Source organism: Syngnathus scovelli, chromosome 7 (genome assembly GCF_024217435.2).
Source record: "Syngnathus scovelli strain Florida chromosome 7, RoL_Ssco_1.2, whole genome shotgun sequence".
Classification (NCBI taxonomy): Eukaryota; Metazoa; Chordata; class Actinopteri; order Syngnathiformes; family Syngnathidae; genus Syngnathus; species Syngnathus scovelli.
In genome coordinates this window covers 16,199,371-16,487,728 of record NC_090853.1, presented here as the reverse complement: position 1 = coordinate 16,487,728, position 288,358 = coordinate 16,199,371, and the positions used below count along the sequence as shown (strand labels likewise).

General features: G+C 44.5%; 1 protein-coding gene and 4 long non-coding RNA genes across 10 annotated transcripts; 3 read left to right on the top strand and 2 right to left on the bottom strand.

Annotated features, from left to right (window-relative positions):
- Positions 1-82,057: 82,057 nt before the first annotated feature.
- appbp2 (amyloid beta precursor protein (cytoplasmic tail) binding protein 2) lies at positions 82,058-245,320 on the bottom strand. 6 transcript variants are annotated; one of them, XR_007482727.2, is made up of 14 exons: positions 244,959-245,318; positions 227,206-227,294; positions 194,506-194,657; positions 181,389-181,512; positions 173,363-173,531; positions 173,176-173,265; positions 172,953-173,047; positions 172,771-172,876; positions 157,343-157,467; positions 152,653-152,738; positions 118,275-118,465; positions 101,312-101,477; positions 82,847-84,587; positions 82,058-82,683 (listed from the first exon to the last, which is right to left on the bottom strand). XR_007482727.2 is itself a non-coding variant. In XM_049725794.2 (14 exons), the coding sequence occupies exons 1-13, from the start codon at positions 245,094-245,096 to the stop codon at positions 93,819-93,821; spliced, it is 1,581 nt and encodes a 526-aa protein (XP_049581751.1). In that variant the 5' UTR covers positions 245,097-245,320; the 3' UTR covers positions 84,451-84,587; positions 93,798-93,818. The 6 variants fall into 6 exon arrangements, 4 of the variants coding, with proteins under 4 accessions (XP_049581748.1, XP_049581749.1, XP_049581750.1 ...); XR_007482728.2 differs by having other exon boundaries at positions 82,058-83,052; positions 83,366-84,587; XM_049725794.2 differs by lacking the exon at positions 82,058-82,683 and adding an exon at positions 93,798-93,868 and having other exon boundaries at positions 84,451-84,587; positions 244,959-245,320.
- On the top strand, positions 201,992-204,673 carry LOC137840426 (uncharacterized). Its single transcript, XR_011087067.1, has 2 exons — positions 201,992-202,471; positions 202,732-204,673. It is a non-coding gene; the product is annotated as an uncharacterized lncRNA (long non-coding RNA).
- LOC137840427 (uncharacterized) lies at positions 232,471-236,102 on the top strand. The gene is made up of 2 exons (XR_011087068.1): positions 232,471-235,404; positions 235,482-236,102. It is a non-coding gene; the product is annotated as an uncharacterized lncRNA (long non-coding RNA).
- A 2,826-nt stretch (positions 245,321-248,146) lies between the features above and the next one.
- Positions 248,147-268,285, top strand: LOC137840425 (uncharacterized). The gene is made up of 6 exons (XR_011087066.1): positions 248,147-249,177; positions 249,726-249,783; positions 253,133-253,200; positions 253,303-253,370; positions 253,506-262,906; positions 267,176-268,285. It is a non-coding gene; the product is annotated as an uncharacterized lncRNA (long non-coding RNA).
- LOC137840428 (uncharacterized) lies at positions 266,741-272,856 on the bottom strand. The gene is made up of 2 exons (XR_011087069.1): positions 272,627-272,856; positions 266,741-268,943 (listed from the first exon to the last, which is right to left on the bottom strand). It is a non-coding gene; the product is annotated as an uncharacterized lncRNA (long non-coding RNA).
- Between the last annotated feature and the right edge of the window lie 15,502 nt (positions 272,857-288,358).

Here is a 288,358-nt window from a genome sequence, read left to right as displayed (position 1 = left end):
TTTCACGAAAAGTTTGTCCCTTGGTTCATCCTTCTGCTCATCTCACTCTGTATTATAGTTTCCTGTTTCCTTTACTCAATTACTGCAACATAATCTGGGCAGCCACATATCCAACATACCTCAACAAATTACTCATCTTACAAAAGAAGTTCCTAAGAATAATCTCTTTTTTCAAATAGATATGAACCATCGGCACAACTGTTTAGAAATTATTCATTACTGCCAATTGATAAAGTAAACATTCATCAAACCTGTCTACTCATCCATAAATACATATATAGGAAACACTGTCTTCCAGCCACTTTTCATAATTTCTTCACATTTGCATCAGACTTTCATTCTTATCCAACAAGTCAGAGGGACAATCTTCACCCACCTTTCTGTCGAACATCACGCCATCAATATAATATCCACTTTAGAGGGCCCTCACTCTGGAATAAGCTACCAATCCATATCCGATCCATATCTGCACAGGCTGCTTTTACAAAGCACCTGAAACACCACCTTCTCCACTCATGATCCTACCAGTCCATAATTACTCCACTGCACTCAGCTGCTCCATACTATCATCATCAACTTAAACCACAATTTTGACTCAGATTCTTCCTTGCTTTGTTTTGTTATTTTCTGTTTACAGTTCTTCTGTTTCGCTTGTTTCTTATTTTTGTATCGTGTATCTGTTTATGTATGTATACATACACACTCGTATATATGCATATATAAGTATGACAAATTAATATTTAGCTTGTTATGCTTTTGTTTATTTACTTATATATATATATATATATATATATATATATATATTTCTTTTCTTAACACTTGAATGACATTTGCGCAGCACTTTGTTTGTTCTGCACTTTGTTTGTATATATAACAGGAGTGGAGCTTCTTACAAGCCCTAGGCTTCGTCTCCCTCCTTTGCACTGTTATTGCTATAATGATATGTGCTAAACAATAAACTAAACTAAACTAAACTAAACTAAACTAAACTAAACTAAACTAAACTAAACGGTGACAGTGGGTGAAGTGGATGTATGTGCAAGAATGGTTTGCAGGAAGGACACTTGGAGATAAAACCGTAGAGGTGCCAGAGGAAGAGCGGCAGGAGGAAAACAACCAAGAACCCCGCCAAAGGTGATCGCCAAGGCCGAAAGACGGGATGGAAAACAACAGTCCCCACACACACCGAATCGCCCATAATCAGCACCCACCCCCATGGAACCAGCTCTCACCGAACCAGCACCCACTCCGATGGAATCAAACTCTCCTGCGAACTTACCACAGCCCCTGACTCATCACCCATCAAACTCAGCCCACACTGGCATGTGCAACTGAATATAAACTGACCAAAGAACCTTGAATGTTGCCTTTTCTGAATGGAGACTTTCTGCTCTTGAGCATGGTCGCACGAAAGGCCCAGCGCTGTATTGTATTTTTCCTGAAAAATGAGCTTTCTTAACAAGAATTGTGATTGAACTCAACCAACCTGTGTAAGTCTAAATTTAGTTTAGGTGTATTAGCCTAAAAACTGAAGAAATAAAATGAGCACGCAGTGAGTAAATTGGATAACAGGTGATTGGCTATGGCTTTTGCCGTGAGGCGAGGATAGCGCACTTCCCAAATTGTGGATCAAATCCAACAGTATCTCCAAAGTGAGGTTGAGTAAATTGTGCTAGGAAAGTGTCCAAAAAAAAGAAACACAACAATCTTGTTGAATCATTGGAACAAATAGCACCCAAGTGATCATATGCATGATGATGTAAGAAGAGTTTACACAAGCTAAAGACATATTATTAGCCATTACTAAATAGTAAGAGTTGATATATTTATTTGTAGAATGGTCCTGTTTCAAAATGAATAAAACTGTGCCATTATTGTTGTAAACTGTTTTTTACTGACAGTTCTAAAATAGTGGTAAAAAACTGATTTAGGGATGATGGAAGTGTGGTTCAAATAACAATGACAGACTGATGGACAAAGCTAGGAATAATGACAAACTGATGATGATGTACTGGCGAGTTGATTGATTGATCGATTTCATTTATTTCGAATAGCCTCTGTACAAACAGATAAATAACAATGATAATGATAAATAAAGGTAGACATATAGGTATATTCAAAAAGGAGTGTGAAGAAGTAAAACTTATTAAATCCCACCCCATATACATGAAATATTTACTATGAAAATAAGTCCAGTGCCCGCTGTGCAACAACGCACAACGGCTGTGTTCAAGAAGCCATTTATAAAAAACAAAGAATAAAGAAAAACAATGATCTTAAGAATTTGACAGTTGATGATTAAAAATAATCCTAACAATCACAATTATTATCACTATTTTCACCATATTTAATAAAAATATCCATCCATCCATCCATCCATCCATTTTCTGAACCGCTTCGTCCCCACGGGGGTCGCGGGCGTGCTGGAGCCTATCCCAGCCGTCAACGGGCAGTAGGCGGGGGACACCCTGAACCGGTTGCCAGCCAATCGCAGGGCACACAGAGACAAACAACCATCCGCACTCGCACTCACATCTAGGGACAATTTGGAGTGCTCAATCGGCCTACCAAGCATGTTTTTGGGATGTGGGAGGAAACCGGAGTGCCCGGAGAAAACCCACGCGGGCCTGGGGAGAACATGCAAACTCCACACAGGGAGGGCCGGAGGTGGAATCGAACCTGCACCCTCCTAACCGTGAGGCGAACGTGCTACCCAGTGCGCCACCGAGCCGCCGTAATAATAATATAATATGTATTATACTAATAATAATAATGATATGTTTATAATACAATCTGGATAAAGCCACTACTTAGGCACAGAAATCCATATACACCCCCCAGATCACACACAACAATAACAATAATTACATATACCGTATTTTTCGGATTATAAATCGCGTTTTTTTCATAGTTTGGGTGGGGGGTCGACTTATACTGAGGAGCGACTTACATGTGAATTTGTTCACAAATTTTCAAAATTAAAAAAAGAAAAGTGAAACCGCGATAAACGAACCGTGATGTAGCAAGGGATTACTGTAATTTGAACTGCAAGTGACATCAGCGGCGCGGCGGTTGTTTACATAAAGGACAAAGATTGATCACGGGATGACGAAGGGCCCCACGTACTACAGGCATCATTAGCGGCTTTGTTTGTAAGTGACACGGAGGACGAAGAGTTTGAAGGATTTAAGGATTTGGAGTTACACAGAAGGTTTGAAAAACTATTATGGCTTTTACGCACGCCCGGTCCTACTCTACGGAGCTCTTTTTCACCTCCGTGGATGGAAGTCAGGGGCCGGTGCTCGGCCGGGTTGGCTCCCCGGGGACGGTGGATGGGGCTCAGACATGGCTTTTACGCACGCCTGGTCCTACTCTACGGAGCTCTCTTTCACCATTGTGGATGGAAGTCGGGGGCCGGTGCTCGGCCGGGTGGCTGTCCGGGGACGGTGGATGGGGCTTGGACATGGCTTTTACGCACGCCCGGTCCTGTTCTATGGAGCTCTCTTCCAGCTCCGTGGCTGGAAGTGCCACCTCCGGTGATGGAAGTCCGCGCCGCCACACGCCTGGAAGTCAACGCCGGTGCTTGGGTCCTTGTACTTTGTTAACTCTACAATATAGTTATATACTAGATCTGTGGAATAACGACAAAGCTGACGTCAGGGCACACGCGCGGCGTTGTTGACAAAGGACGAGGAATTTGATCGATGGATTTAATGATTTGGAGTGACACCGATGGTTTGATAATATTATTGCTTATATAATAGTTATTTGATATATAATTTATATATCGTTATATGGGCGCACACCCATTGTTGACATAAAGGACGATCGATGGATTAATGAATTGGAGTGACACAGACGGTTTATAAACGTGTTATTTATGTTAGAGTTGTGCACACTCCAACTTATTTTGCAAGAACCAAACAGGAGACAAGTAAGTCCTCTTAAGCACCTGCAGGTGGAGAGTCCATTCGTCGCTGTCTGAACAGCGATGATCAAATGAAGTCTGACTCAGGCCTCTTGCAGGAGCATTTTTATTGAGAGAAACAGAGTGGGGGTATGAGTGGGCTGAATAGAAAGCCCTTGTCCTCTAGTCTAAACATCTCATCTTGTGATAAAGAGGACAAGGTAAGGTATTTATTACCTGTTGCATTCCAACATAATCCTATGATAAAGATAACCTGGAAACCCCTAACATCTCCCTCCTGTTTTATCATATGATTATGCTACCCCAAACAACAAAGACAAGTAAGAAAAAAACACATATATATATATATAATGAAGAAAGAAGAATAGGAAAAATAAAAACAACAAACAACGATAGCAACACCTTCCAGTGAAGATGAGGCATTACCTTAATACTGTCATGCGGTCGCGTTTATTTTTCCGTTTTTTTGTCTCGTCGATGTCGTAACTTTACTTCCGGTTTTATTTTGTCATCCCTTCCGTTTCAGTTCGTGTTTCCTTCCTCGGTGTTTGGTTGTCTTGTCTTCCCTGATCCCGATTGTGTGCACCTGCGTAATTGACACTAATTGTCAGCACCTGTGTCCCCGCCCTTTTGTGTGTATTTAGTCCGTGTCTTCCCCTTGTCTTGTGCCAGTGTGTCTTGCCTCGTCCCGACCACCAGCGATTCCTTGACGTCCGAGCTCTCAGTAAGACCCCTCCTTTTTGTCTCGCCACAGAGCGACGCCTTTGTTAGTGCCTTGATCCCCATTGCCTTTTTGTCTCGCCCCCGAGCGACGCCTTTTGTTAGTACTGTGATCCCTATAGCCTTTTTGTCTCGCCTCAGTGCGACGCCTTTTGTTTGTACTTTTTGCCACGTGTTTTCCCTCGCAAGAGGCGCTTTGATTTGTACTTTTGATCAGTGTGCTTGCTGGAATAAATCCAAGAAAGAAACGACTCTGCATCCGAGTCCTCCGCCTTGTCCCCAGCCTGACAAATACCCCAGATCAAACTTATTGTGTAAGCGAAAAACCTGCTGGCCAGATGTTATTAGCAGGAAAATTCTTACACGGTCCCTTTGCCTTAAGGCGACCAGAATGCTATCAATAAAAACAAAAAGAAAAACAAAGAAACAGTACATCAGCGTATCCATTACTTGCGAAGCATATTTGATGGTCAAATCAACAAGTTTCCGTAATAAATGCTCAACAGAACAGCATCTACGCAATCCACGTCTCATTATCATTATCACATCTGTCACGTCTAAGAAGTTGTATATGTGCTCGCGTTTTCGTCAGCTGCTGATGTTCTAGTCTGTAGGTGAGGTCTGTCACACACACTGGCGCACACACTCGTGTCCAGTTGGCAGGCAGCATCGGACAACTCTCGTGACCACAAAACCATGATCCGTACTGAACAGGCACGTGTACTCATAGGATGCAGGTGAGGCAGTGCCTCTGAACTTCTGGATGAAGTAGGTCCCGTCCGATGGTGCAGCCATGTTGGTAGTAGAGCCCTTACACCTTGAAAACGGCTCTCTCATCCTGGCACACAGCGGTGATGTGCAAAGCTCCCATCCAGTTTCCTCCTGGAGAGCAGTCGTCGTTAATGCATTTGTGGGTCCTGCAACCTTGGATGCAACATGTGTAGTCAGCAAGACTTGGAATGGTCCCTCCCGTCGTGGCTGGCCCAGTTCCTTCTTTTGATGACCTCGATGTAGACCCAGTCTCCTGGATTGATGGGGTTGTCGACCTGTGAGGAGGAAAGATCAAGCGGCAGTAAATTTGTCTTTGACACAGTTTGAGCGTCCTGATCATATAATCTGCCAAGGACTGTTCTTTATCTGTTGTTTGCAACTCTCGTCGTCAATTGTAGTACCCATTTAACTGGCAAATAGGAGTGTTTGCGGGAAGAGTTTGAACACTTCCTAATGATTCCCTTTAACCAAAAACTATTTATGACAGGGGCGTTCCCATTTATTGCCTCCTGGTTTAAAAGAGATTGTCTCACACATGCCTTCTTTCTCCTCACACACTCGCACCCACACAGGGTGTGCACACACACACACACAACTGCACGCACGCATACACAAAACGGCATACAAAGTTCAGACGAACAACAACAGACACAATTTTACAGAGATTACGCACAAAAACAGAACACACAAACAAAGGGATTCTAATCCATCTCTCATGTAGCTTCTTTTGATAGAATCTCCTATCGGTAACTGTATAGCAGACGTTTTAGCATATAATCCCATACTCTGCTATCTCGCTTCTACTTTTTCATGTCGGTGCAGTCGTAGGTGGCCCCTATTGCAGTCATCGACTTGTTAACTGTCGCCGTGTGACTCCTATGCATGATTGTGTGAATGTCAAAAATTGAACGTACCTAACTTTCTGACCATCCAACCTCCACTGTGGTACAAAAAAACCTTACTATTGTATTGAATAGGTACATTGAGCAACCTAACTTCCTCCTGACTGCCAAATGTCCTGTTCTAAAATTTAAATAACTCGACCTCTACGTTTTAAGCTTGATGAGCCACAATATCAGATCTTGCTCTTGTTTCCTACCGTTTTAGCCTATTTGTTTTATCCAAATCCGTTCAATCTCTGATTATAATGCTTTTCTCTGTAGCCCTACGTATTTTTCAATTTTTTATTTATTTATTTATCAAATCTCCTCAGTTCTGTCAAATTCAGTGCACAATGAACCTCCCTTCCACTTTGAACCAAGCTCCACCAAATTTGGTAACGCCAAGGAGTGCGATTTGGTTGTCGGACACTCCAAGTCCATTTCTTTTTGCCGCACTTCACCCTCTCATGTTGGTGTTCTTTGGCTGTTGCTTCAGAGCGACCCCATCCATCACTCTTGAATGAGTCCATTGTTCAAATGAGTCAATTTTCATCATTCTGAGTTCCTCCGTTTCGTCCCCGAGGATGTTGTATTTCCTCCGGAGTGTACTTGTCCTCCTCCAAGCACAACAGCAGTCTTTTCTTGTCCTTCGCCAAAGGTCAAAGGTGCTTCAGAGCCAGGCACCATTTTGTGGTTGTTCACGGCTGCAGGCGAAGTCTTGGATTGGGTTTCAGGGACTCTGACACTGAGAATGACAGGCTGGGACATCAAACTTGTAAGACTATCTCCAAATGTAGCTGCTTCCATCAATTTGCTGGTAACGTTTGTTTACCAAACTTCAAATTCTTCTAATAACAGCGGTCTCGTTTTTATATCGTAAATCCTGCAACTCATCCTATTTTTGAGCTACATTTTATCTACAGTTCCAATTTAATCGGACAGTATGTTGTCTTCAGTATCATTATTGAAAATCAACTCATCGAGGTCTGCCACAGCAAGCCCTGATATCTGTATGTCTTGACCTCTCACATGTTATTGTCATGCTTGCTCAAAAATGTGACTTAGAGTATGGTGCTGTGAATTCTCAATCTCCCCAATGAAATTGGATCCCACCTCGTAGTTCTTATCGTTCTCATGTTCCTGTTAGCCTACAATTGTCCAAATCAAAAATGTTTTCTTTTAACTGTCTTTCTTTTGAACCTCTAAATCTCTCGTGTTGCTAACCTATCTACACCAGAACAAAAAATTTACCACAGTATAACACCAAATGTATTCGAAAATTCATTGTCATAAAGTGTTGTATTATTACTATCTTCCACTATCTGTCCTACTCACTCCCCCCTTTTGAGGCTTGGCAACGCCCATGCCTCACACCTTGACAAACTTTTTGGGAGAATGCGTTCTTTACTACATATGATTCCATCATCATTTAATTTGACTTTCTTTCCAAAACGCTTCTCAATTTCTCAGTTCACACATCTTCTACATGTGTTACTGGTTCTCCAGTTTTTTTTTTTTCTAGTTAATTATCAATCCAAAAGCTACGTGTTTCTTTCTAACATTCAACCTGCTCAAAATCACTCTTTCATCAAAGTCGCTCTACTAATTTTCTATAGTAGTCGCCAACGACTTCAACCATTCAACCTGTAATTTCTTTTCATTCAGGCTATCATTCATCAATGTTCATTTGCATCTCACACGCAGTGTCCAAAAAGGAGTCTTTCTATCACATTGGTCCCAATTCATCCAAGCTCACCACACAACATTCATATATCATTTTCAACTCAGGTTTCCTGGTAGTACAATCCACCAATTCAAAAAAAACTTAACTAAAACAAACAACTGGCAAATTAATCTGAATTTTTTCTTTGTTTTTAAATTTGAAGAACTCAATCTCTCAGATTTAGCTTGCATTTAGAATTTTGTATAATCTTATAACACAACCAATCAATTATTCCTATTAAATGTAGCATTGCAAAATCTTAAATTCACAATTTAGCTTCTTCCAATTCTTGAAAGCATGTTCTGTCGTTTTTTTTTCTTCGAATTTCTCATGTGGGCTCGACACTTTACATGCACTAGTGTGGATTAGTTTCTGCTCGCAAACAGATTTCTCTCTTTTTCCTCTCATTTTTATCTTTCAAAATCATTTCTGTTCTGCGGTGCAAATTGGATAGACCACAGTCTAGCAAAAAAAAAAATTATACTAAAACTTTAGCCAATGTTCATCATTTTAACATATACGCACACACATGCACAGCTCTCGCGTGCGGAAGGTAGTTCCCAGCACCAATGATTCGTCACAGGCTGGCCATTTCCTGTGGTCGATCATGAGCTGGTCCCTCCCATGCACACGAGGACAGCACATTCTAATTTTATTTATTTATCTTCTAGAAGCAAGTTGCATTTATTTACCACTTGATTTGCATATTTTAACTTTAGTGTAACACAATTTGATCCCTATTCATTTGTAATTGGGCCTACAAACAGCATTGTCATACTTCTTGTGTGGACAGGGGCTCTAACAATCTAAAAAGATTTTTGATAACCTGACAATGACACGTTTTGCTGTCATATGGGAGAGGTTTCAGATCTTTTAAATTTCGATACATGATTTGCATAGGACCGGAAACTCCTCTTGCCCCTTGCTTGAGCCGCGGCTTGATTTGCATAGGACCGGAAACTCCTCTTGCCCCTTGCTTGAGCCGCGGCTTGAGCTGCGGCCTTGCACCTGCTCACAGGGGCCTTATTGTCTCCTGGTCTTACAAACACTTGTGACCGCATCAGTTTTCATCTTTCTAGCTTTTGTCTCTTGAATTCGTTCTCATCTCTTTGTGAAGATTTCAACCACACTCTAGCACTTCTACCACTTCTTCCACATTTTAAATTTCCTTGTACTCCATACATTTTCTTCCACTCCAGCATCTATTGCATACAATTAAGAAATCTACTTGCCATGTACTTCTCATCTCCGTCAAGAGGTAGAGATTTACCGTTTTTATTTCCCATCTTAATTCTAGTAGTTTAAGGTTTTACATTTTTTTTTTCAAAATTTTTTTCTTTGAGGATCCTCAATGCAGGTTTAAACTGACCTTCCAACAGATTACTAGCCTGTTTTATTGCCGTGGATCAACGCTAGAACTGCTTTTTAGTCAATTTATCCTACCAGTCACACACTCAATCACACTAACTCCAGCGCTTTTTTAGGCCTCATGGCTCGGACAAACCAAAGCCGTATCTCATAGCTCGGACAAACCAAAGCCGTATCTCATGGCTCGGATAAACCAAAGCCGTATCTCATAGCTCGGATAAACCAAAGCCGTATCTCATGGCTCGGACAAACCAAAGCCGTATCTCATAGCTCGGACAAACCAAAGCCGTATCTCAAAGCTCGGACAAACCAAAGCCGTATCTTTAGCGCTTTAACTTACTTGTCCCCTGGTTCGTTGCACCGCCGGATCCCGTCAATCCACCTCTGTCAGACGAAGGCAGACCTAAGATGCTGGCCCAGCGAAGAATTCTCTTCCCAGGACTTTCTTTTCCAGGTCCTCCTAATGGACGCTGGCTTGTCGACAATGCAGCACGTCCTCCTTCGCCGGTCAGATGGTGGGTATGAGGATCCCGGGTTTCGGCACCAAAATGTTAGAGTTGTGCACACTCCAACTTATTTTGCAAGAACCAAACAGGAGACAAGTAAGTCCTCTTAAGCACCTGCAGGTGGAGAGTCCATTCGTCGCTGTCTGAACAGCGATGATCGAATGAAGTCTGACTCAGGCCTCTTGCAGGAGCATTTTTATTGAGAGAAACAGAGTGGGGGTATGAGTGGGCTGAATAGAAAGCCCTTGTCCTCTAGTCTAAACATCTCAGGGGATGTTTTACGATCTTGTGATAAGGAGGACAAGGTAAGGTATTTATTACCTGTTGCATTCCAACATAATCCTATGATAAAGATAACCTGGAAAACCCTAACAATTTATGTAATAGTTATTTGAATAACTCTGAATGTTACGTCAGGCCCGTTCTCAGCTCTCCGTTTCTGTTTATGTCACATTAGTATACCTATCGTTTAGCCTGTTGTTGCTTGTTCATATTTGTTCTTGGTGTTGGATTTTGTCAAATAAATTTCCCCCAAAATGCGACTCATACCCTGGAGCGACTTATGTTTTTTTCACGTTATTGTGCATTTTATGGCTAATGCGACCTTTATTCCGGAGCGACTTTTAGTCTGAAAAATACAGTATGTGGTGTCTAGCCAACTGCCTCTTTGTACACTGCAAAAATCATATCTTTGTACAACCTCTTAAATTTCCCCATACTAGGACATCCCCTAAGATTATCATCCAGACCATTCCACCGCTTCACCCTCAAGTTAAGAAACCTTTCTTATTAGTGCGTACTTTTCTGTTTTTAAATTTGACTCTGCCCCTTAACCAATAATTGCCTTCAACTCAACTAAACACACTTTGTATATTGAAAGGTAGATTGTTTTTTACGCTAAACAGTCTTTGTACCGTTTTGAAGTTGACCAGGTCTGCAAATTTAACAATTTTTGACTGCAAGAATAATGCATTTGTGTGAGGCTCCTCATTTCCGTCCAACCGCACAGCCGCAGCGTGCCGGACGCATTATTGTGACAGCGCCGTTGCTGACACTTAGAAAATATTCCAAAATTGGAGTGGAACTCCTTGCGTGGGAGGCTGATTTTTCAGCATTTCCGTCCGACCGCAGCGCACCGGATGCATTATTGTGACCGCGATTATTGTGACCGCTCATCGCTGTCACTTAGAAAAAACCTAAAAAAATTGAGTGGAGGCAGATTTTTTGTCGTTTCAGTGCGACTGTGCAACCGCAGGTGATCTGGCTGCCTGCGTTGGAGCTGGCAATGGCATTTCCTGCTTCAGTGATGAATCACTGTCTTGTGTGCAGAGGTATTAGGTGTTGGCAGCTGCGTCTCACCACCCCCTGAGGTAAATCCACCAAGTAAGACCTCTGAGTGTTGTGGGGTTGGAGCACAGGTCCAGATACCTTTTCGTTGGCTACCCATTCACGTTGTCCTGGTGACAAGTCACTGAGCATTTTGGCACGGTGACACCTGTTGTAGTTTTCAACATCAGCAAATGCTTTCTCCTTCTCCTTCTCCTTCCGGGTGAACATGACCCTGTCGGGCAATGTAGGGTCCATCTGAGAGGGAAGAGTCGGCACTGTAGTGCGAAGATGTCGGCCCATGAGGAGTTGCGCTGGACTGTACCCAGTCTGGAGAGGTGTGGCTATATAAGAGAGTAGAGCAAGGTAAGGGTCCTCTGACTTTTTTAGGTTTTTCACAGTCTGGACTGCCCTTTCCACTTCACCATTACTCTGTGGAAATCCTGGGCTGCTTGTGATGTGCGGGAACCCATATGAGGTCGCAAAGGAGGTGAAGACTAGTCCAGAAACCGTTATGACCCGTTATCCGACATCAGGATCTCTGGGATGCCATGGCGAGCAAAGATGACTTAAGATGCCATGGCGAGCAAAGATGACTTAAGATGAATGATGTCCACGTTCCAAACCCAGCAGTTTTTCTTTGAGAGGAGATCACGGAGCGGTTGATCTTTTTCAGCTAGCTGGGGAATAAACTTTCCCAGCTGGTTGACCATGCCGAGAAAACTTAATTCACTCACATTTGTGGGCTCTGTCATGTCTGTGATGTCCTCTGTCTTTCTTGGGTCAGAGCGGATGCCTGCAGCTGTGATGATATGGCCCAGGAAGACTACTTCACTCTTGGAGAGTTCACACACACATTCAGTGTGATGCCTGCTTTTTCCAGTCTTTGTAGCACGGCATAAAGTCGAGTGTCGTGCTCTTCCTGGTCCCGCCCACAGATCATCGATGTGACAAACCACACCATGGGCCCCTCTGTGATCTCCGCCATCCTGCACTGGAAATGTTCGGGTGCATAGGCGATGCCAAATGGAAGGCGGTTAAAATGGAACCGTCCGAAGGATGTTATGAATGTCGTGTACTTGGCTGACTCCTCCGTTAATGGAATCTGCCAAAAGCCCATGTTGGCATCCAAATTGCTGAACAGTTTTGCTCAGTAAGCATTCCCAGGCTTTGTTCCACAGATAGGAGGATGTACTTTTCACAGCACACATACACATTAGAGCCAGTTAAATCCACACACAACCGCACCTTTTTTGTGTCCTTTCTGGGTACGACCTCCATGCCGGCACACAATCAGTTGGCTCCTCCACCCGGCTGATGACGTCCAGAGCTCCCATGCGCTGGATCTCTCTCTTGACTTCACCCACCAGAGGTAGTGGAATCCTCCTGGGGGTTTTTACTGAATATGGCACGGCATCTGGCTTGAGCTTGATGGTGTATGGTTGTTGTAGCTTACACAGACCGCTGCACAACTTGGGCTAACTTGCCTTGAGGGTCTCCATGTCTATGCTGTCGACTCAGATGAGCAAGCCAAGGGCTTTAATGGCTTGGCAACCCAAGCAATGGCGTGCTCAGGTTTTTAACAACATGAACCTTCTCCATGGTCTGCTTGGCTCCTTTCCTCAGCTACAGTCTGGTGAACCCTGCCTGACAAGTCCAGTGGAATCCGTCCTGGACCAAACAACTTTTCTGGCTTTTTGAAAACAGGCTGTTGTGTGTTGGAAAATATGTTACTAAACTCAGTCTGTGATACAGCAGTAACATCTGCACCAGTATCGAGTTTGAAGGTGACATTTTTATCCATTATGGTTATATCAGTAGTTCATTTTCCACACGTGGCACTTGGCATCATTGGCAGGGCACACGTGCTTCGGTTGAGGTGCGCCACCACATTTGTGGCACGGGAGCCTTTTTGGTTTATGTTGCTGAGTGGCTTAGCTCCATTACTTTTGAACTTATTGAATCTTGGCTTTTCCTATTGCTGTCGGCCTTTAAATACTCTGTCTACAGAGCAAACATCCATCTGCTTTACACCACTGGCGTCACTGCTCAGTGTGTTTTGCTGCTTTTTAATCTCCTCAGATTGTTTTGCCATGTTAATAGCCTTTTCAAGATTCAAATCTGTCTCCATTTGCATGCATTCTGAGAGTTTTGTGTCAGCCAGTCCAAACACTATCCTGTCCCTAATTAGCTCATCATGCAATGTCCCATAATTACAGTGTTCAGCTAATTCAAAGTCAAAGGCAAAGTCTGCTTTATTGTCAATTTCTTCACATGTCAACACATACAAAGAGATCGAAATTGCATTTCCTACTATCCCGCGGTGGAGACAAGACATATTACACCCAATTGGTCCACAGACAAACAAAACATTCAAGTAAACAATACAAAAAGTAAAAATAAGAAGGCACATACAATGAATAAATAAGAGCAACTTGGTTGAAATGGTGCAATTGTGCAAACAGCAGACAGTCAATATAATAGCGCAAAAGTACAAGTGGAGTAGTGCAAGGCAGCTATCGTGGCCCAAAAGGCCAGGACATTATGCAGCCGAGGGTGGAGGGGGGAGAGGGGGGAGAGAGTTCAGGATCCTAACAGCCTGGAGTATTAAGCTGTTTGTGAGTCTGGTGGTACGGGAGCACAGGCTTCTGTACCTCTTCCCAGAGGGCAGTAGATCAAACAAAGTGTAAGCGGGGTGACTCACATCACTCACAATCGTGGTCGCCTTGCGGGTGAGGTGGGAGATACAGGTGACAGTGCGTCATAGTCATCACATTTGTTACAGCAGACTTCAAACATGGGACAACACAGGTTGCAAATAAGCACAACAACACCAGCACAACAATCACAGGAGACACGAATTTCAACAGCAGTTGATGTGGGACTTTGTCGTTTTACATGGCCTGTGTTAGGGATTTGCTCACTCCAACTTATTTTGCAGGAACCACACGAGAGACAAGCAAGTCCTTTTAGACACCTGCAGGTGGAGAGTTCACTCGGTCAAGGAATGAAGTCTGAAACTCTCCCAACTGCAAGGACATATTTATTAAGAGAAAGAGTGGGAGCAAGAGTAGACTGAATAGGAAGCCCTTGTGCTCTAGTCAAAACATATCAGGGGGTGTTTTACGACCTTGTGTAGAATGGGACAAGTTATCTTATTCATTACCGGTTGCATTCCAACATAATCATACGATAAGGATACTCTGTAAAACCCTAACATCTCCCTCCTGTTTTATCATATGATTATGCCACCCCAAACAACAAAGACAAGTAAAAAAACATATATATATATATATATATATATATATATATATATATATATATATATATATGTATAATGAAGAAAGAAGAATAATAAAAATAAAAAACAACAAACAATGATAGCAACACTTTCCAGTGAAGATGAGGCATTACCTTAATACCCCAGATCAAACTTATTGTGTAAGCGAAAAACCTGCAGGCCAGATGTTATTAGCAGGAAAATTCTTACACGGTCCCTTTGCCTTAGGCAACCAGAATGCTAACAATAAAACAACAAAAAAGAAAAACACAGAAACAGTACATCCTTGTATCCATTACTTGCGAAGCATTTTTGATGGTCAAATCAACAAGTTTCCGTAAAACATGCTCAACAGAACAGCATCTACGCAATCCACGTCTCATTATCATTATCACATCTGTCACGTCTAAGAAGTTGTATATGTGCTCGTGTTTTCGTCAGCTGATGATGTTCTAGTCTGTAGGTGTGGTCTGTCACACACACTGGCGCACACACTCGTATCCAGTTGGCAGGCAGCATCGGACAAGTCTTGTGACCACAAAACCACGATCCGTTCTGAACAGGCACGTGCACTCATAGGATGCAGGTGAGGCAGTGCTTCCGAACTTCTGGACGAAGTAGGTCCCGTCCGATGATGCAGCCATGTTGGTAGTAGAGCCCTTACACCTTGAAAACGGCTCTCTCATCCTGGCACACAGCGGCGATGTCCAAAGCTCCCATCCAGTCTCCTCCTGGAGAGCAGTCATCGTTAACGCAGACGTGGGTCACGTTACCCTGGATGTAACGTGTAATTCACTCCAGCTGGTCTCTCTGTGTCGGCCACTTGTAGTATTGTTCGTCCTTTAACAGTCACATTGAGATTTGCCCAGAATAGCTGATCGCAGGCACCGTCTGCAAGTCCAGGGCGGTAAGGGTCGGCATCCTTGACTGTGACAGCACGGTGTTGATATCCAACTCCTGGATGCCGTGTCCCTGTAAAACAGACTTTCTTGCTACGTTTCACACAACAATAATGATGAGTAGATCATCAGATACCTCTCGTGCATACACTCCAACAAACGTTAAGCAGATGTGAGATAACTTGCATGAAGTCTACTTAACCAAACATTGAGTAAATATGGGATAACTTAAAAACTGTCCCGGTCAACAACAATTCGTAAATAGAAACTACAAGGTATAATAAAGAACTTCTCTTTAGCTAAACAAGGAACAAAGGTGTCCTGTTCATAACTAGTCAGGGCCTCTCACAGATAAGACAAGGAAGGGAGTATAAGAACTCCCCAAAACCTGGTGTTGGCCTTGAGCGAACGTATGAGACCTCCGGTTCAGGCCGGCCAGCGCTTCTACAAAACTAATTATCCTGACATTTCCCCACTGTTTATCACATATTTGCTCAAATTCACACATCACCGTAAACAACCCCTTTTCTCGACTCTCAGTCGTCGGATCACATTCATGAGGACAAATATGTTTACACCAAAGGATAAACGTTGCGATGTCATCATTCAGAATCCCATGGATCTGGGAAAAGTCTGGTAACACAGATGCAGGAATTTTGCCATCAACATCATCATGTTGCCGCTCAGACATTAGGTATATCTGAGCAATCTCGTCCTCCATGGGCGATATTACTGTAGTGGCGAGACAATTAAACAGAGCACGAAGACACGGTATGCAACATCCATACAAGGTGAGCATAGCAGCAACACTGCAACTGATGGTAAAATTGAGGACACAATGGCGTTATACTTCCCAAAAGCATTCATCCACTTGTAGTGCTCTTTCATCCTCGTTTTGAGGGATCGCAGGCCTGCAATCCGTCAGGCTCCCATCAGGGGCGGTGTTGTTGGGGATGAAGGTGCAGCATTGTTCTCCAAACATTGCACAGACGCCTCCTTTCTCAGACAACAACATATCATGAGCATTGTGGTTCTGGATTGACATTAGGAAAGGCGTGGCTAGCTGTTTATGCACTGCCTCGAGCCCCGCTTGTGTCCGTTTGCCCAATTTCTGCATGTTGTAATGGATGTAATTTATCCTGTCTACGTTCTTGTTCATCGTTCACCAGCAGCAAATGGAGGACTCCCATCCCGCTGCAATTTGGTCATTTAATTCTTATTAATCAGGAACTCCTCTAGGGACTCCAATTGCATCAATTTCGGTCAAATCATCGTCGCCTCTCAAATTTAAAGATATTTTGGTTTTTACCAGCTTTTTTTCCAGATCTTGGCATGTTGATGTATATACAATTTCGCTTGACTACATTCTCTGAAAGCAATGGCTTCTTTTTTTTCTTTTTTCTCTCAATGGATATTATATAGACTGCTCTGTCACACACTTCACAATCCAGTAGACGTGACAGATTTCACACAATCTTTGGTCAATGGCAACGGTACAACAGAAATAATCGGTCGCAAATTCATACATATGACATATTCAATTTTTTTTTCTCTTTGCAGCTTGTTTTGCCATAAGCAATCAATTGTTTCTTTTTTCAGTTACTCTTATAGTTAGTTACCTGAAACAAATTATCCACATTCATTCTAGATATTCATCCCATTCTTTAACATCTACAGCAGTTGTTGACAAAGTACACATATAAACATCATACTTTCATGGCAGTCCAGATCCGACACAGCAGATCATCCTGCAAAGGTCAAATTGATCTTTTAAATTGAAGGCATTCAGTGTTTTTGTTTTTGTTGAAACAAGCTCTACAAAAAAAAAATGTTTATTTTGTTTTGAAAATGTTTTGAATATGAATCAAATCCATATGTTGTATAAAGCTGACTGACCTGCCCCACTATCCCTCCTCTTGAGCCATGTGACACGCACCATGGCTCAATATTGCTGCCCATTTGCATAGGTTCTTTGGTAGGGTAGGTCATTTATAGATGCCATTCTCTAATCTTGCCCCTCTTTTCGTCCATAATTGAATTTCACTCTATGGACTTTGTCGCTGCACATCTTTAAAAATGTTTCAGTGATCTAATCTGCTTCTTGTGTATATAAAATTTGAAGTGTCTTTTGCGCTGCAGCTTTGTGGAATCTGTCTTGTTACCTCTTGACACCTTATCAGTCTCGTGTGTGTGTGTATTGCACACGTGCATATAGCTACTTTTCGTGGCAATTGGACTGTTTTCACAACTAGCTTAGCAAGTAAATGGATGGCCTCCCCGAATGGGGAGCGACTCAGCTAGCAAATGATTAGACATTTTCACTTTCTTGTAGTTTCTTTAGTTACTTTTCAATCGTTTTCTCATTGTTTATCACAAGAATCTTAGAAATTTGAATACAAATCAAAATGTACGTTTTATTTTACTCAATTGTATGATTTAGAGAATCCATATGTAGTAAAGTGTTGTATTACTACATATGATTTCATCATCATTTAATTTGACTTTCTTTCCAAAACGCTTCTTAATTTCTCAGTTCACACATCTTCTACATGTGTTACTGGTTCTCCAGTTTTTTCTCTAGTTAACTATCAATCCAAAAGCTACGTTTTTCTTTTTGGCATTCAATCTGCTCAAAATCACTCTTTCATCAAAGTCGCTCTACTAATTTTCTATAGTAGTCGCCAACGACTTCAACTATTCAACCTTTCATTCGGGCAATCATTCATCAATGCTTATCATATGCATCTCACAGAGTCTCCAAAAAGGAGTCTTCTTATCACATTGGTCCCATTTCATCCAAGCTCACCACACAACATTAATATATCATTTTCAACTCAAGCTTCCTGGTAGAACAATCCACCAATTCAAAAAAAACTTAACTAAAACAAACAATTGGCAAATTAATCTGAATTTTTTCTTTGTTTTTAAATTTGAAGAACTCAATCTCTCAGATTTAGCTTGCATTTAGAATTTTGCATAATCTTATAACTCAACCAATCAATTATTCCTATTAAATTTAGCATTGCAAAATCTTAAATTCACAATTTAGCGTCTTCCAATTCCCGAAAGCATGTTCTGTTGTTTTGTTTACTTTGAATTTCTCATGTGGGCTCGACACTTAACATGCACTAGTGTGGATTAGTTTCTGCTCGCAAACAGATTTCTCCCTTTTCCTCTCATTTTTATCTGTCAAAATCGTTTCTGTTCTGCGGTGTAAATTGAATAGACAACAGTCTAGCACATTTCTTTATACTAAAAGTTTAGCCAATCTTCATCAATTTAACACATACGCACACACATGCACAGCTCTCGCGTGCGGAATGTAGGTCCCAGCACCAATGATTCGTCACAGGCTGGCCATTTCCTGTGGTCGATCATGAGCTGGTCTCTCCCATGCACACGAGGACAGCACATTCTAATTTTATTTATCTTCTAGAAGCAAGTTGCATTTCTTTACCACTTGATTTGCATATTTTAACTTTAGTGTAACACAATTTGATCTCTAGTCATTTGTAATTGGGCATACAAACAGCATTGTCATACTTCTTGTATGGACAGGAGCTCTAACAATCTAAAAATATTTTTGATAACCTGACAATGACACGTTTTGCTGACATATGGGAGAGGTTTCAGATCTTTTAAATTTCAATACATGATTTGCATAGGACCGGAAACTCCTCTTGCCCCTTGTTTGAGCCGCGGCTTGAGCTGCGGCCTTGCACCTGCTCACAGAGGCCTTATTGTCTCCTGGTCTGACAAACACTTGTGACCTCATCAGTTTTCATCCTTCTAGCTTATGTCTCTTGAATTCGTTCTCATCTCTTTTTGAAGATTCCCATACATATTCTTTCACTTCAGCATGTATTGCATACAATTAAGAAATCTACTCGCCATGAACTTCTCATTGCAAAGAAGAGCAGAGCAAGAGATTTACCATTCTTATTTCCCATCTTAATTTTAGTAGTTTAAGGTTTTACATTTTTTTTTCCATTTTTTTTTTCTTTGAGGATCCTCAATGCAGGTTTAAATTGACCTTTCAACAAATTACTAGCCTGTATTAATGCCGTGGATCAATGCTAGACCTGCTATTTAGTGAATTTATCCTACCAGTCACACACAATCACACAAGTTATCCCTGCCTACGTGAAGTCTTCCTTTTAAAAAAAAGGAGCTGCTTCATCCAGTGAGGGGACTCTACAACACCCCCCACCTTCCCTGGGAACTAAAGACAACAATCCTTGTCCCCAGCCCTGCCAACGCGAAGTCCTCCTTTTTTTAAAAAAAGAAGGAGCTGCTTCATCCAGTGAGGGGACTCTACAACACCCCCCACCTTCCCTGGGAACTAAAGACAACAGTCCTTGTCCCCAGCCCTGCCAACGCGAAGTTGTACTCTTTAGAACAGTGGTCGTCAAATAATGATCCACGGAGGTACTGAGATTTTAAAACAGTTTGAGAACCACTGCTCCAAAAGAGACACCTCATCCAGAGGGGGACTCTACAACACCCCCTCCTTCCACAAAACGTACTTTTTCCTGCGCACTTCTACCTTTTTACGCGTTTCACAAACAACAACACAATCAAACAACTTCAGGCCTTTAACTTACTTGTCCCCTGGTTCGTTGCACTGCCGGGTCCTGTCAATCCACCCCTGTCAGACGAAGGCAGACCTAAGATGCTGGCCCAGCGAAGAATTCTCTTCCCAGGACTTTCTCTTCCAGGTCCTCTTAATGGACGCTGGCTTGTCGACAATGCAGCACGTCCTTCTTCGTCAGACAGATAGCGGGTATGAGGGATCCCGGGTTTCGGCACCAAAATGTTAGAGATTTGCTCACTCCATCTTATTTTGCAAGAACCACACGAGAGACAAGCAAGTCCTTTTAGACACCTGCAGGTGGAGAGTTCACTCGTTCAAGGAATGAAGTCTGAAACTCTCCCAACTGCAAGGACATATTTATTAAGAGAAAGAGTGGGGGCAAGAGTAGACTGAATAGGAAGCCCTTGTGCTCTAGTCAAAACATGTCAGGGGGTGTTTTACGACCTTGTGTAGAATGGGACAAGTTATCTTATTCATTACCGGTTGCATTCCAACATAATCATACGATAAGGATACTCTGTAAAACCCTAACATCCTGCTGTAAGTTCTTCAGTGAATTCATGGCGTCGTTGATGTGTGTGTCATTTTCTCCTGGCATGTATGTATGTGCAACAGGAAGTCCCAATAATGTGGCACACGCCACCTTGTGCTGCAGTCATCAAGTCCAGAACCATCCTGTTTTGCAAGACCATTAGCCTAATAGCCTGAATCTCTCTGTTTTGTCCATCATTGACCTGCAGCGAGAGATTCACAAAAAATTGGAAACGATAGTTCAGTGTCTCGGTGTAGAGTGCTTGTTTTCCAACTCTGATCCAAGGAAAAAGCGCATGAACAACTATGTCTCCGACGGACCATACTTTATGGTCGTCTGGAACATTCGCACCCCAGACAGGGTCATGAAGGTCAAAGGTTGCAACAGCCCTGCGTCGACGTCCAGAAGAGTTGTGTGCTCTCGTCAGCTGATGATGTTGTATCCTGTAGGTGTGGTCTGTCACCCACACTGGGGCACACACTCCTGTCTAGTTGGCGGGCAGCATCGGATAAACCTTGTGACCACAAAGCCACCAGCCATTCTGTATGAAGTAGGTCCCGTTTGATGGTGCAGCCATGTCGGTGGGAGAGCCCTAACCACCTGAAATGGCTCTCTTATCCTGACACTCAGCGGTGATGTCCAAAGCTCCCATCCAGTTTCCTCCTGGAGAGCAGTCGTCGTTAATGCATTTGTGGGTCTCGTTACCTTGGATGTAACATGTGTAGTTCACTCCAGCTGGTCTCTCTGTGTAGGCCACTTGCGGCAATGTTCGTCCTTTAACAGTCACATTGAGATTTGTCCAGAAAAGCAGATCACAGCTACCGTCCGCAAGTCCAGGGCGGGAAGGGTCGGCATCACTGACTGTGACAGCACGGTGTTGATATCCAACTCCTCCCATGGATGCCATACATTTAGCTTCAGTGACATTCATTGCTCTGGCCTCCAAGTGAACTTGTGTGGAGGAAGGGGGGAGTTTTGAACACACATAACATCCCTCCTGTGTGTGAGCTGTCACAATGAACTTTACATACCGGTACCAAGCGTGGGTTTCGTATGGGTTTCTGGGGTCCCATTACCAGTCCTCAAAGTTCTCATCATGCGACCATCTTCTTCCATGGTTGACATTGTCAATCGGTCCATTCAGATGAGCCCACAATCCATAGCACGCTCCAACCACAACGCAGCAGAGGATCCAACTGGCATATGGAGCCCCGTTGCTACTAGGATGGCAGAGACACCGGGAAATCCCCTCGCCTAGCGGAGTGGGGATTGATGGATTCTTAACCAACATTGAGACGCCCCACCCTAAGCGATGAGGCCCCTTTGTAGTCACCCTTCCCCACCACTCCGAATTAGGGGTCCAGCACTCTCTGCAACTTGCAGTGGCAGAGGTGAATCCGGCTGGGCCGTTCAGCAATCTTTACTGCGGTGGGGGTAGCCAGCAAAACTTGGAATGGTCCCTCCCACCGTGGGCTGGCCCAGTTCTTTCTTTTGATAACCTTAATGTAGACCCAGTCTCCTGGCTTGATGGGGTTGTCAACCTGTGAGGATGAAAGATCAGGCGGCAGTAAATTTGCATTTGACACATCTTTCAGTTTGAGCGTCCTGATCATATAATCTGCCAAGGACTGTTCTTCATCTGCGTTTTGCAAATCTGCAGGGAACACAGGTAGTCTCTATGGTCTCCCATGGATGATTTCAAAACATGTTAGCCCTTTTGAAGTGGGAGGGATTCTCATATAGAGCTTCACTAAGTCTAGGCACTCTGGCCAAGGTCTGCCTGTTGTTTCCATGCATTTTTTCAACCTGCTTTTGATAGTGGACTTCGATCATTCAACAAGGCCAGCGCTCAAAGGATGGTAAGCGCAGTGTTTTTTTAACGTTATCCCAAGGTGTACAGCCATGTTCTGTACAACTTGGTTCATAAAGTGTGGACCATTGTTACTGTAAATGGTTTGGGGGATGCCATGAGTCGGTATGATGGCTTTGCAGATGGCTTTTGCCACTGTTAAGGCATCTGCACGTTTAGATGGAACTATTTCCACCCATTTGGAAAATGCATCAATCATCACTAGGCAGTATTTGTGAGGTCCGCTTTGTGTGAGCTCAATAAAATCCATGTGCATGATTTGAAATGGGTAAGACGGTTTTGGAAATGAGCCTCTCTTAGGTCTCATGTTTCCTTGTGGATTATTATTCACACAAACAGGACATGCTTTACAATTTTTTTTCAAGTAAGCATCTAAACCAAAGGTAGTGAAATGTTGATGTATGATGGACCTCATCCCTCCTGTCGACACATGGCAAGGCCCATGTGTCGCAATTGCTGCTGCCTTAAAAAGTGATTTTGGTAAAACCGGTTTGTTATTGATGTGGTGGATATTATCTGTATCCACTATTGCACCTTCTGTCGTCCACATTCGTTTTTCCACCATTGGAGCATTGCCCTGCATATCTGTCAGTATAGTTTTATCTATGAGTTGCGTGCCCTCTGAATCTATTAAAAAAACTGCATGGCCATGTTTCCCTGCTGCTGCTTCTTTAGCAATTTTGTCTGCTAATCTGTTTCCATTTGAGACTTCATCTGTGCCTGTGGTGTGAGCAGCACATTTACATACAGCTAGTTTAGCAGGTAAATGGATGGCCTGTAACAAGTCTTTTAACAAGGAGGCATGGGTAAACCGGCTTACCGGTTGATGTTGTCATCCCTTTGGGCTCCCATTGTTTTGCAAAATAGAACAGAAATAGAAAATGCATACTGACTGTCTGTGTATACAGTGATTTCCTTATCTTCTGCTAATTGACAAGCTCTTGTTAGTGCAATTAGCTCAGCAGCCTGTGCTGACCTGTTGTATGGAAGATTTTCTGCTTCAACAATGTGGTTTGGCAACTTCACAATTGCATAACCACTTTGATTGTTTCCTTTAGGATACTTTGAACATGATCCATCCACAAACCACTTTTCCCCTTTGTCAAGTGGTGTGTCACTTAAATCTTGTCTGGGCAGCTGCAGATGTTCTGTAGCATCCAAACAGTTATGTGGGGTTCCATCCCCTGGCAACGGGATCAACGTTGCTGGGTTAAGGACTGTGCACCTCTTTATCACAATATGCGGTTGTGACAGAAGTGTAGCAGTGTAGGACAGGTGTCAGGCGGATGACAAAAGTTCATTTTGCTTTGCAGTAGCAACACATCTACAGCATGTGGAACTAGCAGTTCCATTTTGTGGAAGAGGACCACATCTGCGGATAGTGTCACTGCAAGTGCTGCCGCGCATACTGCTTGGACACAGTCTGGTAAGGATTGAGCCACTGGATCCAATTTTTTTGAATAAAATGCAATTGGTCTTAGCTTACTGCCATGACTCTGCAGCAACACTGAGGTCGTAAAACCATTCCTGCAGTCTGCTGTTTGCACAATGGTTTTATTGTAGTCTGGCAAGATAAGGGTTGTAGTTTCCACCAGAGCCTGTTTCAGTACTACAAAAGCATCATCCGCTACAGGTGTCCATATTATTTTTTTCTGTCATTGCCATGGGGACTCCATGCACAATATTCAGCAGCGGTTGCGTCTTTTCTGCATAATGTGGGATCCATGCTCTGCAGTAATTGCAGAGCCCCAAAAATGGCATCATTTGTTTTTTGTTTCAGGTTTCGGTGCATATGCAATGATTTGCTTTCTGGTTTTCTGTATCTGTCTTCCAGCAGCTGACAACGTGTGACCTAAATAGTTCACTTCCTGTCTGACCCATTGTAGTTTCTTTTTGCTTACTTTATTCTCTGTTTTGAAGAGATAGTGTAACAAAGCTAAGGAGTCTTCCTTGCAAGCAGCTTCAGTTTCAGAGGCTATCAGGAGATCATCTACATAAACTGGAAACTTTTGTTTGACATTTGAAAATCAGCCTGTTTGGCTGATTTTCAAATATCAAACAATAGCTATATATAAATATAGCTTGAATGAAAATAGTTGGACTATTAGCAAATCCCTGTGGCAATCTGGTGTACGTATAACTTTGTCCTTTAAAGGTAAACGCAAACTAAAACTGTGAGTCTGGGTGGATTGGCACTGAGAAAAATGCATTGCTAAGATCAATTACTGTAAAAAACTTCTGGTTAGGCTTCAAAGTGTTTAGAAGTGTGTGTGGGTCAGGCACATTAGGTGCTCTTGTCTGCACTGCATCATTTACTACTCGTAAATCTTGTATCATTCGCCATTCATTTTTATTGGCTTTTTGAACTGGAAAAATAGGAGTGTTGCAAGAAGAATCCGAACACTTCCTAATGATTCCTCCTGGAAAAGATGATTTATAACAGGGCCAATCCCATTTATTGCCTCATGTTTTAAAGGATATTGCTTAACTCTTGGACGCCACACTGATCTTGGTTTGATCTGTACTGGGGGAATGGACTTTAAAAGTCCTACATCAGATGGGCCCTTTGTCCAGAGTTTTTCAGGAAACTCAGCCAATTCCCTCTCCTCCATCTCAGTCAAACAAACATTAACTAGTCAGGGAAGCACATAAGTGCATGCCCTTCCAAAAGCCACTTCACACACTGCTTCCATATGTCACAACTGGTACTGTAGCTCCACCCATCACCTTTGTCCTCATATTCAGTGACAGATCCGGCAAGTTTAATTCGGCAACCCACATCTGCCCATGTTATACTGTGAGGTTTAAACAATGAAATGTGGGGTACAGCCGACAACTTGTATTTGTCTTTCTGAGGAGCGGGCAGGAGCACAGCAGCAGCTGCAAATGACCTGCGATCAGTGTACAGAGCAGTGATTGTCAAAGTTACTTCTGTGTCACTGAGAAAACTTTCAACATATTCATCTTGTGGATCAGTGAGAATGTTCATGGTGACATCTAATTGATTACAAGTCATTTCTGATTCAGGTCGGGACATTTGTTTTCGAGCTTCACTGAGTAAACTGCTTGGTAGCTTGGGATTCCGTTCAGGAGAGATGTCATAGGAACAACAAATCTGTTCACTTGCTTGTGCAGCATATGAGTCTACATCTCTCACTCTACATGCTCGCATGCCATCCTTTACTGGAATTATTGCAATTCCCAATCGAGTCATCAGATCTCGTCCCAGCAGGTTTATGGGACATTTTGGGGATAGGACAATCGAGACTGAAGCCATGTTTCCTGGTTGATCATCTCTTACTTCAATTGGATTGGAGATACTCTCCTTGTGTACCTGCCCATCAGCAGATTTCACCCAAATAGTGTTTTGGGAGGCCTCCAGATTAGGGACTTTAGTTTTTATTATGGTTTTACAAGCCCCGGTATCACACAAAAACTCTACATCACTTCCTCCAACGTTTAAGGTAACGTGGGTTTTCTTTTAATGCACTCAGAATGTCCCATGCTGCATGGACATCTACTATTTCTTCCTCTGTTGGAGCACAAGAGGTCAAAGGGAATCTAGTCATGCTGAAAATTTGGCTTTTCCTCTGCCTCTTCCTCCACCCCTTGATTGGTTTTGTTTTGCCTGACGACACTCTCTTGCAAAGTGTCCTCGTTTTCCACAGTTCCAACAGGTCTTTGAATCTGGTGGGGATTTTGAATTATATGGTGGCCTTTGACCTTGTTGGCCTCTACCTCTTCCTCTGCCCCGTTGGGACCCTTGGAAGAAGACTGTTGTATCTTCATCTAGTTCATCATCATCATCATTGTCTAGATGAAATACATCAGAACATTTGCCTTTTTTGATCACTTTTTCAGCATGTTTGGCCCACTGTATGGTCGTTGTAACACTCGCAGTGTCCACTTCCACCAAGTGTTTCCTCACCCAGTTGCCTATTTCAGGGCGGAAATGAGTGAGGAGTGCATTTTTAAGCTGTCGCTGATACGCACTCTCAGCTGCATCATTGAATGGGATGCCACTATGCACCCTGAATTCATTTTCAAATCTCAAGCGAAAATCATCAGTATCTTCCCCAGGCTTCTGTTTTATTCCTGCCAAATTACCATAATTCGCTCGTCTTTGAAATATTGTTCGCACTCTTTGGACAAGATCATTCCATTGTGCTGCATACTCCCCTCCCAATTGATTTCCCTCAACGGGATAGGGTAAAGGCCCTTGGTTATTTCTACCTGTATAATTTCTTCTAACCTTGGCCCAGTCTTTTCCCAGAGAAGACATTGCAGCATCTCCTGCCTCATGCCCATTCAGTTTATAGGAATGTATGATTCCAGCCATGTCTTCTGCCCATTTATCTGGGTCCTCTGCAACAGGGGTAACCCCTTCAACTGCTTTTCTTGCCTCTTCCAAAGTCCATGGCCAAAAAACATATGTATGTGGAGGGTAGCCTTCCCCTGCAATAGGGTTTGGCACCTGTATCATTGGGCACACATCAGCATTGTCCAAATTTCGGGAAAATCTAGCAGCATTGGTCATACTTCTTGTTTGTACAGGAGTTCTAATAATGTGACCCTGACCTTTTTTGCTGTTATATGGGGGAGGGTGCAGGTCTGTTAAACTTGGATACAAGTTTTGCATAGGAGCAGAAAGCTCCTCTTGCCCCTCTGCTTGAGCTGCGGCTTGAGCTGCGGCTAGAGCTGCGGCTAGAGCTGCGGCTTGAGCTGCGGCTTGAGCTGCGGCTTGAGCTGCGGCCGGGACAGCGCGCCTGTGCACTGTGGCCTCAATGTCTTCCGGCCTGACAAACATACTCGCATTCTCATCACTTTTCACCTTTCTAGCTTTTGTTTTTTGAATTTGTTCTCTTCTCTCTTGTGAAGCTTTCAACCACATTCTAGCACAATTCAATTCTCTCTTTTCTTTCCCTTTGTCTTCCTAGCCACGCTCTCCTCCAAAACATCAACCACTATCTTCCACAGTTGAACTTTCAACTTCCCTTCCACTCCATACTTTTTCTTCCACTTCGGCATGTATCGCATACAATTAAGAAATTTACTCGCCATGTACTTCTCATCTCCCTCAAGACCTAGACATGTACCGTTTTTATTTCCCATCTTAACTTGATATTTTAGGTTTATACATTTTTTTCACTATTTTTGTTTCTTTGAGGATCTTCAATGCAGGTTTAAATTGACCTTTCAACAAATTCTCTTTGTAGTCAATTTATCCTATCAATCACACTCTCAACCACACAAGTTTCATGCAAACAGCTTGGAAAAACGGACACAAAAGAATCTACGCCCTTCTTCAATTAAGAAAAAGAAGCTCTTTTTTTTCTAGCCCGCTTCTTCCACTGGGAGTCAAACCGAAGCTGTTCTTTGGCCGGAAAAACGCACAAAAAAAATCTACGTTCTTCTTTGATTAACAAAAAAGAAGCTTCGTGTTTCTTAGCACGTTCCTTCCACTGGGACACTAACCCAAGCCCGATCCCTCAGCTTGGAAAAACAGACAAAGAAGAATCTACGCACTTCTTCGATGAACGAAAAAGGAGCTCTGCTTTTCTTAGCCTGTTTCTTCCCCTGGGACTTTAACCCAAGCTATATCTCGTACACCTCTACCTTTTACGCGTTTCACAACAGCACAATCACACAACTTTAGGGCTTAACTTACTTGTCCCCTGGTTCGTTGTACTGCTGGATCCCGTCAATCCACCTCTGTCAGACGAAGTAAGACCTACGATGCTGGCCCAGCGAAGAATTTCCTTCCCAGGTCGTTCTTTACCAGATCCGGCTAATGGACGCTGGCCCGTCGACGGTGTACAGCGTGTCTTTCTCCTTCGGCCAGATGGCGGGTATGAGAGAATCCGGGTCACGGCACCACAAAATGTTAGAGTGGTGCTCACTCTAACTGACGTATTTTGCAAGAACCACGCGGGAGACAGTATGCCCTTTAAGCACTTGCAAATGGAGAATTTGCTCGTTACTGTAGGTAGACCAACGTTCGAACAAAGTCTGCCTTTGGCCTCTTGCAAGAGCATATTTATTGAGAACAAGTAGGGTGGGGGTGACATTGGACATGTTTGGTGGTCACCTCAGCAACTGGTTAATCAGTGCGGAGGGTCCCAGCTCATTGTTTTACAAGGTTGTGGAAACAGAAACTAGTGGAGCATTTTAGTTGACTAACTAAGCAAGAATGTTTCCACACCATTTGGAAAGTTTCAACAACTGAATGGTTAAACTTTTCAGAGTCAAGGAAAGGTAAAAGGTTTAAACAAAGTTAATAATTCTAGTCTACATTCCAACATAATCATACGATCAATATAATCTGTAAACCCTAACAGTACATATTTTATATGTGGTTTCCAACTGAGCTTTTCATCGATGTTTGTTCCGAGGAATTTTATATCCTTCACTCTTTCTATGTTAACCCCTTCAATCTGAATATTTATTTGTCAAATTTACCGTTTTGACCCGAATATAAGACAATGTTTTTTGCATTGAAATAAGACTGAAAAAGTGGGGGTTGTTAGGGTTTTCCAGGTTATCTTTATCGTAGGATTATGTTGGAATGTAGACTATAATGATTAACCAATCTTGTCTTGCTCTCACAACGCAGTAAAATGAAGAGGTTGCTTCCTCTGCTTGATTGACCAGCTGCAGAGGAAGCAATCAAAGTTGTTCTGTTTCCCACAACATTGTAAAACACCCCCTGCTCTGATTTGACCAGAGACCGGGGGTTCACCAAACCTGTCCACTCTCACCACCACTCTGCTTCTCCTAATAAATATGCCCTTACAGGAGGGAGAGTTACAGACCTCCATTCAAACATCGCTGCACGCACAGCGACGAATGGACTCTCCACCTGCAGGTGTCTAAAAGGACTTACTTGTCTCCCGTGTGGTTCTTGCAAAATAAGTTGGAGTGAGCAAATCTCTAACATTTTGGTGCCGAAACCCGGGATCCCTCATACCCGCTATCTGGCTGACGAAGGAGGGCGTGCTGCATTGTCGACAAGCCAGCGTCCATTAGGAGGACCTGGAGAAGAAAGTCCTGGGAAGAGAATTCTTCGCTGGGCCAGCATCTTAGGTCTGCCTTCGTCTGACAGAGGTGGATTGACGGGACCCGGCAGTGCAACGAACCAGGGGACAAGTAAGTTAAAGGCCTGAAGTTGTGTGATTGTGTTGTTGTTTGTGAAACGCATAAAAAAAAAAAACACAGGTGCACGAGAGATACGGCTTTGGTTTGTCCGAGCTATGAGATACGGCTTTGTTTTTTCCGAGCTATGAGATACGGCTTTGGTTTGTCCGAGCTATGAGATACGGCTTTGATTTGTCCGAGCTATGAGATACGGCTTTGGTTTATCCGAGCTTGTCCGAGCTATGAGGCCTAAAAAAAAAGCGCTGGAGTTTGTGTGATTGAGTGTGTGACTGGTAGGATAAATTGACTAAAAAGCAGTTCTAGCGTTGATCCACGGCAATAAAACAGGCTAGTAATTTGTTGAAAGGTCAATTTAAACCTGCATTGAGGATCCTCAAAGAAAAAAAAAAAATTGGGGGAAAAAAATTGTAAACCTTAAACTACTAAAATTAAGATGGGAAATAAGAACGGTAAATCTCTTGCTCTGCTCTTCTTTGAGATGAGAAGTTCATGCAAGTAGATTTCTTAATTGTATGCAATACATGCTGAAGTGGTAGAAGTGCTACAGTGTGGTTGAAAGCTTCACAAGAAAGAAGAGAACAAATCCAAAAGACAAAAGATAGAAAGTTGAAAAGTGATGAGGCCATTCAATTGAGATTTGAAAATGGAAAAGAATTCTGGGTGCATAGTGTCATCCCATTCAATGATGCAGATGAGAGTGCTTATCAGCAACATCTTAAAATTGCGCTCCTCACTGGTTTCCCCTTACTTAGGCAATTGGGCGAGGAAACACTTGGTGGAAGCGGACACTGCTTGGTTTACAAAAAACATGCAGTGGCCCAGAGACGCTGACAAAGGGATTGAGAAAGGCAAAAGTTCTGATGTATTTCATCTAGATGATGATAATGATCTAAATAAAGATACAACGATCTTCTACCAAAGTTCCCAAAGGGGCAGAGGAAGAGTTAGATACCAACAACGTCGCAAGCCACCATTCAAATCAAAACCCCCATCAGATTCAGACAACTGTTGGAACTGTGGGAGACGAGGACACTTTGCACGAGAGTGTCGTTTTGCAAAACAATACCAATCAAAGGGTGGAGGAAGGAGCAGAGGAAAAGCCACATTTTTAGCATGACAAGCTTCCTCCTCTTTGACCGCTTATGCTCATACAGAGAAAGAAAGAATAGATGCCCATATGACAGCAAAACATGTCATTGTCAGATTATTAGATTTTTTTTTTAGATTATTAGAAGTCCTGTCCATCCAAGAAGTATGACAATGCTGTTTGTATGCCCAAATTACAAATGACTAGAGCTCAAGTTGTGTTACACTAAAGTTAAAATATGCAAATCAAGTGGTAAAGGAATGCAACTTGATTCTAGAAGATAAATAAATAAAATTAGAATGTGCTGTCCCCGTGTGCATGGGAGGGACTAGCTCATGATCGACCACAGGAAATGGCCAGCCTGTGACGAATCATTGGTGCTGGGACCTACATTCCGCACGCGAGAGCTGTGCATGTGTGCGTATGTGTTAAAGTTAAAGTCCCAAATTGATGAAGATTGGCTAAAATTTTAGTATAAAGAAATGTGCTAGACTGTTGTCTATTCAATTTACACCGCAGAACAGAAGCAATTTGACAGAAAAAAATGAGAGGAAAAGAGAGAAGTCTGTTTGCGAGCAGAAACTAATCCACACTAGTGCATGTTAAGTGTCGAGCCCACATGAGAAATTCGAAGAAAAAAAACGACAGAACATGCTTTCAGGAATTGGAAGAAGCTAAATTGTGAATTTAAGATTTTGCAATGCTACATTTAATAGGAATAATTGATTGGTTGTGTTATAAGATTATACAAAATTCTAAATGCAAGCTAAATCTGAGAGATTGAGTTCTTCAAATTTAAAAACAAAGAAAAAATTCAGATTAATTTGCCAATTGTTTGTTTTAGTTAAGTTTTTTTTGAATTGGTGGATTGTTCTACCAGGAAACCTGAGTTGAAAATGATATATGAATGTTGTGTGGTGAGCTTGGATGAATTGGGACCAATGTGATAGGAATAATCCTTTTTGGAGACTGTGTGAGATGCATATGATGAGCATTGATGAATGATTGCCTGAATGAAAGGTTGAATGGTTGAAATCGTTGGCGACTACTATGGAAAATTAGTAGAGCCACTTTGATGAAAGAGTGATTTTGAGCAGGTTGAATGTTAGAAAGAAACACGTAGCTTTTGGATTGATAATTAACTAGAAAAAAAAAAAACTGGAGAACCAGTAACACATGTAGAAGATGTGTGAACTGAGAAATTGAGAAGCGTTTTGGAAAGAAAGTCAAATTAAATGATGATGGAATCGTATGTAGTAAAGAACTCATTCTCCCAAAAAGTTTGTCAAGGTGTGAGGCATGGGCGTTGCCAAGCCTCAAAAGGAGGGAGTGAGTAGGACAGATAGCAATAATACAACACTTTATGACAATGAATTTTCAAATACATTTGGTGTTATACTGTGGTAAATTTTTTGTTCTGGTGTAGATAGGTTAGCAACACGAGAGATTTAGAGGTTTAAAAGAAAGACAGTTAAAAGAAAACATTTTTGATTTGGACAATTGCAGGCTAACAGGAACATGAGAACGATAAGAACTACGAGGTGGGATCCAATTTCATTGGAGAGATTGAGAATTCACAGCACCATACTCTAAGTCACATTTTGATGTGGAACGCAGACCTCGATGAGTTGATTTTCAATAATGATACTGAAGACAACATACTGTCCGATTAAATTGGAACTATAGATAAAATGTAGCTCAAAAACAGGATGCGTTGCAGGATTTACGATAAAAACGAGACCGCTGTTATTAGAAGAATTTGAAGTTTGGTAAACAAACGTTACCAGCAAATTGATGGAAGCAGCTACATTTGGAGATAGTCTTACAAGTTTGATGTCCCAGCCTGTCATTCTCAGTGTCAGGGTCCCTGAAACCCAATCCGAGACTTCGCCTGCAGCCGTGAACAACTACAAAATGGTGCCTGGCTCTGAAGCACCTTTGACCTTTGGCGAAGGACAAGAAAAGACTGCTGTTGTGCTTGGAGGGGGACAAGTACACTCCGGAGGAAATACAACATCCTCGGGGACGGAAAAGACAGTGAAAAGCGGAGGAACTCACAATGATGAAAATTGACTCATTTGAACAATGGACTCATTCAAGAGTGATGGATGGGGTCGCTCTGAAGCAACAACAAAAGAACACCAACTTGACAGGGTGAAGTGCAGCAAAAAGATATGGACTTGGAGTGTCCGACGACCAAATTGCACTCCTTGCTACGGCGTTACCAAATTTGGTGGAGCTTGGTTCAAACTGGAAGGGAGTTTGACAGAACTGAGGAGATTTCATAAATAAAAAAATAAATAAATAAAAAAACTTGAAAAATACGTAGGGCTACAGAGAAAAGCATTATAATCAGAGATTGAACAGATTTGGATAAAACAAATAGGCTAAAACGGTAGGAAACAAGAGCAAGATCTGATATTTTGGCTCATCAAGCTTAAGACGTAGAGGTCGAGTTATATACATTTTAGAACAGGACATTTGGCAGTCAGGAGGAAGCTAGGTTGCTCAATGTACCTACTCAATACAATAGTAAGTTTTTTTGTACCACAGTGGAGGTTGGATGGTCAGAAAGTTAGGTACATTCAATTTTTGACATTCACACAATCATGTATAGGAGTCACACGGTGACAGTTAACAAGTCGGTGACTGCAATAGGGGCCACCTACGACTGCACCGACATGAAAAAGTAGAAGCGAGAGAGCAGAGTATGGGATTATATGCTAAAACGTCTGCTATACAATTACCGAGAGGAGATTCTATCAAAAGTAGCTACATGAGAGATGGATTAGAATCCCTTTGTCTGTGTGTTCTGTGTTTGTGTGTAATCTCTGTAAAATTGTGACAGTCTGTTGTTGTTCGTCTGAACTTTGTATGCCGTTTTGTGTATGTGTGCGTGCAGATGTGTGGGTGTGGGTGTATGTGAGGAGAAAAAAGGCATGGGTAAGACAATCTCTTTTAAACCAGGAGGCAATAAATGGGAACGCCCCTGTCATAAATAGTCTTTAGTTAAAGGGAATCATTAGGAAGTGTTCAAACTCTTCCCGCAAACACTCCTATTTGCCAGTTAAATGGGCACTACAATTGACTACGAGAGTTGCAAGCAACAGATGAAGAGCAGTCCTTGGCAGATTATATGATCAGGACGCTCAAGCTGTGTCAAAGACAAATTTACTGCCGCCTGATCTTTCCTCCCCACAGGTCGACAACCCCATCAATCCAGGAGACTGGGTCTACATCGAGGTCATCAAAAGAAGGAACTGGGCCAGCCACGACGGGAGGGGTGTTATGTGTGTTCGAAACTCCCCTCTTCCTCCACACTAGGTCGCTTGGAAGCCAGAGCAATGAATGTCACTGAAGCGAAACGTATGGCATCCATGGGAGGAGTTGGATATCAACGCCGAGCAGTCACAATCAGTGATGCCGACCCATCCCACTCTGGACTTGCGGACGGTGCCTATGATGAACACTTCTGGGCAAATCTCAATGTGACTGTTAGAGGATGAACAATACCACAAGTGGCCTACACGGAGAGACCAGCTGGAGTGAATTACACATGTTACATCCAAGGTAGCAGGACCCACAAATGCATTAACGACGACTGCTCTCCAGGAGGAAACTGGATGGGAGCTTTGGACATCACCGCTGTGTGCCAGGATGAGAGGGCCGTTTTCAAGGTGTAAGGGCTCTACTACCAACATGGCTGCACCATCGGACGGGACCTACTTCATCCAGAAGTTCAGAGGCACTGCCTCACCTGCATCCTATGGGTGCACGTGCCTGTTCAGAACGGATCGTGGTTTTGTGGTCACAAGAGTTGTCCGATGCTGCCTGCCAACTGGACACGAGTGTGTGCGCCAGTGTGAATGACAGACCTCACCTACAGACTACAACATATATATAACACATATACAACTTCTTAGACGTGACAGATGTGATAATGACAATGGGACGTGGATTGCGTAGATGCTGTTCTGTTGAGCATGTATTACGGAAACTTGTCGACTTGACCATCAAATATGCTTCGCAAGTGATGGATACAATGATGTACTGTTTCTGTGTTTTTCTTTTTATTTTTTATTTGATAGCATTCTGGTCGCCTAAGGCAGAGGGACCATGTAAGAATTTTCCTGCTAATAACATCTGGCCAGCAGGTTTTTCGCTTACACAATAAGTTTGATCTGGGGTATTAAGGTGATACCTCATCTTCACTAGAAAGTGTTGCTATCATTATTTGTTGTTTTTATTTTTACTATTCTTCGTTCTTCATTATACATATATATATATGTTTTTTCTTACTTGTCTTTGTTGTTTGGGGTGACATAATCATATGATAAAACAGGAGGGAGATGTTAGGGTTTTCCAGGTTATCTTTATCGTAGGATTATGTTGGCATGTAGACTATAATGATTAACCAAACTTGTCTTGCTCTCACAACGCAGTAAAATGAAGTGGTTGCTTCCTCTGCTTGATTGACCAGCTGCAGAGGAAGCAATCAAAGTTGTTCTGTTTCCCACAACATCGTAAAACACCCCCTGCTCTGATTTGACCAGAGGCCGGGGGTTCACCAAACCTGTCCACTCTCACCCCCACTCTGCTTCTCCTAATAAATATGCCCTTACAGGAGGGAGAGTTACAGACCTCCATTCAAACATCGCTGCACGCACAGCGACGAATGGACTCTCCACCTGCAGGTGTCTAAAAGGACTTACTTGTCTCCCGTGTGGTTCTTGCTAAATAAGTTGGAGTGAGCAAATCTCTAACAGGGGTCGTCTTATATTTGGGGTCTAGACATTATACTGATTTTCACTTGTGCGCAGCGGTAAATTAAAGGTTGCTGGTATCGACTGAGTATGTTGCTGTGCTCGTGTGCGTCTTTGACACAAAGTGAGTATATACATTTCATTGTTACTACTGTCCACTGTTGTGCCGTTTGTCCGATCGCGGTTTGCTTCGTGTCCACGCCGTTTGATTGACAGCTCCGGCACGCTCATAATCTATTGAGTATGTTGCTGTGATCGTGTGCGTCTTTGACACAAAGTGAGTGTGGGGAATTCTCTTCGGTGGTCAGCTGGTCTTCAAAAGCAAGCGGTGGAAAGGTGGCTGGCTCGGGGAAGGAAAACTTCAGTGCCACACGGCTGATTGGGGAAAGATTTTATTCAACCGATGTCAGAGTGAAGTGTCTCGCGCCCTAGCAAAATGTCGAGTTCCCTTTGTCTTCTCTCGCCCCAAGACTTATACCACCGCGCTTCCCTTCTCTCGGGTGCGCGCACAAGAGGGCTGCTGAGTCACCTCTGACCTCCCAGTCTGCCTCCCCGACTCTACACAGTGTATACATTGTCAGTTTCTAATGGAAACCAGATGTGTCTGGTTTCACTAAGTCTACATTCCTGTACCAAGCCCCAAACAATCTCGCACAAACCTGACCCGAACATGAACCGGTCACAGTTAGCCTTACCAGTGGAATATACATTGATGATACCAGAATAAAAATATACTACATATTCCCCGGTCAATGGTTCGACAAGAAATGACATCGGTAAACATCCAAAAATATTCCCCCAACTATTTTATGGTTTTTGCCTACAATTTGGACCTATTTGTCTCATCCTAAGTCATGCTCAAGGCATGCTACTTAACGTTACTTTAACTAGGAAAGCTCAACCTAATCTAATATCAAATTCCTCCCTGACAGCAATCTGAGGCCTCTCAGGAACCACTTTTGACCAGATTGAATCACCCCAACCCTCATAACCAATTGACGCCGACCCATGATGGGGCAACGAGGAAAAAACTGTGTCAGTCGTCTCGTCCAAATCTCATCAGAACCCTCGAGGGCTCCCGACACCTACCCCTTTTTTTCAGAGGCCCATGCGGTCCCTGAAACAAACAAACAAACAAACAAACAAACAAACAAACAAACAAACAAACAAACAAACAAACAAACAAACAAACACCCCAGGACTTATAAATCATTCCCCTTATTCCTCATTGTGCCGACAGCGTTGCTAGATTCCCCCGGTCACAATGTAAATTCTACCTGTTCTTGGTAGCCTTTTCTGCCGCAGATGTCACTGTCTCAATCACACTGTCATCCCTCTGAAGTCCCGTCAATCATGTCACTTCAATCGCTCTTTCCCCGTCCAAATACTATTTTCCACCCCCAAATTCCTTCTTCAGTTTAAAGATGCGTAGCATTCTCAAACTGGTACCACTCCCAACTCTGTTGTTCCCTTTATCTGTACATTTATGTATCATTGTCTTATGTTCGAGCCACCTTACTGTTCAAATCAGTCATCATTCTGAAACAACGCTCATGTAATCTTTCCAAAATGGTACAACTACTCAAGTCCTTTCAATATTTGTTATGCAAACTAATCATCCTAAAATGTATAATTAAACATTTGCCCTGTAATAGCACCTTTAATGCAGTCACACGTTCAGAAATTTTTCCCATTCCTTGTTTCCGGCCCCGTCTTCCTCCGACATTCAATGACCTTCCAAACTTTCGTTGTGTATTGTGCCACTGTCCATTCCCTAATCGCTGTATGATTTGTCCTTCGTGCTTTGTCATTGAAAAACCTTAAACCTTATTGTCCCTAGATTGTTCCCACGCTTCGCATCCATTCCAGGTTGTTGTCTCCCATTAACTCCCTTTCTTTCCAGATGCTTCTTCTGCTCCTTCCATCACTGCTTGTTGAATTCTGGAATGTCCTGATAAAGCTTAAAAAAAAAGTGAATTTGGAAAAAAACATTGAATCTCACAATTAAAAATTGAAATCTACTCACCCATTTCTATTTTACCACTCCCCCCTTTGAACATTCACCCAATGTGTCATTACGTATCAAGAGGAACCTGCAAAGTTTCCCCCCACATAACCACACTCAACGCAGCCAGGCCCGCGGAACCTCTAGCTCCCATCTGGGCCCCGGGACCGTCACCCCAAGTCCCTGAAAATTGACTGTCCACCACAAACTCAGCAATACAAACAAAAATCAACGCACTCCTCTCAGTGAGCATATAGCCCTGCTGACAAGCGGACATTTGTACACACAAAAACTACACAGACATCAAGTATCAAAATAAAATGAATCCTGGCGCCCGCGGATAGTGTCCTGAAAACCATGTCATCAACAAATTCATCATAAAAACCAAAAGGGCAAGGGTTAACATATTCTCGGAAAATTAACACAAACTTTCCACGAACGCAATCGACAACCGGCAAAAACGAAAACAAGTTACGCAAACGACGCGCAATCCGCTCCTTGGCTGGCGGCTGATGCTGCAAAACAATCAAGTCACGCAGAAAAACAAAGCAGAGCGTGCTCTTGTCGCAAGCAAGCTCAAGCGTCAAACATTTGGTCACTGTCCACCTAGTCCGTCACCCCGTCGGGTGAGCCCAAAGTTGTCACACGTCGAATCGTCCAAAGTCTTGATGTTCGAAGCTAGTTCTGTCTTGTCTGACCATATCACTGAAATGGGCCTTCTCCATCGAACCATTTTGTTGTCGATGGTGCCCCTGATTCATTATTGAACCATGGTTCCGGTCAGAACTCATTACTTACCAGTTCCAGTCCCTCCAATCTGTACCACCCCTTCAAGTGAGAGGAATTTTATCAACAATTGTGATCACATCACCCCAAATTCAGACCTCTCCGGCCAATCATACTGCGCACACACAGTCATAGACGATCACACGCGCAAGCACCCATCCACACACTCAGACACACTCATTCTGTCTGCTGTATGCACACTTGCTCCATTTTTGCTCCTCTTATTTATTTATTTGATATTTGTTTATTTATTATTTATTCACCACTCTTATTTATTCATTGTTTGTGCCTTCTTGTTTTTTACATGTTGTGCTGTTTACTTCTATGTACGTATATTGTGTTATGTCTTGTCACTGTGGGATAGTGGGAAACGTAATTTCGATCTCTTTGTGTGTCTTGACGTGAAGAAATTGACAATAAAGCAGACTTTGACTTTGATCCCACACTAAGCAACGTTAGTATGTTAGTGAGCAGGCAAACATTGACTCATCAACCAGATCTATTGCAAAATCTCAAATTAAATTTTCTATAAACTCGCCCATCAGATTCATCGCAAATTGTCATATTGTCTATCTGAGAGGCTAACTGTGGGGCCCACATTATAGGGGAGCCTCCATAACCTCAGATTGCTCCTACAAACTTGATCCCTATTACTCATCCTAATTAAATTTAAGAAAAAATGGTCTAGACTATTCCCTCTGGCTTTTTACGTCATCATTTGGCTCCCCCCCTCCTTTTTCCTGTTGTCTAGCTCAAATATGTTTCTGTCTGCTTCTCTCTATTGCCCCTCTTGGCGAGTCTCACTCCGCCCTTTTTTTTCTTCCCTGCTTACTTACGTCATCGCCTATTATCACTCCTTTCATCCACTCACTCTCGCGATCTTGCCTTCATCTGCAACGGTGCAGATCAACTCAGCGAGCGCCAAGTCCTCTCCCTCGGATGAGCAGTCTTTAATGTAATTTACGCCACTGCTGTCCAGATCTTCTATCCTCAATCTCCGTTGCTGTCAATCCCTGTTAAAATGACAAAATGTCCCCATTCCCACTCGTTCTAATTCTATCTTTGACAATGGAGTCTGCCCTTATCAAACCTCCGAAAATCTATGCCCTCCTGTTTTCTTCACATCCACCTCTTAGTACTGCTTTTGATAGAATATCCTATTGGTAACCCTATAGCGGACTGTTTATCATATAATCCCTTACTCAGCTCTCTTGCTCCTACTTTGCCATGTCGGTGCAGTCGTAATCGAGCCCTATCGCATTGATTACAGTTCGGCATTCAACACCATCCTCCCGGACAGACTCACCACAAAGCTGGACACTCTCGGACTCCCCTCTCTCACATGTGCCTGGATTAATGACTTTCTGACCAACCGACTCCAGGCTGTGAGAGTTGGCTCCCGCCTCTCCTCCACCCGTACGCTGAGCATCGGCTCCCCACAGGGCTGTGTGTTGAGCCCCCTCCTCTTCTGCCTCTACACTCATGATTGCAGACCGGCTCACAACCACAACCGGATTGTCAAGTTCGCCGACGATACCACTGTGGTCGGTCTCATCTCCAATGGCGATGAGGTAGCCTACAGAGAGGAGGTCCTGGAGCTGGTCGACTGGTGCTCTGAGAACAATCTCGCTCTGAACACCAAGAAGACCAACGAGCTCATCATAGACTTCAGAAGACACAGCCCTGAGCCAACTCCCCTCTTCATCAACGGCGAGCAGGTGGAGAGGGTCCACAGCACCAAGTACCTGGGCGTCCACATCTCTGACCGGATCTCCTGGTCAGAGAACATCACCACCATCGTCAAGAAGGCTCAGCAGCGGTTACACTTCCTGAGAGTCCTCAGGAGGTACAACCTCAACACCGACCTGTTGCTGACCTTCTACCGATCTTCCATCGAGAGTCTACTGACCTACTGCATCGTAGTATGGTTCGGCAGCTCCACCGCCGCTGACAGGGAGAAGCTGCAGAGAGTGGTGAAGGCAGCCCAGAGGATCATCGGCCGCCCTCTCCCCTCCCTTACGGACATCTACACTACCCGCTGCCTCAGCAGGGCTAAGGCCATCTCAGAGGACAGCTCCCACCCTGGCTCCGCCCTGTTTGACCTGTTGCCCTCTGGAAGACGCTACAGGCAAATGAAGACCAGGACAAACAGACTCAGAAACAGTTTCTTTCCCCAAGCCATAGCCGCCCTCAACTCCAGCCGACACTGATGACACTTTCCTCCTGCACTATTACTGCACTTTGTCCGCACTACTGTTTCTGATTATTTCATCTACTTTTCTGCTAGTCGATTACTTGACTATGTTACTTGTGTCTACCTCATGCACTGGATGGAGGTCTCCAATTTCATTGTACTATGTAGAATGACAATAAAGGTTTTCTGATTCTGATTCTGATTCTGATTATCTTGTTAACTGTCGCCTTGGGCGATTCCTATGCATGATTGTGTGAAAGTCAAACATTCCTATGGCCGTTCCCCCATGAACGTATCCAACTTTCTGACCACCCAACCTCTCCTGTGGTGCAACGAACTTCTATCGTATTGAGTAGGTACATTGCACAACCTAGCTTCCTCTTGACTGAATTCACTTTAGTCCAAATGTCCTATTCTAAAATTTATATAACTCGATGTTAGGGTTTACAGATTATTTTGATCGTATGATTATGTTGGAATGTAGACTAGAAATATTAACTTTGTTTAAACCTTTTACCTTTCCTTGACTTTGAAAAGTTTAACCATTCAGTTGTTGAAACTTTCCAAATGGTGAGGAAACATTCTTGCTTAGTTAGTCATCTAAAATGCTCCACTAGTTTCTGTTTCCACAACCTTGTAAAACAATGAGCTGGGACCTCCGCACTGATCAACCAGTTGCTGAGGTGACCACCAAACATGTCCAATGTCACCCCCACCCTGCTTTCTCTCAATAAATACTCTCTTGCAAGAATCCAAAGTCAGACCTCATTCGATCATCGCTGTACGCACAGTGACGAATGACTCTCCACTTGCAAGTGCTTAAAAAGGGCATACTGTCTCCCGTGTGGTTCTTGCAAAAATAAGTGAGTGAGCACCACTCTAACACTCGACTTCTACTTCTTTAGCCTGACGAGCCAAAGTATCAGCTCTCGCTCCTTTCCTACCGTTTTAGCGTATCTGTTTTATCCAAATCTGTTCAATCTCCGATTATGATGCTTTTCTCTGTAGCTCTCACATTATTCAATTTTTTATCAAATCTCCTGAGTTATGTCAAACTCAGTGCACAAGGAAGCTCCCGTCCACTTTGACCCAAGCTCCACCAAGTTTGGTAACGCCTCAGCAAGGAGTGCGATTTGGTTGTCGGACACTTCATGTCTCATGTGTCTTTTGCAACACCTCACCCTCTCAAGTTGGTGTTCTTTTGCTGTTGCCTCAGAGCCAACCCATCCATCACTCTCGAATGAGTCCATTTTTTAAATGAGTCAATTTTCAGCATTGTGAGTTCCTCCGCTTCTCAATGTCTTTTCTCGTCTCCGAGGATGTGGTCTTTCCTGCGGAGAGCCGTGATTGGCCCCTCCAAGCACAAAAACAGTCTTCCTTTGTTCTTGCCAAAGGTCAAAGGTGGCTCAAAACCAGGCACCGTTTTCTTGTCGTCCACAGCTGTAGGCGAAGTCTCGGGATAGAGTTTCAGGTCTCCTGGCACTGAGAGCGACAGACTGGGACATCAAACTTGTAAGATTATCTCTAAATGTAGCTGCTGCCATCAATTCGCTAATAACATTTGTTTATCAACTCCTCCTAGTAACAGCGATCTCCTTTTTATATTGTAAGTCCTGCAAACTCATCCTGTTTTTTTTATACATTTTGTCTGTTATTTTCTTATTTTCGTTTCTAATCCCTTCCTTCTTCTAATTATTTGAATTGGAACCGCTGAGACCATGTCTCCTTGCTCCATATGCATACCACATCCCCCCAGGGGACTTACTCCAAGCTCCCCTCGTTCCATACCTCACTTAGATCCCTCATCCTTCTGTCTTTCCCACTTCAAGCCTTCAATTTTGGATACAGCTTCCAAGTCGTAGGTTGTGTCTTCAGTATCAGTATTCAAAATTAACTCATCAAGCGTCTGCATTCCAAATCTAGCCCTGCTCCACGTCTCGACCTCTCAAAAGTTATTACTTGTGTTATGCTTGCTCAAAAATGTAATGTCTCATCTCCCTCATTATTGCCAGATTGCCTCGTGGGGCACTAGCCGCTCCCGACCGGATCCCTCATTATTTACGAGTGAACCCCCCTTTCTTCTCTTCCTTCCTCTATCTTGTGTCACAAAGTTCGCTGTCGCAGGCCGTGTTTGTGGCTTCCTGCCATAAATTATTGTTGCCACGGCCTAACTTTCTACTTAAGACACACACAAATACACATATATTAGTATTGTAACGGTTAGTGCAAGCGTGCCCCTCTCCCACTTGTTAGCAAACTGTTAAACATTATTCCTTTGCAGTTTCAATGATGCCCATTGAATGTGATTCATGCATTATTTGCCCAGCAGCATTTGGTCATCCACCATTTGTGTTAGTCTCACATGACTTCGACCTATCCCGGGGGACCCAGCCCCGCCTCACTGAATTCCTCAGCGTGCAGTCCCCGGAGCGGGCAGCCCGAACGAACGAGAGGGGGGGGGGCGTCGCACTAAAGTTGACCACGCGGGCTGGCCAGGCCCACGCTATCACTACGCCGGCCCCTCCCCGCGCGAACCCAGCACTCCCGCCCCATGGGCACGCGCCCCGGAGTGAGCACGGGCGCCCTCATCGGTCCCCCTTTCAAAGTCCCAAAGTCAAAGTCCCAATGATCATCGTCACACACACATCTGGGTGTGGTGAAATTTATTCTCTGCATTTAACCCATCTCCATGTGATTTTGATCCATCCCCTGGGGGAGAGGGGAGCAGTGAGCAGCAGTGGTGCCGCGCTCGGGAATCATTTGGTGATCTAACCCCCCAATTCCAACCCTTAATGCTGAGTGCCAAGCAGGGAGGCAATGGGTCCCATTTTTATAGTCTTTGGTATGACCCGGCTGGGGTTTGAACCCACAACCTTCCAGTCTCAGGGCGGACACTCTACTACTAGGCCACTGAGCTGAATTTTTCACTCAAAAATTCTCCATCTCTCCCTCCTCACACACCCACACAGGGCATGCACATAAACACACACACACACTGAGCGCACACACACACACTGAGCGCACACACAAACGCATACACAGCCGCACACGCACACAGCGCACACACACACATACACACACACACAGCGCGCACAGACACATACACACACACTAAAGAACGACAACAAACTGACACAAACTTCACAGAGATAACGCACGAACACAGAACACGCAGACAAAGGGATTCGAATCCATCTCCCATTTAGCTTCTTACTAACCGCTTCCATGTGGTATGGTCATTTTCTGGCTGCTTACCGTGCGCAGGCGCACTTACAAACATGCCCTTTGCACATCTTGTCTTTGTTTCGCTTTGTATTTCCCCCTTATACTGCAGATTTTTAACTCCAGTGTGCACACAAATTACTTTTCTTAAATGGTATACCAATATTAACCCCCCTAAGGCCTCTTTTTCCACGTTTTCCCTTTTCTACCGGCTGCGCACTTCTCCTATCTGCCAATTGCGGTCTGCAGTAAGCTGTGAATTTCATCAGATTTTGAGAGGCGTGTCTGCCATCCAGTTCGTCTCGGCAATCGGGATCGAACCGTGTTGACTTGGATACGACCGTTCACCCCGGTAATTTAGCCTAAAGAGTATCTCTAAGAGACTAACGCCCCAGCTGCTCGCCGGGGAAACTCCGCAGCCCACACACACTCCTAATCTGATCAGTGCCCAAACAACGTGGTCTGCGCGATTCATTCTCTTCGGCACTCCTGGTCCCAGACCTGGCCAGTATTTCTTCCACATCCATTCACACAGCTACGGATGCCAAGGCTGCCCACTTCTCCCATTTGCCAAACGCGGTCTGCAGCAAGCCTCCCTTTTTTGTGCGACCTTGACAGAAACAAATGCTGCCACCGAACATCTCAACAATCGCACTCGGACCGTACAGCCATTGGGTGCGATCTCAACATCCCAGCACGTCTCTTGTCACAAGCAGTGTACAATCTGCTTCATAGCGTGCTTCCGCCGCATTCACACAGCTAAAATTTACATCCTCATCCGGATCTGTCGCCAAAATAAAGTGCACGTTTTACGGGACTTTTGTATTATTTTTCTCTTGTGACAGCCGATCAGCGATGTCCCAGACATCCTATCCTGTTTCACGTGTCCTCACTGGCGGGACATTTCTTCTTCCTCAATTTCTAATTCACACCAGACATGTCAGTCGCTCACCATGCACATTTCTCCCTTAAGTTTCATGTTATTTTCCCATTTTGATTAGCCTTTTTCTTTATTCTATTTTTATTGAACTTTTCCATTTTTATATTGGGGCCACTCCCCCCTTTCAAAATTCACATTTTGACAACTTTTGACTAGGGGAGTGACGCCAGTGACGCGGTGTTGGCGGACCAGGAGAGGTCCTTACTGATGTGCACCCCCAGGAATCTGGTGCTGCTCACTCTCTCCACCATAGCACCGCCGATGGTCAGTGGCAGGTGTTGGGCGTGACCCTTCCGGAAGTCAACAACAATCTCCTTGGTCTTGTTGACGTTCAGCAGGAGGTCATTGTCCCTGCACCATGTGGCCAGAAGGTCGACCTCCGACCTGTATTGAGTCTCGTCGCCCTCGGTGATGAGACCCACCAGAGTTGTGTCGTCGGCATATTTCAGCACGCGGTTGCTGCTGTAAGTTGCAGTGCAGTCATGCATCAGCAGGGTGAAGAGCAGCGGACTGCGCACGCAGCCTTGGGGGGCCTCCGTGCTCAGCGTGATGCTGGCGGAGATATTGTCGCCAACACGTACTACCTGAGGCCTCTGACAGAGGAAGTCCAGTGCCAGTTGCAGAGATAGGTACTGAGGCCCAGCTTGTCGAGTTTGCAGATGAGTTGCTGTGGTACAATGGTGTTAAATGCAGAACTGAAGTCCACAAACAGCAATCTCACATACAAGTCCATTCTCTTCAGGTGGGTGAGGCCTGTGTGGAGGGCAGAGCAGATGGCATCCTCAGAGGACCGTTTGGCTCGGTACGCAAACTGGAAGGGGTCTACGGTGGGGGGGGAGAATGGATCTGATGTGCTCCATGACAAGCCTCTCAAAGCACTTCATGATGATGGGTGTCAGTGCCACGGGGCGGTAGTCATTGAATCAGGATGGGGCAGGTTTCTTCGGCACAGGTACGATGGTGGCAGCCTTGAAACATGTTGGGACGATGGCCTGCTACAGGGAAATGTTAAAGATGTCCGTGAAGACACCCATCAGCTCCTCAGCGCAGTCCTTCAGCGCTCGACCTGGGATGTTGTCTGGGCCCGCCGCCTTACGGGTGTTGATAGCGGATAGTGTCCTCCTCACGCTATTGGCAGAGAGGCACAGGGGCTGCTCGTGTGGAGGGGTCTTCAGCGGGCAAGTGCTGTTCTGGGCGTCGAAGCGAGCAAATAAGCGGTTCAGATCGTTGAGCAGAGGGAGTTTGCCCTCACAGCTCTGCGGCGCGGGCTTGTAGTCCGTGATGGTCTGAATGCCTTGCCATAGGCTCCGTGCGTCCCTGCTGTCTTTGAAGTGGGCGGTAATCTTGCAAAAGAATGCCTTTTTCGCTTCCTTGATGTTCCGGGAAAGGTCGGCCCTCGCTATTCTCAAGCTAGCCTCATCCCCAGCTCTGAAGGCTTTTTCTCTGGCCCTCAGCTACCTGAAGACAGCCCCTGTCAGCCATGGCTTCCAGTTAGCCCGAGTGACGATGCATTTTGTGAGGGTCACATTATCCATGCACTTGGTGATGTAAGAGGAAACAGAGTCAGTATACTCCTCTATGTCCGTCTGATTGTTGCAAGTGGCTGCCTGCTTAAACATTTATTGGCATCAAACGTTTACTTCCCGACTCTCTTTCCACAGGCTGTGCCGCCAACATGAACCTCTCCCTGGCTCCCGTAATAACCCTGCTATGCGCGCAGGCGCAACCCACATTCTATATACTCCCGTATATGAGATCTCCCCCTTTTAGCATGTTATTCCCATAACATCTTAACAATACTTAAACTGAAAGTGCAATAGGATAACCCTATAAAATAAACTCAAATATGAGACATTCTGGTCTCTAAGGCACTATACTTCTTCAACTATTACAGTCAAAGTCAAAAGTCAAAGTCAGCTTTATTGTCAATTTCTCCACATGCCAAAGACACACAAAGAAACCGAAATTTCGTTCCCCCCTATCCCACGGTGACAAGACATGGCCCACAACAGACAAACAAGTAAACAAGTATAACAACAGCGTGCTGAATAAATAATGAATAAATAAAACAATAAATAAATAAAACAATAAATAAATAAAACAATAAATAAATAAAACAATAAATAAATAAATAAATAAATAAATAAGAGGAGCAAAAAAAGGAGCAAGTGCGCGTACAGCAGCAGCAGAAAATAGCGCAACAGTGCCGCACGCTATGCAGAAGGGGGTAGCGAGTTCAGGGTCCTAACAGCCTGGTGAAAGAAGGTCAAACAAAGAGTGAGCCGGGTGACTCACATCTCTCGCAATCGAGGTTGCCTTGTGGGCGAGATGGGAAGTGTAAATGCCCTTCAGGGAGGCGAGCGAAGCACCAATAATCTTACCAGCCGTATTCACTATGCGCTGCAGGGCCTTCAAGTTCTGTTCAGTGCAATTACCACCCCAGACAGCGATGCAACTGGTGAGGACGCTCTCAACGGTGCCATGGTAGAATGTAGACAGGACTGCCTGAGGAGCACATGCACGCCTGAGCTTCCGCAGGAAGTACAGGCGGCGCTGAGCTTTCTTTGCCAGTGACGAGGTGTTTGCGGACCAGGAGAGGTCCTCACTGATGTGCACCCCCAGGAACTTGGTGCAGCTCACCCTCTCCACCACAGCACCGTCGATGATCAGCGGCAGGTGTGTTGTGTGACCCTTCCGGAAGTCAACAATGATTTCCTTGATCTTATTGACGTTCAGCAGGAGGTTGTTGTCCCTGCACCACGTGATCAGAAGGTCAACTTCCGACCTGTACCGAGTCTCGTCGCCCTTCGTGATGAGACCCACCAGAGTCGTGTCGTCAGGAAACTTCACTATGCGGTTGTCGCTGTAGGTCGCAGTGCAATCATGCGTCAGCAGGGTGAAGAGCAATGGACTGAGCACGCAGCCCTGGGGGGCCCCCGTGCTCAGCGTGATGCTGGCGGAGATTTTGTCGCCAACACGCACCACCTGAGTCCAGTAGCCAGTTGCAGAGGGAGGTACTGAGGCCCAGCTCGTCGAGTTTGCAGAGGAGTCGCTGCGGCACAATGGTGTTGAAGGCAGAGCTGAAGTCCACAAACAGCAACCTCACATAAGAGTCCTTTCTCTCCAGGTGTGTGAGGGCCGAGTGGAGGGCAGAGGAGATGGCATCCTCAGAGGACCGCTTGGCACGGTACGCGAACTGGAAAGGGTCAATGGCGGGGGGGGAGAACGGATTTGATGTGCTCCATGACAAGCCGCTCAAAGCACTTCATGATGATGGGCGTCAGTGCCACGGGGCGGTAGTCATTGAAGCAGGACGGTGCAGGTTTCTTCGGCACAGGAACGATGGTGGCAGCCTTGAAACACGAGGGGACGATGGCCTGCTGCAGGGAAACGTTAAAGATGTCCGTGAAGACATCCGACAGCTCCCCAGCGCAGTCCTTCAGCGCTCGACCCGGGATGTTGTCAGGGCCCGCCGCCTTACGGGTGTCAATAGCGGCAAGCGCCCTCCTCACACCGTCGGCAGAGAGGCGCAGGGGCTGCTCGTGTGGGGGGGGAGTGTTCTTCAGCGGGCAAGTGCTGTTCTGGGCGTCGAAGCGAGCAAAGAATCGGTTCAGATCGTTCAGCAGACGGACGTCGCCCTCACAGCTCCTCGGCGCGGGCTTGTAGTCCGTGATGGTCTGAATGCCCCGCCAAAGGCTACGTGCGTCCTTGCTGTCCTTGAAGTGGGTGGAGACCTTGCACGAGAACGCCTTCTTCGCTTCTTTGATGCCTCGGGACAGGTCGGCCCTCGCTGTCCTCAAGCCAGCCTCATCCCCCGCTCTGAAAGCCTTGTCCCTGGCCCTCAGCAGTCTGAGGACAGCCCCTGTCAGCCACGGCTTCCAGTTTGCTCGAGTGACGACGGATTTCGAGCAAGTCACATCATCGATGCACTTCGTGATGTAAGAGGTAAGAGTCAGTATACTCCTCTATGTCCGTCCGATCGTTGTAGGTGGCTGCCTGCTTAAACAAGTCCCAGTCAGTGGTGTCAAAGCAGTCACGAAGTGCATCGGAGGCACCCTCAGGCCACACCCGAACCCGCCTCCGAACCGGCCTGGATACCTTCACCAATTGTCTGTATGCGGGCAAAAGCAAAACGGTGAGATGGTCAGAAAGCCCAAGATGGGGGAGGGGGGTGGCTTTGAAAGCTCCCTTTTGAGCAGAGTAGACCAGGTCCAGGAAGCTGTCTCCACGTGTCGGAAAAGTAACATCCTGGTGAAGCCTCGGGAAAACAGACTTCAGGTTGGCATGATTGAAGTCTCCAGCGAAGATGGTGAAACCGTCAGGGTGCGCTGTCTGCTGTTCACTGACAGCCTGGTACAGTTCACCAAGCGCCGCGATCCTGTCGCCTTCAATGTTGGTAGGCGGGATGTATACCGCGACTAGCAGAATCGCGGTAAATTCCATCGGCAGGTAAAAAGGACGGCACTTGATGATCACAAACTCCGCAAGTGACGAGCAGTGCTTACATACCACCACAGAGTCCCGGCACCATTCCTCTCGGATGTAGACGCATATTCCACCTCCTCGCGACTTTCCCCCTCGTACAATGGCACGGTCCGCCCGATGCACGGCAGAGTCCGGAATGTTGTCAGTCAACCAGGTCTCGGTGAACACGAGCACACAGCAGTTCCGCACCGTCCGGTTCGTAGACCTCAGCAGGCGAACGTAATCCATTTTGTTGTCCAGCGATCGAACATTCGCCAGAAGAATGGAGGGCACCGCCGGGCGCGCTGGGTTGGCCGCCAGCCTGGCCCTGACGCCTCCGCGCTTGCCCCTCTTCTGCCTGTAATCCTATAATAAATCACATTTCAATTATTTTAGAACCAAATCTGTAAACAGTAAACAATATAAACATGGGCATCCATTATACCATCAACCATTTCAGCAATCACAAGCATTTCTCTTTTTTCACGTAACCATACAGTAAATCTTATCCGGACGACCTACAGATCAAGTCTGTTGACTGGCTTACTCAGTCGTCCTGATCGTGTCACTGTTTGACCAGATGGTGGTGTTGCCGGTGTAGCCACACTCAGACTGACAGGAACAGTCTCTAACCTGGAGGCTGGGTCAGAGTGTGGGTCTGTCCCAGAGCATTCACCAGGTGCTGCTGAGGTGAGCTGGGTAGCCGGCCGTGGCTGAAGGTGGTGGAGGTTCTGCCTCAGCTCCGCTCCCTGCGGTGTCCTGATGACAAAGGACCTCGGGGTAGTGCTCTCGCTGGTGACGACGGCGGGAGAAGTCCAAGTCTTTTCGTGGTCTAACTTTGATAGAACGGCGTCCCCTGGTCACAGGGCTGGTAGAATTCTAGCCCCATGACGGCGGTTGAAATAGAAAGCCTGTTTTCCTTTCTCCTCTTGGTCCTTTTGTTGAACAACTGCTTTGCTGGGCCACCTTGGGTTGAGGTTCTTCTCGAGAGTGGGAAGGGTGGTTCGAAGTCTCCTCCCCATTATAAACTCAGCTGGACTGTAGACGGTAGACGAGCACAGAGTAGACCTGTAGCTCAGTAGAGCCAGCCAAGGCTCGTCCTGTTTAAGAATTTTCTTTGCCGTCTGTACGGCTCTCTCTGCGTGTCCATTACCTTGTGGGTGATGCGGGCTGGATGTGGAATGTTTTATGTCCAGACTCCTTGAACTCGAGAATTGCGGTCCGTTATCAGTTACGGCCTCGTCGGGGATCCCTAATCTCGCCAGGACGGGCTGCAGCTTTTGGAAAACTTGTGCTGTGGTAGTTGCGGTCAGGTGGAGAATCTCAATGAACCTAGAATAGTCGTCTGATACTACCAGGTAGTTGTGGTGCTGGTACTCACAGAGGTCCATTGCGATCTTCATCCAGGGTCGGTCTGGTAGCGGTGCGGACAGGAGAGGGTCTTTTTGCTGTGTTCTTCTATGCTCACAGCACCCCTCGCACGATGCCACCAGCTCTTTTAGCTTAGTAGTGCGACCAGGCAACCACACTGATGACTTCGCTCTCTCCCTACACTTTATTATACCCTGGTGTCCTTGATGTATTTTTCCAAGGGTCTCCTTCCTCAGCTGTTTTGGCATGAGTCCATTATGCTCTGACAGTTCTCCTTTCAGGGGAGCGTACTCCCTCGCTTCAATCGGCACGGCAGCCCGGTGCTCAGGCCAACCGTTCTTGATGAGTCTGATGACTGTCAGCAGCTCAGTGTCGGCTGCTCTCGCTGCTCTGATCTTGTCCATATTGCTGGGGGATGCTGGGATTCCCCCACTACGCTAGCCACATAGCAAGCCACCTCACCTTGTTCCTCAATGTCTCTTTGTGAGCTCGGCAGTGGGCTGCATGAAAGGGTGTCTGCTACAAACATTGCCGGGGCATATTCCCCCACTGCGTTGAATGGCATGAGCCTCATGAGGAGACGTTGGCACTGGAGGGGAACATTGTCGAGGCTGCGAGTGTTTATAAGGGGCACGAGGGGCTTGTAGTCAGTTATTAGCTTAAACTGACTGTTGGGTCTAAATACGATTAGACATTAAATCACTCGCTGGAATGAAGAGGAGAAGACAACCAGAATAGGTTTACTCGCGAGGAGAACGATAGAGCAAGCAATCTCAGTTACAACCTCCATCAGTTCTGAGTCCTTTCTCCACGTGCCCCTCTTTTTAATGTTATGGTTGCCCTGGTTACAGAGGCGTTGCTACACTAAAGGGAGGGGGGATTGTGTCTGTAGCAACGCTGATTAGCAAGAGAATGTAGTGTGGTGTGAATTAGCACTTCGCTGTTGGCTCTTGACCCCCCGCAGAGGCCGTCCGCAGCTGTCTTCCTTCACAGTTGGCTGACTTGTCCTCGAGGTCAACAAATGTCCTGACGCACGTAGATTGCCGCTTTGCTGTGGAACAAATGCAACTAGACCTTTGCTAACTTTATCTACTTGGTAATTAACACACAATAGTAATACGTAACTTGTCCTAAACATTTCAACACACATTAAGCAAACGTGAGGTAACCGGTATGCAGTTCCTTAAACAAACATTGAGTAAATATGGGATAACTTTAATGCAACTACTTCTAACTGTATGTATCCCTTAACAAAGAAAAACAGGTCTGATAAACTACAATCTATGAACCAAACCTATATCTAAATAGAAGGAATGAAGTTCCTGTGAATCAAACAAAGAACATTTCACCTATGCAAATGAGCCCTGCTCATTGTTAGTGAAGGACTCTTACGGGAACCAAAACACACAGACAACATAAGGACAGGAAGGGTACAAATGGCTGACAGGGATCAAAAGACATCCCTATCACATAAAAGGAACAAAGAGATAAAAGGAAAAGATAAACTTGTAAAGGCGAGGCCTCCAGCTCTGGCAGGCCAAAGCTTTACTTAAAATTATTCCAACACTGACCCAGTCCGCTGAGGTACCGGTCAAACTTCTCGCACGCCAACACGCCAGTCAGTCCCTCTTTTTCTGCTTCAGTGAGGTGCCTTGAACAGTACGCCACAGGTTTCCACTACTCGCCATGAAGTTGCAGTAGCACGCCTCCTAATCCGTAACTGCTTGTGTCAGCAGACACGGCTGTGGGCTTGCTCACGTCATAGAAAGCGAGTACCGGTACTGTTGTCAAAAGCTGTTCGATCCATTCAAAAGCCATTTGTTGAGCGTGTCCCCAAGCCCATGGATTCTTATGTTTTAGGAGATCATACAGCGGCGCTCCTACTGTTGAGAGGACATACCTACTGAGGTAATTTACCATTCCCAGCACTCTTCTCAACTCTTGCACATCTGTGGGCGGGGTGAGCTGCCAGATAGCCTCCACTTTCTCTGGATCAGGGCGGATCCCGGATCGGTCGATAATGTGTCCAAGAAACCGCAGCTGACTCTGCCTAATGGAGCACTTCTCCCGATTCAGCTTCAGGCCCGCTGTCTCTATGCACCGCATCACCTTCTCCAGGCGACTGTCATGCTCCTTTTCTGTGGCCCCATATACTAAAATGTCATCCATGAAAATCTCGATGCCTTCTAGTCCATCCAAAGTCTCCATCATCTTCCTCTGGAAGATTTCTGGTGCGCTTGTAATACCAAATGGCAGTCGCTTAAAATTAAACCTGCCAAAGGGCGTGATGAAGGTGGTGAGCTTACAACTATCTGGGTGCAAAGGAATTTGGAAAAATCCGCTCCCAGCGTCCTGCGAAGAGAACACTGTCGCCCCGCTTAGCTTTGTTGTGATCTCGTCGGTGGTGGCAGGATGTACTGTTCTCTTTTAACAGCCTCGTTGAGCCTCTTGAGATCCACACAGATGCGGGCTTTGCCTGAGCTTCTCAGGATCAGCACCATGGGCGCACACCAGTCGGTCGGCTGTGTCACCCTCTCTATGATACCGTTTTCTTCCATCCGCCGAAGCTCCTCTTTGACCTTTGGTAGCATGGGGGGGGGGGGGGAGTACACGTCACGCTGTGTAAACAGCATATGGCTGAGTATCCTCTCTCAGCGTTATTTTCACTGGTTCAATCTTTAATGTCCCATGCTCCCCGTATGCTTCCACATGTCCACTGTGGCCCTTGTTGCCCACAGTTTCCTCCACTCTTCTCACTAAAGTCATAGTCACTGACATTGGCCTACTGAGTAGGTTTGCAGTAAGGCCGCGGACAACGTACGCCGTGAGTGGGTGTGTCTTACCCTTGGAGGTTACCGTGCTCTGGATTTTGCCTAGGCACTGTAGCTCGCCACCTGGACTGTCCAATGGCATATCCGCAGGCTCCAGTGGTCGAAAAGGGATGAGTGAGTGGTAGTAGGTCTCCTCGCAAATGACACTCACATCTGTGCCAGTGTCAATTTTGAAGTTGACTGTTGTGGAACCCATCATAACCTTAACGGCCCACTGGTCTGGTGACCCACCCGACTTACTCACAGCCCCCATGAAATACGGATCCGACGCCGACTTCCGCTGTTTATTCTCTGACCTCACTCACTGTTTTCTTGTACCTACAAACCTTGGCCCAGTGTCCAACCTTGATGCAGGAGTTACATGTCGACTTTTTAGCTGGGCAGTTCTCTTCTTTGCTATGCACTTTCTTATCGAGGATTCCTACTACGATCCGGTCACGGATATTCTCATCCTTTGTTATGCCGAAATCACAATGCACAGCAAGGTCGTATAAAGCCCGAATAAAAGTCTCAGCTTTCTCAGCTACTCTTTGTACATGCTAATGGAAGCATGCCCGTTCATGTATTACATTCCGCCGCGGGACAAAGAAGTCGTCGAACTTTGCTAGAACAATTGAAAAATCCTCATCTTCATCTTCTGCAAACACAAACGAACGGTAGATATTCTCCGCTTCGCTTCCCATTGCATAGATCAGGCTGCTAACCTGCACAGCGCCATCTTCCTTGTCCAATTTGGTCACAGTTCTGAATCTCACAAAACCCTGCTTCCAATCCGGCCATTCTACCGGTTTGTCAAAGGAAAAGCTGCTCGGCGGGTTGAACTTTGCCATGGTCCACTTTTACTTCTGATATCATGTAAATAAAATGTTTATAGAAGCAAACTACCTTTAAGCAACACGCTCGCTTTTATTGGCATCAAACGTTTACTTCCCGACTCTCTTTCCACAGGCCGTGCCGCCAACATGAACCTCCCCCAGGCTCCCGTAATAACCCTGCTATGCGCACAGGCGCAACCCACATTCTATATACTACCGTATATGACAAGTAAAGCAATCAAAACTGAACCACGTCTTCCCTCCTGTGTTCTGACCGACACCCGGGGTCAAAAAGAGCATAACCATTCGAGCCAACCCTCTATACAGTCCTCAGGCTCCCCAACAATAGCGGTAGCAGTGTGCCTTATTTTATTGCAATGTTTTTCCTTATTCAGATTTGTTTCAAGACTACAGTTAGACTTCACTTAGATGCAGTTATCGCAATTTTGTTGTTTTATCACAGTAGATTGGTTTATTTACATTTCAAAAAGCAGAAGCCATTAATTTACAAATGTGATTGCACTTTAGTTTACATATTTAAATGTTCAGATATTAAGATGTGATAGACAGTTCTTGCATGATTTGAATGAGGCAAAATAACATGCTTTTTCTCTCGAATATATTGTTATAATCATTTGTTTCAGATGTAATCATGTTCTGTATAAAAATTTAATTTGGTGTTCAAAAAGTCTTTTTTCAAACTTGAGTCTTGAAAAAGAGGGGGTTGTCTTATAATCGGGGTCGTCTTATATTCGGGCCAATACGGTATTTTTCCCAAAATATATTAGTTTTGTTTTATTCAAATTTAAAGATAATTTATCAAGATCAAATATTTTTTTTAATTTAAGTAGCTCATTAGTAACCTCATCTATTAACTGTTTCATATTGTCCCCAGTGCCTAGAATGTTTGGGTCATCTGCAAACAAAATAAAGTGTAATACATTGCCTATATCATTAATGTACAACGGAAATAATTTTGGCCCCAATACTAACCCCTGGGCTACCTAGGATGTTTAAACGTGATGAGGAAGTATCCCCCAACTTTAGGAACTGCTTTCAATTGCTTAAGAAGCTTTTCAGCCAGTTTACTATTCCCCTAATTCCATATATTTCCAGTTTATTGACTAAAATATTGTGATCTATTGTATCAAAAGCTTCTTTTAAATCTATAAATATTCCAAGTGCATATTTTCTCTGGTCTATACAATGAGTGATTACTTCAGTCAATTCTATTAAGGCATGTGATGTTGATCTTTGTGCCCTAAACCCATATTGACTGTCTGCAAGTTAGTTATGCTTATCAATGAATCCGTCCAATTTTATTTTATTTTTTCCCAAGATGGCGGCGCGCACGGACGCAGCGGCTTACGGCTCTCCACGCCAGTGCTCTTTCTTCCTTGTCTACATTCTTTTATTTTCACTCTTTGGCACACTCTGTACTGGGAATCCCAAGTACACTCTCCACTCGCTCAGGGACATTGGATACCAAGCACGGATACCTATTTCAAGTGACTTTCACCGCAAGCACAACATCCCAGACGAGATTGCGAGACCGAAAGGGGTCTCCGTGGATTGTTGTCGGGTCTGGGAGGCGACGCAGGCGAAGAAGAGAGAGGAAGCAAAAGCGAGGCCGTCGGTCTGGCCTAATGCTAAGGCTACGTAAACAACCGCACAAGCCGCCTCTCCCGAGCCTGTTTCTCTCCAACGCCAGATCCCTGCTGCATAAAATGGATGACCTGGATCTACAGCTCACGGGAAACCACTACGTCCGGGACTGTTGTGTGATTATTATAACCGAAACCTGGCTGCGCCCGGATATCCCCGATGCTAGCATGCAGCTAGCAAGCCGCTCCCTGCTACGCGCGGACAGAACATTGGACTCCGGTAAACGCAGAGGTGGGGGGCTTTGTATGTATGTGCATGACAACTGGTGCAACAATGCGACCATTGTAGGCAGCCACTGCTGTCCGGACCTCGAGTACATGGCAGTCAGGTGCCGGCCTTTTTTCCTCCCGAGGGAGCTAGCTGTTGTTATCGTCATTGCTGTTTACATTCCACCCGACGCCGACGTAAGCACGGCACTCTTTCTCCTGCTGAGAGCTGTGAGTGAACAACAACGGGCTCACCCTGATGGCTTCCACATTGTAGCGGGGGATTTTAACAAGGCCAACTTAAAGACTGTACTGCCGAATTTCCACCAGTACGTAAAGTGTGCTTCACGGGGTGAGAACACCCTGGACCATGTCTACACCAACATCAAACATGCATACAGAGCTATCCCCCTCCCCCACCTCGGGCAATCAGACCATCTGTCCCTCCTGCTCTTCCCTGCCTACACCCCCCTCAGACGCAAACTCAGACCCACCTTAAGGACCATCACCTCCTGGCCTGAGGATGCACTCCACAAACTCAAAGACTGTTTTCAACGGACAGACTGGGACCTGTTCGACCACCAGGAGCTGGGGACACACACAGACACAGTTCTGGGCTACATCCAGTTCTGCGCCAGCAATGTGACTGTGACCAAAACCATCCGGGTCTTCCCTAACCAGAAACCCTGGATGTGCAGCCAGGTCCGCTCTCTCCTCAGAGCCCGCGACACCGCCTTCAGGTCAGGAGACAGAGCTCTGTACAGTGCTGCCAGAGCTGAGCTGAGGAGAGGAGTCAAACGGGCGAAAGCTGACCACAGACAACGCATCGAGTCCCACCTGTCCAGCAACAACGGCCGTAAGGTGTGGCAGGGCATCCAGGAGATCACCAACTTCAGGGGCAGTGCCGCTCAAGTCGAAGACCAAGGCGCACAGCTGGCAGAGGAGCTAAACAGCTTCTTGGCTCGGTTTGGAACATCCCAGCAGCACTCCCCTGTCCCTGCCCTGCCCCCTCCCCCACCCAGCTCTGACATCACTCCACTCACTGTTCAGGAGCACAAGGTCAGAAAGGTGCTCCTTGCAGTGAATCCCAGAAAGGCCGCAGGCCCGGATGGGGTCCCCGGCAAGGTGCTGAGGGCATGCGCTGAGGAGCTCGCCCCCACCTTCACCACGATCTTCAACCGCTCCCTGGCCCTAGCAACCGTCCCGCCCTGCCTGAAAACCTCAACCATCATCCCAGTGCCGAAGAAGTCGGCCATCTCTAGCCTGAATGATTACCGACCAGTGGCCCTCACTCCGGTGATCATGAAGTGCTTTGAGAGGCTGGTTCTTCAGCACATCAAGGATTATCTTCCCCCACACCTCGACCCCCACCAGTTTGCATACCGGACCAACAGATCCACAGAGGACGCCATCGCCGTAGCCCTCCATTGCGCGGTGAACCACCTGGAGTAGCAGCAGAGCTATGTCCGGATGCTCTTTGTGGATTACAGTTCGGCATTCAACTCCATCCTCCCGGACAGACTCACCACAAAGCTGGACACTCTCGGACTCCCCTCTCTCACATGTGCCTGGATTAATGACTTTCTGACCAACCGACTCCAGGCTGTGAGAGTTGGCTCCCGCCTCTCCTCCACCCGTACGCTGAGCATCGGCTCCCCACAGGGCTGTGTGTTGAGCCCCCTCCTCTTCTGCCTCTACACTCACGATTGCAGACCGGCTCACAACCACAACCGGATTATCAAGTTCGCCGACGATACCACTGTGGTCGGTCTCATCTCCAATGGCGATGAGGTAGCCTACAGAGAGGAGGTCCTGGAGCTGGTCGACTGGTGCTCTGAGAACAATCTCGCTCTGAACACCAAGAAGACCAACGAGCTCATCATAGACTTCAGAAGGCACAGCCCTGAGCCAACTCCCCTCTTCATCAACGGCGAGCAGGTGGAGAGGGTCCACAGCACCAAGTACCTGGGCGTCCACATCTCTGACCGGATCTCCTGGTCAGAGAACATCACCACCATCGTCAAGAAGGCTCAGCAGCGGTTACACTTCCTGAGAGTCCTCAGGAGGTACAACCTCAACACCGACCTGTTGCTGACCTTCTACCGATCTTCCATTGAGAGTCTACTGACCTACTGCATCGTAGTATGGTTCGGCAGCTCCACCGCCGCTGACAGGGAGAAGCTGCAGAGAGTGGTGAAGGCAGCCCAGAGGATCATCGGCCGCCCTCTCCCCTCCCTTACGGACATCTACAGTACCCGCTGCCTCAGCAGGGCTAAGGCCATCTCAGCGGACAGCTCCCACCCTGGCTCCGCCCTGTTTGACCTGTTGCCCTCTGGAAGACGCTACAGGCAAATGAAGACCAGGACAAACAGACTCAAAAACAGTTTCTTTCCCCAAGCCATAGCCGCCCTCAACTCCAGCCGACACTGATGACACTTTTTTTTCCTGCACTTTGTCCGCACTACTGTTTCCGATTATTCATATACTTTTCTATTAGTCGATTACTTGACTTGACTATGTTACTCGTATCTACCTCATGCACTGGGTGGAGGTCTCCAATTTCATTGTACTATGTAGAATGACAATAAAGGTTGTCTGATCTGATCTGATCAATGAATCCGTCCAATCGTTTATTGAAAGGTTTCTCTAAGATCTTAGGAAATTGTGAAAGTAATGAGACAGGTCTGTAATTTATGAATTAGCGTTTGTTCCCGGCTTTGTACAGTGGTATGACTTTAGCTGGTTTCATTCTGGTGGGAAATATACCAGTTTGAAATGATAAATTACATATAAAAGTAAGTGCCTTTGATATGAATATATATATATGAAATCAATAACTATATATGACATCAATAACTATTTTTTTCAATAGTCATATCAATTCCATCACAATCAGTTAAGGTTTTGTTCTCCCATTTCATAACAATGTCTATAACCTTGTCTTCACCCACTGCAGTGAGGAACATTGAATGCTAACAGGTTGTCAGGATTTTTATCAGTTGGGCGTGGCTCTGGGATTCGACCAGCCAACTATGGCCCTACATTCACAAAATAATGGTTAAACTTTTCAGCCACCACATCCATGTTATAGTCTTCTTTATCATTGTAAAGGAAGTAACCAGGATAACCTGTATGCTTAGACCCTTGTTTAATAATATTATTCAGTGTCTGCCCCTCCGTGAGTCGTCACCTTATCGTGGTGGAGGGGTTTGCGTGCCCTTATGATCCTAGGAGCCATGTTGTCGGGGGCTTCATGCCCCTGGTAGGGTCACCCATGGCAAACGGGTCCTAGGTGAGGGGCCAGACAAAGCACGGCTCACAGAAGCCCCTTATGACGATTGAAATAAATGGACTTCGTTTTCCCTCGCCCGGACGCGGGTCACCGGGGCCTCCCTCTGGAGCCAGGCCTGGAGGCGGGGCTCAAAGGCGAGCGTCTGGTGGCCGGGCCTTCGCCCATGGGGCCCGGCCGGGCATAGCCCGAAAAGGAAACGTGGGTCCCCCTTCCCATGGGCTCACCACCTGTGGGAGGGGCCAAAGGTGTCGGGTGCAATGTGTGCTGGGCGGCAGCCAAAGGCAGGGACCTTGGCGGTCTGATCCCCGGCTGCAGAAGCTGGCTCTTGGGACATGGAATGTCACCTCTCTGGCTGGAAAGGAGCCCGAGCTGGTGTGCGAGGCAGAAAAATTCCGACTAGATATAGTCGGACTAGCCTCCACGCACAGTTTGGGTTCCAGTACAAGCCCTCTCGAGAGGGGCTGGACTCTCTTCCACTCTGGAGTTGCCCACGGTGAGAGGCGTCGAGCAGGTGTGGGTATACTTATTGCCCCCCGGCTGGGCGCCTGCACATTGGGGTTCACCCCGGTGAACGAGAGGGTAGCCTCCCTCCGCCTTCGGGTGGGGGGACGGGTCCTGACTGTTGTTTGTGTCTATGTACCCACCCTTCTTGGGGTCCCTGGAGGAAGTGCTGGAGAGCGCTCCTTCTGGGGACTCCATCGTTCTACTGGGTGACTTCAATGCTCACGTGGGCAATGACAGTGAGACCTGGAAGGGCGTGATTGGGAGGAACGGCCCCCCCGATCTGAACCTGAGCGGTGTTCTATTGTTGGACTTCTGTGCTCGACATGGATTTTCAATAATGAACACCATGTTCAAGCATAAGGGTGTCCATGTGTGCACTTGGCACCAGGACACCCTAGACCGCAGTTCGATGATCGAATTTGTAGTCGTGTCATCGGATTTGCGGCCGCATGTTTTGGACACTCGGGTGAAGAGAGGGGCGGAGCTGTCAACTGATCACCACCTGGTGGTGGGTTGGCTCCGATGGTGGGGGAAGATCCCGGTCCGACCTGGCAGACCCAAACGCTCTGTGAGGGTCTGCTGGGAACGTCTGGCAGAATCTCCTGTCAGGAAGAGTTTCAACTCCCACCTCTGGCAGAGCTTTTCCCACGTCCCGGGGGAGGCGGGGGACATTGAGTCTGAGTGGACCATGTTCCGCGCCTCCATTGTTGAGGCGGCCGACCGGAGCTGTGGCCGTAAGGTCGTTGGTGCCTGTCGTGGCGGCAATCCCCGAACCCGCTGGTGGACACCGGCGGTAAGGGATGCCGTCAAGCTGAAGAAGGAGTCCTATCGGGCCGTTTTGGCCTGCGGGACTCCGGAGGCAGCTGCCAGGTACCGGATGGCCAAGCGGAACGCGGCTTCGGCGGTTGCTGAGGCAAAAACCCGGGCGTGGGAGGAGTTTGGTGAGGCCATGGAGAATGACTTTCGGACAGCTTCGAGGAAATTCTGGTCCACCATCCGGCGTCTCAGGAGGGGGAAGCAGTGCAACGTCAACACTGTTTACAGTGGGGATGGCGTGCTGCTGACCTCGACTCGGGACGTCGTGAGTCGGTGGGGAGAATACTTCGAAGACCTCCTCAATTCCACCTACACGCCTTCCATTGAGGAACCAGGGCCTGGAGACTCTGAGGCGGATTCTCCAATCTCTGGGGTCGAAGTCACTGAGGTAGTTAAAAAACTCCTCGGTGGCAAGGCCCCGGGGGTGGATGAGATCCGCCCGGTGTTCTTAAAGGCTCTGGATGTTGTGGGCCTGTCATGGCTGACACGCCTCTACAACGTTGCGTGGACATCGGGGACAGTGCCTCTGGATTGGCAGACTGGGGTGGTGGTTCCCCTCTTTAAGAAGGGGGACCGGAGGGTGTGTTCCAATTACAGGGGAATCACACTCCTCAGCCTCCCTGGTAAGGTCTATTCAGGGGTGCTGGAGAGGAGGGTCCGTCGGGAGGTCGAACCTCGGATTCAGGAGGAACAGTGTGGCTTTCGTCCTGGCCGTGGAACAGTGGACCAGCTCTACACCCTCGGCAGGATCCTCGAGGGTGCATTGGAGTTCGCCCAACCAGTCCACATGTGTTTTGTGGACTTGGAGAAGGCGTTCGACCGTGTCCCTCGGGAGGTTCTGTGGAGGGTGCTTCGGGAGTACGGGGTGCCGAGCCAACTGATAAGGGCGGTTCTGTCCCTGTATCACTGATGCCAGAGTCTGGTCCGCATTTCCGGCAGTAAGTCGGATTCGTTCCCAGTGAGGGTTGGACTCCGCCAAGGCTGCCCTTTGTCACCGATTCGGTTCATAATTTTTATGGACAGAATTTCTAGGCGCAGCCGAGGCGTTGAGGGGGTCCGGTTTGGGGACCTCAGCATCACGTCTCTGCTTTTTGCAGATGACGTGGTGCTGTTGGCTTCTTCAGGCCGTGATCTCCAGCTCTCGCTGAAACGGTTCGCAGCCGAGTGTGAAGCGGTCGGGATGAGGGTCAGCACCTCCAAATCCGAGTCCATGGTCCTCGATCGGAAAAGGGTGGAATGCCCTCTCCGGATCGGGGATGAGATCCTGCCCCAAGTGGAGGAGTTCAAGTATCTTGGAGTCTTGTTCACGAGTGAGGGGAGGATGGAGCGCGAGATCGACAGGCGGATCGGTGCAGCGTCGGCAGCAATGCGGACCCTGTACCGGTCCGTTGTGGTAAAGAGAGAGCTGAGCCAAAAGGCAAAGCTCTCAATTTACCGGTCGATTTACGCTCCTATCCTCACCTATGGTCACGAGCTATGGGTCGTGACCGAAAGAACGAGATCCCGGATACAAGCGGCCGAAATGAGTTTTCTCCGCAGGATGTCCGGGCTCTCCCTTAGAGATAGGGTGAGAAGCTCGGTCATCCGGGAGAGACTCGGAGTAGAGTCGCTACTCCTCCACGTTGAGAGGAGCCAGATGAGGTGGCTCGGGCATCTTATCAGGATGCCTCCTGGACGCCTCCCTGGGGAGGTGTTCCGGGCATGTCCCACCGGTAGGAGACCCCGGGGACGACCCAGGACGCGCTGGAGAGACTATGTCTCTCAGCTGGCCTGGGAACGCCTTGGGATCCCCCGGGATGAGCTGGGTGAAGTGGCTGGGGAGAGGGAAGTCTGGGAGTCCCTCCTAAAGCTGCTGCCCCCGCGACCCGACCCCGGATAAGCGGAAGAAGATGGATGGATGGATGGATTCAGTGTCTGTCATTTCTGTTAGATTCTAACACCTTCTTGTAATGTTCCCTCTTACTTGATGTTATGATGGTAATTACCGTAATTTTAGGACTATAAACCGGACCGGCTTTAAATTTGTATTTAAATATATCTAAATATTTTAGTTTTTTTTCTTATATAAACTGCACCGGACTATAAGCCGCACGTGCGCACGAGTTATTTACAAAGAAAGACAGTACACAGATAGCCTTTTTAAAGTTTAAAAAAGATATTTTAACATGTCTTTCTAAACGCTGCCTGTGATGCACGCAGAAGTAGTACCGCAGCAACACGGAAGTCTGCATGCGAGTTATTTACAAAGAACGACGGTAGACAGAAAGTGTTTTTAAAGTTTTAATAACATACCTTAATATTTCTTTTCAAACACTGCCTGTGACGCGGCAGTAATACCGCAGCAACACGGAAGTAACACAGCACTAATGGGGCTGGATTAAAAAAAACATACCGGTCGGTAAAAGTCACTGAGACGCGGCGGTAACATAGCAGCAAAACAGCACTAACAGGGCTGGTTAAAAAAAAAACATACCAGTAAAAGTCACAGAGCCGTCGTCTTCATCTTCCTCCCGTGCACTGAAACCATGGAAGTTTTCCTCCTCAGTGTCCGATTGGAATAGCGTTAGATATCCTTCGCCACACACTTTCTCAGTCTCTCTTTCGTCGTTGCTTTTATGCATTTCTTCTAACATATCCATGATGAGGGTCTGGTCATGCTAATTTTATTCATGCACGAAGCACTAAGTTACATTAAACTAGCGAGCTACACGGATAGCTCCAGAGTAGACGTGACTGGGAAAAAAGAAAGAAAAGGGTGACGCAACACGATGTCATCAACAATGGGCCGAATCGACTGCCTTTAACTTAAAAGCGGTATAACATGCATTTCTTTTGTCCCCCATAATGACGGTTTGTGTATAAAAGCTTCCTTTCAGTAATGTCCATCTTGATATCGTTCTGTCTCTTCTTTGAGTGAATTACACGACACTATTTGCTTGGCGGATGGACATGCGATCAACACACCACTTTTCTCGCCAGTGACCGTGTCACATATCCCTCCGCCCAGCAAAGCGGTGCCACACAACAGCAGTCCACAGCCTTTTTACAAGTGTATAAAAGTGATCAAGTCATCACAAAAATAACAGAAAAAAATCCTATATAAGCCGCATCGGACTATAAGCCGCAGGGTTCAAAATTTGAGAAAAAAGTTGCGGTTTATAGTCCGAAATTTACGGTAACTTATTTTTAAACTTTCTGTATCTAGCCTTAGCTTCTTTTGTTTTTTCTTTGATAAATTCTTTATACAATGCATTTATATTTTTGCAAGCGTTCTATAAACTCCTAGAAATCCATGGACACTCTGCATACTTAACTTTCCTACTATGCTGAACAGGTGGACAATTTTTATTAAACAGTGTTGAGAAAATGCTCAAGAATTTCTCATAAGCAATATTCATGTCACCTAGTGAGTATACTTCATCCCAGTTACTATACGCCAGTAAATGCGAATGGACTAAGCCTACTATATTTTCTAATTTCTTTTTCCCATAATTATAATAATAAATAGCGAAGACTGGGAAATGGTCGCTGATATCATTTATTAATAGACCACTCACAGCCTTAGTATTGAAGGAATGAGGTTGAAATACAAAAAGTCCTGCCTCGCTACAAAAACAGATATGCTCTAACCTCATTGAATAAAGTACATAAGCAGACAAGTATATTCACATATTAAATAAATGAATAAAAGAAACATTTTAAGCATATAATTATACCTACACACCAAATCAATAAAGAAGACATAACTAGACATTTTTGATAAGTGGTGATGAGAAAGGTTTTTATAACTTTATGATCTGATATATTTCTGAGGACTTTGAAATAACAAATGACTTTTGATATATTGCCTAGATAGCTTAATGACCCTTAAGGAACTGTGGAATGCATGCCTGATGTTTTTTCTCTGAATCATGGACACAGCCAGAGTCGTCTTGACCGTTCAGTACTTGATTGTATCTTATGTTTTGACTAATGCTAGACGCCAGTTTTTGATTACTACTGAACGTTCTGCACAGAGGGAAATATTTTGGCCTAACAAAGAAAAGATACGGTTGGAAACATGCTAAAACTAAGAATATCATGACGTAAGCAAAGACATGAAGTATCAAAAGCACAAACTTTACATAGTCAGGTAAGAGCAATAGATTAATGATGTCCCAGCCAAAAGCTAACATAAATTCGCACAAGATGACACAATTGGAAGAATGAGGTACGATAGTGTATGTCCAAGATTGGAGGAGAATGTTCACAGGAAGGTCACGTGGAGATAAAACCAGCAGGTGCCAGAAGGAGCCACCCGAGAACTCGGCCAAAGACGATCGCCAAGGCCGAGAGACGGGATGGAAGACAACAGCCCCCTCCACACACACACACACACCAACAGCCCCCCACCTACACACCGAATCGCCCATAACCAGCACCACTCCCATGGAAGCAGACTCTCCTTCGAACTTGCCCCACCCCGAAGACTCATTGCTCATCAATCCCGGCCCACAATGTGCTACTGAATATAAAACTGATCTAACAACCTTGGACTTTGCCTTTTCTGAATGGAGACTTTCCGCTCTTGAAGGGCCCAGCGCTGTATTGTACTTTCCTGAAAACAGAGCTTTTTGAACAAGAATTGTGATTGAACTCAACCAATCTGTCCAAGTCTAATTTCTGCTTCAGTGTCTTTGCATTTTCCTAAATCTGAAGAAATCAAACGAGCACGCAGTGAGTAAATTGGATAACAGGTGATTGGCAAAGGCTTTTGCCGTGAGGCGCAGATAACGCGCTCCCTAAATTGTGGACAAAATCCAACAGTATCAATATCATTAGTGAATATACTGTTGGATTTTGTTCCGAAATCCTTTGTAATAAACTGTAATGTAATTTAAAAATCTACCAACATGGTTGTATATGCGGTAAATGTTGTTGTTCACTCTATAGGTCATACAGCGCCGATGTTCCAAATATGACACTCCTCCTTGATTTAACATCTCATAAGTTATTATTGTCAGCAGGGCTAAAGGATAGTGCTTGGAAGTGAATGTCTTATCGCCCAATTTAAAACACATGCCACATTTGAGCTAGTATTTATTCATTTATTTATTTCCCATCCTCATGTTAGCTGGCATGTGTCAGAATTAAAATGTAATTTTGCTTTTAATTTTAAGTCTTTCAAAATTGCTATATCCTTACTGCACCGAGATAAACTGTTAAATACATATATCTTTAAAAACAAACAAAAACAATCTATGCTCCTGCACAGACTCTTAAAAGTGGCACCCAAATGCCAGATTACAAATCAAACCTCCTCCTTCACTCTCACATTTTTGATAAAACAGTCTACTTATCTAGACACTGTCATCACATATGAAATAATGGCCTGTAAATTAAATATACTGTTGTTGCTGTGGTCCCTCAAAACATATGACTAGGATTTGGACATTTATTAACCCCCATCAATTGATCAATTATCTCCTCACTAAATTCCTAGCCTGTTAACCTATCTGCATAAAGAAGACATTTACAAAGCAGGGGATAAGAGAATAACAAGGAACACCTTAACAATAAACAAAATAAACCCAACCCACAATAACAACCAAATAAACTAGAACCATGACATATGTGGACCCACACAGTACTCCTACTATTTCCTCATTAAAATTTTAGCCTTTTTGTGTAGAGCACCATTGAATTCTAATCATTGACCTAATTTTATCCTTAATTTAATCCCAATCACGAATGCCCACTACTTAATACTTTACTTGGTGTTCTTTTGATAAAAAGTGCCCCCTTGCAATGTCGTTTTTATTTGTTGTTTTTAACTCTAAGTGATTCAAATCTTTGACTTGTATAGTCTAATGTCCTAATCGATCAATAATTCCTCCTAAATGTAACATCTGCAATCACAATTTAATTTTATCCAATTCTACAATGTGTGTTCTCTCTTACTCTCACATTTTTTATGAGGGCTGGGCATTCTCCTCGTTGGACCAGTTTCTGCCCACAACCCTCAGATTATTCTATAATTTCTAATTTTTACATTTAACAATGAAAATCTGATGAACCATTTTCTAGCACACCGTTTTCATGCACCATTTTAGCCCAATTCCATCATTTATAACGAACTGATACACAAAGACAAACATAGATAACACACGGGCCCACAACATAGACATGACAATCTTCCCAGCTGATGACAAGGGGGAGGGGGTTGGGGGGGGGGGGTCAGTTGACGTGCGGAGAGCCTCACCATCACCACGTCGCAAAATATGCATTTGTGCCCACCACCAGCCCAAACTTTAGAGCCGCACCTGTCGTGTAACATGGGGGTAGAGATGGTCCAAATGGTAGAATATGGATTGTTCACAGGAATAAATTGGCAGAGCTGAAATTCCAAATTTGTCCAAAAGATGGCGCCAGACCAAAACGTGAGACCAATAGAGGGGCCAGAATAAGCTAAACCGGTTAAAATGGATATAAAAAAGGAACACGGTGTCAGAGTGTGAGTCACGCATGGAAGCACAAATGTGATTTTTATTTTTATTTCTTTGCTTGGCTAAAAATGTATTCTGTAACCGCTTTAAGCAATATTATTTGTCAATTTGATCAAGAGACCCGTCACTGAGAATAGTGGCGTGACATAAATTGTTTGGAGAAGCACAAATGTGATTTTTATTTTTATTTCTTTGCTTGGCTAAAAATGTATTCTGTAACCGCTTTAAGCAATATTATTTGTCAATTCGAAATTGTTTAAGAAAGTAGGTCAAGGGTGAAAAGGGGAAGTGAAAGGTTTTACCACTAGCTGTGCATTTGGTGGAAAGTACTGCGTGGTCAGGGCGGAAACAGCGGCTGAAGGCCACAGATAACAAAGCGTGGGGAGGCTGGCCAGTTCCCTCTATGGGCGTGGGAAACTGGCCAGTTCCCTCTATAGGCGTGAGAAAGCTGGCCAGTCCCTTCTATAGGCGTGGGAAAACTGGGCAGTCTTACCCTATAGGGAAAGTACCGGAGAAAAGAAAGGGGAGGGGGGGGACGGAGAGGTCTATAAAAGGTCCTGCTGGAGCAGCTTCAGGGCTTTTCCCCCCAAAAGAGCTCTCATACGTGAAGAGGCCCGGAGGAGTTTCAAGATTTTTTCCAAAGTCCCAAAGATCTTTGTGTGAGACGCAGGATCACTGGACTGAAATTAACTTGGATTTACTCCTAAAAATTGGACTGGACAACTTTAAACGAGAAATTGGTGAGGATGACCGTTTTTATGTATTTTAGCGAGAGGGGGGAATAGTCATCGGGCCGCCGGCTTCCTCGTGGCCAGCCTGTTTCTCTAATTTGGATTTTAGAAGCAAGATCGAACTGATCACTCGACTTTGCTTCCACCAAAAATAGCACGCAACTGGTATTTACCTCTTCCCTTTTTTATGAACTGTGTTTTGCAATCAAATTGTTCTGGGATTGAATGATTTTATTAACACGGGTATCAGTGAGTGAAGTTGTTCAGTTTCTGGAGTAATTGAGATTTGTAATTCTATTCCATGTTTCTTCAATAAATGTGTTTTGTATATTACTTACTTCGTTGTGCGCGGATTTGTACTAAATATGCAACCGAAGGCTCAGGCCCGCTTCCCCTTTTAGACGGGCCGCGTAAAAAGGAACTCCGAACAAGTTAGAGACTTAAATAACTTCCGTAGTTATCTGAGCCACGAGTGAATTTCGATCTGTTCGAAAGTTGTTTCGTCTGAATAAAATTAAAGGAAGTGTTTAAATCAGATTATTGGTTTTGTGTAGAACGGAAAGTTATTTAACTATTTGAAAGGCTCAGGCCCGCTTCCCCTTTTTGACGGGTCGCGGAAAAAGTAACTCCGAGGAAGTTGGAGAATTAAATAACTTTCGCAAATATTTAAGGGAAGAGTGGATTTCGTTAAAAGTGAATTGTTGGAAATTTACTTCTTCTAAATAAAATAACGACAACGGTTAAAATAAATCATTGGGGTTGGAGGAGAATAAAAGTATTTCGATTGTCCGTCGGGCGCGGCCCAGTTCCTAAAATTGTCGGGCCGCGTCAAAAGTTAAACGGGACACGATCAAAAAATAGACTTGCCTTCCAAATTAATTATTGGGCAAATCTAAACAGAGCACGACATTTTTATCCGGTTTAGGATAGTTGTTATTCTTTTTAAAGCAATTAAGAGGGGTGAAGAACTCCGACGGTTAAGTGCTAGATCTGCGTATACGAAGTTAGAATTAATAATATAAAGGGCATTAATTTTCTTCTTAAATGCTATTATTGTCACACTTTTATTAATTCGATTCTCTTTCGAATAAAAAAGTTGGTCGGCTCGCTGCATGAGCGACCAAGTGGAACGGACCCATATCAACATTTACTTCGGCGAAACTAGTGCTTGGGTGCGCTATACAAACGAATCCCTGAGGTCTTAACAAAGACATCTAAAAAATATCCGTAACGAATAAGACCTTCAAACATTAGCGGGGAGCCATCAATACGATGCGGTCACTTCGAAGTCCTGCCTCGAATTGAGTTACTCGGCACGAGCTTCGGGTGACTTGAGAGGGATTGGCGTCGTACAGAAATTAGATTGATTCCGGAGGAGTTAATTTAACTCGGGTGGTTAGATTACGGACGAATCTCCGAACCCGGCTAAAACAAACCCGTTACTGGGAAGCCGGGGGCACCTTAATCCGAGAGGTGCGTTTGACACACCCTTTTGAAAACAAAAATGGTTAGTTTAACCCCACCGTACAATGGGATACAACCTTCATGCTAATTATATGTATACATTCTTTATGAAATTCTTGTTAAGCCATTTTTCTGACTCCAACTCACATGCATAATAAAAATTTTAAAAAATCAACAATTTTATACAAATCAACTTATTGTTCTTCATGAACCACAAATCATCACTTCCACCCCATGAACAGCAGCACCACAACTAATCACTCACTTCCCCAGCTGCGTCGCTGTCCCATCTGACAGCCAAGGCTGCTTTCCACAGAATATCAACATAGACACACTTCAACAATTATGTAGCGACCTGGTTAACCCAGTTACCCTTCGCCCTAGACAACAATATAAGTCTCTAAGGTCGCACTATTGAGGTCGCCAGGGATCCGTCCTGCTATAACAGCGACACCTTCACCTTTTTTTGTTTTTGTTTTCACGAGTCCCCGACTCGTATCGGTGGCCTGGCCGATCCAATCGACCCTGACCTTAGGCAACAGTACAAAGTCCCTAAGCGTCTACTACTGAGGCCACTCCGGCATCCGTCCCGCTATATCAGCGACGCCTTCACCTGTTTTTTTTTCTTTTTTCTTTTTCACGAGTCCCCGACTCGTATTGGTGGCCTGGCCGATCCAATCGACCCTGACTTTAGGCAACCGTACAAAGTCCCTAAGCGTCTACTATTGAGGCCACTCCGGCATCCGTCCTGCTATATCAGCGATGCCTTCACCTGTTTTTTTTGTTTTTTGTTTTTCATGAGTCCCTGACTCGTATCGGTGGCCTGGCCGATCCAATCGACCCTGACCTTAGGCAACCGTACAAGGTCCCTAAGTGTCTACTATTGAGGCCACTCCGGCATCCGTCCTGCTATATCAGCGCTGCTTTCACCTGGGGTTTTTTGTTTTTCACGAGTCCCCGACTCGTATCGGTGGCCTGGCCGAGTCAATCGACCCTGACCTTAGGCGACAGCGTGCACAGTCCCCAAGCGTCTACTATTGAGGCCACTCTGGTGCCCATATGCTAGCCATTGGCATCCTACAAGTTCCCTACGGTGTGAGCGCCCTTCGTTGATCAGACGAAGTTCTCACCACCTTTCTCTTTCTTTCTTTTTCCACAAATCACTTTTACCAAGTTCCACACAAGCCTAAATATCTATACAACCCTTCCTGAACACAGAGCTGAAATTATTAATTTTGTATTCCGCTTTCACTCCACAACATTGCTGAACTGGGAGAGAGAAAAAGGTTCCCCCTTACCTTTTGTGCTGATCAGACTGCAATATTGTTGAGGAAGAGCGGAGAAGGAATAATCCTTTCCTGGAGCATGCACTCTTCCTTCTGAAGAAATCACGTCGGATGGTCACCATTTGTTGGATTTTGTCCACAATTTAGGGAGCGCACTATCTGCGCCTCACGGCAAAAGCCATTGCCAATCACCTGTTATCCAATTTACTCACTGCATGCTCGTTTGATTTCTTCAGATTTAGGAAAATGCTAAGACACTGAAGCAGAAATTAGACTTACACAGGTTGGTTGAGTTCAATCACAATTCTTGTCAAGAAAGCTCTGTTTTCAGGAAAGTACAAGACAGCGCTGGGCCTTTCAAGAGCAGAAAGTCTCCATTCAGAAAAGGCAATGTTCAAGGTTCTTTGGTCAGCTTATATGCAGTTGCACATCCCAGTGTGGGCCGAGTTTGATGGGTGATGAGTCTTTGGGGTGGGGCAAGTTCGCAGGAGAGTCTGATTCCATGGGAGTGGGTGCTGGTTCGGTGAGAGCTGGTTCCGTGGGGTTGGGTGCTGATTATGGGCGATTTGATGTGTGGGGGCTGTTGTTTTCCTTTCCGTCTTTCAGCCTTGACGATCATCTTTGGCTTGGCTGTCTCCCTCTGGCACCTGCTGGTTTTATCTCCAAGTGACCTTCCTGTAAACATTCTCCTCCATTCTTGCACATACACTGTCGCACCTCATCCATTCATCATTCTTTCAATTTTGTCATTTTGTACGGAATTATGTGAGCTTTTGGCTGTGACATCATCAATTTATTAATGTTCCCTGACGATGCAAAGTTTGTACTCACCACTTACCATGTTTTTGTTTGTTTGTACTTTTGATACTCCATGTACTTGCTTACGTCATCATATTTTTGTTTAATCATGCTTTCAACCATATCTTTTCTTTGTTAGGTAAAATATTTCCTTCTGTCCAGAACGTTCAGTAGTAATCGAAAACTGGGTCTAGCATTAGTCAAAACATAAGATACAATCAAGTACTGAACATTTTTAGACGACTTTGGTAGTGTCCGTGATTTAGAAAATCATCAGGCATGCATTAAACAGTTCCTTAAGGGTCATTAAGCTATTCAGGCAATATATAAAAAAAACATTTGTTATTTCAAAGTTCTCAGAAATATATATCAGAAGTTATAAAAACCTTTCTCATTACCACTTATCAAAAATGTCTAGTTATGTCTTCCTTATTAATTTGGTGTGTAGGTATAATTATATGCTTAAAATGTTTCTTTTATTGATTTAATATGTGAATATACTTGTCTGCTTATGTACTTTATTCAATGAGGTTTGAGCATATCTGTTTTTGTAGCTAGGCAAGACTTTTTGTATTTCGACCCCATTCCTTCAATACATATTATCAATAAGGTTGGCACTGTGTGAGGTAATTCTACTGGGTCTTGTAATTTTCGGGAATAAAGTCATACTGTACATAGTATTGATGAATTTATCTGTCGCTTTATGATTATCTGGGTTAATTACGTCAATGTTAAAGTCCCCGCAAATAAAGATTATTTTGTTACTCATTTCAGAAAACTTTTCCTCCTCAACATAACCTTTGAAGTTAGATTCTGGAGCTCTGTAAATACAGCTGACCACTATATGTTTATGCTTTTCCCTCCAAATTTCAACTGTGATGCATTCCAGAAAGTTGTCAACAACTTTTGTAACTTTTTCTAGAATATTAAAATTCAGAGACTTATCGATATAATAATAATATTAAATAAATAAATAAATAAATAAATAAATGAATAAATAAATAAATAAATAAATAAATAAAGGATCGTGAAAATGTAAATAATACTTTATAAGACTGAAGTTCGCAACATACTTCTACAGTTGAAGTGTATAATTGAGAGCTTGGCATCTGCCTTAACATCACGATCACATTGATCTTCAGTGTAATAATGACAGTCATTAATGACGGAAGAGAAAAATTTATTGTCCAGGTCTATATGATCCAAATCCTGCGATTTGTAGTCAGTGTACTCAAACGTCTTAAGCTCCTGGTGTCACGGATCGGATGGAACATGGAGCAGGGCGACCAAGTGCAGCTTGGACCAGGGTTTATTGAGGGAAAAGGGAAGTGGAAGGAGGCATCGAGGGAAACAGACGAGAACTGGCAAACTAATAACATGAGAGACTGACCGACAGGGATTGCAAACAGAAACAGACTCGAAACAGACAGGAACCACAAGGACGACATCGACGATCCGACAGGGAGTGAGGGGCAGACAGGACTTATATACACGATAAGTAACGAGAGGCAGGTGGGAATAATCACACTGATCATGGGCACACAGGAGGGGAGGGGCGAGCACACAGACACACGAACTATGACACGATCGGAGGCGAGTCCTGACACCTGGGGGGTATTGACTTACTCTGAGATGGGAGACTGAGCATTCGGTTCCAGAAAAGTTGATCTGAGTTAGTTCAATCAACTCTGAGTATGTTAACCTGGAGTTACACGTGTGCACAACCACTATAAAAAGACATCATCAATGGAGCCCCGATACCACGAGTCACCATGACAACTGAGGAAAAACAGATCAGCTTATTTTACCAAAATTGAGTTGTCCTTATGCAAGCCTATGGCGAGTACGAACGTATTTTCCGCCCCAAATCTAATACGGCTGCAGCAGCAAAGGAGAGAGAGACGTCATGGGAGGAAATTGCTGCCCGATGTGCAAGTTTGAATGTGCTATTTCATTGATGTAACACAGGGGTGTCAAACTCATTTCACATTGTGGGCCACATACGGCCCCATTAGATGTCAAGTGGGCCGGACCATTAAAATTATACCATACTCTGCTATAAATAACCAAAATATAATGTGTTAGAGATTTGCTCACTCCAACTTATTTTGCAAGAACCACACGGGAGACAAGTAAGTCCTTTTAGACACCTGCAGGTGGAGAGTCCATTCGTCGCTGTGCGTGCAGCGATGTTCGAATGAAGGTCTGAGGTCTCCACCATGCAAAGGGCATATTTATTAAGAGAAACAGAGTGGGGGTTGAGAGTTGACAGGTTTGGTGAACCCCCGGCCTCTGGTAAGATCAGAGCAGGGGGTGTTTTACGATGTTGTGGGAAACAGAACAACTTTGATTGCTTCCTCTGCAGCTGGTCAATCAAGCAGAGAATGCAACCACTTTATTTTACTGCGTTGTGAGAGCAAGACAAGATTGGTTAATCATTATAGTCTACATTCCAACATAATCCTATGATAAAGATAACCTGGAAAACCCTAACATAATGTCTTTCCTTTTTCTTTCTTTTTTTGGTGTAAAGAAGCACAAGAACATTAGGAAAATGTTGAAATTAAATGAACATTCCTTTTACAAAACATTAATAGCATTACATTAACATTAACATAACTAACATTAACAGTAATGCACTTTAAGACTGAACGAGATTTATAAAGAAAATAATTTTTAAACCATTTACACATGTCCATATAAAATCTCAATTTAATCCCTGCCTACACCTTACAAACTAAGAGTGCTATTAAATGTGCAAAGAAGAAAGTATTCACATGTCCTGTAAATGTGGAAACGTCATACATGAAATTCACATACACATACAATACATATTGAACATTCATTGAGTTGCATGAACAGTAGAAATCCACCATACGTTTTTGTAGTGAAGTTGCTGACTAACATTGAACTGCACAGTTTTTTTAATCACCACAGTAAGGATTCATCTTCACAGAGCTGTATTTTTTCAATGCAAACAGTATCTAAGGCAGCATTTTAAAGGCATAAGACTAGTCTGGACTTGTTTTTGTTCCTGATACTTCGTATCTTTTGGCCGGTACAAGTGCATCAATACCATGTCCTGACTAACTGTCACTTGCAGAATGACATTTAAGTGCTTGTTTGTGAGCCTTGAACGCGTTTTTGTTTTATTGATATTCATTACTGAGAAAATGTGTTCACAAAGGTAGTTTGTCCCAAACATGCACAAACGTTTCGCAGCCCGGGCTGTTAATTTGGGGTACCCTGGTAGTAGATACTGATAAATGTTGTCCAGACCTACGGAGGCAAATTTGGCCTTCAAATCTGCATGTTTTCAGCTGTTGTGGTGTCCATCATTGGCACCAACTCAAGAAACTCTTCAGTAACAGTCAATGTCTCATCAACTCCAAGAATAAATAAAGCCAGTAGTGCCAGGTCTGTGATGTCGGTGCTCTCGTCAATTGCAACGGAAAATGCAATACATGACTTGACTCTCTGTTTCAATTGGCTGTCTAAATCTGCTGATAGGTCCGAAATTCTCTCTAATATAGTATTCCTCGTCAGGCTAATATTAGCAAAAGCCTTCATCATGCATCGTTTAACAAAGTCACCATCGGAATACAGCTTTGATGCTAATGCTATTTCGGTGGCAATCAGGTAGCTGGATTTTACAGCTGCTTCACTGACTTATCGGCTCTGGATGAAAGTTGACTGCTGTTTCCTCAGACCTGCCTGCAATTTGTTGATCTTATCTCTTCTCAGTTGTGCTTGCATGCCGTCATATTTTTCGCTGTGAAGAGTCTCGTAGTGGCGTTGAATATTATATTCCTTCAATACCGAAACTTGTTGCAAACACACCAAGCACATTGGTTTTACATGCTTATCCATAAATAAATAGGACGTGGTCCATTTTTCATTGAGAATTCTAAACTCCGTATCTACTTTTCTCCGTTTGGATAATGACATTTTGGCGAATGAGGGTGTAGGGGAGGGGTAGAGACCAGGGTAGAAACAACGTCGTAACAAGCAGCAATTGGCGCATTGCTACCGTCTGCTGTGTTGGGTTTGTCTTCTCTGATCAAAACAATGTTGTCTTCTACTCTGATCAAAACAGTGTGCCCCATAGCGGATAATCCATGAATTACATATTATTAAAAATATCAATTCCTTGTCTTTTATGCATTTTTTCACTTTTAAAATGTCCTGCGGGCCTGATCAAACGTGGGCCTGATCGAACCTCCTTGCGGGCTGGTTCCGGCCCGCGGGCCTTTATGTTTGACACCCCTCATGTAACATCTAACCATAAGATCGTAGCATAGCCTATAGTTATGAATTTAAGTAGGAATGAAATCTGATTTTCATTTAGGTGCAATCCAACAGGAGAAAGAAAGCACTTGGAAGCACCTCAAAATGAAACATAAAAAGATTGGACAAAACAGTAAGGCATGTTTTGCTAGGCTGTGATTGCACCTCACTTTGATTTTAATTAAATTATTTTAAATGGACTCACTCTATTAAACAAGGTCAATATTAATTTAAACTAAAATATTAATTCAGTGGCTACTTCAAATAATTTAAACCTCAAAGAAAGTGTTTTCCAACGTCCTAAATTAATTCTACACTTTGTGGATTAACAGTTGACAGAAATGCATTTATGTTTTATGCCTATTGTAGTAATTTAGTATGTGACGCTGTACTCTACACCAACACAAATTAAAATACTATTTTAAAATAAACATCGAGTTCTGCTCAGCCAACAGAAAAAAAAGTAATGCTCTGCATCCCCGATATTATAAAGAAAACAGTGCTATGCATAAAGTTTGCTCCGATGTGAGTGGGAATCGAACTCATGGTGCCCACACACAAGACTGGCGAGTGTACCACTACACCATCCCACAGCCTGAGATGGTTATTGAAATAAATTATACTGTTCAAAGAAAAGCAGTAGCGCTCGAAAAGATATTCTTCTAGAAATGATGAAACATCTAATCTATGTCAGAAGATTCTCTCGCGACGTAAAGCGTTCAGAATTATTACGGCTTCCATGTCGATCGGATTTTCAATGAACGGCCAAGCCATGATTAACTGCTTTCTTTGTGTGGGAGGAGACAGGTTGAAACTCAGGGTCTCTTATACTAAACCTGCCAGCGTGCATGTTATGTTCACAGAGTAAGTTACCGCAGTAACTGACCCAGAGTTTAAGTTGCCTCTCTTTCTGGAATGGATAAATCAGAGTTTCCCTCTGGATTGGCCGTTCATTCAAAATCTGATCGACATCGAAGCTGTAATAATTCGAAACGCTTTACGTCACGAGATAATCTTCTGACCCAGATTAGACGTTTTATCATTTCTAGAATATCTTTTCGAACGCTACTGCTATTCTTTGAACAACATAATTTATCTTAATAACCTTCCCGGCCATGGAATGGCTGATCGTGTAGTGGAACACTAACATGTCTTGTGTGCAGGCATCATGAGTTTGATTCCCACATAGTATGTCGGTAGCACTACGTTTTTTTGCAAACGGCGTTTCTTTTATAATAACGGGGATGCAGAGCATTACTTTTTTTCTGTTGGGTGAGCAGAACTCAGTTTGTTTTAAAATAGTATTTTATTGAGTGTTGGTGTAGGCCACAGCGTCACATTTTAAATGACTTCAGTAGGTATAAAACATAAATGTGTTTGTGCTTGTGTTTGGGCGATGTGATGCGAAGTGCAGTGGTGTTGGAGTAGTTTTAGTGCTCGTAGTTAATGCATGTTGCATGCTTCTTCCTGCTTGCTACCATCTGCTTTCAGCTACTGCCGCCGGCTAGCCCCCTGTTTCCGGGGGCGAAAAGAGGAGCCGAGTGCGTAAGCCTCCTCAGCCGGTACATAGCCTCTCCACCGCCAAGACTTCTGCATGCCTCCTCGCGGCCACGCACGGTAACTGGGTGCCTTGCGGCTCCAGGCCAAATTGCAGGGGATCGACTGGGGAAAAACAGTGGGCCCTTAGGCGTGATGTGCAGGCCCACCGGCACATGTATATGCCCTGGCGTCTGCTAACCATTGTCCCAGCTATGGGATAAATAGCACCCTCGCTGCCTTGTGGGTATCATCTGAAACGGAAAGGGTAAGGGAGCAAACCCTGACAGAAAACCCGTCTTGGACTCCGTCAGGCAGACTCATGTTTTAAAAAAGAACTTTTCTGGCAACTCCTGCAGCCAACCTGCTGCCAAAAGTATCGGTTCCTTTGGATGACAACAGGAAGGCCGAGAGGGGAGCCCTGCTGCCTGGCTTCCATAAAACTTGCCCAGGCTTCTTGTGCACTGGAGAGGGAACTCCAGCTCCACCAACCAGTGGAGACAACACGGGAGATTATCAGTTACCGGTTATAAGCCCTTTATTATTAGCGTAGAGTCTGGGCGCCAGGGGCTACCTCCGACGGTGGGAGAGATGTTTGGTCTCATTGGACAACTACCGCCTGCCTCAAGCTGGGCACCCCCCAGCCAATAAGGTGCTTTCCCGCCACAGCTTGCCTGCTTCATTGGGTGCATGGAGCTCAGGGATCTATCCTAACAAGTGGGCTATAAATTCACGCACCAAGCAACACAAAGAAATTACCGAAGATTCCAGCATTACGCCTGGGGTGCTGGAATGTCAGGACTATGACACCCGGGCTCAGTGACAACCTACAAGAGATTAGTGATGTCCATAAAACTGCAGTTATAAACAATGAACTCCTGAAGCACAGAATTGACATCTCGATCCTCCAGGAAACACGACTCCATGGATCTGACTCACTCAAGGAAAAGGACTATACCTTTTTCTGGTGGGGGGGAGCCCCCTGAGGAAACCAGGGAATAAGGAGTAGGGTTCGCTGTCAGAAACACCCTTGTGCTCTGTAGAGTCAAACTACAGACAAAAAACCTACACAGATCCAAACCAAAGGGAGCCCCCCGCATCGACAGCAGCAAAACAACTGACCCAACCAAAGCTACAGCCTTCCTCTGTGCCTTAGAGGATTCCCTCCCCAACCCACCCCTGTCCAGCTCTGCCCAGCAGTACTGGGATGGCTTGAGGGATGCCATACACAGCACGGCCCTGTCAGTCTTTGGCGTAAAGCAGGGAAAGCCAAACGACTGGTTCGATGCCAATTTAACAACGTTGGCACCAATCCTCAAAGAAAAACGCATCACCCTCACAAATTACAAGCATACTACAAACACCAAAACTCTACAGGCCCTCCGATCTTCTAGGGGGAAACTTCAACAAGCCTCTAGACATTGTTCCAATGACTATTGGCTACAGCTCTGCAGCAACATTCAATCAGCTGCTGATGCAGGCAACATCAGACTCATGTTCGACGGCATCAAAAAGGCACAATCGCCCCGCTGAAATCAGTTTCGGGAGAAACCATCGCTGACCGCTGTAAACAGCTGGACCACTGGGTGGAACACTACTCAGAGCTCTATTCCAGGGACAACAGTGTCTCTGATGCAGCCCTCAGGCATGTAGGGCATTGACCTGTTACGGAAGAGCTTGACATGGAACCAACGACTGAGGAGCTAAGCAAAGCAATCAACAGCCTGACCAGCGGAAAAGCTCCAGGCACTGATGGGATAACAGCCGAAGTCCTCAAGTGTGGGAAGCCTGCTCTTCTGCATAGACTCCACAGGCTCTTATGCCTGTGCTGGAAAGAAGGCTCTATCCCACAGGACATGAGAAATGCTAACATCGTCACCTTGTACAAAAACAAGGGAGACAGGAGTGACTGTAACAACTACCGTGGCATCTCCCTACTCAGCATTACCAGTAAGCTGTTTGCTCAAGTTGCACGAAATAGACTCCAAGTCCTCGCAGAGAAACTCCACCCAGAGTCACAGGCCGGGTTCAGACCAGGAAGATCAACCCTGGATATGATCTTCAACCTGAGACAGCTTCAGGGGAAGTGCAGAGAGCAACATAAACCTCTCTACATGGCCTTCGTCGACCTTACCAAGGCTTTCGACCTGGTGAGCAGGAGCGGCCTCTTCCAACTAGTGGAACGGATAGGTTGCTCACCAAAACTCTTCAGCATCCTCCCGTCCTTCCACACTGACATGAAAGGTATTGTTCAGTACGACGGGTGCACTTCTGAGCCCTTTAACGTCTGCTGTGGTGTCAAACAGGGATGCTCCTGCGCCAAGCCTTCGGAACATCAACTGAGGGAGTCTACTTACACACCAGGACAGATGGCAAATTATTCAACCTCTCCCGACTGAGAGCAAAAAAACAAGGTCAGACCACTCACCATTCGGGACATGTTGTTTGCTGATGATGCAGCATTGACAACACACACCAGGGAACACCTGGACATTCTGCTCGACCGGTTCAGCCAAGCATGTCAGGACTTAAACCTGACCATCAGCCTAAACAAAACCAAGACACTGGGCCAGGGGACCACTGGGCCACCCTCCATCACCATCAACAACTACACGCTGTAAGCTGTAAGCAGCTTTACCTATCTTGGGTCTACCATCACCTGCAATTTGTCACTCGATGCTGAAGTTAGCAACCGAATTGCGAAAGCAGCTTCCATATTTGGAAAACTGGCATTCAAAACAGGTACAGTTTTTCCCAAAAAATTACGAAGCACTCAGAGACTGTCGCGCTTGCATTGTATGAGTTGGCTTGAAACATTGCACGGGCTAAAAAGCCAACATTCGTTAAAAAGTGCCTCAGTGATGTTGTAATCTTGTCTCCTGAACCCGACAAACTAAAACTAATGGTATCAGACATCCAACTGTCCCACCACATTGTTGAACACAGAATATCGGACATTAACAGAAATGTCAGAAGTCGCACTAAGAACACGTAGTATGTGAAAAAATGCTATTGTAAATTGTTATGTTTTTGTTTGTGGACTTTGTTGAACTGAGAGTTTGTATGTGTGAGACATTGCGCACAATGTTCATTGGTGAAAATGACTGGCCTGTGGTCTTAGTACTGTAGGAGTCAATTTATGTCATTATCATGATGGTGTGTGACGTAATGTCACACAATACATTTGGCTGAGCAGAGGTATGTGTGTAAGAGGAAGGGATGGGGTGTTGTTCATGTGTGCCCATGTGTATGATGTGGCCCTTTGTGGTAACACAGTAAAAAATGTGGCTCTTTGTCTCTGACTGGTTGGCCACCCCTGATTTAAAAGAATTAAATTAAAATCAAAGTGACGTGCAATCACAGCCTGCTTCCAAGTCCTTTTTTCTCCTGTTGGATTGCACCTAAATGAAAATCAGATTTAATTTCTATTTAAATTCACAACTATAGCCTACGCTACGATCTTATGGTTAAATGTTACATCAATGGAATAGTACGTTCAAACTGACGCATTGATTCGGGCATCAATTTTCTCCCATGACGTCTCTCTCCTTCGCTGCTACAGCTGTATTAGATTTGCGGCGAAAAATACGTTCGTACTCGCCGTAGGCTTGCATAATGACCTCCAATAAAGGAAAATAAGGTGATCTGTTTTTCCTCAGTTGTCATGGTGACTAGTGGTATTGGGGCTCAATTGATAGTTTTTTTTTTATAGGAGTTGTGCACGCGAATACTCAGATTTTCCCATCTCAGAGTAAGTCAACTGAGAGTTCAGGGATAGACTCAGAGTATGTTGAACCTGCTTTCTGGAATACCCTCCTGCACAATACAAAAGGTGCAACATTTTAACAAGTCAATGTTTCAGCAAGGATTAACAGAATTCCTGTTTTCAGTCAGCACTTTACAAATAATTATAAATCCAAAATAAGTTGTCAACCCTATAATTTCCCTCCTGTTTATTATATGATTATTTCTTCCTTGGTATTAAGCATGAGCAATAAAACAGAAACAGAGTATCCATTACTTACGAGGAAACATTTTCAATGGTCAACTCATCAAGTCCCTGTAATGCATGTTTGTTTACACAACATCCTCACAGTCTTCGCAATCTGCAGAGGGATATATTCGTCACTTTTTACATGCCTAGTGTGTCGTAACCTCTGTCCTGTGTTAAGGCAGAGGTTACCACAAACCTTATTACAGCAAACTTTAAACATTGGATAACAGGTTGTAAGCAAACACAGGAGTTACAAATTTTAACAGCCGTTGCCACCAGTTGCCAGATGTTAACCAGAAGAAATCCCACTGTTGTGAGGTAAGTGCATGCAACTCGCATGAACTAGATGAACTTTGGTCTCATATAAGTCTTTTGATCTGAATCCTAAATGTCTTCAGCATACAAGAAAAACAAATGGCCTCCACACTGACATTGCCGTTCAAATACTTTGGAGGGGACTGTAAGAGATTTCTGCTCGCTGCCAGTTAAATGCAAATCCACTGTACAATTTCAAACAGTTACATTTCAGTTGACCCCTATTATTTGCAGGGGCTAGGGTTTAAGTTGTGAATATTGAAAACCCACGTATAATTGATGTGTCCAAATGCAGTAGAGAAATAAACAAACCCAAACAAATGCTCTTAAAAATATTGTGATAAACAATATAGGTTTTCCATGAACAATGAGGGGAAAATTGGTAAAAGAAAAATGTGGGGATTGGTGAAAGAAAAGTACAAAACAAAACAACAAAGATCCAATAATATTTTTCAAAAACAACCTGTGAATATGAGAATCCGTTGATGCTGAGCTAGCAGTTCAGTATGTAGGACTCTACTGTATTGTGTATGGGGAAAAACAAGATCAGATTAAAGAGACACTAAACTGGGATAAACATTGGCACTTACATGATCGGTCTATATGTAAAAATGATGTTAGCACCAATATTCACACCACTAAAATAATAATGATGATGATAGAACTTTATTCATCCCACAGCGAGGACATTTATTTGTCACAGCAGCGCATACAAGTGCAAGAATAGAAGTGCCAAAATTTCAAAAAAGGAAATATAACAGACAAGGACAAACACAAGTGCTGCTAGTAGAGACGAAACACAATTTTATCAGGTGCCACACGTGTTGTAAAGTCTGACAGCAGAGGGAATGAAGGACCTGCGGAACCGTTCCTTCCTACACCGTGGGTGTAAAAGCCTGCTGCTAAAGGAGCTGCTCAGGGAATCCAGTGACTATAGGGATTTTTGGAGATTTACGACAAACTGGTCCACCTACTTTTGGAGCTCGCTTCCTGTTTTTTTTTCATCTCAGTTTGAGTATGTCACTCGTGGCAGGCAGGCAAGCATTGTAATCCATATTGACTTTTCAGTTGTCACCTAGTGTCTAAAATGGTGATTCATTGCTACCAAAATTCATATGCACATTAGTACTCATGTTCACTTCAACCTGGGAAAATATGAAAGACAACATCCATCCATCAATCCATCTTCTACTGCTTATCCGGGGTCGGGTCGTGGGGGCAGTAACTTTAGGAAGGACGCCCAGGCTTTCCTCTTCCCAGCCACTTCGTCCAGCTTGTCCCGGTGGATCCCAAAGCATTCCCAGGCCAGCCGAGAGACATAGACAACATTAACAGAACAATTTCAGCCTCTTACCAGCCTGACAGGGGAATTTGTGTCGCAGACACCCCATCGTCAATCAGCAGCCAAAGCTCCCTCTGACGCCGACCTCATTTACCGACGCCGGTGAGGCGGCCAGCAGCATACTTGTCAGACGTGTTGGCTACTCTGTCCCCACCGCTGACCGCGTTAGCTGATACCGGTGAGGCGCCACCTTCTTCTCTGGAGGTGTCCATGGTGGTTGCCTGCCGTGTAGCGGCGTACGTCCTACTGCCAATCAGTTATCCCACTGCCAGTCAGTGTGCGTCAATTTCCAATAAATAACTGCGAGACAACCCACAGATCAGCTTGTCAAAATTGAAAAACTTGGAGTTAAAAAGATTGGGAGCACAAGACTTTCAGTGAGGAGGCTGACCCTTCAGTGGAGTGTGGCCGCTTAAGGTTTGAACTCAACTCAACTTTATTTATAAAGCCCTTTCACACCAACAGCAGCTCGATACAAAGTGCTGTAGATGAACCCACAAGGCATAAGACAATCAACCAAATAGCGAGAACAATAAAATTAAATTAAACAGTAAACAGCCACTACAACAAGAGCAGGGTCTCATTGGGAGTTGAAAGCCAAGGAATAAAGTACCTCTATTACAGATAGGTGACGGGCGACATGGCCGTGCTTCGTCGTGGCTCTCTGAACCGGACTCCCAGTGAGGAGGCCGACCTTTCAGTTGAGTGTGGCCGTTAAACCACCACCTTTTCGGATAGGTGGTACCCTAGAGGTGGACTTCTGGGGAAATTTAAGTCAAATGAACCCTTACAGAGTTCCTATCAATAATTCATCTTACATAAAGCCTCTCAGAATGTGAGACACACACTATATTATGTTTGCATATCTTGGTGACTGATGAAAGAAAATAGACAAAACGTAACAGTTAATTAAGCTGTACGTTGACTGCTCAATTCTTGCTCTTTTGAGGTAGCCATGGAAAAGCTTTTTAAGTTTTCAGAGGTTCGATTTTCAGTTAAATTTTTCAATTAAATTTCAATTTTTTATTTTTTATTTTCCTGCATGTACTTTGAGGTTTGATGAGCCAAAAGTGAGAAGGTGCAAGATTTTAATGAATGTGGCATTTCTTCAACATGAGTTAAGATAAGAAAAGACAAAAAAAGCAGCACCAAAAGCTTTCATTGATTAAAAAAAAAAAAAAAAAAATGGCTGGTTTTCAATCGAGCAGTGTTGGTAACATTTTAATAGCATCGATACTTCAATATCTATTATTTCGACTGGATTTGAACAGTTGTGGTAGACCCTTTTGGATTTCCACCTGCTCTTTCTGAGAACACTTTGTTCAGGATTATGGAGTTTTTTTCAATCTGCTAGGTGAGGTGAAGATGCAAAAAGATGTTATTTTTTATTTGTAATTGTATTCATTGTATTTTATTAGTGATTAATCTGGTCAGCAACTGCAGTGACATCATAACCACCCAAATGGATAATTTGCACAATGCTTGCAACCAAACTATCAAATACATCCAAATTTTATGTCCTCAGTGGTCTTAATGCCATGTATTTTGATCACGAACTATGTCACCCAAGGCAAGGGTGGATTTGGTGTTTGTTTGGGTGAGCTTTGAACCAAACAGGAATGCATGAACCACTTCCTGGGTCATCAAGGGTGTAGTGTTGACATCTTCAAGGGCATCTGCCACGGCAAATTGTCTGTCCCTCAAGCGATTCCAGTTGGATAGTATACTGTGGTATTCAAATACCTTCTCATAGTTACCCACAGAGTTGTAGAGTTTGATCAGACCTCTGTAATCGTACTCCAACCCACTGTAGCCCTCTCCAAACAGCTTCTTTCCTGGAAGAACAAAGTACATTTTACATTAAAGATTTTTCATGATTTGATTCATGATCACTTCAGATTGCATAACAGTATTAAAGGCCTCAACACACACCACTCCAACATTGGCCAATGTGACCAACGTTACAACCAAATTGTGTCAGCCTCAACATTGGCATGTCGGGCTGGAAAAGTGACAAAATGCAACTCGCCAGCCATGAAGCCATATATGACTACTTTGCTACATCGCGGTTCGATTATTGTGGCTTCAGTACATCGCAGATTTTTCCGCAAAAAACATTCACAAATTCAAAATAAAACTTCTAAATTGAGGAATTATGGCACGAAAGTTGCCCACACGCCAGCAGAAGGCAGGGAGTGCCCACACAATTGCAGTGCGTACGCAAAAATTGTTATCATAAAAAGAGTTCTAAAAACATATTTACAATGTTGTACCTTGGTATAGAAAAATTGTTATGATAAAATGAGTTGTAAAAACATTTACAGTATATACACTTGTACCTTGTTATAAAAAATGTTATAATAATAATAAAAGCTGTTCTAAAAACATATTTACAGTATGTGTTAAGAATTCTCCATGTTATTTGTTATTCAGCCGTGCTTTGAATTGAGGTAGGGTACTTTATTTTGAAGGCCGTTCAGTCACTGACGACGTAAGTGGGTCTCCTAACAAGAGAAATGAATGATCACGTGTCTAACCTTTAGGACAATGTAGTCTTGCTCCAAATGTTGGTTTACATTCCTTTAGAGCAGTGGTCCCCAACCACCGGGCCGCGGGCCGGCACCAGTCAGTGGGTCACTTGGTACCGGGCCGCCAAGCCGCATAGAAAAAAAATTAAAAAAATAGCGATGATGATGGTGGGCGCCCGGTCCTACGTCTTAAGGTCCCCGATGGAGTGGAGCAAGAAGGTGAGGGCAGCGAAGCGTCACCGCGACGTGTGCCCCCATACCTGACCTAACCTGACCTGATGTGAATTAATTCAGGTCAAGACGCTCGTCCTGGTCACGTGACATGTTTCCCCAGTTGAGCCTGCAAAGCTAGCAAAAATGAGTAAGAATTTATTTTGAAAAATATAAAAAAATGTGGCGATTCCCTCCCTATTACATCAGTCGGTGCATCTGTGTCTCTTGACACAGGTTAATTCAGGTCAAGCCGCTCGTCCCGGTCACGTGACATGTCACCCCAGTCGAGCCCGCGAAGCAAGCAAAAATGAGCAAGAAACAGAGATGTTTGGAAAGCTTCTTCGGAAAGGGGAAAAAGCCCAATGAGGAGACGGAAGAAGAAGAAGCTATGACTTCTAAGAAAAGGAAAGCTGCATTTAAAAGAAAATTTCTGGAGTCCTACTTAAAATATGGCTTTATTGCCACAGGTGACTCTGACGCGCCATCCCACTCTGCATATGTGGCGACAGGCTAGCTAACGAGGCAATGAAGCCTTCAAAACTGCTTCGACACATGGAGACCAAGCATCCTGCATTAAAAGACAAACCTTAACCACTTCGGGTGTCATTGTCTCCGATTACGCCTAGATGGGACCGGTTCGTTTATGAGAAACAAGCTCAGTGCTCCCACTAATTCAACGTAATGCTGAGTTTTATTTTTATGTGGTTTATTCTTGTTTTTATGCCAGTCGTATCATATTATTTCATTGTATTAATATATTTATTATAAATGTATTATTTATTTATATGAATGTATTATTTATTTATATAAAGGCCGGTCCGCGAAAATATTTCTGACACGTAACTGGTCCATGGCGCAAAAAAGGTTGGGGACCACTGCTTTAGAGGTCCGTTTTCGCGTGTTACAGGGATGAGAATTTTCCGCGGATCCGCGGATTTCCGTGTATTTTTCCATCGGGAGTATCATTTTCGTGAATCGTGTAGATCTGTTGAGAATTTTTTTTATATGGAGGGGCTGGCAGGAGTATTGCGACAACAGCCGCAATGTAAATGGTGCGGAGATCTGATGGTTTCCAGCCCCATGTGGTACCTGACAATTTTCGAAGCAGTTGTGACCGCTTTTGGATGTATTGGCTCACTTGCCGGACGTGTTCATTGAAAGTGAGTTGTCGGTCATATGTGACCCCCAGGAAGGTGGGAGTTGTATTCGTTTTAAGCACTGACTCTCCAATCTTGATGTTCGGGCACCACTTTGTTTCAGCAGAGTCCATCGTGAAGAATGCAAGTTCTGACTTGGATGTGTTGAGTTTGATTATCTGAGCTCCATCCAGCTTCGTAACCTGCGAGATAAGGAGTAGGGTCTTCAAGGCCGAGTTTTGATTCTTGGAGGACTACTGCATCAATGTTGAGTTTCTTGCAGATTACCGCTAACTCTGTGATTTTTGTGGAGAGTGAGTCGCAATTCCACTGGAGGATGAGCTCAACTAAATGCAGCAAGAGCAATAACCGGACAGGTCCGGTGTACTCCAACACCTGCAGTGCTCCATGAAGCCCAACACCCACCCCTTTCCTCACGCCTCCAATTCCTGTCAATTCTGAAAGCCGATGAATGGTCCCATCTCCCTCCCGAAGATGACAGACGATGTCCGCATGAGGTTAAAACTGGCGCAATTTTACCACCCCTGCCCTATCTCAACTCAACCTCCTGACAGACACCGCGGAAACTGTACATAACCCTAACATTCCGTGGTCCCTGCCAACCCCTCCAACCACCCTTTTTACTCCCATCCTCAAATCTACCACACCGTCCCAACAGCTTGCGGCAGCGGAGGAAACCATCGCCCAGAATGGTCATACCGACCTACTAATATTCACAGATGGCTCTGTAATAAACAGCGTACAAAATGGAGGAGCAGGTGTGATAGTTCGTCGTGCTGATGAAACAATCCAGGTGTGGCACGCTCCCACCGGGACCTTTAGCAGTTCTTTTCAAGCTGAAAAGTCTGCTATGACTGCTGCCATCTTCTGGCTAAATCAATATGACGACTGGTCCTCGGTCTCCATCATCAGTGACTGCAAGTCGCTGGTCCAAGCGCTCAGTAATCCCTGCCCCTCTGACCCCGACATCATATCCCTTCAAACCACCCTTGCGGCTTTCCCAAACAACAAACAGATACAAATCAATCTGGGTCCCAGGTCACTGCAACCTCAAGGGCAACAACCTAGCCGATGAACAAGCAAAACTTGGCTCCTCCCTACCCCAAGATGAACGCTAGCTGAATAAATCAACACGCCAAGCAATCATCCGCAGGAGGTGCGCCCCCCCCCCCCCCTCCTTCAAATCACCCCCGCCTAATCTCCCTACTATCCCAAAAACCCAACCCACTGGAGGAGGCCTCTCTGTCGAAAAAAGACCTCACCGACCTGATCCATTTTCGATCCGGACATCACCCTACGCTCAGAAGGTGGCTACATCTAATGGGGAAGTGTGACGACGCCCGATGTTGACTATGCGGTGAAGAGGAAGAATCCGCCGAACACCTCTGGCTGCGGTGCCCTGCGCTGATGTCAGAGCGGTACTACTGACAGCTTGGTTCCTCCTTCAGTGAACTCTCCAGCCTCCCTAAAGCAAGCCTTGCACTTCTGAGGATTATCCTCAGGCGCCTCGAGTGACTCACAGACAGACAGACAGACAGACAGACAGACAGACAGCAGCCGCCTTATTTTCGGCAGCATGTTGGCACTACTTTCGTCACATCATTTGCCTAATTAGCAAACGTTTTAGCCAACATGGCGAACGTTTTAGAGAAAAAAGACGAGGATCGTGCCGGGGAAATAGACAAGTCGAACAGGATCAGGAACTGCTTCAGATGGGTATGGCTCGAGAGCAGCATCATCTTACAACTCGGAACACAAAGACGCTCTTAAAGCAAGGCGACAGTGAGCGCCCGGCGCGTTGCGGTTGCATGATCGGACTAAATTAAGCTCCCTGCACACTGAGGTCCTCTTAAATTTTGGAATGTACTTCAGGACTTTAAAAATATTGTCTAAATTTCAGCGGCGGCTCTGTCCCAATAATGCGACCAGAGCGGTGCAGTCGCACGGTCGGCGGCGCGCTACGGTTGCGCGTTTGGCGGTTCGCTGCAGTTGCGCGATCTGACAAAATTAAGCTCCTTGCGCACTTAGTAGGTCCACTTGAATTTTGGAAAGGCCATCAGGAGTTTAAAAATATTTTCTAAATTTCAGCCACGGCTCTGTCACAATAATGTAACCAGCGTGGTGCAGTTGTGCGGTCGGCCACGCGCTACGGTTGCGCGTTCGGCGGTGCGCTGCAGTTGCACGATTGGACAAAAATGCGCAAATGAAAAAGTGCTTAAAAAAGTCTTGGAACCGATTAAATTTTTTTCCATTTTTTGTAATGGGAAAAATAGATTCTTACCAGGTCACCATTGTAAATGAGAAAGTGTTCTCAACCGGCTTACCTGGTAAAACATTGAATAGAATAGAATAGAATAGAATAGAATAGATTATATTCACCTTGGTAGTCCACCAAGCAGGAATATTTTTTTAACAAAACTGTTGAAATTGAGTGATGAAATGAATGGTTTTGAGGTTGCTATACTGCCAAAACCCAGGAGTTTCCAGGGAGGTTTTCCCCCTGAGCCCCCTCCGGGACGTTGCCCCTTGTCCCTGCGGCCCCCCTGCGGCAAGTGGGGCATGCGGCCCCCAGACCCCGGCTACTTTTCAGTCGTTTTGCTCATTTGGCGTTCTCATCCCTGATGTTAGCACGATCGCGAATTGCATCTTCCCACTAACTCATCACCCTGCCCAGTACTTTTTGTTAACATGTTACACGCACACACAGCCATCCCTCCGTCCGTCTCTCTGTCCATCCATCCTCCGCTTTTCCGGGGTCGGGTCGCGGGGGCAGCAGCTTTAGGAGGGACTCCCAGACTTCCCTCTCCCCAGCCACTTCATCCAGTTCATCCCGGGGATTTCAACATGTTCCCAGGCCAGCTGAGAGACATGGTCTCTCCAGCGCGTCCTGGGTCAACCACGGGGTCTCCTGCCGGTGGGACATGCTCGGAACACCTCCCCAGGGAGGCGTCCAGGAGGCATCCTGATGAGATGCCCGAGCCACCTCATCTGGCTCCTGTCAACGTGAAGGAGCTGCGGCTCTACTCCAAGTCTCTCCTGGATGACCGAGCTTCTCACCCTATCTCTAAGGGAGAGCCTGGACACTCTACGGAGAAAACTCATTTCGGCCGCTTGTATCCGGGATCTGGTTCTTTCGGTTACGACCCATAGCTCATGACCATAGGTGAGGGTAGGAGCGTAGATCAACCGGTAAATTGAGAGCTTTTCCTCAGCTCTCTCTTCACCACCACAGACTGGTACAGAGTACACATTACAGCCGACGCTGCACCGCTCCGACTGTCGATCTCGCGCTCCATCCTCCCCTCACTCGTGAACAAGACCCCAAGATACTTGAACTCCTCCACTTAGGGCAGGATCTCATCCCTGATCCGGAAAGGGCATTCCACCTTTTTCCGACCGAGGACCATGGACTCAGGTTTGGAGGTGCTTACCCTCATCCCGACCGCTTCACACTCAACTGCAAAACGCTCCAGTGAGAGCTGGAGATCACGGCTTGAAGAAGCTAACAGCACCACGTCGTCTGCAAAAAGCAGAGACGCAATGCTGAAGTCCCCAAACCGGACATCCTCAATGCTAGGGTTGACAAATTATCTTAATCGTATGGTTATGTTGGAATGTAGACAATGTTGATTAACCAGTTGCTGACGGGGACAAACTTATTCTGTTTGTTTCCGCAGCATTGTAAACAAAGTGGTAAGACCCCCTGCACTCAATGACCAGCTATAGAGGAAGCAATCAGACTTCTTCTGTTTCCTCCAATGTCATAAAACACCCCTTGCTCTGATTTGACCAGAGGATGGGGGGTTCACCAAACCTGTCCACTCTCACCCCCACCCTGCTTTCTCTCAATAAATATGCGCGTGCAAGAGGTCTAAGTCAGACTGCCTTCAAGCATCACTGTACCACACAGTGTGGAGATGGCTTTCTCCGCTTGCAGGCATAAAATGGCCAAACTGTCTGACGTGTTGTTCTTGCAAAGAAGTTAGAGTGAACAACACTAGCACTCAACGCCTCGGCTGCGCCTAGAAATTCTTCCTTAAAAGTTATGAACAGAATCTGTGACAAAGGGCAGCCTTGGCAGAGACCGACTATCACTGGGAACGAATCCGGCTTACTGCCGGAAATGTGGGCCAAACTCTGGCATCGATGATACAGGGACTGAACCGCCCTTATCAGTTGGCTCGGCACCCCGTACTGCCGAAGCATCCTCCACAGAACTTCCCGAGGGACACGATCAAACTCCTTCTCCAAGTACACAAAAATACATGTGGACTGATTGGGCGAGTCCACGAGGTGTTCCCTGCTCCCTCGAGGAACATGCCGAGGGGAGAGCTGGTCCACTGTTCCACGGCCAGGACGAAAACCACACTGCTCCTCCTGAATCCGAGGTTCGATCTTCCGACGGACCCTCCTCTCCAGCACCCCTGAATAGACCTTACCAGGTAGTGTGATTCCTCTGTAGTTGGAACACACCCTCCAGTCCCCCTTCTTAAAGAGGGGAACCACAACCACAGTCTGCCAATCCAGAGGCACCGTACCCAATGTCGATGCAATAATGCAGAGGTGTGTCAGCCATGACAACCCCGCCACATCCAGAGCCTTTAAGAACTCATGGCAGAGCTCATCCACCCCTGGGGCCTTGCCCCCAAGGAGTTTTTTAACTGCCTCAGTGACTTCAACCCCAGAGATTGGAGAGTCCACCTCAGAGTCTCCAGGCCCTGCTTCCACAATGGAAGGCGTGTCGGTGGAATTGAGGAGGTCTTTGACGTATTCTCCCCACCGACTCACGTCGTCCTGAGTCGAGGTCAGCAGCATGCCATCTCCACTGTAAGCAGTGTTGACGGTGCACTGCTTCCCCCTCCTGAGATGCCGGATGGTGGACCAGAATTTCCGCGAAGACGTCTGGAAGTCATTCTTCATGGCCTCGCCAAATTCCTCCCATGGCCAGGTTTTTGCCTCAGCAACCCCCAAAGCCGTGTTCTGCTTAGCCATACAGTACCTGTCAGCTGCCTCCGGAGTCCCACAGGCCAAAAGGGCCCGATAGGACTCCTTCTTCAGATTGACGGCATCCCTTACCACCGGTGTCCACCAACGGGTTCGGGGATTGCCGCCACGACAGGCACCAATGACGTTCCGGTCACAGCTCCGGTCGGCTGCCTCAGCAATGGAGGCGCGGAACATGGTCCACTCGGACTCAATGTCCCCGCCTCCTCCGGGACGTGGGAAAAACTCTGCCGGAGGTGGGAGTTGAAGCTCTTCCTGACGGGATTTTACCAGACGTTGCCAGCAGACCCTCACAGTACGTTTGGGTCTGCCAGGTCGGACCGGCATCTTCCCCCACCATCAGAGCCAACCCACCACCAGGTGGTGATCAGTTGACAGCTCTGCCCCTCTCTTCACCCGAGTATCCAAAACATGCAGCCGCAAATCCGATGACACAACTACAAAGTCGATCATCGAACTGCGGCCTAGGGTGTCCTGGTGCCAAGTGCACACATGGACACCCTTATGTTTGAACATGGTGTTCATTATTGACAATCCGTGTCGAGCACAGAACTCCAATAATAGGGGGGCCGTTCCTCCCAATCACACCCTTCCAGGTCCAGGTCATTGCCCACGTGAGCACTGAAGTCACCCAGTAGAACGATGGAGTCCCCAGAAGGAGCGCTCTCCAGCACTTCTTCTAAGGACCCCAAAAAGGGTGGGTACTCTGAGCTGCTGTTCGGTGCATAGGCACAAACAAGTCAGCATCCGTCCCCCCACCCGAAGGCGGAGGGAGGCTACCCTGTCGTTCACCGGGGTGAACCCCAATGTGCAGGCGCCCAGCCGGGGGGCAATAAGTATACCCACACCTGCTCGACGCTTCTCACCATGGGCAACTCCAGAGTGGAAGAGAGTCCAGCCCCTCTCGAGAGGGCTTGTACCAGAACCCAAACTGTGTGTAGAGGAAAATCCAACTATGTCTAGTTGGAACTTTTCTGCCTCACACACCAGCTTGGGCTCCTTTCCAGCCAGAGAGGTGACATTCCATGTCCCAAGAGCCAGCTTCTGCAGCCGGGGATTGGACCGCCTTTGGCCGCCGCCCAGCTCACTTTGCACCCGACCCCTTTGGCCCTTCCCACAGGTGGTGAGCCCATGGGAAGGGGGACCCACGTTTCCTTTTCGGGCTGTGCCTGGCCGGGCCACATGGGCGAAGGCCTGGCCACCAGACGCTCGCCTTCGAGCACCACCTCCAGGCCTGGCTCCAGAGGGGGGCCCCGATGACCCGCGTCCGGGGCGAGGGAAAACAAAGTCCATATATTTTTTTCTTCATAAGGGGTCTTTTTGAGCCGTGCTTTGTCCAGCCCCTCACCTAGGACCCTTTTGCCGTGGGTGACCCTACCAGGGGCATGAAGCCCCAGACAACATGGCTCCTCGGATCATTGGGCCACGCAAATCATTCCATCACGATAAGGTGACGCACACGTGTATAATATTTATATTTTCAATGTTTATACAAAAAATGTTCTATATGTTATTTATACTATTAATGTATTATTTACATGTTTGAAACAATTACTTAATGTTCTAATAATAAAATATGCACTCAAATGGTTTCATATAAATTTATTGACGCACAGAAAATGTACAGATGAGAGGGTGAACCTACTTTGCGGATTCCACTTATTCCGGGTGGTTTTTGAAATCAATTATCCGTGATAAACGAGGGATTACTGTACATTCAAAACAGCTGCAAGAGACGTTCATAAATTTCTATTTTTTAGGTTTGTATCAAAAGATTTATTTCATGGGACAGCCTGCTGAAACACAGAACCTGACAACATATAATAAAGATGTCAATTTAATTAAAATAAATTGGAGAATGAAAACCCTACAAAAATGAATTGAGGCGATCAATTAACAAACATTACACAAGTTCTTGAAATCGATAGTGGAGTGGGAGAAACAGCAATGTGTACATATTTTGTTAGGTTAGACAAACTCATATACTTTTTCATGTTCATACATGTGTAAATCCTCTTACACACAACACACGTACACACACGCACACACATACACACAGGGTGGTGTCTTTCCAATACACATAGATACCAAATGGTCAGGTGAGGCTTTCCTGCCTTCTGCGGAGAGTATAAAACCTTCTGACCTGGAGATGGGGGTTGTTGTTTCATCTGCTGCCGTGCCTCATGTACTGGCCGCCATGCAACAACCCAAGATCTTGCCAATAAAGAACCAACTGTTACTCCACATGTTCGTTTTGCTTGCTCAACAAGGGACATCATTAACAACACGCAACAATAGTAAGGAATAATTGTGTATATTACATCAAAGAGGCATGTGTGAGTCAACTGACACACAGCTCACAATACATTTCCGTCTGTCAGATTGGACCGGCATCCTCCCCCACCATGTGGTGAGTAGTTGTCAGTTACACCTCTCTCATCACCTGAGTGCCCAAAACATACATCCATCCATCCATCCATCCATCCATCCATCCATCCATCCATCCATCCATCCATCCATCCATCCATCCATCCATCCATCCATCCATCCATTTTCTGTACCGCTTTGTTCCCACGGAGGTCACGGGCGTTCTGGAGCCTATCCCAGCCATCATCGGGCAGTAGGCGGGGTACACCCTGAACTGGTTGCCAGCCAATTGCAGGGCACACAGAGACGAACAACCATCGGCACTCACATCTAGGGGCAATTTGGAGTGCTCAATCGGCCTACCAAGCATGTTTTTGGGGGATGTGGGAGGAAACCGGAGTGCCCGGAGAAAACCCATGCGGACACGGGGAGGACATGCGTGGAATCGAATCCGCACTCTCCTAACTGTGTGGTGGACATGCTAGCCAGTGCGCCACTGAGTCACTGAGCCGCCTTTGCCCAAAACATGTCACTGAAAAACTGCCAAGATGTGGGAACAAGGTGTTTGTTATGGACAATTCGTGACAAGCATGGGAGTCCCGTAACAAAACAAAAATTGGGTACTCATTTGTGGGGAAGTACCTCCCAATCACACCCTTCCAGGTCTCAGGTCCAAAAGAACACTGAAGTCCTCCAGCAAAACAAAGGAATCCTCAGCCCACACACTCCAAGGACTCCAGAAAGGTGGGTACTCTTAGCTGCTGTTTGGTGCATGGGCACAAACAAGAGTCAGGACTCTTTCCCCATCTGAAGGCGGAGGCAGGCTATCCACAATGTTTTAGATGTATCCTTCATCCAACACAGATTATTTAAATGATCAGAAAATCAGCAAGTTCTGTACAAGCATGATAACAATCCTGATCATTTCAATCAGGCATGTAGTAGTAGGAGGAACACATCTAAGTTCAAGATTCAAGAGTTTTTATTCGCCATGTTTGAGCATGCGGATAGGTGCCCTGGAGGACCGGAGTTGGTGACCCCTGTCCTAAATCACAGTCTCATGTTTATTTTGCCAAAGATATCCAGGGTACCTTACAGTGCCATATTAATTGTCTAACATGACTATTTTAAAAGCTTGGAAAATTATTGTGGTAATAAAATGGGTATCTATTTAAATAAGTGCTGCAATTGTGGCTGCACATTCATTTTGATGCAGTTAACTCTCCTGATCAAAGTAAGTAGCAAACCCATCCATCTTCACATATCTGCCTCAATTTTTGCAAGCAGCAGTACATAATTTAATTCATATTTTTTAAGGTTATTATTTACAATTATCCCACAGTATTATATACCAGTGTGCCTTAAGTGCAGAATAACCAAAGTCAGTCAAAGGAAGAATTCGACTTGAATTCACCTTAGTATATCCTGAAATATTGCCATACGAGTTCAGTAATTTGTAGTCTATAAAAATTGAGTTTATAGGACTGGATTGTACAATCCCTCAGATTGATCAGCACTTAGTGTTGAGTGTGCGCGCGCGTGTGTGTGTGTGTGTGTGTGGGGGGGGGGGGGGTTAAAGGGCAAAGGCTTCACTGGGGTTTTCAGGTGGGCACCCCACTTCATTGTTTTGTGGATAAACCCATGACACCTCCGGAGGACTCAACGGCGTCCCAGGTTGTCAAATTCGCACTTATCGAACGTAAGTGACCCGACCCTCCGTTTAAAGGGTTAAACTCCCCTTCGACCCTGCTGCTGTAACGCAGCCCTCATGGGGAGACGAGAGTTTCCACGTCGGGGCGGGAAAAGATTCGTCCGAGTCTAACCGCCTCTAAGATATCAATTCGGAAAGAGTTAATTGATTCTTTTTAGTACACCAATCCCTTTAAATTCACCCCTACGCCAGTGCCGAGTAACTACCTGGTCGAAACCTGACGTCGGAGCGACCGCGCCCTTTTTACAGAGCGCACTCGCCCTAGCTGAGCCCAAGATAACTACTTCGAAGCAGATCTGACAATTCCTGATGTTAAGGATTAAAGCTGTCTTCACTTTAAGAAGAATTGAACGGATTTAAAGAATGACTATGATAGGGAAATAAAGAACATTTAAAGTTCTAATTACTGCATATAAAACCATGCTCAACATAGTTAATACGAAATAATCGATAACCGAATTAAGGATTAAGAAGAAAGAAAGGAGTCCTTGAGGACCGGAGTAGGTGACTGTTGATTTAGGAGGACTTCCTTATTTCAATGAGGCACAAATGAGGGACACACAACACAACAATAAATAAATAAATAAGAGGAGCAGAAAAAAAAGGAGCAAGTGCGCGTACAGCAGACATTCCCAAAAATAGCGCAACAGTGCCGCACGCTACGCAGAAGGGGGTAGCGAGTTCAGGGCCCTAACAGCCTGGCGAAAGAAGCTGTTGGCGAGTCTGGTGGTGCGGGAGCGCAGGCTCCTGTACCTCTTCCCAGAGGGCAGAAGGTCAAACAAAGAGTGAGCCAGGTGACTCACATCTCTGGCAATCGAGGTTGCCTTGCGGGCGTGATGGGAGGTGTAAATGTCCTTCAGGGAGGGGAGCGAAGCACCAATAATCTTACCAGCCGTATTCACTATGCGCTGCAGGGCCTTCAAGTTCTGTTCAGTGCAGTTACCACCCCAGACAGCGATGCAACTGGTGAGGACGCTCTCAATGGTGCCACGGTAGAATGTAGACAGGACTGCCTGAGGAGCACATGCACGCCTGAGCTTCCGCAGGAAGTACAGGCGGCGCTGAGCTTTCTTTGCCAGTGACGAGGTGTTTGCGGACCAGGAGAGGTCCTCACTGATGTGCACCCCCAGGAACTTGGTGCAGCTCACCCTCTCCACCACAGCACCGTCGATGATCAGCGGCAGGTGTGTTGTGTGACCCTTCCGGAAGTCAACAATGATTTCCTTGGTCTTATTGACGTTCAGCAGGAGGTTGTTGTCCCTGCACCGCGTGGTCAGAAGGTCAACTTCCGACCTGTACCGAGTCTCGTCGCCCTTCGTGATGAGACCCACCAGAGTCGTGTCGTCAGCAAACTTCACTATGCGGTTGTCGCTGCAGGTCGCAGTGCAATCATGCGTCAGCAGGGTGAAGAGCAATGGACTAAGCACGCAGCCCTGGGGGGCCCCCGTGCTCAGCGTGATGCTGGCGGAGATTTTGTCGCCAACACGCACCACCTGAGGCCTCTGACAGAGGAAGTCCAGCAGCCAGTTGCAGAGGGAGGTACTGAGGCCCAGCTCGTCGAGTTTGCAGATGAGTCGCTGCGGCACAATGGTGTTGAAGGCAGAGCTGAAGTCCACAAACAGCAACCTCACATATGAGTCCTTTCTCACCAGGTGGGTTAGGGCCGAGTGGAGGGCAGAGCAGATGGCATCCTCAGAGGACCGCTTGGCACGGTACGCAAACTGGAAAGGGTCAATGGTGGGGGGGAGAACGGACTTGATGTGCTCCATGACCAGCCGCTCAAAGCACTTCATGATGATGGGCGTCAGTGCCACAGGGCGGTAGTCATTGAAGCAGGACGGTGCAGGTTTCTTCGGTACAGGAACGATGGTGGCAGCCTTGAAACACGAGGGGACGATGGCCTGCTGCAGGGAAACGTTAAAGATGTCCGTGAAGACACCCGACAGCTCCCCAGCGCAGTCCTTCAGCGCTCGACCCGGGATGTTGTCAGGGCCCGCCGCCTTACGGGTGTCAATAGCGGCAAGCGGGTGTCACACCGTCGGCAGAGAGGCGCAGGGGCTACTCGTGTGGGGGGGGGGAGTGGTCTTCAGCGGGCAAGTGCTGTTCTTGGCGTCGAAGCGAGCAAAGAAGCGGTTCAGATCGTTCACCAGACGGACGTCGCCCTCACAGCTCCTCGGCTCGGGCTTGTAGTCCGTGATGGTCTGAATGCCCCGCCAAAGGCTTCAAGGCGTCCTTGCTGTCCTTGAAGTGGGTGGAGACCTTGCACGAGAACGCCTTCTTCACTTCTTTGATGCCTCGGGACAGGTCGGCCCTCGCTGTCCTCAAGCCAGCCTCATCCCCCGCTCTGAAAGCCTTGTCCCTGGCCCTCAACAGTCTGAGGACAGCCCCCGTTAGCCACGGCTTCCAGTTCGCGCGAGTGACGACGGATTTCGAGCAAGTCACATCATCGATACACTTCGTGATGTAAGAGGTAACAGAGTAAGTATACTCCTCTATGTCCGTCCAATCGTTGTAGGTGGCTGCCTGCTTAAACAAGTCCCAGTCAGTGGTGTCGAAGCAGTCACGAAGTGCATCGGAGGCACCCTCAGGCCACACTCGAACCCGCCTCCGAACCGGCCTGGATGCCTTTACCAATTGTCTGTATGCGGGCAAAAGCAAAACGGTGAGATGGTCAGAAAGCCCCAGATGGGGGAGGGGGGTGGCTTTGAAAGCTCCCTTTTGCGCCGAGTAGACTAGGTCCAGGAAGCTGTCTCCACGTGTCGGAAAAGGAACATGCTGGTGAAGCCTCGGGAAAACAGACTTCAGGTTGGCATGATTGAAGTCTCCAGCGAAGATGGTGAAACCGTCAGGGTGCGCTGTTTGCTGTTCACTGACAGCCTGGTACAGTTCACCAAGCGCCGCGATCCTGTCTCCTTCGATGTTGGAAGGCGGGATGTATACCGCGACTAGCAGAATCGCGGTAAATTCCCTCGGCAGATAAAAAGGACGGCACTTAATGATCACGAACTCCACAAGCGGCGAGCAGTGCTTACATACCACCACAGAGTCCCGGCACCATTCTTCTCGGATGTAGACGCATATTCCACCTCCTCGCGACAGATACACATGCGACACATTTCAATAATTCACTTGCCTGTTTTTGCCCACCACTTGCATTTTTCTTCCTAACACAGAAGAGTACACACCGCTTCATCATATGATCCTTGATCAAGTGAGATTTGTCTGGATTTTTGGCACGAGTGCCATCAGATCATCACTGTAGCTGGATGGCCAATTTACATATCCAGTGCAGCTGATACTCATTAGAAAAAATTACTAAAATTATATACATTTCTGTTAAGTCCAATTCAGTCTGTTCATGTTGATAACCGTTTCAAAAAACATTCATACGTGTGATGCTAAGACTAACATAAATAACGAGCTTGAAATTTACTAGTCCCATTTTCCCCTTTATTGTTTTTTTTCTCTGTACTGTAAATCTTCTAAGAAGAAATCTGAGGCCGCTATTCTGAGAATGAGCTACTAAAGCTTTTCATGAATAAATCAATAAAGATCCATTTATGGAAAGCTGTGATGAATGCAGTGTTGTCTTTAATTGCATTCAACATTATAACATATTTGACCAGTTTTAATAGATTTTTCTAACTAATACAGTAAAGTTAAGGCTATATGCCTAATTCCAAGTAAGTGGGCCACCCCTCCAATATGTTTATGTATGTGGCCCCCATCGAAAAAAGTCTCTTCAACAACAACCTGCCTGTCACACAGGTCACTCTCTCTCCCCTCTCGCTCGACCCCAATGCCTAAAGCCCCCTCTATTGACGATGAAACAGAATGAAAACAGATGAAAAAAGAACCTCATTGTCTTGAAAAGAGAAAAAGAAATCAATTATTGAACATCAAAAAAGCCAAGATGAACTATTTAAGTGTGTATGCCGACTGCCTAAAATCACCTGGTAGAGGCACCCATGACCCTCGTGGGAATAAGTGGTTCAGATAAAGGATGGATGTATCATCCTTAATGTGTAAAAAAGTTAATGTTTTGTGTTCAATTGTGCTGATTCAGAATGTGTTTTATGTTATCAAACGCTTTCTAATTAATATTTATGTATATACCGTATTTTCTGTACTATAAGCAGTTTTTTTTTTAATTTGTCTGGGGATACGACTTATGTGTGAAATTAACACATTATTATATCATTTCACGTTATTTTCACACTAAACCGCATGAGGGCGCTCTAGACCTGTGGAATAATTGGAACTGCAACTGGCGATGAGTCTGACGTAAGCCACGTAGAAGGGGAAGTTAGCAAAGTTGTTTAAAAGTGACACAGAGGGTGAAGATTTCATTGGATTTAGTGATTTGGAGTGACACGGATGGTTTGGTAAATATGTTAGCTATATGCTATAGTTATCTGAATAACTCTTAATATTTTACGTCAAGCACATTCTCAGTTTGTTGTTTATGTCATGTAACGTTAGCATACCATAACATTATTCAGCCTGTTGCCTCTATTTTATTTTTATTTTAAATTACCTTTCAAGATGACATGTCTGTTCTTGGTGTTGGATTTTATCAAATACATTTCCCCCCAAAATGGTGGCTCGGTTGGGCACTGGTTAGCACGTCCACCTCACAGTTAGGAGGGTGTGGGTTCGATTCCACCTCTAGCCCTCCCTGTGTGGAGTTTGCATGTTCTCCCCGTGCCCGCGTGGGCTTTCTCCGGGCACTTCGTTTTCCTCCCACATCCCAAAAACATGATTGGTAGGCCGAGGCGATTGAGCAATCCAAATTCTCCCTTGGTGTGAGTGCAAGTGCGAATGGTTGTTCATCTCTGTGTGCCCGGCGATTGGCTGGCAACCAGTTCAGGTGTCCCCCGCCTACTGCCCGATGACCGCTGGGATAGGCTCCAGCACGCCCGCGACCTCCGTGGGGATAAGTGGCATAGAAACTGGATGGATGGATTTAACCCCAAAATGCGATTTATACTTCAGTGCAACTTATATAGTCTTTTCTTCTTTATTATGCATTTTATGGCTGGTGCGACTTTTACTCCAGAGCGACTTATAGATCGGAAAATACGGTACTAGTATTTTTTAGAATTGAAATGATTAAAACAAATTTGAAGATGTTTAGCTGTCAGCTATTATTTGTTTTTTCAGTGTACTATGTTTTAAATTTTTGGTATTACTTCAGTACTTGCATCAAGGTGTTTTATGCAGGTATAGTATCAAACGTTTGGTCATATGACAATATTATGCCACGCACTGTGGCATTTCAGCGTACAGACAGAAAACCATGTGAAAATGTCATGGAGAAATTAATACATTCAAGAGAGGTGTGCTTAGTGGGTGGCAATGTTAATTGGCCACTGGTGGATTTACTTCTCCCCACAGCGCATTCAGAGGCATTGTTAGTCAATTTATTGATACATCTGTGGATGTTGCTCACTGTGGTCCAAGGAATGCTCAGGGAGTTTGTGTGAATGCTCAAACACATTGAAAATTAGAGGGGATTTTACTTGCGAGGTTGTATTAAATTAGATGGGAAAAAGTAGAAAACATCAACATTGACTGACCTATAGATATGGAGCGCAGGTACAGCCTCTCTGCATCTTCATATTGGTTCATGTCATAGTTGTACAGGGAGGCCAGATGACCCACAGATAGTGCCACCTCATAGTCCTCATGGCCCAGAAGCTGCTCCTTAATTTGGATGGCTTTGATGTGCATCTCCTCTGCTTCCTAGTAAGAGTCATGACGTAAAAACAAATGCAAGGGCACTGTTTAACTAAAATAACAATAAATTGCCCTAAAAGCTTTTAGTATTGTTAATCTGTTTATACCTATATATCATCAGCAGGTGAATAGGAACAAGTTGTACATGATGTCAAAGGGAATAGTAGTGGGTCATTCTTGGCTATGGTGACTTTTTAATCATTTTACTTACAGTAAATAAAATGAAACCATGCAAACATTAGATTGTGGTCTTTCTCCTAAAGCAAAGACAAAATAATGCCTCTATTTTTTTAAAATACGCATTGACTTTTTTGGGGAGGTGGGAGTTGTCCTTTCAAACAATTACAATTTAAATTTAAATGTAAATACTAATACAAATGCACCTATGTTACTGGTTAAATTTAAAGTTTTAATATATATCAATGGAAAGGCAGTGAGTTATATTAGAAAATGTTACTGGCACCAATTATTTAGCTAGGTTTAATAAAGTTGAGTCTAAGTCTAAGTCTAAGTCTATATAAGTCTTGACATATCTGTTTTAGTTCCGACATTCCCTGAAAGCACTCTCATGAGGGAAGGTTTCAAGCACTTTTGTTCAGCTGTCACTCTTGATTCCACACCCCACTCAGCTGACGTTTCTGTTTCCAATCTTACTTTTCAAGTACAACATTTTCTGGTAACACTTTATCATGTCTGCTTATAAATCATTAACAACACTTCATAAACAATGAACAAATGATGAACATAACATTTACAAATGTTTGTAAATGAGTAAGATATTGTCTGTTAATATTATATTATCTAAGTTGTTAATCATTAGTAACCAGACCGCTAACCCTAACCCTTTTTCCCGGACATGTCCTACTTTTGAGCCCTAAAAAATATGTCCAGGGGGAATTTCAAAATCGTCTGGGATTTTGTTGGACAGCCTCAAACATAGTACTAATACTTATACTAATACATAGTACTAGTACAGTACACAGTCAATAGAATTGCCACTCCGTTCCATTTAATTCAATTCCAGGTTTTTCTGTATCGTTCGCAAATAAGTCACACCCTTCTCCTCAAATCTAGTCACTTTGCTATGAAGTAGGGTGGGCTGGCCAGTCTACACCGAGCAATGCCGAAACAAAAATGCACGTTTATGGAGGAGTTGAATAAAAAAATTCCCATGCTTTTGCCAGGGTCGCGATCCTTATGAAGCTGAGTGCTTGACATGCAAGGCAGGCACTTACGTGTCTGTGGCAAATAAAGGTGCCAATGCACAAGAGGAGGACTTAAGAGGAGCTCTTTTTTTTTCTTCAAATGCTGCACCGATAGCTGTATTTCTTTTGTCTTTTTTTTGTAGTGTTCCACTATAAAATTCAAAAATGTCAGTGTACACATGGTTTTGTTTTTTAATGTGAATATGGTTTTGTTCTTGTATATGTTGTTTTGTGTTATTTGGGCCAATAAATGCAATTGTTATACAGACACCATGTCATTTGTATCATAACATATGACAGAAATACCCCCCCCCCCCCCAAAAAAAAAAGAGAACCAAAAAATGCCCCCCCCCCCTCCAAACAAATGAAAAAGTGTCCTCTTTTTCAGAAACCTAAATCTGGTCACCCTAGTAAAACATTAGTAATGTATGCTTATGAAGCATTACCAAAACTTCATAAACAATTACCGTAATTGCCGGACTATAAACTGCACCGGATTATAAACCGCACCGGACTATAAGCCGCACGTGCACACGAGTTTTTTACAAAGAAAGACAGTACATACAAAGCCTTTTTAACGTTTTAATAACATACTTGAACATGTCTTTCTTAACATTGCCTGTGATGCAGCAGTAGTACCGCAGCAACGCGGAAGTGTGCACGCGAGTTATTAGCGAAGAAAGACTGGACACAGAAAGTTTTTTTTTAAAGCTTTAATAACATACCTTAACATTTCTTTCCAAACACTGCCTGTGACGCGGCAGTAATACCGCAGCAACACGGAAGTAACACAGCACCAACACGGTAGCACAGCATGAACAGGGTTGGTTAAAAAAATATACCAGTAAGAGTAAAAAAAGAGCCGTCTTCATCTTCCTCCTGTGCACTGAAACTATCGAAGTCTTCCTCCTTAGTGTCCGATTGGAATAGCGTTAGATATCCCTCGCCTCGCACTTTCTCAGTCTCTCTTTCGTCGTCGGTTTTATGCATTAGAGGTTCTGTTCATAGTAATCTTATTCATGCACGAAGCGCTAAATTATATTAAACTAGCGAGCGACACGTATTGCTTAAAAGCGGCATCATATGCATTTCTTTTATCCCCCATAATGACGGTTTGTGCATAAAAGCTTCCTGTCTTTGTGTGAATGCGGGTGTGTGCGTGATGCGCGAGACAATCACGTCTTCTTCGGCGCATTATCTCTTCTTCGTCTGTCTCGCTCTTACTTCCTGCTAGAGCGCCCCCTGGAGACCGGAGGCCGTAGAAATCCATAAGTACGCTCCAGAGTAGACACAAGATAATGTCATCAACATCGACTGTCTTTGGCTTAAAAGCGGCATCATATGCATTTCTTTTGTCCCCCATGATGACGGTTTGTGTATAAAGGCTTCCTTTCAGTAATGTCCGTCTTGATCGCGTGATGCGCGAAATGTAAACACAAACTAGCGCGTCTTCTTCGGCGCATTATCTCTTCTTCGCCTGTCCCGCTCTTGCTTCCTGCTAGAGCGCCCCCTGGAGGCCGTAAAAATCCATAAGTACGCCACGCCGCCGTTTAAGGTTCAAAGTAACCTTCTAAATAAAATGCATTAAAAGTTCACATTCATTACAACTTGTTTTTGGTGAGCAAAATGTCAGAAGAATTGAATTTAAATGCTGATTGATTGGGTTTTAATACAATGCAGATTACTTCACTGGTTTCTTTTATATCAAACAAGTTGTTATCAAACAACTTGTTTGATTTAAAAGAAACCAGTGAAGTGATTAAAAACAGGAAAAACAAGATGAACTTAGTACAATTACAATGCAGATTGTCCAAACAGCGCCACTGCTTTGTGTAATCTCTGAGGGATATGGCAGAGTAAGAGAAAGGGTTTAGAGCACAGGTGTCAAACTCAAGGCCCGGGGGCCAGATACGGCCCGCCACATCATTCTATGTGGCCCGCGAAGACAAATTGTGCATCAAATTCGTGTGTCATTACTAGAATTGCAAATTGTCTTCACTTTTAATAATAGCTTTTTTTTTAAATATTTGACCAGTTTTTACTCGTCTGATTTGAAAACGAGTTATTTGTCAGTTTGTTTTGTAGCTTTTACTGTATATAATAGTGTTAAGAGTAAAAGTGATCAAGTCATCACAAAAATCTCGAAAAAAATCTTATATAAGCCGCACCTGACTATAAGCCGCAGGGTCCAAAATTTTGGAAAAAAGTCGCGGCTTATAGTCCGGAAATTACGGTAACTAATGATGAAGGTAACATTTACAAATGTTTGTAAATTAGTTAGTTATAAGTTACTGTCTGTCAATATTATGTAAGTTGTTTATCATGAGTAACATGAGTAACATATCAACGACCCTCGACTGGTCTGTGGCAGAGTCCCAGCTGGCAGCAACACAGTCTGAACCGCGCACAGCGGCAAACGGGGAAACAAAACCGCCCTCGGCGGAAACTCGGGAACAGAACCGCTATCGGCGGAAACTTGGGAACAGAACCGCCCTCGGCAGAAACTCGGGAACAGAACCACAATCGGCGAAAACTCGGGAACAGAACCGCAATCGGCGGCATTTGGGGAGTCAGAACCTCAATCGGCGGCATTCGGGGAGTCAGAACCGGAATCAGCGGCATTTGGGGTGTCAGAACCACAATCGGCGGAATTTGGGGAGTCAGAACCGCAATCGGCAGCATTCGGGGCGGCGCAGTTGTGCGCAGTGGCAGGAGTCAGACATGTTGCAGCCGTGGAAGCGGGGTCGTGTCCAGCGCTGCTGGCACGAGGTCCAACGGCGGCCGCGGGTCCTGATTGCGCTGGGACGAGGTCTGGCGACGGCTGCGGGTCCTGCGACACTGGGGTGGGGCCCGATGGCAGCCACGGGTCCGGCGAAGGCCGGAGGTTTGGCGACGCTGGGGTGGAGCCCGATGGTGCTGGGAGGAACTCCGATGGCGGCCGCGGGTTCGGCGTCACTGGAGCAAAATCCGACGGCGGTCGCTGGAACAAGCTCAAACGACGGACGTGGATTTGGCGTCGCGGACGGGAGCTGATGGTGGAGGGTGGTCCAGGCGCTGGTCGCTGAAGTGGTCGGATCATTCTGTCACGGATCGAAATGGAGCAGGGCGACCAAATGCAGCTTGGACCAGGGTTTATTGAGGGAAAGGGGTGTTGGAATAAAGGATGAAGGGGAACAGACAATGGACAAACTAACATAACGGCCTAACAAAACAACAACGGGACTGACTGACCGACAGGGCTGGCTAACAGAAACATAACTGACAGACAAAGACGTGGGACAAGAGATGAGAACAGAAAAAAAATGAACGACGAGAATAATCCGACAGGGGAGTGAGAGGCAGACAGGATTTAAATACGCGACAGGTAACGAGAGGCAGGTGACCGTGATTACACACTGAAAAATTTAACCGCGCTCTACTCATTTTAATCTGTGTAACAATTTACAGTCAAAAATATTGAGTAGACCTGAAAGCTATTAAATCATTTATATTTACATCATTAACAAAAAAAAAAAAACATACTGGACTATCACGTATCAAAATAAATATGTTACATTTACTTACTTTTTTAAAACTGAATCTAGTTTTTATTCTAGGAGTATTTTGGGTCAATAAAGCGATTTTACACACATCATTTTAATTCAACATTTATTTGGCTGATTTGACAAATCGTCTTTGCAAATGACATAAAAATATCCATGCTATAAAAACAGCTGAATTTAACTCTTAATAAGGGGTTTGTCAAAACTGGGTGAAATGCACCTAGAACAACATATAGCCTCCTCCTGAAATGGACAGTAAACAGTGATATTTCACTTTAAAGCCTCACAAAAGCTAACAATACCAGTCAAACAACTAATGGAAACCTAACTTATCTAAACATTAAGACAACAACGTTAGATTTACCAATGAAAATTACTCTGAACAGTAGCAAGCAACTACTACATACTCAGTTAATTCTTGAGTCCTTGAACCTTATTGGAAAGGTTTCCAGAATTTGAGTCGCGCAGTTCAAATGCGTAGGTCAGCCCCAACACATAGCAGCAGGCTCTGCTAAGATCTCCAAGACAATGATGCCTCCAATCACAATTCCAACATCGACTGATCCCCATCTTTGTTTTGCAGCATGTAAATTCTCATGACCTCCCTTGCCAACTCCACTTCAACGTTGGCAGATACAACAGCAGCATTCTGCAGACATTGTAAAGATAAACATTTTTTAGAATTTACCTTCAACCTGCATGTCACAAGACAAATACCACACCATACCATAAAAGAGGACATTAAGTGGGCAAACTGAACTGTGGTGGTTCCAAATTTGTTATAAAATAATTTTAGAACACTTTGTCATCAGCATAATTTATTCTTCCACATAATTTATTTCCTTGCAAACAAAATTGACACAGAAAATGGTATTTTATGTATTCAAAGCAGGACAGATAGTAAAATCAGTCAACATCGATCTGAATGTTGGCGACTTGTACAGTATCTGATGCCCACAGATGAAAAGCAGCTTCTTCTTTGTGTGCAGTAAGGAAAAAACAAACTGTACTGCAGCAACTTAATGGTCAACCATGATTGTATTGTTAAAAATGACAAAAGCTACAGTATTATACTAACCTGAAAGTCCTTGAACAACATACTGGCATCTTCTCCCAGATGGTCGATGAGACTTCTGATGACAACCAGGTGTCTATTGAATGAGGATTTGACTCTGAAGAAGAGAAAATCTTTTAACTAATAAAATAGTTTTATAGTAACTACATATTCAAGCAAAGCTATTAATTTTTGGGAGAAACTTTAATACGTTCACATACCTGAAGTAGAACACTCATTCGTGCCCGCTGTCTCTCTCTTGCAGCACCTTACTTTGCTTGAAGTGCATACGCAGGGCACCCGATGTCTTACAGGAGCAAGGACATCTTAAATGAAGGCAATGGCCACGACCACTATACCATGCTTGACACGATAATGCTCGAGAAGCTCACCTTTTGAAGAATCCTCAAATGTGCAGCCTTTACATTGCCATGCATGAGCCGCCAGCAGCCACCTTAAAAAGGACGATAAACAGTGTTACAATATGGAATAAAAATATTGATTTAATATTTTATTTTTTGGGACCAGATGTATTAAAGTTGTATGAAATTATTTCATTTCATTGTTGTAAAATCTACAACTATATTGGAAAACACACAAAAAAGAAGATAACATTACTTAAAATGAGTATTTATTGAGTTTAGCGTTCATGCTATACAGGGAAAAAGTTGTCTTTTTCAAAATTTTAAACACCTAATCCTTCTCTATATATTATAAATACATCCCATTTACTTATTCTGATATGTGTTCATTCACCGCCACTCTATCAGCATGAAGTTCGACTTGATATCCTCACTCAGAAAAATTATGAACTTTTGCCCAAACATCCCAACAATAATTACATCTGTTGTAGAAGCCATGGCAGACTAACATATGCCTAAGCATGTTGTGTAGCGCTTAATTACAAATAAATTAGTCCCATTTTGGTGATGTTTGCTGTATAAATGGTATTAGCTTAATGAACCGTGTGATAGCAGAGCAATATGTTGGCTCGAAAACATTAGCAAAGTTAGGTAACAGCATAATGGTGACAACGTTTATATGCACATTAAATCGTGCTTCACTTACCGCGTTGACCGTTTCCGTGCCGCTGTTATTTCAAAAAGCAGTGATGGTAGATATCCCATGATTCCACTCGAGAGCGCGAAAACTGCTCATTTTCTCAAGTTGTTGTTAGAGATTACACATATTGAGTAAGAGTAAGTAATAATTGTACTTGTTGAAACCGATTGGTATGATTGGCCCATACTCAAATATTCTGACTGGTATTTTTTACTAAATATATTATGAATATTTTAGAATTATAGTAATTCGTTTGTCAAATACTAATTTATTTTGTCAAACAAGCTTAATAAATATAAGTAAATATAAGGCAAAAATAACTAATTTTCCAACATTTATTTGGATATATCCAACTCAAATGATCTGCTTTGTGATTTTTTGAGATTTTACTAAGTTAATATAGAGTGGAGCCTCGGTTTTCGAACATCCCGGTTCTCGAACAAATCTGTATTCAAACAAAATATTCGAGATTTTTTTGCTTCGGATGTCGGACGAAATTCGGTTGTCGAACCTCGCGAGATGAGCCGAGAGGACCCGCATTCCAACTGACTCCGTCCGTTATTACGTTCTCGTTACTCTGAGGATTGCATCAACTCTAATCATGCCTCCAAAGGAAGCAAGTGGGAGCAATAAAGCCATCCTAAAACACAAAGATGGTCCTAAAGCAATGCGACACTGAGCGCCCGGCGCGCTGCGGTTGCGCGATCGGACCAAATTAAGCTCCCTGCACACTGAGGTCCATTTAAATTTTGGAAAGTACATTAGGACTTTAAAAATATTTTCTAAATTTCAGCGACAGCTCTTTCATAATAATGCGATCAGCGCGGTGCAGTTGCGCGGTCGGCGACGCGCTACGGTTGCGCGTTCGGCGGTGTGCTGCAGTTGCGCGATTTGACAAAAATGTGCAAATGAAAAAAATATTAAAAAAAGCCGTTTTTGTTTTTTTTTGGGCTTGGAACGGATTTTTTTCCCCCATTATTTGTAATGGGAAAATATGATTCGTATTTCGAACGATTCACTTCTCGAACAGCCTTCTGGAACGGATTGTGTTTGAAAACCTCCACTGTACTTTGTTAATATTGTGATATATACTCAGGCCCTGAATGACTTTTTCGAGTGCACTGATCGTGGGCAGACACAGGAGGGGAGGGGCGAGTACACAGAGACGTGGACAGAAACCATGACAACATGGACACGTAGTAGGACGACCGGGGACGAGTGACCAGTCCTCTGATGTTTTTTTTTTTTGCCCCGATCTACATAAAACATAATGTCCTCTGATTGGTTCATCAGGTCTTCATATTACGCCTGTATATTACGGAAGCCACGCAAAACAACTTTACAGATTTTGGAATTTCGTCCACACAAGAGGCGCACCTAATTAAAAGGCGCACCTTCATTTTTGAGAAAATTAAAGGCATTTAAGTGCGGAAAATACGTTAAATGGTGTTGATAAGTATTTGCAAATGTTTTTGCATCCCTTAATCTAAAGTGAGAACGTTTTCTCATATACAACTTACTTCAAAATGTGTAATTGACTCAACATTTACAAATGATCTGTTAATGTTTTCAAATGAGTTACTAAACTTTTTGCATCCCTTAATCTAAAGTGAGAACACTTTCTCATATACAGCACCTTCAAAATGTGTAACTCACTCTCAATATTTACAAATTATCTGTTAATGTTTTCAAATGAGTTACTAAGCTTTTTGCATCCCTTAATCTAAAGTGAGAACACGTTCTCATATACAGCACCTTCAAAATGTGTAACTCACTCTCAACATTTACAGATTATCTGTTAATGTTTTCAAATGAGTTACTAAGCTTTTTGCATCCCTTAATCTAAAGTGAGAACACTTTCTCATATACAACATCTTACTTCAAAATGTTTAACTCATTGCTAACATCATTCAACAACTAACGTCATTGCTGCCACAGTTCTTAAAAAACTATTTCCACAAAGAATAGACAACTTAATCAAGAAACATCAACTTTTAAGTGAAAACCACTATGGTTTTAGATAAAAAAAATATCCACTTCTCTGGCAGGAATGCAACTTGTGGAGGATATTGTTACCACTATAGACAGAAAATAATTTGCTGTCGGGATCTTGGATTATAGATTTAAAAAAAGCTTTCAACACTATTGATCATTAATATACATTTAAACAATGTTAACTCAAACAAGCTAAAGATAACTAATGGGGTCACTCAAGGATCTGTGTTTAATAATTCATCCTCAATATAAATTGTATCTAATGTGGGTAAAGATATGAAAACAGTTGTATTTGCTGATGACAAAACATTATGCTGCTCTGGAGAAAATCTGGAATGGCTTCTGAGTTTGATGCAAATAAACTGTCTGTGAATATAGTATGTACATCAAAGTACATAATCTTTGGCAACAAAACCAAATCAAAAGTACAGTAATCTTTCGCTATTTCGCGGTTTACCTATCGCGGCCTCGGTGCATCGCGGATTTTTATGAAAACAAATATTGCGGATGTATTCATTGCATAGCGGATTTTTGCTTGGAGCGCGGGGCTTTGTCTACCCATATGAATTTACGTTACACTATTAGCCAGTAGGAGACCAATGGGAACATGTTGGTCTGTATCCTTGCCAATGAATGGCTTAGATGTGTAAGAGCAGTTCCAAACAGGCTTTATCTCAATCTCCTGCTACGTATCCACTCCACTTCGTTTGTGTCAGCAGGATCAGGAGCATCTCTGATTCGCACTTCGTTTTGTTGTCACAAACGAGGCAGGACAAGCAAATGCAAGTTTAAAGGAAACAAGGAGGTCTGGAATGCTGGCAGAGCAGGACTCCGAGGCAGGCTGACGAGGCAGTCAGCGAGCTCGCGTCGTGCGTCATTGAAGCAGAAGGGCATAGCAAGCTTTTTAAAGCTATTTAAAAAGTATTTAAAGATACAATAAAGTGCTTAAAAGTATAATGAAGTGTTTAAAAATAAAATTAAAAAGTCTTGTGCAGATGCCCTTGCACTGGGCTGCGTGGGCGCGTCAGACGTTGTTTTCAAAGCAACTTAATATTGTTGCATTTATTAACTTGCATTAAAATGACTACAGCAATTTAAGAAAAAGTCACGCAGGATTTGTAATGAAATCATTAATAACGAGAATGATTTGAGTGAAAAAATATTCCTGCTTGGTGGGCTACTAAGGTGAATATAATACAACAAAACGGCACAATCAATTCTGGAGTTTTTCCTTTCAATAAAAACTGTTAATTTTTTGCAACGTATGTATATCTACAACTACATACATATCTTGAACACTCATAATACATATCTTTTGGAAATGAATTATGACAGATATATGATATAGATGTATATATTATATATAGATAATATATATACATTGATTATAATATATATATTAAAGTATAAATCTTATAATCTAAATATACCGTAATTTCCGGACTATAAATCGCGTTTTTTTTTTCATAGTTTGGGTAGGGGGGGCAACTTATACTCAGGAGCGACTTGTATATGTTTTTTTTCGCAAATATTTACTTGATCATTAAGACATCACTTACTTACAAGTATAGTTGACCACTTCCCATGTTATTTTTAGTATAGTTGATCACTTCACATGCTTTTATATATTTATCTTGAACATATTCAAAACATAAAAAATAGAGAAAACATCAAGTAAAGCAATTAACACTTTAAAGCACCATATCCAAGTCCACTGTCTGCTGTATGTACACTTGCTCCATTTTTGCTCCTCGTATATTTATTATTATTATTTATTATTATTTGTTTATTTATCATTTATTCAACACTCTTATTTATTCATTGTTTGTGCCTTCTTGGGTTTTTTGTGTTGCTTGTATGCATATGTGTACTATCTCACCGAGGGATAGTGGGAACGTAATTTCAATCTGTGTGTCTTGGTATATGAAAAAAAAATCGACAATAAAGCAGACTTTGACTTTGATAAAACAACCAAATAAAGTAAACAAAAAACTACATCTGAAATTTTTTTTATTTTCAGACGAAACTGGATGAGGGCGCTCTAAATTTCACCGTTGGCCGTGACTCATCAACTGGGTGGGCTTAAGAAAAATGGCACCAAAAAGAAACTCATATTTTGCAGGTTACAAACTTCAAGTTGTAAAATATGCAGCTGAAAACAGTAATCGAGCATCAGAAAGAAAGTTTGGAGAACCGTGATGTACCAAGGAATTACTATTTCAAGTGACGTCAGTGGCGCGGCGCAGCGCGGCGGTTGTTTACATAAAGGACAAACGTACCCACGTAAGGACTACCGGCATCATTAGCGGTGATGATTTCTAAGTGACACGGAGGACAAAGAGTTTGAAGGAATTAAGGATTTGGAGTGACATAGAAGGTTTGAAAATCTATTATGGCTTTTACGCACGCCCGGTCCTACTCTGAGTTGGGGGCCGGCGCTCGGCCGAGTGGCTGTTCGCGAACGGTGCATGGGGCTCGGACACGGCCATTACGCACGCCCGGTCCTATGCCATGGAGCTCTCGTGTCTGGAAGTCCACGCCGCCACACACTTTGTTTTGTTTAATAAAGAGCTGTTTACCAAACCCACGTCTATCCTTGTACTTTGTTAATGCTACAACATAGTTATATACTAGATCTGTGGAATAAAGACAAGGCTGACGTCAGGGCGCACGCGCGGCGATGTTGACAAAGGACGAGGGATTTGATCGATGGATTTAATGGATTTAAAGTGCAAGGATGGTTTGATAATATTATTGCTTATATTATAGTTATTTGAAATAGTTTATCTATCGTTATATGAGCCTGTGGAATATTTTGAAGTGCAAGCGCCCTCAGCCGGGCGCACCCTTTGTTGACAAAGAACGATCAATGGATTTAATGAATTGGCCGTTATAGAGCTCTGTACACTAAAACTAGCAGACACGGAGACAGCTTCTTCCCCCAGGCTGTCGCTCTGATGAACTCACATCACTCTTAGAGTCTCAGAGTCATTACTGTGCAATAACATCCCGCTTGCCACACCTTTTTTGTCTACACTGTTTGTACTATGTGTCCTCTCTGCATCCATTGCAGCCTGGTCATCCTAGAAGAGGGACCCTCCCATCTGTGGTCTCTTCTCAAGGTTTATCATTTCCCCTAGCTGGAGTTTTGAGTTTTTCCTTGCCCTCTTGGGAGTTTAAGATCAGGGGGTGTTTGAGAATATCTTTCGTTCTTCACATGTCCTGAGTGTTGTTGTTAGTCACCTAAATGTTGAACAGAGGCTGTGATTTACCGAAGTCAAATTCCTTGTTTGGCACGCTCAAACATGGCGAATAAAAAACTCTTGAATCTTGAATCTTGACACTGATGATTTTATAAACGTGTTAATCATGTAATCGTTTTCTTTAATAACTCTATATGTTACGTCAGGCCCATTCTCAGTTCTTCGTTTGTGTTTGTCACACGAGCATACCTATCGTTTAGCCTGTTGCTATCGTATCGAACGATCGATGGATTTAATGAATTGGAGTGACACCGATGGTTTTATAAACATGTTATTTATGTAATAGTTGTCCTAAATCGCTCTATGTGTTACGTCAGGCCCGTTCTCAGCTCCTTGTTTGTGTTTGTCACGTTAGCATACCTATCGTTTAACCTGTTGCTATCGTATCGAACGATCGATGGATTTAATGAATTGGAGTGACACCGATGGTTTTATAAACATGTTATTCATGTGATAGTTGTCCTTAATCACTCTATATGTTACGTCAGGCCCGTTCTCAGCTCTTTGTTTGTGTTTGTCACGTTAGCATACCTATCGTTTAGCCTGTTGTTGTTATCGTTTAGCCTGTTGTTGCTCGTTCATGACTGTTTTTGGTGTGGGATTTTGTCGAATAAATTGCCCCCAAAATGCGATTTATACTCCTGAGCGATTTATATATGTTTTTTTTTTTCACTTTTTGGGGCATTTTATGGCTGGTGCGACTTATACTCCGGAGCGACTTATAGTCCGGAAAATACGGTAATACATAATATTATGTATTATTATATGTATGTATATATATATATGTATGTATGTATGTATGTATGTATGTATGTATGTATGTATGTATATATATATATATATATATATATATATATATATATATATATATATATATATGTATGTATGTATGTATGTATGTATGTATGTATGTATGTATGTATGTATGTATGTATATATATATATATATATATATATATATATATATATATATATATATATATATATATATACACACTGCTCAAAAAAATTAAAGGGACACTTTGAAAACATCAGATTTCAATGGTGAAATTTTTTTGGGGGGGTACCTATACTGATATAGACAGTTTAATGTCTCAGGAACAAAAGGATGCCACATCCTTTGACGGAAATAAAAGTTTTCAGCCTACAAAGGGCTCAGTATACAGACACCCCAAAAATCTAAGTGAAAAAATGATATGGCAGGCTCGTCCTTTTTGCCTAAATTCAATTTCTGCAACTCAAAATTATTTTCAATATCTTGTGTGGCCCCCACGAGCTTGTATGCATGCTTGACAACGTCGCGGCGTGCTCCTAATGAGACGACGGATGGTGTCTTGTGAGATGTCCTCCCAGATCTTTCCAAGGGCATCAGTGAGCTCCTGTAAAGTCTGAGGAGCAACCTGGCGTCATATGATGGACCGAAACATTATGTCTCAGAGGTGTTCTATCGGGTTTAGATCAGGTGATTGTGAGGGCCATTCAATTGTGTCAATTCCTTCATCCTCCAGATACTGTCTGCATACTCTTGCCACAACAAGCCGGGCATTTTTGTGGATCAGGAGGAACCCAGGACCTACTGCACCAGCGTAGGGTCTGATAATGGGTGCAAGGATTTCATCCCGATACCTAATGGCAGTCAGACTGCCGTTCTCTAGCCTGTAGAGGTCTGTTCGTCCCTCCATGGAAATGCCTCCCCACACCATCACTGACCCACCACCAAACCAGTCATGCTGAATAATGCTGCAGGCAGCATAGCGCTCTCCTTGGCTTCTCCAGACCCTTTCATGTCTATCACAGGTGATCAGGGTAAACCTGCTCTCATCTGTGAAAAGCACAGGGCACCAGTGGCGGATTTGCCAATTCTGGTGTTCTATGGCAAATGCCAATCGAGCTCCACGGTGCTGAGCAATGAGCACAGGAAACACTACAGGAAGTTGTGCCCTGAGGCCACCCTCGTGAAGTCTGTTTCTGACTGTTTGGGCAGAGACATTCACACCAGTAGCCTGCTGGAGGTCATTCTGTAGGGCTCAGGCAGTGCTCAACCTGTTCCTCCTAGCACAAAGCAGCAGATATCGGTCCTGCTGATGGAATGAGGACCGTCTACGGCCCTGTCCAGCTCTCCTAGAGTAACTGCCTGTCTCCTGGAATCTCCTCCATGCTTTGGAGATTGTACTGGGAGACACATCAAATCTTCTTGCAACAGCACGCATGGATGTGCCATCCTGGAGGAGTTGGACAATCTGCTCAACTTCAGGAGGGTTAAGAAATCGCCTCATGCTCCCAGTCGTCATAATGACTCTAGCTAAAACCAACACTTGTGGAAAACCAGTTAAAAAAGGTCAAGAGAGAGGAATTTGAAATGGCCTCCACCTGCAAAATCAGTCCTGTTTTGGGGACTATCTCGTTGTTGCCCCTCCAGTGCACCTGTTGTTAATTCCATCAACACCAATGCAGCTGAAAATGATTAACAACCCCCTCTGCCACGAACCTGACTAAAACCTTATCAGAAAAGTCTAATTGAATTCATGCCGTACCCTGATAAAAAAACTGTTCCTTTAATTTTTTTGAGCAGTGTATATAGTATATATACGTGTATATATACATATACAGATTTATTCTTTAACGATATCATGACAATAGCCTAACATTAGCTTACATGTAACATCATGTTACTTTCTAAACCATCATGCTTGTAAAAGTACAAACGTAGCTTTGTGTTTTTTTTGTTTCAATGTGCTCCTTAATGTTCCTAGCGCCACGACCTCCATAGCTTATCACATCTTGACAAAGAATGCACAAAACCTATCCCGGGACATCTAATTTACGGATATGTTCCGTCAGGCAGGTGGTTATGGACTGTGTTCCGAGTTGTAAGATGACGCTGCTCTCGAGCCATGCCCATCTGAAGCAGTTCTTGATCCCGTTCGACTTGTCTATTTCCCTAGCACGATCCTCATTTTTTTTCTCTAAAACTTTCGCCATGCTGGCGAAAACTTTTGCTGATTAGGCAAATGAGTAGGCAAATGACGCGACGAAAGTAGCGCCAAAATGCTGCTGAAAATAAGGCGGATGTTGTCGCAATACTGCTGCCAGCCGCTCCCCCCATATATAAAAACAATTTTCTCAACGGATCTACATGTTTCACAAAAATGATACTACCGACGGAAAAAAACACGGAAATCCGCGGATTGAATGCAGTGCTTGTTTACAAAACACATTCATAAATATTGTGAGGGGATTTATTTTGATACGTGTTATGTATGTATGGACAAGTCTGCCGTTGACATCTTTTACTCAATCAGAAAGTTTGCGACGCAGGTAAATGCTACCTCAGCTAAAAAACTACAAATATGTCAACCGGAAAGGGAGGCGCATATCTTGCGGCGTAGAGGGAGTGGGGTGTGAAGTATCTCATTTGCATTTAAAGAGACCGCACCAAAATGACTTGTTCTGAGCCACATCTTAGAACAAGTATAAAAGAGGAACCTGTGATGCTCTCAAAACGAGTAATTCAGTCAAAAGCATCACTGTTCCACTTTATATAGACCACAACTGAATGAGTAAAACGTAAAACAGTAGAATTTATTAACGTGATATGTAAGTGTTTTAAGAAACCTGACCTTGATCAAAGTCCGCAGTCTAATTCTAGACCCATTTCAAAGCTGTCTTATTTCTAAAATTATGGGAAAAGTGGTGCATATACAGTTCTTGGTTGAACATGTCATGGAGGTTTTTCAATCAGGTTTCAAAATTATGCATACCACAGAGCCAGCCCTGTTACAAGTTCCTAATGATAAATGACAAACAACTAGATGATGCAATTCCTGGAGAAATTGCATGGTAAGGTGAAAAAGCTGAATAAAAAACATTGGAAACGCTACGGAATGATGTCAGATGACATTGAATGACAGAAAATGTTATACAGTGATCCCTCGCTACTTCGCGTTTTGTTTATCGCGGCTTCACTACATCGCAGATTTTTTTTCTAATTAAAAAAACATTTAAAATTCAAAATAAAACTTCTAAATTGAGGAAACAAGTGTCTAACCTTTAGGACAATGTAGTATTGCTCCAAATGTTTGTTTACATTCCTTTAGAAGTCCGTTTTCGCGTGTTAGTACGATCGCGAATTAGCATCTTTCTGCTAACTCATTAGCCTGCCCAGTACTTCTTACTTACTTCTTTATACTATTATGGGTACACCCACAAAGAGTAGATTAAGTTCTGTTTTACAGCGGCAATTATAAGGATGTTAATCCTTGTCATATTTGTGTTTCTGTTACCAGTACTTGAATGTACCATATTTAAACTCACTATGAGTTTTTGTTTTCTTTTAACAAACCATGACTTTAAGTTTTGTGTGAAATAGTGACATCCTGGTGACGTCCTGGTCTAAAGCTGATTAAAGGTAATGGAATATGCATGCAGTAACATGTTATATAATAATAATAATAATAACAATAATAATAACAATAATAACAATAATAATAATAATAATAATAATAATAATAATAATAATAATAATAATAATATGCTAGCAACATGTAAGAATTTGTCACCACCTTACAATAATAGTTATCTAATTATTGTACAGGGTGATCAATTGAAGGCTTTGTTCAAATTCACAGATCAATCAGAGCATCACTAGTTAATAGTATTTGTGTAAAAGAAAAATATCTAACCTTGAACTTTCTCATGGACTGATAGAGCCGTCCTAGGTTGCCATAATGTTTGGCTGTTTGGACGTTGAATTCTCCAAAAGCCTTCTTTGCAAGCTCCAAAGAGGACAAGTGCAGATCATGCGCCTCCTGCAGTAGGCGCTCTTCTGTTTCTTTATTGTGGCAATCAATTGCGATTTCCTCCAAGATCAGGGCTAATGCAAAGAAATAACATTGAAAACAAACTCCTCTGAAAAAGTAGCAGGCAGGTAAACATCATTTCATAGAGATGATCAAGATGGCGGCGCGTGCACACGCAGCGGCCACTCTTTGTCCCGTCAGTACGGTGATTTGTTCGTCTAATGAGTGTTCGTCCAACAGTCTTGTGTGTTCGTCTCGTCCGTGCTACAAGTACAGCAGGCAGGTTCTGCTTGACATCGGCAGAAGTGGGTTTTGCGGCGCTCTGGACTTTGAAGTGTCGACATTAAAGGCGCTCGGACTGCTACGTCCTGAAACGTCGCCGACCTCACCCGCTATTCCTCCCCCGGTTGGGAGCAGTCGGAAACGGTGTGCGAGGAGGCAGAAGAGGGGCAAGCGCGGAGGCGTCCGGGCCAGGCTGGCGGCCAACCCAGCGCGACCGGCGGTGCCCTCCATTCTTCTGGCGAATGTTCGATCGCTGGACAACAAAATGGATTACGTTCGCCTGCTGAGGTCTACGAACCGGACGGTGCGGAACTGCTGTGTGCTAGTGTTCACCGAGACCTGGTTGAGTGACAACATTCCGGACTCTGCAGTGCATCTGGAGCGGCTAGCGTGCTATCGGGCGGACCGTGCCATTGTACGAGGGGGAAAGTCGCGAGGAGGTGGAATATGCGTCTACATCCGAGAAGAATGGTGCCGGGACTCTGTGGTGGTATGTAAGCACTGCTCGCCGCTTGTGGAGTTCGTGATCATTAAGTGCCGTCCTTTTTATCTGCCGAGGGAATTTACCGCGATTCTGCTAGTCGCGGTATACATCCCGCCTTCCAACATCGAAGGAGACAGGATCGCGGCGCTTGGTGAACTGTACCAGGCTGTCAGTGAACAGCAAACAGCGCACCCTGACGGTTTCACCATCTTCGCTGGAGACTTCAATCATGCCAACCTGAAGTCTGTTTTCCCGAGGCTTCACCAGCATGTTCCTTTTCCGACACGTGGAGACAGCTTCCTGGACCTAGTCTACTCGGCGCAAAAGGGAGCTTTCAAAGCCACCCCCCTCCCCCATCTGGGGCTTTCTGACCATCTCACCGTTTTGCTTTTGCCCGCATACAGACAATTGGTAAAGGCATCCAGGCCGGTTCGGAGGCGGGTTCGAGTGTGGCCTGAGGGTGCCTCCGATGCACTTCGTGACTGCTTCGACACCACTGACTGGGACTTGTTTAAGCAGGCAGCCACCTACAACAATTGGACGGACATAGAGGAGTATACTGACTCTGTTACCTCTTACATAACGAAGTGCATCGATGATGTGACTTGCTCGAAATCCGTCGTCACTCGCGCGAACTGGAAGCCGTGGCTGACGGGGGCTGTCCTCAGACTGTTGAGGGCCAGGGACAAGGCTTTCAGAGCGGGGGATGAGGCTGGCTTGAGGACAGCGAGGGCCGACCTGTCCCGAGGCATCAAAGAAGCGAAGAAGGCGTTCTCGTGCAAGGTCTCCACCCACTTCAAGGACAGCAAGGACGCACGTAGCCTTTGGCGGGGCATTCAGACCATCACGGACTACAAGCCCGCGCCGAGGAGCTGTGAGGGCGACGTCCGTCTGCTAAACGATCTGAACCGCTTCTTTGCTCGCTTCGACGCCCAGAACAGCACTTGCCCGCTCAAGACCACTCCCCCCCACACGAGCAGCCCCTGCGCCTCTCTGCCGACGGTGTGAGGAGGGCGCTTGCTGCTATTGACACCCGTAAGGCGGCGGGCCCTGACAACATCCCGGGTCGAGCGCTGAAGGACTGCGCTGGGGAGCTGTCGGGTGTCTTCACGGACATCTTTAACGTTTCCCTGCAGCAGGCCATCGTCCCCTCGTGTTTCAAGGCTGCCACCATCGTTCCTGTGCCGAAGAAACCTGCAGCGTCCTGCTTCAATGACTACCGCCCTGTGGCACTGACGCCCATCATCATGAGCGTGCTTTGAGCGGCTGGTCATGGAGCACATCAAGTCCGTTCTCCCCCCCACCATTGACCCTTTCCAGTTTGCGTACCGTGCCAAGCGGTCCTCTGAGGATGCCATCTGCTCTGCCCTCCACTCGGCCCTCACCCACCTGGAGAGAAAGGACTCATATGTGAGGTTGCTGTTTGTGGACTTCAGCTCTGCCTTCAACACCATTGTGCCGCAGCGACTCATCTGCAAACTCGACGAGCTGGGCCTCAGTACCTCCCTCTGCAACTGGATACTGGACTTCCTCTGTCAGAGGCCTCAGGTGGTGCGTGTTGGCGACAAAATCTCCGCCAGCATCACGCTGAGCACGGGGGCCCCCCAGGGCTCAGTCCATTGCTCTTCACCCTGCTGACGCATGACTGCACTGCGACCTACAGCGACAACCGCATCGTGAAGTTTGCTGACGACACGACTCTGGTGGGTCTCATCACGAAGGGCGACGAGACTCGGTTCAGGTCGGAAGTTGACCTTCTGACCACGTGGTGCAGGGACAACAACCTCCTGCTGAACGTCAATAAGACCAAGGAAATCATTGTTGACTTCCGGAAGGGTCACACAACACACCTGCCGCTGATCATCGACGGTGCTGTGGTGGAGAGGGTGAGCTGCACCAAGTTCCTGCGGGTGCACATCAGTGAGGACCTCTCCTGGTCCGCAAACACCTCGTCACTGGAAAAGAAAGCTCAGCGCCGCCTGTACTTCCTGCGGAAGCTCAGGCGTGCATGTGCTCCTCAGGCAGTCCTGTCTACATTCTACCTTGGCACCATTGAGAGCGTCCTCACCAGTTGCATCGCTGTCTGGGGTGGTAACTGCACTGAACAGAACTTGAAGGCCCTGCAGCGCATAGTGAATACGGCTGGTAAGATTATTGGTGCTTCGCTCCCCTCCCTGAAGGACATTTACACCTCCCATCTCGCCCGCAAGGCAACCTCGATTGCCAGAGATGTGAGTCACCCGGCTCACTCTTTGTTTGACCTTCTGCCCTCTGGGAAGAGGTACGGGAGCCTGCGCTCCCGCACCACCAGACTCGCCAACAGCTTCTTTCTCCAGGCTGTTAGGGCCCTGAACTCGCTACCCCCTTCTGCGTAGCGTGCGGCACTGTTGCGCTGTTTTCGGGAATGTCTGCTGTACGCGCACTTGCTCCTTTTTTTTCTGCTCCTCTTATTTATTTATTTATTTATTTATTTATTTATTTATTGTTGTGTTATTTATTCATTATTTATTCAGCACGCTTTTGTTATACTTGTTTACTTGTTGGTCTGTTGTGAGCCATGTCTTGTCACCGTGGGATAGGGGGGAACGAAATTTTGGTTTCTTTGTGTGTCTTTGGCATGTGGAGAAATTGACAATAAAGCTGACTTTGACTTTGACATGATTAAAATTTGATATCACTTTGAAATATGATGACTTATGTCTAGCTTTTAAATGTATTTAGTTTTTTAACTAAAAAAAAGTGTGGCATGCAGAAATATTCTGCCCTTTCTACTTTAATACTTTATTGAAACCAATAGCTTTTAGAAGTGATCTCTTTTGTAAATTGAGTCCCCTGTGTGTATCTTTTCACAGTATAAATACAGCTGTTCTGTTATAACCTCAATTTGTTAGAAAACACGTGAACAAACAGCACCATAAAACCAAAACACACCAGATAGCTAAGTGCGGAATAAAAATTGTGGAAAAGTTTAAAGATGTACAGTGATAATGAAACTATACTGTATGCAACTTTACAAAACAAATATGTCCCAACATAAAAAAAAAAAAAAAAAAACAATAAGCACAGAATAACCACATATTGAACAGTTATGGGCATAAAATAGACAAGTGAATTAAAAAAAAAAAGTGAGTCTTTGTCAGTGAGCTGGTGAGAGAAGTAAAAGAAGATGTGAAGCAATTTAGAACAACTGAAAATGAACCGCAGATGTGGTGAGGGACACTGTTAGGAAGACTGCGTGTGACATCTGGACAGTAGGGTTGGGAAGATACACCGATATGCATCGGAAAATCGATGCGACCTGTAAGATGCAGTTGCTTCGGTAAAAACGCGCAAAAACTCGAGATGCATCGTATCTAAATTATTTGCATCGATAAAAATCTATTAATATCGATAATTATAACATTTTAGAAACGGGTCTCTGAGTCTCAGTCACTCCTACTACTCAAGTCTCTGCTCAGGTCTCGCGCGAATAGGCGGGTCCAAACTGGCCTTCTTTGAATTGTACAAAGGCGACAAGTCAGCCAGATAGCGGGTTAGCATGGAGGAAAACGAGACAGGGGTTATACATTCAGTGGTGGGCTTTAAGTCTGCAGTGTGGAAAAATGTTGGGTTCTACAAATGAGATGGAGGGCTGGATAAGGCAACGGCCATATGTAAACTCTGCCGTGCAGCTATAAGATACACAGGCAGCACAAGATACATACAGATAATGAGTACACCCCTTATTATTTATTATTATATCCAAAATGTGCATGGAAATGGAAAAATATGTAATTTAAGTTATATCATTAACCTTACTTTTCTGTTGTAATGCAATGCAATGTCTCCCTTTGTTAGTTTTTTCAAAGTTGTTATAGTGGATGGAATTCTCATGGCCTTCACCTTTTTTATTAGCCCATTTTATGTTTTACCTCCTGTATAAAGTTAATGCACTTTTAAAAGCTTAACTTGAAAACATGGGTTTGTGTAGGCCCTAAATTGCTCTACAACATGCACTTAAGAGAAATCTTAATTTTTGTTAAAGGTTATATTTATACCCTAAAGTTCCAGAGAGATCAGCAATTAATCACTCTATGTTGTACTTCCTGTGTTTCAAAATAAAAAAGCACAGCCAGCTTTAATGCTTCAAGTGCCAAAACTTGAACTGTGTATTCCATGGTGTATTTTTCTTCTGCATTGCAATGTATCGTATCACACTGGATCGCATTGTTTTAAAATTAAATCGTACTGTATCACACCGTATCGCAGGAGATGGGAGAATCGTATCGCTTCTTATCATTGGCGATTCCATGAATCGTGAATGCATCGAATCGTTGGCAGTGTATCGAGATGTGTATCGTATCGCTTTGATGGTGAAGATTCCCATCCCTACTGGACAGCGGATGAAAAACAAGGAAACTTGGTGGTGGAATGAAGATGTTCAAAAAAGCATAAGGAGAAAGAGCTTATCAAAAAAGAAGTGGGATAGCACATAAAGAGGAGTGCAAATGAGAGCGAGAAAAGGTCAGAGGATGTGGAGAGAGTAAATCAGGAAGTGCAAGATATTATTGTGGTTACAAAGAGTAGATGTATGTGTGTGCTTGCACACAGGGCATTGTGATGCGAAGTGCAGTGGTGTTGGAGTAGTAGTGCTCGTAGTTAGTGCATGTTGCATGCTTCTTCCTGCTTGCTACCTTCTGCTTTCAGCTACTGCCGCCGGCTAGGCCCCTGTTTCCGGGGGCGAAAAGAGGAGCCGAGTGCGTAAGCCTCCTCAGCCGGTACATAGCCTCTCCACCGTCAAGACTTCTGCATGCCTCCTCGTGGCCACACATGGTAACTGGTGCCACACAGCTCCAGGCCAAATTGCAGGGGATCAACCGGGGAGCAACAGTGGGCCCTTAGGCGTGACGTACAGGCCCACCGGCGAGTGGATGTCCTGGCGCCCGCTAACCACTGTCCCAGCTATGGGTGAAATAGCACCCCTGCTGCCTTGTGGGTATCGTCTGGAATGAAAAGGCTAAGGGAGCAAACCCTGACAGAAAACCCGGCTCGGACTCCGTTAGGCAAACTCATGCTTTAAAAAAGCATTGTTCTGGCAACTCCTGCAGCCAACCTGATGCCAAATGTATCGGTTCACCGTTCCTTTAGATGACAACAGGAAGGCCGAGAGGGGAGCCCTGCTGTCTGGGAAACTCAAGGCTTCCATTAAACTTGCCCAGGCTTCTTGTGCACTGGAGAGGAAACTCCAGCTCCACTAACTATAAGGCCTTTCTTATTGGCGTAGAGTATGGGTGCCAGGGGCTACCTCCGACGGTGGGAGAGATGTTCAATCTCATTGGACAGCTACCGCGCGCCTCAAGCTGGGCAGCCCCCAGCCAATAAGGTGCTTTCCCGCAACAGCTTGCCTGCTTCATTGGGTGCTTGGAGGTCAGGGATCTATTCTAACAAGTGGGCTGTAAATTCACTCACCAAGCAACACAAGGAAATTACCGAAGATACCAGCACTACGCCTGGGGTGCTGGAATGTCAGGACTATGACACCTGGGCTCAGCGACAACCTACAAGAAATTAGTGATGTCCGTAAAACTGCAGATATAAACAACGAATTCCTGAAGCTCAGAATTGACATCTCGACCCTCCAGCAAACACGACTCCATGGATCTGGCTCACTCAAGGAAAAGGACTATACCTTCTTTTGGCGGGGGAAGCCCCCTGAGGAAACCAGGGAATACGAAGTAGGGTTCGCTGTCAGGAACACACTCCTGGGAGCAGTGGTACCACCCACAGGCGGCTCTGAGAGAATCCTGGCTCTCTGCCTCAATACATCCATAGGACCTGTCCACTTAGTGAGTGTGTACGCTCCAACACTTAGCTCCCCCCAGGAAATAAAAGACAGGTTTTATGATGAACTCGAAGCGACTCTTAAAAACATTCCCAGCCGTGAACAGCTCTACCTACTTGATGACTTTAATGCTAGAGTTGGAGCCAATCGTGACTCCTGGCCATCCTGCTTAGGACACCATGGCATCGGGAAGCTGAACAAAAATGGGCAGCGACTTCTGGAGTTCTGCACATATCACCATCTCTGCATCATCAACACATACTTCCAGACCAAACCCATTCACAAAGTCTCTTGGAGACATCCACGCTCAGGTCACTGGCACCAGTTAGACCTGATCATAACACGCACTTCTGATCTCAGAGGCATCCTTCAAACACGCAGTCTCCACAGTGCAGTCTGCGACACAGACCACTCCCTTGTGCTCTGTAGAGTCAAGCTACAGGCAAAAAACCTACACAGATCCAAACCAAAGGGAGCCCCCCGCATCGACAGCAGCAAAACAACTGACCCAACCAAAGCTACAGCCTTCCTCTGTGCCTTAGAGGTCTCCCTCCACGACCCACCCCTGTCCAGCTCCGCCCAGCAGTACTGGGATGCCTTGAGGGATGCCATACACAGCACGGCCCTGTCAGTCTTTGGCAAAAAGCAGGGAAAGCCAAACGACTGGTTCGATGCCAATTTAATATCATTGGCACCAATCCTTGAAGAAAAACGAGTCACACTCACAAATTACAAGCACACTCCAAACACCAAAACGCTACAGGCCCCCCAATCTTCTAGGGGGAAACTCCAACAAGCCGCTAGACGTTGTGCCAATGAATATTGGCTACAGCTCTGCAGCAACATTCAAGCAGCTGCTGACACAGGCAACATCAGACTCATGCTCGACGGCATCAAAAAGGCACTTGGACCATCACCCCGCACAATCGTACCGTTGAATTCAGCTTCGGGAGAAACAATCGCTGAACGCTCTAAGCAGCTGGACCACTGGGTGGAACACTACTCAGAGCTCTATGCCAGGGACAACAGTGTCTCTGATGCAGCCCTCAGGCATGTAGGGCATCTACCTGTTATGGAAGAGATCGACATGGAACCAACGACTGAGGAGCTAAGCAAAGCAATTAACAGCCTGCCCAGCGGAAAAGCTCCGGGCACCGATGGGATAACAGCTGAAGTCCTCAAGTGCAACTGCACAAGCTCGTGTGTCTGTGCTGAAAAGAAGGCTCTGTCCCACAGGACATAAGAAATGCTAACATTGTCACCTTGTACAAAAACAAGGGAGACAGGAGTGACTGTAACAACTACCGTGGCATCTCCCTACTCAGCATTACCGGTAGGCTCTTTGCTCGAGTTGTACTAAATAGACTCCAAGTCCTCGCAGAGAAGCTCTACCCAGAGTCACAGGCAGGGTTCAGAGCAGGAAGATCAACTCTGGATATGATCTTCACCTCTCCTCAAGAGAGAAGGCTAAACTATTTCCATCTGCGTTGCCTGAGACGCATATTGGGCATCACCTGGCGGGACAGGATCACAGACAGTGCAGTCCTGGAGAGTGCACAGCTCCCCACTATGCTCTCCCTGCTGAAGCAGCGGCGTCTCCGTTGGCTGGGCCATGTCTGTCGGATGGAAGACGGTCGTATGCCAAATAAAATCTTATATGCTGAATAAAATCAGGCGAAAGGCAAGTAGGCCGCCCACTGCTCTGCAACAAGGATGTCTGCAAACAAGACCTGAAATCTTTCAACATCAACCCAGCCACCTGGGAAGACGTCGCCCAGGATCGCCACAAATGCCAAGAGGCTCTCCGAAACGGGCTGCAGACCCACAAAATCACCCTGGCTCAACATCGAGAAATGAAAAGGAAGTTGAGGAAGCAGCAAGCCACCATGCCCCCACCTTCACCGGATCCGGCCCACACCTGTAACATCTGCGGCCGTGTCTGTCTCTCACGGATTGGACTCACCAGCCACAGCAGACGCTGTGCAAAGAACACCTAACCTCCAGACACAACAAATCTATGGTCTTTCGAGACTGTGATGCCGATGATGACAAAGAGTAGAGGTGGTGAAAGTCGATGAGTTTAATAAATTGGGGTCAACTTTGCAAGGTAATGGCAGTGTGTGGCAGAGGTGAAGAAGACAGTGCAGGCAGGGTGGAGTGGATGGAGAAATGTGGCAGTAGTTATTTGTGGCTGAAGAATACCTGCAAGAGTGAAGGGGAAATTCTATAAGGAAGTAGTGCGAGCAGCTATGTTGTATGGCTTAAAGACGGTGGCACTAACAAAAAGACAGGAGGCAGACCTGGAGGTGGCAGAGATAAAGATGTTGCAATTCTCTTTGGAAGTGACGAGGACGGACAGGATTGACTATATCAGAGAGACAGCTCAGGTGCAAATGTTTGGAGAAAAAGTCAGAGAGGTGAGATTGAGATGGTTTGGACATGTCCTGAGGAGGGACCCCGGGTACATAGGGAGAAGGATGATGAGGATGGAGGCAGCAGGTAGGAAGAGGTGAGAGACCAAAGAGGAAGTTTATGGACGTGGTCAAGGAAGACATGTCGATGGTTGGTGTGACAGGGATACAGAGGACAGAGTGAGATGGAAACAATTGATCTGCTGGGGTGACCCCTAAAGGGAGAAGCCGAAAGAAGGTGCTCCCATTATGTTATGTATAAGGCAAAGCTAACTCAGGTTGAACGACCTTTTCAGTCTTATGAAACTGGAAATTATACACAACCAAGCAAGACAGAAAAAATATTAGGTTGCCTCACTTTAAATGAATAAAGTGGAATTATGTAATGAATCACTCGTTGCTGGGCTTGTGTGTATACATGAATCTGCTTTGCAGTATGTGCCGTGGGACATAAAGGCCATGGGCCACTTTGGACCAGGCAGCAGTAAGCTGCACAAATGAAAGAAAACAAAGTGACAATACTTCTGGTTTATCCATTGGCCGAGACTGAAAAATATTTTAATTTCAAACGTAACTTTTAAAATTAAAATGAACATGTCAAGCTGTTCAGGTTGCCTGACGCTAGTATTAAATCACAAGCGAGCAAAGTGAGTAAAATAAAAACACACTCACACACACTCTCTCAGACACACACTGTCTTAGCTGTCCATCATGTTCGATGATGACGCTTGCTCCAAGGGGGAGAGAGGGGCAGGGAGGGTCAGCGACAATGTCGCTGATGCCACTTCTTGTGGGCGTTGAGTCTGATCCTCGAGCCGCATAACCGCTCACAGATGGAGCAGGGAAACATGGATGCCAGGGCAGTACCAGCCGCCCACTGGTGTCATTGAATGCGCCTCTTGCATTGTCTGTTTTGGTTGGTTTGGTGTATTTTTTGAAACGGCAGTGGCACAAGTGATCTGTCAGGTTGATGTGTTGAGTGCCAGAGTTTTAAGATGTGTGGTGTTGATGTTGGATCGCTTTAGTAGATCCCTGGTGTAGTATTTAAAGCGCCGCTTCTGCCCACCTGCAGAGCGCTTTGCACCTCTCAGTTGGCCGTAGAGGACTTGGCAGGGCAGACGATGGTGAGGCATGCGACTGGTATGTCCAATCCACCAAAGATGCTTCTTAGCCACAGCCGCTTCCAAGCAGATGGAGTTGGTGTTTTTGAGGATGTCTGTATGAGGGACTCGATCTTTCCAGGACAGGCCAAGGATCTTCTGTAGGCAGCGAATGTGGAAGGCCTCCAGGTTGGTGATGTGCTGACGGTATGGGGTCCATGACTCTACCACATAGAGGAGAGTGAAGAGACATACTGCGTTGTACACGGCAATCTTGGTGCTGACCTTCAAGTTAGTTTTCTAAAACTCTGCTGTGAGCACTCTGGCTTGCATCCCAACATGCAGCTGCTGGAGGATACATAAAAGCTTGGGTGGTACGCCTAGTTTGGAGTGTGTTTCCAGAGCAACTCACAGTTGATGGTGTCAAAGGCTTTGCTGAGGTCGATGAAGGCTATGGAGAGGTCCTTGTGATGTTCTCTGCTCTTCTCCATTAGCTGTCTTAAGACAAAGATCATGTCTGTGGTGGATCTAGTTTTTCGGAAGCCACACTGAGTTTCCGGGAGTACAGCTTCCGAGATGTGCTCTACCAGCCTGCTGAGTATGATCTTCGCCAAAACCTTTCCTGCGATGGGGAAAGAAATTCCTCGGCCACAGTCTGCTCTGTCCCCTTTCTGCTTGTAAATGACGACAAAGTTGGCATCCTTACAATCCTGTGGGAGGGTCCCGTGTTCCCAGATGTTTTGGATTAGGAGGTGTAGGCAGCGTGTGAGAAAATACCCTCCGTGTTTGAAAACCTTTGCTGGGATGCCATCAGGTCCAGCACTTTTGTTATTCTTTAAGCCCGCAATGGCTTGCCAGGTTTCAGAATAAGGGTGTCGAGCACTGTCCCCTCTTAGCTGAGCAGCTGCGCAATCGCGCACTGCTCGCGCAGTCTCTGCGCACAAGAAACTCTATGCTGCACACAAAATAAAATTCAGCATGAACTGATTTATTAATATCTTCTGTTAGACGTAATCTAATCTAATTAAGTGGACAAATGATTTTCTTTCTGTGCCTTTTTGTAGTGTAATTCACTGATTGACAGGTGTCCAGCCAATGATATGATATGGTTCACTTACGCTACATAGCCATCATAATATTGACCGTGCTTGAAAATGTCTCCTGCCCATTCGCGCCATGTAGGTTAGCAAGAGATGCAAATGCTTAGTGAGTTAACCCCTCATCATGGCGAAACGAACGAGCAGCGACACACCCACTCACCAAGCCAAAGTAAATAAGAGATGCGGCGGTTCTTTTAAGATGGAATGACTGTTGGAGTGTGTCCACATAAAACAACAAAGGGTGGAACTGGGTGTGATTTTCTCTTTTTCGAGTGAAAAAGGTCTACTATGCAAAACATGCAGTAAAGCCAAAGTGGCAGGCGAGTTTACGGAGGGAAAAATATGGACTCAATGGAAGTTTGGCTACCTCAAGCATCACATTCAGCAGAAAGTGGCCTAGTGGTAGAGTGTCCGCCCTGAGACTGGAAGGTTGTGGGTTCAAACCCCGGCCGGGTCATACCAAAGACTATGAAAATGGGACCCATTGCCTCCCTGCTTGGCACTCAGCATTAAGGGTTGGAATTGGGGGGTTAGATCACCAAATGATTCCCGAGCGCGGCACCGCTGCTGCTCACTGCTCCCCTCTCCCCCAGGGGATAGATCAAAATCACACGGGGATGGGTTAAATGCAGAGGACAAATTTCACCACACCCAGATGTGTGTGTGACGATCATCGGGACTTTAACTTTTAACTTTTAAATGTCATTTGAAAGCTGTTGGAATTGTTCAAAGACTCAAGGTGAGACAGTGTAACAGGTGAGGTAACCGTGTCACAAAAAGGTTGGGGAACGCTGCTCCAGTGTGGCTTATTCATTATTTATTTTGAACTATTTTAATTAAAATCTCCTATCAGCAGTCTTCAAACATAAAAACACTCAATAAAGCACATGGAATCAAAAACTTGTTTTCGATCGTGCGTACCACTCCGTTTGAAGACATGCTCCTAAGTCTCGTTAACTGAATCAAACCTTTTAACTCCTGAGTTGCTCTTCCTTTACTGATGACCTCCTGCTTCGACCAAAAATCAATCGTTGATAATTGTTTGGATATGTAATCCTCCATTGTAAAACGAAATGTAAAAACGGGGGGAAAAAAACCCGAATGTAAAACGAAACAAATGGACGACTGCTCCTCAGTTGTTCACTGTAAATTTGAACTGGAGATCTCTTATTCTACAGGTAGGCGCATGAAGCATCCCGGGATCACTAGCACCCCCTGCTATAAGGCTGGAGAACCTTTAGCCTCCGTAAGGTCTCTTTTCAAAGCCGTTTTGTTCATCTAAAGAAACACGACGTTACAGACAGATGCATACCGAACCTGCACCTGGGGACAGGCACAGGCGTAGCACAATAGACCGGACCACCGGCAGCCCCCTGCAACTCCTGCCGGACGAACGTTGTCATGGGCTCCCTCATGCCACTGGAGATTTCACCTGGTAGGAGTGAAGACGGTGGAACTGTGGACTGCCCACCCACACTCTCACCTTAATCCCCACCCATGCGCAAACTTCTTGCCCCCTACTCCACCCCCAATCCCTATGCTGACGTGGAATGGCGGTGGGCACAAGCTAAGGATATGGCTGGGAGTGCCATTTAGTGATGGTCGTTGAGACTGCGGGATGGAGTAGCCCATCTCCTCGGCAGGTTCCATTGCGACTGTGCAGCACCACATTGCTCACCCCTGGTATCCGCTCCCGTGTCATGAGTACGAGTATGAGTACAAAGCTGTGGTATCGACCCGATACCAGATACCAGTATCGGTTCATCCTTACTCCTAACAAAAAGCTTAACTGTGCAGCACTGTACATCCCCATCACCAAAGGCAACCTTCAGCAGCTCCTTGCTAAAAACCTTGGCAAGATCCCAGTGGGATCAGTTGAAGGGCCAGCTCTGCGCCAGACCATTTATAGTGCCTCAGAGGCACTTGGCCAGTCAAGGAAATAACACCAGGACTGGTTTGACTGCAACTCAACTGAGATACAGGCACTTCTAAAAACGAAGCATGAGGCCCACAAAGCTCTCCAGTCCTGCCCCACATCTCTCGCCCTGAAAGCCACCTTTATTACAGGAAAAAAAAGCAACCCAGCGAGCCCTCCGAATAATGGAGGATACCTGGTGGGTGCTGAAGGCAAATGAGATCCGAAACCAGGCAGATTCTAACGACACTCAGGGCTTCTACGATGCCATCAAAGCACGGGCCCCAGGAAGCGGGTGATTGCTCCAAACCGGTCGGCTGACAGCTCCTCACTCCTTAAGGGCCGCCATGAGATCATTGCCCACAAACACACAAGCTCCCTGTGGACCACTGTGTGCAACACCAGATTAATAAATAAATAAATAAATACATGAATGCGTACAGGCCTCAAGTAGTACGTGTTGGCGACGATATCTCAAGCAGCATCATGCTGAGCACGGGCCCCCCCAAGGCTGCGTGCTCAGTCCGCTGCTCTTCACCCTGCTGATGCATGACTGCACTGCAACCTACAGCAACAACCGCATAGTGAAATTTGCTGACAACACGACTATGGTGGGTCTCATCACCAAGGGCAACGAGACTCAGTACAGGTCGGGGGTCGACCTTCAGACCACATGGTGTAGGGACAATAACCTCCAGCTGAACGTCAGCAAGACCAAGGAGATTGTCGTTGACTTCCGGAAGAGTCACACCCAACACCTGCCAGTGACCATCGATGGTGCTGTGGTAGAGAGAGTGAGCAGAACCAGATTCCTGAGGGTGCACATCAGTGAAGACCTCTCCTGGACCACCAACAGTGCATCACTGGAAAAGAAAGCTCAGCGCCGCCTGTACTTCCTGCGGAAACTCAGGCGAGCAAGTGCTCCATCAGCCATCATGACCACATTCTACCGTGGCACCATTGAGAGCGTCCTCTCCAGTTGTATCGCTGTGTGGGGTGGAAGCTGCACTGAATACAACATGAAGGCCCTGCAGGGCATAGTGAACACGGCTGGTTGGATTATTGGTGCCTCACTCCCCTCCCTGAAGGACAATTTACACCTCCCATCTCACCCACAAGGCCACCGCTATTGTGAGTGATGTGAGTCATCCCGCTCACACTTTTTGATCTACTGCCCTCTGGGAAGAGATACAGAAGCCCGCACCACCAGACTCACCAACAGCCTCATACTCCAGGCTGTTAGGATCCTGAACTCTCTCCCCCCCCTCCACCCTCGGCTGCATAACGTCCTGGCCTTTTGGGCTACGTTGGCTGCTTGGCACTACTCCTGTACTTTTGCGCTATACTGACTGTCTGCTGTATGCACAATTGCTCCATTTTGACCATGTAGCTCTTATTTATTTATTTATTTATTTATTCATTATTTATTCACTGCTTTTATTTATTCATTGTATGTGCCTTCTTGTTTTTACTTTTTGTATTGTTTACTTGAATGTTTTGTTTGTCCGTATATATATATATATATATATATATATATATATATATATATATATATATATATATATATATATATATATATATATATATGTCTTGTCACCGTAGGATAGTACGAAACGCAATTTCGATCTCTTTGTGTCTTGACGTGAAGAAATTGACAATAAAGCAGACTTTGACTTTTGTTTCAGAAATCAGCCTACTAGATTGAAACGCGAGTTTATGAATGTTAGATTATTTTTCGCAAAAGTGCTGAGTTAATGACCTTATATGATACAAGAATCTTAACATCGTGCCTAAGACATCTGTCATCCAGTCACCCAGCTTTCTATGACGTCAATCATTCACAGTCACGTCCCACCAATCAAGTACCGTAATTTTCGGACTAAAAGTCGCTCCGGAATATAGGTCGCGTGAGCCATATAATGCACAGCTCAGTGGCCTAGTAGTAGAGTGTCCGCCCTGAGACTGGAAGGTTGTGGGTTCAAACCCCAGCCGGGTCATACCAAAGACTATAAAAATGGGACCCATTGCCTCCCTGCTTGGCACTCAGCATTAAAGGGCTAGAGACATCCCTTTTTTTTTTTTTTTTTCAATTAGAACGGAATTTGATAGAATGTATAAAGTGAACACATTTGCCGCATTGGAAATTAAAAATGGACACCGATTACTAAGAATAAAGCTGAAATGAAATGCCAGTTTATCGATCGGGTCCCGCACGAAGCCGAACTGGCGGCGCCATTACTGTGACGTCACAAGTTGTACATCTGGATGTCAACAAACCCAAACAACATGGCAGATGATAGCGACAGCTCCGTTTCTGGCGGCAATATTAGCATCATTTTATCCGATTCAGAAACCTCTTTTGACGCAGAATATGATGAATCTAGCAGTTCACTTGGGCTGAGCTGAGCACATTTTCTGAATTGTGCCCCTCCCGTCACTCTGGTTAGGTTGGCATAGTAAAAAGTGCTCTTGGGGGCTTTAGAGTGCTGAGTTGATCTCGGCACATGAAGACATGACCACCTGCAACGTTTGGTTTAGGTTTTATAAGCATTTTTAATTTTATTGCTTAAATCGCATTTTCTCGACGAGCTGAGCACGTTTTCTGAATTGTGCCTCTCCCGTCACTGTGGTTAGGTTGGCATAGTAAAAAGAGTAGAGAGCCGAGTTGACCACTGCGAATGAAGAAATGAACATCTGCAGCGTTTGGTTTAGGTTTTAGGCGCATTTTTAATTTTATTTCTTAAATCGCATTTTTTCGACGAGCTGAGCACGTTTTCTGAATTGTGCCCCTCCCGTCACGCTTCGACATACTTTTCAAAGTCAAAGTCTCAAAGTCTCCTTTATTGTCAATTCCTCCGCATGTCAAGACACACAAAGAGATCGAAATTACGTTTCTCACTATCCCAGGGTGACAAGACAGCGTTCACAACGTAAACAACACAGGAAAAATAAAACAAGAAGATGAACAATAAGAGTGATAGCACGCTAGCCGCTCGCGATGCACAGCAGAGTCCGGAAAGATGACACTCAACCAGGCCACTGTGAACACGAGCACACAGCAGGCACGCACTGTCCGGTTCGTGGATTCTATCAGGCGAACTCAACCCATCTTGTCGTCCCGCGAACGAATGTACGCCAGGATAATGGAAGGCACGGCTAGGCGAGCTGGGTTGGCCGCAAACCTGGCCCGACGTCTCCGCGCTGGCCCCTCTTCTCTTTTTGTTTACATTCACTGAAGCTAAACGCGTACAACTTGAGACGTCATGAGACGTCACTTCCGGCTGGCGGCTCGGTGCAGTCAAACTCGTCTGTGCGGCAAATTTAAATGATATTTTTCAGAGCAACAGCTTCCTTTTCGTTGTTTCGAGTGCCAATTTATATTTATAAGCCCATAAGCTAACTAAAACCGATTTATACATATACCGGTGTCTCTAGCCCTTTAAGAGTTGGAATTGGGGGGTTAGATCACCAAATGATTCCCGAGCGCGGCACCGCTGCTGCTCACTGCTCCCCTCTCCCCCAGGGGATGGATCAAATTCACATGGGGATGGGTTAAATGCAGAGGACAAATTTCACCACCCCCAGATGTGTGTGACGATCATTGGGACTTTAACTTTTAAATGTCATTTGAAAGCTGTTGGAATTGTTCAAAGACTCAATGTGAGACAGTGTAACAGGTGAGGTAACCGTGTTACAAAAAGGTCGGGGAACGCTGCTCCAGTGTGGCTTATTCATTATTTACTTTGAACTATTTTAATTAAAAAACACGACTTGTAGTCCGAAAATTACGGTAGTTCACCTGCACCTGTCACGTGATCCCAGCCAGTCCTTGTCAGTCTGTCCCGTGATGCCACTCGCTAGCTCACTGCGCTCTCTTCGTCTGACTCCCATTGCCGACCTTGCCCGTTTACTGACCCGTCTTGTTCTGCCTGCTGCCCATCCTGACCGATCATCTGTTTACGACCTGGCTCTGCCTGCCTCCCGCCCTGACCACTTGCAGATTTCAAAGCTGATCACTCAATTGAGACAACCCTTGCTAATGTGACTAATGATCATCTCCGAGATATAATTCGGACACCTCATCAATACTATTATTACTCAATCATCTTGCTGTCTTTGACACTGTCGATCATAACTTGCTATTAGATAGCCTTAGAACATGTGTTGGTATTTCGGGGTCAGCACTTCGCTGGTTTAGTTCTTACCTCCCAGAGTAATCCATGGCAATGTGACTTCTGAGCTTACTAAGGGATCGATATTTGGACCTATTCTGTTCAGCATTTACTTGCTTCTGCTTGGTGACATTGCACGTAAATATAATATTAGTTATGCGGATTATACCCAATAACTATGTGTGCCGTTGGAAATAACAAAGCTGATCATGTGTATTTCAGTTCATTTGTAGTGTGCCTATGTCCATAAACTTGTGCACAGCCTTATTGGCTTTAGAAAAATGACGTAGCATACCCATTTGTGGTGGTGGAGTATGGGCGGGCAGTGGCGGCTCATTCGGAATGGTGAGGTGGAAACAGAGACTGAAGGATAAGGATAGACAGAAAGGAGAGGATCCAGTGACTAAAAAGATTGAAGTTTTATCATGAGAATGGGTGGAGGGATGGATATAGAGGGTTCTACAGGAGGTGATGGTGGGCCAATTAAGAAAATAAATGCTCGATATGTTTTAACAATGACTGGTTAAAACAGGAAAAATACGCTATGTGGCTAAGACCATGCCCAGGTGATCCATTTTATATTAGCTGCTCCCTGTGCCCAGTAAAACTTCTCCTAAAATATGAAGGTAAAACCGCATTAGATGATCACACCAAGTCTAAAAAACATCAAAATCGAACCCAGCCTAGGGCAGCAGAGGCACAGGCACAGACAAGCACAACAAAGCACCTACCACACCCTAAGCCAGAGGTGTCGAACCCCAGTCCTCAGGGGCTGTGTTCCTACATGTTTTCCAAGTTTCCCTCGTTAAACACACCTGATTCAAATGATCAGTTCATCCTCACATTCTGCAGGAGCCTGATAATTACATTATTTGTTTTTATTCCACATAAGCAAACAGAACATAATTATTTATTCCCCCCAATACTGCTCTCAGGTGTCCAAAAAAAACAACAACACTTGAAAATGAACCAAAATAATAAAGGCCTGCTATTAAATAAAGCAGTTAACTAAACAAATAACTAGTAAGTGTCATTTTTACGAATTACAGTTATACAACTGCAGCATAGAAGGGTGATTTTTATCTTGGGTTGGATGTGCGAAAGGCGCCATTACTTACAAACAAAAAGGTCAATACGATGGTCAAAATTTACAGGATTTTGCCTGACCCAGGTGGCAACACTAACTATTATCCAGAAAGATTCTTTGAAAAAAATCCAGGTGTTTCAAAGTCACATTAACACCTTGCTCACCCTTTGTAAATCATGTATGCTTGGGATATAGACCTAAAATCGTGAACAAATGTTCTCATGGTTAGTCCTAATAATGCATTTTACAGTTTGGTTTAAAACTACCTGTTAGGGTTTTTCAGATTATCCTTATCGTATGGTTATGTTGGAATGCGACCGGTAATAAATAACCTACCTTGTCTCATCCTACACAGGGTCGTAAAACACCCCCTGATATGTTTTGGGCTTCCTATTCAGTCTACACCAGCCCCCACTCTTTCTCTTAATAAATATGTCCTTGCAGTTGGGAGGGTTTTCAGACTTCATTCCTAGAGCGAGTGAACTCTCCACCTGCAGGTGTCTAAAAGAACTTGCTTGTCTCCCGCGTGGTTCTTGCAAAATAAGTTGGAGTGAGCAAATCTCTAACATTTTGATGCCGAAACCCGGGACCTCTCATACCCATCATCTGGCTGACGGAGGACGACACGCTGTACACCGTCGACAGGCCAGCGTCCACTAGCCGGACCTGGTAAAGAAAGACCTGGGAAGGAAATTCTTCGCTGGGCCAGCATCTTAGGTCTGCCTTCGTCTGACGGAGGTGGATTGACGGGACCCGGCAGTGCAACAAACCAGGGGACAAGTAAGTTAAAGGCCTGAAGTTGTGTTGTGTTGTTAAACGCGTAACACGTAGAGGTGAACGAGAGCCAGCTTGGGTTCAAGTCCCAGTGGAAGAAACAGGCTAAGAAAGGCAGAGCTTCTTTTTCGGTCATCGAAGAAGTGTGTAGACTCTTCTTTGTCTGTTTTTCCGAGCTGAGGGATCTGGCTTGGGTTAGAGTCCCAGTGGAAGGAACGTGCTAAGAAACACGGAGCTTCTTTTTTTGTTAATCAAAGAAGGGCGTAGATTTTTCTTTGTATGTTTTTCCAAGCCAAAGAATAGCTTGGGTTCAAGTCCCAGTGGAAGAAACGGGCTAAGAAAAACAGAGCTTCTTTTTCTTAATTGAAGAAGGGCGTAGATTTTTTTCTTTTGTCCGTTTTTTCAAAGCTGTTTGGGAGGGTTTTACACCGATCCCTGGATAGGCCTGAAAAAAAAAAAAGCGCTGGAGTTTGTGTGATTGAGTGTGTGACTGGTTAATAAATTGACTAAATAGCAGTTCTAGCATTGATCCACGGCAATAATACAGGCTAGTAATTTGTTGAAAGGTCAATTTAAACCTGCATTGAGGATCCTCAAAGACTCAAAGAAATAAATAAGTAATAATAATAATAATAATAATAATAATAATAATAATAATAATAATAATAATAATATTTTCAAGAAAAATAAATTGTATAACCTAAAACTACTAGAATTAAGATGGGAAATAAAAACGGTAAATCTCTACCTCTTGACAGAGATGAGAAGTACATGGCGAGTAGATTTCTTAATTGTATGCAATATATGCCGAAGTGGAAGAAAAGGTATGGAGTAGAAGGGAAGTTGAGAGTTGAAGTGTGGAAGATAGTAGTTGATGTTTTAGAAGAGAGTGTGGATAAAAAGAAAAATGGACTGAAAAAGAAAAGAAAAGAGAGAGAATTGGATTCTGCTAAAATGTGGTTGAAAGCTTCACAAGAGAGAAAAGAACAAATCCAAAAGACAAAAGATAGAAAGCTGAAAGGTGATGAGGCTGTTTGTCAGGCCGGAAGACAATGAGGCCACAGTGCGCAGGCGCACTGCCGCGGCCACGGCTCCAGCCGAAGCTGAAGGCACAGCTCAAGCAGAGGAGCAAGAGGGGCCTTCCGCTCGTACGCAAAACTTGTATCCAAGCTTAACAAACCTGCAGCCCCCCCCCCCCCATATAACAGCAAAAGAAGTCAGGGTCACATTATTAGAAGTCCTGTACAAACAAGAAGTTTGACCACTGCTGCTAAATTTTGTCAAAATGTAGACAATGTTGATGTGTGCCCAATGATACAGGTGCCAAACCCTATTGTAGGGGAAGGCTAACCCCCACATACATGTTTTCCGGCCATGGACTCTGGACGAGGCAAGAAAAGCAGTTGAAGGGGTTACCCCTGTTGCTGAAGACCCAGATATATGGGTAGAGGACATGGCTGGAATTATACATTCCTATAGACTGAATGGACATGAGGCAGGAGAGGCTGCAATGTCCTCCTTGGGAAAAGACTGGGCAAAGGTTAGAGGAAATTATACAGGTAGAAATAATCAAGGGCCTTTTCCCTATCCCGTTGAGGGAAATCAATTGGGAGGGGAGTATGCAGCACAATGGAATGGTCTTGTGCAAAGAGTGCGAATTATATTTCAAAGACGAGCGAATTATGATCATTTGGCAGGAATAAAACAGAAACCTGGCGAAGATACTGATGATTTTCGTTTGAGATTTGAAAAACAATTCAGGGTGCATAGTGGCATCCCATTCTATGATACAGCTGAGAGTGCTTATCAACAACAGCTTAAAAATGCGCTCCTCACTAATTTCCGCCCTGAAATAGGCAACTGGGTGAGGAAACATTTGGTGGAAGTGGATGTTGCAAGTGTGACAACAACTATGCAATGGGCCAGACATGCTGAAAAAGTGATCAAAAAAGGCAAAGGTTCTGATGTATTTCATCTAGATAATGATGATGAACTAGATGAAGATGCAACAGTCTTCTTCCAAGGGTCCCAGCAAGGCAGAGGAGGAGGTAGAGGCCAACAAGGTCACAGGCCGCCTTATAAATCAAAACCCCCATCAGATTCAAACTGTTGGAACTGTGGGAGACGAGGACACCTTGCAAGGGAGTGTCGTCGGGCAAAACAATATCGATCAAAGGGTGCAGGAAGGGGCAGAGGAAAGGCCAAATTCTCAGCATGACTAGATTCCCCCCCTTTGACCTCTGATGCTCCTATAGAGGAAGAAATAGTAGATGTCCATACAGCATGGGACATTCCGAGTGCATTAAAAGAAAAAAACATATGTTACTCTAAACATTGGAGGCAGTGATGTCGAGTTTTTGTGTGATACCAGGGCTTGTAAAACCGTGATAAAAACTAAAGTCCCAAATCTAAAGGCCTCCCAAAATACTATTTGGGTGAAATCTGCTGATGGGGAGGTACACAAGTAGAGTATCTCAAATCCAGTTGAAGTGAGAGATAAGGAAACTGGAAGCATGGCTTCAGTTTCGATTGTACTATCTCCAAAATGTCCCATAAACCTGTTGGGACGAAATCTGATGACTCGGTTGGGAATTGCAATAATTCCAGTAAAGGATGGCATGCGAGCATGTAGAGTGAGAGATGTGGACTCGTATGCTGCACAAGCAGGTGAACAGATTTGCTGCTCCTATGCCATCCCTCCTGAACGAAATCCTAAACTCCCAAGCAGATTGCTGAGTGAAGCTGGAAAACAATTGTCCCAACCTGAATCAGAAATGACTTGTAATGAATTACATGTCACCATGAATTTTCTCACTGATCCACAAGATGACTATATTGGAAGTTTTCTCAGCGACACAGAAGTAACTTTAACAATCACTGCTCTGTACACTGATCGCAGGTCATTTGCAGCTGCTGCTGTGCTCCTGCCCGTTCCTCAGAAAGACAGATACAAATTGTCGGCTGTACCCCACATCTCATTGTTTAAACCTCACAGTATAACGTGGGCAGATGTGGGTTCCCGAATTAAACTTGCTGGATCTGTGACTGATTATGAGGACAAAGGTGATGGGTGGAGCTACAGTACCAGTTGTGACGTGTGGAAGCAAACAGTGTGTGAAGTAGCTGTAGGCAGAGCAGGCGCTTGTGCGCTTCCCTGACTAGTTGACATTTATTTGAATGAAAAGGAGGAGGGGGAATTGGCTGGGCTTCCTGAAAAACTGTGGACCAAGGGCCCATCTGATGTAGGACTTTTAAAATACATTTCCCCAGTACAGATCAAACCAAGATCAGAGTGGCGTCCAAGAGTTAAACAATATACTTTAAAAGAGGAGGCAATGAATGGGATTGCCCCTGTTATAAATGATCTTTTGACAGGAGGAATCATTAGGGAGTGCTCGGATTCTCCTTGCAACACTCCCATTTTTCCAGTTCAAAAGGCCGACAAAATTAATTGGCGAATGATACAAGATCTACGAGCAGTGAATGATGCAGTGCAAACAAGAGCACCCAATGTGCCTGACCCACACACACTTCTGAACACTTTGAAACCTAATCAGAAGTTTTTCACAGTAATTGATCTCAGCAATGCATTTTCCTCAGTGCCAATTCACCCAGACTCACAGTTTTGGTTCGCTTTTACCTTTAAAGGACAAAGCTATACATACACCAGATTGTCACAAGGATTTGCTGATAGTCCAACTATTTTCGTTCAAGCTATCATGGCCTGTTTGGCTGATTTTCAGATGTCAAACAAAAGCCAACTTCTAGTTTATGTAGATGATCTCCTGGTAGCCTCTGAAACTGAAGCTGCTTGCAAGGCAGACTCCTTAGCATTGTTACACTATCTCTGCAAAACAGGGAATAAAGTGAGCAAAAATAAGTTACAATGGGTCAGACAGGAAGTGAACTATTTAGGTCACACTTTGTCGGCTTCTGGAAGACAGATACAAAGAACCAGAAAGCAGATTATTTCAGATACACCGAAACCTGAAACAAAAAAACAAATGATGTCATTATTGGGGCTCTGCAATTACTGCAGAGCATGGATCCCACATTCTGCGGAAAAAACACAACCGCTGCTGGATATTGTGCATGGAGTTCCCATGAATCATGTGGACACCAGTAGCGGATGATGCTTTTGTAGTGCTGAAACAGGCTCTGATAGAAACCACAACTCTTATCTTGCCAGACTACAATAAAACCTTTGTGCAAACAGCAGACTGCAGGAATGGTTTTATGACCTCAGTGTTGCTGCAGAGTCATGGCAGCAAACTAAGACCAATTGCATTTTATTCAAAAAAACTGGATCCAGTGGCTCTGTCTTTGCCAGACTGTGTCCAAGCAGTATGCGCGGCAGCGCTTGCAGTGAGACAATCTTCAGATGTGGTGCTCTTTCACAAAATGGAGCTGCTGGTTCCACATGCTGTAGATGTGTTGCTGCTGCAAAGCAAAATGAACTTTTTGTCACCAGCCAGACATCTGTCCTACACTGCTATACTTCTGTCACAACCACACATCGTGATAAAGAGGTGCACAATCCTTAACCCAGCAACGTTGATCCCGTTGCCAGGGGATGGAACACCACATAACTGTTTGGATGCTACAGAACATCTACAGCTGCCCAGAGAAGATTTAAGTGACACACCACTTGACAATGGGGAAAAGTGGTTTGTGGATGGATCATGTTCAAAGGATCCTAAAGGAAACAATCAAAGTGGTTATGCAATTGTGAAATTGCCAAACCAGATTGTTGAAGCAGAGAAGCTTCCATACAACAGGTCAGCACAGGCTGCTGAGCTAATTGCACTAACAAGAGCGTGTCAATTAGCGGAAGATAAGGAAGTCACTGTATATACAGACAGTCAGCATGCGCTTTCTACTTTGTTCTATTTAAACAATGGGAGCGCAGAGGGATGACAACATCAACCGGTAAGCCGGTTACCCATGCCTCCTTGTTAAAAGACTTGTTGCAGGCCATTCTTTTACCTGGTAAACTAGCTGTGTGTAAATGTGCTGCTCACACCACTGGCAGAGATGAAGTCTCAAATGGAAACAGATTAGCAGACAAAATTGCAAAAGAAGCAGCTGCAGGGAGACATGGCCATGATTTTTTTTTAATGGGTTCGGAGGACACACAACTCATAGATAAGACTATACTGACAGATATGCAGGGCAATGCTCCAATGGTGGAAAAACGAATGTGGACGACAAAAGGTGCAATAGTGGATACAGATAATATCCACCGCATCAATGACAAACCTGTTTGACCAAAATCACTTTTTAAGGCAGCAGCGCTTGCGACACATGGGCCTTGCCATGTGTCGACAGGAGGGATGAAGACCACCATAGATCAACAATTCACTACCTTTGGTTTAGATGCTTACTTAAATTTTTTTTGTAAAGCATGTCCTGTTTGTGTGAAACATAATCCACAAGGAAACATGAGACCTAAGAGAGGCTCATTTTCAAAACCCTCATCCATTTCAAATCATGCATATGGATTTTATTGAACTCACACAAAGTGGACCTCACAAATACTGCCTAGTGATGATTGATGCATTTTCCAAATGGGTGGAAATAGTTCCATCTAAACACGCAGATGGCTTAACAGTGTCACGTCCCTGCGTCACCGGACTCCCAGCCAAGCCCCAATCAATGAATTGCCAACACCTGCTACAGCTCGTTAGGTCCACTACTTAACCTCTATGCATTCTGCCAGTGGTTGTCAGTTCGTCTCCTTACCCTGCCCGTGACACCACTGCCTTTTGGTCCCCTGAATGATCTCTGTTGCCAACTGTTTCCGTGAACTGACCGACCACGCCTGATCGCCGCAAATCTTGACAACCTGCCTGCCTCCGACTACGACTACGCGCTGTGCTCTGCTGCTCAGCCACGCCAGACCGCAAGTCCAGTGTTCCACTTCCCCTTTCCCCCCTTTTCAATAAAGGATCGTGTGCACTTGGTTGTCCTGTCTCCGACTCGTGACAGAACGAACTGACCAAATATGCAACCAGCACACAGTCCCTCCGCCCTGGACCGCCCGACCCACATGGAGTGGGACCTTAGCAAGATCACAGAGGAGATGGCGACATTGACGAGGATCGTCCGGCAGCAGCAACAGCAGCTCCTGCAGCACCATCAGCTCCACCAAGAACTGGTAGAAGCTCTCAAAGCCCTTAAAGATTTGGCTCCTCTGGCTGCTGCGACCCAATCTGCGCAAGCCCTGTCCACGACCGTTCCACTCAGCCCCACCGATCAGCCCGCCGTTATGTCCACGCCCCGTCCTGCCCCGGCGCCCAGGCAGCTCGTGGACGTCCCGGAGCCCAGACTCAGCAACCTCGCGAGGTTCGACGGTGATCCCAAGTACGTACGGGCCTTTTTGACAAACTGCCGCGTCTTGTTTAACCTCCAGCCCATCACGTTCGCCACGGAACCAGCCAAGGTGGGTTTTGTACTTACTCACCTTACGGGCGAAGCATGGCTGTGGGGAACGGCAGAATATGAGCGGCAGGGACCCGCCTGTTCGTCGTTCGATGCCTTTGCAGCTGAAATCCTGCGCGTGTTTGACTTGGGCTCAGCCTCGGAAGATGCCTCCGAGGAACTCATCACGCTGCACCAAGGCAGCGGATCCGTCGCCCAGTACTCCATCAAGTTCCAGACGGTGGCGCGTCGGAGCGACTGGAACGCCGCGGCTCTCATCGGCACCTTCCTCCACGGACTTGCGGAGTATATCAAGGATGAGATGGTGTCCTACGAGCGCCCTCAGACCCTTGAAGAGGCCATGGACCTGGCTGCGCGGGTGGATCGGCGGATCCAGTCAAGGCGACGCGAGAAGAGGAGGGTGACTCCGCCCCCCCGTCACAGTGACACCAGCCCGACACCTCGGATGTCAGGGAGAGCACCTGTTTTTCCGCCTGACCTGTCGTCCGCCAGGGATCCTGTCCACGTAAGCCAGCGCACCTTTACTACTCCTCCCACCCAGCCCGGCTGGCCGGAACCAATGGAGATAGGACGCACTTCCCTTTCGGCAAGGCGGCGTCGTAGGCGCCTCAGAGATAGGCTTTGCCTGTACTGCGGGGGTGAGGGCCACTGGGTGGCTTCTTGCCAGAAGAGGGCTAGGAGCACCCGCCTAGCAGGGATCCGTTTGGGAACGGTTTGCTTGCCCCCTGCCACCTGTCGCGACTCCCTGCCCCAGACCCGGTCTTCGACTCCAGCCCGTGCCCTTGCCTCTCGGCCCTCCGCTTCTTCAACCCGTAGGCAGCGGCCGCGGGCCCGGTCTCGTCGTCAGACGCAGCCTATGGCTCTGGCTCCTCTTCGGCTGCCGTTGCAATGTCCGCAGCCTGGTTCTACGGCTGGCGAGGCGTTGCATTCCGACCGGCATCCTGCTCGAAGTCGTCCGGAAGAGACCCATTTGGTTCCCGAGCCGGCCCCCAGGTTGGCATCTCCCGATGCCACTGCTGAGGAGGAGGACTGGGCGGTGGTGCCACCTGCTGACGGTGTTTGGTCAACGTGTTCGTCTGACTCTGACTTGTCAGATTGTTGTTAATGTGCGTCTTGGGTTCCCCCCCTCCCGCCCGTCTTCCTGCTCTGGCTTGGGGTTCTGTTTTTGGGACGTCGGGAGCCGTCCCTTGGGGGGGGGGTTCTGTCACGTCCCTGCGTCACCGGACTCCCAGCCAAGCCCCAATCAATGAATTGTCAACACCTGCTACAGCTCGTTAGGTCCACTACTTAACCTCTATGCATTCTGCCAGTGGTTGTCAGTTCGTCTCCTTACCCTGCCCGTGACACCACTGCCTTTTGGTCCCCTGAATGATCTCTGTTGCCAACTGTTTCCGTGAACTGACCGACCACGCCTGATCGCCGCAAATCTTGACAACCTGCCTGCCTCCGACTACGACTACGCGCTGTGCTCTGCTGCTCAGCCACGCCAGACCGCAAGTCCAGTGTTCCACTTCCCCTTTCCCCCCTTTTCAATAAAGGATCGTGTGCACTTGGTTGTCCTGTCTCCGACTCGTGACAAACAGTGGCAAAAGCCATCTGCAAAACCATCATACCAACTCATGGCATCCCCCAAACCATTTACAGTGACAATGGTCCACACTTTGTGAACCAAGTTGTGCAGAACATGGCTGTACACCTTGGAATAACGTTAAAAAAAACACTGTGCTTGGCATCCTTCGAGCACAGGCCTGGTTGAACGGGCAAACTTCACCATCAAAAGCAGGTTGAAAAAATGCATGGAAACAACAGGCAGACCTTGGCCAGAGTGCCTCGACTTAGTGAAGCTCTATATGAGAATTACTCCCACTTCCAAAGGACTAACACTTTTTGAAATCATACATGGGAGACCATATAGACTACCAGTGTTCCCTGCAGATTTGCAAAAAGCAGATGAAGAACAGACCTTGGCAGATTATCTAATCAGGACGCTCAAACTGAAAGATGTGTCCAATGCAAATTTACTGCCGCCTGATCTCTCCCCCTCACAGGTGGACAACCCCATCAATCCAGGAGACTTGGTCTACATCAAGGTCATCAAACGAAAGAACTGGGCCAGCCCACGGTGGGAGGGACCGTTTCAAGTTTTGCTTGCTACTCCCACGGCGGTTAAGATTTCTCAACGGCCCAGCTGGATTCACCTCAGCCACTGCAAGTTGCAGAAAGTGCTGGACCCCTAATTCGGAGTGGTGGGGAAGCCTAACTACAAAGAAGCCCCATCGTTTAGGGTGAGCCGTCTCAATGTTGGTGAAGAATCCATCGATCCCCACTCCGCTAGGCGAGGGGATGTCCCGGTGTCTCTGCCATCCTAGTAGCAATGGGGCTCCATATGCCAGATGGATCCTCTGCTGCGTTGTGGTTGGAGCGTGCTATGGTCTATTGACTCATCTGAACAGACCAAATGACAATGTTGCCCGTGGAAAACGATGGTCGCATGATGAGAACTTTGAGGAATGGTCATGGGATCCCAGAAACCCATACGAAACAGACACTTGGTACCGGTATGTCAAGTTCACTGTGAGAGCTCACACACAGGAGGGGTGTTATGTGTGTTCGAAACTCCCCCCTTCCTCCACGCAAGTTCGCTTGGAGGCCAGAGCAATGAATGTCACTGAAGCAAAATATTTGGCATCCATGGGAGGAGTTGGATATCAGCACCGTGCTGTCACAGTCAAGGATGCCGACCCTTACCGCCCTGGACTTGCTGACGGTGCCTGTGATCAGCTATTCTGGACAAATCTCAACGTGACTGTTAGAGGACGAACAATACCACAAGTGGCCTACACAGAGAGACCAGCTGGAGTGAATTACACATGTTACATCCAAGGTAACAAGACCGACATCTGCATTAACGACGACTGCTCTCCAGGAGGAAACTGGATGGGAGCTTTGGACATCACCGATGAGTGTCAAGATAAGAGAGCCATTTCAGGTGGTGAGGGCTCTCCAACCAACATGGCTACACCATCGAACGGAACATATTTCATACAGAATGGCTGGTGGCTTTGTGGTCACAAGGTTTATCCGATGCTGCCCGCCAACTGGACAGGAGTGTGTGCACCAGTGTGGGTGACAGACCACACCTATAGGATACGACATCATCAGCTGACAGAAGCACACAACTCTTCTGGACGTCGACGCAGGGCAGTTGCAACCTTCGACCCTCATTCCCCTGAGACGTAAAGTATGGTCCGTCGGAGACAAAGTTGTCCTTGCGCTCTTTCCTCAGATTGGGGTTGGGAAACTATCGCTCTTCATCGAGACACTGAACTATCGTTTTCAATCCTTTGTGAATATCTCACTGCAAATCAACGATGGACAAAATAGAGAGATTCAGGCTATTAGACTGATGGTCTTGCAAAACAGGATGGTTCTGGACTTGTTGACGGCAGCACAAGGTGGTGTGTGCCACATCATTGGGACTTCCTGTTGCACATACATACCAGGAGAAAATGACACCCATATCAACGACGCCATGAATTCACTCAAGAACTTACAGCAGGCCATGTCTAATGACAAGGTCCCACATCAGTTTGATTTCTTTTCGTGGCTATTCTCTGGCAACTGGTGGTAACTGCTTTTGAAATTGCTGTCTCCTGTGCTTGTTGTGCTGGTGGTGTTGTGCTTGATTACGTCCTGCGTTATCCCATGTTTGAAGTCTGCTGTGTCGAAGTTTGTGTCCTCTACTGTAGCCCAAGTTCATATACAACTTCTTAGAGATGACGGATGTGATGACGATAATGAAATGTGGATTGCGTAGATGCTGTTCTGTTGAGCATGTTTTACAGAAACTTGATGATTTGACCATCGAAAATGCTTCGCAAGTGATGGATACAATGATGCACTGTTTCTGTGTTTTTGTTTTTTATTGTTAGCATTCTGGTCGCCTAAGGCAAAGGGACCGTGTAAGAATTTCCCTGCTAATAACATCTGGCCGGCAGGTTTTTCGCTTACACAATAAGTTTGTTCTGGGTTATTAAGGTAATGCCTCATCTTCACTGGAAAGTGTTGCTATCATTGTTTGTTGTTTTTTATTTTTACTATTCTTCTTTCTTCATTATACATATATATGTGTGTTTTTTTTTTTTTTTTACTTGTCTTTGTTGTTTGCGGTGGCATAATCATATGATAAAACAGGAGGGAGATGTTAGGGTTTTTCAGATTATCCTTATCGTATGATTATGTTGGAATGCAACTGGTAATAAATAACCTACCTTGTCTCATCCTACACAAGGTCGTAAAACACCCCCTGATATGTTTTGGGCTTCCTATTCAGTCTACACCAGCCCCCACTCTTTCTCTTAATAAATATGTCCTTGCAGTTGGGAGGGTTTTCAGACTTCATTCCTAGAGCGAGTGAACTCTCCACCTGCAGGTGTCTAAAAGAACTTGCTTGTCTCCCGTGTGGTTCTTGCAAAATAAGTTGGAGTGAGCAAATCTCTAACACTACAATAAAACAGTGTTCCCTTTTCTTCTCCACACTTTATACAGGTGACTGGAATATTTGGATTGTATCAATTTAACTTTACAGGTGTACACACATCAGTATTCTAACAACCTAAGTCTGTTTATGGACTTTTTTACAAACTCATTCCCATTCTTCAAACAATAAATTCAATTATGGATCTTTCTTGAAAACCTGTAATTTTAGAATAGAGTTGTCTGAGGAGTTTGACAGCAATAGATTGTCGATTTTTACTATAGCACCCTTTTTAAATTTATCTTGACTCAATTTCTTGAGTTTTGGATAGGGGGCTCTTGTGAAATTCTTGTTTCATTCCAATTTAGCTTCGAAGTTGCAAATACTTGAAAACATATTTACTCTGAAGTAGGGCAGCACAATAATGGGACAATATGCGATATGGGTGTTGGATATCGCAATATCAATATTACCACAATATTTTACATGTTCGTAAAAAATATATACTTTTACCATCTAATGAAATATATGACTTTAAATTTGGGGAAATGAGAGGGCTATGTATTCTGATTTAAATCAATGTATGTGAGGCAAAGTTTGAGGTGCAAACATTTACACTTAACAAGTATCATAGGGCAGGGCGGCTCAGTGACGCATAGGTTAGCATGTTCGCCTCAGAGTTAGGAGGGTGCCGGTTGGATTCCACCTCTGACCCTCCCTGTGCCCGCGTCTCCTCCCACATCCCAAAAAACATGCTTGGTAGGCCGACTGAGCACTCCAAATTGCCCCGAAGTGCGAGTGCAGATGGTTGTTAGTCTTTGTGTGCCCTGCGATTGGATAGCAACCAGTTCAGGGTGTCCCCTTCCTACTGCCCGATGACTGCTGGGATAGGCTCCAGCACGCCCGCGACCCCCGTGGGGACAAGTGGTATAGAAAATGGATGGATGGATGAAAGTATTACCATAAACTTACTCTTACAGTGCTCATGCTAAAATTAGTTTTATTTTCGTTCAAACTTGATGTAAACTGCATCTAAAATATGAGCTGTAACGTTTTCTGTATACTTAAATGTAAAATATTATATTAGAAAACCAAAAATATTCACATAGACAGGCTCTCAAACCAGAACTTTAACATGTCTTCTTTTAAATTAAATCTTATAAAAATAATAATTAAAAAGTGCCCACGCTGCAGGTTGTCATTCCTTATACCATGGTAATTTAAAATTAATGGTAATAGTAACCCTGAAAAGCAACACTGCACCAAAAAGTTATTCAAGGTGAGCGTTTTTGTTTTTGTTTTTTTTTGTTACAACTACCACCTCGTTCACTTTCAAACAAGTACTTTGGTAACTAGATGTAGCTACAGGTGGAAGGACCAAAAAGTCTCTCGGAACATGAGCTGCTTCCTTATGGTACCATACTTTCTAACTGGTTTGTACAAGTGTGGAAAGTTGAGATGCTGCAGTAATATTAATATCTCTGTGAAATCTGACATTTTTTCATAGAGTGTGACACTCTCGAAACTGTCCTTAATTTTAATAGTTGATTGTGGATTAACTCGTATGTACTTTGTGGTTGTGCTCCATATTATAGCTGTGTGTCCTCTTTACGGACTCACAGTTTTTCAACATGACTTCACACAGTAACTGCGTCTGTAATAACTTCTTCCCTGAAGATTCCCGGTGTAGTCACATATTTCAGACGTGCTATTCTTTTTCGGCACAAGTTCATTGTTTACGTCCTTATTCATTTGCTTCCTTTCGGCCATCGCCCATTGCTTCATTCCTTTGACCACAGCCGGGTAGCTGCTCACTGGTCACCTGGGTCTGCTCTAGCCAATAGGAAAGCAATATCAATGGGTTTGGGTTACGATGTACATTTAACCTGATCTGGTCAGAATCAGGTAAACACTAACGTGTGCAACACTATATGCAATACCATGTGAAGGTATTAATGTCTGTCCATCTCAGGTCCTCAAGAGCTGCTGTACTGCATGTTTTCCATGTCATCCTGGTGAAACACACCTGATTAAAATGATCAATCAGCAAACTCTAAAGTAGCTTGATCAGAATCAGCTTTATTGACCAAGTTTGTGCATGCCGGACAGGGAGTTTGACTCAGGTTGACTCAGCCTCTGTATAACTATGACTGACAACATTCAGGTAACGAACAACATTTAAGTGGCGAGAGCAGGATGTTATTGCACAGTGATGTCTTTGAGTTTCTATGAGTGGTGTGAGTTCATCAGAGCAAGAGCCTGGGGGAAGAAGCTGTGTCTGTTGATTTTGGCGTACAGCGCTCTGTAACGCCGCCTGGAGGGGAGGAGTTTGAACAGACTGTGTCCTGGGTGAGAAGGGTCTGTGGAGATGTTACTTGCACGTTTCCTGGTCCTAGACAGGTACAAGTCTTGGATAGATGGGAAGTTGGTCCCGATTATCTTTTCCGCAGTCCTAATTGTCTGTTGCAGTCTGTGCTTGTCCTGTTTGGTAGCTGATCCAAACCAGACAGTGATGGAGGTGCAGAGGATAGACTGGATGATGGCAGTGTAGAAGGTTTTCAGCAGCTCCTGTGGCAGGTTGAACTTCCTGAGCTGTCTCAGAAAGTACAACCTCTGCTGGGCCTTCTTCCGGACAGAGTATGTGGCCGGTCCATTTCAGGTCCCGGGAGATTGTGGATCCCAGGAAGTTGAAGGTGTCTGTGGTGGCAATAGCATTACTGAGGATGGTGAGGGGTGGAAGTGGTGAAGGGTCTCTCCTGAAGTCCACTGTCATCTCCACGGTCTTGAGCGGGTTCAGCTTCAGGTGGTTTTGGCTGCACCAGTGGACCAGCCGCTCCGCCTGCTGTCTGTACAAAGTCTCGTCATGGTCCCGGATCAGTCCGATGAGAGTGGTGTCATCCGCATACTTTAGGAGCTTCACAGTAGAGTCACCTGAGGTGCAATCGTTGGTGTAGCGAGAGAAGAGCAATGGGGAGCGCCAGTGCTGGTGGTACGGGTGTCCGATGTGATGGTGCCCAGCCTCACCTGCTGTCTCCTATTGGTCAGGAAGCTTGTGATCCACTGACAGGTGTCGGCAGGCACCGCGAGCTAGGTGAGCTTCTGGTGGAACGATAACGACCCTAATTGTGTGTATCTGGTGAGTTGCAGCAGTAAGACATGGAAAACAGTCAGGGCAAGCAGCCCTTGAGGTTTGACATATATGTTAATTAGAAGAATGCTGAGTAATGTTTATTTTGTGGACACTATTGTGTTCCTTGCATTTGTGCCCAACCGAATCTTTAGAGATATTAACTGTGCCATTGGGACATGGGAAAACCATCTGTTGCCAAAAGATCACGTTTGGATAACAACATCTATAATAGTTTAGTCAAGTATCCAGGATGACTGATTAAAATATCAGTTGTTGATTTTGCTTGCTCTTGTGGACCACAGGTTTCCTGTCAGCAACCAGATACACCAATAAATAACACATATGCGGCCCATTAAAAGTCACATATTTTTGTGATGTTTAAACGTTTCCATAATGTTGTGCACCACACTTGTGATATCTGAATGGTCAGAGGGGGATTGTCAGAGTCGGCCTATTTGGCACCAATAGTAAGTAAGGTGACTTGGCATTGACCTTTTCTCTTAGCCCAGCATCTTCTTATGTACGTGTATACCACTGGCTTAGAACCATTTTGGACAGATTAGACCTTCCGTGGCAATCTAATAGAAAAAGCTTTCTGGCATACATTAAATAGTTAAACTGAAACTATATTAAAGATAAAAAGAAAAAGAGAAAATGTTCCCTCAGAAGCTTTCACCCAGCAGTGTATAAATAGCAAATATATTAAAGATCACAAGACATAAAAATAGGTGTTCACAGACACACCCCATCCAGTCAGACTGAGCTTCAGCTAATTGCAAAGAACGGCAAAAATTGTCTGGAGCTGTTAATACGTGTATCCGTAATCACAGCATTGGGTGGTTCTAAAAAGAAATGACTCAGGGGGTAGACTACTTTTGCACACCACACGTTTTATACTAAAAATAGAAACCCATGTTGTAAATAAAAAAAAAATTACAATAAAGTACTTATATGTTCAAGTTAGTAACATGATAGAATTTGGAAAAAAATCAAGGGGTATAGATACTTTTCTATGCCACTAAATGGCATTGTTTAAGTAGTGAGTAACCAATATTGCCTTTCCTTACCTTTGACTCGCTTAGATGAGGCTAGAAGCAGATGATCCTCAGGCAGAACATGAGTAATGATGTCTATAGCCCGTTCTGCATGAAATCTTGCATACAAACAAAGAGATAATTTAACATATATTCAGTAATTTTACTCGGACAGAAAGAAAATATATTCTAGTCTTATGAAGACCCAATATTTCTTTAAGACAAAACTTACTGATCTAAAGCAATTGCGCTAATATAAGCATTTTTAAAAATGTGTATAACTACATATTGTAAATTACATTGATACATCAAATTAATTTCTGAAATTTGTATTGCATTGTATTGTATTGTATTGTATTGTGTTGAGTTTTTATCTTGGTTTATTGAAGCATTCAATGTTACAGCCATGAGTTAGTCAAGTAGAAGCAAGATGACAACAAAACAACTACTGAATCTGGACACAAATAACCAAATCAAATCAGAATGGTTCGGCATATACCACTGGCTTCAAAGACACTATTGTTTTTCTGTAAAGTGTGTCTATTTGCCGCAATCGAGGGCACCTCCGACATCCATTTTTTTCATTGATTTTCATATTCTGTATTACTTGTGCCCTCTCTGCATCCATTACAACCTGGTGATCCTGAAAGGGGGATCCTTCCATCTGTGGTCCCTTCTCAAGGTTTCTCATTTTCCCCTGGTAGGGGTTTTTGAGTTTTTCCTTGCCCTTTTGGGAGCTTAAGATCAGGGGATGCTTTGAGAATAATTGTCAATTTTTGTCTATGTGAAGCCCTTTGAGACTGTTTGTGATTTAGGGCTATACAAATAAACTTGACTTGACTTGACTTGTATGGTGGTGCACAGGGATCTATTTTGGGGCCCTTGCTGTTTTCATTGCATTTGCTGCCCCAAGGTTTAGCACTTCCTTCCACTGCTATGTGGATGTCAGTCAGATCTATTTCCCGCGGAGCAAAAAAGGATACATTCGCCTCATGTCCTGCCTAGACAATTATCAAAGTCTAGATGTCACAGAATTTTCTAAATTGCAATGAAAAGAAAAAAAATATGGTTTTTGGTCCAAGTGGCCCTACATCTCATCAAAATGTATAACCTATTTCAATATGAATATAAAAATTTGCTGAAAAATGGATCAGTTAACGATGAGCTAACCGTAAACAAAATGTGATTAATCCCGATTAAATATTGTAATCGCTTGACAGCACGCACATGCACACGCACGCACGCACGCACGCACACACACACACATGCACGCGCGCGCACACATGCACACAGAGACAGACACATACATATATACAATGAAACCTCTACTTACAAACGTCAACACTAACGAAAATTTCGAGATACGAACTGGAGCCTCAAGATTTTTTTGCTTTGACTTATGAACCAAATTTGACATTCGAACCCGTGAGTCTGTCAGAGCGTGTCAGGTGACATTGTGACGTGTGTGCGCGTGTCTCTACCCTTGCCTCGGCCGCTTCTTGTGTTCGTCTTGGCGAGTGTCAATATGCTAATATTGACAAGTTCATCTGTAGTCTCCTAAGAAAGCTCGTGCACATAGCGTTGAGCGTAGTCAGAAGAGAGTGTTGCAAATAGAGAACTTAAGAAAACAATACACAATTCTCCCACTCCCACCCGTCTGTCAAGTGCCTACTGCTAAAGCAAGTCATTATGTCTTTCAAGGCAGAACATTTCAAATTAATATTACAAACCGGATTTGGTTGAAGTTGGGAAATTGTGTAAAATGTAAATAAAAACAAAATACAATGATTTGAAAATCCTTCTCAACCCATATTCAATTGAATACACTACAAAGACAACATATTTAATGTTCAAACTGATAAACTTAATTGTTTTTTGCCTAATAATAATTAACTTAGAATTTCATGGCTGCAACATGTCCAGTAGAAGTTGGGAAAGGTGGCAAAAAATACTGAGAAAGCTGAGAAAAGCTCATCAAACACCTATTTGAAACATCCCACATGTGATCAGGCTAATTGGGAACAGGTGGGTACCATGACTGGGTATAAAAGGAGCCTCCCCAAACATGCTCAGTCATTCACAAGCAAGGATGGGGCGAGATTCACCACTTTGTCCACAACTGCGTGATAAAATAGTTGAACAGTTTAAGAACAACATTTCTCAAAGCAAAATTGCAAGGAATTTAGGGATTTCAACATCTACGGTCCATAATACCATCAAAAGGTTCAGAGAATCTGGTGAAATCACTGCACGTAAGCGCCACGGCCGGAAAACCAAGACTGAATGACCGTGACCTTCGATCCCTCAGACGACACTGCCTTAAAAACCGACATGAGTGTGTAAAGGATATCACCAAATGGGCTCAGGAAAACTTCAGAAAACCACTGTCAGTAAATACAGTTTGTCACTACATCAGTAAGTGTGGGTTAAAACTCTACCATGCAAAGCAAAAGCCGTTTGTGAACAACATCCAGAAACGCCGCTGGGTTCTCTGGGCCTGAGCTCATATAAAATGGACTGATGCACAGTGGAAAAGAGTTTTGTGGTCTGAGGAGTCCACTTTTCAAATTGTTTTTGAAAAACACTGGACGTCGTGTCCTCCGGACCAAAGAGTAAACGGACCATCCGGACAGCCAGCATCTGTGATGGTATGGGGGTGCATTCGTTCCTATGGCATGGGTGACTTACATTTCTGTGAAAGCAACATAAATGCTGAAAAGTACATACAGACTTTGGAGCAACATATGCTGCCATACAAGCGACGTCGTTTTCATGGACGCCGCTGCTTATTTCAGCAAGATAATGCCAAGCTACATTCTGCACGTTACAACAGCGTGGCTTCGAAGTAAAAGAGTCCAGGTTCTTCCCTGGCCCGCTTGCAGTCCATACCTGTCTCCCATTGAAAATGTGTGGCGCATTATGAAGCGTAAAGTACAACAGGAAAGACCCCGGACTGTTGATCAACTGAAGCGGTTCATCAAGCAAGAATGGGAAAGAATTCCACATGAGAAGCTAAGCAAATTAGGCTCCTCTCTTCCAGAACGTTTATTGAGTGTTATTAAAAGGAAAGGTGATATAACAAAGTGGTAAACATGCCCTTTCCCAACTTCTACTGCACGTGTTGTAGCCATGAAATTCTAGGTTAATTATTATTTGAAAAACTAAATAAAGTTTATGAGTTTGAGCATTAAATATGTTGTCTTTGTAGTGTATTCAATTGAATATAGGTTGAAAAGGTTTTTAAATCATTTTATTTTGTTTTGATTTACATTTTATACAATTTCCCAACTTCAACCGAATCCGGTTTGTACATTTTACATTCATTCTCATGGGGAAAATTGCTTATATTTACAAACTTTCCTACCCACAAACCCGATCATGGAACAAATTAAGGGTGTATTCAGACCTGACTGTGTGGTCCACTTTAAAAGGACCAGGGTTTGATTCTAACACTGGTCCGGACCGTCCGGACCTTTTATGCAGGTGTGAATACATGCAAACGAATCGTGGTGCGGATTACAGAACCGGACCAAGACCCACTTTTTTTGGTCTTGGTTCGCTTCCAAATGGACTCTGGTGCGGTTATATACACAAATATGCAGAGCAGGAATGAAGCACGTAGGACTCGCATGTTTTCCTCCATTTCGTGGATGTGTTTACAAAATATACTTCACTTGCAAACTGTATAGTCTGAATGGGAACCGCACTAAACGAAAACAATTAAGTCTGCTTTTGGCCCGGACCAAACAAGCGGACTAAAGGAGTTTTCTCACCTGACTACACTCTTAAGTTTGTAAGTTGATATGTCACGCTCACGCCTGCCCGTCAATCACCCGGTAAACCCCGTCTCTCATGCACTCACAGCCACACCCCGCCAATCAGCTCAATCACCCACACTTGCCGGCTGCTCGTTAATCTCCCTACATAAACCCTGCTATCCAGCTACGTCCCTGTCAGTCTGTCCCGTGATGCTACCTGTTTGCTCACTGCGGTCTACCTGTCTGACTCCTGTTGCTGACCTGTTCCGTTCGCTGACCCCGTCTCGTCTTGCCTGTCGCCCGTCCTGACCATCTGCTCGTTACTGACCATGCTCTGCTTGCCGCCCGCCCTGACAATCAGTCCATTCTTGACCACACTCTGCTCACTGCCCCTCCTGAATCTCTGCCCGTCCCCAACTACGATCACCGCAAACACCCCGCCCTGCTACGTGCTTGCTTTGCTGCTCTCTCCGTCAGGTCATCTCCTGCTCCCCGGGTTCCCAGCGCGCCGTGGAGCGCGTTCATCCACGTAGCTGCAGCGTCCCACACCGCGGGACGAGCATCCACCCACTCCTGCTCGAGCTCCAGCACTCCACTTCCCCTTCCCTTGCATTCAATAAAGTCTGTGTTACTCTGCGCTTGGCTCTCCTGCCCTGTCTGTCACATTATATGTGTGTATTCAGGTTGCCAAAGTGCTGCTTAGGGTGAACTGAGTTGTACTGCCACCGTACAGTGCTCATATCTCAAGTTTGCACTTAAAAGTCAAAGCAAAAAACAAATGTCAATGCACCAATGTATTTGAAAAGCTTCACATTTCGCTAGACCTTGACTAAAGGTTCAGCTGTAGTTAAAGAAAAACAAAAATGATGACACACTAACCCACTCTTGTTAACAAAACATTGTTATGTACTGTATATGTAATGTCCAACAGTATTAACTTTTTTATTTAAATTCACTGTACTCACAGCGCATTATCGAATTTCCCAGAGCTGTACTGGTGAACATAGGAGGAATAGGCCAGGTCTTCATGAGCTGTGGCAACATGGATGTTTTTTCCTCCAAATACAGACTGTCTGATGTCCAGTGCTGTCTGGGATTTGCACAAAAATAAATTATGTTTTAAGATGCATGCATGTGCCTTTTATTGTTAAAAGTCAGAATAAAATAGTATTGTAGTATTGTGTTGTGGTACACATTGTGAGCCATTTGTTTTACAACTGTGAAGCTTAGCGATTTAAACAACCTTCAGCGAGTCCTTACTTATAATTTTTTTTTTTTTGAAAATGATGAATGAATAATGGAAGTGTAAATAAAGTTTAAATAATGGTTATAGAGCTATAACACACGTGAGTTACACTCATTTTTGTTGCGGGCCAGTATGTGGTTATGGCTTACCTCTAAGTGCCATTTATGATGTTGAAAACAAATCTTTAAATGTCTCATTGTCATATTACATATACACAACAAATTGAGGGATTACTTGTTCTAAAATTATGAGTGAAGAATCATAGCTCAGTTAATGTGCATATCACTGTAAAAAGGGTAACAAACAATTATTGCAAAATCTCAATATAATTCATTTCATTTAACAATTTAAAATGTTGGTACAGATTTTAGCAAAGATCATGGAAGTTGACACACGTGATTTGCTTTAGCGGGTTAGACAAAATGTTGTAGGGGGTCAGATCTAGCCCCCAGGCCTTGAGTTTGACACCTGTGCTTGAACCCACAGGTTAGAAGGAACCCTCCACTGTTATTAGTATCATAGTTGTTGCGGTTGCTAATGCTCTTGTTCACCCATCATTTCATTCTCAGAACATGCCAATAATAGTTTGCTGGGAGATGGACAATGACAGAGTACAGTCAAACAACGGTTTTCGAGCATCCTGGTTCTCGAACGAATTGTTTATGTAATTTAGTGTTTTGTGCTTGAATAAAAGTAGCATGAACAGACCCTCATCAAGGAAAATGTTAGAATAAATGCATAAAAGCTACAACGAAAGAGAGACTGACAAAGTGTGTGTTGAAGTATATCTGACGCTATTCCAATCCGACACTTAGGAGGAATACTTAGATGGTTTCAGTGCACGGGAGAAAGATGAAGACAGCTCTCAGTGACTTTTACTGGTATGTTTTTTTAACCAGCCCTGTTAGTGCTGTGCTACTGTGTTGCTGCTGTGTTACCGCCACTTCTCAGTGACTTTTACCGGTATGTTTTTTTATCGAGCCCTATTAGTGCTGTGTTACTTCCGTGTTGCTACTGTGTTACTGCCGCGTCACAGGCATTGTTTGGAAAGAAAAGTGAAGGTATGTTATTAAAACTTTGAAAACTATTTCTGTGTACCGTCTGTCTTTGTTAAAAACGCGCGGGCACATGCGGCTTTTACTATGGTGCGGCTTATATATGAAATAAACAAGATTATCCCCTAATTTTTGCTGGTGAGGCGTATAATCAAGTGAGGCTTATAGTACAGAAATTACGGTAAATATATATATATATATATATATATATATATATATATATATATATATATATATATATATATATATATATATATATATATACACAGTGCTGGCCAAAAGTATTGGTACCCCTGCAATTCTGAAGAAAATGATTGCAATTACAAATGCTTTGATATTAAAATGTTCATTTTGTTTGTCTTTAATGTAAAAGTACAAAAATAATTTTCAAAAAAGCCAAATTGGATATGATTCCACACCAAACATAAAAAAGCGGGTAGACAAAAGTATTGGCGCCCTTTGAAAAATCATGTGATGCTTCTCCAATTTGTGTACTTAACAGTACCTGTTACTTACCTGTGGCACATAACAGGTGGCGGCAATCACTAAATCAGACTTGCAGCCAGTTAAAATGGATTAAAGTTGACTCAACATCTGTCTTGTGTCCTTGTGTGTACCACATTGAGCATGGAGAAAAAAAAATCAAAGAACTATCTGAGGACTTGAGAAGCAAAATTATGAGTAAGCATGGGCCATCTCAAGTCCATTTCCAAAGACCTGGATGTTTCTGTGTATACCAAGTGCAGTGTCATCAAGAAGTTTGAAGCCCATGGCACTGTGGCTAACCTCCCTAGATGTGGCCAAAAAAGAAAAATTGATGAGAGATTTCAACGAAGGATTGTGCGGATGATGGATAAAAAACCTCGACTAACATCCAAACAAGTTTGAGCGATCCTGCAGTCCAAAGGTACAACAATGACAACTCGTACAATCCGTTGGTGTCTGAATGAAAACAGACTCAATGGGAGGATACACAGGAAGACCCCACTTCTGACCCAGAGGTCACAGGAAAAAAATGAGGCCTTCAAAGAAAAGAACACGGTCAAACATGGCGGCGGTTCCCTTATGTTTTGGGGTTGCTTTGCTAACTCTGGCACTGTACTGCTTGACTGTGTCCGAGCTTCATGCACCGTTCGCGGACAGCCACTCGGCCGAGCGCCGGCCCCCGACACAGTAGAGTAGGACCGGGCGTGCGTGAAAGCCATAATAGTTTTTCAAACCTTCTATGTCACTCCAAATCCTTAATTCCTTCAAACTCTTTGTTCTCCGTGTCACTTAGAAATGATCACCGCTAATGATGCCGGTAGTCCTTACGTGATTACGTTTGTCCTTTATGTAAACAACCGCTGTGCCACTGACGTCACTTGAAATAGTAATCCATTGGTACATCACGGTTCTCCAAACTTTCTTTCTGCTGCTCGATTACTGTTTTCAGCTGCATATTTTTACAACTTGAAGTTTGTAACCTGCAAAATATGAGTTTCTTTTTGGTGTCATTTTTCTTAAGCCCACCCAGTTGATGAGTCACGGCCAACGGTGAAATTTAGAGCGCCCTCATCCAGTTTCGTCTGAAAATAAAAAAAAATTCAGATGTAGTTTTTTGTTTAGTTTATTTGGTTGTTTTATCAAAGTCAAAGTCTGCTTTATCGTCCATTTTTTTTCAAATACTAAGACACACAAAGAGATTGAAATTACGTTCCCACTATCCCTAGGTGAGATAGTACACATATGCATACAAGCAACACAAAAAACCCAAGAAGGCACAAACAATGAATAAATAAGAGTGTTGAATAAATGATAAATAAACAAATAATAATAAATAATAATAATAAATATAAGAAGAGCAAAAATGGAGCAAGTGTACATACAGCAGACAGTGGACTTGGATATGGTGCTTTAAAGTGTTAATTGCTTTATTTGATGTTTTCTCTATTTTTTATGTTTTGAATGTTCAAGATAAAGATATAAAAGCATGTGAAGTGATCAATTATACTAAAATTAACATGGGAAGTGGTCAACTATATTTGTAAGTAAGTGAAGTCTTAATGATCAAGTAAAAAATTTGTGAAAAAAAACATATATAAGTTGCTCCTGAGTATAAGTCGCCCCCCCCACACACACAAACTATGAAAAAAAAAAATGCGACTTATAGTCCGGAAATTACGGTAATCAGTTTCAGCTGCATTGGTGTTGATGGAATTAACAACAGGTGCACTACAGGGGCAACAACGAGATGATCTCCAAAACAGGACTGGTTTTGCAGGTGGAGGCCATTTCAAGTTTCTCCCTCTTGACCTTTTTTAACTGGTTTTCTACAAGTGTTGGTTTTAGCTAGAGTCATTATCACGACTGGGAGCATGAGGCGATTTCTTAACCCTCCTGAAGTTGAGCAGATTGTCCAACTCCTTCAGGATGGCACATCCATGCGTGCTGTTACAAGAAGATTTGATCTGTCTCCCAGTACAATCTCCAGAGCATGGCGGAGATTCCAGGAGGCAGGCAGTTAGTCTAGGAGAGCTGGAAAGGGCCGTAGACGGTCCTCATCCCATCAGCAGGACCGATATCTGCTACTTTGTGCAAGGAGAAACAGGTTGAGCACTAGCCGAGCCCTAAAGAATGACCTCCAGCAGGCTACTGGTGAGAATGTCTCTGTCCAAACAGTCAGAAACAAAGTCCGCCACTGGCGCCCTGTGCTTTTTACAGATGAGAGCAGGTTTACCCTGAGCACCTGTGATATACGTGAAAGGGTCTGGAGAAGCCAAGGAGAGCGCTATAATGCCTGCAACATTATTCAGCATGACCGGTTCGGTGGTGGGTCAGTGATGGTGTGGGGAGGCATTTCCATGGAGGGACGAACAGACCTCTACAGGCTAGAGAACGGCAGTCTGACTGTCATTAGGTATCGGGATGAAATCCTTGCACCCATGGTCAGACCCTACGCTGGTGCAGTAGGCCCTGGTTCCTCCTGATCCACAACAATGCTCAGCCTGTTGTGGCAAGAGTATGCAGACAGTATCTGGAGGATGAAGGAATTGACACAATTGAATGGCCCTCCCGATCACCTGATCTAAACCCGATAGAACACCTTTGCGACATAATGTTTCGGTCCATCATACGCCGCCAAGTTGCTCCTCAGACTTTACAGGAGCTCACTGATGCCCTTAGACAGATCTGGGAGGACATCCCACAAGACACCATCCATCGTCTCATTAGGAGCATGCCGCAACGTTGTCAAGCATGCATATAAGCACGTGGGGGCCACACAAGATATTGAAAATAATTTTGAGTTGCAGAAATTGAATTTAGGCAAAATGGACGAGCCTGCCACATAATTTTTTCTCTTTGATTTTTGGGGTGTCTATATACTGAGCCCTCTGTAGGCTGAAAACTTTTATTTCCATCAAAAGATGTGGCATCTTTTTGTTCCTGAGACATTAAACTGTACATATCAGTATAGATATCCAACATTTTTGTTGTCCCCATTGAAATCTGATGTATTTTCAAAGTGTTCCTTTAATTTTTTTGAGCAGTATATATATACAGGACTGTCTCAGAAAATTGGAATATTGTGATAAAGTTTTTTTATTTTCTGTAATGCAATTTAAAAAAAAAAAATGTCATACATTCTGGATTCATTACAAGTCAACTGAAATATTGCAACCCTTTTATTATTTCCGCGAGTCGTCACCTTATCGTGGTGGAGGGGTTTGCGTGCCCCTATGATCCTAGGAGCCATGTTGTCGGGGGCTTCATGCCCCTGGTAGGGTCACCCATGGCAAACGGGTCCTAGGTGAGGGGCCAGACAAAGCACGGCTCACAAGCCCCTTATGATGAGTAATATAAATGGACTTAGTTTTCCCTCGCCCGGACGCGGGTCACCGGGGCCTCCCTCTGGAGCCAGGCCTGGAGGCGGGGCTCGAAGGCGAGCGTCTGGTGGCCGGGCCTTCGCCCATGGGGCCCGGCCGGGCATAGCCCGAAATGGAAACGTGGGTCCCCCTTCCCATGGGCTCACCACCTGTGGGAGGGGCCGAAGGGGTCGGGTGCAATGTGAGCTGGGCGGCAGCCAAAGGCGGGGACCCTGGCGGTCTGATCCCCGGCTGCAGAAGCTGGCTCTTGGGACATGGAATGTCACCTCTCTGGCTGGAAAGGAGCCCGAGCTGGTGTGCGAGGCAGAAAGATTCCGACTAGATATAGTCGGACTAGCCTCCACACACAGTTTGGGTTCCGGTACAAGCCCTCTCGAGAGGGGCTGGACTCTCTTCCACTCTGGAGTTGCCCACGGTGAGAGGCGTCGAGCAGGTGTGGGTATACTTATTGCCCCCCGGCTGGGCGCCTGCACATTGGGGTTCACCCCGGTGAACGAGAGGGTAGCCTCCCTCCGCCTTCGGGTGGGGGGACGGGTCCTGACTGTTGTTTGTGTCTATGCACCAAACAGCAGCTCAGAGTACCCACCCTTCTTGGGGTCCCTGGAGGAAGTGCTGGAGAGCGCTCCTTCTGGGGACTCTATCGTTCTACTGGGTGACTTCAATGCTCACGTGGGCAATGACAGTGAGACCTGGAAGGGCGTGATTGGGAGGAACGGCCCCCCTGATCTGAACCCGAGCGGTGTTCTATTGTTGGACTTCTGTGCTCGACACGGATTTTCAATAATGAACACCATGTTCAAACATAAGGGTGTCCATGTGTGCACTTGGCACCAGGACACCCTAGGCCGCAGTTCGATGATCGACTTTGTAGTCGTGTCATCGGATTTGCGGCCGCATGTTTTGGACACTCGGGTGAAGAGAGGGGCGGAGCTGTCAACTGATCACCACCTGGTGGTGGGTTGGCTCCGATGGTGGGGGAAGATGCCGGTCCGACCTGGCAGACCCAAACGCTCTGTGAGGGTCTGCTGGGAACGTCTGGCAGAATCTCCTGTCAGGAAGAGCTTCAACTCCCACCTCCGGCAGAGCTTTTCCCACGTCCCGGGGGAGGCGGGGGACATTGAGTCCGAGTGGACCATGTTCCGCGCCTCCATTGTTGAGGCGGCCGACCGGAGCTGTGGCCGTAAGGTCGTTGGTGCCTGTCGTGGCGGCAACCCCCGAACCCGCTGGTGGACACCGGCGGTAAGGGATGCCGTCAAGCTGAAGAAGGAGTCCTATCGGGCCGTTTTGGCCTGCGGGACTCCGGAGGCAGCTGACAGGTACCGGATGGCCAAGCGGAACGCGGCTTCGGCGGTTGCTGAGGCAAAAACCCGGGCGTGGGAGGAGTTCGGTGAGGCCATGGAGAATGACTTTCGGACGGCTTCGAGGAAATTCTGGTCCACCATCCGGCGTCTCAGGAGGGGGAAGCAGTGCAACGTCAACACTGTTTACAGTGGGGACGGCGTGCTGCTGACCTCGACTCGGGACGTCGTGAGTCGGTGGGGAGAATACTTCGAAGACCTCCTCAATTCCACCTACACGCCTTCCATTGAGGAAGCAGGGCCTAGAGACTCTGAGGCGGATTCTCCAATCTCTGGGGTCGAAGTCACTGAGGTAGTTAAAAAACTCCTCGGTGGCAAGGCCCCGGGGGTGGATGAGATCCGCCCAGAGTTCTTAAAGGCTCTGGATGTTGTGGGGCTGTCATGGCTGACACGCCTCTACAACGTTGCGTGGACATCGGGGACAGTGCCTCTGGATTGGCAGACTGGGGTGGTGGTTCCCCTCTTTAAGAAGGGGGACCGGAGGGTGTGTTCCAATTACAGGGGAATCACACTCCTCAGCCTCCCTGGTAAGGTCTATTCAGGGGTGCTGGAGAGGAGGGTCCGTCGGGAGGTCGAACCTCGGATTCAGGAGGAGCAGTGTGGCTTTCGTCCTGGCCGTGGAACAGTGGACCAGCTCTACACCCTCGGCAGGATCCTCGAGGGTGCATGGGAGTTTGCCCACCCAGTCCACATGTGTTTTGTGGACTTGGAGAAGGCGTTCGACCGTGTCCCTCGGGAGGTTCTGTGGAGGGTGCTTTGGGAGTACGGGGTGCCGAGCCAACTGATAAGGGCGGTTCGGTCCCTGTATCACCGATGCCAGAGTTTGGTCCGCATTTCCGGCAGTAAGTCGGATTCGTTCCCAGTGAGGGTTGGACTCCGCCAAGGCTGCCCTTTGTCACCGATTCTGTTCATAATTTTTATGGACAGAATTTCTAGGCGCAGCCGAGGCGTTGAGGGGGTCCGGTTTGGGGACCTCAGCATCGCGTCTCTGCTTTTTGCAGATGACGTGGTGCTGTTGGCTTCTTCAGGCCGTGATCTCCAGCTCTCGCTGGAACGGTTCGCAGCCGAGTGTGAAGCGGTCGGGATGAGGGTCAGCACCTCCAAATCCGAGTCCATGGTCCTTGATCGGAAAAGGGTGGAATGCCCTCTCCGGATCGGGGATGAGATCCTGCCCCAAGTGGAGGAGTTCAAGTATCTTGGAGTCTTGTTCACGAGTGAGGGGAGGATGGAGCGTGAGATCGACAGGCGGATCGGTGCAGCGTCGGCAGTAATGCGGACCCTGTACCGGTCCGTTGTGGTGAAGAGAGAGCTGAGCCAAAAGGCAAAGCTCTCAATTTACCGGTCGATTTACGCTCCTACCCTCACCTATGGTCACGAGCTATGGGTCGTGACCGAAAGAACGAGATCTCGGATACAAGCGGCCGAAATGAGTTTTCTCCGCAGGATGTCCGGGCTCTCCCTTAGAGATAGGGTGAGAAGCTCGGTCATCCGGGAGAGACTCGGAGTAGAGTCGCTACTCCTCCACGTTGAGAGGAGCCAGATGAGGTGGCTCGGGCATCTTATCAGGATGCCTCCTGGACGCCTCCCTGGGGAGGTGTTCCGGGCATGTCCCACCGGTAGGAGACCCCAGGGACGACCCAGGACGCGCTGGAGAGACTATGTCTCTCAGCTGGCCTGGGAACGCCTTGGGATCCCCCGGGATGAGCTGGATGAAGTGGCTGGGGAGAGGGAAGTCTGGGAGTCCCTCCTGAAGCTGTTGCCCCCGCGACCCGACCCCGGATAAGCGGAAGAAGATGGATGGATGGATGGATGGATGATTATGGTTTACAGCTTAAGAAAACTCAAAAATCCTATCTCAAAATATAATATTTCCTCAGACCAAGTTAAAATAAAGATTTATAACAGCAAAACAAAATCAAACATTTGAAAATTTCTATTAATGCACTCAGTACTTGGTTGGGAACCCTTTTGCATGGATTACTACATCATTGTGGTGTGGCATGGAGGCAATCAGCCTCTGGCATTGCTGAGGTGTTATGGATGCCCAGGATGCTTCAATAGCGCCCTTTAGCTCATTTGCATTGTTGGGTCTGGTGTCTTTCAGCTTCTTCTTCACAATACCCCACTAATTCTCTATGGGGTTCAGGTCAGGAGAATTGGCAGTCCAATCGAGGACAGTAATGCCATGATCAGTACACCATTTACTGGTGGTTTTGGCACTGTGGACAGGTGCCAGATCATGCTGGAAACTGAAAATCATCATCTCCATAGAGCTCTTCAGCAGACGAAAGCATGTAGTGCTCTAAAATCTGCATTTACTCTGGACTTGATGAAACACAGTGGACCAACACCAGCAGCTGACATGGCTCCCCAAACCATTGCTGACTGTGGGAACTTCACATTGGATTTCAAGCAACTTGGATTTTCTCCTCTCCAGCCTTTCTCCAGACTCTGGCGCCTCGACTTCCAAATGAAATACAAAATTTGCTTTCGTCTGAAAAGAGGACTTTGGACCACTCTGCAACTGTCCAATGCTTCTTTTCCATAGCCCAAGTCAGACGCTTCTTCCGTTGTCTTGAGTTCAGAAGTGTCTTGACCATGGGAATATGGCTATTGTAGCCCATTTCCCCGACACGTCTGTGAACAGTGGCTTTTGATACCTGGACTCCAGCTTCAGTCCACTGTCTTTGAAGCTCCCCCAAATTCTGGAAGCAACTTTTCTTCACAATGCTGTTAAGGGTGCGGTCATCTCTCTTGGTTGTGCAGAGTTTCCTGCCACATTTCCCCCTTCCAACAGACTTTTTGTGGATGTGCTTTGAAACTGAACAGCTTGCTCTTTGAGGAATTACTTTTTGTGTCTTACCCTCCTGATGGAGGTTGTCAATGATGGTCCTCTGGACAGCAGTCAGATCAGCAGTCTTCCCCATGCTTGTGATTTAGTTTACTGAACCAAGCTGAGTGTTTTTCAAGGCTCAGGAAACCCCTGCAGGTGTTTCGAGTTAATTAGATGATTCGAGTGATTAGTTGAATACCCTACTAGTATACTTTTACATGATATTCTAATATTTTGAGATGGGATATTTGAGTTTTCTTAAGCTGTATGCCATAATCAATAATAAAAGGCTTGCAATATTTCAGTTGATTTGTAATGAATCCAGAATGTATGACATTTTTGTTTTTTTAATTGCATTACAGAGAATAAAGAACTTTATCACAATATTCACATTTTCCGAGTGGTTCTGAGTCCTATTCCCGGTCGGCCCGAACGAGCGAAAATTCGGCCTCTTCCCCTGGAGGTCCGGAACATTTTGGCGAATATTTTCTAAGTGCCAACGGGTGCTCCGCCGTAAAGTGTCCACCTCGGCTGGTTCCCCCGGTCGGCCAGAACAAGTGAAAATTCGGCCTCTTCCCCTCTAGGTCCGGAACATTTTGGCATATATATAATGTGTAATCAACAAGACGGGCTATGGATACCAACTCAGGAATGGGGCCACCATCAGCCACCTCCTCTACATGGATGACATAAAGCTGTACGCCAAGAACGAGCGGGACATTGACTCCCTGATCCACACTACTAGGATCGACAGCTCTGACATCGGAATGTCATTCGGACTTGAGAAATGTGGCCGCATGGTGACTAAAAGAGGAAAGGTAATCCACACAGAGGGGTTCTCACTCCCAGAAGGAACAATAGCAGACATTGAGGACAGCTACAAATACCTTGGAATTCCACAGGCAAATGGCAACCTTGACGAGGAAACAAGGAAAGCAGCCACAGCCAAATACCTCCATCGAGTAAGGCAAGTCCTAAGAAGTCAGCTCAACGGCAAGAACAAGTCCCTAGCCATTAACAGCTACACCCTACCAGTAATCAGATACCCTGCAGGAATCATACGGTGGCCAAAGGAAGATATACAGACCGCAGATATCAAGACACGGAAGCTCCTAACCATGCATGGAGGGTTCCATCCCAAGTCCAGCACCCTGAGACTGTACACTAGCCGTAAAGAAGGAGGCCGAGGATTAGCGAGCGTGAGAGCCACGATCCAAGATGAAACATCCAAGATCCATAAGTACATCAGGGATAAGGCCCCAACGGATCACGTGCTCAGTGAATGTCTCAGACAATGGGCATCAAAGGAAGATGAGGTGCTGGAGGGACCATCATGGGAGGACAAGCCCCTACATGGGATGTACCACCGAAACATAGCTGAAGTGGCTGATATCCAGAAATCCTACCAATGGCTAGAAAGAGCTGGTCTGAAGGACAGCACAGAGGCACTGATCCTGGCTGCACAAGAACAGGCTTTGAGCACCAGAGCAATAGAGGCCCAAATCTACCACACCAGACAAGACCCCAGGTGCAGATTGTGCAAAGAAGGTCCTGAGACAATCCAGCACATAACTGCAGGGTGTAAGATGCTGGCAGGTAAAGCATACATGGAGCGCCATAACCAAGTAGCTGGAATAGTGTACAGGAACATCTGTGCAGAGTATGGACTGGAAGTCCCAAGATCCAAGTGGGAAACACCTCCAAAGGTGGTAGAGAATGACCAAGCCAAGATCCTCTGGGACTTCCAGATCCAGACAGACAGAATGGTAATGGCGAACCAACCGGACATTGTGGTGGTGGACAAAGAGCAGAGGAAAGCCATTGTGGTTGACATAGCCATCCCAAATGATGGTAACATTAGGAAAAAGGAACATAAGAAACTTGAGAAATATCAAGGGCTCAGAGAAGAGCTGGAGAAGGCCTGGAGAGTGAAGACTTCAGTGGTACCTGTGGTCATTGGAGTACTAGGGGCAGTAACCCCCAAACTGGAGGAGTGGCTGAAACAGATCCCAGGAAAAACATGACAGAAAAGTGCAGTACTAGGAACAGCAAAGATACTGCGTAGAACCCTCAAGCTCCCAGGCCTCTGGTAGAGGACCCGAGCTTGAAGGGAAAAAGAGACCACCCACGGGGGGTGAGGAAAAGTTTTTTATATATATTCTTTAACTATATCATGACAATAGCTAACATTAGTTTACATGTAACATCATGCTTACATGCTTGTAAAAGTAAAAACGTACCTTTGTGTTTTTTGTTTCGATGTGCTCCTTAATGTTCCGAGCACCGCGACCTCCATAGCTGATCATATCTTGACAGAGAATACACAAAATCTTCCCCGGGACATCTACTTTACGGATATGTTCCGTGGTTACGGACTGTGTGCCGAGTTGTACGATGACGCTGCTCTCGAGCCATGCCCATCTGAAGCAGTTCTTGATTCCGTTCGGCTTGTCAATTTCCCTGGCACGATCATCGTCTTTTTTCTCTCAAACGTTCGCCATGCTGGCAAAACTTTTGCTGAGTAGGCCCTAGATTCAAGATTCAAGAGTTTTTTATTCGCCATGTTTGAGCATGCCAAACAAGGAATTTGACTTCGGTAAATCACAGCCTCTGTTCAACATTTAGGTGACTAACAACAACACTTAGGACATGTGAAAAATAGCAGATATTCTCAAACATCCCCTGATCTTAAACTCCCAAGAGGGCAAGGAAAAACTCAAAACTCCAGCTAGGGGAAATGAGAAACCTTGAGAAGAGACCACAGATGGGAGGGTGCCTCTTCTAGGATGACCAGGCTGCAATGGATGCAGAGAGGACACATAGTACAAACAGTGTAGACAACTCAAAAAAGGTGTGGAGAGCAGAATGTTATTGCACAGTAATGACTCTGAGTAAGAGTGGTGTGAGTTCATCAGAGCAACAGCCTGGGGGAAGAAGCTGCCTCTGTGTCTGCTGGTTTTAGTGTACAGAGCTCTATCTAACTAAATAACTCGTCTACAAGTGATGAAAACCCAATTACAAATTCCCATTGTGGCGATATAAAAACATTTAGTTCCCCGCGTAAGTTAAGTTAACAAGTGGAAAGATGTGATGAAAGTAGCGCCAAAATGCTGCCAAAGATAAGGCAGATGTTGTCGCATCACTGCTGCCATTGAGTTAGGTTTACAGAGGCAAGCCGATTCCGTACTCACAGCTTAACTAATTTTGCCTTGAGATGTGCCAAAAAATGCCGTCGTGGCAGAGGCTAACGTTGCCTGGCCAGCTGGCCAGCCGCTTCCCCCCCCCCCATATATATAAAAAAAAAAATCTCAATGGATTTACACGATTCAGGAAAATTATGCTTTTGACGGAAAAAAAACACGGAAATCCGCGGATCCGTGGAAAATTCTCATCCCTGATTAAATACAAAATAGACTCGGTAATTTAGTCTGCGCCTTTTAACCCAAAACGCCTTATGATCGTGAAAATATGGGAATACCAAATAATTTGTAATTGCAATAATTTTCTGGAAGAAATTGAGCATTATCTGACAGAATTGCAGAGGTGCCAATACCTTTGGCCAGCACTGTGTGGAGTCAAAAGCAGTTTTGGCCTTTCACTTGCACCTCTCACTCCCTTATTCATTTATTTACCTCTAGAATGTTTTCATTTGGAAACACATTTGGGATCGACTGGGTTCTGTTATTAGGCCAACCAGGTGCACCTGTGGGCAGTTTCCACCAAAAACAGGCATGGTTGGCTGATTGGGCACTTCAAATCGCCCGTAGGTGTGAGTGCTAGTGCAGATGGTTGTTCATGTATGTGTGCCCTGCTATTGGCAGGGAACCGGTTTAGGGTGTCCCCTGCCTACTTCCTGATGACTAATGGGATAGGCCGCAGCACGCCCGTGACCCCCGTGGGGACAAGCAGTACAGAAAATGGATGGATGGATGAAGGTACCGAGGACTAAGGGAAGGCTCGAGAGGAATTGAGCCTTTTCCAGTGCTGGTTGCTCTCTTTGTTATGACTTTCCCGCTCAATGTTAGGCAAGCACCTCCTCTCTGCCTATCTTTAAAGTCCATCTTAAAAAACATTTTCAGTCAGCATGAGACTTGGTTTTTGGCTTTACTGACTTCCTTATTAACTAATTGTGTGACTGAATTTTGCTCCATGTACGGCACACTATGTATGTCGCTGTGATTGCTTAAACCAGGGGTGTCCAAAGTTTTTGCAAAGCAAGACAGATTTGGTTAGATGAAAATGTATAGGGGCCGACCAATCGCACCAACATTCCTCGAACCATTGCCATTGTAAATAAACTTGTAAATATGTAACTATCCTTTGCTGTCTGCAGATAGGTTGATATAGCAAATGAGAATCTGTTGTTAATTGCACTACCAGAAAAGTTAAAGATTAAAATGATAATAAATTAAATACAATGAACAATTTTAAGAAAGTTGAATGATTTTTTTATTAGATGTATTAAGTTTGTTTTATTTGTTATTGTTGTATTAATAAGAAGGGTGATATTGGTGTTTGTGACTGCAGTAAACAGGCCAGGTTGCATCATGTCAGATTTTCAATCAAAATTAAATCATTCTCCATTTTATCTTTTTTATTTCAAGTTCATACGCAACAAATTACTTCATAATCACAATATAATAATCGCATTGGTCTATAAGCATTGGTCTATATCAGGGACATTCTGCTATTCAATTTTGTGAGATCATGTCTGATCATGCAAGAGCCAATCACATATGAAGCGGTGGGACATAGCCATTTCACAGTGCTCTCACCTTGGGCACACTTGGTACACAGTGCAAATTCGGCACATTTTGCTGTTATTTTTGTGTCTTAGAGAGGTCATGTGACATGCCAGAGGGCTTGGTCTCATCAAAAAGTGGTGGTAAGTACTGTAATTTTCAGACTATAAGCCGCACCAGCTGAAATCCGGGGATATTTTAGATTCTTTCTTATATAAGACGCACCGGACTATAAGCCGCACGTGCGCACGAGTTCTTTACAAAGAAAGACAGTACATAGAAAGCCTTTTTAAAGTTTTAATAACATACTTTAACCTGTCTTTCTAAACTCTGCCTGTGACGCAGCAGTAGTACCGCAGCAACACGGAAGTGTGCACGCGAGTTATTTACAAAGAAAGACGGTACATAGAAAGCCTTTTTAAAGTTTTAATAACATACCTTAATATTTCTTTCCAAACACTGCCTGTGACGCGGCAGTAATACCGAAGCAACATGGAAGTAACACAGCACTAATAGGGCTGGAATAAAAAAAAACATACCGGTAAAAGTCACTGAGACACGGCAGTAACACAGCAGCAACACGGTAGCACAGCACTAACAGGGCTGGTTAAAAAAACACCAGTAAAAGTCACTGAGAGCCGTCTTCATCTTCCTCCTGTGCACTGAAACCATCGAAGTCTTCCTCCTTAGTATCCGATTGGAATAGTGTTAGATATCCTTCGCCACACACTTTCTCAGTCTTTCTTTCGTCATCGCTTTTATGCATTTATTCTAACGTTTTCCATGATGATGGTCTGTTCATCCTAATTTTATTCATGCACGAAGCGCTAAATTACATATGCCTCCGCCCAGCAAAGCAGTGCCACACAACAGCGGTCCACAGCCTTTTTACAAGTGTATAAAAGTGAACAAGTCATCACAAAAATCACGGGAAAAATCCTATATAAACCGCACCGGACTATAAGCCGCAGGGTTCAAAACTTGAGAAAAATGTATAGTCCAAAATTTACGGTAAGTGTTGACAGCTGAGACTGAGAACCTTTCGTTACGCAAAATACATGTCTGACCACACGAAACCCCTTTCTATCAAATTACTATTCAGGTAATACGTAGCAAATCGAGAAATATGGGGTGAAATATGCTTTTGTTGTGGTAATATACATGTGTGTCAATCTGGAGATATGGTACGCACAGATTAAAACCGTGTTGAATACCATAAAATTAAAGATGACAGCCATGAAACCATCATAAGTCATGTCTTTTGGTTTATAGTAGTTGGGTTTACTTACTTACCTGGTAAATAGTAACCGACTGGCATATGTTGTCTACATTTAGTAAGTAAAAGCCATAATCCAGCAATGTGTCCGAATATTTAGGATGCGTATGCCCAAAGTGTTCTCTGTAAGAGAAAATAGTAGTCAGATGTCATTGTGATCATTTAAATCAATAATGAAACACCTAAAGTGACATAATACCTTGCTAGAAATATTCCATGTTTAATGAGTTTCTCTGCCTTTCTGAATTCTCTCTTCACCACACAGGCCTGAAGCAGATTAATAGATTTAAGACTCTGGAAAAATAGTACATAGCTAAAGGGATATTTGTCTGTTATAGTATGTACAGTAGATTCATTGGATTTCATGCATACATTTCACCCAAATTGTTTAATGCAAATACTAATATGAAGAACATTATAACCTTGGAAGCCTGGCGAAGGACATCGATGACTACTTTGACTGGCAGCCCTGGAATAATTTCCTTCATGGCCTCTACACACCATCTGTATGCCTGGGACGAAGTTAGTTAAGAATGGGGTACACATTTATCAGCAGTATTACACAATACAATTGGACAATTGTTCTCAGAAAGTGTGGATAAACTATACCTCATCATAATGGCTTTTAGCAAAAAGCAAACCACAAAACTCTCCATACAATGCTGCCTTGTTGGCCTCATGGCCATGTTTGGCTAATTTTTCCATATGCGACTGAGCAAGCTTGAAGGTCTCTTCCCCCAGATGGAATTTACAATTACCATTGCGCACATGAAGAATCCTAGAGAGGGGGCAGAGAGAGAGAGAGAGAGAGAGAGAGAGAGAGAGAGAGAGAGAGAGAGAGAGAGAGAGAGAAAGAGAGACATAGTCCTCAATTTACGAACACAATGGGGTAATATCAGTAATCCATCTTGTTTAGCAGCACCTTTGTAGACACCCAAGAACACTTAAAATCTTTCAGCTGCCCCCGTTAGGAGTCGCTACAGCAAATCAGTTATTTCCATATCACTCTGTCCTGTGTATCTTCCTCTGTCACACCAATCACCTTGCATGTCCTCTTGCACCACCTCCAAAAACATCCGCTTTGGCCTCCTTCTCCTCTTACCTGGTGGATCCATCCTCAGCATCCTCCTCCCTATTCACCCTGGGTCTCTCATCAGCACATGTCCAAGCCATCTCAATCTCGCCTCTCTGACTTTGTCTCCAAACCGTCCCACGTGAGCTGGTCCTCTGATATGTTCATTCCTAATCCTGTCCATGCAACATAGCTGGTCGCACGACTGCCTTGTAGACGTTCCCCTTCATTCTTGCAGATAGTCACAAATCACTCCTGCCGCCCTTCCCCACCCAGCCAGCACTCTCTTCTTCACCTCTCTGCCACGCTCTCCATTAGTTAACACTATTATACTCTCATCACCTCCAACACACTCTTAACATACTCTTCCTTTATGATGACCCCAACACCATTTCACTTACAATATACACCATGATCCAACAACTTGAACTCACCGCCTATGCTCCTGCTCTTACTTTGCTTCCGCTTGAGTGTTAGGATATTCACCCTGACACCCATGCAACTTGAGCCATTGGTGCTGCTCTTACTTCCCTGTGGGCGGTAGGGGGCGAGGCTCAGTGGTAGAGTGTATCCCTCTCAACTCTAAGGTTGTGGGATTGATCCTCAAACCTGGTGACCATGCTGAAGTGTCCTTGAGCAAGACACTGAACCCCAGTTTTGCTCTCAGTATGGACCTGGCATCACCATACATGACAGCAGCCTCCCATTGGTGTATGAATGTGTGTGTGAATGGGTGAATGTGAGGCATTGTAAAGCGCTTTTATCTACACCACATGGTGCCGAAAGCGCTTTACAAAAGGACAATGCATGAAAAAGTCACACATTTTTGCATTTGTTACATCAGCAAAGTTTCGTGATGAAATCATTATTAATAAATGAATGTAAATGGTAAAACACTTATTTCGTGCTTTTACCGTATTTTCCGTACTATAAGTTGCAATTTTCGTTTTAAAGTTTGATCAGGGGTGCGACTTATAATCAGGAGCGACTCACATGCGAAATTATTAACACATTATTACTTGATCATTAACACATTACTTACTATGGTATAGTTGATCACTTCACGTTATTTTCACTTTAAACCGCATGAGGGCGCACTAAACCTGTATAATAATTAGAGCCGCAACTGACAATGAGTCTGACCTCAGCGCTGCATGTACTTCTGAAGTCAGAATCGGCGTTGTTTATAAGTGACACGGAGGACGAAGATTTCGATGGACTTAATGATTTGGAGTGAAACGGATGGTTTAATAAAATTGTAATTTATGTTATAGTTATTTGATATATAGTTTATATATAGTTGCATCGGTCTGTGGAAATTTTTGAACCGCAACCGACGATGAGTCCGACGTCAGCGCTCATGTACTTCCGGAGTCAGCAGCGGCGTTTTTTTCAAGTGACACAGAGGACGAACATTTCGATGGATTTAATGATTTGGAGTGGCACGGATGGTTCGATAGAATTGTTATTTATGTTATAGCTATTTGATATATGGTTTATATATACCAGGGGTGTCCAAACGTTTTCCAAGGTGGGCCAGATTTGATAAAGTGAAGGGGCCCGGGGGCCAATAGTTTTTTCGGACATTTTTTAACTACAAAAATGTCATGCAAATACAAACTGTTATAAAACAAATTTCATTGTCCCAATTGTCTTTATAATTTAAATAACAAAATAACCAAATATAAGCCACTCGGGCACGTCTACAGGTTAATAACATCAACAGTATTAACATGGCCACTTCGTAATATTTTATATTAAGTAATATTTACTTTTGATTTACTTTTGACTCACAGCCCCGCGTGAAGAATTGCTGCTGTGATGCCAGTTCAGCTTGGAGCTGCTTAACTTTATCAGCACGGTCACTCCCTGTTAGCTTGTCGTATGTGTTAGCATGTTTAGTCTGATGGTGTCTCTTTAGATTGAAACCCTTAAACAAGGCAACCATTTCTTTAGAAATTAGACAAACACAATTGCCTTAATTTTCAGTGAAGAAGTAATGCAAATCCCATTCCTCTTGAAAGCGACGGGCCTCAATGTCAACTGTCCTCATTTTCTTTGCGGTCGCCATGGCAGAAATGAGCGGAGAGGGGTGGTGCTGCCACCTTTTGGTAATAGGAGGAATTACAGTTTCAAGTTTCATGATTTTTTTTTTTTTTATTCAGTTTGACAGTGCAGGCGGGCCATAAATAATACAGTATAAGACCGAAGCTGTGGACTGTATGACATCTGACCGGGGGCCGGACTTTGGACATACAGTCTGGTCTATACAGTGGGTCAAAAAAGCATTTAGTCAGCCACCAATTGTGCAAGTTCTCTCACTTACAAGATGAAAGATGCCTGTCATTTTCATCATAGGTACACTTCAACTATGAGAGACAAAATACATTTAAAAAATTGTCTGATTTTTAAAGATTTTATTTGCAAATTATGGTGGTAAATAAGTATTTGGTCAATAACAAAAGTTAATATCAATACTTTGTTATATACCCTTTATTGGCAATGACAGAGGTCAAACGTTTTTTGTAAGTCTTCACAAGGTTTTCACACACTGTTGCTGGTATTTGGGCCCATTCATCCATGCAGTTTTACTCGAGAGTAGTGATGTTTTGGGGCCGTCATTGAGCAGCATGGACTCTCAACTCCCTCCAAAGATTTTCTATGGGGTTGAGATATGGAGACTTGCTAGGCCACTCCAAGTCCTTGAAATGTTTTTTTACGAAGCCACTCCTTTGTTGCCCGGGCGGTGTGTTTGAGATCATTGTCACGCTGAAAGACCTAGCCACGTTTCATCTTCAATGCCCTTGCTGATGGAAGGAGGTTTTCGCCCAAAATTTCACGATACATGGCCCCATTCATTCTTTCCTTTACACGAAGCAGTCGTCCTGGTCCCATTTCAGAAAAACAGCCCCAGAGCATGATGTTTCCACCCACATGTTTCACAGTTGGTATGGTGTTCTTTGGATGCAACCCTGCATTCTTTCTCCTCCAAACACGATAAGTTGAGTTGTTATCAAAGAGTTCTATTTTGGTTTTATCAGACTATATGACATTCTCCCAATCCTCTTCTGGATCATCCAAAAACTGTCTAGCAAACTTCAGACAGGCCTGGACATGTACTGGCTTAAAGGGGGACACGTCTGGCACTGCAGGATTTGAGTCCCTGGCGACGTAGTGTGTTACTGATGGTAGTCTTTGTGACTTTGGTCCCAGCTCTCTGCAGGTTATTCACCAGGTCCCCACTTGTGTTTCTGGGATTTTTATTCACAGTTCTTATGATCATTTTGACCCTACAGGATGAGATCTTGCGTGGAGCCCCAGATTGAGGGAGATTATCAGTGGTCTTGTATGTCTTACATTTTCTAATAATTGCTCCCACAATCGATTTATTCACACCAAGCTGCTTGCTTATTGCAGATTTAGTCTTCCCTGGCTGGTGCAGGTCTACAATTTTTTTTTCTGGTGTACTTTGACAGCTCTTTGGTCTTGGCCATTGTGGCCCAGCGACAGCCCCAAAACATCACTGCTCTAGACGAGATCTGCATTGAGGAATGGGCCAAATTAGCAGCAACAGTGTGTGGAAAACCTTGTGAAGACTTACAGAAAACGTTTGACCTCTGTCATTGGCAACAAACAGTATATAAGTATTAACATGAACTTTTGTTATTGACCAAATACTTATTTTACACCATCATTTGCACAAAAAAATTGCTTTTGTGAGGACTTGTGTGTGCAGACTAAGACCTTCTGCGAGTACAACAAACCTTGGTTTACACCAAACCTCAGGGTGCTGCGCAAAGCCATGGAGGAGGCCTACAGGAGTGGGGACCCGGACCTGTTCAAGCAGACCAGGAACACACTGAACCAAGAGATCAGGAAAGCCAAGAGGTGTTATGGGGAGAGCCTGGGGAGTCATCTCTGCCAATCCTGATCCCTTAACAGTGTGGAAAGGCCTGCAGAGCATCACTTCAAGAAACCAACCCCACGTCCTGTAGAGAACCCAAGGCTGGCAAACCAGCTAAACAGGTTTTACTGCAGGTTTGAACGGTCCACCCACACTGTAGGACCTCCTACAGTACAATCAACATACACACATCCACCCACAACCCCTCAGTCCAAACCTCCATCGTCGTTATCACCTACTCTCTCTCTTTCAGAAGCCGCACCTGCACTCCAGCTCCGCGAGGAGGAGGTGTGTCAGATGTTCCGGAGACAAAAGGTCAGGAAGGCACCAGGCCCAGACGGTGTGTCCCCCTCCTGCCTGAAAGTCTGTGCTGAACAACTGGCACCCACTTTTGCAAGGATCTTCAACCGTTCCCTGGAGCTGTGTGAGGTTCGCTCGTGCTTCAAGAGCTCCACCATTGTACCGGTGGCCAAGAAGCCCACCATCACAAGTCTGAATGAGTACAGACCTGTCGCCCTGACATCTGTGGTCATGAAATCCTTTGAGAGGTTGGTGTCGAACCACCTGAAGGACTGCTCAACCCCCTGCAGATTGCCTACCGGGCAAACAGGTCGGTGGATGAAGCGGTCAACATGGGACTGCAATACATCCTGCAACACCTAGACACCCCAGGGACGTATGCCAGGATCCTGTTTGTGGACTTCAGCTCGGCGTTCAACACCATCGCTCCTGACATCCTCTACCAGAAACTCATCCAGCTTGCGGTGCCTGCCTCCACCTGTCAGTGGATCACCAGCTTCCTGACCAACAGGAGACAGCATGTGAGGCTGCGGACCATCACATCAGACACCCGGGCCATCAACACTGGTGCCCCCCAGGGGTGCGTCCTCTCCCCACTGCTCTCCTCTCTTTACACCAATGATTGCTCCTCAGGCGACTCTTCTGTGAAGCCCCTGAAGTATGCGGACGACACCACTCTCATCGGACTGATCCTTGACGGTGACGACACTGCGTAAAGACGGATGTAGAGAGCCTGGTCCAATGGTGCAGCCAAAACAACCTGGAGCTGAACCCGCTCAAGACCATGGAGATGACAGTGGACTTCAGCAGAGACCCTTCACCACTTCCACCTCTCACTATCCTCACTAATGTTATTCCCTCCACAGAGACTTTCAAGTTCCTGGGATCCACAATCTCTCGGTACCTGAAATGGACCGGCCACATAGACTCTGCCCGGAAGCAGGCCCAGCAGAGGCTGTACTTTCTGAGACAGCTCAGGAAGTTCAACTTGCCACAGGAGCTGCTGAAGTCCTTCTATACAGCCATCATCCAGTCTATCCTCTGCACCTCCATTACTGTCTGGTTTGGATCGGCCACAAAACAAGACAAGCATAGACTGCAACGGACAATCAGGACTGCAGAAAAGATAATCGGGACCAATCCAAGACTTGTTGCACCTGTCCAGGACGAGGAAATGTGCAAATAACATCTCTACAGACCCTTCTCACCCAGGTCACAGTCTGTTCGAACTATTCCCCTCCGGGCGGCATTACAGATCGCTGTAAGCCAAAACCAGCAGACACAGACACAGCTTCTTTCCCCAGGCTGTCGCTCTGATGAACTCACAACACTCATAGAGTCTCAGAGTCATTGCTGTGCAATAACATCCTGCTCTCGACGCTTTATCTTTGAATTGTCTATATTACATGTACTATGTGTCCTCTCGGCATCCATTGCAGCCTGGTCATCCTGGAAGAGGGATCCTCCCATCTGTGGTCGCTTCTCAAGGTTTCTCATTTCCCCTAGTAGGAGTTCTGAGTTTTTCCTTGCCCTCCTGGGAGTTTAAGATCAGGGGATGTTTGAGAATAATTGTCAATTTTCACATATGTCCTGAATGTTGTTAGTCACCTAAATGTTGAACAGAGGCTGAGATCTACCGGAGTCAAATTCCTTGTTTGGCATGCCCTAACATGGCCAATAAACTTCTTGAATCTTGAATCATAGTTGAAGTGTACCCAAGATGAAAATTACACCCATCTCTCAACGTCTAAGTGGGAGAACTTGCACAATTGGCGACTGACTAAATACTTTTTTACCCCACTATAGTTATATAGGTCTGTGAAAGAATTGGAACCGCAAATGACGATGAGTCCAACATCAGCGCAGCATGCACTTCCGGCGTTCAGCTGTGGCGTTGTTTATAAGTGACACAAAGGATGAACATTTTGATGGATTTAATGATTTGGAGTGACACGGATGGTTTGATAAACTTGTTATTTGTCCATCCATCCATCCATCCATCCATTATCTGTACCGTTTGTCCCCACGGGGGTCACGGGCGTGCTGGAGCCTATCCCAGCAGTCAAAGGGCAGTAGGCGAACATGCAAACTTCACACAGGGAAGGCCGGAGGTGGAATCGAACCCGCACCCTCCTAACTGTGAGGTGGTCGTGCTAGCCAGTGCGCCACCGAGCCGCCACTTGTATTTATGTTATGGACACACGTCCAGGAAAGGAAAAACTCATTCCATTAATTTGAATCATCATCAGGGGTCCTTTGAGTCGTGCTTCGTCTGGTCCCTCACCAACCAGGAGCAGATGGATGTCGTGTTTGTGTGAAGTAATATAAATGACATGTAAATGGTTTTCAAATTTCCTAAAAAAAAAAAAAAATACAAAAAAACTAGAGAAACTCCCCTTCATTTTCAGTGGGAATAGTATTGTTGGTGTCCCTTTTTTGCTAGTGCATCATAGTCTGGAGTGAAATTTGTTGTGGTAATTCTCAGGATAGAGCCTAGGTGTTGGTCTGTTAACCTTGATCCATGACGGGCTTTGTTGATGTTCATGTGGCTGAAGGTCTGCTCACACACATAGGTCGAGCCAAACTGTCCACTTTTTTTTAACACTCGGCACTCCGTGTCCACCTTTCTTTTCCTCAGGCCACTCATTTTAATGGACGGATTCCAGGGGAAGGTTTATGCTTTAGCGTAAAACTATATCTGAAAGCTCAGCGCACAAATTACGAGAATGCTGACGTCACAGCCCACACTCAAAATTCAGCACTGATAGAAACAGAGTGCGGCGTGCGCCGGGTCCGTACTACTGAGTACGTACACGCACTTGTGAGTGTGCACTGAGCTTCCGGGAGTAAATGCGTGGGCGGGCGCTTCCCCATCTACTGGGGAAACATAGTAATTGCAGGGAAAATGACAAAATAAATAAAAATAGTACTAATTAAAACAAATATATAATAATAATACAATTTGTTCCGTCTTGGCGGACCGGATTAAACGGCCCCGTGGGCCGGATGTGGACCGCGGGCCGTGGTTTGACCACCGTCTGTCTTAGCCCATAGAATCACTGGGAGGGGAATACAATGTTTTTACCCAAATATTTAAAATTAAGATAATTTAGAGTTCTAACTTTAATATTGTGATACCACAATATTTTTTTCCCACGGGTATCAAGCTGTCAGAATCTATTGGCTAATGGCAACCAATCAACCGTCTATAATGTGTTTACTTCCATAATACCAATACTATATTAATAAGGATTCAGTTGTGAGAAAAACTGAATTCCTTGATCAATATGGGCGAGCAAACCTTCAGTCAAGGAAATATTTCTGAAGTAAAACATTATACAGTTAAAAGTGACACTGACCTGACACAACATTCGATTGCACTGTAACAGTGTGGCACATCACTGTGGAGCGCACAGAGCTGCAAGCAGGAAAGAAAAACTTTCTCAGCGTCTCCATACCAGCCAGCGTCAGACAAGAATCCCCCTAAAATAAACACATTAGAGGTGTAGATTTAGCTAAATCAAACATAACAAAACAAAACAAAAACTAGCATTGGCCAGCATGGTCTTGTTCTGTTTTCATGCTGGTCTTGGACCAGCAGCAATAGCAAATCAAAAAACAGCCATGATTCGAACAGCCTAACCTTCAGTCACTGGGCACCCTGTTCTACCAACTGAGCCACAGCCACCAAGCCATATCAACATACCTGAGCTGCTGGTATGAAGTGACACCGTCTGGTCACCAGTTATGCTTTACCTTTGGATTGTCTATTTTATGTGTACTATGTGTCCTCTCTGCATCCATTGCAGCCTGGTCATCCTGGAAGAGTGATCCTCCCATCTGTGGTCTCTTCTCAAGGTTTCTCATTTTCCCTAGTAGGAGTTTTGAGTTTTTACTTGCCTTCCTGGGAGTTTAAGATCAGGGGATGTTTGAGAATAATTGTCAATTTTTGCACATGTCCTGAATGTTGTTAGCGACCTAAATGTTGTACAGAGGCCGAGATGTACCAGAGTCAAATTCCTTGTTTGGCATGCTCAATCTTGGCAAATAAAGATTGATTTGATTTGATATGATTTGATGACTGACAGGGCCCCAGTAACAGCAGGTAACTTAGCGCTTTGTGCATGAATACAATTAGAATGAACAGACCCTCATCATGGAAAATGCTAGAAGAAATACATAAAAGTGCCAACGAAAGAGAGACTGAGAAAATGTGTGTCGAAATATATCTGACGCTATTCCAATCAGGCACCAAGGAGGAAGACTTCTAGGGTTTCAGTGCACAGGAGAAAGATTTTGCTGCGGTATTACTGCCGCGTCACAGGCAGTGTTTGGAAAGAAATGTTAAGGTATGTTTAAAAGGCTTTCAATGTACCGTCTTTTTTTGTAAATAAGTCGTGTGCACATGCGGCTTTTAGTACGGTGCAGCTTATTTATGAAAAAACTAAATTTTCCCCTAATTTTCGCTCGTGAGGCTTATAATCAGGTGAGGCTTATAGTCCAGAAATTACAGTACATTCTTCATTGTTCTCCCATTTGGGCTGGGCTTACAGTTCACGTCACCTCTCTATGAGCCAGCAAGAGCAACTCTACCATCTAGTGGTCAGCATTAACCACTACAATGCTCGTGGACTTGATTTTAGGTGGAGAGTTGGCCGGTCTTATCCTGATGATGATGATGATGATGATAGCACTTTATTCATCCCACAGCGGGGAAATTTACTTGTCACAGCAAAGTACAAGAGTGCAAGAATAAAGAGACGGGGGCCAAATGTAAAAATGGGTCAGCAACCCACGGCTCCAGAGACACATCTTTAGCACTCCCCTAGCGGCTCCCTGGAGCTTTTGCAAAAATGTGTGAAAATGGAAAAATATTTTTTTGTTGTTGTTGGTTTTTTAAATATGTTTTTTAGACATTAATCATTACACATAGTACATTCTTATGCTGTAAAAATGTACAGGACTGTCTCCGAAAATTTTAATATTGTGATAAAGTTCTTTATTTTCTGTAATGCACTTAAAAAAACAAAAATTTCATACATTCTGGATTTATTACAAATCAACTGAAATATTGCAAGCCTTTTATTATTTTAATATTGCTAATTATGGTTTACAGCTTAAGAAAACTCAAAAATCCTATCTCAAAATATTATAATAATTCCTCAGACCAAGTAAAAAATAAAGATTTATAACAGCAAAACAAAATCAAACATTTGAAAATGTCCATTAATGCACTCAGTAGTTGGTTGGGAATCCTTTTGCACGGATTACTGCATCAATGCGGCGTGGCATGAAGGCAATCAGCCTGTGGCATTGCTGAGGTGTTATGAATGCCCAGGATGCTTCAATAGCGGCCTTTAGCTCATTTGCATTGTTGGGCCTGGTGTCTTACCGCTTCTTCTTCACAATACCCCACAAATTCTCTATGGGGTTCAGGTCAGGGGAATTGGCAGGCCAATCGAGGACAGTAATGTCATGGTCTGTACACCATTTACAGGTGGTTTTGGCACTGTGGGCAGGTGCCAGATCATGCTGGAAAATGAAATCATCATCTCCATAGAGCCTTTCAGCAGACGGAATCATGTAGTGCTCTAAAATCTATTGGTACACAGCTGCATTTAATCTGGACTAGAAACACAGTGGACCAACACCAGCAGCTGACATGACTCCCCAAACCATTGCTGACTGTGGGAATTTCACACTGGATTTCAAGCAACTTGGATTTTGCTCCTCTCCAGCCTTTCTCCAGATTCTGGCGCCTTGACTTCCAAATGAAATACAAAACTTGCTTTCGTCTGAAAAGAGGACTTTGGACCACTCTGCAACTGTCCAGTGCTTCTTTTCCATAGCCCAAGTCAGGCACTTCTTCCGTTGTCTTGAGTTCGGGAGTGGCTTGACCATGGGAATACGGCTATTGTAGCCCATTTCCCGGACACGTCTGTGAACAGTGGCTTTTGATACCTGGACTCCAGCTTCAGTCCACTGTCTTTGAAGCTCCCCCAAATTCTGGAAGAGACTTTTCTTCACAATGCTGTTAAGGGTGCGGTCATCTCTCTTGGTTGTGCAGCGTTGCCTGCCAAATTTCCCCCTTCCAACATACTTTTTGTGGATGTACTTTGAAACTGCACTCTGTGAACAGCTTGCTCTTTGAGAAATTTATTTTTGTGTCTTACCCTCCTGATGAAGGGTGTCAATGATGGTCCTCTGGACAGCAGTCAGATCAGCAGTCTTCCCCATACTTGTGATTTAGTTTACTGAACCAAGCTGAGTTTTTCAAGGCTCAGGAAACCCCTGCAGGTGTTTCAAGTTAATTAGACAATTCAAATGATTAGTTGAATACCCTACTAGTATACTTTTTCACGATATTCTAATATTTTGAGATAGGATATTTTAGTTTTCTTAAGCTGTAAGCCATAATCAGCAACATTAAAATAATAAAAGGCTTGCAATATTTCAGTTGATTTGTAATGAATCCAGAATGTATGACATTTTTGTTTTTTTAATTGCATTACAGAAAATAAAGAACTTTATCACAATATTCTAATTTTCTGAGACAGTCCTGTATGTCGTTGTAAATATATTAAAAATACCAAATTTCAGAATGGCGCCAAATAGAAAAGTTGTGTCATAGCCTGCGATACAGCACAGGCGAGTTGTAAACAAACAGGTGTGTGAGTGATGGGCCGTGGGTTCAGAAGGCAAAAAGAGAAAAATTGCTGATGAGAACAGAGGGTTTAAGAAGCAGTTTCAGTTTAAGGACTGAATTCCCGTAATTTCCGGACTATAAGCCACTAATTTTTGCTCAAGTTTTGAACCCCGCAGCTTGTCGTCCGATGCAGCGTATCTATGGATTTTTCGTGATTTTTGTGATGACTTGATCACTTATACACTCATAAAAAGGCATTGGACCGCTGTTGTGCGGCACCGCTTTGCTGGGCGGAGGGATATGTGACACGGTCACTGGGGAGAAGAGTGGTTTGTTGATCCCATGTCCATCCGCCAGGCAAATAGTGACGTATAATTGACACAAAAAAAAGAGACAGAACTAGATCGAAGACGGAAATTACTGAAGAAAGCTTTTATACACAAACCCTCATTATGGGGGACAAAAGAAATGCATATGATGCCGTTTTTAAGTTAAAGGCAGTCGATTTGTCTCTTAACGTAGGAACTATAGCTGCTCATAAATGCACTGCAGAGGTTTCCTCCGATCATTAGGGGCACTGGGCTATTGTTGATGACATCTTGTTGCATCTCCCTTTTCTTTCCTTATTTCCCGGTCACGTCTACTCTGAGCTGTGCGTGTAGCTCACTAGTTGAATGTAACTTAGCGCTTTGTGCATCAATAAAATTAGCATGAACAGACCCTCATCGTGAAAAATGCTAGAGGAAATGCATAAAAGCAACAACGAAAGAGAGACTGAGAAAGTGTGTGGCGAAGTATAACTGGCGCTATCCCAATCCGACACTGAGGAGGAAGACTTCGATGGTTTCAGTGCACAGGAGGAAGATGATTTTTAACTAGCCCTGTTAGAACTGTGCTGCTTTGTTACCACCGCGTATCAGTGACTTTTACCGGTATGTTTTTTTAATCCAGCCCTATTAGTGGTGTGTCACTTCCATGTTGCTGCGGTATTACTGCTGCATCACAGGCAGTGTTTGGAAAGAAATGTTAAGGTATGTTATTAAAACTTTAAAAAGGCTTTCTGTGTACCGTCTTTCTTTGTAAATAACTCGCGTGCACATGCGGCTTGTAGTTTATTTTGAAAAAAATAAATAAAAAAATTGTTGTTTTGTTGCAGCCTGGGAGATAATAAAGTGCGGAAAACCATTCACCAATGACGAGTACATGAAGGATTCATTCATTAAAATATCAGTGCCTATTTTCGGACTTCAAAAACAAAACCGAGATCATTCAGAAAATTAAAGACATGCCTCTCTCCGCAAAAACAGTGAAAGAAATTAATTAAAATGGCAAACACTATCACCGTTCAGCAAATCAAGGGCATCAATTCCGCTCCAGCTGTCTCAATTGCGTCTGATGAATCATGTGACGTGACCGATATCGAACAGACAGCTCTGCTATGCAGGTACGTGAACTCTAATGTGCCGCAAGAAGAAATGATCGATGATGATGATAATCGATGATTATGTTATTTTGTTTCGTTTCAGTTGCTAACATGAATTGGACCGGAGAGCATCGCGCTTTCATTGTGGAAACATTTATCAAGAACGAATCTGTAACTGCAATACAACGAGCGTTTGCGCTTCAGACTTGGTAGACATGAACCCGTACCCGCTCGAAACACGATCTTGTTATGGGTTACTAACTTCAGAGCCATTGGATCAGCATTGAAACGAAAATCACCCGGCCAACCTTGCACCGCCAGAACTCCAGAGAATGTGGCAGCGGTAAGACCAAAGTAACATTATTCGAAAACAAAACGAAAATGAAACAAAACAAAACAAAATTGCATTGTATGTACTTTTCGAAAATATTTGTATTTTTATTTTGTTTCTTTCATTTATTTGCATTTTATTAAATCTACAAATGTGTCAGATCATTTTGCCGGACCCTGAATAATATTCACACAAGACTTTTATGAAGGCGGCTCGGTGGCGCACTGGGTAGCACGTCCGCCTCACAGTTAGGAGGGTGCGGGTTCGATTCCACCTCCGGCCCTCCCTGTGTGGAGTTTGCATGTTCTCCCCGGGCCCGCGTGGGTTTTCTCCGGGCACTCCGGTTTCCTCCCACATTCCAAAAACATGCTTGGTAGGCCGATTGAAGACTCCAAATTGTCCCTAGGTGTGAGTGTGAGTGAGATTGGTTGTCTGTCTCTGTGTGCCCTGCGATTGGCTGGCAACCAGTTCAGGGTGTCCCCCGCCTACTGCCCGATGACGGCTGGGATAGGCTCCGGCACGCCCGCGACCCCCGTGGGGACTAAGCGGTTCAGAAAATGGATGGATGGATGGACTTTTATGAACCTTTATTGTAGTTCTATAAACTTTATTGTTTTTTGTAATGATTTTTAAAGTCAAACTGACTTGCAGAAACATTCTTATTTATTTAAATAAATAAGAAAATAAATATGAGTAAATACATTGTTACAATATACAACCAAGACTTTTATGAACCTTTTTTGAAGTGTAAACGTGTCTGGCTCCTCTCAGCTCTTGCGTGCTGGCCGACTGACAGGCTCCTGCGGCCCAGCGCGAGCGCGAGCGCATCCGCGGAAACTTTTTATAATTTTATTTTTATGCACTGTATTGTACTTTTAAATACATTATTGTATTTTGAGCATTTTTTAAAATATTTTAAAGTGTCATGGCTCCTCTCTGCTTTTGAGTGCTGGCAATGAGTGTTCGTCCGACAGTCTTGTGTGTTCGTCTCGTCCGTGCTACAAGTACAGCAGGCAAGTTCTGCTTGACATCGGCAGAAGTAGGTTTTGCGGCGTTCTGGACTTTGAAGCGTCGACATTAAAGGCGCTCGGACTGCTACGTCCTGAAACGTCGCCGACCTCGCCCGCTATTCCTCCCCCGGTTGGGAGCCGTCGTAAACGATGTGCGAGGAGGCAGAAGAGGGGCAAGCGCGGAGGCGTCCGGGCCAGGCTGGCGGCCAACCCAGCGCGACCGGCGGTGCCCTCCATTCTTCTGGCGAATGTTCGATCGCTGGACAACAAAATGGATTACGTTCGCCTGCTGAGGTCTACGAACCGGACGGTGCGGAACTGCTGTGTGCTCGTGTTCACCGAGACCTGGTTGAGTGACAGCATTCCGGACTCTGCAGTGCATCTGGAGCGGCTAGCGTGCTATCGGGCGGACCGTGCCATTGTACGAGGGGGAAAGTCGCGTGGAGGTGGAATATGCGTCTACATCCGAGAAGAATGGTGCCGGGACTCTGTGGTGGTATGTAAGCACTGCTCGCCGCTTGTGGAGTTTGTGATCATTAAGTGCCGTCCTTTTTATCTGCCGAGGGAATTTACCGCAATTCTGCTAGTCGCGGTATACATCCCGCCTTCCAACATCGAAAGAGACAGGATCGCGGCGCTTGGTGAACTGTACCAGGGTGTCAGTGAACAGCAAACAGCGCACCCTGACGGTTTCACCATCTTCGCTGGAGACTTCAATCATGCCAACCTGAAGTCTGTTTTCCCGAGGCTTCACCAGCATGTTCCTTTTCCGACACGTGGAGACAGCTTCCTGGACCTAGTCTACTCGGCGCAAAAGGGAGCTTTCAAAGCCACCCCCCGCCCCCATCTGGGGCTTTCTGACCATCTCACCGTTTTGCTTTTGCCCGCATACAGACAATTGGTGAAGGCATCCAGGCCGGTTCGGAGGCAGGTTCGAGTGTGGCCTGAGGGTGCCTCCGATGCACTTCGTGACTGCTTCGACACCACTGACTGAGACTTGTTTAAGCAGGCAGCCACCTACAACGATTGGACGGACATAGAGGAGTATACTGACTCTGTTACCTCTTACATCACGAAGTGCATCGATGATGTGACTTGTTCGAAATCCGTCGTCACTCGCGCGAACTGGAAGCCGTGGCTGACGGGGGCTGTCCTCAGACTGTTGAGGGCCAGGGACAAGGCTTTCAGAGCGGGGGATGAGGCTGGCTTGAGGACAGCGAGGGCCAACCAGTCCCGAGGCATCAAAGAAGCGAAGAAGGCGTTCTCGTGCAAGGTCTCCACCCACTTCAAGGACAGCAAGGACGCACGTAGCCTTTGGCGGGGCATTCAGACCATCACAGACTACAAGCCCGCGCCGAGGAGCTGTGAGGGCGACGTCCGTCTGCTGAACGATCTGAACCGCTTCTTTGCTCGCTTCGACGCCCAGAACAGCACTTGCCCGCTGAAGACCACTCCCCCCCCACACGAGCAGCCCCTGCGCCTCTCTGCCGACGGTGTGAGGAGGGCGCTTGCCGCTATTGACACCCGTAAGGCGGCGGGCCCTGACAACATCCCGGGTCGAGCGCTGAAGGACTGCGCTGGGGAGCTGTCGGGTGTCTTCACGGACATCTTTAACGTTTCCCTGCAGCAGGCCATCGTCCCCTCGTGTTTCAAGGCTGCCACCATCGTTCCTGTGCCGAAGAAACCTGCGCCGTCCTGCTTCAATGACTACCGCCCTGTGGCACTGACGCCCATCATCATGAAGTGCTTTGAGAGGCTGGTCATGGAGCACATCAAGTCCGTTCTCCCCCCCACCATTGACCCTTTCCAGTTTGCGTACCGTGCCAAGCGGTCCTCTGAGGATGCCATCTGCTCTGCCCTCCACTCGGCCCTCACCCACCTGGAGAGAAAGGACTCATATGTGAGGTTGCTGTTTGTGGACTTCAGCTCTGCCTTCAACACCATTGTGCCACAGCGACTCATCTGCAAACTCGACGAGCTGGGCCTCAGTACCTCCCTCTGCAACTGGATACTGGACTTCCTCTGTCAGAGGCCTCAGGTGGTGCGTGTTGGCGACAAAATCTCCGCCAGCATCACGCTGAGCACGGGGGCCCCCCAGGGCTGCGTGCTCAGTCCATTGCTCTTCACCCTGCTGACGCATGACTGCACTGCGACCTACAGCGACAACCGCATAGTGAAGTTTGCTGACGACACGACTCTGGTGGGTCTCATCACGAAGGGCGACGAGACTCGGTACAGGTCGGAAGTTGACCTTCTGACCACGTGGTGCAGGGAAAACAACCTCCTGCTGAACGCCAATAAGACCAAGGAAAGGTTACAGCAGGCACAAGCAGAAATACTAGTTCTAAGTCACACTTCAAACATAATCATAGGATAAGCTGTCAACCCTATCACTGTGCTGTTATAACAGGCCCAAAATCCACTGGTTTCACGTATCTCGATTCATTCACAGCTAATTAGTCACAGGGACAACAACCTCCTGCTGAACGTAAACAAGACCAAGGAAATCGTTGTTGACTTCCGGAAGGGTCACACGACACACCTGCCGCTGATCATCGACGGTGCTGTGGTGGAGAGGGTGAGCTGCACCAAGTTCCTGGGGGTGCACATCAGTGAGGACCTCTCCTGGTCCGCAAACACCTCGTCACTGGCAAAGAAAGCTCAGCGCCGCCTGTACTTCCTGCGGAAGCTCAGGCGTGTATGTGCTCCTCAGGCAGTCCTGTCTACATTCTACCGTGGCACCGTTGAGAGCGTCCTCACCAATTGCATCGCTGTCTGGGGTGGTAACTGCACTGAACAGAACTTGAAGGCCCTGCAGCGCATAGTGAATACGGCTGGTAAGATTATTGGTGCTTCGCTCCCCTCCCTGAAGGACATTTACACCTCCCATCTCGCCCGCAAGGCAACCTCGATCGATGAGTCACCCGGCTCGCTCTTTGTTTGACCTTCTGCCCTCTGGGAAGAGGTACAGGAGCCTGCGCTCCCGCACCACCAGACTCGCCAACAGCTTCTTTCTCCAGGCTGTTAGGGCCCTGAACTCGCTACCCCCTTCTGCGTAGCGTGTGGCACTGTTGCGCTATTTTCGGGAATGTCTGCTGTACGCGCACTTGCTCCTTTTTTTCTGCTCCTCTTATTTATTTATTTATTGTTGTGTTATTTATTCATTATTTATTCAGCACGCTTTTGTTATACTTGTTTACTTGTTTGTCTGTTGTGAGCCATGTCTTGTCACCGTGGAATAGGGGGAACGAAATTTCGGTTTCTTTGTGTGTCTTTGGCATGTGGAGAAATTGACAATAAAGCTGACTTTGACTTTGGCTGACTGATGCGCCCCCGGGCCCCAGCGCGAGCGCACCTGCACATAATTTTATTTTTAAACACTGTATTGTATTTTTACACATTTAAACATTTTAAAGTATAAATGTGTCACGGCTCCACTCTGCTCTTGCGGTGCTGACCAGCTGACGCGCCCCGGCAGCCCACCGCGACGGCATCCAGACATTGCTCAGAGGCACGCCCTGCTGCTCATTGCCGGCCGCTGTCCCAAATCCTGGACGACAGTGCTTTTTTTCTACATGCGCGGTTACGTTCACTGCCGTTGTCCCGACTGTTTCTGCACGGCGGTGCATTTTCCTTAGTGCGTGGCTATGTCACGTCTCCGCTCTCGCCCTGCTGGCCTATGGCATCATGTGCCCTCCGTGCTAGACCTCTGAGGCGCGCGTCGCCAATACGGAACTGCTAATCGTCAGTCCTCACAATTTTGTCTGTTTTGACACGCACGCCTGGCACCTGATTCTCGTTTGCCTGGCCCGCTGTGTTACGAGATGCCTGCACAACGCGAGCTCGCTGACCGACACGTCATTTTGAAATGTAAACGCGCAACAGCTCCGCTCTGCTCTTGCCGTGCTGACCAGCTGTCGCGCCCTGCTGCCCAGCGCGAGGGCATCCGCACAAGAGTTATTAGAATTTTATGACGAGCAAACAGGACAATCCGATCGGGGGTGACAAGCAGACACGCAGTTCTACTCCGCTGCTAATATGGTGACGCAGACGGAGTGAATAAAGTGCGGGAGGCTGAGATAAAATGTTGTTAGAACTGCTAAGCCAATCCACTGCAAGGACACATATCAACATGTTCCCACTGGCCATTATGGGCAGACAAAGCCCTGCAATACAAAAAGCAAAAAGCCACGACCATCGGGGAGTCACTGATGGTGTAGGGGTGCACTTGCCTGTCTTGTTGCCTGGGTTGTGTGCTTCATTGCATATGACGCTGTGAACCAAATCTATCCGCAATATTTGTTTTGAAAAAAAATCTGCAATACAGCGAGGCCGCGATAGGTGAAGCGTGAAGTAGCGAGGGATTACTGCATACCCTTTGTTGGCAATACTTATTTCCTCCATTGTATACTTACCCATAAGACAGAGTTGGTGAGCTATTACTTCTTTTTTTTTTAACCAGTGCTAAAAATAAAGTGTAACGAGCAGTTTTTGATGCTGAAATATCGAGGTACAGTACCGGTATCCACACTAGAGGCAACCCCTTGACTTTTACCACCATTTGTCAGAAAAGTTGACGAATATAGCATTCGCTACCTTTGCAAGCATTCACTGCTCAGTGAGCATGACCTTAACCAACTGCTATGGTCTACAGCTGATTAGTCAAGAACAGAAAAATGTTTTACTAAAAACTGTTTTTCCTGTTGAAAGAAGAATGTGTATTCTTTCATTTGGTAGATTCAATGTGTAAAATCTCTTAGGACAGCTTAATATTTTGTGGGTCTTGAAAAATCTGTCAAAATGCTCTAAAATGGAAGGCACTCTAGTTGCCTTTTCTGGAAATGGCTTATTGAATGAGTTAAAATGCAATAGCTGTTTCATCATTTTGTCTTGTGAAAAAAAAACAGAAAGACATTAATTTCTAACAACAATCTGTTAAGCTGTTAATACAAAAATGTATGCCTCAAGGCTTGTTCTTTCAACTCAGGAAAGACTGTTTTGGCCCAAATATAAGACGATGTTTTTTGCATTGAAATAAGACTGAAAAAGTGGGGGTCGTCTTGTATTCGGGGTCTAGACATTATACCGATTTTCACTTGTGCGCAGCGGTAAGTTAAAGGTTGCTGTTATCGACTGAGTATGTTGCTGTGTACAGTGGAGCCTCGGTGTTCGAACGTCCCGGTTCTCGAACAAATTGGTATTCGAACAAAAAATCAGAGATTTTTTTGCTTCGGATGTTGGCAAAATTCCGCTGTCAAACTTCGCGAGATGAGCCGAGAGGACCCGCATGCCAACTGACTCCATTTGTCATTACGTTCTAATTACTCTGAGGATTGCATCAACTCTAATCATGCCTCCAAAGGAAGCAAGTGGGAGCAATAAAGCCATTCTGAAACACAAAGACGCTCCTAAAGCAATGCGACACTGACAGCCCGGCGCGCTGCGGTTGCGTGATCGGACCAAATTAAGCTCCCTGCGCACTGAGGTCCATTTAAATTTTGGAAAGTACATTAGGACTTATTTTCTAAATTTTAGCGACCGCTCTGTCACAATAATGCGACCAGCGCGGTGCAGTTGTGCGGTCGGCGGAGCGCAACGGTTGCGCGTTCGGCGGTGTGCTGCAGTTGCGCGATCGGACAAATGAAAAAATGCTTTAAAAAGGCGTTTTTTTTTTTGGGCTTGGAACGGATTAATTTTTTTTCCCACTGTTTGTAATGAGAAAATATGATTCGGAATTCGAACGATTCACTTCTCGAACAGCCTTCTGGAACAGATTGTGTTCGAAAACCGAGGCTCCACTGTATATACATTTCATTGTTACTACTGTCCACTGTTGTGCTGTTTGTCGGATCGCGATTTGCTTCGTGTGCGCGCCGTTTGATTGACAGCTCCGGCACGCTCCTTTAAGTTTGCCTTGCATCGTATGAGTAGCCATTACGCAGCGGCACGGCGACTAACGGTCGCCACAAATGTATTTTGTTGTCTAGATCGATGATTATGTTTGGTGTGTTGCCAAAAGTATTTCAGTTATTATTTATTTATTTATTTATTTATTTGCCAATAATTCAGTAAAGCAATCAAAACTGAACCACGTCTTCCCTCCTGTGTTCTGACCGACACCCGGGGGTGAAAAGAGCATAATCATCCGAGCCAACCCCCTATACCAGGGGTGTCAAACTCGTTTTTTTCGCGGGCCGCATTGTAGAATGCGGTCTTCTTTCGGAAGGCCATTATGACTGTCAACCCAATTAAATGTATGAGCACCTCACATTATATACAGTAAAAGCTACAAAACAAACTGACAAATAACTCATTTTCAAATCAGACGAGTAAAAACTGGTCAAATATTTAAAAAAAAGATATTAAAAGTGAAGACAATTTGCAATTCTAGTAATGACACACGAATTTGATGCACAATTTGTCTTCGCGGACCACATAAAATGATGAGGCGGGCGGCATCTGGCCCCTGGGCCTTGAGTTTGACACCTGTGCCCTGTACAGTCCTCAGGCTCCCCAACAATAGTGGTAGCAGTTTGCATTGTTTTATTGCATTGTTTTTTCTTATTCAGATTTGTTTCAAGACTACAGTTAGACTTCACTTTGATGGTTAATGCAGTTATTGCAATTTTGTTGTTTTATCACAGTAGATTGGTTTATTTACATTTCAAAAACCAGAAGCCATTCATTTATAAATGTGATTGCACTTTAGTTTACATGTTCAGATATTAAGATGTGATAGACAGTTTTTGCATGATTTCAATGAGGCAAAATAACATGTTTTTTCTCTCGAACATATTGTTATAATCATTTGTTTCAGATGTAATTATTTTCTGTATAAAAATTTAATTTGGTGTTCAAAAAGTCTGTTTTCAAACTTGAGTCTTGAAAAAGAGGGGGTCGTCTTATATTCGGGGTCATCTTATATTCGGGCCAATATGGTATATAAAAACAAATACATACCAACCACTTAAAATAAGGTATTCTACACTTCATGTTGCCTATGATTTTTTATGAAAACACGGTAAACCGCATACAACAATGAACACTAGACTCCTCCATCACTTACCCAGCAGAAAGCCAAATTGGATAGTCTTGTCTTTCACATGAGCAGGAGAATCTGCAATGCAGGAGCAGCGGCGGCTGAATGAGTTGGCCAGCACTAATGTGACTTTCACCCCATGGTCCATCAAAGACTGGACACAGTGGTGTAGAAGGTGCCTGAGATGCCAGTAGGAGGAGAAAAATGTATTTTCCATAGCAACACATTTAATAACACATTTTAAGCCTTCATTAAAAGAGATTAAAAATAAAAAGAGGTTAAAATTATGTTTATATTAAAATGACCTAGTGACGAAAGAAACATGTACAGTGGAATATCCATTCAATGAACCTGGACCCAACGCCTCAGCAGTCAAAGTCTGTTAGTTCCTCAATTGGTTACAACTGTGCCACAGCACAATTAAACGGAGATGTGGCACAATGAACAGACAGACTGATTCACATTTTCACTTCCATTGTCACAGACATACAGTAGACTTGAGCAGCCTCACTAGATCTGTTATTAGTGAGGCTGGTAATATTCCAAAGTCAAAACATACAATATCAGTAACGAAAGCCAGTGGTGACCAAACTGTTAATACTGAAGATTTACAAGACATACGTACTCAGACACGGAAAATACATTTTGGCTGGAAAAAGGGGCCATCTTGGTAAACGATCTTTACAGAACTGTGGCTGCCATGCGCTTTGTTATCTTGGGCAGCAGCTGTAACACATGGACTTTGCCATGTGCAAACAGGGGGGATGGTTGACCAAGTAAATAAGCAGTTCAATTCATTTAGCGACTCTGCTCCGAGTCTCTCCCGGATGACCGAGCTTCTCACCCTATCTCTAAGGGAGAGCCCGGACATCCTGCGGAGAAAACTCGTTTCGGCCGCTTGTATCCGAGATCTCGTTCTTTCGGTCACGACCCATAGCTCGTGACCATAGATGAGGGTAGGAGCGTAAATCGACCGGTAAATTGAGAGCTTTGCCTTTTGGCTCAGCTCTCTCTTCACCACAACGGACCGGGTCCGCATTACTGCCGCATTACTGCCGACGGTGCACCGATCCGCCTGTTGATCTCACGCTCCATCCTCCCCTCACTCGTGAACAAGACTCCAAGATACTTGAACTCCTCCACTTGGGGCAGGATCTCATCCCCGATCCGGAGAGGGCATTCCACCCTTTTCCGATCGAGGACCATGGACTCGGATTTGGAGGTGCTGACCCTCATCCCGACCGCTTCACACTCGGGTGCGAACCGTTCTAGCGAGAGCTGGAGATCACGGCCTGAAGAAGCCAACAGCACCACGTCATCTGCAAAAAGCAGAGACGCGATGCTGAGGTCCCCAAACCGGACCCCCTCAACGCCTCGGCTGCACCTAGAAATTCTGTCCATAAAAATTATAAACAGAATCGGTGACAAAGGGCAGCCTTGGCGGAGTCCAACCCTCACTGGGAACGAATCCGACTTACTGCCGGAAATGCGGACCAGACTCTAGCATCGGTGATACAGGGACCGAACCGCCCTTATCAGTTGGCTCGGCACCCCGTACTCCCGAAGCACCCTCCACAGAACCTCCCGAGGGACACGGTCGAATGCCTTCTCCAAGTCCACAAAACACATGTGGACTGGTTGGGCGAACTCCCATGCACCCTCGAGGATCCTGCCGAGGGTGTAGAGCTGGTCCACTGTTCCACGGCCAGGACGAAAGCCACACTGCTCCTCCTGAATCCGAGGTTCGACCTCCCGACGGACCCTCCTCTCCAGCATCCCTGAATAGACCTTACCAGGGAAGCTGAGGAGTGTGATTCCCCTGTAATTGGAACACACCCTCCGGTCCCCCTTCTTAAAGAGGGGAACCACCACTCCAGTCTGCCGATCCAGAGGCACTGTCCCCGATGTCCACGCAACGTTGTAGAGGCATGTCAGCCATGACAGCCCCACAACATCCAGAGCCTTTAAGAACTCCGGGGGGATCTCATCCACCCCCGGGGCCTTGCCACCGAGGAGTTTTTTAACTACCACAGTGACTTCGACCCCAGAGATTGGAGAATCCACCTCAGAGTCTCCAGGCCCTGCTTCCTCAATGGAAGGCGTGTAGGTGGAATTGAGGAGGTCTTTGAAGTATTCTCCCCACCGACTCACGACGTCCCGAGTCGAGGTCAGCAGCACGCCATCCCCACTGTAAACAGTGTTGACGTTGCACTGCTTCCCCCTCCTGAGACGCCGGATGGTGGACCAGAATTTCCTCGAAGCCGTCCGAAAGTCATTCTCCATGGCCTCACCGAACTCCTCCCACGCCCGGGTTTTTGCCTCAGCAACCGCCGAAGCCGCGTTCCGCTTGGCCATCCGGTACCTGTCAGCTGCCTCCGGAGTCCCGCAGGCCAAAACGGCCCGATAGGACTCCTTCTTCAGCTTGACGGCATCCCTTACCGCCGGTGTCCACCAGCGGGTTCGGGGATTGCCGCCACGACAGGCACCAACGACCTTACGGCCACAGCTCCGGTCGGCTGCCTCAACAATGGAGGCGCGGAACATGGTCCACTCAGACTCAATGTCCCCCGCCTCCCCCGGGACGTGGGAAAAGCTCTGCCGGAGGTGGGAGTTGAAGCTCTTCCTGACAGGAGATTCTGCCAGACGTTCCCAGCAGACCCTCACAGAGCGTTTGGGTCTGCCAGGTCGGACTGGCATCTTCCCCCACCATCGGAGCCAACCCACCACCAGGTGGTGATCAGTTGACAGCTCCGCCCCTCTCTTCACCCGAGTGTCCAAAACATGCGGCCGCAAATCCGATGACACGACTACAAAGTCGATCATCGAACTGCGGCCTAGGGTGTCCTGGTGCCAAGTGCACACATGGACACCCTTGTGCTTGAACATGGTGTTCATTATTGAAAATCCGTGTCGAGCACATAAGTCCAACAATAGAACACCGCTCGGGTTCAGATCGGGGGGGCCGTTCCTCCCAATCACGCCCCTCCAGGTCTCACTGTCATTGCCCACGTGAGCATTGAAGTCACCCAGTAGAACGATGGAATCCCCAGAAGGAGCGCTCTCCAGCACTTCCTTCAGGGACCCCAAGAAGGGTGGGTACTCTGAGCTGCCGTTTGGTGCATAGACACAAACAACAGTCAGGACCCGTCCCCCCACCCGAAGGCGGAGGGAGGCTACCCTCTCGTTCACCGGGGTGAACCCCAATGTGCAGGCGCCCAGCCCGGGGGCAATAAGTATACCCACACCTGCTCGACGCCTCTCACCGTGGGCAACTCCAGAGTGGAAGAGAGTCAAGCCCTTCTCGAGAGGGCTTGTACCGGAACCCAAACTGTGCGTGGAGGCTAGTCCGACTATATCTAGTCGGAATTTTTCTGCCTCGCACACCAGCTCGGGCTCCTTTCCAGCCAGAGAGGTGACATTCCATGTCCCAAGAGCCAGCTTCTGCAGCCGGGGATCAGACCGCCAAGGTCCCTGCCTTTGGCTGCCGCCCTGCTCACATTGCACCCGACCCCTTCGGCCCCTCCCACAGGTGGTGAGCCCATGGGAAGGGGGACCCACGTTTCCATTTCAGGCTATGCCCGGCCGGGCCCCATGGGCGAAGGCCCGGCCACCAGACGCTCGCCTTCGAGCCCCGCCTCCAGGCCTGGCTCCAGAGGGAGGCCCCGGTGACCCGCGTCCGGGCGAGGGAAAACAAAGTCCATTTGTGTTTTTCGTCATAAGGGGCTTGGGTGAGCCGTGCTTTGTCTGACCCCTCACCACACATTATACCAACATTTGGAATCCCGAGAGTTATTAGAAGTGACAATGGCTTAGTTGGAAGAACAAATAGTACCATTAAAGATAAGCTGATTAAGACAATGAAAGAACCAGGGAGACCATGGCCTGACTGTATTGATATTGTAAAAATGAATATGCATATCCTGCCTGCAGAAGGGAAAAGTCAAACTGCCTTCGAGCTATTATATGGAAGACCATACGTACCTGATTTGACATTGAAATTTAAGGTCGCACCAGACTCTGTTCACAACTTGGCGTACTATATGAAGAAAACACTTGGATATCGTTAATGTCGCGATGCCAATGAACTACCAAATATGCCACTACCCCCGCAACAACAAGGGAATCGCCCAATCGCCATAGGAGACTAGGTCTTCATCAAGGTCATCAAGAGAAAAACGTGGTTGAGTGAGTGGTGGGAGGGCCTTATCGAGTGCTGATAACAACGGCAACGGCAGTGGAAGTGAACGGACGGAGCAACTGGATTGACTTGTCCCAGGTGAAACACCGACTGCTTGGCGACCTTGCAACAGGGTACCCTTCCCCGACTCCCAATACTCCCACGCATCAACAGTGTTTTGACGAAGGTTAAGTGCTAGTAACCTCTGACCTTCGGACACTGCAACGATGTGCTACAACATCAACCAACGGCTGATCATCGCAACTAGTCTCCTGGCAATCATGGGGACACTGGCATAAGGCATCTTCGTTGTAAAGCTATATTACGACAATTTACGAAAACAATAAACATGACTAATCTACGCAATTCATCCTCGTGTAAACTGTTGAGACTGTATGTCTACTACTCAGGTCCTGTTAAGGACCCCTTTGTTGATATAATTGTGTGTAAGGTCTTCTTGCCATTTAACCCTATTTGGACCTATGTTTCCATCAGTCGTGTGGCCAAAAGGTTCACCTGTTTGACCCCCATAAAAGTGTCCCCAAACAAAGTTATCTATCTAGCTTCTGCAGCCTCTCTGGCAGCATTCCGAAGCCACATGGCCTTGGATATGGTGCGTCCTGGGGCTCGAGGAGTTTACTCTATGTTTCAGTACCAGTGTTGTATGTTCATCACAAATACCGGTCCGGAATATAGGTCGCATTAGCCATAAAATGCGCAATAATGTGAAAAAAACATATATAAGTCCGGAGTATAAGTCGCATTTTGGGGGAAATTTATTCGACAAAATCCAACACCAAGAACAGACATGAACGAGCAACAACAGGCTAAACGGTAGGTATGCTAACGTGACATAAACACAAACGAAGAGCAGAGAGCGGGCCTGAGTTATTCAGAGTTATTCAAATAACTATTGCATAAATAACACATTTATAAAACGATCTGTGTCACTACAATTCATTAAATCCATCGATCGTCCTTTATGTCAACAATGGGTGCACGCCGCTGACGGCGCTTGCACTTCAAAATATTCTACAGGCCCATGTAACGATATATAAATTATATATCAGATAACTATTATATAAGCAATAATATTATCAAACCATCTGTGTCACTCCAAATCATTAAATCCATCGATCAAATTCCTCATCCTTTGTCAACAACACCGCGCGTGCGCCCTGACATCAGCCTCGTCGTTATTCCACAGATCTAGTATATAACTATATTGTAGCGTTAACAAAGTACAAGGAAAGATGTGGGTTTGGTAAACGGCTCTTTATTTAACAAAACAAGAGTTCAACGAGCCAACAACTACTGAACTGTAATGATAAAAACATATACAAGTTGCTACACAAAATAAAATATATCAAATAACTATAACATAAATAGTTCACCGCCAAATGGCCCCAAGCACCGGCGTCGACTTCCAGGCGTGTGGCAGCGTGGACTTCCATCCCCGGAGGTGGCACTTCCAGCCACGGAGGTGGAAGAGAGCTCCATAGAATAGGACCAGGCGTGCGTAAAAGCCATGTCCGAGCCCCATCCACCGTCCCCGGACAGCCACCCGGCCGATCACCGGCCCCCGACTTCCAAAATGGTACCATTCGTTTGTGCTTCGTTTGTGCTGGTTTGTGCAGTGAAAAGTTTCGTTTGTGCTGCTTTCGTTTCGGAGATATTACACATTTATTTTTTTGCGATGACGTCATCCAGCCCCCCCAACCTCGCAAAATTTAAGGAAAATAGTCTGATTCGTTTGTGCTTCGTTTGCGCCGGTTTGTGCAGCAAAAATTATCGTTTGTGCTGCTATGGTTTTTTTAGTTATGAACGATTATTTTATAGGTCATCCAGAGTTCACCCAGCCCCCCCTTTCTCCCCAAATGGACCCAAAATGGTACGGTTTGTTTGTGCTTCATTTGTGCTGGTTTGTGCAGCAAAAAAATTTGTTTGTGCTGCTTTCGTTTCGGAGATATTACACATTTATTTTTTAGCGATGATGTCATCCAGCCCCCCCTTTTCCTCCAAATGGACCCAAATTGGTATCGTTCGTTTGTGCTGGTTTGTGCAGTAAAAAGTTCCGTTTGTGCTGCTTCCGTTTCGGAGATATTACACATTTATTTTATAGCAATGAGTCACGTAGCCCTGCCCCCCTATTTACTTTCAAATGGACCCAAAATAGTGCTGTTTGCTTGGGCTTCGTTTGTGGTGGTTTGTGCTGCAAAAAGTTTTGTTTGTGCTGCTACGGTTTTGCAGAAATTACACATTTAATTTATAGCGATGACGTCACCGTATTTCGTTGCGAATTTCAAGCTCCTGGAATGCTCCGGATGTAGGACGAATACAAGGTAAATATGTTCTTCGTCTTTTTTTCTTGTTTTTGTCTTGCAGAAAACTTTCACTGCGGGAAATGGCTTTTGGTACGAGGATATTTCTGTACTTATGTTTTCATTGTGCTGATTAATTCCCTTGTTATCATTACGCCTATATGATCATTATTTTCAATTAAATCTGACGTGTAAAAGGTTCACTGCAACCTAAATACCTGGTGAGTCTATGTTTGTTCCAAAACATTAATTAATGCAACAATTAATACATGTATGTGAAGTTGATGACAGCCAGAAAAAGAAACTTGAAAACGTGAAAAAATAACTTTCTTTGCCAAAGGGAACATCATCAACACCTGAACACAGAGCCTTGCCTGTACTATCGTCCTGTGTTTCGAATGAAGACGGACACTGGGAAGGGTTTTCTATTGGCCTGAGGCAGAGAGAGTCAGGAAGACTGAGTCCCTCTTCGGCAGCAGTCTGAAGATAAGCCATGCCACAGGTCTGCAGGACAGCAATGTTTACACAAACAAATGAAACTTGCCTTGTTACTTGTTGGCTTAAACTGCAGTACTGTGAGGAGCATTGTTTTATCAAATGAACACTTGGGATATTCCTCATTGCGCTCTCAATTACAGTGGAGATGTGGCATTGTGCATCAATTTGGAGAGCACCAGAGGTCAGGAGGACAGGTTTGAATATTTGCCCCAGCAGTTCTGCCCTCTGTGAGTATACCTGTTGGTTCACACCCTGTGTTGTGATGGTTTTCACCAGGTGGAGGAATCGGTTCCCATGTTCATAGTTCAGAACAGTCTTTTCAAATGAAAAACGTTCACAGAAAGAACAGCATAAGCATTGCAAGACAGAATCAAATGCACAGGTATTGAGCACAAACACTTCTGATGTGCGAAGTTTAACCGGCTGTTAATGGTTCCCGTTTTTCAACAATGGTATCTTGACTTTTTTCCAGCCCACTCGTGTATGAATATGCAACCATTCAGGACAAAGAGAAAGATATGAAGTGATCTTTCTTTTTTTCGGTGGGACCGCTAAACCTCTCCAGTTTTCAACTGCACTGTCAGTAGATGCATCTGGCTCTGCTTCAGGATGAGATTTTTTTTCCCTTTTGTTTACTACTTCAGTTTGAGAAGTACTGCAGACGTTGTCAGGCTCTTTGACAGTCGTGGCATCACACTCATCCTTTTCACTTTTTTGTTTTGCAAAGCAAATCTGCATGTTTCCTTCAATGAAGGAAAGATGACGAGCAACAAACCGGTCCGCACGAATGGGTAGGCTTTCATGCTTGAAAAGGCCTTTTTTTTTATGTTTTTGAACTCTGCTTCAACAGCTGCAGAACTTGCAGTGATGCTGGTGCTTTTGAAGAGAGGGACCATTATTGCTGTCCAGAGTGGCAAGTAACTTCCAAGTCTTGTTATTTGGGAAATAATCTCAGGGAGGAAGTGGATGTTGTCTCTATCCCCATCAGCCATGGCAAGTGACCTGCTCTCCTCACATATTTCTGTCACCCACTGTCGGACATTAGTCTGGATGTGTTGGTTTAATGCATCACCTGGTTCTTGTCCCTCATCTTCCTCATCTGAAATGGGGACAAATTCTTCCGCGATTTGCGCTCTCAAGTATTTCTTGCACTTTTCTGATGGGATAGGGGCATGTTGCAAACATGGTGACTTAAGAAGCTGTGCTATTGACCTGACAAAGAAATCCTTAACACGAGGTATTTTGTTTTCCAGGCAGTCCCATCGGCAGATCATCTTAATACAGTGTGCTACATCTACCCTGACAAAACATGGGGGTAGATGTCCAGGCTGATTCCCATGTGAAATGTTCAAAGCACTCATTGATGTAGCTCTTCAAATCAGGATGAGGGGTAAAAGCTTTGACTAGAGCTCCAAGAATCGCCAGAGAAAAGTCACTTACTGCTTCTTTAGGAACAGATGCACCTGCATGGATCCATTCCTTCAGCTACTGTGTGATAGCATTAACATCATGATTCTCTGACAACATCTGCACGACTGGGACACTGGAGCTGGTATGCCCTGTCATAACACCCTGATACAGGAAGATATGGCCAGACATGCCATTCGGCCTCATCAGTTTTTTTATCTATTGAGCCCGTTGCATCAACACATAATATTGGGTGAGATTTCTTTAAGCTCTTGTACATATGCATTTTTGTTTGACTCCAATAGTGACAGAAAAACTTGTCAAGTCCAATGTCTTTGATGCTGTCACTGTGAGGTGCACTGTATTTCAACATCTGCATGATAAAATTGGATTTTTGTCACCTAATGGCAAATCATTTTTCTCTTGCTTTGCCTTGCGCAGGGTGGCCAAATTTGGCAGGTGGCTTGGCTCAGGGTCTCCGAAGGTCATCAGTTTATTTGCCTGTGATGCTCGCCATACATGTGACTCTATCCTGCCCTCACAAAGTTCCTTGGCTACCTGGACACGCAACTATCCAGATAGAAACCGCTTTGAGCTACCAGTGTGTAGAGAGTCATCACTGTTCTTAATGAAACAGTTCAATATTATTGGACTGTTCATTTCTGGCTCTTCGCCACAGTTAATGTTGAGAAGGCCATGACACTCTTTGCAGTATCCTCTGATTTCGATATAATTATTTGAGACCAATGGATAGACCTTGGCTCTTTTAAAAACAAATGTGCAAGGAATTTGGACTGTTTTCCAGATTTGTTCATTTATGATGTGGGTCCAGGTGCCAGGCTTCAAAATTCTATATTCTATTTTTTGGGTTCGACGGTTCTTATCTTTGTATTCAGCCTTTTCCGGAATGAATTCCATCCACTTGTCAAAAGGAATACGAAGCTGAAATGACCGTTCAGGGGCTGATTCCGAGCTTGCTTCACTGCTAGTTTCAGGATCAGTTTCATCATGACTGAATCCCAGAGCTGACCAGATAGTGTGTCTGTTTGTTTTAACAAAGGTGTACAGAGCCTTTGCAGACATCTTCCTTTCCAACTGGTCACTCAGATCTCTCCACACAGTAGCACTTGGAGTGGCTAAGTTACCATTTTCAAGTATGGCCTCTTTTGATGAGCAGAGAACTGCAACAATTAAATCATTGTCTACTGATGGTTGTTTGGGCATCTAGTTCAAGGACAAATAAATATAATCAGGATTCATTGCTTGAATAATGAAAATTACACGTGTGTTCATTATAATTGCTATGCATGAACGGAAAAATGATGCAAAGTGTTAGATAAATTGTATATATATGTTATCATGCGTTCCCTAATGAGTACTTATTAATAAAATTATTGCACAGAATGCTTGCTGTTTCGCCTTGCAGACGTCCACCAGACCACAACAAGTCATACGATGCTGTCTGGAGCTTCCTGACCTTGGGAATCCAAGAAACCTGTTGATAGCTCAAACTATTTTGTTGATGTCTGCACATGGCATTTTGTCCTTGCACTCTTTTCTCATGGTGTCTTGTCTGTGACTTCTTATTTCACATAGCATTTTGTCCTTGCACTCTTTTCGATTCTCATGACATCCTGTCTATGACTTCTTTTTGTTTATAGAATCTCGTTTCTTTTCTCATGAGACAAAGCCCACGCTTCCCCCCACCTCAGGGGCTAGTCTCACATTGTGTGTAGGGCATTCCTAAATAAAAGAGTGAGGAGTGCAAACAGACCTTTAGTGTATTTTGGGACTGCTGTAAGTCTGAATGCACTCCTCGCGAGAAAAGACTCAACATTCTGCCTCACTGGTTTTGTCTGCTGATCCTTTTGCTGATTTTGAACCTAACAGATTTTTGGGGGCTCGTTCCGGGGTCTCAATAGACCTATTTCGGGGTTCCGGCCGACTTTTCGACGCAGGACAAGTCCTTGGCCAAGGCATACAGATAGAGAAACCCTTTTCACGGGGCTGTCTCGATCAGTCGGTTGGACGCCGGAGTGGTTGAATTAAATTATGATTGCAGATTTTAAATTTAGGAGGAATTATTGATTGGTTATGACATAAGACTATACAAGGACACATGTAAGGACAAGTCAAAGATTTGAATCACTTAGAGTTAAAAACAACAAATAAAAACAACATTGCAAGGGGGGCACTTTTTATCAAAAGAACACCAAGTAAAGTATTAAGTAGTGGGCATTCGTGATTGGGATTGAATTAAGGATAAAATTAGGTCAATGATTAGAAATCAATGGTGTTCTACACAAAAAGCCTTAAATTTTAATGGGGAAATATTTGGAGTACTGTGTTGGTCTACATAGGTCATGGGCCTAGTTTATTTGGTTTTGATTGTGGTTTGGGTTTATTTTGTTTATTGTTAAGGTGTTCCTTGTTATTCTCTTATCCCCTGCATTGCAAATGTCTTCTTGATGCAGATAGGTTAATAGGCTGGGACTTTAGTGAGGAGATAATTTGTCGATTGATGGGGGTTAGTAATTGTCCAAATTCTAGTCACATGTTTTGAGGGACCACAGCAACAACATTATATTTAATTTCCAGGCCATTATTTCGTATGATATGACAGTGTCTAGCTGAGTAGACTGTTCTATCAAAAAATGTGAGAGTGAAGAAGGAGGTTTGATTTGTAATCTGACATTTGGGTCCCATCTTGAAGAGCATAGATTGTTTTTGTTTGTTTATTTTTAAAGATATATTTAACGGTTTATCTCGGTGCAGTAAGGATATAGCAATTTTGCAAGACTTAAAATTAAAAATTAAAAAGCAAAATTACATTCTCATTTTCCCAGATGTGAGGGAAATTGAAAGATAAGGAAGACGAAGAAAAGATAAGAAAGAACTTGCTGTTGCACAGACAGGAAGATGATGACAGTGTCAGCGCGGGCTCGCTTAAGAACCGCAGCTGAGAATGTCATGAATGAAGATGAGAAAAATGATCAAATTACAAAGACAGATGTTGTGGCACGGCAAAGCGAACCATCCTTTCCGTCTTTGTACCCCAAATTAAACCACTCATTGCTTCCTATAATTTGAGAGGTGATGAAGTACAACAGGTTTTCCTTAACCAAACATTGGGCAAGCGTTGAAGGCACCTGGAGTCCTTTTGATCTCCAGGGCCGTCCATTGGAATATAACGGGGTGCCATTACAAATACAAATTGACAAATTGATAAAATTCCAACGTAGAGCAAATTACACAGACATTGGCCGAACTAAACAAAAAGAAGATGAGTTGTTTAATGACTTTAGACACAGACCAGAAAGAGTGTTCAACTGATGTCTATGATCAACAACTCAAAGATGCTCTACATGCAAATTTGCGACCAGTATTATGTAGAAAATGAATAAATTCAACAATTTTTTTCCCTATGAAATGGTGCCGTTTGGGTTTGAAGTACGTAGTCGCTTCAAAGGAGGAAAAACATGATTTCAGATACGCGATTGGTCTATGAGAAGGCTACCCCTTGTGCCAGGGGTGTCAAACTCATTTATTCGCCGGCCGCAGTGTAGTCATGGCTTCTTTTGGAGGGCCGGTATGACTGTCATGCCCGAGTAGATGTGTGAGCGCCTCATATTGTGGGAGCTGCAGAACAAGCTGACGAGTACATCGCTTTCAAATCAGACAAGTAAAAACTGGTCTAATATTTGAAATGTAACATATTACTAAAAGTGAAGATAATTTGCAATTCGAGTAATAGCACATGAATATAAAGCACAATTTGACACCTGTGCCTGATACAAAGGTAAAGTTGGATTGGAATGTGATGAAACGGATATGGACATCCACATGTTCCATTGGAGTTTGAATTGCTTGCAATGTAATTGCGAATTAGTTAACACCTGTGTGGTTGATTGAGTGAGTGAGTGAGTGAGTGAGTGAGTGAGTGAGTGAGTGAGTGAGTGAGTGAGTGAGTGAGTGAGTGAGTGAGTGAGTGAGTGAGTGAGTGAGTGAGTGAGTGAGTGAGTGAGTGAATGTGAGTGAGTGAGTGACTTTTCTGTCGCCTGCACGTCATCTTTCCTGCATGGCTACGTTGCTGTCTCAGCTGCATCTGACCGTTGAAAGATGCACGACACTCATTCCTGCCACTCTCATCCCCCTTCCTGACGACGGCGAATTCCATGATTGTGTCGAAGCTGCCCAACAGATTGCAAAGGCTCGGCCTGATTTGGAAGATACGCCTCTTCCAGATGGTCATGTGGTTTTTGTTGATGGGTCTTCTAAGAAAAATGAATCTGGTGTGACCCTTACTGGGTATGCCATTGTTACTGCCAACGAGGTTTTGGAGGCTGCTAAACTGCCATCCAATATGTCGGCACAGGCCGCTGAGCTCATTGCTTTGACTGGGGCCTGCAAATTGTTTGCAAACAAATCCGTCACTATCTGGACTGATAGTCAGTATGCTTTTGCTACAGTGCACGTTTTTGCTCAGCAGTGGAGCAACCGTGGCATGATAACTTCTGCAGGGAAGCCCGTCACCCATTCCATAATACTAACTCAACTTTTGGATGCTGTCCAGCTACCTTTAAAGGTAGCGGTTTGCAAATGTGCTGCTCACACTGCAAGCTCTGATCCTGTTTCTCTCGGTAATGCTTTTGCTGACAAATCCGCTAAGGCCGCTGCAGAGGGCCTGCTCCATGTCCTCTCGTCTCTCACAGCTCATGATTCGATGTCACACATCTCCCCTGATGTGTTGCTTGACATGCAGTCTCAGAGCCCCTCCCAGGAACGGCTCTCTTGGGAAAAACGGGGTGCAACTAAAAACACTGTTGGTCTTTTTGTGTGACCTTTGGGCAAACCTGTCTTGCCTCGTAACTTGTTCAAATGGGCTGCTATTTCGAGTCATGGGGTCACCCATGTCTCGACGGGGGGTATGGTGAAACAAGTTGAAGCTATTTATACAACATACGGCTTTGCAGCTTTTTCACAACATTTTTGCAGAGCGTGTTTGATCTGTACTAAACAGAACCCACAAGGCAATTTAAGACCTCAGAGAGGGAAATTCCCGACTCCGTTGTATCCGTTTCAGACAATACATATGGATTATATCCAATTACATAAATGTGAAGGGAAAGAATATTGTTTGGTCATAATAGACGCATTTTCTAAATGGGTAGAAACATTTCCTACCAAACATGCTGATGCACTCACGGTGGCAAAGGCCTTATGCAAAGACATCATTCCAAGATACGGTATTCCAGAAAAAAATTACAGCGACAATGGTCCACATTTTGTAAATCAGATAGTGCATAACATTGGGAGAATGTTCCACATAAATCTAAAGAACCATTGTTCCTATCGTCCACAATCAGTTGTTGGGAGATCTAGCGCGACTATAAAAAACAGATTAAAGAAATGTAAGGAAGAAACCAAACGACCATGGACTCAGTGCTTAGACCTGGTCAAAATGTACATAAATATTACAAGTACAACAGGGCTAACTCCCTATGAAACTATGTTTGGAAGACCTTACAGGCTTCCTCAGTTCAAGAACACATGGGAGATCCCCGAGGAAGCCACGTTAGCTGATTACATGAGTAAAATGTTGGAACGTCAAAAGAATCTAACCAATAACACTGATGATGAACCCATTTCTCCGCAGGAAGACCCCAAAGTGGTACCGGGAGACTGGGTTTTGATCAAGAGTATCAAGAGGAAGAATTGGCATTCACCCAAGTGGGAAGGTCCCTTTTTGGTACTACTCACGACACCTAATGCTTTGAAAAAAGCCGAACGCAACACGTGGATTCATTTATCTCATTGTAAAAAGGTGATCTCTGCAGACCCAACCTAAGTACGGAAGGTGAGCAAAGTCTGGTAATAGCGCCTGATCCTGGTGCCAACATCCAGGGTTGACACGAAAGCTAGCAGAAGCCAATTTCCAAGACACCAACCCGAAGCTCAGGGTGTTGACTCTGAGGAGATCAAAAAACATGAGCATTAGAGAGTCATTTGGTGAGTATTTTAATCAGGCTGTGGCCTGTGCAAAGTCTGCCATGTGTTTTTGGTTGCTTTTGTTGGTTTGTGTTACCATTGTATTTTTTTCGGGGGTTATTTTATTTGGAGGGATAGAGTACCATGAGCCTCGAACATTCTTCTCTCAGGCAAATACCAACAATTCTAATCAATATGGCTCATGGGGAAAAATTGCTAGACATAAGCGCGACACTAAATCCCCTTTTGATCAGGTTGTTTGTGTTCCAGGAGCCGTCCGTGTTCCAACTTGCGTACCATGGCTTTTGTCTTGGACTTACAATAAGTCATTAATGTTTACTGTGGCTCCTAATACATCTTCTTCTATTATTGTACCTATGAAAAGTTTGAAAGGTTTCGAAATGGTCACCCCGCTCTCTGGTTCCAGTGAAGAGGCTGTGTTCTTTGCTAAACGAGTAACTTTGAAGAATCAGGGTACAAGCTTCCTTTTGACTTTTACACTCCCTGATGGTCAAATTCGTCCTCCAAATGCCACCTTGTTTAACACTTCCTGTTGGGGTTTTCAACTATGGGGTTGGTCCTCTGGAATCGATCCTCGCTTTCCTATTGCTATTAGCATTAACAAAACAATGTCGATCGCAGACCGTCCCGTTACAAATAATTTACCTCTTTTGAAAATCATACCTGCAAATATAGTTCCTAAGTGTGCTGTTGCTTTAATGTTAAACCCATCCATTTCACCCACTCATGATTGTTTTAAATGGGATAAGGTTTACCCTTTTGCCTCTATGGCAAAATCTAAACCCCTTTTTTCGTCCGATGTAGCTAAGGGTAATTTTACATGCATTAGATTACCTGGTACCGGTGAGAAGCTCGGCGCCCTACCTACTCCATGGTGTGGGTCCATGGCCAATGTCACTGCCCCTTTTTTGCCCATTGCTCGTAGTGATATTTGGTTTTGGTGTAATAGTAACAAACTTTATGATAGGTTGCCTTTCAACAGCTCCGGAATTTGCGCTTTGGTAACCCTATTGCTACCTGTTCATTTGATACCGATGTCCTCTTATGATCTAACATCTTTTGCTAAGTCCGTAGTGCCCGTATTCTGGCCGAGAATGAAACGAAACGCCGAATGGCGGGGCGCGGCTAATCCAACTTGCATACACGCCATTGGTGTTCCTAGAGGAGTACCGGATGAGTATAAGCTGGTGAATCAGATAGCGGCTGGTTTTGAATCCGCCCTGTGTTGGTGGTGTACTATTAACAAAAATGTTGACAGGATTAACTACGTCCATTACAACGTGCAGAGGCTTGGTAACTGGTCCGAGGCAGGTTTCAGGGCGGTCCACTCCCAACTGGCCGCTACTTCCCTCATGGCTTTCCAGAATCGAATGGCCCTTGACATGCTACTCTCAAAGGAGGGCGGTGTCTGCGCCATGTTCGGTGAGCAATGTTGCACGTTTATTCCGAATAATATTGCAGCCGGCGGAAGCCTGTCCCAGGCCCTTGAGGGCCTGCGGACCTTGAACGGGAGGATGAAGAAACACGGTGGGGTGAACACAGAGGTTTGGACCGACTGGTTGAACGTGTTCGGAAAGTACCGCACCCTGGTTTCCTCTGCCCTGGTCTCCATTGCCGTTTTCTCTGCCATTTTGACCTTGTGTGGATGTTGTTGCATCCCTTGTCTCCGATCCCTAATTAACAGGCTAATTACGACTGCTATCTCTCCACCAGCTGAGACTTTCCCGTTGCTCCAAAGGGATGACCTTTCGATCGACGGGGGTTCCTTCTCTAGTGACGACCCCGTCGGCGATTCTATTGTGGTAAACCTGTCCGGTTTGTTTCCTGAACCTGGCTTTGCCGATTAAGACTCAGTTTCCTCCCGAGTGTAAGTTAGTTCTTGCGAAGTGTGATCCCTTGGCTGAAAATCTTTTTGAAGTGGCCATATGGGTAATGTGTTGGTCTCTGGGAACATCTGATAAACAGGGGGGAATTGTTAGATAAATTGTATATATATGTTATCATGCGTTCCCTAATAAGTACTTATTAATAAAATTATTGCACAGAATGCTTGCTGTTTCGCCTTGCAGACGTCCACCAGACCACAACAAGTCATACGATGCTGTCTGGAGCTTCCTGACCTTCTACATCTCTGGGAATCCAAGAAAGCTGTTGATAGCTCAAACTATTTTGTTGATGTCTGCACATGGCATTTTGTCCTTGCACTCTTTTCTCATGGTGTCTTGTCTGTGACTTCTTATTTTGTCCTTGCACTCTTTTCGATTCTCATGACATCTTGTCTATGACTTCTTTTTGTTTATAGAATCTCGTTTCTTTTCTCATGAGACAAAGCCCACGCTTCCCCCCACCTCAGGGGCTAGTCTCACATTGTGGGTAGGGCATTCCTAAATAAAAGAGTGAGGAGTGCAAACAGACCTTTAGTGTATTTCGGGACTGTTGTAAGTCTGAATGCACTCCTCGCGAGAAAAGACTCAACATTCTGCCTCACTGGTTTTGTCTGCTGATCCTTTTGCTGATTTTGAACCTAACAGATATATTAAAAATATTTTGACAGCTGAATGTATCAAGCATGCTTTCTTTAGAAATTTAGTTTTCTTGGTCAGTGCAAATTACATACGTCTAATAAGACAATGTTAGCGAACTAGCTATTCAGACTACCTGAGGTGTTTTTAATTCTATATTGTATGAGCTCTTTTTCGAACTTTTTTTTTAAACACATTTTACTTACATTGGTCGATGGTTGGTCACTTCCCAGAAAAAGTCGCTTTCTCACTGTTATTAAATCTTCGGAGATAGTTGTTTATTTGTCACTCGAAAAAGTTGCACGTCTTTGTTGTTGTGATATGTCTTACCGGCCTGCAGAGGTCACTTTGCATGGTAATTAGTTGGATAATACATGTGTAAGAATTGAAGAGTTATGATGTCAAGTGAAAATTTGTTAGAATAAAATACATGACATGGGTTTAACGAAGATGTATGATTATAATCATGCAAAGAAATTTGTTTTGTGGCACAATCAATTGGTACCATTTTGGGTTCATTTGGAGGTTACGTCATCGCTAGAAATTAAATGCCTAATGTCTCCGAAACAGAAACAGCACAAACGAAACTTTTTGCTGCACAAACCAGCACGAACAAAGCACAAACGAACGGTACCAATTTGGGTCCATTTGGAGGAAAAGGGGGGGCTGGATGACGTCATCGCTAAAAAATAAATCTGTAATATCTCCGAAACGAAAGCAGCACAAACGAAATTTTTTGCTGCACAAACCAGCACGAACAAAGCACAAACGAACGGTACCATTTTGGATCCATTTGGGGGGAAAGGGGGGGCTGGGTGAACTCTGGATGACCTATAAAATAATCGTTCATAACTAAAAAAACCATAGCAGCACAAACGATGATTTTTGCTGCACAAACCGGCACAAACGAAGCACAAACGAATCAGACTATTTTCCTTAAATTTTGCGAGGTTGGGGGGGCTGGATGACGTCATTGCTAAAAAAAAATACATAGTGCACCCTCGTGCGGTTTAAAGTGAAAGTAACATGTGAAGTGATCAACTATACGGTCAAACCTCGGTTTTCGAACGTCCCGGTTCTCGAACAAATGGGAATTCGAACAGAAAATTCGAGATTTTTTTGCTTCGGTTGTCGAACAAAATTCGGAGGTCGAACCTCGCGAGATGAGCCGGGAGGACCCGAGAAAACCTGACCGCGTGGCCCGGATGCCGACTGACTAAGTTGTTATTGTATTTTCATTACTTTGAGGATTGTACTCACCCCTAGTCATGCCTCCAAAGAAAGCAAGTGGGAGCAGTAAAGCCATCCTAATACACAAAGACGCTCTTAAAGCAATGCGACAGCTGCGGTTGCGCGATCGGACCAAATTAATTAAATTTAATAAAATCCCTGCGCACTGAGGTCCACTTAAATTTTGGAAAGTACATCAGGACTTTAAAAATATTTTCTAAATTTTAGTGATGGCTCTGTCACAATAATGCGACCAGCGCGGTGCAGTTGCGCGGTCGGCGACGCGCTACGGTTGCGCGTTCGGCGGTGCGCTGTAGTTGCGCTGCAGTTGCGCTGCAGTTGCACAATCAGACAAAATTAAGCTCCCTGCGCACTTAGGTCCACTTAAATTTTGGAAAGTACATGAGGACTTTAAAAATATTTTCTAAATTTCAGGGACGGACGGCTCTGTCACAACAATGCGACCAGCGCGGTGCAGTTGCGCGGTGCAGTTGCGCGGTGCAGTTGCGCGGTGCAGTTGCACGGTGCAGTTGCGCGGTGCAGTTGCGCAGTGCAGTTGCGCAGTGCAGTTGCGCGGTCAGCGACGCGCTACGGTTGCACGTTCGGCGGTGCGCTGCAGTTCCGTGACCAAACAAAAATGCGCAAATGAAAAAATGCTTTAAAAAGGCGCTTTTTAGTCTTGGAACGGATTAAAAATTTTTCCATTATTTGTAATGGGAAAAATAGATTCGGGATTCGACAGATTCGCTTCTCCAACCGCCTTCTGGAACGGATTGTGGTCGAAAACCGAGGTTTGACTGTACTAGTAAGTCAGTAATGTGTCAATGATCAAGTAAAAATTTGTGAATAATTACACATATAAGTTGCTCCTGAGTATAAGTCGCCCCCCCACCCAAACTATGAAAAAAAACGTGACTTATAGTCCGAAAAAAAAAGTAATATTGGACAATTCCCCATGGCACAGCAGAACATCTCTAATCTCAATCAAGTTTTCATAGTAGCGATGTTCTGATGAGTATTTTGTTAGACCAATCCTGATGCCAATCGACCATGTGTGATAGGCTGATACCGATCTGATCACTTGGCTGCTTTCACTTAAATAATTGATTAATCTGTTAATGTTATTTTTTTAATTAATTAATCAGATTTTAAAAAACAATTGTTAAATTTCTATCCTTTTATTTTTCAAGAGTCAAGTCAAGTTTATTTATATAGCCCTAAATCACAGACTAGTCTCAAAGGCCTTCATATGTGCAAAATTATTCTCAACATCCACTGATCTTAACTCAAAGAGCAGGACAAGGCTTCAAGTAGAGTGCAGAAAATACACAAACATAATATGATTCAGTTCCTATGTTGGTCTGTAACATGTCAGATAATTGAGGGAAATGTGGCTTGTTATCTTTCCCCAGTAATAGCAACTCTTTGAAATGTCCGATATGAATTAAACACAAACACAAAGATAATCTCCAGTATGGACCAATCTACGAACCAGTCTATGTAAATCAGTCAGGTTTAAATAGAGACTTGTATTCCAATTACTGTATTTTCATGACCATGCGGCGCACCTACGTATAAGTCTTAAATCTTCTCCAAAATGGACGGGGCCTTATGTGAGCACTGAGGTCCAAAACCTGTCACTTTTACTTTCGGCATCCCGGTGAACCACACTATCGAAAAAAAGGGGACCAGCACGGTAGCGATACGCACAATGGGGCAAGAGAAGTCGACTTTTACTGTTGTGCTAACTCGCCATGCTAATGGGCAGAAACTGCCACCTCTGGTGATTTTCAAGAGGAAGACCTGCCTGGAAGTGAAAGGAATGAAGGTGAATGCGGCAAAATCAAAGGTCATGGTCGGTGGTGCTGGCCTGGGAGTGGTACCACAGTCAGGAGCATGGCCATGTGGAGTTTGCGGGAAGGGGGTGCAAGCTAACTCTATCCGGTGCAAGGGTTGTCAGAGATGGGTACACCGGAGATGCAGCGGAGTAAAAGGCAGCCTACTAGCTGCGAGACCTTCAAATGCAAGCGGTGCAGGGGAGAAGTCGCCCAAGCAGACCCAGCTGAGCAAGAGGGGCTCATAGTAGATGGGGAGATGTACGAGGTGCTGGACAGCTTCTGCTACCTTGGAGACATGCTTAACGCTGATGGTGGGGTGGACCTAGCAGTGACTGCAAGGGTGAGAAGCGGGTGGAAGAAATTCAGGGAACTCATGCCCTTCTTAACATCTAAGGCCCCATCCCTGAAGATGAGAGGCCAAGTGTACTCCGCCTGCATCAGAAGTAGTATGACGTACGGAAGTGAGGCATGGGCCCTGAAAACAGAACACGAAGAAAAACTAAACAGAGCAGAAATGAGGATGATCAGATGGATGTGTGGTGTGTCAATGAGGGAGAAAAAACCCAGTGCAGAGCTGAGAAAGAAGATGGGAGTGGAGGCCATAGTGGATGTGGTGAGGAGAGGCAGACTGCGATGGTACGGACATGTAGTGAGGAAGGACGAGAACGACTGGGTGAAGAAAGTTATGTCGAATAACGTAGAGGGAACAAGACCCAGTGGCCGACCTAAAAAGACCTGGCAGACGACCGTGTCAGCCGACATGAAGGCACTCGGCATCAACCATGAGATGGCCATGGACCGTTCCCGGTGGAAGAAAGCCATATCAAGAACCCAGTCCAACCCAGCGGCGCCTGGAAAACGGACTTTAAACCGATGATGATGATGATGATGATGATGAAGACGCTGCCTAATGAAACTGCCACCTACGATGATTTTCAAGAGGAAGACACTGCCTCATGAAAGGTTTTTACCTGTAGTCATCATTAAGGCAAATCAAAAGGGTTGGATGGACAAGGAGAAAATCAGAGATTGACTGAGTGAGGTCTACGCAAAGAGACCAGATGTATTTTTTTCCACGCGTCACCGTCCTTGTTGATCTGTGACTCTATGCGCGTCCATCACACAGCCGCTGTGAAAAGCCATGTGCAGCAAATTAACTTGAAGAGGGAACTCCAACTGCTGGACATCTGTGTAAACAGGACGCTCAAAGTAAAGTTGCATGGGAGCGTTGGATGACAGATGGCGAACACAGCTTTACAAAAACTGTGAGGCAGCATCGGGTGAATAACGCCACAATTTGTGAATGGTTTGTGGATGCTTGGGCTAACATGTCTGCTTGCACTGTTGTCCAAGCTTTCACAAAAGCCGGCATCATTTCTGAGGAATCGCACGGCAACAAGACTGACTATGAAAATGACAAGGGAATCTGGTGTGTATGATGGAGAACTTGCCCAGCTGTTCATTTCAGACACAGAAGATGAGGACTTTGATGGATTTGTGGATGAGGATTGATCAAACAATATGAGCACATTGTTAAAGTACAACCAAACTCAGCTTTGCCCCTGCTGCCTTTTTAAAACAGCGTGCATGCATGCTACCAGATGTTTTAAGCTCTCGTAGGTTTTGTCATGCATGCACCAAATAATACGGTGCACCTATTGTGTGTGTTAAAGAAATAGTTAGGGTTGACAAATTATTTTGATCGTATGATTATGTAGACTAGAATCATTAACTTTGTTAAAACCTTTCACCTTTCCTTGACTCGTGGATACTTTCCACATTCAGTTGTTGAAACTTTCCAACTGATATAGAAACATCCTTGCTTAGTTAGTTATCTAAAATGCTCCACTAGTATCTGTTTCCACAACCTTGTAAAACAAAGCGCTAAGACCCTCTGCACTGATTAACCAGGTTGCAGATGTGACCCCGAAACATGTTCACCCCACCCTGTTTTCTCTCAATAAATATTCCCTTGCAAGAGGCGAAAGGCAGACTGCTTTGAAGCACCTCTGTACCACACAAGGTGCTGATGGCTTTCTCTGCTTGCAAGTGTAAAATGGCCAAACTGTTTCACGTGTGGTTCTTGCACGAAAGGTAGAGTGAGCAAAACTCTATCAGCGCCTTTTAATACAGTGCACCCTATGGTCACGAAAATACAGTAGAATAAAACCAAGTTACCTAATGGCATGAAAATACTCATCACAGGGCAGAATGGAAAACAGAATGGAATTTCATTTGGGTTCAAAGGGTGGGATATTCCCCTTCCTCCTGCTGTAGTATGCATATTATTATAAATTAATAATTGAATCATTGATTTTATCAATACAAAATTGTAGAAGGAAAATAAGAGTTTCAAGTACCTTTTGGATTCATAACTATATAACCTGGGCATTACCAGGATGGAAAGGAAAAGAGTGCTGAAGAACATCACAGAGGAAGCAAAGAAAGCCTCCAGATGGACCTTTACAACACAGTATGAGAAGGCCAAGGGGAAGGAGAGATGCAGACTGGTGCAGGAGGAGGAGAGGGCAGAGGTGGAGGAGGTGGAGGACCAGCAGAGCTGTCAGCCAGAGGCAGCAGAGTGCCCGGACAAGGTGGGAGCAAGCATCGACCAAAAAGTCTCATGAACAGAGTTTTGGCGGGCAGAGCCACAGCGCATAAAGTTTCTTGTTCAGGCAGTATATGACATCCTGCCTAGCCCATCAAACTTCTCCATCTGAGCCAAGACGGCGTTTCCCAACTGTCCGCAGTGCCCAGGCAGGGAGCACATCCTGAGTTGCGGGGTCGATACACCTGGCACCACAACCAGGTCCTGAGAGCCATCGCGGAAGCCATCAGCATGGGAATCAGCAGTAGTAAACAGTCCGCTGCACCACCCGGACAATCGCCTTTGTGAAGGCTGGCGAGCGCCTGGGAAAAACAGCAGGAGCCAGGAACCCATCAGGACTACTAGCGACTGCTAAAGACTGGCAGCTGTCTGTTGACCTGGAGAAGCAGCTGAAGTTCTCTCAGCACATTGTCACAACCACCCTGAGGCCAGACATCCTCCTGGTCTCAGAGGAGACGAAGAACATCATCCTGATGGAGATGACAGTGCCATGGGAGGACAGACTGGACAAGGTCCACAAGAGAAAGAGGACCAAGTACGAGGAGCTGGTCATTGACTGCCGCAAGCAGTCTTGCTAGAAGTCGAGGTGTATGCCCATCAAGGTTGACTGCATAGATGTTGTGGACCAATCACTCTACAAAACCTTAAGTACATTGGGTATTACCAGGATGGAAAGGAAAAGAGTGATCAAGAACATCACGGAGGAAGCAGAGTAAGCCTCCAGATAGCTCTGGATCAGGAGAAGTGATCCACGGGAAGTAGCGAATGACACCTGAACACAAGCAGGGTCTGATCAACCATGGCTGGGTCACTTGGGAGAGGGTGTCTGATGTTGAAAGACCCGAAACACCCGAGGACCCCAGGTTAAATCACTGATGATGTGTTCAGGAGCATCCTCGAGATGTATTCTACCAACAAGTTTTCAACTGTCATTTTCCTATTTGAACACTGGGTGTCACCAACGTAACATTAAAGAACTCTGATGTGACGCCTTATCATGGTGCTCTCTTGCACCGTACTTGAATATTTGAACAAAAAAAGAAATATAAGACTGATTAGTCTTGAGATTACTGCAGCAGTCAAACTTGGATGTCAACAATATAAATCCAGACAGCAATTGCCGCCCATTCTGAAACTCTTTTTGCAAAGGTGCCCAACTGCCAAGCTGAGCTACAACAAAGCAGCAATGTTTTTTTGTTTTTTACTACCAACTTTTTACAAGCCGTAGTTTGCTTAATTTTCAAATGATTTTTATGAGGTTGACATTTTTTACAATGTCCATACATGAATGCATACATTCTTGATAGTTGTGTTGCTCACAATTAGCACATCAGCATTATGCAAGACTGACATGCTTTGTATTTGTGTGATGAAAATCTTGAGACTGTCAGTCGGCTTGCGGCTTAGCCAGGAGGCTCGCCCCGGACCACATCACAACCCCCAGGGGTCAGCTTGTTGGAAAGATTGGTAGCAATGGACTTCCAGCGAGGAGGTCACCCCTTCAGCTGAGTGTGGCCATTTAAAGCACCTCCTTTTTGGATAGGCATTGAAGGTGTACCATAGTCAAATGAACCCTTACCAATTTCAATTGAATATATAACTACGTATAAACAATTCATTTGACATAAAGCCTCTCGGAACGGGTCGTGACTTGTGAAAGGAAATAGATGTGACTGGGCACATTAGCTGCTGAGAGGCTGTTCATTTCTTGCTCCTTAATCAGCCATGCAGAGGCTAATCCTTGTGATATGTTGAAGTACTCATAAATAGAGACGTCCTGTAAAATATGGTGCTAATTGATAGCTGTTTTAAGCGATAGTCTGTACAATGATTTTCAATGGGGAAATGGTGTATGTCCCCATTCCTCATTAAAAGTGTACATTTTTAAAGACATTTGTTGCTTCATTATTTCTCCAAAATGAATGGATAAAGTAGAAAATGCTAACTTTTTTAATTGTCCTGATAAAAATCAATACATGAACGGGGCTAGTTAGTGAAGAATGAACCATCTTCGCTTTTGTGTCCCTTTAATTTACCGAGTATGATATGTGTGCCACACATACAAGTTTCATATGTTTTCACCTATGTTAAGACCATCAAAATCTGTGTTTTTGGTTAGTGTTTTTCTAAAGCAAACAGCGTGTTCCCATGGCATCAGTGTTATCTTTGAATTAAGGCGGCACAGTGTTGCACTGGTTAGCACATGTGCCTCACAGTTCAGACGTGCAGGGTTCAATTGTAGCTCCGGCCTTCCTGTGTGGAGTTAGCATGTTCTCCCCGTGCCTACTTGGGATTCCCCTGGGTTCTCGGGTTTCTTCCCACATTCCTAAAACATGCATGGTAGGCCGATTGACCACTCCAAACTGAAAAAAAAAAAAAAAAGGAAACTCAACTGGTTCGTGAGTACACTGAAGTAATGAAGGAATTGCATTGGATAAGGATACAAATCAAAAGCCCTTAGGCTGCCCGCACAAAAAAATGTTTTAAGTAATGAACCCCATGAATGAAATTTTGCCACTATAATGACTCAAAAAACTGTCTCAAGTTTGTTGTGGGGCGGCTCGGTGGCGCACTGGGTAGCACGTCCGCCTCACAGCTAGGAGGGTGCGGGTTCGATTCCACCTCCGGCCCTCCCTGTGTGGAGTTTGCATGTTCTCCCCGGGCCCGCGTGGGTTTTCTCCGGGCACTCCGGTTTCCTCCCACATTCCAAAAACATGCTTGGTAGGCCGATTGAAGACTCCAGATTGTCCCTACGTGTGAGTGTGAGTGCGATTGGTTGTCTGTCTCTGTGTGCCCTGCGATTGGCTGGCAACCAGTTCAGGGTGTCCCCCGCCTACTGCCCGATGACGGCTGGGATAGGCTCCAGCACGCCCGCGACCCCCGTGGGGACTAAGCGGTTCAGAAAATGGATGGATGGATGGAAGTTTGTTGTGAAAGTAAGAAGATTTCTAGCAACAGAAACATTTGCAGAACAAAGTTTATTTAACCGAAGTGACTTACAGTGTATTGAGCTAATGGGAGGCTATGTTTTGCCAGCTGGATAACGCTAAATGAAGGTGCTTGTGCAGTTACTTTCTATTTGCTTTGAATGTGGCGAGGTCCGTTTAGAATAAGCTTGCAGTGATTTGTGCTAACCCAAGAACCGAAGACAGTTGGGCTCAACTGAAACAAGGTTGTGTGTTGGATTACCTGAGTAAAACCTCGTGGATAATGGCAGACGTAAACTAAGACATTCCGAGTGATGTGCGTCATGACGAACTACATTGACAGCTAAAGGACTGGAGGACAAATTACACCGTTCGACAACAGCCGGAAGAAGTACATTAGGACAAATGACAGCAAAATCAACCGAAAAAGAGAAGCTCTTGCAACTTAAGAATGTACCAGCTCTGGAAGATGTCAAAAGCGAAACTATATTCTTCCTGCTAAGATTGTTACAGCAGCTGTGCAAGGAGGAACTTGCTTGGGACGAGAAGATTCCAGAACTAGGTTAGCTGAAAAAACTTAGCCAGGTGTAAGTCAAAGTCAAAGTCAGCTTTATTGTCAATTTCTCCACATGCCAAAGACACCCAAAGAAACCGAAATTTCGTTCCCCCTTATCCCACGGTGACAAGACATGGCCCACAACAGACAATCAAGTAAACAAGTAAACAACAGCGTGCTGAATAAATAATGAATAAATAACACAACAAATAAATAAATAAGAGGAGCAAAATGGAGCAAGTGAGCGTACAGCAGACATTCCAGAAAATAGTGCAACAGTGCCGCACGCTACGCAGAAGGGGGTAGCGAGTTCAGGGTCCTAACAGCCTGGAGAAAGAAGCTGTTGGCGAGTCTAGTGGTGCGGGAGCGCAGGCTCCTGTACCTCTTCCCAGAGGGCAGAAGGTCAAACAAAGAGTGAGCCGGGTGACTCACATCTCTCGCAATCGACGTTGCCTTGCGGGCGAGATGGGAGGTGTAAATGTCCTTCAGGGAGGGGAGCGAAGTACCAATAATCTTACCAGCCGTATTCACTGCGCGCTGCAGGGCCTTCAAGTTCTGTTCAGTGCAGTTACCACCCCAGACAGCGATGCAACTGGTGAGGACGCGCTCAACGGTGCCACGGTAGAATGTAGACAGGACTGCCTGAGGAGCACATGCACGCCTGAGCTTCCGCAGGAAGTACAGGCGGCGCTGAGCTTTCTTTGCCAGTGACGAGGTGCTTGCGGACCAGGAGAGGTCCTCACTGATGTGCACCCCCAGGAACTTGGTGCAGCTCACCCTCTCCACCACAGCACCATCGATGATCAGCGGCAGGTGTTTTGTGTGACCCTTCCGGAAGTCAACAACGATTTCCTTGGTCTTGTTTACGTTCAGCAGGAGGTTGTTGTCCCTGTGACTAATTAGCTGTGACTGAATCGAGATACGTGAAACCAGTGGATTTTGGGCCTGTTATAACAGCACAGTGATAGGGTTGACAGCTTATCCTATGATTATGTTTGAAGTGTGACTTAGAACTAGTATTTCTGCTTGTGCCTGCTGTAACCTTAAGTTGTGCTCCACCTGGGAGTGGACACATCTGATTGCTGACCATTGTAGAGATCGGAGATAATACCACCTCTGCAGACTGGCCGAACCCAGTCAGCAGAGGCGACCCCAGCAGACACTTTGTTACGATGAAGACATGTTCTGTACACCACACCCTGTTTGACACAAATAAATATAGCGTCTGCTTTTGGGGAAGTCGGAGTTCGCTTTCAAACACTTCATGTCCTGTACAAGGTTCTCCCCGTTTGCAAATGTAATAAAAGGGCAAACTGTCTCTCGTGTGGTTCTTACAATAAAAGGTAGAGTGACAAAAACTCCATCAATTTGGTGTTGTAACCCGCATCCCAACATACCGGCTGTTGACGGACGGAGGGCGACGTGCTGAAAACCGTTTCCACCAGTGTTCATTAGTCGGACCTGGTAAAGAAAGTCCTGTGAAGTGAATTCTTCGCCAGGCCAGCATTCTAGGTCAGCCTTCGTTTGACAACAGCGGATTGAAGGGATCCGGAAGTGCAACGAACCAACAGATAAGTAAGTTAAAAGCCCATTTGATGTGAAAGTGCTGATGTGAAATGTTAAAGTGAAATGAGCACATGAAAAAGCTTGGGTTTGAGTCTCAGTGGAAGGAACGAGCTAATAAATAGAGAGCTTCTTTTTCGTTAATCGAAGAAGGGCGTAGATTCTTCTTTGTCCGTTTTTCCGAGCTAAGAGAAACAGCTTGGGTTCGAGTCCCAGTGGAAGGAACGAGCTAGAAAAAACAGACCTTCTTTTTTGTTAATCAAAAAAGGGCGGAGACTCTTTTTTGTCCGTTTTTCCAAGCTGATAGTAGGGTTTACCCCCGTCCTGAATAGGTCTGAAAGTAAAAAAGAATTAAAGCTTGTATTCAATTTGGAGGAAACGGCAAAGAAAAAAAAAACTTCCTTTTTCTTTTTAAGATGTGCGAGATTCTTCTTTGTCAGTTCTCCAAGCTTAAAAAAGAAAATGAGCGATTGAGAGTGTGAAAGATTGAAATCAGTTAACTGAAGCAACAGCACTGGTGGTTCTAACCTAAGCCAGACTGTTGAAATTGGCCATATTGAAAATTTAAATTTAAAGATCATATATATATACCGGTGGTTGGGGACCTCTGTTCTATGGGATTCAGGTCTGGACTCATTGTTAGCCCCTTTAGAAGGTGCCTTCGCTCAAACCATTTTCTAGTGCTTTTTGAAGTGTGCTTTGGGTCATTGTCTTGCTGAAAGACCCATGACCTCTTAGGGAGACCCAGACATTATGCTGCAAAATTTGTTGGTAGTCTTCAGACTTCATAATGCCATGCACACAGTCAAGCAGTCTAGTGCCAGAAGCAGAAAAGCAACCCGAAAACATAAGGGAACCTCCGCCATATTTGACTGTTGGGACCGTGTTCTTTTCTTTGAAGGCCTCGTTTTTTTTCCTGTGAACTCCGTGTTGATGCCTTTTCCCAAAAAAGCTCAATTTTTGTCTCATCTGGGCAGACAACATTCTTCCAAAACGTTTTTGCCCTTCTCAGGAAAGTTTTGGCAAACTCCAGCCTAGGTTTTTTATGTCTCTGGGTCAGAAGTGGGGTCTTTCTGGGTATCCTACCGTTGAGTCTGTTTTCATTCAGACACCGACAGATAGTACAGGTTTACACTGTTGTACCCTCGGACTGCAGGACAGCTTGAACTTTTTGGATGTTAGTCGAGATTCTTTATCCACCATCCACACAATCTTTCGTTGAAATTTCTCGTCAAGTTTTCTTTTCTGTCCACATCCAGGGAGGTTAGCCACAGTGCCATGGGCTTCAAACTTCCTGACGACACTTCACTGCTCATGGTAGACGCAGAAACATCCAGGTCTTTGGAAATGGACTTTTAGCCTTGAGATTGCCCTTACTCACAATTTTGCTTTCAAGTCCTCATACAGTTATTTGGTCTTCTTTCTTTTCTCCATGCTCAATGTGGTACACAGAAGGACACAGGACAGATGTTGTCAACTTTAATCCATTCTAACTGGCTGCAAGTGTTATTTAGTGAGTGCCACTACCTCTTATGTGCCACAGGTAAGTAACACTTACTGTTAAGTATATAAATTAGAGAAGCATCACATGATTTTTCAAAGGGTGCCAATCCTTTTGTCTACCCCTTTTTTTACGTATGTTTGGTCTGGAATTATATCCAATTTGGCTTTTTGGAAAATTATTTTTGTAGTTTTACATTAAAGACAAACAAAATTAACATTTTAATATCAAAGCATTTGTAATTGCAATCATTTTCTGAGAGAAATTGACCATTATCTGAAAGAATTGCTGGGGTGCCAATACTTTTGTCCAGCACTATATGTGTGCGTGCATGCGTGCATGCGTGCGTGCGTGCGTGCGTGCGTGCGTGACGGACGGACGGACGGACGGACGGACGGACGGACGGACGGACGGACGGACGGACGGACGGACGGACGGACGGACGGACGGACGGACGGACAGACAGACAGACAGACAGACAGACAGACAGACAGACAGACAGACAGACAGACAGACAGATAGATAGATAGATAGATAGATAGATAGATAGATAGATAGATAGACCGTGAATTTCGGACTATAAGACGCTACTTTTTTCTCTAATTGTGAACCCTGCGGCTTACAGTCCGGTGCGGCTTATACAGGGTTTTTGTCTGTGATTTTTCTCATGACTAATATGGCACTTATACACTCATAAAAAAGCTGTGGACCGCTGTTGTGCTGTTCTATTAATAAAAGTTATGCGTCTCTAAATAATCATCTCTTTCCTGACAATTATCTTTGTGTATATTCTTTTACAAATGGTAATTAAACATTAAAAACCTTACGCGATCAGGCGGCGACTTTACATGCATTTTTTTCTAACGGCCGTCAGGGGGGGCTTGAGCAGAAAAGGTAAGAGTGAGAGAGGTGGAATACATGCGTCGAGGAAGACAGTAGTGGTGCATTCTGCATGAGGAAATTTAGCATAAACAGAGCCCAATGATGGAAGACACTGGAAGGCGTGCGTATGACGCAGCTTTCAAGTTAAGAGCCATTGAGGTGGCTCTGTCACGCCCGTGCCACTTCGCTCAGCCACACCCCTTTCGTTACCGTAATGTCTGTCACCTGCTTCCTCTTGTTACCCTGTGTATTTAAGCCCTGCCCGTGTGTTTCTCCCTGTCGGTGTCTACTGTTGTGTCCATTCCTGTTCGTGCCCAGTGTTCCTGTTCGTGTCATCTGGTTTTCCCTCGGTCTGTCTGAAGGCTCACGGTCAGAATTTTAATCTTGTCCAAGGGGACTTCATGTCGGTCAGTCTGTCGGTTTTGCTGGCCGTGAGTCTTCCTCCCGTCTGTGTCGTTCGTTCCCCACCTGCCTCCCTTCCAACTCCTTTTCCCTGCAATAAATCCTGGTTCAAGCTGCATTTGGTCGCCCTGGCTCAACTCATTCCTGACAGAAGACACCGACCATCACAGCGACCAGCGCTTGGACCAACCCTTTGCCGGCTCCCGCAACTGCTGCATGGTCGCCAAGGAGATGAGTTCAAGCGACGCAAGATGCACGGTTGCCCCCCCCAAAAACAGATCCGACGGCGCGAATCCAGCGGCCGCCACTTGTTCCGGCGGCGCGGATCCAGCGGCTGTCACCGTCGGCCTTCAACGGTGCATGACGCACGGCCGCCCCCCGATCCAGTCCCGACGGCGCGGATGCTGCGGCCGCCACCAGTTCCGGCGGCGCAGATCCAGCGGCCGTCACCCAGTCGGCTTCAACGGCGCATGACACACGGCCGCCCCCCGATCCAGTCCCGACGGCGCGGATGCTGCGGCCGCCACCAGTTCCGGCGGCGTGGATCCAGCGGCCGTCACCCAGTTGGCCTTCGGCGGTGTGTGACGTGCGGCCACCTCCCCATTTCCTCCCGGCCCATGTTGGACAGTCTTGGGTTTTTTTTCTTTTTTGGGACGTCGGGAGCCGTCCCTTGTGGGGGGGGTACTGTCACGCCCGTGCCACTTCGCTCAGCCACACCCCTTTCGTTACCGTAATGTCTGTCACCTGCTTCCTCTTGTTACCCTGTGTATTTAAGCCCTGCCCGTGTGTTTCTCCCTGTCGGTGTCTACTGTTGTGTCCATTCCTGTTCGTGCCCAGTGTTCCTGTTCGTGTCATCTGGTTTTCCCTCGGTCTGTCTGAAGGCTCACGGTCAGAATTTTAATCTTGTCCAAGGGGACTTCATGTCGGTCAGTCTGTCGGTTTTGCTGGCCGTGAGTCTTCCTCCCGTCTGTGTCGTTCGTTCCCCACCTGCCTCCCTTCCAACTCCTTTTCCCTGCAATAAAGCTGCATTTGGTCGCCCTGGCTCAACTCATTCCTGACAGGCTCATAAAGAAGGGAACAGAGCAGTTGCACATAAACTTGGAATAAATGATTCGATTTAAAGTGGCCCTCCGACTTGAATGGGAGGCTTGGATGACCAGCGGCGAGAAATCGTTTACAAAACCTGGACGCATGCGAAGAGCAACTTTCGCACAAGTCTGCCAGTGGATCCTGACAGCGTGGAGCAGTGTGAAAAAATTCACCATCACCAACGGGTTTCGAAAAGCCGGTCTGCTGCGTGACAGAGAGCACAAGCTCACGAGTGAATCTGCCTCAAGACAAAAGTGACAATGAAAGCGACAACGAAAGAGAGAATGAGAAAGAGTGTTGTGACGTACATCTGGCGCTATTCCAATCGGACACTGAGGAGGAAGATTTTGCTGGTTTCAGTGGACAGGAGGAAGACAAAGACGGCTCTCAGTGACTTTGTTTACTGGTATGTTTTTTTTTTTTATCCGCCTAGTTAGTGCTGTTACTTCCGTGTTTACAACAAAATGTTAATGTTATTAAAACTTTAGCCCAGCTAGTGCTGTTACTTCCGTGTTTACAACGAAATGTTAATGCTATTAAAACTTTAGCCCAGCTACTGCTGTTACTTCCGTGTTAACGACGAAATGTTAATGTGATTAAAACTTTAAAAAGGCTTTCTGTGTACTGTCTTTCTTTGTAAATAACTCGTGCGCACGTGCGGCTTATAGTCCGGTGCGGTTTATATAAGTATAAAACTAAAAAAATCATGAATTTTAGCTGGTGCAGCTTATAGTCTGGTGCGGCTTATTAAATCCCTGAATAAAGGGACTCTTGAAGGAGATGGAAAATTACATGATAAGTAAATTTTTCTGATTATATGAGGTATATGCCAAAGTGGAAGAAAAAGCATGGAGTAGAAGGAAAAATAAAAGTTGCCATATGGAAAATAGTGGTTGAGATTTTGGAGGCCAGTGTGGCTAGAAAGAAAAAGGATCCAAGGAAAAAAGTAAAGAAAAAGAATTGCAATATGCTAAAGTATGGCTAAGAATATTAGAAGAAATAAGAGAAAAACTTTAAAAGACAAAAAAACAAAGGTCAAAGGTGATGAGGCTGCCAGTATGTTTTTCAGACCGGAGGACAATGAGGCCCCAGTGCACAGGCGCTCAGTCGCAGCTCAAGACACAAGAGGTGTCTGTAGCAGCAGCTCCTCCTGCTCCTACGCAAAACATAGTAGTGTCTTTTTATAGGTAGTCTTACCTCTTGTCTGAAGCTCGAAGAACTTTAGCAAACACTTCCAGGTCACAAAACTCCCCTCCTAGCTGACAGAGCCTGCCCTGCTGGTAAAGCTGAGAGACACAAAAAAAGAGGACTTTTATGACCACAAAATGTGAAAAGGCTGTCTGCCCGTTAAAGATCAAATGTGAAGTAAACTTTTGTATACTTGTTTAATGACTAAAACTATTTCAAGCATACCTTTTTTGTTTTTTTGATGTAACCTACCCAGATTCGTAATTAGACCTATAAAAACACTCTTAAAAATGAAAAGCTTTTGTTTGGCAATCGACGGTAATCTGAGATGACATAGTTTCAAGTACGCCAAGTGTTCAGTCAGCCATTGTGCTGTGGATTGTCCCGTTCACTGCTCTTTGTCATTGTTAGCGCGTTTTTTGACAAAATGCCTCAGCGGTGTGTGCCAATGCAATGTTTACAACTAGACCAACTGTTATTTGAGTGGCCAAAAGATAAGACGCAAATTAACCCTTTTTGTCCTCGCAAACTGAATTCTCACCGGTGTTGACGAGTGGTTTTTTTCCTGTTTTCTCAACCATTTTGCTGATGATGAAAGTTTTGCAAAATGTAGGTGTGATTATCATCAATTTTAAAATACATGTAGAGCAGGGGTCACCAACCTTGTTGAGGCTGATGCATTCACAAATATCTTGCCAGTGTTTCTGGCAGTGGCAGTCAATGTAGTCCCCACGTGCGGTCGCGCGAGTGCAGAGCGGCGCAGATGAGGCGTTTGGAGCATGGGACGCACAACACAAATTCACTCTGCCCACTTCTCCGCTGGATATAAAGAATGTTAACTTTTTATGCACTACGCCTTGTGTGAGCCAATCAGCTTTGAGAACGTACCACGTGACACACTACGTTGTGTACTTCGTGGTGAAAGTAGAGAACCTAATGCACAAAAAGATGATCATCCGAGAACTACAATAACTCAAAGTAACAATACCGGGACAAAAGTACAGGAGGAGGCTTTGAGAACTGTGAGTAAGGAACTTGGGCCTCATAAGTTTTAGTTTTTATTAATTCTTACTTTTTTTTTTCAGCTGTTGTCGTGTACTGGGACGGTACCATTGTTTACATTACAGCATTAGCACAATGTCTGCCACTCGATGTTGAAACCTTTTCTTGTCATCCAAGCGGTGGAAGGTCTGCGGGACTTAAAAGTAGGGATGCACGATATATCGTATTACAATCGGTATCCGCCGATGTTTGTCATTTTGTAACATCTGCATCGGTTCAATGAGTAAAATGGAAACATCTGGCAGAATCCCCGTTTGCCAAACATTTGTTGATTAAATGGTTAGAAAACGCTCTTTAACCTAAAATTGTTGACAATGTTGACAGACATCATGTAACGACGGCACAAGATTAAAGATATACATTTTTCAGAAGGAAAAATAAAATGTTGTGAAAATAATTAATAAAATTAAATAAAACCAAATTGAATAATGTTGACACGACAAGTCCAACATACTCTGAGTCTATCCCCAGGGATGAGAACGGCAAATGACAAAAAACACCGGAAAGCCGCAATGAGCCAGGGGCCACAGGCCCCCATTGGGGGCTGCAAGGCCCACAGGCCCCCATTGGGGGCCGCAGGGGGCCAGGGGCAACGCCCCAGAGGGGGCTCAGGGGGAAAAGCTCCCTGGAAACTCCTGGGTTTTGGCAGTAGAGCAACCCCAAAACCATTCATTTCATCACTCAATTTCAACAGTTTTGTTAAAAAAATATTCCTGCTTGGTGCGCTACCAAGGTGAACACAATCTATTCTATTCTATTCAGTGTTTTACCAGGTAAGCCAATTGAGAACACTTTCTCATTTACAATGGCGACCTGGTAAGAATCTATTTTCCCCATTACAAATAATGGAATGTTTTTTAATGCGTTCCAAGACTTTTTTAAGCATTTTTTCATTTGCGCACTTTTGTCCGATCGCGCAACTGCAGCGCACCGCCAAACGCGTAACTGTAGCGTGTCGCCGACCGCGCAACTGCACTGCTCTGATCGCATTATTGTGACAGAGACGCCGCTGAAATTTTGAAAATATTTTTAAAGTCCTGACGTACTTTCCAAAATTTCAGTGGACCTCAGTGTGCAGGGAGCTTAATTTAGTTCGATCGCGCAACCGCAACGCACCGGGCGCTCACTGTCGCATTGCTTTAAGAGCGTCTTTGTGTTCCGAGTTGTAAGATGACGCTGCTCTCGAGCCATGCCCATCTGAAGCAGTTCCTGATCCCGTTCAACCCTGGCACGATCCTCGTCTTTTTTCTCTAAAACTTTCGCCATGCTGGTTCGATTGACAGCTCCGGCACGCTCCTTTAAGTTTGCCTCGCATCATACGAGTAGCCGTTACGCAGCGGCACGGCGACTAACGGCCGCCAGCAAATGTATTTTTGTTGTCTCGATGACTTATGTTTGGTGTGTTGCCGAGAGTATTTCATTTATGGTTATTTAGTATAGCGGAACCGTTACGCGCAGTTAGTTATGTAATGTGTGCCTACTAGTGTTGTGTGACGTCAGACGTTGAGCGTTGACTTACGTGCTGTATTTCTTTCTGTTGCGGAACCACACACACACACACACACACATACACCCTTCACACGCTTCATACAATAATCACACACACAATTATCACATTCACACACCCAAAGACTCACCCATGTACACTACACACACCTGCTCTCACATCCTTACGACCAAACATGTGCCTATACCCTTTTGCCAGTTTGCCTGTATGCGCCTATGAGCCACAGTGCCTGTTACTATTTTGCCAATAATTCAGTAATCAAAACTGAACCACGTCTTCCCTCCTGTGTTCTGACCGACACCCGTGGGCGAAAAGAGAATAACCATCCGAGCCAAACCCCTATACAGTCTTCAGGCTCCCCATCAATAGCTGTAGCAGTTTGCATTATTTTATTACAATGTTTATCCTTATTCAGATTTGTTTCAAGACTACAGTTACAGTTAGACTTCACTTTGATGGTTAATGCAGTTATTGCAATTTTGTTGTTTTATCACAGTAGATTGGTTTATTTACATTTCAAAAACCAGAAGCCATTCATTTGCAAATGTGATTGCACTTTAGTTTACATATTTAGATGTTCAGATATTATATATTATATATATTTTTGCATGATTTGAATGAGGCAAAATAACATGCTTTTTCTCTCGAATATATTGTAATAATCATTTGTTTAGATGTAATCATTTTCTGTATAAAAAGTAATTTGGTGTTCAAAAAGTTTTTTTTCAAACTTGAGTCTTGAAAAAGTGGGGGTCGTCTTATAATCAGGGTTGTCTTATATCCGGGCCAATACGGTACATCCCTTGGTGTCTGCAGATAGTTTGCTATTGCAAATGAGAATCTGTTGTCGATTGCACTACTAGAAAAGTTAAAGATTAAAATAATAATGAATTAATTTTTTTTTTCTTAGATGTATTAAGTTTGTTTTATTATTGTTATTGTTGTATTAATAAGAAGGGTGATATTGGTGTTGGTGACTGCAGTTATTTCATATATAGGGCGCACCGGAGTAAAAGGCGCATAAAATAGAAGCTATACTGCAACAAACTGAAGTTGACTAGGGTTGCGGTATGCATCCACTAGCCAATAACCAATGAGCCTTCTGTAAACAATCGCGTTTCTCAAACGATCTTTTATAAAATGATCTGAACTGACTAAAGTTCGATCTAACACATTGGTACTGCTTACCTATGTTTCCCTTCCATATCGATCCATAAATTTACTCGAAACATTAACGGAGCAGCCTATTTTGAAATAAAATAGCCTCACGGGTACAACAGCTATTCAGTGACGCCCCCTGACCACGGTTGCCGTAATGCTGGGAAGCGATGCGACCTTGTAATTCACTAGTCGTACTAAAACGTACTGAAACATTTTGGCAGGGCACTGTGTACAACCAGTATGGATCAACAAATTCATCAATTGATTCATATATAAGGCACACCGGACTATAAGGCGCACTGTCGGCTTTTGAGAAAATGTTAGGTTTTTAGGTGTGCCTTATAGTCCGGAAAACACGGTATAAAAAGCAGTAAAAAAAGATATTTCACAAAAAACTACTGTCAGTGATTATCATTAAATACGACACAGTTATTATGAATAAGTTTCCAACACTTCAGCGCCTGCAAGTCAGGTTTATGAAAGATGTTTATTTTATGAGGCGAAATCACATCAAACGGCAAACATTCTGACCAAATACATCATCTTGAAGGATCAATGAAAGAATACATCTAAATAAAGTAATAAAGAAATCAAAACGGCAACAGTGACAGATATCTGAAAATCAGAGCAGAGCTTTAACTCACAAACACCTGGTAGTCTGTGTTAGGGTTTTCCAGGTTATCTTTATCATAGGATTATGTTGGAATGCAACAGGTAAGAAATACCTTACCTTGTCCTCCTTATCACAAGATCGTAAAACATCCCCTGAGATGTTTAGACTAGAGGACAAGGGCTTTCTATTCAGCCCACTCATACCCCCACTCTTTCTCTTAATAAATATGCCTTTGCAGTTGGGAGAGGCTCCAGATTTCATTCCTGTAGCGAGTGATCTCTCCACCTGCAGGTGTCTAAAAGAACTTGCCTTGTCTCCTGTGTGGTTCTTGCAAAATAAGTTGGAGTGAGCAAATCTCTAACAGTGTGGAGTAAAACTTGTTGTGGCAATTCATAGGATAGAGCCGAGGTGTTGGTCCGTTAACCTAGATCTGTGACGGGCTTTGTTGATGTTCATGTGGTGGAACTTCTGCTCACACACGTAGGTCGAGCATAATGGTCCTCTCTTTTTTAAACATTCAGCATTCAGTGTCCACCTTTCTTTTCCTAGGGCCACTCAAAGATTCCAGGGGAAGGTTTGTTGGTGGCTTTAGCGTAAAACTGTATCTGAAAGCTCAGTGCGCGAATTACGAGAATGTTGACGTCACAGCCCTGTTGGAATAATTTTAAGTGAAGCTTTGGCCTGCCAGACCTGGAGGCCTCGCCTTAACGAGTTTATCTTTCCTTTTATCTAGGTTCTTCCTTTTTAGTGATAGGGATGTCTTTTGATCCCTGTCAGCCATTTGTATCCTTCCTGTCCTTATGTTGTCTGTGTGTTTTTGTTCTCGTAAGAGGCCTTCACTAACAATGAGCAGGGCTTATTTGCATAGGTGACATGTTCTTTGTTTGATTCACAGGAACTTCATTCCTTTTCATTTGGATGTAGGTTTGGTTCATAGATTGTAGTTTGTCAGACCTGTTTTTCTTTGTTAAGGGTTACATACAGTTAGAAGTTGCATAAAAGTTATCCAATATTTACTCAACGTTTGTTTAAGGAACTGCATACCAGTTACCTCATGTTTGCTTAATGTGTGTTGAAATGTTTAGGACAAGTTACTTATTATTATTATGTGTTAATTACCAAGTAGATAAAGTTAGCAAAGGTCTAGTTGCATTTGTTCCACAGCAAAGCGGCAATCAACATGCTTCAGTCGAGAACGAGTCAGCCAACTGTGAGGGAAGACGGCTGGGGACGGCCTCTGCGGGGGGTCAAGAGCCAACAACGAAGTGTGAATTCACACCACACTACATTCTTTTGCTAATCAGCGTTGCTACAGACACAATCCCCCCTCCCTTAGTGTAGCAACGCCTCTGTAACCAGGGCAACCATAACATTAAAAAGAGGGGCACGTGGAGTAAGGACTCAGAACTGATGGAGGTTGTAACTGAGATTGTGTTAGGGTTTTCCAGGTTATCTTGATCCTATGATTATGTTGGAATGTAACCTGTAATACTTAAACTCGGTTGTCCTGTCTTAACAAAAGTAGTAGAACAAAGTGACTAGCTGCAGAGGAAGCAATCAAAGTTGTTTAGTTCACACAACATCGTGAAGGACCCCCTGCTGTGCTTTGATCAGCCAGGGGCTTCGGCCATTTGTCTACTCTGACCCCCACTCTCACCCCCACTCTGTTCCTCCTAATAAATATGCCCTTGCAGGAAGGAGACCTTTCAGACTTCATTCGATAATCGCTGTTCAGACAGTGACGAATGGACTCTCCACCTGCAGGTGTCTAAAAGAACTTGCTTGTCTCCTGTTTGGTTCTTGCAAAATAAGTTGGAGTGAGCAAATCTCTAACATTTTGGTGCCGAAACCCGGGATCCTCATACCCACCATCTGACCGGCGAAGGAGGACGTGCTGCATTGTCGACAAGCCAGCGTCCATTAGGAGGACCTGGAAAAGAAAGTCCTGGGAAGAGAATTCTTCGCTGGGCCAGCATCTTAGGTCTGCCTTCGTCTGACAGAGGTGGATTGACGGGATCCGGCAGTGCAACGAACCAGGGGCCAAGTAAGTTAAAGCGCTAAAGATACGGCTTTGGTTTGTCCGAGCTATGAGATTCGGCTTTGGTTTGTCCGAGCTATGAGATTCGGCTTTGGTTTGTCCGAGCTATGAGATTCGGCTTTGGTTTGTCCGAGCTATGAGATTCGGCTTTGGTTTATCCGAGCTATGAGGCCTAAAAAAGTGCTGGAGTTAGTGTGATTGAGTGTGTGACTGGTAGGATAAATTGACTAAAAAGCAGTTCTAGCGTTGATCCACGGCAATAATACAGGCTAGTAATCTGTTGAAAGGTCAATTTAAACCTGCATTGAGGATCCTCAAAGAAAAAAAATTTGAAAAAAAATAAATAAAAATTTGTAAAACCTTAAACTACTAGAATTAAGATGGGAAATAAAAACGGTAAATCTCTACCTCTTGACGGAGATGAGAAGTACATGGCGAGTAGATTTCTTAATTGTATGCAATATATGCCGAAGTGGAAGAAAAAGTATGGAGTAGAAGGGAAGTTGAGAGTTGAAGTGTGGAAGATAGTAGTTGATGTTTTAGAAGAGAGTGTGGATAGAAAGAAAAATGGACTGAAAAAGAAAAGAAAAGAGAGTGAATATGATTGTGCTAAAATGTGGTTGAAAGCTTCATAAGAAAGAAGAGAACAAATCCAAAAGACAAAAGATAGAAAGTTGAAAAGTGATGAGGCCGCCATATAATTCAAAACCCCCACGAGATTCTGACAACTGTTGGAACTGTGGGAGACGAGGACACTTCGCACGAGAGTGTCGTTTTGCAAAACAATATCAATCAAAGGGTGGAGGAAGGAGCAGAGGAAAAGCCAAATTTTTAGCATGACAAGCTTCCTCCTCTTTGACCGCTTATGCTCATACAGAGAAAGAAAGAATAGATGCCCATATGACAGCAAAACATGTCATTGTCAGATTATTAGAATTTTTTTTAGATTATTAGAAGTCCTGTCCATCCAAGAAGTATGACAATGCTGTTTGTATGCCCAAATTACAAATGACTAGAGCTCAAATTGTGTTACACCGAAGTTAAAATATGCAAATCAAGTGGTAAAGGAATGCAACTTGCTTCTAGAAGATAAATAAATAAAATTAGAATGTGCTGTCCTCGTGTGCATGGGAGGGACCAGCTCATGATCGACCACAGGAAATGGCCAGCCTGTGACGAATCATTGGTGTTGGGAACTACCTTTTGCGTGCGAGAGCTGTGCATGTGTGTGCGTATATGTTAAAATGATGAACATTGGCTAAAGTTTTAGTATAAAAAAAAATTGCTAGACTGTGGTCTATCCAATTTGCACCGCAGAACAGAAATGATTTTGAAAGATAAAAATGAGAGGAAAAAGAGAGAAGTCTGTTTGCGAGCAGAAACTAATCCACACTAGTGCATGTTAAGTGTCGAGCCCACATGAGAAATTCGAAGAGAAAAATGACAGAACATGCTTTCAGGAATTGGAAGAAGCTAAATTGTGAATTTAAGATTTTGCAATGCTACATTTAATAGGAATAATTGATTGGTTGTGTTATAAGATTAGATAAAATTCTAAATGCAAGCTAAATCTGAGAGATTGAGTTCTTCAAATTTAAAAACAAAGAAAAACTTCAGATTAATTTGCCAATTGTTTGTTTTAGTTAAGTTTTTTTGAATTGGTGGATTGTTCTACCAGGAAACCTGAGTTGGAAATGATATATGAATGTTGTATGGTGAGCTTGGATGAATTGGGACCAATGTGATAGAAAGACTCCTTTTTGGAGACTGCGTGTGAGATGCAAATGAACATTGATGAATGATAGCCTGAATGAAAAGAAATTACAGGTTGAATGGTTGAAGTCGTTGGCGACTACTATAGAAAATTAGTAGAGCGACTTTGATGAAAGAGTGATTTTGAGCAGGTTGAATGTTAGAAAGAAACACGTAGCTTTTGGATTGATAATTAACTAGAAAAAAAACTGGAGAACCAGTAACACATGTAGAAGATGTGTGAACTGAGAAATTGAGAAGCGTTTTGGAAAGAAAGTCAAATTAAATTTCACTGGAATGTGTTGCTATCATTGTTTGTTGTTTTTATTTTTACCATTCTACTTTCTTCATTATACGTATATATGTTTTTTTCTTGCTTGTCTTTGTTGTTTGGGGTGGCATAATCATATGATAAATCAGGAGGGAGATGTTAGGGTTTTCCAGGTTATCTTGATCCTATGATTATGTTGGAATGTAACCTGTAATACTTAAACTTGGTTGTCCTGTCTTAACAAAAGTAGTAGAACAAAGTGACTAGCTGCAGAGGAAGCAATCAAAGTTGTTTAGTTCACACAACATCGTGAAGGACCCCCTGCTGTGCTTTGATCAGCCAGGGGCTTCGGCCATTTGTCTACTCTGACCCACACTCTCACCCCCACTCTGTTCCTCCTAATAAATATGCCCTTGCAGGAAGGAGACCTTTCAGACTTCATTCGATAATCGCTGTTCAGACAGCGACGAATGGACTCTCCACCTGCAGGTGTCTAAAAGAACTTGCTTGTCTCCTGTTTGGTTCTTGCAAAATAAGTTGGAGTGAGCAAATCTCTAACAGATTGCTTTCTCTATCGTTCTCCTCGCGAGTAAACCTGTTTTGGTTGTCTTCTCCTCTTCATTCCAGCGAGTGATTTAATGTCTAATCGTATAATCGTATTTAGACCTAACAAGCCCACACTCGAAATTCATCAGTGACAGAAATAGAGCGCGGAGTGTGCCGGGTCCGCACTGAGTACATACACGCATTTGTGAGTGTGCACTGAGCTTTCTGACACGGCTTCCGGGAGTAAATGTGCAGGCGGGCATTGCCCCATCTACTGGGGAAACGCAGTCATGACCACAGAGAAAATTTCCATTGACCCATCCATTTTCTTCCACTTATCCAGGGTCGGGTCGCGGGGGCAGCAGCTTTAGGAGGGACTCCCAGACTTCCCTCTCCCCAGCCACTTCATCCAGTTCATCCCGGGGGATCCCAAGGTGTTCCTAGGCCAGCCGAGACATAATGTCTCCAGCGCGTCCTGTGTCGTCCACGGGGTCTCCTACTGGTGGGACATGCCCGGAACACCTCCCCAGGGAGGCGTCCAGGAGGCATCCTGATGAGATGCCCAAGCCACCTCATCTGGCTCCTCTCAACATGGAGGAGCAGTGACTCTACTCCGACCCTCTCCCGGATGACCGAGCTTCTCACCTTATCTCTAAGGGAGAGCCCGGACACCCCGCGAAGGAAACTCATTTTGGCCGCTTGTATCCGGGATCTCGTTCTTTCGGTCATGACCCATAGCTCGTGACCATAGGTGAGGGTAGGAGAGTAGATCGACTGGTAAATTGAGAGCTTTGCCTTTTGGCTCAAATCTCTCTTTACCACGACGGACCGGTACAGAGTCCGCATTACTGCCGACGCTGCACCGATCCACCTGTCAATCTCGCGCTCCATCCTGCCCTCACTCGTGAACAAGACCCCAAGATACTTGAACTCCTCCACTTGGGGCAGGATCTCATCCACGATCCGGAGGGGGCATTCCACCCTTTTCCGACTGAGGACCATGGACTCGGATTTGGAGGTGCTGACCCTCATCCCGACTTCTTCACACTCGGCTGTTAACCACTCCAGTGAGAACTGGAGAGCACGGCTTGACAAAGCCAACAGCAACACGTCGTCTGCAAAAAGCAGAGACGCGATGCTGAGGTCCCCAAACTGGACACCCTCCACACCTTGGATGCGCCTAGAAATTCTGTCCATAAAAATTATGAACAGAATCAGTGACAAAGGGCAGCCTTGGCGGAGTCCAACCCTCACTGGGAACGAATCCGACTTACTACCGGAAATGCGGACCAAACTCTGGCATCGGTGATACAGGGACTGAACCGCCCTTATCAGTTGGCTCGGCACCCTGTACTCCCGACGCACCCTCCACAGAACTTCCCGAGGGACACGGTCGAACGCCTTCTCCAAGTCCACAAAACACATCATCTTGATCTCCGTGAGTCGTCACCTTATCGTAGTGGAGGGGTTTGCGTGCCCCAATGATCCTAGGAGCCATGTTGTCTGGGACTTCATGTCCCTGGTAGGGTCACCCATGGCAAAAGGGTCCTAGGTGAGGGGCCAGACAAAGCACGCCTCACAAAACCCCTTATGACGATTAAGAAAATTGGACTTAGTTTTCCCTCACCCGGACGCGGGTCACCGGGGCCGCCCTCTGGAGCCAGGCCTGGAGGTGGGGCTCGAAGGTGAGCGTCTGGTGGCCGGGCCTCGCCCATGGGGTCCGGCCGGGCACAGCCCGAAAAGGAAACGTGGGTACCCCTTCCCATGGGCTTACCACCTGTGGGAGGGGCCAAAGGGGTCGGGTGCAGTGTAAGCTGGGCGGCGGCCAAAGGCAGGGACCTTGGCGGTCCGATCCCCGGTTGCAGAAGCTGGCTCTTGGGACATGGAATGTCACCTCTCTGGCTGGAAAGGAGCCCGAGCTGGTGTGCGAGGCAGAAAGATTCCGACTAGATATAGTCGGACTAGCCTCCACGCACAGTTTGGGTTCCGGTACAAGCCCTCTCGAGAGGGGCTGGACTCTCTTCCACTCTGGAGTTGCCCACGGTGAGAGGCGTCGAGCAGGTGTGGGTATACTTATTGCCCCCCGGCTGGGCGCCTGCACATTGGGGTTCACCCCGGTGAACGAGAGGGTAGCCTCCCTCCGCCTTCGGGTGGGGGGACGGGTCCTGACTGTTGTTTGTGTCTATGCACCAAACGGCAGCTCAGAGTACCCACCCTTCTTGGGGTCCCTGGAGGAAGTGCTGGAGAGCGCTCCTTCTGGGACTCTATCGTTCTACTGGGTGACTTCAATGCTCACGTGGGCAATGACAGTGAGACCTGGAAGGGCGTGATTGGGAGGAACGCCCCCCCTGATCTGAACCCGAGCGGTGTTCTATTGTTGGATTTCTGTGCTCGACACGGATTTTCAATAATGAACACCATGTTCAAACATAAGGGTGTCCATGTGTGCACTTGGCACCAGGACACCCTTGGCCGCAGTTCGATGATCGACTTTGTAGTCGTGTCATCGGATTTGCGGCCGCATGTTTTGGACACTCGGGTGAAGAGAGGGGCGGAGCTGTCAACTGATCCCCACCTGGTGGTGGGTTGGCTCCGATGGTGGGGGAAGATGCCGGTCCGACCTGGCAGACCCAAACGCTCTGTGAGGGTCTGCTGGGAACGTCTGGCAGAATCTCCTGTCAGGAAGAGCTTCAACTCCCACCTCCGGCAGAGCTTTTCCCACGTCCCGGGGGAGGCGGGGGACATTGAGTCTGAGTGGACCATGTTCCGCGCCTCCATTGTTGAGGCGGCCGACCGGAGCTGTGGGCGTAAGGTCGTTGGTGCCTGTCGTGGCGGCAATCCCCGAACCCGCTGGTGGACACCGGCGGTAAGGGATGCCGTCAAGCTGAAGAAGGAGTCCTATTGGGCCGTTTTGGCCTGCGGGACTCCGGAGGCAGCTGAGCGGAACGCGGCTTCGGCGGTTGCTGAGGCAAAAACCCGGGCGTGGGAGGAGTTCGGTGAGGCCGTGGAGAATGACTTTCGGACGGCTTCGAGGAAATTCTGGTCCACCATCCGGCGTCTCAGGAGGGGGAAGCAGTGCAACGTCAACACTGTTTACAGTGGGGATGGCGTGCTGCTGACCTCGACTCGGGACGTCGTGAGTCGGTGGGGAGAATACTTCGAAGACCTCCTCAATTCCACCTACACGCCTTCCATTGAGGAAGCAGGGCCTGGAGACTCTGAGGCGGATTCTCCAATCTCTGGGGTCGAAGTCACTGAGGTAGTTAAAAAACTCCTCGGTGGCAAGGCCCCGGGGGTGGATGAGATCCGCCCGGAGTTCTTAAAGGCTCTGGATGTTGTGGGGCTGTCATGGCTGACACGCCTCTACAACGTTGCGTGGACATCGGGGATAGTGCCTCTGGATTGGCAGACTGGGGTGGTGGTTCCCCTCTTTAAGAAGGGGGACCGGAGGGTGTGTTCCAATTACAGGGGAATCACTCCTCAGCCTCCCTGGTAAGGTCTATTCAGGGGTGCTGGAGAGGAGGGTCTGTCGGGAGGTCGAACCTCGGATTCAGGAGGAGCAGTGTGGCTTTCGTCCTGGCCGTGGAACAGTGGACCAGCTCTACACCCTCGGCAGGATCCTCGAGGGTGCATGGGAGTTCGCCCAACCAGTCCACATGTGTTTTGTGGACTTGGAGAAGGCGTTCGACCGTGTCCCTCGGGAGGTTCTGTGGAGGGTGCTTCGGGAGTACGGGGTGCCGAGCCAACTGATAAGGGCGGTTTGGTCCCTGTATCACCGATGCCAGAGTCTGGTCCGCATTTCCGGCAGTAAGTCGGATTCGTTCCCAGTGAGGGTTGGACTCCGCCAAGGCTGCCCTTTGTCACCGATTCTGTTCATAATTTTTATGGACAGAATTTCTAGGCGCAGCCGAGGCGTTGAGGGGGTCCGGTTTGGGGACCTCAGCATCGCGTCTCTGCTTTTTGCAGATGACGTGGTGCTGTTGGCTTCTTCAGGCCGTGATCTCCAGCTCTCGCTGGAACGGTTCGCAGCCGAGTGTGAAGCGGTTGGGATGAGGGTCAGCACCTCCAAATCCGAGTCCATGGTCCTCGATCGGAAAAGGGTGGAATGCCCTCTCCGGATCGGGGATGAGATCCTGCCCCAAGTGGAGGAGTTCAAGTATCTTGGAGTCTTGTTCACGAGTGAGGGGAGGATGGAGCGTGAGATCGACAGGCGGATCGGTGCAGCGTCGGCAGTAATGCGGACCTTGTACCGGTCCGTTGTGGTGAAGAGAGAGCTGAGCCAAAAGGCAAAGCTCTCAATTTACCGGTCGATTTACGCTCCTACCCTCACCTATGGGCACGAGCTATGGGTCGTGACCGATAGAACGAGATCTCGGATACAAGCGGCCGAAATGAGTTTTCTCCGCAGGATGTCTGGGCTCTCCCTTAGAGATAGGGTGAGAAGCTCGGTCATCCGGGAGAGACTCGGAGTAGAGTCGCTACTCCTCCACGTTGAGAGGAGCCAGATGAGGTGGCTCGGGCATCTTATCAGGATGCCTCCTGGACGCCTCCCTGGGGAGGTGTTCCGGGCATGTCCCACCGGTAGGAGACCCCGGGGACGACCCAGGACGCGCTGGAGAGACTATGTCTCTCAGCTGGCCTGGGAACGCCTTGGGATCCCCCGGGATGAGCTGGATGAAGTGGCTGGGGAGAGGGAAGTCTGGGAGTCCCTCCTAAAGCTGCTGCCCCCGCGACCCGACCCTGGATAAGCGGAAGAAGATGGATGGATGGATGGATGGAGTGTCTGTGCTGTATTAGTGACTGGCAGCGTAATCATGTAATGATTCCTTATCACTAGATGGCAGCAGGGAGCGAGTTGCATTGTACGTTAAGACAAGAGAATTAGTGATGCATGGCTAGCAAGACTGTGCTGACGGTGATGGAGAAGTTTTTGAAAAGAAAAAATGCTAACTCTGATCTGGGCCCTGGACAAAATTCAGACCCAGATGAAGGCCCTAGTATGAGAAAGAAGGCAAATACCGCGAGCTCGAGGCAATACAATGAGAGTTATATTTCATTCGGATTTACTTTTACCTGGGATGCAACAACTCTGTTGTGCTTGGTATGTGGTGAAAAGCTATCTAACAGTGCTACGGTACCAAGCAAGCAAGTAAAATATACTGAGATTGACATTTTGTACATGCAACTTTTCATATTGTAACAGTGAAATCTTTCCCAAATATTATTGCACTTTAAGTGCACTTTTTATTTGAAAGAAGAAATATAAAAGATGAAAAAAAATACATTTTTGAGTTGATTCCTATTCAAGACACTTTGATAAGAATGCCGATATTGTTAATATGGGTGGCTACGTCTTAACTGATTTTTGTTGGTGTGCAGTGTATGAAAAAAGTTAACAGTGATAAACACTGTTTTAAAGTGATGGTATCAAAATTCAATCCACGTTATGACCTTCATTCAAGGACCTTCTTCACTAAAAAAAAATTGGAGATAGGTTCAAAGAAACAAAGTGCAAGCTCATTGAGATTATTAATTTATTTATTTTAGGCTGAGCCCGAGTTGTCACTTTGCATTTGCAAGGCAAAACACTTTTTTTTTTTTTTTACGTACAGTATAAGCTTTAATTTGCTCATGGACTTTATGTTTGCACTTTTAATGGTCATGTGAAGAGCATTTACAATGTTGGTTGTGTAGGAAACAATAAATACAAGAGTACAAAATCTTGAGCAATGTCTTAAGTTTCTAAGAAAAAAACAACAAAAGCATGTTTTATCCGATTACTCGATTAATCAATGTAAATAATCACTAGATTACTCAACACAAAAATAATCGATACCTACACCCTTAACAGACCACACACACACACACACACACACACACACACACACGCACACCCACCCACACACGTGCACACACACACACACACACACATACACACACACGCACACACACACACACACACACACACACACTTACCCACTTACCTACCTACTTTTTTATGACAAAGGTTAAGAGCTAATAAGCTATGCTTCATCTCACTGCTTTCCGAATGTAATTTTTTTTCTGGGTTTTATTTTTTTACCTTAAGTTTCATTTGAAATGTTTTTGTGCAATGACTGTCTGAAAACAAACATAAAAAGGTTTGTACCGCAATTTTCGGACTATAAATCGCGTTTTTTTTTTTCATAGATTGGGTGGGGGGGGCGACTTATACTGAGGAGCGACTTATGTGAATTTTTTCATAAATTTGCAAAATTAAAAAAAAAGTGAAACCGCGATAAACGAACCGCGATGTAGGGATTACTGTAATTTGAATTTCAAGTGACGTCAGCAACACGGCGCGGCACGGCGCGGCACGGCGCGGCACGGCGCGGCACGGCGCGGCACGGCGCGGCACGGCGCAGCACGGCGCGGCACGGCACGGCACGGCGCGGCGCGGCGGTTGTTTACAAAAAGGACAAAGATTGATCACGGGATGACGAAGGGCCCCACGTACTACCGGCATCATTAGCGGCTTTGTTTCTAAGTTACACGGAGGACGAAGAGTTTGAAGGATTTAAGGATTTGCAGTGACACAGAAGGTTTGAAAAACTATTATGGCTTTTACGCACGCCCGGTCCTACTCTACGGAGCTCTCTTTCACCTCTGTGGATAGAAGTCAGGGGCCGGCGCTCGGCCGGGTGGCTGTCCGGGGACGGTGGATGGGGCTCGATCATGGCTTTTACGCACGCCCGGTCCTATTCTATGGATCTCTCTTCCACCTCCGTGGCTGGAAGTTCACGCCGCCACACGCCTGGAAGTTTGTTTTGTCGTTTACCAAACCCACGTCGTTCCTTGTACTTTGTTAAAGCTACAATATAGTTATATACTAGATCTGTGGAATAACGACGAGGCTGACGTCAGGGCGCACGCGCGGCGTTGTTGACAAAGGACGAGGAATTTGATCGATTGATTTAATGATTTAGAGTGCACAGATGGTTCGATAATATTATTGCTTATATAATACTTATTTGATATCTAATTTATATATCGTTATATGGGCCTGTGGAATATTTTGAAGTGCAAGCGCCGTCAGCGTGGATTTTGTCGAATAAATTCCCCCCCAAAATGCGACTTATACTCCACAGCGATTTATATGTTTTTTCAAGTTATTGTGCATTTTATGGCTAATGCGACCTATATTCCGGAGTAACTTTTCATACGAAAATTACAGTATTATTATTTGTATATTCTGAATAAACAGCACAAACAAACTTTAGCAATTAGCATGCTTAGCAACTCCTCATTCGCCTACTGGGAGAATGCGTGACTTGGTTGAGGGGGGTTTATGTGTCACCGCCGCAAAGACCATCCTAGTACGCAACTCTTTGCTGCAGCTGCTTCTCTAGACCGATTTACATGTGATTATAAAGCTTGAGTTGCTGCAGCACAAGCTACCATAGCACCTATAGGAGTAAAACACTTCCGGGAATACGGGTAACAGCGGCACGTAAGTGTGATGCCTTTTTTCTTTTACCCAGTGTGACTCATCCACAGTAACATGCTGTTGATGAGTGAGCATGTGCGATAAGAGCCCGGTCCCAAAAATCTGTCTAATTTTGAAAGTGGCTTTTGCCGTTTGTTAGCTAGTTATTACCATAATGCAAGGGTATCCAAACTACGGCCAGCGGGCCAATTGTGGCCTGTGGTCCATTTTTAATTGGCCCACAAGAAATTTTAAAAAGAGAATACAATACAACCCACACTTCAACTTTTGCCTGAGCCGTTACTTGTTCAGCTGTTTATTGTTAACAGTGAATGAATGAATGAATGAATGAATGAATGAATGAATGAATGAAAATAAAAAAATAAATAAATAGATAAATAAATAAATAAATAAATAAATAAATAAATAAATAAATACATACATACATAAATAAATAAATAAATAAATAAATATCCATTTATAGAAAGCGGTGATTATATTTAACTATATAACATTTGACCAATTTTAATTGCTTTTTCTAACTAATACACTAAAGTTAAGGGCCAATGCTTTATTTCTAGTACATGGCCAACCCCCTCTTATATTTATTGATGTGGCCCGCATTGAAAACCACCCCTGCAATAATGCGTAGTATGAAGAAATTCGGGGCGGCTGGCTTCCATCCATCCATTATCTGTACCCCTTGTCCCCACGGGGGTCGCAGGTGTGCTGGAGCCTAACCCAGCTGTCATCGGGCAGTAGGCGGGGGACACCCTGAACCGGTTGCCAGCCCATCGCAGGACACAGAGACGAACAACCATCCGCACTCGCACTCGCACTCACACTTATGGGCAATTTGGAGTGCTCAATCAGCCGACTGGCATATTTTAGGGAAGTGGGAGGTAACCCACGCAGGCACGGGAACATGCAAATTCCACACCGAGAGGGACGGACGTTAAATCAAACGCGCACCCTCCGAACTGTGAGGTGGACGTGCTAACCAGTGCGCGGAAGTGCTAATCAGTGCGCCACCGTGTGGGCTAGACTTCGTATTTTCGCGTAGAGCCGGGGCCGGGAACCTTTTTCGCGGACAGTGCCATTAATGCCCATTTTTTTAAAATTATTTCCCGTGAGAGCCATACCATTTAAAAAGCCATACGGGATGGCTTGACCGCAGTCAATTACTGAGCATCGTATAAGTACAAACTTATGCGGCCACAATCGGTGATCACTAATTTAAGACGTGAGACACAGCCGTATATTTAGAGCGTTAACACAACTCGCAAATTGAATATAAAATAAAAACAAGATATCCTGCACCCCTGACTAGTGATTAGACGGTCTTACCTTATAGTAGACATCGAACTGTATGTTTTCTGGGAGGGAGCGTATGTCCTTTCTTGATCGAATGTAATTGTCCACCACAATCGAAATAGCAGTGTTATATAGTGACTCTGGAATCCATTCGAGCTCCACCGCAGCCATGTTATTTTTCTTCTCCAAAAGAACAGTTACAGTCAGCTATACACCTCCTAATATGGCATTAGATATCCAAACTATTGCCCTAACGATAATTACATTATAGGTATTGCCTCATCTTTATTATTCGTGTAAAGACTAACTTATTATTCGTGTAAAGACTAAGACGCGATCGAAGTCCGTGACTGATGCGCGATCCATGTAGCGCATGCGCAGAAATTCGACCATGTTTGATCGCTAACTACGGCAAATACACTAGGACAAAGTACCTATATGGGTCATTCCATACCAAATAATCAAGCCTTCATAGTTAGTCACGTGAGTCCAAATTCACTGGCTGCGTCTTCAGAAGGCCGTTTTATCGGCCAGTTTTGAGGCTGCATGACGTCATTTTCGAATCGAAATGGGATTTTACAATCGCGCTGTAGCATTACGTCACACTCCCGATTCTTTAACGCAGGGATGTCAAAGTCAAATGCACCGAGGGCCAAAAAAACAAATTTGCTACAAGCCTAGGGCCGGACTGGTTAAATGTTTATTTAAACATATTGAAATGAAAATAGCCTAGGGGCTCTAGAGCAGGGGTCCCGAACCACCGGGCCGCGGACCGGTAACGTTCCGTGGGTCACTTGGTACCGGGCCGCCAAGCTGCACAGAATTTTATTTTTTTTTTTTTTATCGACGATCAATTAATTCATGTCAAGACGCTCGTCCCGGTCACGTGACATGTTTCCCAAGTCGAACCTGCAAAGCTAGTAAAAATGACTCAGAAATTATTTAGAAAAATATATAAAAAGTGGCGATTGTCTCCCAATTACATCCGTCGGTTCAGGTCAAGACGCTCATCTCGGTCACGAGACATGTCACCTCAGTCGAGCCCGCAAAGCAAGCAAAATTGAGCAAGAAACAGATGTTTGAAAACTTCTTCGGAGAGGTAAAAAAAAAAAAAAAAAAAAAGCCCAATGAGGAGACGGAAGGAGAAGAGGCTACGACTTCTAAGAATCGGAAAGCTTCGTGTGTCATTGTCTCCAATTACGCCTAGATGGGACGGGCTCGTTTCTGAGAAACAAGCTCAGTGCTCCCACTAATTCAACGTAATGGTGAGTTTTATTTTTATGTCGTTTATACTTGCATGCCAGTCGTATCATTTTATTTCATCGTATTAATCTATTTATTATAAATGTACTATTTATTTATATAAATATATTATATATTTTTATAAAGTCCGGTCCGCGAAAATATTTCTGACACGTAACCGGTTCGTGGCGCAAAAAAGGTTGGGGACCACTGCTCTAGAGTGCCGAGTTGACCACGGCACAAGAAGAAATGACCACCTGCAACGTTTGGATTAGGTTTTATGCGCATTTTTAATTTTGTTGCTTAAATCGCATTTTCTCGACGAGCTGAGCACGTTTTCTGATTTGTCCCCCTCCCGTTAGGTCTCTGGTTAGGTGGCATAGTACCCTGTCACCCATAGACGTCTATTAGACGTCTGTTCTATGTATAGACCTAATTTAGACGTCTAAAATTGGTCTCGATATAGACCTACAATAGACGTCGAAATTAAAAACATCAAATATGATCATATGTCGTAATTTTAAAGTCTAAACCAGCTGTGAGTTGTATAACTAATGTACAGAAGTTGTTTGGATTTGTGTTTAACAAGCATATTGATCCCTACATGTGAATTGGTTATTTCTGTAACCTGATGTAGACGTCTATTTTAGGTTATTTTATAGACCTAAATTAGACGTCTAAATTACGTCTATATATGGACCTAAAATAGATGTTTAAATTAGGTCTATATATAGACCTAAAATAGATGACAAATTTAAATCCATTAAATATGAAATATTAAACCATAAACCAGCTGTAGGATAAAAAATAATGAACAGAGAGTGCATTGCTTTGTTTTAAACAACCATTGATCCGAGTGAAGTGTGGTTATTTCTGAAACCTGATCCACGTCTATATTAGGTCTATCTGTAGACCTAATTTAGACGTCTATATTAGTTCTACACTTAGACCTAATTTAGACGTCTATTTTAGGTCTATAGAATAACCTAAAATGCACGTCTATTTTAGGTCTGCACATAGACCTAAAATAGACGACAAAATTAAATCCATCAAACATGAAATATTAAACCCAAAACCATTCTGAAAATTGAATTGAATTGAATTCATTCATTTCAAACAGGCAAACCACACATGAAGATACACTCAAAAACTCAAGCAAGGTGAAAGTCATTCAAACTATGACTCTGTACAAACAACAGATACAAACGGACAAAAATCCACTGCACAAAATAGGCAAAGCCTACTTGTTTGAAAAGGAATGGGAAGTTGTATAAATGTATACACTATTACTATTGTACAGAAGTTGTGATGCTCTGTTTTAAACAACCATTGAACCATGTGAAGTGTGGTTATTTCGGTAACCTGATATTAGGGCTATGGAATAACCGAAAATAGACAACAAAATTAAATCCATCAAATATGATCATATTTCAAAATATAAAATAATAACGTGCTCATTATTATTGTATAAATAATGTACAGAATTTTAAACAATCCTTATTAATTTTAACCATATGTCTACTTGGAGATTGTCTGACCATGTGGGGGATTGAATTAAATACATTAGATCAGCGGTGTCAAACATACGGCCCGCGGGCCGGAACCGGCCCGCAAGGAGGTTCAGTCAGGCCCGCGTTCGATCAGGCCCGCAGGATAATTTAAAGGTGAAAAAATGCATAAAAGACACGGAATTAATATTTTCAATAATATTGATTGGATTATCCGCTATGGGGCACACTGTTTTGATCAGAGTAGAAGGCAATATTGTTTTGATCAGAGAAGACAGACCCAACACAGCAGACTGTAGCAATGCACCAATTGCTGCTTGATATGACGTTTCTACCCTGGTCTCTACCCCTCCCCTACACCCTCATTAGCCAAAATCTCATTATCCAAACGGAGAAAAGTTGATACGGAGTGTAGAATTTTCAATAAAAAATGGACCACGTTCTATTTATTTATAGAAATGCACAGAAAACCTTTGTGCTTGGTGTGTTTGCAACAAGTTTCAGTTTTGAATATTCTACGCCACTACGAGACTCTTCACAGCGAAAAATATGACGGCTTGCAAGGACAAGTGAGAAGAGATAAGATCAACGAATTGCAGGCAGGTCTGAGGAAACAGCAGTCAACTTTTATCCAGAGCCAACAAGTCAGTGAAGCAGCGGTAAAAGCCAACTAACTAATTGCCAGCGAAATATCATTAGCATCAAAGCCGTATTCCAATGGTAACTTTGTTAAACGATGCATGATGAAGGCGGCTGAACTTGTATGTCCCGAGAAACGACAAGCACTTGCTAATATTAGCCTGACGAGGAATTCTATAGCAGAGAGGATTTCGGACCTATCAGCAGATTTTGACAGCCAATTGAAACAGAGTCAAGTCATTTATTGCATTTTCCATTGCAATTGACGAGAGCACTGACATCACAGATGTGGCACAACTGGCCTTATTTATTCGTGGAGTTGATGAGACATTGACTGTTACTGAAGAGTTTATTGAGTTGGTGCCAATGATGGACACCACAACAATCGATGTCTAAGGAAATCTGATGTGTTTTATGAAATGTTTTGTAAAACGAATGTTCATTAAATTTCAACATTTTCCTAATGTTCTTGTGCTTCTTTACACTAAAAAAAAAGGAAAGACATGATATTTTGGTTATTTATAGCAGACTATGGCATAATTTTAACAGTCAGGCCCACTTGACATCTACCGAGGCCGCATGTGGTGCACAATGTGAAATGAGTTTGACACCCCTGCATTAGACAGTATACGCCCAAAAAATAGCGGTTGGGGACATATTTTACCTCCCCCCACTAGGGGACAGAAACTCGAGTTTCGGGTTAAAAGTAATCGCTATTATTTCCGGTTCCGGTTTGTCTGGTAATAAAATCTGGGAAGAAGCTCTGAGAGGGTATTTTTCTTCGAGTTGCAAGAGTCGACGTTGCTTCAGAAAAAGAACAAACCGATTTACTTTTCTGTAAGACAAACAAGGGCTGCATTTTGGTGAGTAATAATTTTGAACAGAGCATGCACTGTTATGTTTCAAGAATGTTTTTGCGAGTAGTTTCTTTGTATGTGATTGTTGGGTGGTGGTTCGGTAAAGTTAACATCCTTTACTTTTTAAACGTGGTTAAAACCTATTCATCTTACGTTTTTAATATAAGGCAGTTTATGTTGCATGAAATGTATGAAGTGACCCATATAAACTACTTTTACGAGTAGTTAGAGTGAGCGTGTTTTTTCATTTGCAGGGTATAGATCCCAAATTTGAGATTTTCTGATGGTATGGCAAAGTTGTAATTTCCCTTTTTTACTCATGTAATGATTTGTGACTCCAGATTTAGCTCAAGGAGTGGCACGTGAAAATGTTGTTTTTTATCTTCTGATGTCATTAAAATGTGCACGTAACTTTGTTTTGCGCTCAAGAGGGCTTGGAACTGCAAGGCAAATCATTTCAAAAGTTAAAATTGTGCTGTGCCATGTGATTAATAGCGGTTAATGGGTGATTTGTCAAATCAGACATGTTCTTTTTCCCTTTCCCTCTTTGTCAGACTCCAAGCCTGGAGAAAAGAGGAGCATCTGTATTAAAAACTGACCGGACTCCACAAGGTACAGATTGATTTTTGAGTTATTCTTGATTGTAGAAGTAATCACAACTGCCTTGCGTTATGTTTGGAAATTGATCTGTTATTGGTGGTTTGCATATACTTATGTATGCTCAGCTACTGTCGAGCATATGCAAAAAGCGTATGTCGTAATTGCTATCTTCAATATGGAACTTGCATTTATGACATGTCATTGCTTTGACTTTCAAATGTCAAAGTGCAAAATAAAACCCAGGTTTACCCTGTACATTTTCATAATTTGGATAACAACTTGTAGAACACGCAATTTTATCAGTATTATTTTAAAATAACGTGATTGGATATGTACAACAGCCAAATTAAATTGCACCACATTCTAAGGCACAGACAGAATGCCATCATTTTTTTTTTTCAAACAGGGCAAAGTATATAATTGGAAAATGGTTCATTTGAATCTTGCATCTAACACGTGCTTCATTCTTTAACAGCTAGGAAGTGTCGAGTTACATGGTGGATAGGATGATAAAAGATGGTGTGTGAGTGCGTATTGGATTTGGCCCAGACGAATTGGCTAAAATGAAATTCCAAATTTCAAAGCTTGACATGGAAGACCTGAAGAAGGGGGCCTGAGTAGGGGTTACTTAAAAGTTACTTCTTCAAAATTAACGATTGTTAATTGGTAAAAGGGAATTTGTTGGTTGAACCAGTAAACCTCCATTCCCGTTCCAAATTTCACCAGAAGATTGTGTCAAAGTCAGATTGACCTAACATAATAAATTAATAGCTTAAAAAGTCATTGATTAGATGAAGACTTGTTCTGAAGCACAGCAACACACAATTTTGGAGTATGTTATATTATTTTGATTTGCTATAATATACTTTGAAACTGCTTGAATATTTTAATTTGCTAACTCGGGAAGCCCATGCTCATCGTTAGGTAATGAGAATGAGACATGTTAATCTCAGTTAGAGTAAGCTGCAATATACTTAATTTTATTCTGCTCTGCAATATTGTATAGTTAGTAGCAACTTGAGCAGCATCATAACACTAATGTTTCATTTACACATGAATGTATTAAGAGTTGAGTAAGAACAAGGGGGCTGACAGTGATACCGTGGGTGGAAGACTGCAATCCCACGCTTGAGCTTGACCTAGAGGTCACCAGCTTGTCAAAATATGTTTTGAAGATGCTTGAGTGTTTTAACCTGCTAACTAAGAGAATCCACGATCATAGGTATGATTATGTGTTAAATTGACTATTGTGACAGTATGTGTTATTATTGTCACGATGTTTGATCAGTATCAATATGTAATATTGATGTTCCATTTACACATGAATGTATGAATGTGAGCGAAGACAAGGAGGCGGAAAGAGTTAATGGTGATACTAAGTGGTGGAAGACTGGGGTCCCACATATGAGCGTGACCTCGCTCACGTTCATCCAGTTGAAGCCTAAACAAAATGCTGTTTGACGGAACACAAGTCAGAGAAAAAACATTTGCAAATGTCACGTTGATGGACAGTTGACAAGATTTGGGAGTGGGAAACAGGATGAAGCATCCCTGAGAAAATTGTTATTTCTGTGAGAACATGGTCACCTCATCTGGTTGAATCCGGTTGAGATGCAGGTGCAGTCTATTCTGGAAGCATTTGGGTTATCTGAGGCCAATGTATGACGTCATGTAAAAAAACTGGTACGTGACCAAGCAGGCATAGTACCCACGAACTGGACTGGTATAAAAGGTTCGTTCGGACAAAGAGCATCACTCTCTCTCGCCCAGTGGGCTTTCCCCATCAGGGGCATGGCCCCTGCGGCTACTGCCGTGGGGCGAAAACGCCGATTAGACAAAGATAGATTTCATTCTTTCTGAGATTAACCCAAGGTCCGTTAAGATTAATTTATACTATGTTTGAATTGGACTTGGTCAAATTTTAAGATCAAAGACAGGCTAGGAGATGCAGACCTCGGTGCAGGAGAGAGGAGACATTTTTAGGGCGTCGTCATCTCCATTCTTTAGGCCAGCCTGTTCTTTTAAACAGAATTCGGATTTTGAAACAAGGAGAACTGATCACTCGACTTTTCCACCAAACAGCATTTTAGACCTCCAGCCTCTTACCCTTTTTTACTATATTTTTGAGTTTTGAATCGAGAGAACTTCGAGACTGAATAATTTTTGCTCTATTGAGAGTGGTGAGTGGAAATTATTCTTAGTTGTTCGAACAATTGAAACTTGTAATTCTCTTTCTTGCTTATTTCTACTTTTCTAAATTTTTACTTTATAATCATTTAATTTCGATTAATGATTATTTTGATCTTTTATGCTTTAAATCTCTTTTGTTTCTCTATCATAGTCATACTTTAAACCGTTCAGTTCTTTTTTAAATGAAGACAGCTTTAATCCTTGACATCAGGGAGTGTCAGAATCTGGTTCAAAACCATTAACTTAAACTCAGCTAGTGTGAGTGTACGCTAGTGAAAATAAACGAGTTCCCGCGGTCTTAACAAAGACAGCTAAACTATTCCGAGCTGATAACAAAAGCAACAATCTTAATAGGAAAGGAAAGCCGCTGAAACGGCCGTGATCGAGGAGATCCTGGGTCTCGACAAAGTAGTTACTCAACCCTCGGGTTTCTTTGATTTCAGCGGGACTGGCGTCCGGAAATGACGGAATTAATCTAACAATAGATTAGTTACCTGAACAGCGGTTAGACTCGGAACGAATCTTCTTTCCATACCGGCTTAAATCAATTCTCGTCTCCCCTACAGACTGCGTTACTGAAGAGGGGCTAAAGTATAGAATTTTACCCTTTAAACAGAGAGCCGGTCAGTTACATCAGATAAGTGCACGATTGACAGAAGTGAAATTGACAGGGTAAAGTAAGACTTTTTTTTGTAGGCATTTGTCATTTAAAAAGAGATCATAGCTGCAATATAAGTGAGTATTTTATTTCTATTTCTCTACATTCTCGGAGTTTCTGAAGGTCATCATGGAGCCCCTTCTGGATATCCATGGGCTGAGGAGCCTCAACTCTCATTCATAATGTGATGCGGAGAGTGGACGGTTGCCCGTAATTGATCTGGAGACCTTTGACTTGATGTTCAATGAAATAAATGACAAACAGGATGCAAGAATGAATGACAGAATGATTAAGCTTGGAATTGGTTAGTCAAAATTTTGGATCCCCCTTCACTCTTGATAGCTTACAAATGGAACCTGTAGGGTTCCGTTTGGTTTAATTGCTGTATTGTCAAAATTACTGACTTTTCAGTTACTTTTTTGCTTGATTTACAAGACAAAAAGTCCTCAATTCAATTTTGTCTACTCTTAACTCCACTCTTCTGAGACACTGTTCATAATGCCTTGTATACAGATTGGAAAGCAGTCTTGTGTTGGGAGGGCCTGAATTGAAGACCTGCATGTTTCCAAGACCATAGACAGGTATTATTAGTTTGACATCTGTAATGTATATTAGAAAACACAACAGTGAAGGCTTACGATGTGGTGGCTGCTCTCAATGTTGAATTTTCTTTTCTGTTGTAGATTTTACACAAATGACAATATGCATGGTGGTGAAACTTGTGCACAAGAAAACTGCTCTGATAGCGCTGGTAAATAAAAAAAACTTGTCTGCTCGTTCCTGTGCGATTGCTTTATGTTCGAAATGTACGACTTACATGACATACATCAAGAAAAAACTATTTTACAGGTAGTTTTTTTTTTCCATATTCATATTTCTTTTACAGAGTAATCCCAAGGTCTACGATGGGTGGTGCCTGATGCCCATCGAGTTCATCTTTGTAGAAGCTGTTGGCGACACGCACAGAGGCCACGGATGATTTAAAAACATTGCACATTTATATTTGTGATGGTTGGATAATGTTTCAAAAAATGTTTTAATTTAGGTTCAATTATCGTTTTGGTTAAATTTAACATCAAAAGGTGCAGCTAACATAAGCATGACTGTTACTGAAACCTATTTTTACGTTAAAAAATGTACATTTTCACACCCTCGACCATCACTAATCAAATGCATTTTCACAACATCCTGGAACTACACAAAGGTAAGGATCACAGAATAAATGTATTGAAGAGAACCTCAATGTTGAATAGACGTCTATTCAAATGATCACTTGCTATTAGCGCGATTAGCGCTAATCGCGCTAATAGCTATTAGCCATCATTCGAACGTCTACTCAATAAACGTCTAAAAAAACTTTCACATATAGACGTCTAATAGACGTCTAATAGACGTCTATCCCGTAGACGTCTAAAAATCTTATTAGACGTCTATCCCGTAGACGTCTACAGTATAGACATCTATTAGACATCTATGCTATAGACGTCAACGGCATAGACGTCAATATTTATTTAGACCAGGGGTCACCAACACGGTGCCCGCGGGCACCAGGTCGCCCGTGAGGACCACATGAGGACTGTTCTAAAAATTAGCTCAAATAGCAGCACTTGTCAGTGAACTGCATCTATTTATTTTAGAGTCAAACCTCAGTTTTCGAACATCCTGGTTCTCAAACAAATCGGAATTCGAACAAAAAATGTGATATATTTTTGCTTCGGTTGTCGAACAAAATTCAGAGGTCAAGCCTGGGTGCCGACTGACTCCGTTATTGTATTTTCGTTACTTTGAGGATTGTATTAACCCCTAATCATGCCTCCAAAGAAAGCAAGTGGGAGCAGTAAAGCCATCCTAAAACACAAAGACGCTCATAAAGCAATGCGACAATGAGCGCCTGGCGCGCTGCGGTTGTGCGATCGGACCAAATTAAGCTCCTTGCGCACCGAGGCCCACATACATTTTGGAAAGTACATCAGGACTTTAAAAATATTTTCTAAATATTAGCGACGGCTCTGTCACAATAATGCGACCAGCGCAATGCAGTTGTGTGGTTGGCGACGCGTTACTGTTGCGCGTTCGGTGGTCCGCTGCAGTTGCGCGATGGGACAAATATGCGCAAATGAAAAAACCCTTAAAAAAGGCGGGGTTTTTTATGTCTTGAAACGGATTAAATCTTTTTCCATTATTTCTAATGGGAAAAATAGATTCGGAATTTGACCGATTCGGTTCTCGAACCGCCTTCTGGAACGGATTGTGGTCAAAAACCAAGGTTTGACTGTATTTTTGCTACTCTTTATAAAATCACACTTACATGTGAACTGGAAATGACAATAATAACACATAGTGAAAGCCAAATTGAGCAAATTGTTCTATTTCAGAAGTGTGTGTCAAACTGGTAGCCCTTTGCCTTAATCAGTACCCAGGAAGTAGCTCTTGGTTTAAGAAAGGTTGGTGACCCCTGATTTAGACCATTTTTAGACGTGTTTTAGCCGAGGCGTCTGGGCAGCATATAGACGTCTAATAGACGTCTATTAGACGTCAAAATGCTCGCAGGGCAAAAAGTGCTCTTGGGGGCTTTAGAGTGCCGAGTTGACCACGGCACATGAAGAAATGACCACCTGCAACGTCTGGTTTAGGTTTTATGCACATTTTTAATTTTATTGCACCAATCACATTTTTTCGATGAGGTGAGCACGTTTTCTGATTTGTCCCCCTCCCGTCACTCTGGTTATGTTGGCATAGTATAAAGTGCTATTGGGGGCTCTAGAGTGCTGAGTTGACCACGGCACAAGAAGAAATGACCATCTGCAACGTTTGGTTTAGGTTTTACGCGCGTTTTTAATTGTATTGCTTAAATGGCATTTTTTCGATGAGCTGAGCACATTTCCTGATTTGTCCCCCTCCAGTCACTCTGGTTAGGTTGGCATTGTAAAAAGTGCTCTTGGGTGTTGAAGAGGGAGCAACAGCAATGTCTAAATACTCTTATTAATTTATACAAACATAGTTGCTCCATCAGAGCACAGACACGGCACCCACAGCTTGGTAATTTTTTCATTACACATAAGGCAGAGCTCATTAACGTCATGACACATTGATACAAAACATTCAGTAGATAAGACATTCTTATGAGGATATGTTTTTCCTTCTTTTCCCCTCCCTTTTCTTCCCTTTCGTATTCCTGCTTCCGGACAGTATAAAACCTTCTGATCTGGAGTCTGACCTTGTTGTTTTCCCTTTCACACCCCCGTAGCCATGTTCTTCACAAATGGCCAGAACGTCTATGAGGGCTTCTTCACCATAACGGCTGTCAGTTATGACTCTCACGCTTCCTGCATGTTATTTTTAGTATAGTTGATCACTTCACATGCTTTTATATCTTTATCTTGAACATATTCAAAACATAAAAAATAGAGAAAACATCAAATAAAGCAATTAACACTTTAAAGCACCATATCCAAGTCCACTGTCTGCTGTATGTACACTTGCTCCATTTTTGCTCCTCTTATATTTATTATTATTATTTATTATTATTTGTTTATTTATCATTTATTCAACATTCTTATTTATTCATTGTTTGTGCCTTCTTGTTTTTTTTTTGGGTTGCTTGTATGCATATGTGTACTATCTCACCGAGGGATAGTGGAAACGTAATTTCAATCTCTTTGTGTGTCTTAGTATATAAAAAAATAATCGACGATAAAGCAGACTTTGACTTTGATAAAACAACCCAAAAAAATTATATTTTCAGACGAAACTGGATGAGGGCGCTCTAAATTTCACCGTTGGCCGTGACTCATCAACTGGCTTAAAAAAAATGGCACCAAAAAGAAACTCATATTTTGCAGGTTACAAACTTCAAGTTGTAAAATATGCAGCTGAAAACAGTAATCGAGCAGCAGAAAGAAAGTTTGGAGAACCGTGATGTACCAACGGATTACTATTTCAAGTGACGTCAGTAGCGCGGCGCGGCGGTTGTTTACATACAAACGTGCCCACATAAGGACTACCGGCATCATTAGCGGTGATCATTTCTAAGTGACACGGAGGACAAAGAGTTTGAAGGAATTAAGGATTCGGAGTGACATAGAAGGTTTGAAAAACTATTATGGCTTTTACGCACGCCCGGTCCTACTCTACTGAGTCGGGGGCCGGCGCTCGGCCGAGTGGCTGTCCGCGAACGGTGCGCGGGGCTCGGACATGGCCATTACGCACGCCCGGTCTGTCTGGAAGTCCACGCCGCCACACGCTTGGAAGTTTGTTTTGTTTAATAAAGAGCCGTTTACCAAACCCACGTCTATCCTTGTACTTTGTTAACGCTACAATATAGTTATATAGTAGATCTGTGGAATAAAGACGAGGCTGACGTCAGGGCGCACGCGCGGCGATGTTGACAAAGGACGAGGAATTTGATCGATGGATTTAATGGAATTAAAGTGCACGGGTGGTTTGATAATATTATTGGCTTGTATTATAGTTATTTGAAATATAGTTTATCTATCATTATATGAGCCTGTGGAATATTTTGAAGTGCAAGCGCCCTCAGCCGTGCGCACCCATTGTTGACAAAGAACGATCGATGGATTTAATGAATTGGAGTGACACCGATGGTTTTATAAACATGTTATTCATGTAATAGTTGTCCTTAATCACTCTATAATTTACGTCAGGCCCGTTCTCAGCTCTTTGTTTGTGTTTGTCACGTTAGCATACCTATCGTTTAGCCTGTTGTTGCTATTTAATGAATTGGAGTGACACCGATGGTTTTATAAACATGTTATTCATGTAATAGTTGTCCTTAATCACTCTATATGTTACGTCAGGCCCGTTCTCAGCTCTTTGTTTGAGTTTGTCACGTTAGCATACCTATCGTTTAGCCTGTTGTTGCTATTTAATGAATTGGAGTGACACCGATGGTTTTATAAACATGTTATTCATGTAATAGTTGTCCTTAATCACTCTATATGTTACGTCAGGCCCGTTCTCAGCTCTTTGTTTGTGTTTCTCACGTTAGCATACCTATCGTTTAGCCTATTGTTGCTATCGTTTAGCCTGTTGTTGCTCGTTCAGGACTGTTTTTGGTGTGGGATTTTGTCGAATAAATTGCCCCCAAAATGCGACTTATACTCCGGAACGACTTATATATTTTTTTTTTCACTTTTTGGGGCATTTTATGGCTGGTGCGACTTATACTCCGGAGCGACTTATAGTCCGGAAAATACGGTAACTTAATCTCTCTTATTTTCCTGTGCAAATACTTGTATAGTCTTGTGACAGCCAATCAACTAGTTCTCCTGACTTTAGGATTGAAATGTGTTTATTTCATAATTTTGCTTCATCCAATGTCAGACAGAATGCTCTCTGTCTTTAAAAAAAAAAAAAAATCCTATTAGGGCTCGACCCTAAACCAGTGTGGACCAGTTTCTGTAAACAACTAACCCCCCCACCTTTTTTTTTCTTCCGTTTTGCGGTGCAAACCACACAGACTACAGTCTAGCAAATTCTTCAGAGCACCATTATAGCCAATTTTGTCTTACAACACATAACACCGACAGACAACATACAAACACACAAGCAACGCAGCGCAAATGTCATCTTCTCCCCGCTTCAAACACCCTGTGGGAAACACAGACTGTCACTTTAATATTCTCCCCGAGCACACTACCGGGCAAACGACCTGCTCTGCTCTTCCTCTTTAGCCTTTTTCTTTTTTCTTCATTCTCCATTATTCCTTCCTCAAAAAGCGCACACACGATACAGCAAGGCGCCGCTCCAACGCTAGCTCTACTCTATGTATTTAGCAAACTCTGGAGGCCACTTCTCCAAGCTTCCTCCATACAGTATTACGCATACTGGTTCTTCATGTCTTCCTAGAGGGTCTGGGTTAGACCCCTCCTGTCCGGTTCCTACTGTAGGATGACCAGGTTTGGGGTCTGTTCTTCTTCCACCGCTAGCCATTTCTTCAATGAATAGCAGTATTTTTAGTTGTTGGTTCGAGCTGTCTCCTTTCGAAGCCTTTCCGTGCGCACTCGGAATAGGGAGGATACAGCTTAGTTACTCAACGGCGCCTTTCGCGTCGCCTCTACACTCAACAGAACACCAATTCGAGAACTCCTGCCTCGCTAATTGATGCTCTCAACGGCGGGATGCACTTCCTGCGTAGCAATGTATCACCATGCAAGATACGTGCCCAATTACCAACCCCTCTAGCAAAAGCAATCTCTCTTGCATTCTCACTCGAAAGCTTCGTGGCGAGGGGCATTGGCCACCGTTACAATGACACAAAACAGTTCTAATCCCTCCGTGGTACAAAAGGTTCTTTTCTAAGAAACTCTATTCCTTAAAGAGAGAGTTTTTATGTCACTCAAGGCCGTTCTGACATTTGTTTGTATCAGTGAGCGGAATTATGACAGTTTTCGGGAAGAAAAAACTGGAAAAACTCCACACAGGTTCGTTTTCGAGCTGCGAGTAAATATTTGTTACCAAATTTTAAATCACAACTCCCCTCAAGAACGTTGGGCGCCAAAATGTCAAACCTGCACTTTTTATTAAAGTGATCGGCTTCCCATCAAAGGATTCGTTAATTTACTAGAGCGCCCTCGCCCTAGCTGAGCTCAAGATAACTACTTCGAACCAGATCTGACAATTCCTGATGTTAAGGATTAAAGCTGTCTTCACTTTAAAAAGAATTGAACGGATTTAAAGAATGACTATGATAGGAAAATAAAGACATTTTAAAGTTCTAATTGCTGCATATAAAACCATGCTCAGCATAGTTAATATGAAACAATCGATAATCAAAATAAGGATTAAGAAGAGATTTAATGAATAAGCAAAAAAAGAATTACAAGTTGAAAAAAAACAACACTCACAAACTCAGAACAAAAGAGGAGACTAAAGGTCTAAAATCCTATTTGGTTGAACAAGTCCAGTGATCGGCTCCGTGAGGAGCATAGCCAAAAAAGTAAAATTGGCGTCTTCCCCTTTCTGACCGGAGCGGCTGTCTCCTCTGCATTCCTCGAAGCTTAAAATTTGACAAAGTCCAATTCGAAGACTCTGGAAATTCATTTTAGTAGATTTTGGTTCAATCTGAAAAAGAACGAAAAATCCATCTTCGTCTAAACGGCGTTCTTTTACTCCGGGCAGCCTCATGGCCATCGCCCTGACTAGGAAGAAGCGCGCCCGCTCTGTGTCCGGGCAACATATTTATAGGCTTCTGGCATTACCTCATCGGAATATGTAGGTGAAAGGTCAGAATTCCTGCACCACTGGTTGTCTTGGCAACCTTGCTTATAGCAGCAACCACTGCTCAAAGATGGCCAATAAAAATTCTTGAATCTTGAAATTCCTTTGTTAGAATCAGAATCAGCTTTATTGACCAAGTTTGTGCATGCCAAACAAGGAATTTGACTCCGGTTGATCTCAGTACAACATTTAAGTGACTAACAACATTCAGGTGACGAACAACATTAAAGTGGCAAGAGCAGGATGTTATTGTCCAGTGATGTCTCGGAGACTCTATGAGTGGTGTGAGTTTATCAGAGTGACAGGCTGGGGGAAGAAGCTGTGTTAGTTTACTATTGGGCATTTGAAAATGTGTTCCTACAAAGTCTGCGCATGAGGAATGAAATGCCATATAGGCTTCTTTTGTTTATTGTGTTGCTGAAAAACAAAATAGAATACCGTATTGGCCCGAATATAAGACGACCCCAATTATAAGACGACCCCTTCTTTTTCAAGACTCAAGTTTGAAAAAAGACATTTTGAACACCAAATTTAATTTTTATACAGAAAATAATTACATCTGAAACAAATGATTATAATAATATATTCGAGAGAAAAAGCATGTTATTTTGCCTCACTCAAATCATGCAACTATTACATCTTAATATCTGAACATTTAAATATGTAAATTAAAGTCCAATCACATTTGTAAATGAATGGCTTGTGGTTTTTGAAATGTAAATAAACCAATTGCAATGAAATTGCAATAACTGCATTAACCATCAAACTGAAGTCTTGAAACAAATCTGAATAAGGAAAAACATTGCAATAAAATAATGAAAACTGCTACTGCTATTGTTGGGGAGCCTGAGGACTGTATAGGGGGTTGGCTCGGATGGTTATGCTCTTTTCGCCCCCGAGTGTTGGTCAGAACACAGGAGGGAAGACGTGGTTCAGTTTTGATTGCTTTACTGAATTATTGGCAAAAAAATAATAATAAATAACCATAAATGAAATACTCTCGGCAACACACCAAACATTAGTCATCAATCGGGACAACAAAATACATTTGCTGGCGACCGTTAGTCGCTGTACCGCTGCGTAACGGCTACTCGTACGATGCGAGGCAAACTTAAAGGAGCGCGCCGGAGCTGTCAATCAAACGGTGCGCACATGAATCAAACCGTGATTGGACAAACGGCACAACAGTGGACAGTAGTAACAATGAAATGTACGTATATACTCATTTTGTGTCAAAGACGCACACGATCACAGCAACATACTCAGTCGATACCAGCAACCTTTAACTTACCGCTGCGCACAAGTGAAAATGGGTATAATGTCTAGACCCCGAATATAAGACGACCCCCACTTTTTCAGTCTTATTTCAATGCAAAAAACATCCTTATATTCAGGCCAAAACGGTATTAATAAAATGAACGCAGATACATATTTTGAATATTTCCAGAAGTTTTTTTTCCCACACAGAATTTGTATTTATTTTATGTGGTCTTCAAATATGAAAGACATGGTGATTTTGGTAAAAACTTTAGATTTGTGAGCTGTGTGAAGACATGAAAGGTATGCCGTTTGCTATAAACATTTAATGGAATAGTTCAATTGCATTTAACATTAATGGTTCAAAGAACGTAAGGCTGAATGGCCAGCCCGCGCACATTTTCACCTCACCAAATTTGCCCGTCTTTGCAAAACGTTTGAACACCCCTGGCATAGACCATGCACTTCTCAGGAGATGAATCACAGAATTAAATTAAAGACATTCATACAATATCTGGGCCATTCCAGCGCCCGGGACCAGCTGAGGGGACAATGACGTCCTGGTGAGTAGCAGTCCAATCCAAGATGGACTTGATGCTGCTCCACGAATTGTATACGTCTGTGAAGTTGCACCACTGGTTGCGTGTTTCTGTAACGGTGGTGTAATTTGGCTGAAATAAGGGGTCACCAAAAGGCTAGAACATGAATCATATCTGGGGAATTCAGAATTTAAACATTAGGGATCTGGTGTTACCTTTTCGAAAGGCCACTCATACAAAGGCCACTCACAGGAATATAGGTTGGGTCTTCCCTTTCTGTTTAGCGCTTTGGACAAGTTTATGTACCCTGAAGAAAAATAAATGATGTGTTAAAGCACCTTCACTCCATTATGGAGTGGGGGCATTCTGACCCTAAGAGTCTCTAAGCGCCATCAAGTCAGACAACTAAAGGAATTAAGGCACAGGGAAATAAATGCCATTTCTGCTACGCTCTCTAATTTAGCCACCACAAATCACAAGGCTGGAGAAAACAATGCTTTCAGATTGTAGCCTGAATGATCACACAGTGAACATGCTCGCCTTCCTCAAGCAAAGTAGCGTCCATGGAACAGCCGTCAAACTTGAGCAGGTCAACTTCCCACTCAGCGAAGGTCTGGGTGTCCGTGTCGTACTGGCCCAAACTGCCAGGGTATCCAGCGCAGGTGGTTGTGCCAACACCGGCATAAATGTCCAACTTGAGAGCCTTGGAGTGCACCTGGAACCAGAGTGTTAGGGTTTTCCAGGTTATCTTTATCATAGGATTATGTTGGAATGCAACAGGTAATAAATACCTTACCTTGTCCTCCTTATCACAAGATCGTAAAACATCCCCTGAGATGTTTAGACTAGAGGACAAGGGCTTTCTATTCAGCCCACTCATACCCCCACTCTTTCTCTTAATAAATATGCCTTTGCAGTTGGGAGAGGCTCCAGACTTCATTCTGGAGCGAGTGAACTATCCACCTGCAGGTGTCTAAAAGAACTTGCCTGTCTCCCGTGTGGTTCTTGCAAAATAAGTTGGAGTGAGCAAATCTCTAACATTTTGGTGCCGAAACCCGGGATCCCTCATACCCATCATCCGGCTGACGGAGGACGACGCGCTGTATACTGTCGACGGGCCAGCGTCCATTAGCCGGACCTGGTAAAGAAAGACCTGGGAAGGAAATTCTTCGCTGGGCCAGCATCTTAGGTCTGCCTTCGTCTGACAGAGGTGGATTGACGGGACCCGGCAGTGCAACGAACCAGGGGACAAGTAAGTTAAAGGCCTGAAGTTGTGTGATTGTGTTGTTGTTTGTGAAACGCGTATAAAAAAAAAAAATAAAAAAAAAAAACACAGGTGCACGAGAGATACGGCTTTGTTTTTTCCGAGCTATGAGATACGGCTTTGGTTTGTCCGAGCTATGAGATACGGCTTTGGTTTGTCCGAGCCATGAGATACGGCTTTGGTTTGTCCGAGCCATGAGATACGGCTTTGGTTTGTCCGAGCCATGAGATACGGCTTTGGTTTGTCCGAGCCATGAGATACGGCTTTGGTTTGTCCGAGCTATGGGATACGGCTTTGGTTTGTCCGAGCTATGAGATACGGCTTTGGTTTGTCCGAGCTATGAGGCCTACATAAAAAAATAAATAAATAAAAAAAGCGCTGGAGTTTGTGTGATTGAGAGTGTGCCTGGTAGGATAAATTGACTAAATAGCAGTTCTAGCATTGATACATGCTAGTAATTTGTTGAAAGGTCAATTTAAACCTGCATTGAGGATCCTCAAAGACATAGTTAAATAAATAAATAAATAAGTAATAATAATAATAATAATATTTTTGAGAAAAAGAAATTGTATAACCTAAAACTACTAGAATTAATATGGGGAATAAAAACGGTAAATCTCTACCTCTTGACGGGGATGAGAAGTACATGGCGAGTAGATTTCTTAATTGTATGCAATATATGCCGAAGTGGAAGAAAAAGTATGGAGTAGAAGGGAAGTTGAGAGTTGAAGTGTGGAAGATAGTAGTTGATGTTTTAGAAGAGAGTGTGGATAGAAAGAAATATGGACTGAAAAAGAAAAGAAAAGAGAGAGAATTGGATTGTGCTAAAATGTGGTTGAAAGCTTCACAAGAAAGAAGAGAACAAATCCAAAAGACAAAAGATAGAAAGTTGAAAAGTGATGAAGCCGCCATTCAATTGAGATTTGAAAAAGAATTCTGGGTACATAGTGGCATCCCATTCAATGATGCAGATGAGAGTTCTTATCAGCAACATCTTAAAATTGCGCTCCTCACTGGTTTCCCCCCTGACTTGGGCAGTTGGGTGAGGAAACACTTGGTGGAAGCGGACACTGCTTGGTTTACAAAAAACATGCAGTGGCCCAGAGACGCTGACAAAGGGATTGAGAAAGGCAAAAGTTCTGATGTATTTCATCTAGATGATGATAATGATCTAAATGAAGATACAACGATCTTCTATCAAAGTTCCCAAAGGGGCAGAGGAAGAGTTAAATTAAATTAGAATGTGCTGTCCTCGTGTGCATGGGAGGGACCAGCTCATGATCGACCACAGGAAATGGCCAGCCTGTGACGAATCATTGGTGCTGGGAACTACCTTTTGCGTGCGAGAGCTGTGCATGTGTGTGCGTATATGTTAAAATGATGAACATTGGCTAAAGTTTTAGTATAAAAATTTTTTTGCTAGACTGTGGTCTATCCAATTTGCACCGCAGAACAAAAATGATTTTGAAAGATAAAAATGAGAGGAAAAAGAGAGAAATCTGTTTGCGAGCAGAAACTAATCCACACTAGTGCATGTTAAGTGTCGAGCCCACATGAGAAATTCAAAGAAAAAAAAAAAAAAAACAACAGAACATGCTTTCAGGAATTGGAAGAACCTAAATTGTGAATTTAAGATTTTGCAATGCTACATTTAATAGGAATAATTGATTGGTTGTGTTATAAGATTATACAAAATTCTAAATGCAAGCTAAATCTGAGAGATCGAGTTCTTCAAATTTAAAAACAAAGAAAAAATTCAGATTAATTTGCCAATTGTTTGTTTTAGTTAAGTTTTTTTTTTTTGAATTGGTGGATTGTTCTACCAGGAAACCTGAGTTGAAAATGATATATGAATGTTGTGTGGTGAGCTTGGATGAATTGGGACCAATGTGATAGGAAGACTCCTTTTTGGAGACTGTGTGAGATACATATGATGAGCATTGATGAATGATTGCCTGAATGAAAGGTTGAATGGTTGAAGTTGTTGGCGACTACTATGGAAAATTAGTAGAGCGACTTTGATGAAAGAGTGATTTTGAGCAGGTTGAATGTTAGAAAGAAACACGTAGGTTTTGGATTGATAATTAACTAGAAAAAAAAAAACTGGAGAACCAGTAACACATGCAGAAGATGTGTGAACTGAGAAATTGAGAAGCGTTTTGGAAAGAAAGTCAAATTAAATGATGATGGAATCGTATGTAGTAAAGAACGCATTCTCCCAAAAAGTTTGTCAAGGTGTGAGGCATGGGCGTTGCCAAGCCTCAAAAGGAGGGAGTGAGTAGGACAGATAGTGGAAGATAGTAATAATACAACACTTTATGACAATGAATTTTCGAATACATTTGGTGTTATACTGTGGTAAATTTTTTGTTCTGGTGTAGATAGGTTAGCAACATGAGCGATTTAGAGGTTCAAAAGAAAGACAGTTAAAAGAAAACATTTTTGATTTGGACAATTGCAGGCTAACAGGAACATGAGAACGATAAGAACTACGAGGTGGGATCCAATTTCATTGGGGAGATTGAGAATTCACAGCACCATACTCTAAGTCACATTTTTGAGCAAGCATGACAATAACATGTGAGAGGTCAAGACATACAGATCAGGGCTTGATGTGGAACGCAGACCTCGATGAGTTGATTTTCAATAATGATACTGAAGACAACATACTGTCCGATTAAATTGGAACTATAGATAAAATGTAGCTCAAAAATAGGATGAGTTGCAGGATTTACAATATAAAAACGAGACCGCTGTTATTAGAAGAATTTGAAGTTTGGTAAACAAACGTTACCAGCAAATTGATGGAAGCTGCTACATTTGGAGATAGTCTTACAAGTTTGATGTCCCAGCCTGTCATTCTCAGTGTCAGAGTCCCTGAAACCCAATCCGAGACTTCGCCTGCAGCCGTGAACAACCACAAAACGGTGCCTGGCTCTGAAGCACCTTTGACCTTTGGCGAAGGACAAGAAAAGACTGCTGTTGTGCTTGGAGGAGGACAAGTACACTCCGGAGGAAATACAACATCCTCGGGGACGGAAAAGACAGTGAAAAGCGGAGGAACTCACAATGATGAAAATTGACTAATTTGAACAATGGACTCATTCAAGAGTGATGGATGGGGTCGCTCTGAAGCAACAACAAAAGAACACCAACTTGAGAGGCTGAAGTGCGGCAAAAAGAAATGGACTTGGAGTGTCCGACAACCAAATCGCACTCCTTGCTACGGCGTTACCAAATTTGGTGAAGCTTGGTTCAAAGTGGAAGGGAGGTTCATTGTGCACTGAGTTTGACAGAACTGAGGAGATTTGATAAATAAAAAATAAATAAATAAAAATTTGAAAAACACGTAGGGCTACAGAGAAAAGCATTATAATCAGAGATTGAACGGATTTGGATAAAACAAATAGGCTAAAACAGTAGGAAACAAGAGCAAGATCTGATATTTTGGCTCATCAAGCTTAAGGCGTAGAGGTCGAGTTATATACATTTTAGAACAGGACATTTGGCAGTCAGGAGGAAGCTAGGTTGCTCAATGTACCTACTCAATACAATAGTAAGGTTTTTTGTTCCACAGTGGAGGTTGGATGGTCAGAAAGTTAGGTACGTTCAATTTTTGACATTCACACAATCATGCATAGGAGTCACAAGGCGACAGTTAACAAGACAATGACTGCAATAGGGCCCACCTACGACTGCACCGACATGAAAAAGTAGAAGTGAGAGAGCAGAGTATGGGATTATATGCTAAAATGTCTGCTATACAGTTACCAATAGGAGATTCCATCAAAAGAAGCTACATGAGAGATGGATTAGAATCCCTTTGTGTGTGTGTGTGTGTGTGTGTGTGTGTGTTTGTGTGTGTGTGTGTGTGTGTGTGTGTGTGTGTGTGTGTGTGTGTGTGTGTGTGTGTGTGTGTGTGTGTGTGTGTGTGTGTGTGTGTGTGTGTGTGTGTGCACCCTGTGTGGGTGCGAGCGTGTGAGGAGAAAGAAGGCATGGATAAGACAATCTCTTTTACACCAGGAGGCAATAAATGGGAACGCCCCTGTCATAAATAGTCTTTGGTTAAAGGGAATCATTAGGAAGTGTTCAAACTCTTCCCGCAAACACTCCTATTTGCCAGTTAAATGGGCACTACAATTGACTACGAGAGTTGCAAGCAACAGATGAAGAGCAGTCCTTGGCAGATTATATGATCAGGACGCTCAAAGTGTGTCAAAGACAAATTTAGTGCAGCCTGATCTTTCCTCCTCACAGGTCGACAACCCCATCAATCCAGGAGACTGGGTCTACATCGAGGTCATCAAAAGAAAGAACTGGGCCAGCCACGACGGGAGGGACCATTCCAAGTCTTGCTGACTACACATGTTGCATCCAAGGTTGCAGGACCCACAAATGCATTAACGACGACTGCTCTCCAGGAGGAAACTGGATGGGAGCTTTGGACATCACCGCTGTGTGCCAGGATGAGAGAGCCGTTTTCAAGGTGTAAGGGCTCTACTACCAACATGGCTGCACCATCGGACGGGACCTACGTCATCCAGAAGTTCAGAGGCACTGCCTCACCTGCATCCTATGAGTGCACGTGCCTCTTCAGTACGGATCATGGTTTTGTGGTCACAGGAGTTGTCCGATGCTGCCTGCCAACTGGACACGAGTGTGTGCGCCAGTGTGTGTGACAGACCTCACCTACAGACTAGAACATCATCAGCTGACGAAAACACGAGCACATATACAACTTCTTAGACGTGACAGATGTGATAATGATAATGAGACGTGGATTGCGTAGATGCTGTTCTGTTGGGCATGTATTACGGAAACTTGTTGATTTGACCATCAAATATGCTTCGCAAGTAATGGATACGCTGATGTACTGTTTCTTTGTTTTTCTTTTTGTTTTTATTGATAGCATTCTGGTCGCCTTAAGGCAAAGGGACCGTGTAAGAATTGTCCTGCTAATAACATCTGGCCAGCAGGTTTTTCGCTTACACAATCAGTTTGATCTGGGGTATTAAGGTAATGCCTCATCTTCACTGGAAAGTGTTGCTATCATTGTTTGTTGTTTTTATTTTTCCTATTCTTCTTTCTTCATTATACATATATATGTGTTTTTTTTTCTTACTTGTCTTTGTTGTTTGGGGTAGCATAATCATATGATAAAACAGGAGGGAGATGTTAGGGTTTTCCAGGTTATCTTTATCATAGGATTATGTTGGAATGCAACAGGTAATAAATACCTTACCTTGTCCTCCTTATCACAAGATCGTAAAACATCCCCTGAGATGTTTAGACTAGAGGACAAGGGCTTTCTATTCAGCCCACTCATACCCCCACTCTTTCTCTTAATAAATATGCCTTTGCAGTTGGGAGAGGCTCCAGACTTCATTCTGGAGCGAGTGAACTCTCTACCTGCAGGTGTCTAAAAGAACTTGCCTGTCTCCCGTGTGGTTCTTGCAAAATAAGTTGGAGTGAGCAAATCTCTAACACAGAGCTTTTACTTTCAGACAGTCTCAAGAAAAGGGCAGTGTTGCACTAAGAATTACGCCCAAATGTCCAAAAACAGTCCTAAACGATGAAATGCAACCAGACTGTAGCCTACCTAACGTTAAACACAACTTGAACTGTACATAATGAATGTACTGTCGTGAAAGTGAATCGCCACTAGGGTAAGCCTAGTACCACACTGAGAATTAGGGTGTATTCAGACCTGACTGTTTGGTCCGCTTAAAACGGACCAGGGTTCGATTGGATACTACCTAGTGAGTTTCTTTTTAAAATATTTGACATAGCTAATATGCCATATGAATACAAAACTAAGGGTGTATTCAGACCTGACTGTTTGGTCCGCTTTAAATGGACAGGGGTTCGATTTTTTTTTTTCCACACTTAACCCTTTGGAGTAGGAGTGTTTGTCCCGCGTAATGATGAACTATCTCTCCTTGTAGTTTAGCGGTGATGTTTTCCTCCTCTGTTGATGAAAATGCCATCCAAAATGCTGTCACCCATGGTTCACGCCCTGGTTAACCTGTAACGAGTAAGCAACAAAGATGTAAGGACACTGAAAGTGGCTGCTATAATTTGTTGTGTATAGTTGGTGTTGCGGTTATTCAGATAGTTGGGCCTTTTATTGTGCAGTCGATGTGACTAGTACTGACTTGTGTCGCTCATTTGTGTGGTCGGTCAGTCTCCCACAAGTCACGGGGCAACGCTCTTCATTTGCGTTTCAAATATCAAATTTTCAAATATTGTGCCAAAAAAACTATGGCGTCTACTAACCAAAGCTAAGTTGCATTGTTGTATTTTTAGAGAGTAGCTAGTGACTTTCGCACAAGTTAATAACATTTAATAATGCATAGATTTCTTCTCATGCTATGTGGAAATTTTTATGCTTCAGGATTATTTTGAAAAAAAAAATCTGAATACAAATAGCCTGCATGATATTTTTGACTATGTGCCAACCCATCAATTGGGAATCACTGGTTTTAACTATTAACATCTGTAATTCTAAAAGGTTTTTTTTTTTTTTCGGGCATTTCTTGGCAGTGGTCAATTCCTTTCCTTTGCAAACTGTTATTATGTAGTCTAATCATTTGTGGGTTGCGTTTTTGGGGCTGTTCTTGCGATTCTTCTTTTCACCTGTAGTCGGTGCTTCCAGATGGTCCTGCCAACAACAGCAACACTTGCACATCTGCTGTGATTAAGTCATTCACAGTATTGGTAATCCCATTAAAATTGTATCATTATTATTCCTAATCCAATTTATACATTATCCACTATCTTCTTATTTTCTCCATCCAATGTCTTCCTCTCCGCCTCTTTCCTCCATCAAAGACAACCTCAACCTGACCAGTCAAGGCAAATGGTCACACCACACTGAATCTCGAGTCTGTTCAAGGTTATGTCCGTAAGGGAGTTTTTTCTCGCCTCCTTCACCTGGTGTTTGCTTATGTGTGGTTCACTTTTGATGTATAAGAAGCGTGGTTGTAGCTCCATATGTTAAGTGTCTTGAGATAACCTCTCATGTGAATTAGCAGTCTAAATTAAATTTGGCTTGGCTTGATTGACTATATGGCACAAGGGCTTGCCCACCTCAGCTTTATTGTTATTATTTGTTTACTTGTGTTATTATTTGTTTACTTTTACACTTGCATACATACAGTATAGTCAAGATTTTAAAAGAATACTAATTTATGATAAATGTAATTTTATAGCATCTCAATGTATTAGACTTAGACTTAGACTTAGACTCAACTTTATTAATCCCTTGGGATTACTCCTTCAGGGAAATTCAGGCCCCAGCAGTATCCATACCACAGAGCGGGTTTACAAAAGACACACAGATGGCATGAACGCAACTCAATAGGCCCTCATAAGGCTGCCATGCAACGGCGCCACAAAAATGCCAGAAAGTGCGAAAGATAAAATCAAAGCAAAGCAAAGCAAGGCAAAAGACAAAAGAAAAAAGTAACAGTGCCCAACCAGCACCCCTCAATATCAGAAAACCCCCCAAAACACACAAAATAGCCTCCACGGGGTCCACAGACAAGTGTAAGGGTAGTCCAGTTCAACGGCACCCAATGGACCGTGGTTGTGAATCGGTGACATGGATGGATGGATTGAAATTGTATGCGTGTTAATACATTGAGATGCTATAAAATTACATTTATCATAAATTTGTATTCTTTTAAAATCTTGACTATACTGTATCATACAATTTCAATCCATCCATCCATCCATCCATCCATCCATCCATTCATCCATCCATCCATCCATCCATCCATCCATCCATCCATCCATCCATCCATCCATCCATCCATCCATCCATCCATCCATCCATCTTCTATACCGCATTTTCCGTTGTAATCGACGAGAGCACCGACATCACAGACGTGGCACAACTGGTCTTATTTATTCGTGGAGTTGATGAGACATTGACTGTTACTGAAGGGTTTCTTGAGTCGGTGCCAATGATGGACACCACAACAGCTGAAGACATGCAGATTTGAAGGGCAAAGTTGCCTCCGTAGGTCTGGACAAATTTTATCAGTATCTACTACCAGGGTACCCCAAATTAACAGCCCTGGCTGCTAAATGTTTGTGCATGTTTGGGACAACCTTCTTTTGTGAACAAATTTTCTCAGTAATGTATATCAATAAAACAAAAATGCGTTCAACCACAACAGGTTATCAATGGTCATTTAAAACAAAGCAATGCAACCTCTGTTCATTATTTATACAGCCTACAGCTGGTTTATGTTTTAATATTTCATATTTAATGTATTTAAATTTGTCATCTATTTTAGGTCTGTATTGAAGGAATGAGGTCGAAATACAAAAAGTCCTGCCTCGCTACAAAAACAGATATGCTCAAACCTCATTGAATAAAGTACATAAGCAGACAAGTATATTCACATATTAAATAAATAAAAGAAACATTTGAAGCATATAATTATACCTACACACCAAATCAATAAAGAAGACATAACTAGACATTTTTGATAAGTGGTGATGAGAAAGGCTTTTATAACTTTATGATCTGATATATATATTTCTGAGGACTTTGAAATAACAAATGACTTTTGATATATTGCCTAAATAGCTTAATGACCCTTAAGGAACTGTGGAATGCATGCCTGATGTTTTTTCTTTGAATCATGGACACGGCCAGAGTCGTCTTGACCGTTCAGTACTTGATTGTATCTTATGTTTTGACTAATGTTAGACGCCAGTTTTTGATTACTACTGAACGCTCTGCACAGAGGGAAATAGTTTGCCTAACAAAGAAAAGATACGGTTGAATGCGGTACGACAGTGTATGTCCAAGATTGGAGAAGAATGTTCACAGGAAGGTCACGTGGAGATAAAACCAGTGGGTGCCAGAAGGAGCCACCCGAGAACTCGGCCAAAGATGATCGCCAAGGCCGAGAGACGGGATGGAAGACAACAGCACCCTCCACACACACACACACACCAACAGCCCCCCACCAACACACCGAATCGCCCATAACCAGCACCACTCCCATGGAAGCAGACTCTCCTTCGAACTTGCCCCACCCCGAAGACTCATCGCCCATCAATCCCAGCCCACAATGTGCTACTGAATATAAAACTGATCTAACAACCTTGGACTTTGCCTTTTCTGAATGGAGACTTTCCGCTCTTGAAGGGCCCAGCGCTGTATTGTACTTTCCTGAAAACAGAGCTTTTTGAACAAGAATTGTGATTGAACTCAACCAATCTGTCTAAGTCTAATTTCTGCTTCAGTGTCTTTGCATTTTCCTAAATCTGAAGAAATCAAACGAGCACGCAGTGAGTAAATTGGATAACAGGTGAGTGGCAAAGGCTTTTGCCGTGAGGCGCAGATAACGCGCTCCCTAAATTGTGGACAAAATCCAACAATATATAGACCCAATTTAGAAGTCTATTTTAGGTCTATATATAGACGGAATTTAGACGTCTATTTTAGGTCTATAAAATAACCTAAAATAGATATCTATATCAGGCTACAGAAATAACCAATTCACTTGCCTTTGCCTTTGATGGTGCCGCTTGAGTGGCAGCCTGTTACAGCAGCTCTGACCTTTCTTCCCTTCTTTTAGTGTTTTTTTTTTTTTTGTGTTCTAGTGAGATTTTGTTGTTTTCTCCTTCTCACAGGCTAGTGCGCGGCTATGGATGTTCACATTGTAACATTCGTAGTTTGTTCCTTACTGCTTTTGGAACTTTGGTGCGGCGTCGGGTGATCCATCCATACTCGGCTCTGCTGTCTACATCTGCGATCGCAGCTGTTAGCCTGGCGCTACACACCCCTTCCCTGCGCGGTGCGGCCGAAGATCTCCAAGGAGATACGGCCATGGAGAAGAGGATGCCGAGCCGCCGTAAAGCGCAGGCAGCGGAAGAGACGGTTTAAGCTTGCCGTCGGTTATCATGGGTAACGGGAGATTTCTTCAAAGCAAGATGAAAGAGCTAACAGCGCTAGCCCGGATGCAGAGGGAACATCGCGAATGCAATCTCATGTGCTTCATGGAGACGCACACGACTCACGTCTCCCTGGATGGATTTCAAGTGGTGCGGGCTGACAGGAGAGCTACGAAGAGCGGTAAGAGGAGAGGAGGGGGACTCGCTGTGTTTGTGAACGATAGATGGTGCCATCCCGGACACGTCAGTCTTAAGGAGCAGCTCTGCTCCAGTGACTTGGAGCTGTTGGTGGTTAGCATGTGACCATACTACCTCCCGAGGGAGTTTTCACGTTATCGCTATAACTGTGTAGATCCCTCCCTCGGCTGTTGCTGCTACCGCTACGAACTGGATCCACACTATCGTTTCTAAACTTCAAACTCGGCATCCTCAATCCCTCATCCTTATCTCCGGGGACTTCAATCATGCTTCCCTGGCCTCTTCCCTCCCCACCTTTACGCAATATGCCAATTGCCACAGCAGAAACAATAGAACTTTCGACCTGTTGTATGCTGATGTCAAGGATGAATACACCTCATCCCCCCTCCCCCCACTTGGCCGCTTGGATCACAACCTCATCCATCTGGTCGCAGACTACACCTCGGTGGTGAAACAGCGTCCACCTGAGAGGAGGTCTGTGATGTTGTGGTGTGAGGAATCTACTGCCAGGCTCAGTGACTGCTTTGAGAATACAGACTGGGAAGCTCTCTGTAGCCCGCATGACAGTGACATTGACAGCGTGACCTACTGCATTACGGACTACATTAATTTCTGTATGGAGACCACTGTGCCTTCCAAGTTGGTCCGGTGTTTTCCCAACAACAAACCCTGGGTGTCCTCTGAGATAAAGGCTCTGCTTAATGAGAAGAAGAGAACCATTGGTTCGGGGGACGTGGTGGAGCTGCATAGAGTCCAGAAGGAACTCCGGCTGAAGATCAGGAAGGGGAAATAGAACTACGGGAGGAGGCTAGAGAAGCAAATGGAGCTTAACAACGCCAGGAACATCTGGAGGGGTCTGCAATCCATAAATAAAGGGGTTGATCGGAAACCAGCTCACCAACTCCCCCCCCCCCCCACCCACCCTCCGAAGACACTCTTCAGTCTTCACTCCACCACCTCAGTCTTCAAAACCCCCCCTCTCCTTTACAGTTATTCAGGTGAGGAGTCACCTCAGAAAGATCAAGGCAGGGAAGGCCCTGGGCCCAGACGGCATCTATCCGAGGCTGCTCAGGGACAGTGCGGACCAGCTGAGTGGCGTGGTCATGTACCTGTTCAGCCTGAGCCTGGACAAAGTTGCAGCCCAGTAGAAGACCTCCTGCGTGGTCCCCGTACCGAAGGCCTATTGCCTTGACTTCCCACCTGATGAAGACTATGGAGAGGATCATCCTGCGTTCACTGGTGGGAGCGCAGCCGGACCCTGCAGTTTGCTTACCGGCCTGGTGTTGGGGCGGATGATGCAGTGATTTATTTACTGCACAGATCACTGCTTCACCTGGAGGACATCGGGAGCACTGGGAGGATCATGTTCTTCATTTTCTCCAGCGCTTTAAACACCATCTGTTAGAGATTTGGTCACTCCAACTTATTTTGCAAGAACCACACTGGAGACAGGCAAGTTCTTTTAGACACCTGCAGGTGGAGAGTTCACTCGTTCAAGGAATGAAGTCTGAAAAGTCTCCTTCCTGCAAGGGCATATTTATTAGGAGGAACAGAGTGGGGGTGAGAGTGGGGGTCAGAGTAGACAAATGGCCGAAGCCCCTGGCTGATCAAAGCACAGCAGGGGGTCCTTCACGATGTTGTGTGAACAAAACAACTTTGATTGCTTCCTCTGCAGCTAGTCAATCAGTTCAAAAGATCTTAGCACTTTGTTCTACTACTTTTGTTAAGACAGGACAAGCGAGTTTAATTATTACAGGTTACATTCCAACATAATCGTAGGATCAAACTAACCTGAAAACCCTAACATCTCCCTCCTGATTTATCATATGATTATGCCACCCCAAACAACAAAGACAAGCAAGAAAAAAAACATATATACGTATAATGAAGAAAGTAGAATGGTAAAAATAAAAACAACAAACAACGATAGCAACACTTTCCAGTGAAGATGAGGCATTACCTCAAACTTATTGTGTAAGCGAAAAACCTGCTGGCCAGATGTTATTAGCAGGAAAATTCTTACATGGCCCCTTTGCCACAGGCGACCAGAATGCTATCAATAAGAAAAGAAAAAGAAAAACAAAGAAACAGTACATCAGCGTATCCATTACTTGCGAAGCATATTTGATGGTCAAATCAACAAGTTTCCGTAATACATGCTCAACAGAACAGCATCTACGCAATCCACGTCTCATCATCATTATCACATCTGTCACGTCTAAGAAGTTGTATATGTGCTCGCGTTTTCGTCAGCTGCTGATGTTCTAGTCTGTAGGTGAGGTCTGTCACACACACTGGCGCACACACTCGTGTCCAGTTGGCAGGCAGCATCGGACAACTCCTGTGACCACAAAACCACGATCCGTTCTGAACAGGCACGTGCACTCATAGGATGCAGGTTGTTAGGGTTTTCAGGTTAGTTTGATCCTATGATTATGTTGGAATGTAACCTGTAATAATTAAACTTGCTTGTCCTGTCTTAACAAAAGTAGTAGAACAAAGTGCTAAGATCTTTTGAACTGATTGACTAGCTGCAGAGGAAGCAATCAAAGTTGTTTTGTTCACACAACATCGTGAAGGATCCCCTGCTGTGCTTTGATCAGCCAGGGGCTTCGGCCATTTGTCTACTCTGACCCCCACTCTCAACCTCCACTCTGTTTCTCTCAATAAAAATGCTCCTGCACGAGGCCTGAGTCAGACTTCATTCGATCATCGCTGTTCAGACAGCCACGAATGGACTCTCCACCTGCAGGTGTCCAAAAGGACTTACTTGTCTCCCGTGTGCTTCTTGCAAAATAAGTTGGAGTGAGCAAATCTCTAACACAGGTGAGGCAGTGCCTCTGAACTTCTGGATGAAGTAGGTCCCGTCCGATGGTGCAGCCATGTTGGTAGTAGAGCCCTTACACCTTGAAAACGGCTCTCTCATCCTGGCACACAGCGGTGATGTCCAAAGCTCCCATCCAGTTTCCTCCTGGAGAGCAGTCATCGTTAATGCATTTGTGGGTCCTGCAACCTTGGATGCAACATGTGTAGTCAGCAAGACTTGGAATGGTCCCTCCCGTCGTGGCTGGCCCAGTTCCTTCTTTTGATGACCTCGATGTAGACCCAGTCTCCTGGATTGATGGGGTTGTCGACCTGTGAGGAGGAAAGATCAAGCGGCAGTAAATTTGTCTTTGACACAGTTTGAGCGTCCTGATCATATAATCTGCCAAGGACTGCTCTTCATCTGTTTTTTGCAACTCTTGTAGTCAATTGTCGTGCCCATTTAACTGGCAAATAGGAGTGTTTGCGGGAAGAGTTTGAACACCTCCTAATTATTCCCTTTAACCAAAAACTATTTATGACAGGGGCGTTCCCATTTATTGCCTCCTGGTTTAAAAGAGATTGTCTTACCCATGCCTTCTTTCTCCTCACACGCTCGCACCCACACAGGGTGTGAACACACACACACACACACACATCTGCACGCACACGTACACAAAACGGCATACAAAGTTCAGACGAACGACAACAAGACTGTCACAATTTTACAGAGATTACTCACAAACAGAACACACAGACAAAGAGATTCTAATCCATCTCTCATGTAGCTTCTTTTGATAGAATCTCCTATCGGTAACTGTATAGCAGACGTTTTAGCATATAATCCCATACTCTGCTCTCTCGCTTCTACTTTTTCATGTCGGTGCAGTCGTAGGTGGCCCCTATTGCAGTCATTGTCTTGTTAACTGTCGCCGTGTGGCTCCTATGCATGATTGTGTGAATGTTAAAAATTGAACGTACCTAACTTTCTGACCATCCAACCTCCACTGTGGTGCAAAAAAACTTACTATTGTATTGAGTAGGTACATTGAGCAACCTAGCTTCCTCCTGACTGCCAAATGTCCTGTTCTAAAATTTATATAACTCGACCTCTACGACTTAAGCTTGATGAGCCAAAATATAAGATCTTGCTCTTGTTTCCTACCATTTTAGCCTATTTGTTTTATCCAAATCCGTTCAACCTCTGATTATAATCTGTAGCCCTACGTATTTTTCAAATTTTTATTTATTTATTTATCAAATCTCCTCAGTTCTGTCAAACTCAGTGCACAATGAACCTCGCTTCCACTTTGAACCAAGCTTCACCAAATTTGGTAACGCCGTAGCAAGGAGTGCGATTTGGTCGTTGGACACTCCAAGTCCATATCTTTTTGCTGCACAACAGCAGTCTTTTCTTGTCCTTCGCCAAAGGTCAAAGGTGCTTCAGAGCCAGGCCCCATTTTGTGGTTGTTCACGGCTGCAGGCGAAGTCTCGGATTGGGTTTCAGGGACTCTGACACTGAGAATGACAGGCTGGGACATCAAACTTGTAAGACTATCTCCAAATGTAGCTGCGCCATCAATTTGCTAGTAACATTGTTTACCAAACTTCAAATTCTCCTACTAACAGCGGTCTCGTTTTTATATCGTAAATCCTGCAACTCATCCTATTTTTGAGCTACATTTTATCTATAGTTCCAATTTAATCGGACAGTATGTTGTCTTCAATATCATTATTGAAAATCAACTCATCGAGGTCTGCTTTCCACATCAAGCCCTGATCTGTATGTCTTGACCTCTCACATGTTATTGTCATGCTTGCTCAAAAATGTGACTTAGAGTATGGTGCTGTGAATTCTCAATCTCCCCAATGAAATTGGATCCCACCTCGTAGTTCTTATCGTTCTCATGTTCCTGTTAGCCTGCAATTGTCCAAATCAAAAATGATTTCTTTTAACTGTCTTTCTTTTGAACCTCTAAATCTCTCGTGTTGCTAACCTATCTACACCAGAACAAAAAAATTACCACAGTATAACACCAAATGTATTCGAAAATTCATTGTCATAAAGTGTATTATTACTATCTTCCACTATCTGTCCTACTCACTCCCCCCTTTTGAGGCTTGGCAACACCCATGCCTCACACCTTGACAAACTTTTTGGGAGAATGCGTTCTTTACTACATACGATTCCATCATCATTTAATTTGACTTTCTTTCCAAAACGCTTCTCAATTTCTCAGTTCACACATCTTCTACATGTGTTACTGGTTCTCCAGTTTTTTTCTAGTTAATTGTCTACCCAAAAGCTACGTGTTTCTTTCTAACATTCAACCTGCTCAAAATCACTCTTTCATCAAAGTCGCTCTACTAATTTTCTATATTAGTCGCCAACGACTTCAACCATTCAACCTGTAATTTCTTTTCATTCAGGCTATCATTCATCAATGTTCATTTGCATCTCACACGCAGTCTCCAAAAAGGAGTCTTTCTATCACATTGGTCCCAATTCATCCAAGCTCACCACACAACATTCATATATCATTTTCAACTCAGGTTTCCTGGTAGAACAATCCACCAATTCAAAAAAGACTTAACTAAAACAAACAACTGGCAAAGTAATCTGAATTTTTTCTTTGTTTTTAAATTTGAAGAACTCAATCTCTCAGATTTAGCTTGCATTTAGAATTTTGTATAATCTTATAACACAACCAATCAATTATTCCTATTAAATGTAGCATTGCAAAATCTTAAATTCACAATTTAGCTTCTTCCAATTCCTGAAAGCATGTTCTGTCATTTTTTTTCTTCGAATTTCTCATGTGGGCTCGACACTTAACATGCACTAGTGTGGATTAGTTTCTGCTTGCAAACAGATTTCTCTCTTTTTCCTCTCATTTTTATCTTTCAAAATCATTTCTGTTCTGCGGTGCAAATTGGATAGACCACAGTCTAGCAAATTTTTTTTATACTAAAACTTTAGCCAATGTTCATCATTTTAACATATACGCACACACATGCACAGCTCTCGCACGCAAAAGGTAGTTCCCAGCACCAATGATTCGTCACAGGCTGGCCATTTCCTGTGGTCGATCATGAGCTGGTCCCTCCCATGCACACGAGGACAGCACATTCTAATTTTATTTATTTATCTTCTAGAAGCAAGTTGCATTCCTTTACCACTTGATTTGCATATTTTAACTTCAGTGTAACACAATTTGAGCTCTAGTCATTTGCAATTTGGCCATACAAACAGCATTGTCATACTTCTTGGATGGACAGGACTACTAATAATCTAAAAAAAATTCTAATAATCTGACAATGACATGTTTTGCTGTCATATGGGCATCTATTTTTTCTTTCTCTGTATGAGCATAAGCGGTCAAAGAGGAGGAAGCTTGTCATGCTAAAAATTTGGCTTTTCCTCTGCCCCTTCCTCCACCCTTTGATTGGTATTGTTTTGCAAAACGACACTCTCGTGCAAAGTGTCCTCGTCTCCCACAGTTCCAACAGTTGTCTGAATCTGATGGGGGTTTTGATTTGAATGGCGGCTTGCGACGTTGTTGGTATCTAACTCTTCCTCTGCCCCTTTGGGAACTTTGGTAGAAGATCGTTGTATCTTTATTTACATCATTATCATCATCTAGATGAAATACATCAGAACTTTTGCCTTTCTCAATCCCTTTATCAGCGTCTCTGGGCCACTGCATGTTTTTTGTAAACCAAGCAGTGTCCGCTTCCACCAAGTGTTTCCTCAGCCAACTGCCCAAGTCAGGGGGGAAACCAGTGAGGAGCGCAATTTTAAGATGTTGCTGATAAGAACTCTCATCTGCATCATTGAATGGGATGCCACTATGTACCCAGAATTCTTTTTCAAATCTCAATTGAATGGCGGCTTCATCACTTTTCAACTTTCTATCTTTTGTCTTTTGGATTTGTTCTTTTCTCTCTTGTGAAGCTTTCAACCACATTTTAGCACAATCCAATTCTCTCTCTTTTCTTTTCTTTTTCAGTCCATTTTTCTTTTTATCCACACTCTCTTCTAAAACATCAACTACTATCTTCCACACTTCAACTCTCAACTTCCCTTCTACTCCATACTTTTTCTTCCACTTCGGCATATATTGCATACAATTAAGAAATCTACTCGCCATGTACTTCTCATCTCCGTCAAGAGGTAGAGATTTACCATTTTTATTTCCCATCTTAATTCTAGTAATTTTAGGTTATACAATTTATTTTTCTCAAAAATATTATTATTATTATTATTATTATTATTATTATTACTTATTTATTTCTTTGACTCTTTGAGGATCCTCAATGCAGGTTTAAATTGACCTTTCAACAAATTACTAGCCTGTATTATTGCCGTGGATCAATGCTAGAACTGCTATTTAGTAAATTTATCCTACCAGTCACACACTCAATCACACAAACACCAGCGCTTTTTTTTTCCAGGCCTATCCAGGGATGGGTGTAAAACCCTCCCAAACAGCTTTGGAAAAACGGACAAAAGAAAAAATCTACGGCCTTCTTCAATTAAGAAAAAGAAGCTCTGTTTTTCTTAGCCCGTTTCTTCCACTGGGACTTGAACCCAAGCTGTTCTTTGGCTTGGAAAAACATACAAAGAAAAATCTACGCCCTTCTTTGATTAACAAAAAAGAAGCTCCGTGTTTCTTAGCACGTTCCTTCCACTGGGACTCTAACCCAAGCCAGATCCCTCAGCTCGGAAAAACAGACAAAGAAGAGTCTACACACTTCTTCGATGAACGAAAAAGAAGCTCTGCCTTTCTTAGCCTGTTTCTTCCACTGGGACTTGAACCCAAGCTGGCTCCCGTGCACCTCTACGTGTTACGCGTTTAACAACACAACACAATTTCAGGCCTTTAACTTACTTGCCCCCTGGTTCGTTGCACTGCCGGGTCCCGTCAATCCACCTCTGTCAGACGAAGGCAGACCTAAGATGCTGGCCCAGCGAAGAATTTCCTTCCCAGGTCTTTCTTTACCAGGTCCGGCTAGTGGACGCTGGCCCGTCGACGGTGTACAGTGCGTCGTCCTCCGTCAGCCAGATGATGGGTATGAGAGGTCCCGGGTTTCGGCACCAAAATGTTAGAAACTTTGGTCACTCCAACTTATTTTGCAAGAACCACACTGGAGACAGGCAAGTTCCTTTAGACACCTGCAGGTGGAGAGTTCACTCGTTTAAGGAATGAAGTCTGAAAAGTCTCCTTCCTGCAAGGGCATATTTATTAGGAGGAACAGAGTGGGGGTGAGAGTGGGGCTCAGAGTAGACAAATGGCCGAAGCCCCTGGCTGATCAAAGCACAGCAGGGGGTCCTTCACGATGTTGTGTGAACAAAACAACTTTGATTGCTTCCTCTGCAGCTAGTCAATCAGTTCAAAAGATCTTAGCACTTTGTTCTACTACTTTTGTAAAGACAGGACAAGCGAGTTTAATTATTACAGGTTACATTCCAACATAATCATAGGATCAAACTAACCTGAAAACCCTAACACCATCCAGCCGTCACTGCTCAGGGTGACGATGGAGAAGGCGGGTGTGGACCAGCGCCTGGCTGCATGTACAACAGACTTCCTCACCAACAGGCCGCAGTATTATCCTTTTTAATTTGGTAATTCTATTCTTGCACTCTTGTACGCTGCTGTGACAAGTAAATTTCCCTGCTGTGGGATGAATGAAGTTCTATCATCATCATCATCATCATCATCATCATCATCATCATCATCATCATCATCATCATCATCGTCGTGCTGGATTCTGTCCACAATTTAGGGAGTGCGTTATCTGCGCCTCACGGCAAAAGCCTTTGTCAATCACCTGTTATCCAATTTACTCACTGCGTGCTCGTTTGATTTCTTCAGATTTAGGAAAATGCAAAGACATTGAAGCAGAAATTAGACTTACACAGATTGGTTGAGTTCAATCACAATTCTTGTTCAAAAAGCTCTGTTTTCAGGAAAGTACAATACAGCGCTGGTCCCTTCAAGAGCGGAAAGTCTCCATTCAGAAAAGGCAAAGTCCAAGGTTGTTAGATCAGTTTTATATTCAGTAGCACATTGTGGGCCGGGATTGATGGGTGATGAGTCTTTGGGGTGGGGCAAGTTCGAAGGAGAGTCTGCTTCCATGGGAGTGGTGCTGGTTATGGGCGATTCAGTGTGTAGGTGGGGGGCTGTTGGTGTGTGTGTGTGGAGGGGGGCTGTTGTCTTCCATCCCGTCTTTCGGCCTTGGCGATCATCTTTGGCCGAGTTCTCGGGTGGGGGCTGTTGTCTTCCCTCCCGTCTTTCGGCCTTGGCGATCATCTTTGGCCGAGTCTTTGGGTGGCTCCTTCTGGCACCTGCTGGTTTTATCTCCACGTGACCTTCCTGTGAACATTCTTCTCCAATCTTGGACATACACTGTCGTACCTCATTCTTTTAATTTTGTCAGTTTGTACGAAATTATGTTAGCTTTTGGCTGTGACATCATTAATCTATTGCTGTTCTTTTGATACATCATATCTTTGCTTATTCTTAGTTTAATCATGCTTCCAACCGTATCTTTTCTTTGTTAGGCAAACTATTTCCCTCTGTGCAGAGCGTTCAGTAGTAATCAAAAACTGGCGTCTAGCATTAGTCAAAACATAAGATACAATCAAGTACTGAACGGTCAAGACGACTCTGGCCGTGTCCATGATTCAGAGAAAAAACATCAGGCATGCATTACACAGTTCCTTAAGGGTCATTAAGCTATTTAGGCAATATATCAAAAGTCATTTGTTATTTCAAACTGCTCAGAAATATATATCAGATCATAAAGTTATAAAAACCTTTCTCATCACCACTTATCAAAAATGTCTAGTTATGTCTTCTTTATTGATTTGGTGTCTAGGTATAATTATATGCTTAAAATGTTTCTTTTATTTACTTAATATGTGAATATACTTGTCTGCTTATGTACTTTATTCAATGAGGTTTGAGCATATCTGTTTTTGTAGCTAGGCAGGACTTTTTGTATTTTGACCCCATTTCCTGCAGTCGTCGTCATCAAAGTCAAAGTCAAAGTCAGCTTTATTGTCAATTTCTCCACATGCCAAAGACACACAAAGAAACCGAAATTTCGTTCCCCCCTATCCCACGGTGACAAGACATGGCTCACAACAGACAAACAAGTAAACAAGTATAACAAAAGCGTGCTGAATAAATAATGAAAAAATAACACAACAATAAATAAATAAATATGAGGAGCAGAAAAAAAAAGGAGCAAGTGCGCGTACAGCAGACATTCCCGAAAATAGCGCAACAGTGCCGCACGCTACGCAGAAGGGGGTAGCGAGTTCAGTGCCCTAACAGCCTGGAGAAAGAAGCTGTTGGCGAGTCTGGTGGTGTGGGAGCGCAGGCTCCTGCACCTCTTCCCAGAGGGCAGAAGGTCAAACAAAGAGTGAGTCGGGTGACTCACATCTCTGGCAATCGAGGTTGCCTTGCGGGCGAGATGGGAGGTGTAAATGTCCTTCAGGGAGGGGAGCGAAGCCCCAATAATCTTATCATCATCATCATCATCATCATCATCATTGTTAGAGATTTGCTCACTCCAACTTATTTTGCAAGAACCAAACAGGAGACAAGCAAGTTCTTTTACACACCTGCAGGTGGAGAGTCCATTCGTCGCTGTCTGAACAGCGATTATCGAATGAAGTCTGACTCAGGCCTCGTGCAGGAGCATTTTTATTGAGAGAAACAGAGTGGGGGTTGAGAGTGGGGGTCAGAGTAGACAAATGGCCGAAGCCCCTGGCTGATCAAAGCACAGCAGGGGGTCCTTCACGATGTTGTGTGAACAAAACAACTTTGATTGCTTCCTCTGCAGCTAGTCAATCAGTTCAAAAGATCTTAGCACTTTGTTCTACTACTTTTGTTAAGACAGGACAGGCGAGTTTAATTATTACAGGTTACATTCCAACATAATCATAGGATCAAGATAACCTGGAAAACCCTAACATCTCCCTCCTGTTTTATCATATGATTATGACACCCCAAACAACAAAGACAAGTAAGAAAGAAAAACATTTATATATGTATAATGAAGAAAGAAGAATAGGAAAAATAAAAACAACAAACAATGATAGCAACACTTTCCAGTGAAGATGAGGCATTACCTCAAACTTATTGTGTAAGCGAAAAACCTGCTGGCCAGATGTTATTAGCAGGAAAATTCTTACACGGCCCCGTTGCCACAGGCGACCAGAATGCTATCAATAAAAAAGAAAAAGAAAAACACAGAAACAGTACATCATTGTATCCATCACTTGTGAAGCATTTTCGATGGTCAAATCAACAAGTTTCCGTAATACATGCTCAACAGAACAGCATCTACGCAATCCACGTCTCATTATCATTATCACAACTGTCACGTCTAAGAAGTTGTATATGTGCCCGTGTTTTCGTCAGCTGATGATGTTCTAGTCTGTAGGTGAGGTCCGTCACACACACCGGCGCACACACACTCGTGTCCAGTTGGCAGGCAGCATCGGACAACTCCTGTGACCACAAAACCATGATCCGTACTGAACAGGCATGTGCACTCATAGGATGCAGGTGAGGCAGTGCCTCTGAAGTTCTGGATGAAGTAGGTCCCGTCCGATGGTGCAGCCATGTTGGTAGTAGAGCCCTTACACCTTGAAAACGGCTCTCTCATCCTGGCACACAGCGGTGATGTCCAAAGCTCCCATCCAGTTTCCTCCTGGAGAGCAGTCGTCGTTAATGCATTTGTGGGTCCTGCAACCTTGGGTGCAACATGTGTAGTCAGCAAGACTTGGAATGGTCCCTCCCGTCGTGGCTGGCCCAGTTCCTTCCTTTGATGACCTCGATGTAGACCCAGTCTCCTGGATTGATGGGGTTGTCGACCTGTGAGGAGGAAAGAGCAAGCGCCAGTAAATTTGTCTTTGACACAGTTTGAGCGTCCTGATCATATAATCTGCCAAGGACTGCTCTTCATCTGTTGTTTGCAACTCTCGTAGTCAATTGTAGTGCCCATTTAATTGGCAAATAGGAATGTTTGCGGGAAGAGTTTGAACACTTCCTAATGATTCCCTTTAACCAAAAACTATTTATGACAGGGGCGTTCCCATTTATTGCCTCCTGGTTTAAAAGAGATTGTCTTACCCATGCCTTCTTTCTCCTCACACGCTCGCACCCACACAGGGTGTGAACACACACACACACACACACACACACACACACACACACACACACACACACACACACACACACACACACACACACACACACACACGCAAACGGATTCTAATCCATCTCTCATGTAGCTTCTCTTGATAGAATCTCCTATTGGTAACTGTATAGCAGACGTTTTAGCATATAATCTCATACTCTGCTCTCTCGCTTCTACTTTTTCATGTCGGTGCAGTCGTAGGTGGCCCCTATTGCAGTCATTGTTTTGTTAACTGTCGCCTTGTGACTCCTATGCATGATTGTGTGAATGTCAAAAATTGAATGTACCTAACTTTCTGACCATCCAACCTCCACTGCGGTGCAAAAAAACTTACTATTGTATTGAGTAGGTACATTGAGCAACCTAGCTTCCTCCTGACTGCCAAATGTCCTGTTCTAAAATTTATATAACTCGACCTCTACGTCTTAAGCTTGATGAGCCAAAATATAAGATCTTGCTCTTGTTTCCTACCGTTTTATCCAAATCCGTTCAATCACTGATTATAATCTGTAGCCCTACGTATTTTTCAAATTCTTATTTATTTATTTATCAAATCTCCTCAGTTCTGTCAAACTCAGTGCACAATGAACCTCCCTTCCACTTTGAACCAAGCTTCACCAAATTTGGGAACGCCATAGCAAGGAGTGCGATTTGGTTGTCAGACACTCCAAGTCCATATCTTTTTGCCGCACTTCACCCTATCAAGTTGGTGTTCTTTTGTTGTTGCTTCAGAGCGACCCCATCCATCACTCTTGAATGAGTCCATTGTTCAAATGAGTCAATTTTCATCATTGTGAGTTCCTCCGCTTTTCACTGTCTTTTCTCGTCCCCGAGGATGTTGTCTGTCCTCCGGAGTGTACTTGTCCTCCTCCAAGCACAACAGCAGTCTTTTCTTGTCCTTCGCCAAAGGTCAAAGGTGCTTCAGAGCCAGGCACCATTTTGTAGTTGTTCACGGCTGCAGGCGAAGACTCGGATTGGGTTTCAGGGGCCCTGACACTGAGAATGACAGGCTGGGACATCAAACTTGTAAGACTATCTCCAAATGTAGCTGCTTCCATCAATTTGCTGTTAATGTTTGTTTACCAAACTTCAAATTCTTCTAATAACAGCGGTCTCGTTTTTATATCGTAAATCCTGCAACTCATCCTATTTTTGAGCTACATTTTATCTATAGTTCCAATTTAATCGGACAGTATGTTGTCTTCAGTATCATTATTGAAAATCAACTCATCGAGGTCTGCTTTCCACATCAAGCCCTGATCTGTATGTCTTGACCTCTCACATGTTATTGTCATGCTTGCTCAAAAATGTGACTTAGAGTATGGTGCTGTGAATTCTCAATCTCCCCAATGAAATTGGATCCCACCTCGTAGTTCTTATCGTTCTCATGTTCCTGTTAGCCTGCAATTGTCCTAATCAAAAATGTTTTCTTTTAACTGTCTTTCTTTTGAACCTCTAAATCTCTCGTGTTGCTAACCTATCTACACCAGAACAAAAAATTTACCACAATATAACACCAAATGTATTCGAAAATTCATTGTCATAAAGTGTTGTATTATTACTATCTTCCACTATCTGTCCTACTCACTCCCCCCCCCTTTTGAGGCTTGGCAACGCCCATGCCTCACACCTTGACAAACTTTTTGGGAGAATGCGTTCTTTACTACATACGATTCCATCATCATTTAATTTGACTTTCTTTCCAAAACGCTTCTCAATTTCTCAGTTCACACATCCTCTACATGTGTTACTGGTTCTCCAGTTTTTTTCTAGTTAATTATCAATCCAAAAGCTACGTGTTTCTTTCTAACATTCAACCTGCTCAAAATCACTCTTTCATCAAAGTCGCTCTACTAATTTTCTATAGTAGTCGCTAACAACTTCAACCATTCAACCTGTAATTTCTTTTCATTCAGGCTATCATTCATCAATGTTCATTTGCATCTCACACGCAGTCTCCAAAAAGGAGTCTTTCTATCACATTGGTCCCAATTCATCCAAGCTCACCACACAACATTCATATATCATTTCCAACTCAGGTTTCCTGGTAGAACAATCCACCAATTCAAAAAAACTTAACTAAAACAAACAATTGGCAAATGAATCTGAAGTTTTTCTTTGTTTTTAAATTTGAAGAACTCAATCTCTCAGATTTAGCCTGCATTTAGAATTTTATATAATCTTATAACACAACCAATCAATTATTCCTATTAAATGTAGCATTGCAAAATCTTAAATTCACAATTTAGCTTCTTCCAATTCCTGAAAGCATGTTCTGTCATTTTTTTTCTTCGAATTTCTCATGTGGGCTCGACACTTAACATGCACTAGTGTGGATTAGTTTCTGCTTGCAAACAGATTTCTCTCTTTTTCCTCTCATTTTTATCTTTCAAAATCATTTCTGTTCTGCGGTGCAAATTGGATAGACCACAGTCTAGCAATTTTTTTTTTTTTTATACTAAAACTTTAGCCAATGTTCATCATTTTAACATATACGCACACACATGCACAGCTCTCGCATGCAAAAGGTAGTTCCCAGCACCAATGATTCGTCACAGGCTGGCCATTTCCTGTGGTCGATCATGAGCTGGTCCCTCCCATGCACACGAGGACAGCACATTCTAATTTTATTTATTTATCTTCTAGAAGCAAGTTGCATTCCTTTACCACTTGATTTGCATATTTTAACTTCAGTGTAACACAATTTGAGCTCTAGTCATTTGCAATTTGGCCATACAAACAGCATTGTCATACTTCTTGGATGGACAGGACTTCTAATAATCTAAAAAAAAAATCTAATAATCTGACAATGACATGTTTTGCTGTCATATGGGCATCTATTCTTTCTTTCTCTGTATGAGCATAAGCGGTCAAAGAGGAGGAAGCTTGTCATGCTAAAAAATTGGCTTTTCCTCTGCTCCTTCCTCCACCCTTTGATTGATATTGTTTTGCAAAACGACACTCTCGTGCAAAGTGTCCTCGTCTACCACAGTTCCAACAGTTGTCAGAATCTCGTGGGGTTTTTGAATTATATGGCGGCCTGCGACCTTGTTGGCCTCTACCTCTCCCTCTAACCTGCTGGGACCCTTGGAAGAAGACTGTTGTATCTTCATCTAGTTCATCATCATCATTATCTAGATGAAATACATCAGAACTTTTGCCTTTTTTGATCACTTTTTCAGCATGTCTGGCCCATTGCATAGTTGTTGTCACACTTGCAACATCCACTTCCACCAAATGTTTCCTCACCCAGTTGCCTATTTCAGGGCGGAAATTAGTGAGGAGCGCATTTTTAAGCTGTTGTTG

What these genes read in the sequence shown, in the direction of transcription:
- appbp2 (XM_049725791.2), bottom strand. Translation starts at nt 245,096, where the DNA reads ATGGCTGCGGTGGAGCTCGAATGGATTCCAGAGTCACTATATAACACT. An exon ending in CTCATCTAAGCGAGTCAAAG is followed by an intron (nt 118,466 to 152,652) that starts GTAAGGAAAGGC and finishes TCTTTGCATTAG; the next exon opens with CCCTGATCTTGGAGGAAATC. An exon ending in AGTCCATGAGAAAGTTCAAG is followed by an intron (nt 101,478 to 118,274) that starts GTTAGATATTTT and finishes GACTCTTACTAG; the next exon opens with GAAGCAGAGGAGATGCACAT.